Genomic DNA, 288,358 nt, shown 5'->3' with positions numbered 1-288,358 from the left:
AATAGACCACATACTGGGACACTAATTAGCCCTCAGCAAGTACAAAAAGATCAAGATCATACCATACATATTTTCAGACCACAATGCTATGAAACTCGAAATCAACCACAAGAAAAAATTTGGAAAGGTAGCAAATACTTGGAGACTGAAGAACATCGTACTAAAGAATGAATGGGATAACCAAGCAGTTAAAGAGGAAATCAAAAAGTATATGGAAGCCAATGAAAATGATAACACCACAACCCAAAACCTCTGGGACACAGCAAAGGTGGTCATAAAAGGAAACTATATAGCAATCCAGGCCTTCCAAAGAAGGAAGAAAGATCTCATATACACAACCTAACCTTATACCTTAAAGAGCTGCAAAAAGAACAGAAAATAAAACCCAAAACCAGCAGAACACAGGAATTAATAAAGATTAGAGCAGAAATTGATGCTATCGAAACCAAAAAAAGCAGTAGAACAGATCAATGAAACCAGAAGCTGGTTCTTTGAAAGAATTAACAAAATTGATAAACCCCTTGTCAATTTGATCAAAAAGAAAAAGGAAAGGGCCCAAATAAATAAAATCAAGAATGAAAGAGGAGAGATCACAACCAACACAGCAGAAATAAAAACAATAATAAGAGAATATTATGAGCAATTTTATATGCCAATAAAATGGGCCATCTGGAAGAAATGGACAGATTCCTAGAAACATATACACTACCAAATCTGAAACAGGAAGAAATAGAAAATCTGAACAGACCCATAATCAGTAAGGAAATCGAATTAGTAATCAAAAATCCCCCCCAAAAAAAGAGTCCGGGGCCAGATGGCTTTCCAGGGGAATTCTACCAAACATTTAAGGAAGAGTTAACCCCTATTCTCTTGAAGCTGTTCCAAAAACTAGAAATGGAAGGAAAACTTCCAAACTCTTTCTATGAAGCCAGCATTACCTTGATTCCAAAACCAGACAGAGACCCCACTAAAAAGGAGAACCATAGACCCATTTCCCTGATAAACATGGATGCAAAAATCCTCAACAACGTATTAGCCAACTGGATCCAACAATACATTTAAAAAATTATTCACCATGACCAAGTGGGATTTATACCTGGGATGCAGGACTGGTTCAATATCCGCAAAAAAATTAATGTGATTCATCACATCAATAAAAGAAAGGACAAGAACCATATGATCCTCTCAATAGATGCAGAGAAAGTATTTGACAAAATACAGCATCCTTTCTTCATAAAAACACTCAAGAAAGTAGGGATAGAAGGATCATACCTCAAGATCATAAAAGCCATATATGAACAACCCAACGCTAATATCATCTTCAATGGGGAAAAACTGAGAGCTTTCCCCCTAAGGTCAGGAACAAGACAGGGATGTCCACTCTCGCCACTGTTATTCAACATAGTATTGGAAGTCTTAACCTCTGCAATCAGACAACACAAAGAAATAAAAGGCATCCAAATTAACCAGGAGGAGGTCAAACTTTCACTCTTTGCAGATGACATGATACTCTTTATGGAAAACTCAAAAGATTCCACCAAAAAACTACTAGAACTGATTCATGAATTCAGCAAAGATGCAGGATATAAAATCAATGCACAGAAATCGGTTGCATTCCTATACACCAACAATGAAGTAATAGAGAAATCAAGGAATTGATCCCATTTACAACTGCACCAAAAACCATAAAATACCTAGGAATAAATCTAACCAAAGAGGTGAAAAAATCTATACACTGAAAACTATAGAAAGCTTATGAAAGAAATTGAAGAAGACACAAAAAAATGGAAAAAGATTCCATGCTCCTGGATAGGAAGAACAAACATTGTTAAAATGTCGATAATACCCAAAGCAACCTACTATCATTGACTATATCATTGACTACATTGACTATAGTCAATGCAATCCCTATCAAAATAACACCAACATTCTTCACAGAGCTAGAACAAATAATCCTAAAATTTTTATGGAACCAGAAAAGATCCCAAATAGCCAAAGAAATCTTGAAAAAGAAAACCAAAGCAGGAGGCATCACAATCCCAGACTTCAAGCTATACTACAAAGCTGTAATCATTAAGACAGTATGGTACTGGCATAAGAACAGACACTCAGATCAATGGAACAGAATAGACAACCCAGAAATGGATCCACAAATGTATGGCCAACTAATCTTTGACAAAGCAGGAAAGAATATCCAGTGGAATACAGTCTTTTCAGCAAATGGTACTGGGAAAACAGGACTGCGACATGCAGAAGAATGAACTTGGACCACTTTCTTACACCATACACAAAAATAAACTCAAAATGGATGAAAGACCTATATGTAAGACAGGAAGCCATCAAAATCCTCGAGGAGAAAGCAGGCAAAACCTCTTTCATCTTGGCCGCAGCAACTTCTTACTCAACATGTCTCCGGAGGCAAAGGAAACAAAGGCAAAAATGAACTATTGGGACCTCATCAAAATAAAAAGCTTCTGCACAGCGAAGGAAACAATCAGCAAAACTAAAAGGCAACCAAGGAAATGGGAGAAGATATTTGCAAATGACATATCAGATAAAGGGTTAGTATCCAAAATCTATAAAGAACTTAGCAAACTCAACACCCAAAAACAAATAATCCAGTGAAGAAGTGGGCAAAAGACATGAATAGACACTTCTCCAAAGAAGACATCCAGATGGCCAACTGACACATGAAAACATGCTCAACATCACTCATCATCAGGAGAATACAAATCAAAACCACAACGAGATACCACCTTACACCTGTCAGAATGGCTAATATTAACAACTCAGGCAACAACAGATGTTGGCGAGGATGCAGAGAAAGAGGATCTCTTTTGCGTTGTTGGTGGGAATACAAGCTGGTGCAGCCACTCTGGAAAACAGTATGGAGGTCCCTCAAATAACTAAAAATAGAACTACCCTATAACCCAACAATTGCACTACTAGGTTATTTATCCAAGGGATACAGGTGTGCTGTTTCGAAGGGACACATGCACCCCCATGTTTATAGCAGCACTATCGACAATAGCCAAAGTATGGAAAGAGCCCAAATGTCCATCGATGGATGAATGGATAAAGATGTGGTGTATATATATACAATGGAGTATTACTCGGCAATCAAAAAGAATGAAATCTTGCCATTTGCAACTACATGGATGGAACTAGAGGGTATTATGCAAAGCAAAATTAGTCAGAGAAAGACAAAAATCATATGACTTCACTCATATGAGGACTTTAAGAGACAAAACAGGGGCGCCTGGGTGGCTCAGTTGGTTAAGCGTCTGACTTCGGCTCAGGTCATGATCTCACAGTTCGTGAGTTCGAGCCCCGCATCGGGCTCTGTGCTGACAGCTCAGAGCCTGGAGCCTGCTTCGGATTCTGTGTCTCCGTCTCTCTCTGCCCCTCCCCTGCTCATGCCCTGTCTCTCTCTATCTCAAAAATAAATAAACATTAAAAAAAAATTTTTTTAAAAGAGACAAAACACATGAACATAAGGGAAGGGAAACAAAAAGAATATAAGAACAGGGAGGGGGACAAAACAGAAGAGACTCATAAATATGGAGAACAAACAGAGGGTTACTGGAGGAGATCTGGGAGGGGGGATGGGGTAAATGGGTAAGGGGCATTAAGGAATCTACTCCTGAAATCATTGTTTCACTATATGCTAACTAATTTGGATGTAAATTTTAAAATATTAAATTATAAATAAATAAATAAATAAATAAATAAATAAATAAATAAATACATGGGAGAAGATTTTAGGATTTGGGCTAGGCAAAGACTTCTTAAGTAAGATGCAAAAAGCAGGCACTATTTTTAAAAATTAATAAATCTGACTGTACCAAAATTTAAATCGTATGCTGTGCAAAAAAAAACACACAGTTAAGACAATAACAAGGCAAGCCACAGACTGGAAGAAAATATTTACAGAACTCACATCTACCCAAAATATATAAAGAACTGTTACAACTCAGTAAGAAGATAAATGGGCAAAAGATTTCAATAGACACTTCATCAAAGAAGATATATAGGTGGTAAATAATCATCAGGGATCTCAGGGAAATACAAATTAAAGTCACAGTGAGTTACTGCTACACACCCATTAGAATGGCTGAAATTAAAAAGACTGACAATAACAGGTGTTGACAAAGATGTGGAGCAACTTGAACTCTCATACACTGATGATGGGAGTGTAAAAGGATACACTTTGGGAAAACAGGCAGTTTCTTATATAGTTAATGTACAGCTGTTCCACTTCTGGATATATATGAAAAAGAAATGAAAACATATATCCACACAAAACTTGATGCAGATGTTCAAAGCATATTCATAAGAGCCAAAAACTGAAAAAAGTCCAAATATCCATAATAGGTGAATAGATCAGGGCACCTGGGTGGCTCAGCTGGTAAGCATCCAACTGGCTCAGATCATGATCTTGTGGTTCATGAGTTCAAGCCCCACATCAGGCTCTGTGCTGACAGCTCAGAGCCTGGACCAGCTTCAAAATCTGTGTGTCCCTCTGTCTCTCTCTCTGCTACTCCCCCACTTGTACTCACTCTCTCTCTCTCTCTCTCTCTCTCTCTCTCTCTTTCTCTCTCAAAAATAAACATTAAAAAAAATTAAATAGGTAAATAGATCAACAAAGTTTGGTATATCCATACAAAGGACTACCAGTCAACAATAAAATTGAACAAACTACTAATACACACAACAGCATAGTTGACTCTCAAAAATATTATGCAGAGTGAAAGAAGCCAGGAACAAAATACATATATCTTGTGTGATTCTGTATACTTGAAATTCTGGAAAATCCACCTATAGTGCTAGAAACAGATCTGTGGTTGCCTGGGGCCAGAGGTAGAGAGGCCAAAGGAACTTAGGCATGATGGGAACATTCCATCTTGATTGTGGTCGTCATGATTTGTATACATTCATCAAATTCACCATCACTTAAAAATGGTGCAGTTTATAAGATGTAAATTTACCTCAGGAAAGTTGTTTTTTTGTTTGTTTTTGTTTTTAGGAAGAAAGAGGAGCACGAGCAGGGGAGAGGGGTAGAGGGAGAGAGAGAGAATGTTAAGCAGGATCCATGCTCAGCACAGAGCCCGACACAGAGCTTGATCCCAGAACCCTGGGTTCATGACTGAGCCAAAACCAAGAGTCGGACACTCAACCAACTGAGCCACCCAGGCGCCCCGCAAGTTGATTTTTAAATAAAAAGGTGAGGGGTGGGAATTTCCAAGAAAGAGACATTAAACTACATTCTGGCCACAAAATGAAACTTTTTTCCTGAGCTCAACAGAGAACTGAAAAGAAATAAAAGAGAGGGCATTTTCATTATTTGAATCAATGTCTAAAATCAACTGTGAGAAACACTGTCCTCTATAATTTCAACTATCCTGGGAAAGACCTTCCCTTAAACCCATATTTTGGTTCAGATTTCAATTATCAGCTAACAATTTAGCAAGAAGTGTCAGCAATCACCTAAGAGGGCAGGCTTTGTAGAAGCGGAACAGAAGGGAAGAAAAGGCTGTGATTTCGCCAAAAGCTTCAGGAGAATATCCCCATGAGCTATGGCGTGGAGGGAATTAAAGAATCTAGGGGGGGGAAAGAGAAAGAGAGAAGGCAGAACAGGCCATCCTCATGTGCTAAGCCTCTTGGTCCTGCTCAGGAAGTTGACCACTTTGGTTTCCCATGGAACAATCTGGACACATCAAGGTGGAAGAAGGAACATAGCAAATGAATAGTCAAGAATAAGCAGCCCCAGGGGCACCTGGGAGGCTCAGTCTATTAGGCATCTGACTTCAGCTCAGGTCACCATCTCCTGGTTCATGGGTTCAGCTCTGTGCTGACAGCTTGGAGCCTGGAGCCTGCTTCGGATTCGGTGTCTCCCTCTCTCTCTGCCCCTCCCCTGCTCACGCTCTGTCTCTCGCTATCACAAAAACAAATAAACATAAAAAAAAAAAAAAAAGAATTTAAGAAACAAAAAATTGTCAGTTAAAAGAAAACTTAAAACTTGCAATTTAACAACTTTAACAATTAAAATGATTTTTATGCTTTCAAATAGGCTATTTTCCTTCTAATACATTCCAGTGTGTGTGTGGAGGAAAGAGTATGTATGGGCAAAACAAAATGTTGAATGCATGAATATAAAATTTTTAAAACAAAAGCTCTTAAAACTGAAGTTTTAATTTTTTGAAAAAGGTAACCATACCTTATGGCGTATATTTTATAGAAGTAAAACGATTCACAGTTCTAGCCTTCAATTATCATCTCGTTGCCCATGTGCAGAATGGACACCACACGTCATGCACACTGTATTTAGACCTACGAATATGCAACTTGAAGGATAATATGCATTGTTTTAATATTGCAAAATATTGTTCAGCTGCTGCTGAAACTCCTGCAAACACTGTGCTAATTTATGAGTTCCTCTGGAACGAAGAATTGGAACACTAAGAGAAGCTGGAGAAGGAACGCTTGGCACAGCTGGGAAGCAATAACTCTTTCTACAAGAATCTGTTGGAAGTTAATTAAAGATAAATTAATTAAATTGTCTTTGCTTTACCTCGGTGCTCTGCTGCTCACATCATTCTTACACCCCAAAGGCACCCCAACACAGACAACCACACGACAGTGACCCCTCGTGACATCCGAGGCAGTTGCCTGTGTGTCAAGGACATGGGACCAGAGGCACGAAGCAGTTCCCTGAGGCCTGAATCCGACTACTTACAAAAGCAGGTGTTTAGGTTTTAAATTAGCATTTAAATTAGTGGTAAATCAAACTATGCCCATGTTGAGTTCCTCAGTGACAGAGTTCCCCGTTTGTCTGACGTGTGTGTGCGTGTGTGCGTGTGTGCGTGTGTCTGTGTGTGTGTGTGTGTGTGTGTGTGTGTGTGTGATATAACGGACTCTGCAAAGCATAGGGTTCAGGGCAGGATCCCCTCTGTCCAGATCCAAGGGCAGCACCGCTTGAGATTTCTCTCTTAAATTTTTAAATTTTCTTTTAACGTTTTATTTATTCTTGACAGAGAGACAGACAGCATGAACGGGGGAGGAGCAGAGCAAGAGAGGGAGACACAGAATCCGAAGCAGCTCCAGGCTACGAGCTGTCAGCACAGAGCCTCACGCGGGGCTCGAACTCACAAACCGCGAGATTGTGACCTGAGCCGAAGTCGGACACCTAACCGACTGAGCCACCCAGGCACCCCTCTCTTAAATTTTTTTTTAAATGTTTATTTTGAGAGAGAGCCTGAGCAGGGGAGGGGCAGAGAGAGAGAGGGAGAGAGAGAGAATCTTAAGCAGGATCATGATCTAAGCCAAAACCAAGACTCAGACACTCAACTGACTGAGCCACCCAGGTGCCCCTCTCTTAAATTTTTAGTCTGAAGATATCCACCAGGTTTTTTAGGATCTGTTAAGTTAATTTTTTTTAATTTTTTTTCTAAGTTTTTTATTTTAATCCCAGTTAGCTAACATACAGTGCTGTATTAGTTTCGGGTGTACCAATTAATTTTTAATTATATAAGTAATATGTGAATTATTTCTTTATTGCAAAAGTATTTAAACGTTAAAGGTAAGGCTAAAATCCAATCCTTTCATCCTCCCATCCCACTGTTATGAGTTTGGCTACAAGTTCAATACAAATTGTTCCAAATGTGTTACCTCATGGTAATAACTAACACTTGTGACATATTTACACTGTGCTAGACATTGTTCTAAGCATTTTACACGCATCATCTTTTTTTAATCCTCATAACAACCTGATGAGACAGCTACCTACATATATTCATATATTTATGTAGCTCTGTGTGTACCTGTAACATAAAATGAATCATACTTAGGGCTTGGTGTTGAAACTTATTCATTCTTTTAATATATCTAGGAGACCTATTCATGTAGGGACACTTAGGTTATACTTTCCTTCCCAACAGCAAGAGGCACATGGAAGCAAAATTTGCTTTGGGAGGGAAACAAGTTTTCCGAAGGCCTCCAGAATGTTCCGTTTACTGAGACTTCTAATTTCTTGATTTCTAATTCGTTTCAGCTTCTGAGATCCGCAGGCAATTAGCCATCAGGTGAAAGGTTAGCTGCACAGCTGGCCAAGGCAAAACTCCAATCTGGGCAAAAATTCCTATCTGCTGTGCCTCGTTTTCTCCCACTGGACAGCTCTGTGAACGAAAGAGGACAAAAGTCCCACCAGGCTAATTCAGGATGGCTTCCTAATAAATAATGTGAAGGAGCAGAAAGTGTAATGTCCATACAATTATTCTTTAAGCAAAGGGGCTCCTCCTACTCTAGGCTAAGTTACTAGAGAGCCCAAGCTAATCTCAGCTTCCCCTTCGCCTCTCCCAGCATCAGGGCCCCAGCACCACATGCAATTCTCTCTGACATCCTGGACTGTCAAAATTTCCCCCCAACCGCATCCCTACTTTCTTCTCCACCTCATAAACAGATAAATCTCTTTCGAAATGGAGCTTTGAGCTTGGTATGGGAAGGGAAAAAATCTAAGTGTTTCACACTAATAAGTGAGTGGCTGGATACCTCTCCTTCAGAACTGTCCAAAAGATGTCTTGTTTTAATCGAGTCTCTACTTGGGGAATTGAGGCTTTTTGGGGCATTTAGGCACAGAGAGAACAGTCAGATGCTTACTCCTCTTTATTGTTGTCAGTAGGAAAGACAGATTAGCTGATTAGTATTTACGATGCATCAAACGAGCCAGGATCACAGAGTAATGCAGAGCAGGGCTGAACATGAATAAACAAATAAAGTGAGCATCATGAACCACCCAAGGCTGTTGGGACCATAAACCTGCAAGCCAGAGATGAGGGAACAAAAGAGCAGAGATTTCATGAAAGTGGATATTTTTAGCCTTTCTGCTTTGCAATAGCAAAGTAGAGTTCACCTCCTTTATAAATCAAGGGCTTGGGTTTTAGCATGCTAGAACCTCTCTGTTTCTTCATGAAAAAAAGTACCAGGATCATTTTTCTAACACTTATTTGTCCCCAGATTCTCAGTGGGAGAGTTTTCCACCATCACCCAGAGTCAAGAAAAAAAGATTCTTGCACACCTGGGCCATCGAGGTCCTGTCTCTAGGTAATTCTCCATGATTTTAAGGCTCTGTAAGAGCTTTGTGCACAAATCAGCTCTGTAACATTCACCCCATCACCTCTAAAACATAGGGCCAGTACACGTCACGCCACTGTGCTAATCAGCAGAAACATGGTGTGCACAGACTTCGTGGGGACAATTCTGCCAGGGGCACCCACGCTCCTCCCACAATTGCTCTGGCCACCCCTCTTGCCAGAGATCACATGCCCCAGTTCTCTGCCTGGTCCTCACTGCTCGAATGAATCCACTGGTTTTGGTCCCCCATGGCCCAGGAAAGAAGAACATGATCCGTGTTGGCCTGCTCACAGACTCCAGACTTGGAAGTGGAAGGGACTACACCCTCACTCCAGATGGCTGGATTTCAGTGAAAACTTTAGCACTCCATGAACATTTGCTGCTCATTATCCAATCAGCAGACAGTCTGGGCAAGTAGACCCACAAAACATCAAGGAGTGAGTGTACAGGAGGTCCTGTGTCCCACGCCCGGGGCAGGAAGCAAATCTGGGCCATGGCCACGGAGTCTGTGCTGCAGGTAGAAAATGTCACAGAGGGTGGGGGAGGCGTATTCCTGCAGTCCTGGGATCCGATGACAACTGGTATAATGACAACAGGAAGAACAGCCTATGGAGAGGTCATGACTCACAGCACTGGCCAGAAGGAGTGGCCAGTTTATGCAAATCAAACCCATTTTAAAGATGAAGACCACTTCTATCCCAGGTGCCTCCGTCTGTCTTAGAGGCGCTTACTGAGGTTGAGCCTAGCTCCAGGTAAGTTGGCTCAAAGGATCCCCTGCTTGGAATGCAAAAGGGAAACCTTCTGCCCAATTCCCCCATTCCTACTGGAAATTTTCTATTTTGTACTTAAAATGTTAAAGAACTCCTCCTGAAATCTGTGCTTGGGATGCAGGAATCTAAATTATTTGAAAGACGGTGCTATATAAACGCTCTTTGTAAAAGTTCCTAGAGGAGTGGTCCTCAGACTTCAGCAAACATCGAAACTGCCTGGGGATCCCAAATGCTGATTCTGAGACACCTCCAGAGTCTAAGGTTGGATCCGTATTTTTAACAAGGACTCTAGAAGATTCTGAGAATTTTTAAAAATTTTTTTAATGTTTATTTGTACTGGGGAGAGGGAGAGAAAGAGAGTAATTGTGCAAGCAGGGGAGGGGCAGAGTGAGAGAGACAGAGACAGAATCTGAAGCAGGCTCCAGGCTCTGAGCTGTCAGCACAGAGCCCAACACGGGGCTCAGATTAATGAGCCATGAGATCATGACCTGAGCTGAAATTGGATGCTTAACCTACTGAGCCACCCAGGCTCCCCGATTCTGAGCATTTTTAACAAGGACTCTAGAAGATTCTAAGGTGACTAGTCCATGGGTCATAATTGTGAAAGTACGTTGCCATGATTCCTTAGAAACATCTGGAAAAAGCACTTTAGAGATAAAATGTGTGTGGCTTTAGTGAAAAAGAATCTTTCAAAGTGTAAATCATAGAACTGTTTACCTAATTATCATGAGAATTTCAATGGTTTCTGGGTGGGGAGAAGGTGATCTCTCCTGAGTCACCAAACTCCCAGTGAAGACCGCCGTGTGCCAGAAGTTGGGCTGAAGGCAAGGGACACAGAGATGAGTAAGATGTACTTCTAGTCCTCGAGAAGCTTATTGTCCAGGGAAGGAATTCAGTTGGTGATCGCTGCTGTGCAATTCACACTTGCTGCCTAGCTAAGGCTGACCACAACTAGTTGGACAATCGTGGACAAGTTGATGAGCTTCTCCAGGGCTCCGTGGGGAAGAGAAAACAGGAGGCAGAGGCTAACTCAACAATACTTCCGGTTTCTTCCCGCTCTAAAAAAGTCTATGATTCTACCTACACCCCTACTTAAGTAGCCATGCCCAAAATCTCTTCCAAGTAAGTACATAGAACAGACCTAACTGTGAAAGATTTCATATCTTATGATCCTTTTTAAGAATGAAATTGCGGAGCGCCTGGGTGGCGCAGTCAGTCGGTTAAGCGTCCGACTTCAGCCAGGTCACGATCTCGTGGTCCGTGAGTTCGAGCCCCGCGTCGGGCCATGGGCTGATGGCTCGGAGCCTGGAGCCTGTTTCCGATTCTGTGTCTCCCTCTCTCTCTGACCCTCCCCCGTTCATGCTCTGTCACTCTCTGTCCCAAAAATAAATAAAAAACGTTGAAAAAAATTTAAAAAAAAAATAAATAAAAATTGAAAAAGAATGAAATTGCATCCTATTCAGGAAGCACTAACCAGAATGGAAAACAAAACCTCATGTCCAGGGGTCTTAATCTAGAATCTCTCCGAAAGGTGCCCAGGAGAAATGTAGATCTTTTCCTGAATATACAGACCGTCATCCTCAAGTATTCTACATAAGGCCTGGAATGTTTGCCTTCAAGAATACTGAGCTCATTTACATTTCCTTTCAAAATAACTTTCTTTGTGCCAACTCATAGTGAGGACCAGTGAAAAGAAACCCCTTTCAAACCTTATGGGAATTAGATATTTCTAAGAAAACCTCACCTTAAAACCATTCTCTCCCACAATACAGGCTTTAAAGCAGCACATCCCACAGTAGCTATTTGCTTCACGGTGGGACTCACCAAGTATTTCTCTTGCATAAACTTTTGTCGCATCATAAACGAAATGTTACATATAAGCCATTATCTTTACATATTTTTTCAGAAACACAAAATAATAGCTAATATGTACTCAATGCTTTGTGAGGTGATGGCCAAAATCCTGGATGTGTTTTGGTTTATTAATGCTAGAAGAAAACTCCCAAGCTAGGTATTATTTTTCCCCACTTTACGGGTGGGAAAAAATAGGTTCCAAGCGATAGAATAACTCGTCTGAGTTCACACGACAATACAGCCAGAGAGTCTGGAGGCCAGAATGTACGCTGTTACTTACAACACGATACCTTGCAAGAACAGAACCTGAGACACAGCAGGTGTTAGAACGGGAAACTAAGGTCAACAGCCAGCTTGACCTTCTCTTCAGGCTCCCCAAGGTGATGACTCCTTGGCATGATCTGTTTTGACCTTTGAGGTCCATCTAATCCTAACCCGATTGAAATTTGAAAGTTAAAACATAGTATCGCCCTCGAGATACAGTCAGGCTCCATTAATTCACAGCTTCCGAACCTTCCATCATTTCTGTACCCTCCGTATGATTTTCCCCATGTTCATGTATCACCTAAACTACTTCATGCTTAATTTACTTAATATTTCCTTCGAAATCATCTCCTTTATTTCAAAAGGATCATTTAATATCTTTGAATTCACTGGGTGCTGTGCTAGTTATATTTTTTCTAACTAACTTTAAAATAAATATATAGCCACTGAAATTCAAAACCCATTCTGAGATCGTTTCTTAAGATACTCGTGGCAGGGACACACTGCCACTGAAGTCTGTGGCTTCCAGAATGATGTCAGTTAAAAGGTATCAACAACAAGGTCTTTACTGGAAGCCGGTAGGAACCTTGTATTTGTGGAATGTCTTTACTGATAAACACAAATGCAAGGACAGGTTCCCCCAACCATCTGTGCCTTTTAAACCCCAACCGTCTTGAAGAAAAACGAAGAAATACATATGTTCCCAGGGAACAGTGTTTGCAACCCTGTCATGTACAATTTGTCTTCACGTTAAATGTAATACGGTATCTCATTTGGCATTAGATCTTATTAAGCTCTATTTTCCCCCCAAACTGCGCTTTTTCTAACTTCCGTATATTTGGGTTGACTTTGGAAGGAAAACGTCCACTGTTGGATGGAGGGCAGGGTTTTAAGGTCTCCACTGGTCTGGGAACTAAGTTACTGACACTTGGATCTCTCCCGATTCCTGTGAAAAGAAATTCCCATCAAAGAAATGGTTTTTATCATAGCCTGTCATCCCAGCAACAAGAATATAAAGGACCGAAGGCAGAAACTATGGCCAAATTCCGTTCACTCACTTTCTTATCATCCTTATAGAATCAGACTTATTCATAGTTCTTGGTGTCCTGAGAGCTGGTTAATCCCTCGAAAGAAAAAAGGGGACGAGCCAGAAAATAGATGAATCGCTAGTTAGTGTGGACAACTGTGAGGTCACACTTCCTGCTGATGTTGTAGGCATTTCTTTTAATGTTTATTTGTTTAGAGAGAGAGAGCATGAGTGAGCAGGGGAGGGGCAGAGAGAGAGAGAGGGAGAGAGAGAATCCCAAGCAGGCTCTGTGCTGTCAGTACAGAGCCCAATGTGGGGCTTGATCCCACAAATTGTGAGATCATGACCTGAGCTGAAATCGAGAGTCAGATGCTTAACTGACTGAGCCACCCAGGTGCCCCTGACCTTGTAGGAAATTTTAGAATGTACCGAAGAAGCAGGAGAAAGGTATGAACCCGGGGCGGGGGGGGGGGGGGGGGGGGGGGGGGGGGATAAGGAGAGCATCTGATATATTTCTCTATAATTGTCATCTTTATTTCACATAAAAAGGAGTCTTAGACTCTAACAATGGAAAAGAGAACTGCACCACCTTTTAGTTTTATAATTCATGCTACCATTTTACTCTGTTTCGAAGAGACAAATGATATTCTTAAATCACTTTAGGCTTAAATTTATGTTAGGAAGGTAAACCGTGATCACTGATGGTTTCATAATAAGTTTAATTTCCACTCAGCCTCTCTTTACAAGACCACAGAACTCATTCCTTAAATTGAAATCCCATAAGCATCCGTTAAAATTACATCCAAAAGAACAGTCACCTTTTGCTTTAAGTGTTTAAAGTCAGCCTGTCAGTACTGTTGGAGGGGACACTCTAGGGAGTTGAATAGAACTCCTCAGCAGATTGGCCATAAATCACATGATGCAGGCAAACAATGACTTCAGGATTTCAGAGATAAATTGTAAAAACCTATGAAAACACAATGTGACCTGATGGATAGACAGAATTTTGCCCTCAACTACAGTGCCATAGATGCCAAAGTAACCCACAGAGTGGGGTTTTCCCACCTGCATGGAGTTTTGGAAAATTGAGTTACTTGCTTGCATTTAAAAATTGGGAGAGGGGAGCCCGGGTGGCTCAGCCGGTTAAGTAAGCATCCAACTTCGGCTCAGGTCATGATCTCACGGTTCATGAGTTCAAGCCCCACATCAGGCTCTGTGGAGCCTGGAGCTTGCTTCAGATTCTATGTCCCCCACTCTCTCTGCCCCTCTCCAGCTCACGCTCTGTCTCTATCTTTCTCAAAAATAAATAAATGTTAAAAAATTATTTTAATAAAATAAAGATAAAAATTGGGAGAGTTCACAGAAAATGTGGATTTCCATCTACACTTTAAAAACTCATTTCTGGCTGAGAATGCAAGCTGGTGCAGCCACTCTGGAAAACAGCACGGAGGTTCTTCAAAAAACTAAAAATAGAACTACCCTACAACCCAGCAATGGCACTACTAGGCATTTATCCACAGGATACAGGTGTGCTGTTTCGAAGGGACATATGCACCCCCATGTTTATAGCAGCACTATCAACAATAGCCAAAGGATGGAAAGAGCCCAAATGTCCACTGATGGATGAATGGATAAAGAAGTGTGGTATATATATACAATGGAGTATTACTCGGCGATCAAAAAGAATGAAATCTTGCCATTTGCAACTACGTGGATGGAACTAGAGGGTACTATGCAAAGCAAAATTAGTCAGAGAAAGACAAAAATCATATGACTTCACTCATATGAGGACTTGAAGAGACAAAACACATGAACAGAAGGGAAGGGAAACAAAAATAATATAAAAACAGGGAGGGGGACAAAACAGAAGAGACTCATAAATATGGAGAACAAACTGAGGGTTGCTGGAGGGGTTGTGGGAGGGGGGATGGGCTAAATGGATAAGGGGCATTAAGGAATCTACCGAAATCATTGTTGCACTATATGCTAACTAATTTGGATGTAAAATTTTAAAACTAAAAAATTAAATTAAAAAAAACTGCTAGGAGAAATCTAAGAGAAAACTAAAATCATGTAGGGGCACCTGGGTGGCTCAGTCGGTTAAGTGTCCCACTTTGGCTCAGGTCATGATCTCATGGTTCATGAGTTCAAGCCCTGCATCAGGTTCTCTGTTGTCAGCACAGAACCCGCTTCAGCTCCTCTGTCCCCCTCTCTCTGCTCTTCCCCTGCTGGCATGCTCTATTTACAGATTGAAAATCGGTATTTACAAATACAGAAGTGTAGATCTATTAGAGTAGTGAATTTACATATAATGCCTGAATTTGATTTTAATAGAATAAACTGAGGTATAAAGGAAAACTAAAAGAAAGAAAGAAAGAAAGAAAGAAAGAAAGAAAGAAAGAAAGAAAGAAAGAAAGAAAGAAAGAAAAAACAAAAACTCATTTCTGGCAACACTGCATCCACCTTCCAGCAAGGTCAGAGAGAGAGGGAGACAGGGAGACAGGATAAGTCCAACTGGTGACAGAATAAAGAGAGTCCCTGGGAAGTCACCCATTCTGTCCGTGGCCAAGCAGGTGCTAATACTGGCCTCTATCCTTCTTAGGAGGTGGGTAATTTTGCCAACAGTGTGTTTCTGGGAGCGATTAGATTGTCCAACTCTGCCATGAGTTACAGACACCATCAAAACTTTTCAGACAAGTTAGAAGCCAACTCAGAAGCTATCTTTCCAGAGTTCCCGAGAGGCCATTCAAGTGCAAGTTGGGAACACATACAAATGTGCAACTACAAACAATGATGTGCAAGACACCACATTTTTTGCTTCTTTAATGTTTGTTTCTTTTTGAGAGAGAGAGAGAGAGAGAGAGAGAGAGACAGAGTGCACACGAGGGAGCGGCAGAGAGAGAGGGAGACACAGAATCCAAAGCAGGCTCCAGGCTCTGAGCTGTCAGCACAGGGCCCGATGCAGGGCAGAACACACAAACCGTGAGATCATGACCTGAGCCGAAATCAGATGCTTAACCAACTGAGCCACCCAGATGTCCCTCATTTCTTTAAATCAACTCAAATGCAGGTAGCACCTGCTAAGTAAGCACCATCACCACACAGAATATGGCTGTGACAGGGTCGGGATTATCGAGCATGATGGCAGTGCACAGGGGACAACCCTTGCTCCCAGGGGACCCCTACAGACTCACCATGAGAAGCCCTCTCTCCCAGGAGAGAAGGTAGACTTTTGCTCTCATCTAGTGTCCGGGAAGCCATCTCACCCGTGTTCAGTGGCCGTCCCGGGGGAGTGCCATCATGGGCCGTGATTCAAAAGGGCACTAGGTGGGTATTGGACCAGTGCCTCTGGCCTGTTTCTCAGAGTGAACTCATCAATTGAGCTGATCAGACGCCAGCACAGGGAACAGGAAGGAGATATTGGAAATCTATGGCCAAGTGGCTGTGGGAAAGGGTAGCTAAGTGAAAAAAGCAATTTGCAGAGAGTACATGTGTGAAGAAAATAGCTGGAAGGACGCACATCAAATGTCAACACTGACCCTCAGGGAATGCATGGGAGTAAAGACAGCGACTATGGCTAACTACATTGTAGCTCACACAGTCTGCTCGCCTCGGGTTTCCTACAGCCAGCATGCATTGCTTTCATAATTATAAAAGCTTTTTGAATCAAACATTTATAAAATATCAAGTATAAGATATTCTTATATAAGGGGTGCCTGGGTGTGTCGGTCGGTTAAGCGTCAGACTCTTGATTTCAGCTCAGGTCCTGGTCTCATGGTTCGTGAGTCTGAGCCCCGTGTTGGGCTCTGCACTGACAGGGGGAGCCTGCTTGGGATTTTCTCTCTCTCCCTCACTCTCTGCCCCTTCCCTACTCTCTCTCTCTCTCTTCCTCTCTCTCTCTCAAAATAGATTTAAAAATTTTTTTAAGATATTCTTACATAATACATGCTATATGTAGGAATATATGCACTAAAAAAGCTTGTCTCTGGGTGGTGGAATGGTGAGTAATTGTTTCCTCCTTTATAATCATCTGTATCCTCCAAATGTTCTACTTTGAAGTAATTAAGTAAATTTAACAGTACATTTTAAGATAAATTTTGTATCTTAAATCATCTCTCACCTTCACCTTCTCACCCCTAAAAATTTTAATTAAAACAGAAACCTCTCCTTGCCTCCCTGCCCCACCCTGCTGACTTCCCACATATTGTGTCCCTACATTTCGTCACTCACAGCTGTCCATCCCATGACAACCTCTCTTGACGTGGTCAGTCAGTGACAACATTTCAAACAGAATCTCAGTATTAAAACTGGCTCAGAAGGAAACCTGGAGAGGCAGCAAGCTCTTAAAAGTCATGTTCATTGTGTTCCCTCGATGTCCCAAACGTGCACATCCACTGTGTTGAGAAGATCTTCCACTCAAAATTCATGTTCTTTGATTCAAAGCATATTGACCATAAGCATATGGAGGTGAATACAGAGCATCAGGTAAAGAGAACCCTCCCCTCAAAAAAGTTCTATTTTTTTATATTCCCAGACAGGGGCTGTTGGAGCTTCAAATGGGTTTATCTAGAGTAAATTCTTGGTAAAGAATGGGCAAATCTTCACTAGATAATGAGGCTGAAGGATGTGTCACCCCCGCTCATGAAAGCTATTCCTGGAGCTCGTCCTAAATCCTATAAACCTCTGCTAAATGTTCTTGATATGAATGATGGCCTACAGGTGCTTGGGGAAACTTCTCAAAAACTCTTAAGTACAGAAAAATTCACATGTGCTAAGTCCGAATGGTTATCAAGTAACAGAAACAAACAGTCACGATGCAGTTTCTGTGCGAAGTTGTACAAGTTGGTGGAATCTGTCTCATCACTTTAAGGATACACGAAGCAAAGGGAGGATGGCGACATACACACACACACACACACACAAACACATATGAAACAGGTCCCAAGCAAGGACATACAGCAGGATGATGACTTTGTGAGTTAGAAATCTCTACTCACAGTCCCTTTGGATCATGAAAAGTGGGTCATGCTCATGTCCCAAGGTCTGTGACCAGGTCAAGCCCAGAGGACAGAATCAACAAATTATTCGTTTCTAAGTTCAAAAGGCACCGTTCAAATAAAAGACAGAAAACATCTGAAAAGAGGTGCCATCTGGCAGAAGTGGATCCCCATCCTGTGCCCTCCCCACCCCTCACCTACCTCTTCCCTTACCCCGGAGCTATGCAGGAAGGAGGCAGAGAGCGGAAAGGGAAGGGAGGGGGCCGAGGCAGTCTGTCTTTGGGCCCTGCTCCCAGAAGAGAAGGTGTGAAGGCTGGTGGCAGAGACCCAGAAGGATTAGAAATCCCAGAGTGGAAAGCATCAAGCCTCATCTGCCCCATGTGGAACTCTGGACACTCCATGTCTTGTCTCCCATGTCATGAAGGCCAGGAAGTAACAGCACAGGGAGAGCAGCAAGGATGGTTTGGAACTGAGAGGGTCCTCACAGTCAGTCACAATCTTCCCAGAGTCCCAGAAAGGCAGGAGAAAGAGAACCATGCTTTTGAGGAGCTCCTGAAATGTATGGTCAACTCAGAGCCCTCTTCCCTACAAATTCAATGTCCCCGATGACACCACAAGACTGGGTGTGCCCTGCCCCAGAAGACACTGAAGTAAGAACTCTCCAACGCTCGCCAGGGAGGGAAAGGGGGTGTTTGTCCCCTAAGGTGTTGAGAAATGACCAGGACCTGGAAGATCCAGGGGGAAGAGCCTCTGAGGGCTCACTGCAGGGTCTGGGGCCTTTTGCTCGGGGAACTTCCATGATGGTCAGATCCTGTTGGAGGGGCAGAGGGCTTGCTTACACTGACAGGCGGGAAGGATCTCCAGGGAGGACATGCCAAGCTCACCATCCACCACCTGCTTGGCTCCTTGGACTTGCTGCTGGCCCTTAAGCCAGAATGGGATTCCCAGGAGGTACGGACAGTAAGCTCTGGATCTTCCATGGACTGGCTACGCAACAGCGGTCCGTCAGATAAATTACCCTCCCTGAATCTCACTTTCCTGACAGTGAGAAAGGACACAGCCACCTCCCAAGGCTTTGGTAAAGCACACAGAATGCCTCAGGAAGTGGTAGGTAGTCCTACCTCCCTCTCCCTGACCCCAGCTGGAATTCTCCTTGTCCACAGCATCCTTACAGAGACAGCTTAAGGCCCAACACTTACTATTTGACTTATGCCCATGGCTTCTTCCCTCCTCAGGTCTGCATTTAACAAAACTGCACGTAACTCTTTATTTGCCTTCAAAGTACACAGCGGGGGAGGGTGGGTGATGGGTATCGAGAAGGGCACCTTTTGGGATGAGCACTGGGTGTTGTATGGAAACCAATTTGACAATAAACTTCATATATTGGGGGAAAAAAGTACACAGGAGAGGCATAAGGAAATACTTTTTAGAGACTTACATCAAAAAGCACCTAATTATTTATTGACCCTATTATTCGCCAAGCATTTTGCAAGGGGTTTTATAAATATAACCTTATGACCCAAAGGGGTCCTCATTTTATAAATTTTACACACAAGTAAACCGAGGCCATTAGGTTACATTAGGTTACATTAGGTTATGCAACAACAATAATGCATCATGTTCATTAAATATTTATTATATACCAGCTACTATTCTCTTTATAGATATTAAATAGAAAAATAAATATGTTTGTGTACCGGGCACATACTTCGCATTAAGTGTGTGTTGATCATGTATTATCAGAAGTTCACACTTCATTTCTCCCACAACCCTAACAAGGGGGTAATGTCCCCATGAGAAATCAGATCACAGAGAGGTTAAACAAATTGCCCGGGTCACAGGGTTCCTACATGGTAAAATGAAGCACTGAACCCAAAGAGCCGGATCTCAGCGACTACAGTCTTCTGCTCAGTCCCACAGCTGGAAGTGACAGAGGCAGAATCCATACTCCAGGTTCGTCTGACTCGAAAGCTCTTGACCACCTGGTAATTTGCAAGGGGCCAAACTCCACTGACATAGAGAAAGCTCAGGCAGCCTCTTTGTCGTGGTGGAGGATGAGCGCACGTGACGCCACCCCCCACCCAGGCCCTCTGCAATGGCTGTCTGTTCCAAGTCTGCAGGTGGCCACTCTGTGTCAGACAGACAGACGATGTAAGCCAGGCAGTCGGGATATAATAATACCCATGGCCATCAGGCTGCAGGGGAATGCTGCTCTCAAAATGCGGACGTCCTCGTTTCTAAAGCAAAGCTAATTTGCTCTCCTAATGGATGTGATTGCTCCCTCCTCCAAACCCTCAGAGCCATTTACTGCACTGTCTCCTGGAACTTCTCATATCCTGACGTGCATGATGGTTATTTCTAGAGTCTAGTGCCTTAAGAGCTGTATGGTTAAAGATGGATTGGCTGCTATGGAAGAGACATCTCCAAATAAGAGTGGCTTAAAGGAGATGGCAGTTAGTCTCTTGCTCAGATAGTGGAACAGGTGCAGAGTGCAAGGCTGGAGGACAGCTCTGCTCCACTAGGCGCTACGCGGGGATCCAGGCACCTTCCGTCTGCGTCTGCGACTCTGCCATCCACAGAGGGTTGCCTTTAACTGGCTACAATGTGTCAACACCGTGTCCAAATCCCAACCAGTAAGAAGGGGAGAGGGGGCCAGAGAGCAAAGAGAGGGCAAGTCCCTGCCTTCGAAAGGCAGAACCAAGTTAAAAGTTCTTATACTAGCAAAAAAAATGGAGAGCATATAGTGAAAGAAAGTTGGCCATCTCAAATGACCATTTCTTAGGAAACGCATTCAAAACGGTATTATATGAATGCAAACATTTCTCCATCCAACAAACATGTATAACAACATGTCGCCCATATGTCACACACTGCTAATTATTGGGAATCCAGTGCAAGGTGTTTGCAAACAATGGATGATTAAATGAATGAGCCCTTTTATGGAATAGCATCTGGAGGTGAGGCCATGAAAATTTCATGAAGGTAAATAATTTAAAATACGGACAGAAGTGATTTCTTCCCATAGAAGGTCATAGATAAAAACAGACACATTTAAAGCTGAATTTTTTGTGGCTTGCTGAAAAATATGGAAAATCAATTATAAAGAAAATAAACAAACAGACCTGATTTATTGGGCTATACTGCCACTAGCAAAATATATTATAGAGTCCCAGTGCCGAATTTTTACTTTAATGACTTTTTTTTTTGTATTTTACTTTAAGACACATTTTTACTTTTTCCCTATACAAAACAAAACAAAAAAAATTGTCATTTACAAGGTAGATAAATATACAGGTCTAAAATTGAATTCTTTCTGTGTCTCCTATAAGATAAACATTCAAGGGATTTAATCTGGGAGAGGAGCCAAAAATCCAACTCCAATTTATTATTATTTCTAAATTATATATAAAGCACCACATAAAACCTTTAATAATAATGTCAGTGGCTGCCACTGGAATGCATTATTGTTTTCAGACATCCACATCCTCAGCTAGGCTTTTCTCATTTCCCAAATTCCATTAAGATGGGATTCCCCCCCTCCCCACCTCTCACCACCATAAAAAAACTCCAGCGACTGATTTGCCCTACACATTTTAACTAAAGTGCCAGCAGCACTGTGAATAGTAATGTTAACGAGTGAGTTTTTAAAATTCAAATTGAGAGATGCACGGAATTTTTGTGCTGAATTAAAATGAACTTGGGTTTAATTAGACTAGTTATCTGAACTTAGATTTTAGGTTTCAAAGCAGAAGTATTTGTATTCCCCCCCCCCCTTGTGTTGTTAACTTGTGATGTTTTTCTCTGCACGCATGGCCCCTGAGAACCTGACAATTTCCCCTTTCTCTCCAAGGAACCCAAACATCGTACATCCCCAGCATGCCGTTTCTAGGAGAGCTGCCCCTGGACACATTCTGATAGCTTCCCGCCCTCAAACTGCTTTGGGCTCGACCTAAAGGAATCATTCCTAGGCTCTCAATAAGTTTCTCCTTGACAGGAGGCAGAGCATTGTCTCTTAGAACTTTGTAAGTCTCATTTTATGTAACTTAATTGTGCGCGCATTTACTCGGCTAGTGTAGGTAAAGTATTTGGCAGTGTGTTTGGCAAATAGTTACCATTTGTTTAGGGCTTAACTCAAATAAGGTACCATTCCAAGCCCTCTGAGGAACACTAAGATTTATTCATTCATTAAAAATACTTATGGATCATTAACTACGTATGTGTGCCCATACGTATGAATGAATATATTCATTCAACGTCTATCTATGGAGCGATGTGCCAGACTTCAGTCTAGGTTTGCAAAAACATAGTCCCCACCTTCATGGAGTTTACAGGCTAGTGGGGAAGGCAGACAGCCAAAAATTTGCACAAGTAAATGTGCAACTAATTATCCAGTGGGATAAATGTTGTTACCCTCATATTATAAAGCGTGGGTTCCTGTGGTTCAATTTCCTGGTGGTGTCACAGTCAGAGAAACACAACCCAACAAGCAGAAGTCATTTCAACCTAGCTGAGATCTCTGTCGAGGTAATGAAACCAAGGAAAGATGACTACAGACGTATAATAATTAAAGGCAAGGTGGTGCCCTGCGTGGGATCCTGGAACAGAAAGAAGACATTGGTGGAAACACTGGCAAATCCAAATACAGTCTGGATGTTGATTAATGGCAATGTGTCAAGGTCAGTTTCTTAGTTTTGACAAATGGAATATGGTGATGTAAGGGGTTAACACCAGTAGAAACTGGGTGAGGTATAGGGAAACTCTTTTCTGCTGTCTTTGTGATGTTTCTGTAAATCTAAAATTACCCCAAAATAAAAGGCTTGTTTAAAAAAAAATAACGCACATCTTTATTTGAATTCTCAAAAATTCATGATGGCGTCTAAATACGCCCTAACACACAAAAATCTCCATTTGTGATTTACCTCTTATTTTGCTATCTGTTGCTGCATAACAGATCAACCCAAAACTTAGCAACTTAAAACAGCAAATAGTTATTATCTCACACAGGTTCTGAGGATCAGGGATCCTGAGAGTGGCTGAGCCGACTGAATCTGTCTCGGGGTCTCTGATGGGGCTGCGGTCCAGCTGCCGGCTGAGGCTCCCGACATCTCAGGGCTGGGCTGGGACTGGAAAATCAAATTTCAGGCTCACTCATGTGGTTGCTCATATGCTTCAGTTTCTTGCCTGGTTGTTGGCTGGAGCTCTCAGTTCTTCACCACATCAGCCCGTAAATCTAACTGCTCCAAAATGAGGCGTGCCTGGGCGGCTCAGTTGGTTAAACGTCCAACTTCAGCTCAGGTCATGATCTCACGGTTTGTGGGTTCAAGCCCCGCATCAGGCTCTGTGCTGACAGCTCGGAGCCTGAAGCCTGCTTTGGATTCTGTGTCTCCCTGTCTCTCTGCCCCTCCCCTACTTGTGCTCTTTCTCTCTCTCTCTCAAAATAATAAGTAAACATTAAAAAAAAATGTTTTAATAACTCTTCCAAAATGAAAGCATATTTAAAAGGTCCGACTTCAGCTCAGGTCATGATCTCACGGTTTGTGGGTTCAAGCCCTGCATCAGGCTCTGTGCTGACAGCTCGGAGCCTGAAGCCTGCTTTGGATTCTGTGTCTCCCTGTCTCTCTGCCCCTCCCCTACTTGTGCTCTTTCTCTCTCTCTCTCAAAATAATAAGTAAACATTAAAAAAAAATGTTTTAATAACTCTTCCAAAATGAAAGCATATTTAAAAGGTAGAAGGTAGTTAGATCCCCTAGATGTTCTCCCCAACTTCATGGTCAACCATGCAGGCCATTTTTAGGTATGTGATTTATCCCCTAAATAGGGAAACTCTGAAGGGTCTCCCACAGGGGAGTGATGCTATCTAATGGATGCTGGGTCTTATTATTATTATTTAAATTTGTGTTTTTCTGATGGAGGTTGAGTACTTCTTCATATACTTATTATTCATTCAGTTTTCCTCTCTGTAATTTGCCTAGACATATAATTTCCCTTTTAATTTTTTTCTTAATTTACTTTCTATATTTTTCCATGCTGATTGTTAGATATTTTTCTCTGCATCCCAGAAACTATTTTTAGTCATAGATGTTGCACATAGCTTACCAGCTGTCACCTATTCATTCATTTTGATGATGGCCTTTTAACAGCAGCCCCCCAAAATTTAATTTTTTTTAAGTTTTAATTTTTTTGAGAGAGAGAATGCAGGCACACGTGCACACTTGCATGAGTGGGGGAGGAGCAGAGAGAGAGAAAGAGAGAGAGAGAATCTTAAGCAGGCTCCATGCCCAGCATATATAGCCCTATGCAGGGCTTGATCTCACGACCATGAGATGATGACCTGAGCCAAAATCAAGAGTCAGACGTTTAACTGACTGAGTCACCCAGGCGCTCCCCGCAAAAGTCCATTTTTAATGCATTCAAATCTATCTCTTCCTTTATTGTATAAGTTTGAGGAGCCTGTTAAGAAATCCTCTCCACGCAAGATCACGAAGAATAATTTACATTTTCTCTATATGGGACAATTCTATCTTTAAATTTATGTCTTAAAGCCACCAGGATATGGTTTGAGATGAGGATCCAACTTTTTTCCTCCAGATAACAACCCAATTTTCCCATATACAATATCAATTTTTCCATATACAATTTGATAAAATACCAAATTCCCATATACACAGGGTCTATTTCTGGATGCTCCTCTGTTCCATTGGACCTGTTTTTCTGCCTGGTTCTATAATACATGTTAATATCTGCTATTGTAAGTCTCCTTTTTTTGCTCCTTTTTCCCCCCCAAAATGTCTTAGCCATTCATGAAGCATTATTCATTTATCAAATTTGTAGAATCAGTTTATTAAGCCCCCTAAAAATGCTCTTGGAATTTTAATTGGAGTTGCATTGCATTTACAGAATAAATATGTGAAAATCAACTGTTTTATAATGTTGTCATCTCACTCGTAGCTCTTCCTTTATTTACATCTTATTTTATATCCCTTAATAGAGTTTCAAATTTTTCTTTGTCAAGGTCTTGAGACTTTTTATTATGGTAATTCCTAGAAACTGGATAGGTTTGTGGGGCTTGGAGGTTTTTTTTTTTTCTATTTTAATTGGTATCATTTTTAATATTTTATAATAAGCTATTTATAGAGTATGTGTTAAAAAATCTCCAACTATAATTCCTGATTTGTGTCTTTTATCAACATGCAACACTTTGAGATTATATATAATTTTTTTCCATACACTTGTTTTGTCTGATACATAAAATTGCTTATTGAGCTTTTATTTGCCTGGGCACACATCTCTCTTTTTTTTTTTTTTTTTTTTTTTTTTTTCAGTTTGCCAGTGTCCTTTGGGTCCAAGTGCAACCTGGTAGATGGTGAATGAGTCACTGGATCTCACGATTCTCTCACTAGCCCATCCTGGAGTCCTTGACTTTGAGCAGTCATCTTTCTTCCCAGAGCTTCTGCTCCTCAGCTGTCTCCTAATTGCTCTGAGTTCACCTTACTCCCTGAAGAATGACTGTTTCTTGGCTGGTGATAGCTGTCCAGTAGAAAGAGAAGACCCTACCTGCATTTCTCTGGGTGAGTTGGGGGTACAGAGACAACTAGGGGGTACCTAGGATTTCCAGGCTCAAGCGATTCCTGCCTGGGCATCCCCTAGGGGTGGGAGTGATAGACACTCTGGTCTCATGGAAGTGGGCACTCAGATCAATCAGTGTATCTATTTGTCTACTTGTATATGGACTGCCACAGATTGTGAGCTTTGGAGCAACATGAGTTCTGGTCCAGCCATGCAACGTAAGCCTCGCTATTGCACTGGGGAGTGCCTCCCAGCCACCCACCTGGTCCACCCAGGGCAATGTGAGGGAGGAAGAAATCCCCAAGTAAATCCCGGTCTTAGTTCATCCTGGCTTGGGTTTCTGACCCTGCCCAACTGCAGCCCCCATGCCCTGCACCCAACCTTCCACTTCCTCCAAAGAGTTTAGGGTCAATTGCAGAGTAAGTACCCCCATCTCCTCTCGGGTGCCTCCAGGGCTGGGATCAGAAGCCACTGGCTTCCTTGACCAGAAGATGAATTCTGAATAGCCTGTAACAGAGATTTTTCTCTTGCAAGAAATTTTGTGACTGTTTGTTGCCTATAAATCAACTTAATTTACATTTTGAGCCTATGGTCAGGCTAGTAGGAAATCACAAGCCCTTTCTCTCTTTATTTTCAATAGGTGATATATTTATATGGCTCAGAAATAAAATATATGTAAAGTGATGCTGTGAAAATCTCCTTCTCACCCTCATACATAACCATGGATATTGGTTTCTTATGAATCTTTCTAGGCTTTCATTATATTTATATACAAGTGAGCATAAGAATGTAATTGAATGCAAGTGTGTGTGTGTGCACACACACACACACACATTCTGATTTGCTCCCTTTTCCCACAAAATATGGCATACTACACAATCTACCCAGCATTTTACCTTCGTTCTCTCCCTTGAAATGTCTGGTAGATCTTTCTCTACAGAGAGGTTGGTCATTCTTTTCTGCAGCTGCCTGGTATCCCATGGCAAGGAGGACTGTGGTTTGACCAACCATCTCCCACTAACAGACATCGAGATTGTTCACGAACTTCCACCATGACAACAACGCTACACTGAATAATATAGAGAGTTTAAACAATGGGGGGAAATGGAGAAACTAGCATTTTATTATGTTTTTCCCAGTGATTTCTTTCTCCTGCTGCTGTTTCTTCCTGCTGCATTTTTATCTTGCTGGAAGCCAAATGCTGATGCTTTATTACAGTTTGCGCATGGTTCAGGGCCATTTTCACAGTTGGAATTACACAATAAAACAGAAAAATGCATATTTGTGGAAGTCCTAAAAGTAGTGACAACAGCAGCAAATCTCACATTTTTCCAGGATCTTCTGCAGCCCTCAGTGCTGACAGGGCAGGCTGGTGGGGACTGGGCAGGTTCGGTGACACGATCAGATGCAGACCCCTCCTTAGTGTCCCAGGACACTAAGAAGCCTAGGTTGTGCCAGGGCTGCGGACCACCCAGAAGTCACCCAGGAATTTTTTCCTCCACTCACTGGTAGAGAGGATGGAAAGCCAGGACTCCAAGTGATATCTGCCTGCCAGTGTTCGAGGCAGCATTATTCACAATAACGAAGGGGTAGTAGCAAGCCCGGTGTTCCCTGAGCAATGAATAAATAAGAAAACCCAGTATATGCATATAATGGCATGTCATTCAGCCTTTTTAGGAAGGAAATTCTGGCAAATGCTACAGTATGGATGAGCCTTGAGGACATTACAGTAAATGAAATAAGCCAGTACAAAAGGACACATATTATGTGATTCCACTGCTGTGAGGTCCCGAGAGGGGTCACACTCCTAGAGACAGAAGGTACAATGGCGGTTGCCAGCGGCTGGTGGAAGGGAGTGGGGAGTTACTGTTTGATGGGTACGGAGTTTCCGTTTTGCATGTAAAGAGTTCTGAATATGCATGGTGGTGACGGTCGTACAGTAATATGAATGTGCTTAATGAGACTGAATTGTACACTTAAAAATGGCTAGGATGATGAGTTTTATGTATATTTTACCGCCATTTAAATTTGGTTTTAAGAGGAAAGAAAGAAAGAAAGAAAGAAAGAAAGAAAGAAAGAAAGAAAGAAAGAAAGAAAGAAGAAAGAAAGAAAGAAAACATAGGCAACCCCTTGAGGTCTCTGTGGAAGCAGCTGTAAGGGAGGCTTTTCCAGTCAAATCCTTGTTCTCCACGACCCCTTCGCCTGCAATCAGTGGAGGGAGTCACAGAGAAAGTCTCCACCATGAGGCTGGTAGCAGTGGGAAGGCTGGCTAACACTTATCAGCCAGCCTCTAAGCTAGGCTTCTTACTTTATCTCATGTGACCCTGTTAAAGCTCCACAGAGTCAACACTATCTGCATTTTGCAGATGAGAAAACTGGTGACCAGCGAATCAAAGAAAAATAACTAAAAACCATTAATGCTAAAAAATACAACAAAACAAAAGCAAACAAACAAAACAACCAAACCAAAAAACCCTGCAAGGAGTAAGGTGGACAGGACACAAAGTAGATGACAATCAGTGCCTTCCCCAGTACTAAGGCACCCAGCTGAAACCGTAAAAGTCATTTCACGCACAGCAACAATCCAACTACTAAGGACTGGGGAAGCACTATGATAATCTGCTGAAGAAACTAAATACAAGAGGGATTGGGGCGAGGGGATAGTGTCAGAAAATTCACTCCTACCTGGTGTAATGGACTGAACATGTATGTTCTCCCGAACCCAAATGCTAAATCCTAAAGCCCAGAGTGACAGTATCTGGAGGCGGGGCCTTTGGGAGATGAGTCAGTCCTGAGGGTAGGGCCCTTGAAAAATGGGATTAGTGCCCTTATGAAAGAGACCCCCAGAGGCTCCCTGGCTCCTTCCACCACGTGAGGCCACAGTGATAAGATGGTCATTTACGAACCACAGAGCAGGCTCTCACCAGACACTGGATCTTCCAGTGCCTTGATCTGGACTTTTGGCCTCTAGGAAATGATTTTCTGTTATAAAATACCCAGTCTATGGTAGTTTTGTTATAACAGCTCAGATAGACTAAGACACCTAGTATTAGCTCTGTACAATTTGAATTTTTATGACAAGTATTTTTATAACGACGAAAAGCTGCTAAAATACAAGTAAGGTTAAGAAAATTGTCCAGGTCAGAATTTGAAAGCAAATCAATCCAAATCCAAAAGGATTCCTTTATCCTCCGCCACCCCAGAGTCCACCCATGATGACCCCTGTTGGTTTGCATTAGGATCATCAACAGAATGAAAACACGAATATCTAAAACTCCTGTGGAGGGCTCAGCGGGCCCTGACTCTTCGCAGTGCTCTGACTCCAGCGTAAACACTGTTGCTATAAAAAGGTTCCCTGATTTAAGAACTTTCCAAGCCAGGCCACAGTACGGACAGGGGGTGTGACGCGTGGGGCAGAGTCGGTGGGAGGGCACGTTACATTGTATCCAATGAGAATGGTGCCCCCTGGACCATAATTCAAAGCAGAGCCTTTGCTCTGGGCCCCGAATTTCCTATCCCATTTCCCCAGCGACTTGTTGTACGTCACTGCCCCCAAGCCTCACCCCTTGGCTTGGACCTAGTTTCCCCCTACCCAGGCCCTTTGGATGGGACCCTTCACTTATACTGTCTGCTTCCCCTTGGCACTGAGCCTTGAAGCTTCGGACCTACCCTGTGACAGACCAGACTCCACTTCACGAGAGCAGATTCCGGGCAGTTTCCTGAAGGTGCTGCAGGAAAAACCTTTATCCCTTGGCTCCCTGGATGGCCACATTCCCTGCAAGAATCCATCTCATTGTACTCTTAGTACCTTCCCAAATCCTCAGCTCTTTATAAGACCCACAGCAATGCACAGCCCAGAAGTCCCAGAAAAGGACACCCAATCACTCTTTTGAGCTTTCCTTTCTATTACCCATGCCCAGATTTCCAGTCTACTAGGCACACGTATCTCTTATATATTCACTTTATGTACAGCAAATTCCTCCCATACAGTTGAGTTACTCTAGAAATGTAATAACATTTGCAAAGCACTCTTGCATACCTGTTTCACTTGGTAGTTACAGAAACCCTGTTAGGTAGCCATGTGACCCGCTAGGACGGGCCATCTGCACAATAACAATCATAATAATATCTGACATTACGGAGAGCTGGCTGTGTTCCAGGCAATGTGCTAATAAGCACCTCATATGCATTATCTCATTAAAGCTTAAAACCACCCTCTGAGGTTGCTATTATTATCCCCACTTTACAAATAAGGACACTGATGCTCAGAGATGTTAAGTAACTTTCCCAAGGTCACACAGCTAGTAAGTGGTGGCGTTGGGATTCAAACCCGAGTCTCCAAAGTTCTTTCTGTTGTACTATGATCCAGAAAGATATGGTGATAGTAATTAGAAATGCCAAAGTGCATGAAGGGTGAAAGAGAAAAACCATAAAAATCAAAAAAGAATTCAAAAAGCACATATATCTAGACCAATGACCCTACACTCCTCCTGGAACCCAGGAAGTTCTGTATCAGGATTGATGTCATTTACACAGCACTACTCTGTGCTAGGCCAAGGGGCTTCCGCGCGACTTTTTCTTACTAGTTGTGTGACTTAGGCATGGTCAAGTCTCCCAACATCCTGAACATCGTTTTCTCTCTTGTAAAACGAGCAGAAGATGCCTAGTCACACAGCTGTTATTACAGGTCAATGGATGGCACTCAACATTACCGTCACAATGGTTGTGATCAGAGTAGGGGGACACTCAAGGCCCCCTTAGGTATGAGGGGCCCCCTTCCCAGAGCACCCTACCCCGACCCTAGCCTGCTGTCTCCCCCCACAGCATTGGCCAAGACTGAGTACATGACCATCCCTAAATCAGTCCCTGGCAATGGGATAAATGCCATCTAGGTTAGACTAGTCACTGGCGGGGGGGTCGGAGTAGGGGGTGGGGGGGGGAGGGGGGACACAGTCTAACCAGGCAAAAATAATTTACAAGAAATTCCTTTTTACTTTGTTTAACTTGAGCCTTTCTAAACATCTTCACAATTCTCAGGGGCCACTCAGGGGGCCCCTTCTCCCAAGGCTCCCCCTCTACTTCGGATCCCCCTCCTTCGTATGATGCATCCGCCCATCGCTTCTGATGCCAGCTTCCCCTTCTCTCCGGTCTGGTCCTTCTCCACCTCGCGTTGGAGTCATCCTTACTCTTCTTTGTCTCCCACCCAAACCCAATCTAACAGAAAATCCTTGGCCTCTACCTTCAAACCAGGTAGAGGCACTGGTGGCTTCTCAGCCCTTCCCTGCCCCAGCTGTGGTCCAGGCCACCACACTCTCTCCCCTGCATTCGTGTAAGATCACCCACGATCTCCCTGCTCCCACCCTTGTCCCGCGGTGGACGCCATGAAGTGCCACCCGGATCCGCCCTTGGGACCACAGCACTCATTTCCCTAGCGGTCAGGAGTGTCACCTGCTGATGGCTCTCAGCCGAGTCCCTCCCCAGGAAGGCCCTCTGAGGAAGTAAGAGCAGCCCACGTCCTATGACTGGTCAGTGTAGGGATATAAAGCCCCGGCCACTTCCCTCAATCCAGGACATCTCCCATGGAGCCAACGTCGCCGTTGCAAAACACTGACGTGCAAAACACTACGCGCCCTGCCTCCCTCACTCCCTGATGACGGACGGACGCTGCTCTCGAGGGCACACCCTGCACACCTTCCTCCCTCTCGGAGTCCGTTTCTGGGGAAATCCAACTATGACACCCTCTGCTGTCTCCTTTCCCACCGAAGCAGCCAGAAGGATACTGATAGTATCATAACACAAATCCCATCATGTCACACACTCTGCTCACATCTCCCTCGTGGCTCCTTATCTCTCTCAGGCTAAAAGCCAAGATCCCAGTAATGGCTCCAAGGCCCCCAAGAGTCTGCGCATGAACTCTCTCTCCTTTGCTCCCTCCCCACAGCCTCCCCAGCCTCCCTGCCGTGCTGGGCGTGCCCCACCTTGGTGCCTTCATTCACACTCATGTGCACCCTGCCCACCGCTGTCGTCCAGCTCCCTGCGAGGCTCAGGTCTCACCTCCCTCTAGCCTCTGCCCAGATGTCACCTGTGTGTGAAGCCAAGCCTGACCACCCTTCCAGGCTCTAACACCCCTCCCAGACTGTTCATCTCTCCTAGCCCACTTCATGTTTTCCATTACACTTACTGTATTCTAGAATACCAGCATTTACTATGTTTAATGCTTATTACCTACCACTCCTCCCACTAGAATGTAAGTTCTCGAAACAAATGATCCCTGTTTTATTCAGTGCTGCATCTCGAGGGCCTAGAATGAAGCCTGGCTCATAGAAGGCTCTCAGCGAATCCTTGTGGAATGAACAAGTGAATGAATAAGAGAATGAATCCAAACGTGCTTTACAAGAGCCTAAATTCTCCCCAAGATGCAACGACAGTTCATTTATGTCATCGTGGGAAAGAGGAATAAATCTCTGTCAATAATTTTTATCCCAGCACATAAATGCACCCTGGGCCCTCTACCTTACAGCAGAAGCCTTCCTTATAAGTGAAGATTATACCTTGTAAGTGAAGAAGTCCCACCAATTTCAGTACCCAAGTTCATATCTGTATTAAAATCAGATTTCTGGGGCGCCTGGGTGGCTCAGTCAGGTAAGCGTCTGTCATGATCTCAAGTCATTCAGGTCAAGTCACGATCTCACAGTTCAAGAGTTTGAGCCCCCCATCGGGCTCTGTGCTGACAGCTCAGAGCCTGGAGCCTGCTTCGGATTCTGTGTCTCCCTCTCTCTCTGCCCCTCCCCTGTTCACACGTTGTCTCTCTCTTTCAAAAACAAACATTAAAAAAATTATTTAATCATATTTCTGCCTAGTGAAAAAAAGGAGAATAAACGATATGGTTGGCCCGTAAAGGCTTCCCCGGGTTGTTACAAGGACAACATGAGATCTTGCATGGCGACGGCTTCTTCTGATGCCTGACAGATATTTAGCACTGTCTGGAAGGCAGATTCGGTTATTTCTTTCATTTCCTCAGTGCTAACCCAGGGAGAGCCAAAATATCAGACAGGTTGCTGCTAATGGTGGCGGGCTTTAGTCTTTGACATTAAGAAAAATTTATTTTCCAATTTTCTACAATGTAGCTAAAATTACAATATAAATTGCACAAGTATGTATTTACCTAAGGAGCAGGAGGAATAGATTGTGAGTAAAACACATTGGAGTAATACCTAGATAAGTAATACCTAGATGTGTGCCTAGATAAATAATATGAATACATTTTTTTTTTAATTTTTAATGTTTATTCTTGAGAGAGAGACATACACACAGTGCGAGTGGGGGAGGGGCAGCGAGCGGGGAGACACAGAATCTGAAGCAGGTTCCAGGCCCTGAGCTGTCAGCACAGAGCCCGACATGGGGCTCGAACTCACAAACGGTGAGATCAGACCTGAGCCAAAGTTGGACGCTTAATCAACTGAGTCACCCAGGCACCCCTGAATACATTTTTTTAAATGCCTTAACCAAGAAGTTAACGGTAGTCAGGTTAACAGACAGTTGAATCAGGAATATAAGATTCAGTTGATGGAAATTGTTATTAAAGAATTTTCCAGTAGAGAAAGTGGTGCATCCAATGCATCAACCTTTCTTAAAGGCAGAACTAGGAAGCAGATGAAAATGGGTCAGGGTAGTAAGAGCAGTACCCTTTACTATACACAGAGACAAATCCTTCAACCAGCCCAGGTGGTTTATTTGATCCTATCAGGGTCTGATTTTTCTGGCTTTTTTGGAAACTTTTCAAACTTTAACGTTCACTTCCTCCTTTGAAGGGTGAAGTTCACCAACTCTTGTACATACTTAAAGAGATTAATTTTTAAGCTCTCTCCTCTGATATAAAATGTACACCTCCTCCTCTCCTTTCATGTTCGGTTCCCACTGGGGCAAAGCAGGCACAAAAGGTCTGAAGAAGCCTCAGCTACTATTAAGGAAGAAATGCATGGCTGTGATCAGGTTGAAGAAATCGATCAGGAAGATTTAAAAACGAGCCCATCCACTAATTGTCTTCTATACCTCAGACACTTTACAAACATGAGCTCATTTAAATCTCATAACAGCCCTTAAAAGTGTAACGGCTATCATCCTTATGGGGCACATGGGGACACGAAAGCTCCAAAAGGTAAGATTATACAATGACTAAGTGGTGGAAGAAGGAGGTGAGCAGGCATAGTGATCTGTTTCCAGAGCCCGTGCTCTCAGCCATGACCCTATGTACCTTCCGACCTCTCAGTAAAAGGCCTGCCCAGGCGGATGAGGCACTAGGCATTTCTCCCCTGGGACCACAGACAAGGGTGCAGTGAGAGAAGCACAACAGCCCTGGGGGCACAGGGACCTCAACTCAGGGCAAACGCTGGTCCTTGGAAAATGCTCCCCCAAAGAGAGATGTGCCTGCGAAGAATTCTGAAGGCAAAGCTATGGAAGCAGTTGTGGGATACAGAGCAGTAGTGTTTGCCCAAGTCGGTGAAGACATTCTGGTCAAGTAGTGACTTAAGGAGTGATTTAACTCAGCATTTTACCATGATGCACTTTTAAGGTGTGGTTTTCTTTGTATTTACTCAGCTTACGGTTTATGGAGCTTCTTGAAACCATTGTCAGTTTTGGAAGTTTTTCATCAATTTGCTCTTCAAATACTGCTCCTGCTCTGTCCTGCTTGCCTTCCAGGACTCCAAATACATGTTAGATCGTTCATACTCCATATGTCTCTTACACTCTTTCCTGTGTTTTCTATCCTTTTCCTCTGTGTGGTTCAGGCTATTTCTTCCTGACCTGCCTTCTAATTTACTATTCCTCTCTTCAACGACTACATCGTATCTGTGTTGAAACCCACTGCTGAGTTCTTATCTTCTATTACTATATTTTTCAGTTCTAGAATTTCCATTTGGTTCTTTTCACATCTCCAGTTCTCTACTCCAAATTGTCCGCTCATTTCTTGATGATATTAATCCCCATCATTTTTAAGTCTGTATCGAATAACTCCAATGTCTGGATCTATTGTAGCTGTGTTTTTTCTTCAGGTTTTCAGTCATGTAGATTTGACATCGTGTATGAAAAATTACACAGAAAATTTGAAGCTCTGGGTGATAGTGTCTTCCTTCCAAAACAATTTGTTTTTGCTTCTTTCAGGCAGTTCATGTGGGAGCAAATCACCGTAATGCATTCAGGGATTCAGCTGATTTAAATCTGAGCTCCAGTCTTGGTGAGGGCTTCTCTACTTCTGGTTCGTCCCCATCTGAAAGAACGGACTTTCAGACGTCCCGGCTGAAATCCTGTGATTTGTATCAGAACCTCTCCTCGTTGGTGTGCTGTAAACTATCATTTCTGTCCCCTCAGTCCCATAAAAATGCCAGAAGCTCTGCTGTCACCTCCATGGTATCTCAGTCACCACCTTCTGCTTTGGCAATTGCCTCAAGGGGATAAGTGGCACCCACTGTCATACTTACGTTGCTGAATCTCCTCTCTGGAACCTTGGTCCCTTGGGTCCTCGCTTCTTTGGTAGGTCTCTGCTACTCCCAGACATTGTTTTCTAGATATCATAGCTCCTAGTTGTTTATAGCAAGGTGGTTGGTGTGCTATAAGCTAGTCCATCATTACTGAAAGTGGAAATCCCTCTCGTGGCTTTGTAATTGAATAAAGTGATGAGTTGGGTAGTGAAAATTGGTGTCGCGGCAGTGGGGGCTGCTGGGCAGGAAGCCAAACAGGGAACAAGTGTATTCTGGAAGACAAGATTGCTCAGCAAGAGGAAACACTGGATGGGCAACTTTGCTCTCCCTCTTCCCCTCTCATGCACGTAATTTGGATTTAAGAGTCTCTGGAAGGTGGATTTGAGAATCTGAATAGGTTTGTAAGGAAACAATACCTACAACCAATAACTGTATTTTCTGAAATTAGAGCTTTATGGTCAAGGGCAAATTTCATTTTTAAATAACAGTAAATAAATGAAACATGCAGGGGCGCCTGGGTGGCTCAGTCGATTGAGGGTCTGACTCTTGGTTTCGGCTCAGGTCATGATCCCAGGCTGTGAGATCGAGCCCTGCATCAGGCTCCACACTCAGCATGGAGCCTGCTTAGGATTCTTTCTCTCTCTCTCTCTCTCTCTCTCTCTCTCTCTCTCTCTCCCCTGCCCACACGTGCATATACACTCTCTCTAAGATAAAAATAAATAAGTAAATAAAGTGCCACAGATACCATAAAAGGAATTTAAAATATTGCTAACACTGGCTACAATGAATTAGACCAAGGACTAAATTTCCATTTGCTTGAATGAAAGCAAATTAATTGAATGCAATATGAATCATATGCACCCCATACAGTGGATAACTAAAACCTTTCTGGAATATAAAGCCTTTCCGGAAGATTTGGAAAGGTTCAGAAACCATATCATTAGGCTTCCATGACCATATGTGCAAGCCACATTTAAATGACATCTGCTGGTCAAAACAGCTTGTGGATTTAACCTTTTGGGGTGTCTGGGTGGCTCCGTTGGTTAAGCGTCTGACTTCAGCTCAGGTCATGACTTCACCATTCGTGAGTTTAAGCACCATTCGTGCTGACAGCTCAGAGCCTGGAACCTATTTTGGCTTCTATGCCGCCCTCTCTCTATCTGCCCCTCCCCCACTCACACTCTGGTTCTCTCTCTCTCTCTCTATCTCTGCCAAAAATAAACATTAAAAAAAAGTTTTTAAGTGCCACCTTTTGATAAACACACCCCTTCTAAGTGAATCAGACTTGAAAGCCACTGTGGGTGTGTGAAATGGTCACTGTGTTCTGACAGAGGCGTGCCTTATAGAATTCTCCTTTCTGACAACTGTCCACTTTTGTTTTAATTTCGTTCTTCAGTAGAATTAACTTTTGGTTTGAAAATAGAAAACCGCTTTACTACCCAGCTAAGTAACTGAGGTTGAAATCTACATGTAAGATGGGGTTTTGGTGGATACCAGCACTGCCATTCAGGGAACAGAATCTTGAGGGTGATTTTGAGCCTTTTGAGAGTGTACAAAGACTGAAATAAAGCCACCTCGGAAAGTCTTATTTCCTTAGCAACTTCCTGTGTCATTGGACCTCAGAGAAATCATACCTGTTCAGTGACTGAATTTAAAACTCATTTTGGGTTTATTTTTGTGTATGGTGTAAGAAAGCAGTCTAGTTTCATTCTTCTACATGTTGCTGTCCAGTTCTCTCTCCCAGCACCATTTGCTAAAGAGACTAAGACAGTCAAAGAAAGACAGATATCATATGTTTTCATTCACATGTGGATCTTGAAAAACTTAACAGAAAACCATGGGGGAAAGGAAGGGGAAAAAAAAGTAGTTACAGAGAGGGAGGGAAGCAAACCATGAGAGACTCTTAAATACAGAGAACAAACGGAGGGTTGATAGGGAGTGGGGGAGAGGAGAAAGTGGGTGATGGGCATTGAGGAGGGCACTTGTTGGAATGAACACTGGCTGTTGTATGTAAGCCAATTTGACAATAAACTATATTAAAAGAGAGAGAGAGAGAAATGTAAAATACATACATACATCTTTTTATTTTTTTAATTTCTTTAATGTTTATTTATTTTTGAGAGAGAGAGACAGAGCACGAGCAGGGGAGGGGCAGAGAGAGAGAGAGAGAAACACAGAATCCGAAGCAGGCTCCAGGCTCCGTGCTGTCAGCACAGAGCCCGACACGGGGCTCGAACTCATGGACTGCGAGATCATGACCTGAGCAGAAGTTGGACGCCCAACCGACTGAGCCACCCAGGCGCCCCAATAAATACATCTTAACTCAAATGTTCACAAAGCTTTCTCTGAAAGGACGTTCATCAAAAGGTCGATCTAATGTGTCTATCTTCCTATACACACACATACATGTGCATATATATTTGGAAAATTGGAAACAATTCAAAAACCAAATGATGGTGATTGGATAAGTAAAAAGTGATTTAATTTTATAGAAGATTTTTCAATGACAGAAAATTCAAGCAATAACACACATAAAAAGTAAGTTCCAAACATTATAGTGTGATTCCATTTTTTAAATGTTTGTTTATTTTTAAGAGAAAGAGACACACACACAGAATGCAAGCAGGGGAGGGACAGAGAGAGAGGAAGACACAGAATGCGAAGCAGGCTCCAGGCTGTGAACTGTCAGCACAGAGACTGACGTGGGACTTGAACTCACGAACGGTGAGATCATGACCTGAGCCAAAGTTGGACCCTCAACCGACAGAGCCACTCAGGTGCCCCAAATGTGATTCCATTTTTATGAGGAAAGAAATGGTGTAATTTTATTTTCTCACCTATGCCTCTCCCCATTTTCCAAAATTTCTAATACAACACGACGTCAAGAGCTATTTCATATTTACACACTTTGGGGTCTGGCAGAGTTCCCAATTATATACTGATACGAAATGTGTTCCCAAGGAGCAGCAAGCAGTCTAGGATGCAGTCTAGGGCAGGTCTAGGACGGAAAGACGTGAGCTCCGGTCCCAGCTTCCTCATCCACTCCCGAGTCTCTGTGGACACGTCACGTCGCCCCTGGGAACCCCGGTCCCCTCATCTATAAAGATGGAGATGATCATCCCTGTCCTGCCTTCTTCCCTTAATGAGCACAAAGATCAAACGCAGTGAAGTTCATGAAACGTTCTGCCAAGGGGCAAGTGCAAACCAGTAAGAGAAATAATTGCCACTGCTAAAGATGCTCTTAACGTTCGTATGGGTCTGACTCAAGCTTATAAAGTTAAGGCTCTGTATTTTACATCAATTAACATATTCGTCCCTACCGTGCGCCTGTTCCATCCAATACAAACATGGGACCCTATGCAGAGCACTGAAGCGGGGGTACCGGACAGGTGGGTAGCACCAGCCAATCCAGAAAGAGAGAAAAAAAAAAAAAACCAAGATATTGACAAAACCCACTAAAGTAAGGAACAGCTGTCCAGGCCCCAGGGGCACATTATCGACAGTTATACGACGCCAGAAAAGGTAAGGATGCTGTGGGAGATACGTCCACATATGAGGGACAGGATAATTTTTTAGATGATTAACATACTCCTCTCCCTTCCAAATCCATGAAAAAAAAAGAATTTTTGATCAACACACTGAGATATTTTGTCCAAACATGGGAGGAACATAAGAAAAGCAGTAAGGAAAATCTTGACCTTTCCTCTCAGTTTTCCATTCTTGCTTTCTCTACTCTGACAATTCCACCACCGAATCATTGTGTCGTCTTAGACAAGTCACTCCATTTTCCTTTTATTTTTAAATATTTTTAAATGTTTATTTATTTTTGAGAGAGAGAGAGATACAGAGTGTGAGCAGGGGAGGGGCAGAGAGAGAGGGAGATACAGAATCCCAAGCAAGCTCCAGGCTCTGAGCTGTCAGCACAGGGCCTGATGCAGGGCTTGAACTCACAGACCACGATTTCATGATCAGAGCCGAAGCCAGACGCTTCACCGATTGAGCCACCCAGGTGCCCCATCCGCTTTTCTGATCTCAGTTTCTTTACCTGTAAAACGGGCCTGTGCCATTCCAAAGCCACAAACATTGAAGTGATACATGAAGCTGTCACTAAGTTTTGGGCTCCAGGTGGACACAAATGGGCTTTGGACTCAGGAGACGGGACCCCACGCTGGCTTTGTTGTTGTCTGCAACCCAAGCCCACCGCCCCCCACAGTGCTCAGATTGCTCAGGACTGGTTAGGAGGGTCTTGAGCCCCCAAGTCCAGCCACCCTTAAAGCTACACACATCCATCGTCCGCCCAGACTGGCTTCCCTCCACTTCAGGTGGCACTCTGCGCGAGGACACTGCCTCTGACATGCTGACCCTGTACAGACAGGAGATGCACGTGGGTTGTTTTTATACTTGCAAAAATAAACAGATTTGCACTAAACAGTCCACATGCTTTCACTGCCCAGTAAGATTCCTGGTGGCCAAGACTAGAAATGTGTGAAATCTCATGTCTCCCTTCCTCTTCCCTGACTTCTTCCCAAACTGACCATCTTATTTTGCTTCCAGATCTTCACTCTAAAAAGCTCCCCTGATGAATAATCCAGTGTATATAAATCTGTGTCCATTTTTAAGACTATTTCTGAAAGTGAAACTATGGGGTTATAAGACCATTTTTTTTTTTCAAATTTTTTTTTTTTTTACATTTATTTTTGAGACAGAGAGGGACAGCATGAATGGGGGAGGGTCAGAGAGAGAGGGAGACACAGAATCTGGAACAGGCTCCAGGCTCTGAGCTGTCAGCACAGAGCCCGACGCGGGGCTTGAACTCACGGACTGCGAGATCATGACCGGAGCCGAAGTCGGCCGCCCAACCGACTGAGCCACCCAGGCGCCCCTATGAGACCATTTTAAGGCTCTTAACACACAGTATACCACATTGTTTTCTGGCAAGAAGTATCAATTGATATTCCTACCAGCAATGTGAGTTCTGTGCACGTCTTTTTTTTTTTTTAATTTGCCATTATGAGCAGTTTTTTAAAAATGTCCTTCTTCTTCCCTCTTAGTTTGTATTTCTGAGATAAGTAACAAGCATGAACGTTTCATTTCAAGTGTACTAGTCTTTTTTAGTGAATTATCTGTTCATGTCCTCTTCCTATTTAAGTGGCTAAAAGTTCACCCTAAAAAATTTTGTGAAGCCATTTCTTCCTTAGGGGGGAAGACTCAATTGTAGCCAGAAAAATAAAAAGTGGCCACTTTCTTTTCAGTTGGTTGGGATTCGCACCATGCAAAATGAAACAACATCTATAAAATAAAAACAACTTCAAATATTCATTTCCCTTTGAGGCTTGGCGACTGGGAACGTACTTCCAGTTTACTGCACACACTCACTCTTGCTATTCAAGAAAGCTCTCCAGAACTTAAAGATATGACAAGGAGAAGACTTTATGTTCTTCTCTCAGTACCGAAGAAAGCAGACGTGGCTCTAAATTGCAGCCAGCGGGTGGATTTCATTCTCTGCACAGAAGCAGCACATGTTTTGACTAGTGATGCCCAAGGATCAGAAACCTTAATCTTCATGTCTCTTCTGGAGGAGACTTATTGAGACTCCAAATCGCCAATTCAGAACTCATTATATTTGACAACAGTTGAGGTGAACTATCACTTTCAGGTAACAAAACATTGTCATTTCGTAGACAACAAAACTCCACAGGGCCCCATCGACAGAAAGTGATGACAGAGGAAGGTGATAATACACTGTCGTCCAGAGACCAGAGCCGTGCGAGATTCAGGTGTTGACAAAGCTAATTTGGGAAAAGGAAAAACCATGTAGGGCCATCTAAGGCATTGGGAAATGAATTTTGAAGGGAGTTAGGTGAAAGGCGTTTGAGCTAAAAAAAAAAAAAAATGAGGCCAAGTCTCAAGGGGTAAAAAGCAACTGTACCTCACAACCGTGTTGCTTTTTTTAATTTAATTAATTTTTTTTTTAATTTACATCCAAGTTAGTTAGCATATAGTGCAACAGTGATTTCAGGAGTAGATTCCTTAATGCCCCTGACCCGTTTAGCCCATTCCCCCTCCCACAACCCCTCCAGCAACCCTCAGTTTGTTCCCCATATTTAAGAGTCTCTTATGTTTTGTCCCCCTCCCTGTTTTTTTTTAATATATGAAATTTATTGTCAAATTGGTTTCCATACAACACCCAGTGCTCATCCCAAAAGATGCCCTCTTCAATACCCATCACCCACTGTCCCCTCCCCCTCCCTGTTTTTATATTCTTTTTGCTTCCCTTCCCTTATGTTCATCTGTTTTGTCTCTTAAAGTCCTCATATGAGTGAAGTCATATGATATTTGTCTTTCTCTGAGTGACTAATTTCGCTTAGCATAACACCTTCTAGTTCCATCCACATAGTTGCAAATGGCAAGACTTCATTCTTTTTGATTGCCAAACAACCCGTGTTTCAAACACAAGACTCAAGAGCTTCCTGCCCAAATGCTGAACAAAATAACAAAATCTGTCCTGTTGCCACACGTGACCAAGACATGACCTAAAGCAAGTTGTAATGAATGACCGAAAAGCGACACTCCAAAAGAGGCAAATTAAGGAATTTCTAGATGGCATCTGGAAAGATTTACCTAGTAAGAGCAATCATGGATCCCATTTAGAGAAACTTTTTGACACAAGATGATACTTCGGCAGGTGGGGAGTTTTGTATCTTTTCACGGGGGAAGCTTTGTAATTAAAGCTTTTTGTTCAGACCAACAAAATGCATTCAGTCCGGATCCTTGAAGTGAAGGTGAGCTCCCCAGCCTAACAGACACGTCCCGGGACCTCTGTGTGTTTTAGAAGCGGCACCTGCGGCCTGGTCGGTGGCTCAAGGAACTCCCCTCACCAGGTGACCCGCCACACAGGGGTGCTGGAGAGCAGAGGGTGAAGACGTTTACCCTCCCTTCTCCTGGCTTTCGGATATTCAGGTGGGAACCTGTCACTCTGACGTGGCTATTCTGCCTAGGGTGCGGCACCAGGTTGAGGACAGCGTGGAGAGGCTGTGGGGGCCAGGGAAGAGGGGCAAAAAGGGTCTGCATGTCTGTTCGCCTCCCTTCAACGTCCTTTGAAGGCAAAGGCTGGAATCCCGGTAGTCATTTCCCCCTGTTCAACTGTGCTTTTTGAATAAACCCCTGAGACCAAACTGAGGCACAGGGGCTGGGGGAGGCAGCGGCCACATGGGGCCGAGACAGGTGCAGGGAGCAGGTGGGACGGGGCTCTGGTCCCACAGAGAGGCCGGACTCGCAGCTCGGGGCAGCACAGCCAAGAAAAGAAAAGCCACTGGGGAGAGCGTAGAGTTGGCTTGATTCATGGAGGGAGCAGAAGGCAAAGCCAGAGAGAGGCTGGGGAAGAGGGCAAGGGGGACAGGAGATTGGGAACAAAGGAAAACCTCTCAGTGGGATGGGGAAGCCAGGGGCAGCGTCTGAGGACAAGCTGGGAGGGCTGAGGTTCAGGCTGGACTGCCGAGCCAGGACGGTGTTGTGGCTACCTGGGACTGAGGCAAACGGGTCACGGAAGGGAGAATGGAGAACCGGCCTGAGGACGGCCAGCCTGGCAGTGGTCTCTGCGAAGCCCAGGGTGGGCACACAGACCAGGACGCTTTCGACACCCTGAGGTCAAACAGACCATCTTGCATTTATTCCTCCCTTTTCAGTTCAGAGGGTTGTTGTGCAAACGTCTAGGTCCCATTTAGGCCAATATTTGGGAATCTTCATTAACTAGAAGTTTTTAGCCCTCTGTCAAAACAAGAGCACTTCAGGCCAAAACGACAAAGCCCATTAGAATCCGCAGCTCCTAAAACTTATCCTTTTCTTTCAAAGGTATCTTTTGAAGATGATTTGGCTTATGCAATAATAATGCAGTAAGCTCCGTCACTGCCTAGGCGCTTCCATACAGAGGCGGGCAGGCAGTCTGCGAGTATTTCAAAGGACTTCCCATATTTTCATTTTGGGGGTTTAGGTGCACTTTATTCAGCCCTGATACTAACTGTATGGCCCCAGCAACACGGCCGGCTTCTATAAGCCTCAGTCTTCTCATCTGTCAAATGGGGTAACACCCACCTCCAACAGGCTCCCGTAAAAACTATACTAAAGAGCTGGAGCATGCACACTGCCGGAAACACAGTCGGCACCCAAACCCCCCAGGTTCCCACCCCAGCTCTCGTCCGGGAAGGAACGTTCCAACGATAGCAGCCTTGTTTACCTGAAGCTTCTCTGGGAGTCAGAAGTGCCCTTCAAAACAGCTTTGCAACTCCTCACCGGTAAAGACAAACAGCTGGACGCAGATCCGAGAGGCACAGGTTAAGAGCACTTGCCAATATTCCAAACTGCGCTCCTGTCCACAAGAGCGAATGCTACTCAGTGGCTACCGAAAGAAAAGGCGCCTCTAGGCATGTTGTCTTTAAAACAATATTAATGGGGCACCTGGGTGGCTCAGTCGGTTGAGCATTCTGCTCAGGTCACGATCTCATAGTTCATAAGTTCAAGACCCGCATCAGGTTCTGTGCCCACAGTGCAGAATCTGCTTGGAATGCTCCCTCTTTGTCCCTCTCTCTCTGCCCCTCCCCCACTCTCTCTCAAGATAAATAAACTTTAAAAAAATACAGTGTTAATGACGATTAGACTCAACACACTCATAGGGTTCTTTTCTTCACATTTCACGCCTAAACAACCTAATTTCTTCCAGCAGCCTGAGCGGGAGACGCCCTTTCCCACGGGACAGCCTCCCACACATCCTGAATGCGCTTCCCCACTTCCCACCTGGCCACTACTTACCTGTCCTTTTAGGTCACCTCAAGAGGCTGTCCCTGCCAGTACCTCCGAAGGGAGGGGAAGGGTACCAGGGGATTCATTATACCATCCTCCATACTTCTGAGTACGTGAAAATTTCCATAGTAGAGTCTCTTAGAAGTCACTCTTTAACATAAGGAATGAAAGAAAAACATGGTGGGTCATCCCAAGGATGCCATTTGCACCTGTTCATGAACCTGAACCTGCAGCTCACCCTCTAACGAATCTACTAGCTCCAGAATGGGTCCTTGATAATCCCCGGTCTGTTTGAGGTGTCATCGTGCGGTTTCACATGCTGAACTGTATTTTGTGGTAGTTTCCGGGGATATTACGTGTGTATACCACCCACGTAAAATCGGTCCCCTGGACCGGAGACTGAGGTATGAAGAGGCTGCGCTGTCTCACGAGCTCCCCCTGGTGGTCACGACGTGAAGTCATCTTCCAAGTGTTCTGCGGGGCCAGTGAGTTTGGAGGAAATCTAGAAGGGTTGATGTTTTAAAGCAGGAAAACGAAATATCAGGGAGAAAAGAGAATTTAAGAAGGAAAAACATGTTTTCTTGATCTTTATCCCAAAAAGAGCTTAGGGAATCAGGGCATGCAGAAGTAACACACAGGTGCTTTCTTTTTTTTTAAGTATATTTTTATTTATTTTGAGAGTGTGTGCGAAGGGCAGAGAGAGAGACAGACAGAGACAGAGAGAGGGAGAGAATCCTAAGCAGGCTCCACACCATCAGTGCAGAGCCCGACATGGGGCTCAAACCCACGAACCATGAGATCGTGACCTGAGTCAAAATCAAGAGTCGGACGCTTAACTGACTGAGCCGCTCTGGTGGCCCACAGGTGCTTTCTAACGGTCCTGCTGACCTGCGAGAAGCAGCAAAGAAGCGTCAGCATCCCCACCCCCGCCATCCCACCCCACTGGCTCCGCTGTCCCTCATCCTCCTTTCTAATGACCACCGCCTCCTCCAGGTCGCCATGCTTCACACACCTGCACAGCCGCTAGCTGCTCTCGGCTACAAGAAACCTGGCAAAAGTACAACCCAGGGAGGAGAGAAGTGGCCGTGAGCCAGCCACGAAGGCCTGGGTCTTCCCCAACGCGAGTGCTCCTGGCGACAGAACCGGGCGTTCTGAGTGCTGCTACGTGCCTGGTGCTGTCACACGCACTTTCCCCACATTTCCATTGAGTGTCACACAACTGCGGGGTCGAGGAATCGCACGGCAGAGGAAACGGACCAAAACCAAAACACGCTGTGCCTGCCGACAAGTTGGGGGACAAAGTCTTGCCCCAGGAGCCACAGCCGAGGGCTTGGACACCAGGGCGCATGGGTGCCAGAGCTCTTTATGAGGCTGTCAAGGTCTGGGAAGCTCATTCGGAGGTGAAATGGCAGGACAAGACTGATAACCTGCCGGAAGTATGACAGACATCTCGAGGAGAAGGCCCAACAGCAGGAACGCAGGGTCAGCGTCACTGCTCACAGTCAGACCGCCTGTCGTGACTATCTCACACATACGGTCTTCCCACCGGGATGGCGGTTATCTACTATGATATAATCTGTGTAGTTATGATTACACTCGCGTTTTGAGAAAACACCCTTACTTGAGAGACCCAGGAAACACACAGGTGTATCACAGCTACAGAGCTCTCTCCCCTTGTTACACATCAACTTAACCAGCCAGGTTACCATCATCGGTTTTATGAGGACTCGGGACTTCCAACTTTTCCAACTTCAGACACTCCTGCTTTTTTTGGTCCCACACTCTGGGTCTGAAACCCTTTCAGAAGGACGAGAGATGACCTTCCTCACCTGGGGAAAGTGAGGACATTAACCTGGATCAGGGGCTGGGGTGGGAGGTTCCAGGCGGGGGTGGGGGGGGTGGGGGGGGGGTAGTAGTGGTTCCTGGGGGAAGTGGGGAGATCCAGCTGGACTTGGAAGCTATGCTCACGTCTAGGTTATGTTCTGGAATTTGGTGAAAGTTCTCAGTTTTGCAGACCACTGATCTGGATGGTCTTCCAAGGCCTCTTCCATGCATTAAACCATGTTTTTGATTCTTAAAATTCTTTTATTCAAGAAATATTTGGAATATTTAGTATGAGACAAGACTGTGCCAGGCCTGATATGCTATCAATAGTGAACAACACGCTAATAGATGCCGATTCCGCCCTCATGGGAACTACGAACTACGCGCTTTTTTTTTTTTTTAACGGAAATTGAAGAGTAATACAAATACACGTCCACAGGCAGAGTCACCAAAAGATTCGAATACGTGTTTCAAGTGTTAAAATCTCAAAATTCCTGAAACTCAGCTGGTACACAATTTATTCTCTGCACACTGGTTCAGGTGCTTCTTCTTTGCACAAGACTCAAAAGACATAGGCAGACGAAACCACTTGTCAATTGAAAATTCAAACTGGATTTTGTTTAGTATCCATAAACAACCCTCATTTTTCTTTATGTCGTCAGTTTGGGGAAGGTAAGTGGCTATTAAGTGAAAAACAATAGTACTAGGTGTAGAGAAATGAAGGCCAAAACGGATTCAGGGAAACTGTGTTCCAGCCCCCGTCTGCAGTCCGAGAAAGGCACTCAGCGTTGCGTCCTCAGCCGGAGAATGAGGTTGGTTGGAATGAACACATGTTGCCCGAGATCACTTCAGCTCTAAAGTGGTTCTGTCCTAATTCTATTATTAGGAGTAAATGCTAGGAACAAACCACATACAGCACATACTCACAATGAAAAGTAAATGAATGCAGGAATAGTCACAGGAACATTTTTAAGAAAGACGAGAAATACAGACGTATGCTGCTTTTTAAAAATGCCATTACTGTTTTATTCACACTAGTTAGAATATATACACAAAAAAATGTGTATCATATGTTGCTTTCAAAAAAGTCTATGTTCCATGAGAACTATGTAAACAGTGTAAAATGTTTCTATCGCATAACAAAAGAAGAAAAATCGGCATTCCCATGTAGTATTAGGAAAATATTTAAGATAATTTGATTTTAAAGTCATAGTAAAACAAAGTGAAATATTACAGAACAGTCTTTCCAGGAAGTAGATCTACAGTCTAGAAGCAATACATTTCATACTCTGAAATACTTTGGTATATGTGAAATTAATACAAAGCAAAAAAACGAACCAAAAAAACCCACCCCAAAACCTAAAAAGTCTACTTTGGTTCTCACATTAACTGAAAGTTTAGCAATGAGGCGACTGCACAGCTCCTCAGATGACAAAACGGAAAACCTCCAATTTGCTCCCCACACCCCTGCGAGCGGACGCGCATGTGCCCGGACGACACTTCACGGGACCTCTGGAGCATCTCACTTCTTTCCACAAGTACGCTCTCAGCGAGAGCCTGAAAGGCTTCATAAAACCTCAGATTCAACTCGGAATATAAGTGCTCTTGGTTACTTCCTCTTCGACACCAACGACCCCTCATTAAAGCAGCTCGAAACTGCAAGTCACATTGAAAGTAGAATATAAATTTTTGGAAAGTCGTATTACTATAGTTTCTTAAGAAGTCCATACTTGAATAAAAGAACATACTACATTAATTTAAAAAAATGCAAGTTTAATGGCCCATTGACAATAGGTTTTTAAGAAACAGAAATAACCATCTGCATGCTACAAATACTTCTTCACTGATATCACGCATTACTCTGACAGCTGTACAACTAAACTGATCTGAGGAATTTTTAATTGCATCATTTTCCAAATTACGTTTTCTTAGCTATACTGTCCACATGTGGTACTGATTTTCTCCATTGTCTTTTTGTTCTGTACGTTTTCTTTGAAACGGCTTCCTACATGTGAGAAATTCTGAGCAAACGCTGATGAACCACTTTTCTGTCATCCATCACGGGAGCAAACTGGGAATGTCTTCTGAGGGTTTTCTCAGCAATGCAATTTCTGGCCCGACTTTCTGGAAAGACCAGAAAGCCTTTAGAAGAAAAAGAAAATACCTGGCGAACTTCACAAAGTTACAGTAATAACCCACGAATGCACTGTTATTCCTTCCTGAAGTAAAAGAAATACTGTCAAGTGCCTCCGAAGGACACAGCCCGTGAGCACAAGGCCTCGGGCCTTCCGCGGGGGTGGACGTGAGGCGAGGGGCGTTCACTGAGAGCGGCCAGCTTGGTAGCTCTCCAGAACAAAACACGTATGGAAAATAAGAGAGAAAGTTTCTGTCAGATTCATGAGAGGCTTTTTAAAGAACAATTCTTTTTCTATTTTTAGTTTTTTAATTTGAGAGAGAGTGCATGAGCAGGGAAGGAGCAGAGAGAGAGAGAGAGAGAGAGAGAGAGAGACGGAGGGAGAGAGAATCCCAAGCAGGCTCCACACTGTCAGCGAGAGCCCAATGCGGGGCTCAAACTCACGAACCGGGAGAGCATGACCTGAGCCAAAATCAAGAGCCGGACACTCAGCCAACTGAGCCATCCAGGAGCCCCTTAAAGCATACTTCTAAAAAGGACTAAGGAGAAAAACATAAAATTATTCAATAAAACTGACCTAAGCTTACACGAACCAAGTAGAGAAGAACTGTTCATATTCTCAATTATCGTACACTATTACAACAGTCTCAGGAACCAAAGTTCTGGCCCAAATTTTACAACCAAGTATAAGGAGAAGTAAAACAATGAGCAGTGAAAAATTCTGTATGAAATGAAAGGTTCTTAGTTTTTCATGCTAGCTTTTGCTTTCTTTTGGGGAAAGACACTGTCAGGGGAACTTGGGTCATTTCAAAAGTCATTTGCGACAACAGCCAAGACCTTCGTATACTCAGAACTTGCACCGCCAGACAGCAAAATCTTTGTTACGGTCACTAAAACACTGTATTTCACGAAGTATAAGACACCATCGATTGTGAGACGTACCATCATTTCAGGCACCCATCTTAGGCAAAGAAAAAAAGATGCTCAGGATACAGACTCTAAAAGGAGACAGAGACCATCACAAAACGTGGGGACACGGAATGGCCACAGCCTCAATGAGGGGTAAAAAGAATAACCCTTCCTCTACAAAGGACAGCCAAGAAGTCTGCACGCCTCTTCCTTGACGATGGGAAGAAGGGAAAGGATATTCCTTGGTATGTGAACTGGTCCCCCAGCCCTGCCAGCCCACAAATTTTGTGTCTGAATTCATACTAGCAGCATAGTCCAAATACCTGAAGCAGAGAAATTAGCTTAAGCAGGCTCAGGTTGGTAGTGCCCCACCCAGTAACTGGGAGAAAATAACGCAAACCCTTTTGGCAAGAAGTCAACACCATCCAGGCAACAGCTGATTAGAAGATGCAGTCCAGGGGTACTTGGGTGGCTCAGCCAGGTGAGCGCTGACTCCAGCTCAAGTCATAATCTCACGGTTGGTGAGTTCGAGCCCCGCATCGGGCTCTGTGCTGACCGCTCAGAGGCTGGAGCCTGCTTCGGATCCTGTGTCTTCCTCTCCCCCTACCCCTCCCCTGCTCCTGCTCTCTCTCTCTCTCCATCCCTCTCAAAAATAAAATAAACATAAAAAAAAAAGAAGATGCAGTCCAAACGTAAAGATAAAATGTGGAAAATATACGACTTGCAATCAGTAAAATATGGTAGACAGATGAATAAGTCAATAAAAGAAATGTCAAAAAACCTAGAAAACAAAGACTGGGTACAATTATCCTGATGAGCACTAAGCTATGTATGGAAGTGGTGAGTCACTATATTGTACACCTGAAACTAATATAAACTGTATGTTAACGACACTGAATTAAAAAAAAATTTAAATCAATTTTCTTGGGGTGCCTGGGTAGCTCAATCGGTTAAGTGTCCGACTCTTGGTTTCAGCTCAGGTCATGATCTCACAGTTTCATGGGTTCGAGCCCCATGTCGTGCTCTGTGCTGGCAACCCAGAGCCTGCTTGGGATTCTCTCTCTCCCTGTCTCTCTGCCCCTTCCTCATTTGCGCTCTCTCTCAAAGTAAATGAATAAACTTAAATAAATAAATTTTTTAAAAGCAATTTTCTCATCAAAAAAAGAAAACAATACTGGGCATATAATAAAAATGTCAAACAAGAACTTATCATAGAAACATCAAATCAATGACAAAAGGATGCATTTCAATATATGGCATGGGCAAAACAACTAAGAAAAAAGTTAAATCCCTCTATTCTTCTAAAATATATCTTTCTAACCTATAAAGTTAAATTAAAACACTATATAAAAACAAAAAATTAAATGTAATTATTGAAATGGTAAGTAATCTCCAAAGACTGGCTTATGTATTTTTAAAACATATTCTCTACCCATCCAAAACCCCAAAATCCAAAGCATAAGCAAAAATAAAAGGCCAATGTCAAACTGGAAAAAAACTCTACAGTGACAAAACGTTATTAACCTTAAATATTATAATATAAATCATTAAGAAACAAAAATATCCAGAGAAATACACATAGGTTAAGACTAGACAAGTGACAAAAAATACAAATGGGCACTTAAATATACCAAAAATGTTCCATTTCACTAATAATGGAAATATAAACTAAAACAATTATAATAACTTATGCTATCAAATAGGCAAAATTTTTTAAAATAGTAATACCCAGTGTTGGCAACGGTACAGGAAAACCAGCACTTTTATACTGATGGTAAACATGAAAACCAAGAAATCTTTCTGAAATGCAATTTAGCAATAGGTAGTATAGATCAAAATCCTTTTATTTTGGTTGTTTTTATTTAAGAGAGAGGGAGGGAGAGGGAGAGAATCCAAAGCAGGCCCCACACTCAGCACAGAGCCCAACAAAGGGCTTGATCCCACAATCCTGGGATCGTGACCCGAGCTGAAATTAAGAGTCGGATGCTCCAATGAGTCACCCAAGCACACCAAATTCCTTTAAAATGTGCGATACTCTTAAATCCAACGATGCTACACGTAGGAATTTATCCCAGATATGTGCAAAAAGCATATGCAACTACATGTCAGAATTATTTATAATAAAGTTGGAAAACATCTAAACACTCGACAATAGTAGATAAATTAAGTATTTTAATAAATAACAGAACTATAAAATGGAATACAATCCAACTCTTAAATACTATAAACAGTAAAGCCTTCTTTATACTAGTAAAAGATCAGAATGACCTAAATGCCTATTCACAAGGAGCTGGTTTAAAAAACTATAGTGTAGGGGTGCCTGGGTGGCTCAGTTGGTCAAGCATCTGACTTCGGCTCAGGTGGTGATCTCACAGTTCGTGAGTTCAAGCCCTGTGTCAGGCTCTACGCTGACAGCTCAGAACCTGGAGCCTGCTTCAGATTGTGTCTCCCTCTCTCTTTGCCCCCCCCCCCACTCACACACACTCTGTCTGTCTCTCTCTCTCTCTCTCTCTCAAAAATAAACATCAAAAAAAAAATTTAATTAAAAAAAAAAAAAAAAAACACAGGGGCGCCTGGGTGGCTCGGTCGGTTAAGCGTCCGACTTCGGCTCAGGTCATGATCTCACGGTCTGTGGGTTCGAGCCCCGCGTTGGGCTGTGTGCTGACAGCTCAGAGCCTGGAGCCTGTTTCAGATTCTGTGTCTCCCTCTCTCTCTGCCCCTCCCCTGTTCATGCTCTGTCTGTCTGTCTCTCTCTCTCTCTCTCTCTCTCAAAAATAAACATTAAAAAATTTTTTTGATTAAAAAAAAAAACACATAGTGTAGCAGTCAATGGAATAGCACACAATCATTACAAAGAATGAGGCAGCTCTTTATGTTGTGATATATATACTTCTCTCTGCCTGAAATGAGCTTTTCCCAGATACCCGCCTTGCTCACTTGCTCCAATGACACTGTATCAGTGAGACTGTCCCTCACCATCTGATACAGAATAGCAACGAGTCCCATCCCAAACGCACTCCCTCTCCCCCTGACCCTGCTGCTCTACTTTTTACCGTCTGGCACACTTCAATTGTTTATTTACTGTCCGTCCTCCCCCGGACGAAAGAAGATCCCTGAAGGCACCACCAATGTCACCACCTATCTGCATCAGTGCCCACACTCCTCTTCTTCATCTGGCACCGGGAAAGATGCATCCCTGTTCTTTTCCTAAGGCTAAACGCTTCACTTGACCTAGGCCCCTTCCTGCACTGCCTTTGCAAGTATTTCCTCCACAATTATCCCCTTTTGCTCCTGTCTTATCATTTTCTCCCCCCAGCACTGGGTCGTTCTCAGTAGCAAACATACCTTAATATCATAAAACGTCCCCCCATCTTATTTCTATTCCTTCACAGCAGAACTCTTTCCTATCTGATCCCTTACTTCTCCTCAACCCACTTTACCTCTGCCATGGTGTTAACAAGGTTACCAGTGAAGTTCTACGCCCTCCTCGAGCCTCAAGCACACGGCCAAGTCTTGGCCCTCCTCCTTCTTGACCTCTGTGTCAGCAACCCTGGACACCACTGACCACTCTCTCTTGAAGCAAGCTTCTCTCAGCTTCTCTGAGATCGTAAGCCCCCAAATTTTCTTTCACTTCCATGGCTCCTCCTTCTCCACCAGACCTCTTCTCCACCTACTCACTCCAAGGTGATCCCATCCAGTTTCTGGCTTCAAACGGCCAAGTGTATGCTGATGAATGATTTTAAGGTTATTACCTTAAGCTCAAACTTTCTTCTGGGCTTCAGGCCATCAGCTTCACAACATCATCAACTACTGACTTAACACAACAGAACTACGGATTCCTCGTCCCCACCCCCACCCAAGAGCCTGCTCTGTCCATAAGCCTTCCCAGGAAAGGTACACCATCCACCCAGCTGCTCACCTCAAAACCCTAAGAGTCATCCTCAACTTCATTCCTTCCCTGCTTACGATGAATTCCTCTGGAAGTCCTGGACTTCCCTCCCTCCACAACAGATCTGCCCTCAGCCATTATCACTAGAGCCCTCGTCGGTCACCACTAGCCTCTTCACAACTCCCCCTTCCACCATTCTTGCCCGGCAGTCTGCCCTCCACCCAGCACCGAGAGCATTCCTTCTACAGCCTAAGCCAAGTCATGTCACTCCGCCCATTAAAGCCTTCCATGTTTCCATTATACTCAGAGTAAAATGCAAAGGCCTTACCAGCGACCTCATAACCAGGCCCGCCCACCTCTCTGACTCCTCTCCTCTTTTATTACCACCAGCCACAATGATCTCCTTGCTGTCCCTCAAACGTGACACGTCTGTTCCCATCTCATGACCTTAGAAGGAAGCTGCCCTTCCTTCTGTTTCTTCTCCCCAAATCCTCAGATGTCCACCTCCTTCTCATCTTTCAAATTTCAAACCCAATGTCATCATCGCCCAGCAAGGCCTTTCCCAGTAGCTACCCATCACTTGCAACGTCTTCCTATTTTCTCTCTCTCGTCTACCAATATCTGGAATGTACTTGTGGGGAAAGCACAGGTTTACTACTGCTCTCCTCCCAGGAGAAGGGAAGTTCTTTAAAGGTGAGAAGGCTATCTTATTATCCATTTATCCACAGCATGAAAACTGGTGCCTGGCACACAATGAGTACTGAATAAATATTTGTCAACCAAAGGACAGACCATTTTATAACTGAAAATCTGAACTGGGGTAGCTTTTGACATCACCTCCAGTTTATTTTAGTACTATAGTATCAGAAATGGTGAGAACTGGTAAAACTATATCAACAGCCTGATTGCAAAATGGCTTTTTTAAACCTCTCACCTACTGTGTTGACTAAGACTCCCTAATATATATTAGGGAATGATCTAAATGTGCATTAATGGGAAACTGGCTAAATAAGACGGAGTACAGCCACACAAGAGGTTACTATGCGGCCACTAAAGAGAATGAAAAAGATACCAGCCAACATAAAATACAAGCTGCACAAGTGAGAAGGTTGATGGAAGCCATCAAGTAGCACAATACGTTCAATGAGATCCCTTTGTTTCCAGGTGCACACATACCAGCCTGGATATGCCCAGGGCGATCCCTCGAGGGCAATCCTGAAAGTGGTTACCTCTCCAGAATAAGGTGGAGGCTGAACTTCACATTTATTATTAGAAAGATAAAAAGTGCCAGGAACTACTTTTGACTTCACAGTTTAGAGCTCACCACTTGTATTTCATGCTTTGAAGGGCTTCAAAATTTCGAGCTATTTAAAAAACACACCTCTTTTTTGTAAATGATGCATCATCTAGTGAGGAAGAGGAGGGGTGGGGTCTCAGGAGAACCGTCAGGAACGCAGGCTGGCTCGTTCTTCGTTTAACCCCCTTCTCTACCCCTTCCCTCTATAAGGACTGGGGCGCATAAAGCATTGCTTTTATAACCCTCCACGCAGTTTGGGGTTGGAGGAGACACGGGACATGTGGTACAGGCTTAGTCAATAGCAAATTCATTAGTGAATTTGCTTTCCTAATTAAAAGGAATAGATATAACGGACAATCCTTTCCCCCGTATTCATGTCTCAAATGTACACGTGATGCCTGGAACCACGGGACCCGTCTTGTAATTGTGGAGTAAGAGCCGAGGTGCAGATGAAAAGATGCCAACAGTGTGGATGTCCAGTGACTTTACCCAACAAATGACACAAGAAACATAAACCTCTCTTCATTTAAGGTACAGTGAGCTGGGTTCTGCTACCTACAACCAAAACAACTCCTAACTGATATTCTTGGGAATGTCTCATTGAAAGAAATTGAAAACAAAAGAACTCAAATTTGATGTGGAATTAGAAAACTGTTAACACATCAGAAATGTAGACTGCAAACCAATTCCCCTCTTTAAGGTCTCTATTCTGAATTTTTTAAAAAAAGGAAAAAAAAAAAAAAACTACTAGGAAGAAACAGAAAAAAGAGAAAATTATAGTCAACATCAACTCCATAAAAAAGACTTCAGAGAGGTGCCCGGCTGGCTCAGTCCAAGTGGAACATGGGACTCTTGATCGCGGGGTCATGGGTTCTAGTCCCACACTAGGCACAGAGATTACATTAAACAAACAAACAAAAAACAAAAACTAAAAAAGACTTCAGAATGAAACATTCACAATGTATACGCATAATAAAGATAAACTCACAGAGTGAGACTGAAGTCCAATCAATGCTGGGGCTGTTCTGGACTAATGTTCATTGTTCGATAAATTTCTTTAAGTAACAGCAGGGCGGTATCTTCAGATTCCCTATCACAAAGAAAAGAACATTTTTACTTAACAGACCATGAGTAGAAATTAACCTCTATGCATAAAGGTGAAAAATGCAACTTTTGTTCTAGTCAACCTACCTAGGAAAGGCAAATGAAAATAAAGTAGTGTACCCTTAAAGCTGCCCTTAAAAACTGGATGGATACCGATCAGCTACAAAACAACTGTGCCGCAATATGAAAGGGTGGCTTTTCAAAGTCCCCACCGCTCTCATTCTGTGAAAGGTATCCCTACAGAAACAGTGTGCAAGTACCAAAGGCCTGTGGTCAAAGTCAGATGACACACTGCCATCTTGTGGACAACAAACTAAAGGGGGAAAATACTGATTCTGCATACACGGCCACTGAAATTAATATTCCATCCCAAGTGATAAATCCGCAAAAGAGTCTCCCTAAAACTACTGTATGTGCTGGCACCTAAAGGCCACGGGAATGTTATCAAAGAAGAAGACACTTACCAATAGCATAAATGACTCTGAAGAGCGAAAAGATATTCATTAAAACTCTCTATTGGCTTTTCTTGAAGAACGTAGTCAATTCGGCGGCCTCCGTTTAGCATTCCCACCTTTCCTAAGTAGTCCTCATCCTTGGAAAAATCTGGACTTTCAACAATCTTTTCTGCTAGAATTTAAACCATTTCAATATCAAAGTCAATCACTTAATCATTATCCTTTGACTTTAGCTGACTTTCTGGGCTCAAGAGAATATCGCTTGCCACACGTAGCGACCTGGGGAGCTACCAGGCTCCCTGCCCATTCCTCCAAACAGCCGGGGGAAGGAAGAGGGGCTGGTTACCCGAGAGAGAGGAGAAAGAGCCAACGAGCTGACAGCAGTTTTGAAGAAAAGGGGTGAGAGAGTTGCAGAAAGAAAGGAAACAGAATTAGAATCTGAAAGAGTCAAAAAACATCACGGCACAAAGACCTATGCAGGTAAAGTCTACAACATAATGACACAGTTCAACAACAGCAAGATAACTTCTCACAGCGAGCGGGCCTTTAACATGCCTGAATACGAGCTTAGCTCTCAACTCTGACATGCCATTCTGGCCTTAGGAGTTTCGACAAAAATTTAAGATTGCAGAGTAAAAAAGTCCAGCAACTATCAGGCGAAACTCCAGGAAAAGGCCGACGTGCATTCTGAAGCAGTTTATCAGAACAGATTTTCCTTTGTAGGAAGAACATTTTAACAAAAGAGACTAGAATGGAAAGGCCTCATTGAACAATTCGTAAGTATTATGTTTACAAACGACATTTGTACTAGAAAATGCCTCAAAGGTTAAATTTACCTTCAACGACTTGTTTTTCTTCTTCTTCTTTGATCTGATTGGCCACCTTTTCCAGTTCTTCCTGAAGCTGAGCTGAAGAGGTGTGAGCGCGGGCAAACTCGTTCAACGTCTGCCAAGCGCTTTTCAGGGAGCTGATGAAGCCCTGCTTCAAATCAGATCCCATACGAGAGAGACTGTCTTTCAACTCTAAAGAGATTAAGACGACATATCAAGTGAATTAGGCACTGGGTAAAATTCTGTACCTCGAAAATTAAAACAAAAGTTAACACCGTCCTCAGACAGGTTAAGACCCCCTCAAGGCCTTAAACGCCAACCACACGGGAGTTTCTCAGCCAAGAACTTTCAACATATAAAAATGTCTTGAGGAGTCTTACTCTGTCATTTTTTTAACAACTAAAGCTAATCCAGCCAAAACGTATACAATTCCTCTCTCCAAAAAAGAAAAGAAAAGAAAAGAGTTCAAATACCATAAAAATTCACGTGTTTTTTTTTTTTTACCGTAAGTTAGAAGAAAAAAAAATAGACCCATAAGATTTAAAAGATGACTGCTTTTCTAATCTGTAATGGTAAAATGGTTTTGAGAATTTGAGATTCTGACATAACCACAATTTAACTTCTTTAAAAATGAAAAAACTCCTGCCCCTTCAACCTTTTCTACTTCAGTCTAATAAATCCTATTTGAACTCAAGGTATTTGAGTATCAAATTTCTCATTTTAAGTCCAAAAGAGCTAAATACATTTTTATTTATTTTTTACTGTTTATTTATTTTGAGAGAGAGAGAGAGAGAGAGAGAGAGAGAGAGAGCAAGTGAGTGCAAGTGGAGGAGGGGCAGAGAGAGAGAAAGAGAGAGAATCCCAAGCAGGCTCCACGCTGTCAGCACAGAGGTAGATGCGGGGCTCGAACTCACAAGCCTCAAGATCATGACCTGAGCCAAAATCAAGTGTCAGACAGACACTTACCCAACAGAGCCACCCAAGTGCCACAAAAAAGAGGTAGATGTTTTTTAAAAGCATGATGTAAGAAAAAAAAAAAAAAAAAAAAGGAAAGGAAACCCCCACTTTCAAATAAAAAGGCATGATCACTTTCCTCGCTCTTCTGTGCTACACTCCCATCCTTTCCACCCAGACCTTTAAACCTATGAGTAATATACACCCTTAACTGGCATAAGAGAAACCTAAACCCCACTTGGAATTATTATCGATCCATTATGTTTAATGAACATTTTTAAAGGGAAAAGTTTATCCTGTTAGCAAGGACATGACAGCTCACTTAACTTAGCATAGGGTTTATTTCCTGATTGTTGGTCCTTCGTTCGTGTTACTCGGCTTCCCAACTCCAAAAATTATGACCAAATTCTATCAAAATCTATGCGTCTCATCATTTTATTACCAACTTCCCCATTCCTAAGTATCTCAACCATTAGAACACCATTTCAAGGAAAAAGTCAACAAAGAGAAGCAACACATTCAAAACCTTTCTTCACAGTTCCTCTGAATGTTCTAATAAATGGGTTCTAAACACAGCAGGCATTTCAGTAACACTAATTCCATCAAGAAAGAACTTCGTGTTAAAATTTTCATAATTCAATTACAAATGACAGGAAACACCTAATTCATTAGGACTGACAGATTCCAAAATGACAAGAAGGAAACAAGTTTTTACAGTATTTGCTTTTTACCTAAATGAAGTCTTTTTCTGCCTTTGTGATGGGGAATGAGAACTGCTTTCAGGTCCAAATCTGGAACAATCATAGGCTCTAATCTATACGCCACTGGATCAAGCTGCAAAGGGAAGAATTGGAAATTCAGGAAAAGCTGTTTTATCTTGAGTTACGTAGCTAAGTTGGGCGACCAAACGGATAACCAGCAAACCAGAGATTTTGATTTCTTCCCCCAGGCTATTCTGGTATATTACCAGTATAATTACACTGGTAATTATAAGGAGACTTCCACGTTTGTGGGTAAAATTACTTTGCAAGCAAAACAACAGAAATATTTCCTTGAACAAAGGCTCTCAGGTAGAGAAGTGTATTGGAAAGCATCAGACTGTTCTCTATTAGGACAGAGAGCTGAGCTGTATGTACCTCAAAATCAGAGTTAGTTCCTAAGAAATAAGGATCTGAGAAGCTATTAGGATGATCCAGACAGGTGTTTCTATGTGGGTGTTTCATCTTCTCCAAAATAAAAAGGAATTCAATTCACTCACTGGATGATAAATATTGAAGAATCCTTTACAGGTGGGAAGCCTGTAGTTCTCATCTATCCTATCCACTCCTCGAATAGTGAGAAACATACCAATTGGAGATCCCAAGGCAAAGAAAATCTCTGGTTCAAAGTCTAATGAGTTGTAAACAACAGAAACCTAGGAAGAATCAAAAATAATGAAAGATCATCATTCCAATGGCATATAATAGAAAATTCACAAGTTCAAGCTGGAACTGCACTTAATTAAAATCACCTCAACATAGATGATGTCATTCTAGGTGTGGCTTGTGAGGCTTATAATCACTGTCACAGCTATTTTAAAAGGGACTAAAAACTCTCTCTTTAAAATCTTCACAGGCTTCTCCATCTTCTGTCTATATTTCTCCTTGTTGTACAGCATAGTATGTACAGTACACAGGAAGCATTATATTTACTTTGGTTATAAATTACCCTTAAAACTGCAGACTCTAGCTTCAAACTGCCTGGGTTTGAATCCTGGCTCCACGCCTCACTATGTGACCTTGGGCAAGTTTCTTAACCTCTCTTGCCTTAGCCTGTGTCCTCACCTATAAAATGGGGATCATAACAATGCCAAACTCATAATGGGGTTAAAAAATCAAGAACCTAAACCACATGAAGTGCTAAGCACAGGGCCTGGCGTTCGCCAACTGCTACCTCTATTCCGGCTACCACCTTCGTTTGTTCAAGCAAGTTGCTTTCCATTAGGAAAACGATGTGCCCCCAAAGAGCTGTTTTGGGACAGCTTGCATGTAGTGTCGCAGCCCGCTGAGAACTGTCGAGATTAAGAAAAAGCACCTACATCGGTGCCACTCTACAGTTTACAGAGCTCTTCTGTTTGCTGCTCAGTGGCAGGATACAGGCCTTTGTCACCCGAGTACCCTGAGAACGAAGAACAATCCCCACGTGCACGACAGAGGCCCACTGAAAGGGATGTAGGCAAGATGATCATGTCACCCCTTGGATGAAGGTGTCACTTCTCGGATGAAGACGGTTAAGCTCAGACAGGTGGCACCACTCACCCGAGAGCACTCAGCCGGGGTGGCAGAACGAGGACTTCTCATTCCCACTCCGATGCACCCTCGACTACACTAGGCTGCCCCTTCCAACAAAGTGTGGCCTGCACACGCCTTGGCTTGTCCTTATATGTGCAAATTCAATGGTTTCTGCTACTGATGAGGGCCACACAGAATGTGCTCCCAAGGTTACCCACTTCCCCCAGCTCCAGACAAGAAAAAAAGGAGAAAATCCAAAGTTAAAAGGAAAAATACCAACCAGAGAAGGTTTTTACCACACAGATGACAAAGACCAAATACCCTTAATATACAGAAACTCTTCGATATCTGTGAAGGGAAAAAGAACTCAGCAGGAAAGTAGGTAAAATCAGCACTTCCACAAAGAAATCATGCCAAACAGACGTACGAGCCAACAGCTAACTTGTCTAGTGCTCAGAAACACAGCGAGGCGCCATTGTCCCCACAAGGTTATCAGATCAATGAGATACTAGAAAGAAAGTAAAAGTCCTCTGTTTTCACGAAACAGTTATTTCTTCAGAAGAAAGAGACCAAAGTGACAGCACTGACTATCCGTAAAGGAGGCATGTGTAAAGGGTAGCACCAGTATCAGTGAGGAGAGCGGACGGGGGTCAATGCTATAAACTGCTAGCCAGAGTACAAACCGGCAGAGCCTTTTCAGGGGCAAGCAGACAGAACTACCAGAATTTTGTGTGTACGTTCTTGGGCCCAGCTATCCCACTTGTACTTATTTAGCTAAAGGAAATAACGAAGAACGTGCACAGAAAATTGGTTTAAAAGTGTTTATCACTGGGTGGCTCAGTCAATTAAGTATCTGACTTCAACTCAGGTTATAATCTCAAGGTTGGTGAGTTCGAGCCCTGCATGGGGCTCGCTGCCATCAGCATGGAGCCTGCTTCGGATCCTCTGTCTCCCTCTCTCTCTGTCTCTCCCAGGCTCACTCTCCCTCTCTCAAAAATAAATATTAAAAAAAAAAAAAAAAAAGTGTTCATCACCGGATTACTTAAAAAGGTGGAAAACCAGAAACTGCCTACATGTCCGATGTTATGGGTGAACTGTGTCCCCCACAAGATACATAGCACTTCCTCAGACCTTATTTGGAAATAGGGTCTTTACAGCGGTAATCAAGTTATAATACGGTACTCGGGTGGGCCCTAATCCAACATGATTGGTGTTACTATAAAAAGGGGAAATCTGGACAAAGAGACAGACACATAGAGAATGCAGACACAGGAGGAGCCATGTGAAAACAGACGCCTGGAGAGCTACATCTATAAGCTCAGGAGCCCCTGGAGGGCCGCCAGAAGCTGGATGAGGCAGGAAGCGTTCTTCTCCGTAGGTTTCAAAGAGAGCGTGTCCTACTGACACCTCGCTAGACTTCCAGCCTCTAGAACTGAGACAATAAGTTTCCGTTGTTTAAAGCCACCCAGCGTGCGATAGATACTTTGTTACGGCGGCCCGAGCAAGCTAATACATCCGGTAACAAGTAAGTGACAAAATAAATCATTATCTTTCCAAACAGTAATACAAGGCAGTCATTAAAAATGACAGAAATATTTAGACATGGGAATATATTCATAATATAGTGTTTGAAAATAGCAGTAGAATGTTTTGGTAAAACACTATGTAGTATTTTCCCATTTTTATTAAAGTATATATATATATAAATATATGCTTAAATAAAAGTCGAGAAGGGCTTGTTCAAACACTTCACAGTGGTTAGTTCTGGCTAAGGAGAATATGATGTTATTTCTTTTCTCTTGCTTAAGCAGAGTTTCTTGGCTTTCCGGCAACAAGCCTGCACACAGGCTATTGTCCACACTGCCCCATAGGCCTTTGGGTAACAGACCCTACTTGCCCACATTGGCCCACCCCCCACAGAGATGGCATGTGACTTGGGCTGGGTGATATCAACTTGTGCCCCATTCCCCAGGCAATATGAATTGGCCAAAATGGACTTATAACCCAAACTAGGTCAAGTAAATTTTCCTAACTGGACCAACCAGGGGAGATTCCTTTTCCTCTGTGGTCATAAAGCTATAAGGAAAGGAACATACAGTCAATGACACCCATGAGCCCAGGTTCATGGAGAAGGCCAACTACCAGAGAAGGGCATGCAGTGAGAGTGTCCTGGTCACAGGGAGTCCCTGGTTCCACAAATCTTCTATGCTCTGATCCTTCACAGTTAAATGAGGAAATACCTGCCCTTCATTTGCTAAAGTATGCTCAAGTTTGCTCATGTTTAAAAAGAAAGACATTTTAGAGGCGCGTGGGTGGCTCAGTAGGTTAAGCATCCGACTCTCGATTTCCTCAGGTCATGATATCACGGCTCATGGGTTCGAGCCCCCACATCAGGCTCCATGCTGACAGTGCAAAGCCTGCTTAGGATTCTCTCTCTCATTCTCTCCGACCCTCCCGCATTCTCGCTCTCAAAATAAATAAATAAACTTAAAAAATAATAATAAAGCGTTCCTGGGTGGTTCAGTCAGTTAAGTGTGCAACTTTGGCTCAGGTCATGATCTCACAGTTTCTTGAGTTCAAGCCCCACGTTGGGCTCCACGCTAATAGTGTGGAGCCTGCTTGAGGTTCTCTGTCTCCTTCTCTCTCTCTGCCCCTTCCCCATGTGAACTGTCTCTCTCAAAGTAAATGAATAAACATAGGGCACCTGGGTGGCTCGGTCGGTTAAGCATCCAACTTCGGCTCAGGTCATGCTCTCACAGCTTATGGGTTCGAGCCCCATGTCAGGCTCTGTGCTGACAGCTCAGAGCCTGGAGCCTGCTTGGGATTCTGTGTCTTTCTCTCTGCCCCTCCCTCGCTCATGTTCTGTCTCTCTCTGACTCTCAAAAATAAATAATAATAAATAAATAAACTTAGTGATAAATAAAAAGAAACACATTTTAAAAAATGCAATCTTTATCAGTGAATTGGGTTAAAAGCTTGAATAGACTGTAATAAACACCTTGTTCCATTTTCTGCCTTCTTTAAATCAGTCATGAATTCCTTTATGATAAGGAACCTTAGAGACCCAACTATAAATACACTCAAAAATACAATGTCTATAAAGATTTTAATACTCCCAAGCCACTGAGATACAAGTATAGTAAAGTATACTATTAAATGAAGCACCACTGACTCCTTGGTTTTTATAGAAATTTTCTGGGAAAAAAAAAAAAAGAAATTTTTTCTCCGAGGGAAGAATTGTGAATACTAAAAACTGTAAGTCAGGTGAATGCAGCAAGTTTCTCTCACAGGAATCTAAGGATATATTAGTCTCCCCTCATCCAAGGGGATACACTCCAAGACCCCCAGTGGATGCCTGAAACCTCAGATAATCTGGTACACTATACACCACGTCTTTGCCTACACATACATACCTACGACAGTTTAATTTATAAATTAGGTACAGTAAGACATTAACCACAATGACAATAAGACGGAACAACTGCAACAATATACTATAATAAAAGTCATGTGAACGTAGTGTGTCTCTTTTGAAATATCTTCTTGCACTGCACTCAGCCTCTTCTTGTGATGATGTGAGATGATAAAAGGTCTACGTGATGAGATGAGGTGGGGGGAATGACGTAGGCATGTGACGTAATGTTAGGCTACTGCTGACCCTCTGACCATGTATGTCAGAAGGAGGATCGTCTGCTTCCAGGTCACGGTCGACCTGGAGTCACTGAAAACTGCAGGTACCTGGCGTCTACTGTGTTCAGAACATAATTTTCTTTCTAAGTACTGCCACTCTGTTGCTGATGCCTATGAGAGACTAATACTATAAAACATAAAGTACTGCTACAAAATAATGGAAAAACAAATGAAAACAATTTCGAAAGTAGTAACGTTCAGCACACAATCCCTTATTTGGAACATTTCCATGAAAGAAGCATACAATCCTACTGAATGCAAATCAGTTTTCTCCATCGCCCCCCATAAACGTTGAATTTTTAAAGAATTTAAAGCCAACTCGGGGCGCCTGGGTGGCTCAGTCGGTTAAGCGTCCAACTTCGGCTCAGGTCATGATCTCGCGGTCCGTGAGTTCGAGCCCCACGTCGGGCTCTGTGCTGACAGCTCAGAGCCTGGAGTCTGTTTCAGATTCTGTGTCTCCCTCTCTCTGACCCTCCCCTGTTGCTCTGTCTCTCCCCGTCTCAAAAATAAATAAAACGTTAAAAAAAAAAAATTAAAAAAGAATTTAAAGCCAACTCAAATAAAAAAGATACACGATTCCAATATAAAATTTGCAGCCCTAATCAACATATAAACTTACCTGTCCAGTGCCAACTTCAAAAGACTCATAATCAACATGCACACAAGACACATAAGCACCAACTGGAAGTTTCCTCTTGGACTCATTAGATTCTGAGGGGAGAGAAGCCATCTCTTTAGCTTTCTGAGCACTTTCCTCTTGCCCTTTTGTCGAAGCAGCCATCACTGCCTTCTTTTCTGATGCTGCTTTTTTCTGTTCCTGTGAAACACCAACAATTCATAACATAACCTTGAGGAAAAGTTCAGTTAATCAGCTATCACTATGGAACACGTTATGTTGATGGTAAGGAATCCTCAGTCATTTCTTAGGCAGTGTGGTGATTAGAGAAATGTCCTTTTTAGAGACACACACTAAATATTTAGGGAAGAAACACCAGGATTTCTACAATTTACTTTAAAATTCTTAAGAAAAAAGGGGCGCCTGGGTGGCTCAGTTGGTTGAGCATCCGACTTTGGCTCAGGTCATGATCTCACAGTTCATGAGTTCGAGCCCTGCATTGGCTCTGTGCTGACAGCTCAGAGCCTGAAGCCTACTTCAGATTCTGTGTCTCCCTCTCTCTGCCCCTTCCCTACTTTCTCTCTCTCTCTCTCTCTCTGTCTCCCAAAAATAAATAAACATAAATAAATAAAATGCTTAAGAAAAAAATGACTAAGAGACTAAGAAAAACAGCAAAACAGCAACAGTTAAATCTAAATACTGGCTATCATTATACTATTCACTCTACTTTTCTTTTTTTTTTTAATATATGAAATTTATTGTCAAATTGATTTCCATACAACACCCAGTGCTTATCCCAAAAGATGCCCTCCTCAATGCCCATCACCCACCCTCCCCTTCCTCCCACCCTCTATCAACCTTCAGTTTGTTCTCAGTTTTTAAGAGTCTCTTATGCTTTGGCTCTCTCCCACGCTAACCTCTTTTTTTTTTTTCCTTCCCCTCCACCATGGGTTTCTGTTAAGCTTCTCAGGATCCACACAATCACTCTACTTTTCCATAGAACTTAGATTTTTAATAAAAAATGCCAACTTCTTCCTTTATGGTCTCAACTTTAGACAGATTAAAGTGCCATATAATTGTAAAATACATACTTCCCATAAAGATATGAATTTGGGGAGAAATTTCTTCATTCAACATGTTTACACCCATCATGTCTACATGGAGCCACTGACCAATTTTCCTCAAAACCATTTTGGGAAGAATGGACGAGCACCCTACAGCTAGAGTCACACAATGGAAAAACTACTCAGAGATAAAAAGGAATGAACTGCAAATGTTGCAACAACTGGATGAATCTGAAAAACATGATTGTGAGTAAAAGAAGCCAGATACAAGAATATATGATACTGATTCCATTTATGTGAACTTGAAGAGCCAGCAAAACTCCACAATGATGGGAAACCGAAGTAGTAATCATACGGCAGGAGGACTGGACTACAAAGAAGCATGAGAGAATTATCTGATGGCAGAAATGTTCTAACTCCCATCTTAGGTGGTGATTACACAGGTGCAAAAACGCTCAAAACTTCTGCGCTGAACAGAAGACCCACGTATTTCCATGAGTAAGGAAGTAACCAAAGCGTTAGGAGCCTCTGTGGAACAGGTGCGCCTCTGCAGTAATGAGATCAAGTCCACTCACACTAGTTTGTGAGCGCAGCCTGACACAGCAGCCCGACAGAGTCAGAGGAACGTGAGCAGCTGCCAGGGGTGGACCGGCCTGTTCACCACAAGCCCACATCTCAGCGGCCCTCGCTCGCCAGGCCGCGCATGACTGCCTAAGTCTCTGCTTAAAAGGGCGCCTCAACAAAACAGCTGGCCAACCGATCTTGTCTATTAAGGACTTCCAAACACCAGGAAATCAGGAATCAAGTCTAATTGGTTAATTCTTTTTTTTTTTTTTTTAACATTTATTTATTTTTGAGACAGAGAGAGACACAGCATGAACAGGGGAGGGGCAGAGAGAGAGGGGAACACAGAATCGGAAGCAGGCTCCAGGCTCTGAGCCATCAGCCCAGAGCCCGACGCGGGGCTCGAACTCGCGGACTGCGAGATCGTGACCTGAGCCGAAGTCGGACGCTTAACCGACTGAGCCACCCAGGCGCCCCACTAATTGGTTAATTCTTTAGCAAAAAGAGAATACAGAACTCTCTGCCAGCCTTCTTTTCCACTTCCCAACACACCCCCATCATCTCTCACTGAGTCACTGAATAATCACAATGACTGCTCTGAGATGTGTAACAGCCCCTCACTGCCCCACTGCCCGACAGCAGGGGTTCGCGAACCGCGTCCTCTCAGAAACTGGAGCAAGAGGTTTACAGGGGCTATATGAAACTATGGCCCAATTCACACACACAAAAATTTTTTTAATGAAGTCAATCCAATTTAAAAATGGGCAGCAGATTTAAATAGACATTTTCCCCTAGAAGACACACATACACATGGCAAACAGGTACACGAAAACATGTTCCACATCACTCATCATCAGGGGAATGCAAATCCAACGCACAATGAGGCATCACCTAACAACTGTTAGAATGGCTATCGTCAACAACGGCAAGAGATAACTAGTGTTGGAAATAACGTGGAGAAAAGGGAAAGCTTGTGCACTGTTCATGGCAATGTTACCTGGCGTAGCCACTACAGAAAACAGTATGGAAGTTCCCACCAAAATTAAAAGTAGATATACTATATGATCTCTAGAGGGATAACCAAATCAAACAAAATCACGGTCTCGAAAAGACATCTTCTACCCCCATGTTCATTATAGCATTTTTTACACAACAGCCAATATATGAAAGCAACCTAAGTGTCCACTGATGGATGAATGAATAATGTTTTGGTGGGTGTGTGTATAAATCTGTGTGTGTGTGTGTGTGTATCTGTGTGTGTGTATATACACGTAGGAATAGTATCTATCAACAAAAAAGAAAGGAATCTTACCACTTGCAACATGGATGGACCTTGAGGGCATTATGACAGGTGAAATAAGAAAGAGAAACACAAATGCTATATGATCTCACTTAAGTGTGGAATCTAAAAATCAACAAACTTATAAAACTTGAGAACCATTTGGTGTAGCCAGAGATAACGGCTGGAGGGTACGAGAAATGGGTAAAGGGGGTTAAAAAGTACAATCTTCCAGGTACAGCATCTAAAAAAACCTTTTTAACCAAGCTGATAATAGAATTGTTTCAATTTTAAGCTGACCTCCAATTTTTTTTCCTTTAGCCCTCCCTATCAGCCAGTAGGCCCTAGCCAATAGCAAAAGAAAGCAAATGTTAATGGCAAAACCAGGAAGGAATCAAAATGTTAAAAACTCATTTATCACAGACACATTGCTCATGGCTGAAATTTTATAATGTGGTTTATGGTACATATTTTTAAATTTTAACATGTCTAAAATAAAAATTAAACTTCAGACTAAACAGATAATTTGATACTAAGTCGTAATTTGTGACAGAACTAATAAGCAGGAGAGTATTTCATGGTATTTCTTTAAAAGCACCATGACTTTTATGGCACCTAGGTGGCTCAGTTGGTTACACATCCAACTCTTGATTTTGGCTCAGGTCATGATCTCCTGGTTTTTGAGATCAAGCCCCGTGTCGGGCTCTGCATTGACAGCTTGGAGCCTGCTTAGGAGTCTCTCTCCCTCCCTCTCTGCCCCTCCCCCTGCTCACATACATATGCACTCTCCCTCTCTCTCAAAATCAATAAATAAACTTAAAAAAAAAAAAGTACCATGACTTTCATGGCCATAAAAACATGCTTGAGAACCACTCCCTTATAAAAGAAAATCCAAACTCCAACACCTGCCATTCCCGCCTCCAGGAACCTTTGTCCTACAGTATTCCCAATTCACCTGTTTCAGCCCCAGGAAAACACAAGCCCACTCCTGGAAAGCCATCTCCCCTTATCCTCTCTCTCCTTCAAGCTCAAGCATCGGCATTTAGAGGAGTCTTCTCTCCCCATTCCCAGCCCCTTCTCCCCAGGCCAGAAATACCACCCCTCCCCTGGCTGACAGCACAGACGACGCTCTGTTCCAGGACCGATGCATCATTTGTGGTCAGATCTCTGCCCCTAACTAGACCACATAACCTTGTTCGTCTCCAAATCCCAAATACCGAGCATGGTGCCTGACCCAAAAGATATTCATAAGATGCCGAATAACTCAACTACACAAGCTAATCGTAACAAGTCAGTTCTATGACTTTACAGTCCTATTGCGTATAAAGTGACGTATGTGAAGTTCCAAACACGGGACACAAATAGAAGAACCACAGAAATTCAAAAGATGGAAGGATCAACAGAGACCATGATAACAACAATAAAAATAAAGTAGCCACCCTAAGTGCTAATTTTTCTAAGTATTGAGAAAATCTGTCAAATTAATTTGATTAATAAATGAAAATTAAACAAGTGAGTTTTTCCCCAGTTGTTCTATTTCTTTCTGCATGCTTTTTAGTTGTGGCTTTGTTTTGTATTGTTAAGAATTTTTGCTTTTTGGTTGTTACTAATTTAATGAGATTTTACTAGTCTGTTCTTGTTTCTTTCCATGGTGAGGACTGAGAAGGGAGAACACGAGCTAACGTTTACTGGGGGCAGAGCCGACACGTATGACTTCATCCTCACTGCCGCTCTGTAAGGAAGGTTTTACAAATGAGGGAAACAAAGGATCCGAAAAGTGAAGCAAATTGCTCATGAGTAAGTAGCCAGTAAGTAGTTGAACTGGGAACTAGGGTGACCAATCCATCTTCCTGTCCAGGGCCTACCCAGTGTTTGCACCAGGAAATCCCCAAATACCAATTTTAAAACTGCAAGTCCTTTGGCCTGGGAATTCTCTCGGTTCCAGGAAAATCAGGATGGTCAGTTACCCTAACTAGGACTGAAATTCAGCTCTGGCTGCCTCCGAAGTCTCGGCCTCCGTCAACATGACTGTGCCCTCGGGCAGGGAGCACACCCGCTGGCCTAACCATACCAGTATCAACGCAAACTTCCAAAATACAAAGGAGCTAGTCAAAGATGGGTTTGGGTTTCTATTTTTAGGGCAGAAATCAACTTTACCAGTTTAACCGCTTTCTGTTTTACAAAGTTAGCTATCTTCTTTCTGGGTCCAAGGGGTATGCCCATCTCCTTCAGGTCATCAACTGTGCACATAAGCTTTAAAAGGAAACAGATAAGCACATTAGTTAATTGGTCTAATGACAGATGAGCTTCAACCGAAATAAGGAAATGATAACAAGAACCCATATCACTGAAAGCAATCTAAGATCCAGTCGATTTTTTAAAAGTCCATTTGTTTTTAAATCATGGATTAATTTAGGCTGTAAAATCTGGGGCCTCCACATCTAAACCATTCTATTTATTTTTGGCTGAAAATACATGCGTGTTGTACAAAATTCAAAAGCTACAGTCGGGCAGACAATGAAGTCTCTCCCCTCCCCTCCTGTCCTCAACACCCCTCTCAGGAGCCACTGCTGACAATCTGCTCTCCTTCCAGAGACACCTTCTGTATATACAACACCTATGTGGTTTTCCTTGTATGTGTAGCCTGCTATACAAACAGGACTAAACTGTGTGCTTTTCTCGTAACATACCTTAGGAATCACTTCACACCAGTATTTCTGACACCTTATTTATTCAAGCTGCAGGTATTCCATTGTGTGCACGCACCATTAATTATTTCACTGGTGCCCTACTGGTGGACATGGAAGGTGTTTCTGAGGTTTTGCTATTATAAACAGTGCTGCAGTGAATACCCTTGTAGAAATTCTCGTGTAGGGGCGCCTGGGTGGCTCAGTCGGTTACGTGTCCAACTGCAGCTCAGATCATGATCTCACCATTCGTCAGTTCGAGCCCCAAGCCCCACATCGGGCTCTGTGCTGACAGCCCAGAGCCTGGAGCTTGCTTCCGATTCTGTGTCTCCCACTCTCTCTCTGTCCCTCCCCTGCTTATGATCTTTCAAAAATAAACATTAAAATATATATATATATATATATATAATAGTTTTTTTTAAAAATTCTTCTGTAAACACTTTTTTTTTTTCCTTCACCTATCTTCCTACTGTGTTGATGGGCTTTGTGGAACTATTTTGTAGGAGCTTTAAATAATAAGGAAATAAACTCTTTGCCCAGAAAGGATGTTCCAAATATTCTTCTTAATCTATTGCTGGCCGTTAGATGTTGTTTAGGGCATCTCCTGCTATGCAATTTTTCTCTTATGGCTTCTGGGTTTTGTGTCCTACTTAGAAGCATTCCCAGATTATACTAAAAAACAAACAAAACTCCTGCCTTCCATTTTTTAAACATGTAAGTTTCTGCCTTATCTGAAATGTATTATGATGTAAGAATGTTCAAACCATTCTTAATGTTTGATCTTACATACAGGAAAAACAATTTTAAACAGAAACGAACGAAACTATCATCGGTACCAGAGATTCCATGTCAATCTTTTCCTTTTCAAAAGTGCTAACATATTCAGAGAGGCTAAGTGCTTCCAGAGTTTCTTGCAAACTTAGGACTTCTTCATTTTCAACATCAAGGTCACAAGACTCATCCAAAGTCAGCTTTGACTCTTCAGGCATCTCAAAAAAAAAAAAAAAAAAAAAAGTCAAGGGAACATTACAAAGCTCAGAAAAACTTCTACAAAATGTCTCTTGACCTACAGAAAATCTTAAACAATTTTGCTCCACAAAGAAATCCATTTTAGGTAATTTATCATCCAAAGTTTGAATATTCTGAAAAAGAATATAAATTTAATAAATCATTCTCACTCCCGTTTTCTACAGTAATTTGCTTAACATTTTTTAAAATCCTAAACTTTCTCTCACATTTAAATTTATGACCCAGAAGAAAGAAAAGTGAGAAACTCCAACAAGCTACATGATCCTATCATACCTATAAACCTCAGGATAATTTGATTTATAAAAACATTTCAGGAGCACCTGGCTGGCTCAGTCAGAAGACTATGACTCTTGATTTCAGGATTGCGAGTTCAAGCCCCACAGTGGGTGTAGAGATTGCTTAAATAAATAAACTTTAAAAAAATTTTTTTCTGGGAAAGTTCAGACTTTAATAAACTGTTCAGCTTCACTTCTAAATCTGAATGTTAATCAGGCCATACCTGCTTTTCCTGAAAATGTGGCTGCTTCACAACTCCATTAGCAACAGCAAAAGGCCCAGGAGACTTTGACAAATTCAAATCTTTTTGATTAGATAGGATGTCAAATAATATTAAAGAACCTAGAAAAAAAATTGCATTTTGCTTTATAATGTACTAATAATTTTGTAACACTAATTATCATTTTTTTTACAAAGTCCCTAGGCAGAAGTCATACAAAAGTTAAATGTCATTCAAGATCTGATCATCAATATCATTATTTTACCAAATAGCAAAATAAACTAAAATACAAAGCATTCCTAGGTAATTGAAAAGCAAAAGCAGAATCTAACTAGACTCACCGCATTCATGTCTGCCCTTTATAAAACTTAAAACCTGGGGCACCTGGGTGGCTCAATCGATTGAGCATCTGACTTTGGCTCAGATCACAACCTAATGGTTCGTGGGTTTGAGCCTCGCGTTGGGTTCTGTGCGGACAGCTCAGGGCCTGTAGCCTGCTTCGGATTCTGTGTTTCCCACGGTCTCTGTTCCTGCCCCACTCACACTCCGTCTCTCTCTCAAAAATAGACATTAAAAAAAAATTAAAACCTGTAATTCTAAATCTCACACTAACATTGTCACCCTCTCTAAAAGCAGTGAGGACTCAACAAAAATCATGTTTAAAATGTGGATATTTGACAGTTTTACCTAAACTGTGACCAGCAACAGAGACTCCTCCTTTAAAGTCTGGATTCCGACTCATAAAAAGTGCATGTAGACGGTTGATCTCCATGCTCACTTTTTCCACAATCGTCTGACAGTAGGTGGGGCTATTGTAAAATAAAATATCTAGCAAGGTTTCATTGGTAAAGTGACGAAACCGACCAATACTTGGTAAGGTGATTTTCTTAATATTCCTGTTTAAAGAGAAGAAAAAGTATATTCAGTCAGTAGCCACCTTAAACCTATAGATTTTTTAAAGTTTAGATCCTGATTTCTAAATACACAATGAGTAAAGGAATCCCATAGGCTAATTATGAGCTGATTCTGTAGACAGTTATTATAAATGAATCAAGATAAAGCAAAAATTACGTGTGCCTATAGCTATACTATGACTTTGGGTCTTCATGAAGAGTTATTACATAAAAGAACGCCTACGTAAAAACTTAAATTTTATTTTTAAAGATGAAAGGCTACTCTTCCATTTTTCTTCCAATTAAGTGGAAATGAGGACACCTGACAAAAACTGCAGCGGAAAGGACAACAGGGAATATAACGAAGAATCAGAAAGCAGCTTCATGCACTGAAGAATCTTTCCTGATTTGAGAATGGAGGTAGCCAAGTTCATGAACATCCACATGGAGAGAAAACACCCTCATAATAGGGCCTGCCTGGAATAACATATGGAATAACACAGAATGCCGTTTGTAGAATTAGTTTTATTAAACTACGTGCCTTGAAACATTATGATGTTCACTAAAACCCAGACATGTTATTAGCCCTGTGCCCCAGCAGAAATGTTTACCTCAATCTGTGTTTCTCAACTGGGAGCACTCAAAACTGAGTGGGACACTAACTTGTCGTAGTGCCTACAGAGTGTTGCTGGTCTTTAACAACGACTGGAGATGTCTTTGGCTGTTATGGGTTCGAGGCCAGAGGAGGGGGTGCGTGCTGTTGTTGTCTAGTGGGTAGAGGCCAGGATGTTCCTAAATGTCCTACAACATACAGGACAGCACCCTGTCTCAACTACTACAGGTGAGAATAGTATTCTAAAACTGGCTTAAATTCCTTAGATTCTCAGGGCACCTGGGTGGCTCAGTCAGTCGGGTGTCTGACTTCGGCTCAGGTCATGATCTCACATCTCATGGGTTCGAGCCCCACGTCAGGCTCTGTGCTGACAGGCTCTGTGCTGACTCGGAGCCTGGAGCCTGCTTTGGATTCTACGTCCCCTCACTCTCTGCCCCTCCCCCGCCTCATGCTCGGTCTCTCTCTCTCTCTCTCTCTCTCTCTCTCTCTCTCATAAACATTAAAAAAAAAAATTCCTTAGAGTCTCTTATTTATAATAGGAACACATACATATGCCTACACACATGTGCAAAAACACACATGTAAACACACACAGATAAGTAGCATATAAACATTAACATCCAGTATTTAAATCGTATGTCAGGGCAACTAGAACATTTAAATAAAGGACTGTATTTGTTGAATATATCTGTTGAAGCTACAACAAACTATTTTATATTATGGTTTAAATCTTGAATCTAAGTGTGACTAATCCGAACGACAAGTTATCAAAGTCCACAAACCTGTCAACACCTGTGGCGTCCCCACCCAAGGAACTGTGCCAATGAACAGGAAGAAACTCCACTCTGCTTACTTTCCGATCGTCTAAAGATTTCTTGAAATGTGTCTGCAGCAATTTCAGAGAAACCACCCGAAAATCATCCACTTAAAAAAAAAAAAAAAAATTCAGGAAGACAAATTAAATAGGTTAAATTTTCCCAGCTTGACAGGTAGTTAGCAATTCCCATTAACTATGCCAGTATGCTTTATAACAAACTTCTTAAGAAAAAAAAATAAGAATGACAAAATCAGTCCAATAAAGAAAAAACCCAACTTTTAGGAAGCTCTTTTCAACTTGTCAATAGTTTAGAGGAATATGTAAATGAATTAACTTAACTACCACTTCTGGAAGGCAGCATGGCACTGTGGGTACAGACTCTGGAATCAAACTACCTGCCACTGGACCCCTGCCCAAGAACCCACAGACCACGAAAGCAGAAAAGCTAACTTGCGCTTACAGGCCTCAGTGCCGCACCTACCGGTGCAGAGGACAGACACCCCCAGGGTTTATTGGGAGAGGTAAGTAAAATTGACAAACGCAAAATGCCTGGCACAAACCAAGTATTGAATAAATACGAACTATTATACAAATATAAAAACAAAACTTCAAAAATGTAAGTAAACAGGCAGATTCACTGTTCCATTAAACAACTTCTTTCAACTAATTCACTTTAAATTTAAAGCTCAAAGCATAGGTATTCCCAGTTGCTAGAGGTGCTTAGGCAGAGGGTGTCTGTCAGGAAAGGCTAAATCATTTCAAAGATCTACCTAATTCTAATTATTCTAATTCTTCACATTCTAGGATTTTATGAGTTACACGTATCATAAGAGCAAATCAAGTACAAATTATTTCCCAGTGACCATTTAAAAATCTCCCCTTACAGTTCCTCAGCCAGTAGTACACAGCTGGAAACTATCTTAAAAATGAACATTTAGGGGCACCTGGTGGCTCAGTCGGTTGGGCGACCGACTTTGGCTCAGGTCATGATCTCACGGCTCGGCTCGTGAGTTCGAGCCCCACGTTGGGCTCTGTGCTGACAGCTCAGAGCCTGGAGCCTGCTTCCGATTCTGTCTCCCTCTCTCTCTGCCCCTCCCCCACTCATGCTCTGTCTCTCTCTGTCTCAGAAATAAACATTTAAAAAAAAATGTATTTTTAATGAACATTTAGTTTTGAGTGAACAGCTCTATCTTAGAAAATATTTTGCCAGGTATTTTCTATTTGTTTTAACATAAGGGTGTCACCTTTTGAATGTCTCTGAATAATACCAGAAAATGATACTTGTTCCAGGAAAAAAAAAAAAAAAATGAACATTTCAATGTTCTTCTGTTAGTTCTCAAGTCATCGCATGAAATAAAATGACTAACTTACCACATTCAATAATGCTTCTAAAGCGCAAGTCACACACAGGTCCAATGCCATGCACCATGAACACCAAATGGTCAACCCGAGGCATTTCTCCTACAAAAGAAATGCATACATGGCTATATACGTGCAATATTATAGATATCCCTTTTGTCACCACAAACTGGGCAAAGAACTGTAGGACCCTTCCATGGTAATAAGCTTTATTACTCTCTATGAGATGAGAAGAACAAAGCTCAAGGTCCACCTCGGTAAGTAACAGTGAACTAGACCAAGAAGTGGAGGAAGGTCACCCCTGATCCCAGAAGTTATGAGCATGTGATAATCATTAGTTTCGTGCCTACTGCATCTCCATAACCTTTGTGATTTCTTCAGGATTCCCCAGGAGACTACTAAGTCCCACATGGAAAAGCAATATGCCGATATAAAACTTTAAAATATTTCCCCCAGTGGGGCGCCTGGCTGGCTCAGCTGGAGGGGCATGCAACTCTTGATCTTAGGGTTGTGCTTTCAAGCCCCACACTGGGTATAGAGATTACTTAAATAAATAAATGTAATTAATTAAAATAAAGCATTTTCCCCAAATCCTTCCATTTCCCTATACAATATATATCCTGTATCGAGAGCATCTTCAAGATATATATAGGAAAATCAAGTTAAATCTATTATCTTACTCTGGCATATAGGAACACCTACAAGTTAAATTTACTATTTTACTCTGGTTATTTTGTTCAGATTCACAATGAGTACATTTATTTTATAATTTCATAAGACAATGAAACAAAAACGAAGTATGTAATTGTCAAAATAAAATGTGTATATTTTTTAATGTTTATTTTTGAGAGAGAAAACGCGCGTGCGCGTGCCAGTACAGGCAGGGGAGGGGCAGGGAGAGGGGGACAGGATCTGAAGCGGGCTCTGTACTGACAGCAGAGAGACCGATGCGGGGCTCAAACTCACCAACCACAAGATCATGACCTGAGCAGAAGTCAGACATTTAACCAGCCGACCACCCAGGTGCCCCTGAAATGTGTCATTTTGAATGGTGCAACAGGAGAAACCAAAGCATATACACTGGAGCAGGGGTTGACCAAACAGGCCAAATCTTGCTCACTGCCTGTTCTTTACAAAGCTTTACTGGAACACAGCTATGCTCATTTGTTTATATACTATCTATGGATGCTTTCGCACTGCAATGGCAGAGTTGAGTAGATGCGACCAAGTCCATATGGCCTGAAATATTTACTATTTGCTCCTTAACAGAAAAAGTTTGCAAACTTGCACTGGAGTAATACAAGGTAGATAAGGCATAACCAAAAAAAAGCCCAAATGTATTGCCAAAAGCCTGGTTTCAACCAGCAAAATGTTTCTTCACAACAATACGTATTTTAGAATTTACATTACATGGTTTGTATATCTTCAACAGGATTCTCAACTTAAAAATTAAGAGAGAGAAAATAGGATAAAAAGAAAGATATGTGCCAACCTGGCTGATTTCTGCATGTTACAGCAGGTATTCCTAATAATTGCTTCCTTTTTCATCATTCTAAAAATGATGCTACAATAGAGGAGTCGAAAAAAGACCTTGGCCCTAAGCAAACTATACACACCATCAGGAATTTCATCAAGGTTATCATCAATTCCACGCTTTACAACCCTGGGCCTTGTCTGTCCATCTTGTGTGGTTCCCCATTCATCGGGCACTGATGAAGGCTGGAACTGAACAATAACCTTCAAGACATGACAGAAGGATTATGACAGAGCTCACGACCAAGTGCATTTCCACTACAGGCTAAATAATTTATTTCAATACATACTAAACTACTTCATAGTATGAAAAATTTATAAATCAAGTACTCGTATTGTTCTCCCAACACCAATTTTATAACAGTCCTGCTAGAGTTCATTAACCATTAAAACTAGGCAAATCAATACCATTACCTCCAATGCATATACTGGAAAATACTACAACTAAATCAGAAGTAGTATACCTTGATTTTAAAAATGTAACATAATAATCCAGGGTTATGCATAAGAAATTAAGGAAAAATTACCTAGAAGAGAAGAATCTTTACCTAACAAAAATACTTAAGGCATAATCCTTTAAATAGCAAGATTCTCAATTAATTTACAAAGTTCAATTTCAATGCCAAAAACTGATATACCCACCACTTTTTAGGAAAACACATATCCTGTTAAACCAACTGTATTGAACTTATTAGTCCTATGTCACACAGAAAATTTTCTTCAAAAAAAATAAAGGATGCATGTAAGATGGTATGCAAAATGTTTGTGTTTGCATCAAAAACAAATGAAAAACAAAAGGTTAAGAGTAGTTACTAACAGGAGAAGAAAAAGGAAATGCAGAGTAAGAGGCTTTTATTCTTGATTTGATACCTTTTTATATTGTTTCAATTTTGTTGGCAAATGAATGTTTTTATTTTTATTTATTTCAGTATCAATAAGAACTACGGAAGTGAAGAGATTAAAATTACTTTTGTTTTCTTTTATGCTTTTCTAAAATAAATAAATAAATACCCTATGTTCTGAGAAACTATGGTTTGCCAAGTACTATGCTAGAAATTACTTCGTTTTATTTAAAATATGATCCTGACCCTGGGAACATTGAAGTAAATCTTATCACAGGTGAGGAACCTGGAACTCAGAGAGACTAAGCGTGGTAAATGAAAGACCACTAATCAAGATCTTAAAAAAAAATAAATTCATGGAGACAATATGAACAAAAATAGGAAGAACATATTTTTAAAAGGTGAAATGAGACATCATCAAGTGGAGGGTGGGTAAACTGTGATGCACACTAAGCTTCAGCGGACACACAGACATCAACAGCCTCATGAGAAAAATTCAAATTTCATTTTTGTTTCTACGATCAATGTGGATAAGTAAGCTTTTAAAAGCCACGTGCTTGTTACAACTAGATCCCTACAGAAGTTAACAAAAATGAGCATTTATCTACAAATCAAAGCCACACTGAGATACCACCTCACACCGGTCAGAGTGGCTAAAATGAACCAATCAGGAAATTATAGATGCTGGAGAGGATGTGGAGAAATGGGAACCCTCTTGTCCTGTTGGTGGCTGGTGCAGCCACTCTGGAAAACAGTGTGGAGGTTCCTCAAAAAATGAAAAATAGACCTACCCTATGACCCAGCAATAGCACTACTAGGAATTTACCCAAGGGATACAGGAGTGCTTGATGCATAGGGCACTTGTACCCCAATGTTTATAGCAGCACTTTCAACAATAGCCAAATTATGGAAAGAGCCTAAACGTCCATCAACTGATGAATGGATAAAGAAGATGCGGTTTATATATACAATGGAATACTCCCTGGCAATAAGAATGAAATCTGGCCATCTGCAGCAATGTGGATGGAACTGGAGGGTATTCGCTAAATGAAATAAGTCAGGCAGAGAAAGACAGATACCATATGTTTTCACTCGTATGTGCATCCTGAGAAACTTAACAGAAGACCATGGGGGAAGGGAAGGGGGAAAAAAAAGTTACAGAGAGGGAGGGAGGCAAACCATAAGAGATTCTTAAATACTGAGAACAAACTGAGGGTTGATGGGAGGTGGAGGAGAGGGGAAAGTGGGTGATGGGCATTGAGGAGGTCACCTGTTGGGATGAGCACTGGGTGTTGTATGGAAGCCAATATGACAATAAATTATATTTAATATAAAAAAAGGAGCATTTATCAACCACATTCAATAAAATATTTATTGAAAGGAACCTTACACTTTAATATCTTTTTTTTTTCCTTAACACTTTAATATCTTAAACATTAACATTACCTTTGGATTGTGCATAACGATGGTCTCTCCGCTTGGGAACTCTAATCTACGGTGCCACTGATTGGTGGTTACTGCTTTTTTATATTCAGCCTAAAATAACAGAAACATATAAGCCAATAAGACAAATCTATGCCATGGTGAGAAAAAGTGGAAGAAAAGTAGAACTATGATGATGATAAAAATAACGTAACAGCAGTTCTCATGTACTATTTATCATCCTTGTCTGTCATTTTACATAGATTATCTTATTTAATTAATTACTCTCAATCACTCCTAAATAAGATTATCCTCAGTACATACAGGAGAGAACAAAGGTTTACCCAGTCTATTAGTTTCCTAGAGCTGCTATAACAAAGCACCACAAAATGAATGGCTTAAAACAATGGAAATGTACGGTCTTGGAGTGCCTGGGTGGCTCAGTCAGTTAATCCTCCGAGTTCAGCTCAGGTCATGATCTCACGGTTTGTGGATTCGAGCCCCGCATCAGGCTCTGTGCTGATAGCTCAAAGCCTGGAGCCTGCTTCGGATTCTGTGTCTCCCTTGCACGCTGCCCCTCCTCCACTTGCACTCTGTCTCTTTCCCTCTCAAAAATAAATAAACATTTTAAAAATTTAAAAAAACAAAAACATTAAAAAAAAAAATGTACTGTTTCACAGTTCCAGAGGCTAGAAGTCTGAAGTCAAGTGTCAGCCAGGGCCGTATCCCTCTGAAACCTATAGAAGACTCCTTACTCCTTCCTTGCCTCTTCCTAGCTTCTGGTGCTTTGCCAGCAATCTTTAGTGCTTTTGCTTTAAAGATGCAACACTCCAATTCTCTATTTTTACTTGGTATGATGTCAAGTCATATTGGATTAGGGGCCCAACCTTTTCCAGAATGATCTCATCTTCACTAACTATACCTGCAAGCACCCTATTTCCAGGCAAGATCACATTCTGAGGTGCTACAGGTTAGGGCTTCAACATATCTTTTGTGGGATGCAAAGGAGGACACAATTCAACCCCTCAGTAGACATTTTAAGTTCACAGTTGCATGAGATCGCAGGCATAAAGTAGCACGGGCAGAACCGCAGTTCACTCTCACCCTCAAATTTCTGACTCCAAAGACTGGACTGTTGAACAATTTTCTTTCTAGGGAAGATTAACATTTTAGGGGCCCCTTTCAACGTTAACATAGTGTTGTTTTAATGTTTTCTGTTAGTGCCAGTTATCTCAGTTTTAATAACTACTACATTAAAAAATAGTAAGTAGGAGCGCCTGGGTGGCTCAGGCAGTTAAGCGTCCAATTCTCGATTTCAGTTCAGGTCATGATCTCACGGGTGGTTGGATCGAGCCATGCGTCGGGTTCTACGCTGACAGCCCTGAGCATGCTTGGGATTCTCTCTCTCTCTCTCTCTCTCTCTCTCTCTGCTCATACCTTGCTCACACGTGCTCACACATACCCGCTCTCTCTCAAAATAAATAAAAGTTAAAAAAAAATAGCAACTAAAGTGTTCTGTATCTCATTTCCAGTGTACGTAAATTGAATTCATTTATTAATTCAACCATTAAGTAGAATTATCGTAAGAAATGAATGCAATTATGTGAAACAACATTAACCACCAGTTTTAGAATGGCTAAGTCTTAAAACATTTGTTTCTATTCCGTTTTCTATCTATTTTCAAAAATCAGAAGTTAAGCTCAAGTCTTACTGAACAGTGATCAGAAAAGAATCCATGTGCTTGGCACGTGCTTTGAACAACAGATCCCAGCAGACTAAGTTGGTTTGAATGTTTGACACAAGTATCTAGTTTCTAGATCTGTGATACGCCCCTATAAAACAGTCTACCTTCAGCTACTGAGGCCATGATTAGCACCTCATCTGAACAAAGGCACCACTGAAAAAGCAGTCTTCTCTGTGAACAGCATCAAAACAGGCTCTTCAAAAGCCTGCTTTGTTGTGAGTGGTGTCACGTGAGGCTCCAATGTATACAGGGCCTACGGTTTTGAAGGAAAGCATAAAAGAATGAAGCCCACGTACCTCTAGTTTTTCACTGAACTCCTCCGTATAGGGAATAAATCTGCTGTCTGTGTCCCCTTTGTAAAACCAAGTACAGCGTCTGACTTCCGCCGGCTCCTCTTCCCAGTACACAGCCTTCCTCAGTCGATCATAGAGATAAACGTCATAGCGCCCTCCATCTGTGCCTAGAACCACACTCTCAGGGTCCGGCTGGACTGGAGCACAAAGTTCACATTTTAACCCAACAGTTACAAGGCAGGTTGAAAAATGATAAGTAATGAAAAAAAATAAATGAACTTTAAAAAGTAAAAGTAATAAATAATGAATATGGTGGCTAGTTGACCCTTAATGACACAGAACTAAGTTCATTCGTGTTTAAAAATTAAAGTTTGGGGTGCGTGGGTGGCTCAGTCAGTCAAGCGTCCAACTTCGGCTCAGGTCATGATCTCACACCTCGTGAGTTCGAGCCCCGCGTCGGGCTCTGTGCTGACAGCTCAGAGCCTGGAGCCTGTTTCAGATTCTGTGTCTCCCTCTCTCTCTCTGACCCTCCCCCGTTCATCCTCTGTCTCTCTCTGTCTCAAAAGTAAATAAATGTTAAAAAAAAAAAAGAAAATTAAAAAAAAATAAATGAATAAAAATTGAAGTTTAACATTAATTTGTGCTACTCAAAATTATGACTCTTCCTAAGTGAATTAAAAATAGCCAGAGCAGAGGTGTGAAGTAGGACCATAAAACAATTCAAATTAAAAATAAATAAATAGATAAAATAAGATGATAATTCAAATAACTGGATTTTCTTTTTTTAATCCAAGCAGCAAGTCTCCATGAGGTATGCTTCCAGAAGGTATTGAGTGATTTTTAAGTCTCATGATGAAATATCATCAGGATGAACAAAAACACAAAATTCTATACTCCAGGACTTCTCAGAGCCTTAACACACTGCAGTGCACTATCTCAAGAGGTGAATGAAGTTAAGTCACTTTCAAAACTGCCTGACTACAGAACACTTTTCAAAGCATCTTCAGGAACGAGAGTTCTAAAGAAGATGTTTTGTAAGTGTCCGTAACTACAAAAGAATGACAGATAGGAAAATTGACACCTACGTTATATGAACTACTCTATGTCTCTAACTTAAAACATCTTTAAACAAAGAAGAAAATTACTAAAACATTTTAAAAACCTTGCTTAAGTAACTCAGGCCTTCTATTACTATCACTATCTTAAGATACAGAGTCTGGTGGAGTCTACAAGGATTAAGGAATTCGACATTCACAAAATACAAGCCATGGATAAATACTATTTCTTCTCTTCCTAAAATGAGATAAAAATGATGCATGATCTGTCCTTACCTGAATTATAGATTTCTTCAAGATTCAAAGAGTCAAACACACTGAAAGGCATCCACAATTGTTTGTATTCTACCTCCTTGCAGTAAAACCAGTGGGGTTGAACAGGTTCATATTGGTTTTGAAGTAGAAAAGGAGGGTGCGTTTGCACAGAAGGACCTGTGGGTCTAGCAAGAGCCTGCTGTTGTGTTGGAGGGGTCAACCCCGATGGCACTGAAGGAGGAATCTGGAACACACCAGAAAGACAGGACTATGATGTCTGTCCAAAAAACAACAATTCCATATATGCCTCAGACCCAAAGTAACATTCATAATGATTATCCTACATATATCTCTGGACAACCATTTAGTTTAATAATTGGGCCCTAAAACAATGTTTCTTAACAACAACAAAAATCAACAAAATCCAACATCAGTCTCAAAGTAGACTGGGCTTTCTCAAACTGATGGTGAAGTAAACTGGCACCTTTACAGAAATCAATCTAGCAGTATGTCTCCTGTGATTTATTTAATCTCTATAACTTGCATATTCCTTGACCTGACCATTCTATTTCTAAGAACTCATCTTAAAAGACGTAATACAGAAACAAAAATTTACCTACAAAGACATATACTAAACGGTCACTTATAACAGAAAATCACTGGACACAATCTAAATGTCTAACAGAGACCTGATTAAGTACATTATCTGTGACTTAAAGGGTGGAATTCTCTAGAGCCATTAAAAATGTTTTAGAAAAGGGGCACCTGGGTGGCTCAGTCGGTTAAGCGTCCTACTTCAACTCAGGTCATCATCTCGCAGTTTGTGAGTTCAAGCCCCACATCGGGTTCTGTGCTGACAGCTCAGAGCCTGGAGCCTGCTTTGGATTCTGTGTCTCCTCCTCTCTCTGCCCCTCCCCTGCTCATGCTCTGTCTCTCTCTCTCTCTCTCTCTCAATAATAAATAAATGTTAAAAAAAATTTTTTTAACGTTTTAGAAAACAATCTTCACATCTAAAAAATGTTCACAGAAATCATATACAATGTTTGTCTACAAAAAAAGATAAAACATTAAAAAAATGAGAAGAAGGGTTATCCAGATGCAATTTTTAATCATTTGACTATTCTGCATTTTTCCAATTTTCTGCACTGGAAATACTTTTAAAATCAGAATCAGGGATGCCTGGGTGGCTCAGTCAGTTAAGCATCTGACTCCGGATTTCGGCTCAGATCATGATCTCACGATTTGTGGGTTTGAGCCCTGCATCAGGCTCCACACTGGGATTCTCCCTCTCCCCCTCTCTCTCTGGCCATCCCCTGCTTATGCAAGTTCTCTCTCCCTCTTTGTCAAAAAAATAAACTTAAAAAAAATTTAAACATGATGTGGCGCCTGGGTGGCTCAGTCGGTTAAATGTCTGACTTCAGCTCAGGTCATGATCTCACAGTTCATGAGTTTGAACCCCACATGGGGCTCTGACAGCTCAGAGCCTAGAGCCTGCTTTGGATTCTGCGTCTCCCTCTCTCTCTGCCCCTCCCCCACTTCTCTCTCTCAAAAATAAACAGTACAAAAATTAAAATAAAAAAAACACTTTTTTAAATTAGAAAACAATTATTTTTAAATGTTTTAATTAAAAATCATTTTGGAATGTTGTATCAATGTTAAAAATCACGGAGGTGATAACTGTACTGTGGTTATGTAAAAGGACATCCTTATTCTTAGAAATTTGCACTAAAATAGTTAGGAGTAAAGAGTCATAATGCATTCAACCGACCATTTCCCGAACAACTTGCACACACACATAGTGACAAGGGGAGAGAGAGGATGTCCAAATGTGTGAGTGTGTGCCTGTGCACAAGCAAAAGAACAAATGGGGTAAAATGTTAATGACAGGTAAACATGCATTAAGGGCACTGGGGTACTGTTTGTGCTATCTTTATTTTTGTAACTTTCAAGTCTGAAATTATCATTTTTAAATTTCTTAATTAGAAACCTTTTCAAATTTTTAATCAGCAAACTAATATATTAACTATCCCACATGCTGTGATGCGCTTACCTTCCAACATGCTGAAATCCAACATTATCAAGTTTGTGTATTGATAGGATTTAAATTAAACAATAAAACTGAGCCCATTCTCTATTCCCAAGAGAGAAGTTAGGTTATTTTCTGATTATAATACCGCTATCCCTGCCACACTTGGGTTAATTCTTCCTTTGAATCATTTCCCTTTTTTTGATTCAGTTGATTTCCCTGTGGAAGTCAGTTCAACAATCAGCTGGGGAAAAAGCATAAGGGAATTTCATAGAATTTACCCAATGCAAATGTTGCCCCATCACCCTCCTGAGATAGAGTTTGACTGTCTAGACCCAAACCTCATAAAGTAAATAAAAGAAATTATAGAAGTAATAAATTTTAGTCCCTGTAATTGAATGTTTTGATTGAGTAGGATAATTAAAAACTGAGAAAATGGCAGTCTGTTAATAAATGCTTCAACTCTGACATATCCCCAGATAACATTTATTATTGGTATCTTACTCTAAAATCTGGAAATATTGACATGTAGTTAACTCATTAAAATCAGGTACTACTTTCATAAATCAATAATATATGAACCATTTAATGAGCTTCCTTTAAATTTTTTTTTAATGTTTATGTATTTTTTTGAGAGAGAGTGGCAGTGGGGACCCATGGCAGAAAGAGAAGGGGGACAAAAGATCCAAAGTGGACTCTGCACTGACAGCAGGGAGCCCAATGTGGGGCTTGAACTCACGAACCGTGAAATCAAGACCTGAGCCAAAGTCTGACTCTCAACCAAATGAGCCACCCAGGTGCCCCTTTATGATTCCTCTAAAAGAATGTTTACTTCAAAACACATAGATTACAAAGAATCGCCTCTGAGAACAGTTTATCATCACATTGACTATTAAACGCCCAGTGTTGGGACACCTGGGTGGCTCAGGGGGCTGAGCGTCCAATTCTCGATTTTGGCTCAAGTCATGATCTCGTGGTTGGTGGGATCGAGCCCCAGGTCGGGCTCTGCGCTAACAGTGTGGAGCCTGCTTGGGATTCTCTCTCACCCTCTCTCTCTCTGCTCCTCCCCGACTTGTATATGCAGGTGAGCACGCGCCCGCTCTCACATTCTGAAAATAAATAACTTAAAAAAAAAAAAGGAATGAAAAAATAAAAATAGAAGCTCACTGTTTTTAAAAACACAGGCTAAGATGAGAGAGAGATAAAAAATCAGAGTGAGGGAGGGGCGCCTGGGTGGCTCAGTTGGGTGAGCATCCAACTTTGGCTTAGGTCATGATCTCACGGTTCCTGGGTTCGAGCTCCGCATCAGGCTCTGGGCTGATAGCTCAGAACCTGGAGCTTCCTTTGTATCCTGTATCTCCCTCTCTCTCTGCCCCTCCCCTGCTCACATTCTGTCTCTGTTCTCTCAAAAAGGAATAAACGTTAAAAAAAATTGCTTTTAATAAAAAATAAAATAAAAAACAAAATAAAATAAACCAGAGTGAATAGCTAAGATATAAAAACACATCTCCGTACCGGTGGCAAAGATCCTACAGGCATCTGGTACATCTGAAGCGGGGGTCCGGCGGGTGGAGGATGGGGGGGATGGCCTGGTGTTTGGCACTGTTGCAGCTGTGGGGGTGCAATATAAGGATTAGCCCTGCTGCTTACAGGGGTGTGACGGTATGGATTGTGTCCTTGTTGGGACGTTCCTTGCGGTGGGCTCCCAAAATTGGAAGGAGGGAGACTACTTGGCTGAGAAGGCAGGTAAGTATTCATTCCCATCTGTGCAGAAGGTGGAGCACCATACTGAGCCTTCGAAATGGCTGGTGAGCACGCATTCGACGCATCTTGGGATCCAGTTGTAAAAGGGAGAGCAGCTGGGGACTTGGAGTATGCTGAGTGTCCAGCCGATGCTGCCACAGTTGTTAACGGCGACTGTCCAATATTCCCAAAAGGATCACTACTGCTTGTTACCTGAGAGAAGTAACTAAAGGTCTGTGGGGTAGACGTGTGAGCAGAAGTCTGACCGAGGAAGCTGTCCTCCTCCCCAACGTCGGTGGAATCTTCTGAAAAGGAACAGGAGAGCAAAAGATTTAAAGGATATTCTATTTTTCTGTAGCTACGATCCTATAAGGCAGATCGAGCAATTGCACGTGTTCTTTTTTCTATCTCTGCATTACAAAAAAGAAAGAAAGAAAGAAAGAAAGAAAGAAAGAAAGAAAGAAAGAAAGAAAGAAAGAAAGAAAACCTTGTTCTTTTTTTCTTTGAGATGAAAAACTAGAAAATAAGAATACGAAACAACAAAAGGAGGGAAAAATCAGAATTCATTCATAAGCCCACCTCCCAAAGACAATCACTGTTAACACGTTAATGTTTTGGTACATAACCTTTTATATTTTTTTAATGAATAGTCAAGTATTTATTGTAAATATATATAAATTACACATATCTGTATATAGGAGTTTTTGAAAACAGAAACAAAATCTATACCTACTATTTTCACATCTTATTTTGAATTTCCTCCTGGTAAAAAATAATTCAAATATTTTCTGCTACCAAATACACGCAGTTTTATTTCTACAGTAATAAGAAACTTAAGTACAGACATGAACTCTGTTGACAAGAAGGGGTGTGTCGGGACTCTTACCTACAAAGCATTCATTGTACAAATGAACACGTGGTATTTGTATTCCCAAGGCAAAGTAGGTCAACCATTAATTGCCATCCCTAAAATCACACTATTGCGACCAGAGAACTAGCCATTAGAGAATGCCAAATCACTAAAAAAGCCATTTTCTAACCAAAGTTCAGTTCTCTTCACTTCCCTTTGCCCAAACTGATCTTCACCACAGGGATTATCAACCCCAAACTACCTTCTCTTCTGCAACCAAGTTGTAAAATAAAAGTATTCTCCCTCTACATGGCCTCAAAAGTCCAGCCCACTCTTCTTACTAAACTTTTATAAGCCCTTAGCTTGTAGAAACTTTCTTCCCAGGGGCGCCTGGGTGGCTCAGTCAGTTGAGCGTCCGACTTCGGCTCAGGTCATGATGTCACGGTTCGTGGGTTCGAGCCCTGCATCGGGCTCTGTGCTGACAGCTCAGGGCCTGGAGCCTGCTTTGGATTCTGTGTCTCCCTCTCTCTCTGCTCCTCCCCTGCTCACACTCTGTCTCTCTCTCAAAAATAAATAAAGATTGGGGCGCCTGGGTGGCGCAGTCGGTTAAGCGTCCGACTTCAGCCAGGTCACGATCTCGCGGTCCGTGAGTTCGAGCCCCGCGTCGGCCTCTGGGCTGATGGCTCGGAGCCTGGAGCCTGTTTCCGATTCTGTGTCTCCCTCTCTCTCTGCCCCTCCCCCGTTCATGCTCTGTCTCTCTCTGTCCCAAAAATAAATAAATAAATAAAATATTTAAAAAATAAATAAATAAATAAATAAAGATTAAAAAAAAATTTTTTTTTAAAGAAACTTTCTTCCTAATCTTTTCCTTCCCCCGGCTTATTCTCTCTTATCTCCTACTGCTGGAGGCATGGAGCCCAACAGAAGACCCACACTCAGCACACAGGCACACTGTGATCCTTGCCCCGAGAGGCCTTCTTTCACTGGCTCACAGAGATTCTGGCTTGAGCTTCTAGGCTGCTCCCACTGTTATTTCTCACGCATCAATTTAACTGAGATACTCCACTACTCAAAATACTCCTCTCCATTGTTTCTTTGTAACCAAAAACAAATTCTCACCTCCTTCACAAAGCCCTTTGTCTGCTGGCTTTATTCTCCTTTGGAGATACATCTCCAGGAGTTCCCTCTCTTTTCAGCTGCCTGGACCTCACTTGTCTTACATTTCTCAGTTCACCTCTCAACAACTAAAAACATGGAATGGAAACAAGCAAACAAACAAACAAACCCCTGTGGTATCTTTCATCCTTTAAGACAACCTGGGATCAACCTGATCCAAGAGACTTTTTTCTGATTAGCATCAACTGCAAATGAAATACTGATCTCCGCATGCTGCCAGCTCACCTCGGGGGCACTTTCTAATTACATGTGGACACATTCGGCATCGAAACCTACAACCTTAATGACCACTTGTACACTTTTGACACTCCCAAATCTGTCTCAAACCAGGAGCATTCTCCTGTGCTCCAGAACCTATCAACCAACTGCTTCCTCAACACTTTTGGCAGACTCAGCCACATACACCTCCAACTTACTAAGCCTGAAAAAGAACTTACCACCTTAACTGTCCTCCTTCATGTGCTTTTATCACACCGCACTATCTCAACAGGTGTTCACCAACATCCATCCAGACACTCAAACCAAAACATCATCTCTCAGACTCCTCCCCCGCTCCGTTTCTCAGTCCCTTCATTTAACCATTCAGACACTCATTCAAGAAACATGTACACAGTATCCATTACATGCCAGTTAGGGAGCCAGGTCTTCTGGCTAAAACTGAAGGAAGAGAAGGAGCCTCTGGGCTGATAAAGCTGACAGTATGGCCTCCAGGGAGTCACTGAGGCCCAACAATTTATAGTCTAAAAAATCTCTCACCTCTCTTCCCTGCTCTTCATACGCAATGTGGCTGGGTAGGTAGGGCTAGAGTGCCATCCACTCATGCCTGACTCCCAGCGGCCCCCAGACTGACCGCTCTTGCTACAGTCAGCTTTACTCTGGTGCAATCTCAGAAAACTCCAGTCTTTCTGAAACACACCTCCAGTTTCACTGCCTTGTTACCTTAAGATCCTTCGAAGGCTCCCCCACACCCTACAGGATGAACTACGAACTCCTCAGTACGGCATATGAGGCACTTCGTGATCTAGTCCCCACTGATTACTCACGCCACTCCTCTGCACACACTCTAGCAACAGCTGCAAACTTCAAGAAGCCCACAGTCCAACTAGAGAGGCAGATATGTTTATTTCACAAACATTTAGATAACACTATGTGCCAGGCACTGCACTCAGCACCTTACAAAAATCAATCCACTTCTCATTACAGTTTTATGAGGCTGTACGGACATGGAAAGTGAAGCACAGAGAGGTAAAGTAACATGCCTAAGGTCATACAGCAAGTTCCTGGCACAGCCAGGGCTGGAACGCAGTCTGTGCCCCTAGATACTGTGGTCTGGGTAATGCCACACAATCATTAAAAAGCAACACCCCTAGACAATAATAAGGAAATGAAAGAGCTAGGGTGCACGTAGGAGTGGGGGCCAAGGAGAACAGGAAACGGCTTCTTAGACAATGTGATGATGCACTGTCTTGAAAGATGAGTACTGCATTGTGTACCTCTACTTTGCAAGTCTTATAGGTCTATCCTAGGAGATCTCCTACTGTATCCTAGTTGAGAAGCACTATTCTCTTTGCATTCCCTGCCAGCACCTGGCACACTAGCATGTGTTCGACAAAAATCTGTGTAATGCCAGTGCCAGCGTGGAGCGTCCAGCCCTCGGATCAGAGGGTTCCTCGGACGAAAAGCAAGCCTCATGATCTGGCCCCCTACTTCCAATATTTCAAAGTCCCCGGGCCACTCAAACCTGGCCACGGATGGCCCTGGCAAGCCACCCACAGAGTCGCATCGAGGCGCAAGGAATACCTCCTTTCCGACCCTCGTCACCCCCCGCCCTCCGCCCGCCTCCCTGCACACACTCTTCCCACCGGACACCCCCCCGCCCCCACTACCTCCAGGCAGGAGCAAGGAGGCCGAGGCAGCGGCGGCTTGGGTGACTGGGATGAAGGGCACGTTGAAGCTGAATTCCGTGGCCGAGGAGGAGAAGAGTAAGTTAGTGCCCGATGAGGAGGTAGAGGCGGCGCCGCCGCTACCGTTAAGTTTCCTCTCGGCCATGGCTGCGGCCCACCGTCCGTTACACGTCTCCTGGCAGCCGGTGCGGCACCACCGGCCGGAAACCGGTCACACTCGGGGCCAGCACACTTCCGCACTTGCGCACAAGACCCGGAACTCGGATCGGCTCGTCAGCGGCCTTGCCCTTCCCCTGGAAAGCGCCGCCAGAAACCAACATGGCGGCGCTGGCTTCACGCCCGTGTCCTGGCACGTGACACTCCCCGGCGCGGCCTCGGCGGAGGCTGGGACTGGAGCGTGGGAGTGGCAGTACTGCTGGTTCTGAATAGAGTTGACGGTGAGGGTCACGGATTGCGGGGGGGGGGGGGGGGGGGGGGGGGCGCTGGGCTGCCTAAAAGTATCGACAGAAGAGTTTAACTGGCAAGATTTTGGAGGAACAGCGGGAACCTGCGGGAGCAGTCAGCAGAGCGCTGTCCCCATTGGGAGGGAAGAAGAGGTGTTGAGCCATTTGTAGCCAAAGCTGAGCCCAACTCACCCACGCTAGCACTCACATCCAACCCGCCCACATGTCTTTCTGGACTGAACTGAACTCTTTTTGTTGGCCCAGAAATAGAAACGGTAAAACTTTTGAAGTTTTTAAGCCATGTTTAAAAAAGGAGCCAGGAATTGAAATTTGGAGATGCTACATTTTAAAATAGCTTTCTATATCTGTCTACAATAATCTGATTAGTTAAATCCCAAAATGCGCCGTGGGTGACTTGGATGTAATTGTCACCTTTCATGTAGGTAGAGATTATGAAATAAAAAATAACAGATAAGTAGCTTTTTTGGAGGGAGGGAGAGGAAGATAGACCCCAAAAGAAGCTTTGAAATAATGAAACTCCTCCCCTGCAGCCATTCACTCCTGTGCAGAACCTGTTTACTTAATTCAGTAACTATTTAGTGTGCTTACTGTCAGAGATAAACAAAGTGAGACACTAGTTAAAGCAGTAAGGATAGATTTTACTGGGTAATAACTACTACAACAGGAAAGAGGGTACATCGTGAACTGAACCTCCCCAAAAGACTGCAGACTTTCCAAAGATCAGAGTGCTAAGGGGAAAGCATTGAAAGGTGCCAAGGGATGTTGGTCCACGTGACTAGGCCACGTAGGTTTGTTAACTGCCAATTATCTGGAGGAGAAACAAACTCATATCTTTATGACAGGCAGTTGTACAAGTTAGAGCAATATACCACCAGGCTGGGAGGAGATGGGCCTTGAGAAGACAGTTCTGTATGGCAGATTTACATCTCAAAATTATAAGGGATATAGAATTGCAAGTTTTCTAAAGTAACTGCTCTGAAATGGAGCTCAGGGGCCCAAATGCCTAGCACCAGGTTTTGGCTGGAACATACAGTAAGTTCTCCTGGCAGCGTTGAGCTTTCTCAGGGCAGGCATTTTAAGGAGGACTGGGGTCATTCCAGGGACATGGCCTTACACTGTTAGAAACTTTGCTAGAATTGGGTCAAGGAGAGAGTCTTTGTCGTTCCTATGGGTGACCAAGGCACTACACCAAACACTGTGGGTTCGGTGGTGTTTAAGAAAGACGCAGAAACTTTCCATCTTAGAGCTTATAGTTTCGCCAGGAAGACAGGAAAGTAAACAGTGGTGAAAGCTGTAATGTAGAATTTCCCAAGTGTGTTATGTCTAATATGGACACCATCAGGGGAGGGAGGTATAATCCTTCTGTGAGAAAAGATAGCAAATATTTAGACTAATCAGACCATCAACAAAGGACCTACATAGTGTTGAGTGACATGAAAGGCTTCCTCAAAGAAGAAAATTTAAAGTCAAGCCCTGAAAGGCAATGAGTAGAAGTTAAGTGGAAAATTTGGTGGGGGGGGGGGGGGGGGGTTGGAGGAAGCAATAAGAGATCATTTCAAAAGAAAGTCACAGTATGTAGGAATACCCTGAAATGCCACACTGAGCAACTGGAAGAATGTTGGGAGATGAGAATGAAAAGCAGAGCAAGGCCAGATGATGCAGGGGCTTACAAGTCAAGAGCAACAGGGAGCCAAAGAAGGGGTTAAAAGAGGGTAAGGAGGGGAGCCTGAGTGGCCCACCCGGTTGAGCATCCGACTTCAGCTCAGGTCATGATCTCACGGTTTGTGGGTTCGAGCCTGGCGTCAGGCTCTGTGCTGACAGCTCACGAGCCTGCTGCACATCCCTCTCTCTCTCTCTGGCCCTCCCCCCGCTTGCTCTCTGTCTCTCTCTTAAAAAAATTAATTAACATTAAAAATTTTTTAATAAAAGAGGGTGGAGAAATAACACTTGCCCTGTAGAAAGTCCACTCTGACTTCAGTGTAATAAAACGGATACGGAAAGAGCAACCCGGGCTGCTACAGTGGACCAGGGGAGCCGTGAGAGTGGCTCAAATTAGACCAATTGCAGTAGGAATGAGCAGAGAAACAGGAGTAATTCCTGGGGAGAGACATCACATTGAACCAAAGTGTCTTCATTTCCTTCCTCCTGAAACTCTGTTGAAAACACAAATAGGTGTGTTTGATTTTTAAACCCAGAAGGATAAGGGGGATAGGAGAGGATTCCACAGCAACAAGATTCTGCATACACACACACAAAAATGGACCTGTAGTAGGTGATTTAGCAAACCAGTAATGGGGAAAGCCCAAGAGCAACTTATTTGCACCACAGAATCATCATAAGATTGAGGGTCTGATGACCCTAGGCACCTCAGGAGGTAGCAGTGAAGCTAAAGAGTTTGGAAGAGGGGCGCCTGGGTGGCTCAGTCGGTTAAGCGTCCGACTTCAGCTCAGGTCGCGATCTTGCAGTCCGTGAGTTCGAGCCCCGTGTCGGGCTCTGGGCTCATGGCTCAGAGCCTGGAGCCTGCTTCCGATTCTGTGTCTCCCTCTCTCTCTGCCCCTCCCCTGTTCATGCTCTGTCTCTCTCTGTCTCAAAAATAAATAAAAACATTAAAAAAAATTTTTTAAATAAAGAGTTTGGAAGATTGGGTACAACTGTTGGGGAAGCTGTTAGGTCTGTACCCCTACTCTGAGTAACTGGACCACTAACCATCCCCCTTCTAGAAAAAAAGACGAAATTTTCCCTTCTGGAGTGGGTAACAGAAGAAACACTTAGCAAACATGTACATACTGAATAAAAAAATAATCTCTCCCACAACCCCAGCCAAGTTTCTCCACTCAGCTCTGAGAACACTGGCTGCCAGATCTTCAACCTTCAGGCAGAAGATTAGAAAATTCTTCTTTGGGGCATGGGAAAGAGAGATGTAGAGGTGCTGAAATCTGGAGTCCCTAGGAAGACAGCCCAGTCAGATCACCCCATATTAAGTTCACAACCAACAATCCCTATTTATATGCTCTGAGCTCCCAATCACCTTGTTAGTCCCCACACTTTTTTTTTTCAGTCCCTTCTATGGCCAATGTGGGGCTCAAACTCACAACCCTGAGACCAAGAGTTGCATGATCTACGGATTAAGCCAGTCAGGTGCCCCTAGTCCCCACACTTTAAATACGATCACCGGGGCGCCTGGGTGGCGCAGTCGGTTAAGCGTCCGACTTCAGCCAGGTCACGATCTCGCGGTCCGTGAGTTCGAGCCCCGCGTCAGGCTCTGGGCTGATGGCTCGGAGCCTGGAGCCTGTTTCCGATTCTGTGTCTCCCTCTCTCTCTGCCCCTCCCCCGTTCATGCTCTGTCTCTCTCTGTCCCAAAAATAAATAAAAAATGTTGAAAAAAAAAATTTTTTTTAAAATAATAAATAAATAAATAAATAAATACGATCACCACATAGTTGAGAAGATCCTTTAATGTGAAAGAGATCAAAACAAGACACACACCAAAGGAAGAAGAAATAGCAACTTAGAAGAAACAACCCACACGGGAAGAAAAAGACTTAGAAAATCTGTCAATAATATCCTCAGAGGGATAAGAGGGTCAGTAACCAAGAAACAAGATCGGTGTGTTGTTTTTTTAAAAAAATGTTTTTTAACATTTATTTATTTTTGAGAGACAGAGACAGAGCATGAGCAGGGGAGGGGCAGAGAGAGAAGAGACACAGAATCCAAAGCAGGCTCCAGGCTCTGAGCAAGCTGTCAGCACAGAGCTCGAACCCACAAACCGTGAGATCATGACCTGAGTCAAAGTCGGACGCTCAACCAACTGAGCCACCCAGGAGCCCCCAGGATGTTATTTTAAAAAGAAAATAAATGTTCAGGGAACACACAAGAAAATCAGTAGAAGGAAGATAAATAGTGAGGAAATTTCCCAAAAAGTAAAGCAAAAAGACAAACAGATGGGAGCTAGGGGAGAGACATAAGAAAATTAGAGTGCTGGGCAAGGAAAGCCAATATCTGTACATTAAGAGTTCTGCTAAGAATAGAGACAGAGAAAATGCAGGGGAGGGAATAATCAAAGAAAAAACATTTTTATTCCCAGAAATGAAGGATACCAGTTTCCAGATTGCAAGGGTTGAGTACCCAGCACAATAGTTGAAAATAGACACACACACGAGAAAACGCTGGAGACAAATAGAAGATTCTTAAGGCTCCAGAAGGATAAAAACAGGTCAAATGCAAAGGAATTCAGCTCTCAAAATACTTACCCCTCCAGCACACCTTCTAAGAAAGCAAATGGAGGAGGTCCTCCACCAAAATAAAGGAATAAGCTAAGGAAGTCTTCCTATGTGGGATACAGGAAAAGTGATGTGCAACCACAGGTGTACCGGAGAATGTAAGCTGTTTTAACAAAAAAAAGACCCCAAAATGCAGTGGCTCAAAGTAAATGTTCATTTCCCACATGAGAGTACATGCAGGTAACCAGTTTTTCATCTTCAACAGAAGGCTTCCAAGGCCGCTCCAGTTTTTTGCCAGCCAAGGCAGTGGCCAGAGGTCAGAGCAGTTCAAGCACAGACATCTCATCTTAAGAAGTAAGGCAGACCTTGTATAAATCACTTCTGTTCACATTCCGATGGTGAGAACTTGGACAAAAGGCACTCCTGGTACAAGAGCTGGAAATACAGTCCTCACCTGAGTATCCACATCCTACCTACAATTCTGTAACTGTTCTGTATGGAGAAAGAAGATTTTAGTGGGCAAATGACGATCGCCACCGCAGTCTGCCCCTCTGGCCACCAAACGCCAACCCTTCTTCCCAAGTGTAGAATATACTCACTCCTCGAAGGAAGCAAAATGCTGCATCCTGTTTAACAGTCTAGGATCTGTGGGTGCAGCTCAGCCCTTTCCACTGGGCCTGGATGTGGCTTCTCACCTATGGCGATAGGGCACATTAGACAGTCATGGACCGAGAACAGGGTAACTGTATGGAGACTCCCACTGTTGCACGGAAATGATTAAATCCTGTGAGGCATAAATTGAAAATACTCCCTGAGAGTGGAGAATGTTTTTGATTGGTCCTGACTGCCCCTGGTTTGGGCCTCTAGAAATACTTCCTCAGTCTACAGTCCTCCCTGGCCTCAGCTTTGCCCTCAGGGAGGTTTCTTCTTGTCCCTGACCATCCATGGCTATATCCCAAGTGGCACGAGGAGGCATGTCCTCTTTGGGGGCTGTACAGTTTTGGTAGCCCACTGTCTCTCCTATGAGTCTGGCGCCTGAGACTTGCCTTAAAACTTGACAAGTTGCAGACTTTTTCAGGCCAAGCTCCTGGCATTTTATTTCCTGAAAGTTCCATGTTCTTTACTTCCTTGTCTGACTTGAGCCCTTTTTCTGTCAGCCTAATAGGTATAGGTGGGAAAGCTACATCCTTGATCTGACCTTTGCCATAAGGCAGGATTCTTTAGTTTACTAGAGAAATCTTAAAAGACCCTTGGAAATGCCTTTGAGCAAGATTCTTACCTCCTCTGATCTGAATACTGAGGCCCTGGTCTCTCCTGTGCTACCTCACTTGATGGTCCTGGCTACCTGTGGCTATCGAGGTCTGGAAATGTGGCTGTCTGAATTGAGAAGTGCTGTAACTGTAAAGTGCACACCAGATTTCAAAGAGCTCATTCTAAAAAAAGAAGATAAAATATTCATTAATAACATTTATATTGATTATTCCAATTACAATATTTGGAATATGTCGAGTTAAATATAATACCAAAATTTTTTAAGTTTGTTTATTTTTGAGAAAGACAAACCCAGTGGGGGGGGGGAGGGGCAGAGAGAGAGGGAGAGAGAGAACCCCAAGCAGGATCCACACTGTCAGCACAGAGCCCAATGTGGGGCTCAAACTCATGAAACCATGAGATCATGACCTGAGTTGAAACCAAGAGTCAGATGCTTAACTGACTGAGCCACCCAGGCACCCTACTATTAAAATTAATGTTATCTGTTTCTTTTTACTTTTTTTTTTTTTAACATTTATTTAGTTTTGAGAGATGGAGACAGACAGAGACAGCATGAGTGGGGGAGGGGCAGAGAAAGCGGGAGACACAGAATCTGAAGCAAGTTCCAGGCTCTGAGCTGTCAGCGCAGAGCCCAATGCAAGGCTTGAACTCATGGACCATGAGATATGACCTGAGCTGAAGTTATAGGCTTAACCGACTGAGCCACCCAGGTGCCCCTCTTTTTACTCTTTAAATCAACTTTATTGAGGTATAATTTACATGATAAATGCATGAACTGTAAGTATACAATTTTATGAGTTTTGACAAAAATATCAGTATAGAATAAATCCATCACCCTACGGATGCCTGAGTGGCTCAGTTTGTCGAATGTCCAACTCTTGATTTCAGCTCAGCCGATGATCTCATAGTTTGTGGGATTGAGCCCCACATCTAGCTCTGCACTGACAGCACAGAGCCTGCTTGGGATTCTCTCTCTCCCTCCCTCTGTGCCCCTTCCCCACTCATGCATGCACACTATTTCTCTTCCTCCCTCTCTCAAAAATAAAACATTTAAAAATTTTTAGAATGTTTTATTTATTTTTGAGATAGAGAGTACAAGCGGGAGCGGGGGAGAGAGACAGAGAGAGGGAACAGAAGATCCGAAACAGGCTCTGCGCTGACAGGAGCAAGCCCCACGCACGGTTCAAACTCACAAACTACAAGACCACGATCTAAGCCAAAGTTGGACGCTCAACCAACTGAGCCACCTAGGCGCCCCATCAAAATAAATATATTTTTTAAAAAAATAAATCTATCATCTTAGACTATTCCTTTATGTTCCTCTTTCCAGCCAATTAATAACTTCATAATTTCTATTCCCAGCCCTATTCCACCACTGATCTACTTTCTATTTTTTACATTTTTACATCTGTCTTTAGTAAGTTTTGTATAAATGGAACCATATAGTACATATTCTTTTGTGTCTGACTTCTTTTGATTAATATAATGTTTTTGAGGTCCATCCATGTCATGTGAATCATAGGTCATTCTTTTTTCCTTGTTAAGTAGTGTTTTATTATATGACTATACCACAATTTGCTTATCCATTCATTGGTTGGTAGACATTTAGGTTGTTTCAAATTTGGGGCTATTATTATTAAAGTTGCAATGAAAATTTATGTAAAAATCTTCATGGGAAATGTTTTCATTTCACCTAGGAGTAGAATTACTGAGTCTTATAGTCATGTATATTCAACTTTGTAAGAAATTGCCACATGATTTTCCGTCTTTTTTTTTAATGTTTATTTTTGAGAGAGAAAGAGACAGAGTGTGAGTGGGGGAGGGGCAGAGAGCAAGGCAGAGACACAGAATGTGAAGCAGCTCCAAGCTGTCAGCACAGAGCCCGATAACTGTGAGATCATGACCTAAGCCAAAGTCAGATGGTTGACTGACTGAGCCACCCAGGTGCCCCTTTTCCATCATCTTATTTCCCCACTGTATCATCTTATTTTCCCACCAGTAATATCTATACTTGGCGTTACCAGTATTTTAAATGTTGGCCATTCTAATCGGTGTGTAATATTATCTCACTATGGTTTCTTGTTTGTTTTCTATTTATTTAGAGAGAGAGAGAAAGAGAGCGTGTGTGCACATTCAGGCACATTCAGGGTGGGAGGGGCAAAGGGTGGGAGGGAGGGAGAGAGAGAGAGAGAGAGAGAGAGAGAGAGAGAGAGAGAGAATCTCAAGCAGTTTCCACACCCAGTGCAGAGCCTGATGCAGGGCTCCATTTCACAACATTGAGATCATGACCTTAACTGAAATCATGAGTCAGGGGCTTAACCAACTGAGCCACCCGGGTGCCTCAGTTTGTTTTCAATTTTTTTTTAATTTTTTAATGTTTTTTAATTTATTTTTGAGACAGAGAGACAGAGCATGAGCAGGGGAGGGGCAGAGAGAGGGGGAGACACAGAATCGGAAGCAGGCTCCAGGCTCTGAGCTATCAGCACAGAGCCCGACGTGGGGCTCAAACTCATGGAGTGTGAGATCATGACCTGAGCTGAAGTCAGATGCCTAACTGACTGAGGCGCCCCAGTTTGTTTTCAATTTTTAATTGAAGTATAGCTGATATATATTTCAGGTGTAAAATATATTGATTTGACAGTTATATACATTATGAAATGCTCACCACCACAAGTGTAGTTTCTACCTGTCATCAAAGTTATAACAATATTATTGATTATATTCCCTATGCTGTGTTTTTCATTCCCGTGACTTATTGATTTTTATAATTAGAAGGTTGCACCTTTTGGGGCACCTGGGTGGCTCAGTCGGTTAAGTGTCCGACTTCAGCTCAGGTCATGATCTCACAATTTGTGAGTTTGAGCCCCACGTCAGACTCTGTGCTGACAGCTCAGCTGCTTCAGATTCTATGTGTGTGTGTGTGTCTCTCTCTCTGCCCCTGCCCTGCTTGTGCTTTGTATATCTCTAAAAAATAAATAAACATTAAAAAGTAAATAAATAAAAAAGAAGTTTGTACCTTTTATCAACTCTTAATGTGACTACTAATAACTTTTAATTTACATATATGGCTTGCACGATATTTCTGGGAGGCTGAATATACAAACAATGGCCAGACCATATTTAACAAAAGAACTCTGACAACCTCTGCAGCGATTGGCCTAGAAAAGTCAGAACTTGGTCAATGAGTCCAACTTCCCTAGTAGTTGCCCCCACTCACTCCTCAGAAAACAGGGATAGTTAAGAAATCCCTTCTTGTTTCTGTGTTCCAAGAAAGGAGTATAAATGCAAAAGACCAACTCATTCTTGAAAATTCCAACATAAGGCTCACCTCCATCCTTCCTCAATGACTTCCTTGCTTTATGAAACTCAAAATTTACCACTCTCCTTTGAGATGTTTCTGAACGAACATTCTCCCTACTGCAACAGCATAAATGAAATCAATCTCCTTCATTGTCTCAGGCATTTCATCTTTCACTGATTGCTACCTTCCTTCCAACCACTAAACTAGAGCCACCTTACTTTGTGTTTGTTGTGATAACACCCCACTTACACCACTTGCTGAATTACTTAGAGTAATGCTAGCAGTTGTGACAAAGAGGCCTCAGAATGCAATGTTCATATAAAAATCCAGGCTGTCACACAGAGTCATTCTAGTCATCACCATCCTGTCCATCACAAAGGAGGAAAGAACATATCCAGGCCAAAAGTTTTCTCCAAAGAAATTGAGGGGGAAGTTCCAGACATAACATTTGCTCCCAGTTCATTGGTAAGAACCTAGCTGCAAAGAAGGCTGGGAAATGTAGTCCCTCGTTGGGCAACCAGCCTCAGCTATATGTCTGTAGGTAGAAAATGCAGGTCTTCCCTAGGAAATCTATCTATAGCTATGGAAGATGGAGGAAACAGATTTTTCTGAAGGGTCAGTGAAACCATGAAAGGAAAGAGAATCTTAAGGATAATGGATAATGGTGGTAGGAGATCCTAGGAAGACAGTTTTGTACCAGAGGTAAAGGGCAACAAGTCTAGATCAGAACAGGTCAAAAGGCTCTAGGAAAGATACCCAAGAAAAGGTGTCTAAACACCGAGAGAGGAAATTTAGGCAACGGATGGAAAATGTGTATTATCCATTCAGAAACCATTTATTGAGCACCTATGCTATGCCAGGCACTGTTCTAGGTGCTAGGGAATGAAATAACATGTAACTACCAAAATCATTGCTTCAAGGATCTTACAGTCTAGTGCAAATTCTAGTGCAGTTGAGGCTTAATTAATAACAAATGTGTAGAAAACTAGCAAATGTTTAAAAAAATTTACTCCACCCTGAAGGCGACTGCATTCAACTCTTTCTGCTGATTCTTTCAGGATTTCTGTTTCCAAATTAACATGATTACGTTGCCACTTCTGATGTTTTTCCTGTTTGCATTATATTGTTGACTTTCCAGGTGAACAATGAGGATTTTGCCCCTTTTGATCTTTGTCCTCATCACATATATGAACCCTTTCCCCCTAGCCTCTCGCTGAAGTTAAATTATAACATTGGTTAGATTAACACTCAAGTTTTACCTTTATCATCATTACATAAAGATGATTCATAGCCAAATCATATAATAAGTTGTCATTATTTTAATTTTTGTTTGCAAGCTTTGTTTTCCTAGGCTTGGAACACTCTTCCCTCACTTTTTGCCTAGTTACCTCTTATTTATCTTTCAAGTCCTAGGGTAAATGTCACATTTCAGGAAAGTCCTCAAACATCCTTTGCCTTTACCCCACAGAGGTAGACAGGGTTATTTAATGCCCTCCTTAAAAATATAGGCTTGGTGTGGGGGCAGCGGTGCCATTCGTGGTGGTGGGAAGTCAAATCTTGCCACAGAGATGTGCTTTTATGGATCCTCCCTGGCCTCTTACATTTTCATAACTACTTAGTAATAGTATCAACACATCTTGCCACAGAAAAATTAGGTGTTATCATTCACATTTTAAAATAATGAGGGGCGCCTGGGTGGCGCAGTCGGTTAAGCGTCCGACTTCAGCCAGGTCACGATCTCGCGGTCCGTGAGTTTGAGCCCCGCGTCAGGCTCTGGGCTGATGGCTCGGAGCCTGGAGCCTGTTTCCGATTCTGTGTCTCCCTCTCTCTCTGCCCCTCCCCCGTTCATGCTCTGTCTCTCTCTGTCCCAAAAATAAATAAAAAATGTTGAAAAAAAAAATAAAATAAAATAAAATAATGACATTTCGGGGTGCCTGGGTGGCTCAGTTGAGCATCAGACCTCGGCTCAGGTCATGATCTCACCATTTGTGAGTTCGAGCCCCAGGTCCGGCTCTGTGCTGACAGCTCAGAGCCTGGAGCCTGCTTCAGATTCTGTGACTCCCTCTCTGCCCCTCCTCTGCTCATTCTCTCTCTCTCTCAGGAATAAATAAATGTTAAATATACATATATATGTGTATATATATATATATATACACATATATATACATATATATACACATATATATATACATATATACACATATATATACACATATATACATATATATACATATATATACACATATATATACATATATATATACATATATATATAAAAACAAAATGAAATAATGACATTTCAAAAGCACCGTGGGGTCTCTTTAAGTAAATCTGAGCAATAGTTTGTTTCTAAGTCACTAAATACAGAGGAAGAAACCTAAAGCTTCAGTGTTCCTCGCCACTGTTGACTTGGTATCCATCGGCAATTTCATATGAAGCAAATCAATCTGCAATTATTATAACTTAAAAGCAGACATTTTCACGTCCGCATACATTTAATTTGCCCGTTACTGGTCAAGACACTAACATATGGGATTTCTCCATTTAATACAAGGGACTTGGCAACCCTCTCTGCTAAACACATGAATAAATGAACAACGTGGTGGTAGTGCCCTGGATTTGAAACTCCGTTTTCTCAGCTCACCCAAACTCACAAGAGCCAGATGTATAATCCAGTAGACCAATTAGTTAGTTCACAATGAGAAATACAAACCACCCGCCTTTGCCCTAAGTAGGGCTTGAGCTTCGAGTTCAGTTCTTATTCTCAGGCTTCCCACTTTCCAGTCTCCATTCAGATCATCCTCCTTCTGTTTAACACGCTCTTTCTTCAGCTCTGGATAATACAGTTTTCTCAGGTGTGTTCCAGTCCTAGGAGAAACATGCTGTTTCATCCCCGAACTTGGATGTTTTTCTGAATTCCCTCACTAAAAGTTTACCCCTAGATTTGATCTTTTTGTGTGTGTTAATGCCACCATCTTCAATCTTAGGGTATCCAGAGAGAGGCACACATTGTTTTACTCTGCTTAGCTTTACTGCCTTTCCCAAATACTGCGCTTTTTCACAAATTGAAAGTTGGTGACACCACCATTTGGCGCAAGTCCATTGAGGCTATTTTTCCAAGACCATTTGCTCACTGGGTATCTCTACGTCAGGTTGTGTTAGATCTTGGCAGTATTTCAAACATTTTCGTTATTACTACATTTGTTATGGTGGTGATCTGTGATCAGTGATCGTGACTTGCTGAAAGTTAAGATGACAGCATCTTTGGGGGGCCTGGGTGGCGCAGTCGGTTAAGCGTCCGACTTCAGCCAGGTCACGATCTCGCGGTCCGTGAGTTCGAGCCCCGCGTCAGGCTCTGGGCTGATGGCTCGGAGCCTGGAGCCTGTTTCCGATTCTGTGTCTCCCTCTCTCTCTGCCCCTCCCCCGTTCATGCTCTGTCTCTCTCTGTCCCAAAAATTAAAAAAAAAAAAAAAAAAAAAAAAGATGACAGCATCTTTTAAGTTAAAAAATATTTTTAAATTGACATATATACTTTTTAAGACTTAAATCTATTGCACGCTTGATAGACTACTGCATAGTGTACACATAATCTTCATGTGCCCTGGGAAACCAAAAACTTCATTTGATTTGCTTTATTATGATTTTCGCTTTATTGAGATGGTGTGGCACAAGGGGCAGCATTTCGAAGGTATGTCTGTACACACCTTCTGCAGGAACCTGCCAAAGCTCCCTGGTTGTTTCCAGCTTCTAGGCAGAGGCAGACAGGTACGTTTCCACAGTTATGAGCTTGCCTCTCAAATTATGAACTCGTCACTCTACCACAGTGCCAGAGGTCCAGCAAAGGGCGCCTGTGAGTTTTCAAAGTACCCCTTATCCAAATGTATACCTCCCCCAGTGGGATAAGACTTTATGCAGCTGAGGGAGTCACTGTATGGGTGTTTCAGGCAGGGCGCCACAGAAAGGAGCAAAACAAAACAAAACAAAACTAGCACCAAGAGGGGATGGACCGACACCCAGGACCGACACCCAGGGCTGTTTTGCCCACTGATTTTGCCCAGAGAGGACCCGAAGGTCTCCTTGGGCTTGTGCTTTTGGGCTGCTGCGCCCTCCAGCCTGTGCAAGGGCTCGTATTACGAATTAATAAACCGGACCTCGGGAACTTCCCCCTTCACACTAGCACAGCGTGACAAAACGCGATACGCAGAGCTCAGCCTCGACGCCTTTCCACCCACCAGCCCTGCGTGCCCTTCCTTTTGCCCATCTCCAAGATGGCGGCCGCCCCGCCGCCGCGTCGCCGCCGCGTCCTGGCTCCGCCCCGCCCCACCCCCGCGCTCCCGCCGCCCCTCCTCCCGCCCTCGGGGCCGCGCCGCGCGCTCCCGCCGCCCCTCCTCGCGCGAGCTCCACCCAGGTCGCAGGCAGCGCGGTCGGCGGCGCCTATTTCCCGCCATTGTGCGAAGTGGAGGCTGGGGGCCCGCACGCGCCGCTTGCCCGTGGCCAGCTGCTCCTTGGCTGCCGCCGCCACAGCCGCCGTTCCCTGAGGCGCGGGCAGGCCGGGCGGCCCGCGCCCGGAGGCTCGCCGTGCGTGGGAGGGCGCGGGCGACGAGCGGCCGAGCCCCCGAGGAGGAGCCGCGGCGCGGGACGCCGGGCCGCGCCGGCCCCGGCCCGTCGGCGAGATGCCCTGTGGGGAGGATTGGCTCAGCCACCCGCTCGGGATCGTGCAAGGTTTCTTCGGTGAGTGGCGGCGCCGGGGGCGGGCTGGGCGGGCCGCTGAGTTTGCCGAGCCCGGGGCCCAGCCCCGCCGCGCGGCCCCACGCGGGGCTCCCCCGGAGGCTGGCGTGGCCGGCCAGGCCTGCGCGGAGACACCCCCGTGCCAGGGCCCGTGCCCGTGCCCGGGCCGCGGCTTCCCCGGCCGGCCGCAGGTGCCTCCCACCTGCCCGATTCGTGATTCGCGAGCGGCCAAGGTTACGCGGCGAGGAGCCGGCGACCGGCCGTGATTGCCGGCCTCGCTCCCCTCCGTGGCGCACCGGGGACCCGCGCCCCGCGTTTGACGCTTCGCGGAGGGGTCCTTGAACCTTCGGGGGGCCCGCCGAGACGGGGCGAGGAAAAGCACTTTGCCTATGGGAAGCCTGCAGGATATTTCAAAACTTCCGGTGTGTCGGGGGAGTGCTCGCTCGCAGCAGAAGTTGGCTCTAACTACTGTATTACACACATCCTCCCTTTTCGCGATAAGATTAGGGGTGACAGCTTAATTTTTTCTGTTATGACTTTAAAGCCTATTTAGTACACGTCTGCTTTCGTGCCGGAGCTAGCAAGAAATGTTGAACTCAGCTGAGTTCCTACGTAGAAAAGGGCTTTGAATGCTGCAGACCAGCTTAGTAAATTTTAGTTGTAGTTCTTGTTAAAGCTACTTTTCTGCTAAGCATCCATGGAGGAAAATTGAGGCTTGTTTGCGGTTAACTGGGCATTTTAACCCCCCTCCCCGTTCTTTTTGCACTTACGAGTGGTGGAGGCAAACCAGAAATCACTGTTAGATTGTGGCACCTGGAGGTAGCTTAGCAGTGAGTGGCCTTAGCTCATTTAAAACACCAGGCGGGTGTTAGTGAGAACGCCTTGATCTAGAAGCTAGTCTCCAGCAGCCAAAACCAGTGGCGTAAAATGCACGTATTTCTTGTAGGAGGGATTCAGCAACTCTTTATTCATTTTCCCTATAATTTGAACTAGTTTAGTTTTCTGGTTTCCCAGGCTGAAACTAGAAGCAGTAAATTAGAAGGCCTGTGTAGGCATCAGGACTGAGTCCGTGAACACTGACAACCTGATAAAGAAGTCTAAAACTATGTGTATATATATTTTTAAAGGCAATTTTTTTTTGTTTTTTTTTACTATATCCATAAGGGTGCTTTGAGGAAAGGACATATAGTCCTCCACTAAATCCTAGTAATTGATGTTCACATTACTGGAACCCATAATTGATGTCCAAAATAATGGCTCCAAAATGTGGAGTGAAGATTAAATTGCACAGTTGGTTTAGGTCGCTGTAAATGCATAGGTACTTCTTAGGGAAAATCCGTCAAAAGTGAAACGTTTTGGGGCACCTGGGTCGCTCATTCGGTTAAGTGTCCAACTCTTGGTTTCAGCTCAGGTCATGATGTAACGGTTCATGAGTTTAAGCCCCGCATCGGGCTCTGCACTGAGTGCAGAGACTGGGATTCTCTCTCTCTCTCTCTCTCTCTCTCTCTCTCTCTCTCTCTCCCTCTCCCTCTCCCTCTCTCTCTCCCTCCCTCCCTCCCTCCCTCCCACTCTCTCTCTCCCTCCCTCCCTCCCACTCTCTCTCTCCCTCCCTCCCTCCCACTCTCTCTCTCCCTCCCTCCCACTCTCTCTCTCCCTCTCTCTCCCCCCTCCCCCCTCTCTCCCCCCCCTCTCCCCCCCTCCCCCTCCCCCCTCTCTCCCCCTCTCTCCCCCTCTCTCCTCCTCTCTCCCCCTCCCCCCTCTCTCCCCCTCCCCCCTCTCTCCCCCTCCCCCCTCTCTCCCCCTCCCCCCTCTCTCCCCCTCCCCCTCCCCCGATTGTGTCCTCTCTCTCTCTCTCTCTCTCTCCCTCTCCCTCCCTCAAAAATAAATAAACTTAGAAAAAAAAGTTTTGGTGCTTAAGGGCAAAGTTCCAGTTATGGATATTTAGTAAATTTCCCACACCCTGGTCTTGCTGGATAAATAAGATGACTTTATATTTGATGTAGTTTTGAAAATATTTGTCATGTTTTGTTTCCTATGTGTATGATCCTAAGGGACACATCTCATTATAGTACAGAAAGGGTATAATTTGGATAAAAATACTGGCTTTACAGTATTTTGTAAATTTTGTAAGTTGCTATGGGCACCTGAATCTTGTTGAAATGTTTCCCTACAGAATGTCTTATTTCCCCATATAGATTGTTTTATAGAGAAGAAAATAATACTGCTTTATAGCCATAGTTTTTTTGTAGAAGCTGTTCTGAAGTATGTGTTTTTACTGTATTTTCCTACTGCCATGAATATGTTGAGTACCTTTGTAATAACAGCATTACAGGTATGTTTCTGTGAGAAGTAGGTCAGGTGTTAAACTTGTAGACTCTTTTTGGTTTTGTAGTAAATTGTTTCAAATTGATTTTTCACCCGGTGAGAGAAATGACTGTTGTGGTTTATGAGGCCTTTCTTGGCTCCACCCCTACCTAGTTCTCAGACCTCACCTTATCACTACATTCCCTCTCCTACTGAACCCTCTTTCAGTTCTTTAATTTTGGACCTTGCCTCTAGACCTTCTGCATCTCAGCTCTTTCCTTTGCCTGGCCCCCTCCTCATTCCACTTGTACTTTCCTGGCTAAATCTTCTTTTGGAAACCTAAGTTAAGTACCCCTTGCTTCGGTTACTGCAGGATCCTTTGTGTCCTGGAAATTAGTATACGTTAACCCTAAAAATAAAACTGCCAGTTACTTTACCAGTAAAAATGGGTTTACTGGGAAATAACAGAATTACAGTGTGGGACATGCATGCAAGCTAAGGCAAACCATAGACAAGTCCCACAAACAAAGGAGAGGAACTTTATAAAGGAGGAGGAAGTTGGGACGGGTTATTTTGAAGGGAAGCCCATTGGAGAAAAAGGTTCAAGGTGATGCTGGTTTCTCACTGGCTGAGTTGCAGGGATAGTAGATATCTCATAGGAGATGCAATGTACATCTCTCTCTGTTGGGGCCTGTAATTGATACTTACCTGTTAAAGATTTTTTTGTTAGGGATCTTTAATTGATAATTCTTCTTGTAATTAACATTGAGTGGTAGAGCTCCCCCTTTCAGCCTCCCAAGTCCACTTTAGTGAGGTTTCCCTTTATTAATTTTCACATATGTAAAGCAAGTTGTTGAAAGTACTTGTTTCTTGGGTTCCTTTGCTATATTTTTTCTCAGCACATTCAGGGCCTGTCTCTGACTTATTCACCAGTATGTCTTCATTGCCTGGAATGCACCTTGCACAGTGAAAATGCTCAGTGAACATGTGTCAGAGGCAGTGGAAAGACTGATGAATCAATCAGAAATGGTGTGAATTGGGGTGGTTACTGTGAGCGCAGGTCTCAGACATAGGACAGTCCTGGCAGACCTCCTGTTGATTCAGAGAATTCATGATCATACCAGGTATGAGCTACGTTCACATGCAAGTCCTGATTCTTCTTCATTTGGATAGGAAACTTTGAAATTCTGTGAGTGGCCAATCATAACTACCTGGGTCATAATTCATCTTTGCAAATCAATCTGTACTTTAATTTGTATCTGCCATGTTATAATTGCACATTTTTTAAAAAATGCACATTTTTTTCTGTAAGCCCTCATAAAGTGTCATTAATGTTTCACTTGGAGTTTCTTGAAGATTTTATGTACAGGACATTGAGATCCAAAGCTTTAAATTATGATTTAGGAATACTTCAGCATTATCTTTGTTGGCCTCTGTTATGTGTATAGTGCTAATGGCTGAGTCCCTACAATGATTATTTAGTGATCCATATCAGATTGCTTCCTTTAAACAAAGGCAGGAATAATAATTAAAAACAATTTTGGGGGGGCGCCTGGGTGGCTCAGTCGGTTAAGCGGCCGACTTCGGCTCAGGTCATGATCTCGCGGTCCGTGAGTTCGAGCCCCGCGTCGGGCTCTGTGCTGACAGCTCAGAGCCTGGAGCCTGTTTCGGATTCTGTTCGACCCTCCCCTGTTCATGCTCTGTCTCTCCCTGTCTCAAAAATAAAAAAAATTAAAAAAAACAAAACAAAACAATTTTGGTATACTTTTTTTTTTTTCTCCTAATCAGTTTTTATTTAAAAGAAATTTTTTTCTTCCTTCACTCAGGTCCTCTCCACTGTACCACATTAACCCTGAAAGACTAGCTATACTCATTCCTGTCCTCTGCTGCCTCAGTTTCTGTTGAATGGTGTTCTCCTCTGGTATGACTATACCCACACAGGTGGCTCCAACAAGCACCAGGAAGAATGAACATTGGTGGAGCCATCCACGGGAAGCATGATGCACTCAGCTCTCAGACAACCATGAAATAAATGAGAGGGCTTCTGTTGTAGCCTATCTCCATTTTCAACCACTCATTCTCATCCTTGAGTGGTAGCTGTTGAAGTGGAATTTGCTTTATTTAAACGAAGACTCGTAAGACAAGATTTCTATATCTAACTGTTGGTTAGAAAAAACAGATAAAATAAATTTTCTTAGGGCAGCTGACTGGTTCAGTCAAAGGAGCGTTCTAGATCTTGGGGTCATAAGTTTGAGCCACATGTTGGGTATAGCTATTTAAATTAAAATACTTTAGGGGTGCGTGGGTGGCTCAGATAAGCGTCAGACCCTTGGTTTTGGATCATGTCATGATCTCACAATCGTGGGATCGAGCCCCACATTGGGGCTGAGCACGGAGCCTGCTTGGGATTCTCTCTTTCCTTCCTCCTCTGCGCCTCTCCCACTTGCACATACTCTTGCTCTCAAAAAAGAATAAGTAAAAAATTTAAAACACCATTACAAATCTTTTTCCTTACCTGAATTAATAACTTGTCAATTTTGGAAAATGTAGGAATGCTTATTGACTGGTTTCTTTAACTGTTTTTATTTTTTTTATTAAAGTTTTTTTAGTGTTTGTTTATTTTAGAGACAGAGCACAAGTGGGGGAGGGGCAGATAGAGCCAGAGACAGAATCTGAAGCAGGCTGCAGGCTCTGAGCTGTTAGCACAGAGCTGGACAACCCACGAACCATGAGAAGATGACCTGAGCTGAAGTCGGACGCTCAACCGACTGAGCCACCCAGGCGCCCCTCTTTCACTGTTTTTAGATCGTTGGTTGGGTCAAGATCATTATTATTGGTTATATTCAAAGTACTGTGGTTATATCCAACAACCAGAACTAGACTAAAAGAGCAGTGTTATGTGGAGGAGGGCAGGGAGAAGTATTTGGTCACTAGCATTTTAAAGAATTTAAAGCAATAATAAAATTGACTAAAAGTTTGCTTTTTTATTGTCACCACGATTCTGGACAGACAATTCATCCCCTTTTGTTTGTACCCATCTTGGATCTCTCCTATCATCCTGACCTTGGTAGGCCACTGAAAAAAGGCATTTGTTACAAGGCTATGGAACCCAAAGATAGGGAGGATGTCTTGGCGTCCCAAGAGTGGAATCTGGAACTGGAAAGCTGGCAGGAATCTAAGCAGCTCTTCTCAGATTTTCTTCTTAGGCTATATTCATCTCTGCACACGAACTTTATCTGTCTCTACTCCACAGCTCCCAAATTCACTTGGTCTCAGTTCCACACTAGTTAGCATCTTTATCTTAATCTCAGATTCCAGGGTTAGAGAATCTGATTGGTCCAGCATGGCGTCAGGAGTCCACTCGTGCACTAACAAGCTGTGTCCAGGGCACAGAGTTATATAGGACAGTCCTGACTTTTGAGTCCCACACCTCAACACTGGGGCAAGTTCTCAGAGAAGAAGAATGGATTGGGCACCTGTGGCAAAAGGTGTAGATATGTATGTATGCATTTTTAAATAATAGCTCACACATGATTTTAAGAAACATGGTAATAAGTAGAAGGATGCCCTTTTCCCACTGAAGTAACCACTTGTGATCCTACTTTTAGTGCCTTTATTTTTGTTTTGTTTTTTTATTGAGATGTAACACACAGACATGAAATTAATCATTTAGGTATGTATACTTCAATGGTTTTTAGTATATTCACAGTGGTATGCAGCCATCACCACTATCATTTCCATCATTCCCAAAAGAAACTCTGTACCTATTAGCAATCACTCCCAATTGCCCCCTCCTCCCTTCTCTGTCAATCAGTCTACTTCTGTTTATGATTTACCTATTCTGGACATTTGTATAAACGGAATAATACATGTGGGCTACTGTGTATGGCTTTTCACATAGCTTAATATTTTCAAGGTTCAACCATGCAGTGGCATATATCAGCACTGTATTTCCTTCTTATGACTGAAGATAATATTCCACTGCATGGATATACCACATGTTTATTCGTTCATTCGTGGATGGACCCTTGGGTTGTTTCCACTTCTTGGCTATTGTGAAGCGTGCTGCTGTAAATATCAGTGTACAGATTTTTGTGTTTTCACTTCTTTTGGGGTATACCTAGGAATAGGCTTGCCTACTCATAATGGTAATTTATCTTGATGTATATATACATATATATGGTGTGTGTGTGTTTTAGGTTTATTTTGAGAGAGAGAGAGAAAGTGCACACTCATGAGAACAGTGGAGGGGCAGAGAGAGGGAGAGAGAGAATCCCAAGCAGGCTTCGCATAATCAGTCGGGAGCCCGATATGTGGCTTGAACTCACAAACCGTGAGATCATGACCTGAGCCAAAATCAAGAGTTGGATGCTTAACTGACTGAGCCACCCAGGTGTCACTTTTATGTTTAATTGTTTGAGGAATTGCCAAACTATTGTCCAAAGTGGCTGTACCATTTTACATTTTCACCAGCAATGTGTCAGGTTTCCAGTTTCTTACATCTAACATTTGTTATTTTCTGTTTTATTAGTTATAGCCATCCTAGTGGATGTGAAGTGATAACTTCTTATGGTTTTGATTTGCATTTCTCTAATGACTAATGATAATAGCATTTTTTTTTTAACGTTTATTTTTGAGACAGAGAGCATGAATGGGGAGGGTCAGAGAGAGGGAGACACAGAATCTGTTGTTTTTTTTTTTTAATTTTTTTAACGTTTTTATTTATTTTTGAGACAGAGACAGAGCATGAATGGGGGAGGGGCAGAGAGAGAGGGAGACACAGAATCGGAAGCAGGCTCCAGGCTCTGAGCCATCAGCCCAGAGCCCGACGCGGGGCTCGAACTCACGGACCGTGAGATCGTGACCTGAGCTGAAGTCGGACGCTCAACCGACTGAGCCACCCAGGCGCCCCAGAGACACAGAATCTGAAACAGGCTCCGGGCTCTAAGCTGTCAGCACAGGGGCCCCATGCGGGGCTCGAACTCACGGACCGCGAGATCGTGACCTGAGCCGAAGCCGGCGCTCAACCGACTGAGCCACCCAGGCGCCCCGATAATAGCATATTTTAATACGCATATTGGCCATTTGTATATTTTCTCTGAAGAAATGTGTATTCAAATCCTTTGCAAATTTTTTAGCTGGGTTTTGTCTTTTTATTGTTGAGACTTGAGTTCTTTGTATATTCTGCATACTAGACTTACCAGATATATGTGATTTGCAAATATTTCTACCATTTTGTGGATTGTCTTCACTTTCTTGGTGTAATGCATTTCAATGTAAGCTTTTAATTTTTTGTGCATAATACACCATAGTTTATGTAGAGGAACAGAAAGCACAGAAAAACTTTCATAACATTCTATTTGTATATGTTCAAGTTTTTAATTTGATGAAGTCCAATTTATGTCTTCCCTTTGATTGCCATATCTCAGAACCCATTGTCTAATGCCAGATGTAAAAATTTATACCTATGTTCTAAGAGTTTCAAAGTTTTAGCTCTTAGATTTAGGTGTTTGATTCATTTTGAATTAAATTTTGTATAAGGTATGAGGTAGGGATCCAAATTCATTCTTTTGCACATGGATATCCAGTTGTCCTGGTATCATTTGTTTTTGGCTTATTTTTTACATTTGCCAGTTTATTATAAAAGATATTATAAAGTATTCAGATGGACAGCCAGATGAAAAGGTGCATAGGGTGAGATCTGGAATAGTACCTCGTGCTTTTGTCTCCAGGGAACTGGAGTGTGATAGCTACCTCCCAGCAGTGGATGCATTTGCCATCCTGGAAACTCCCGCACTGTTTTTTGAATAGTCTGTTCTGCCAACTGAATGGTTGCCATTGAATGACACCTTTGTCAAAAAAAATCACTGGACCATAGATGTGTAGCTTTATCTCTGAACTCCCAGTTCCGTTGGTCTATATGTTTATCCTCATGCCAGTACCACATTGCCGTGATTAACTTTGCAGTGTTTTTAAATCAGGAAGTGTGAATCCTTCAACTTTGTTCTTTTTTAATATAGTTTTGGCTCGTTAGAGTCCCTTGCATTTCCATATAAATTTAGAATCAGATCGCCCATTTTTGCAAAGATAGGCAGTGGGCATTTTGGTAGGGATTGCATTGACTCTTTTAGTTCTTTTGATAATAGAGTATAGTTAAGATTACAGACTCTAGAGCCACACTGCTTCTTAACTTCTGAACCATACTGGGTATTTGGCTCCCTGAGTCATTTTTTAAAATATTTCCTTTTTTTTTTTTTTTAACTACTGAATGATTTTCAGTAATAATCATGAAATGAAGCATAAAGTATTATATATTTCAAAATAGTATAGTTCTACTTATTGCTTCTATCACCTTCTTCTGTACACACCCCCCCCCCCCACTGATTTTAGAATTTTTTTGTTGAGTTCCACTGTAATGATGTTGTTTCATGTTGGTATGGGTACCGCACATGAGATTGGAAGAATTTTGTTTTAATTGTGTAATTAATTCTTTGAATAACTTCCCAAGTTCCTACAGGACAAAAAAGAAACAATTGATAATTAATAAGTGAATTCAACTACTTGGCAATGGCAAAGAATGAAATCTGGTCATTTGTAGCAACGTGGATGGAAACTGGAGAGTGTTATACTAACTGAAATAAGTCAGGCAGAGAAAGACAGATACCATATGTTTTCACTCATATGTGGATTCTGAGAAACTCAACAGAAGACCAGGGGGGAGGGAAGAGGGGGAGTAACAGAGGGAAGGAAGCAAACCATAAGAGACTCTTAAATACTGAGAACAAACTGAGGGTTGATGAGGGGTGGGGAAAGTGGGTGATGGGCATTGAGGAGGGCACCTGTTGGGATGAGCACTGGGTGTTGTGTGGAAACCAATTTGACAATAAATTTCATTAAATAAGTGAATTCTGATAAAACAAGCAACTACAAAAGACACAAGTTAGGCAGTTCCCAAAATCGTGCCCCTGATGGTAATGTATTTTTTGTCATTGTTAACGTTTTTTCTTTTCCTTTCCCTTCCTCTTTCCTTTCCCTTTCCCTTTCCCTTTCCCTTTCCCCTTCCCCTTCCCTTTCCCTTTCCCCTTTCCCCTTTCCCCTTTCCCCTTTCCCCTTTCCCCTTTCCCTTTCCCCTTTCCCCTTTCCCCTTTCCTAGAGAGAGCACACACACCAGCAGGAGAGAAGGGCAGAGGGAGAGAGAGAATCCTAAGTAGGCTCCATTGTCAGCGCTGAGGCCCACGCAGAGTTAGATGCAAGGGCTCGATCTGCCATCATGAGATCATGACCTGAGCCTAAATTAAGAGTCAGTCATTTATCCAACTGAGTCCCCCAGGCGCCCCTGTTAATATATTTTCTTGATTCATTCTTTAGTTACAAAGCAAATAACAGTTTGATAAGAATATATTTTAGTATTAAATACTAAATTCAGTGCAATAGATACGTGTGAGCTAAAATTTGCGCTTCCTATGCCTCTCGTTTCGCACTGTTTTAAATATTAAACACACTCCCAAGTTGTCTCATAGAAGATAGAGTTGAAATAATTCAAGTTATGTCTCTTCATCTTTACAATCACTGTGGTGTTTATTTAAAATCTGTTGTATGCATGTAGGGCTCTAGAGTGCCACACAGGGATTGGGGGATACTCACTGCCCCTAAGAAACTTTGGACTGTTCTGGACCACTGAGAGATTTACTGTCCAAACAAATGCACTTAGCTGAGTCTTGATTGGAAAGAATCTTGACAGTATTTAGTCTTCCTAGCCATGAATGTGGAATATTTCCCCATTTATGTAGTTCTTGTGTTTCTTTCATCAGGCTTTTATAGCTTGCCTCATACAGATCTTATACATATTTTGTTAGATTTATATACAAGAATTTCGTTTTGGGGATGCTAATGTGAATGGTTCTGTGTTTTTAATTTCAAACTCCACTTGTTCATTGATAATATGTAGGAATATGATTGACTTCTGTATACTAACTTTGCATTTTGCAATCTTGCTATAATTGCTTATTAGTTCCAGGCGGGTTTTTCTTTTTGTTGATTCCTTTGGATTTTCTATGTAGAAACATGTCTTCTGTGAACACTTTTATTTTTTCCTTCTTGGTCAGTATACCTTTTCTTTTTTTTTTTTTTTTTTTTTGTCTTAATGTATTAGTTATGGCTTCTAGTACAGTGTTGAAAATGGTGAGAGGGCCATCATTGTCTTGTTTCTATCTTAGTGTGAAGCTTCTGGTGTTTCACTTATTTTTAATTCTTTAGTTGCTTTCCTTTTGAATGTAGAGGCATATTCTAAAGTTGTTTTTTCTCTCCAACTTTAGATACCATTTCAGAGTTTCCATTTCATAAGATGAGGAAATAGTGTCTACACAACCCTCCATTGCTTGTACCCAATTTTTGTCAGTCATTGTGCCACAAATGTGGCACCAAAGTTTACAGTGCTCTAGTGCTTTGTCTGATCGTATTATAAAGGTCAAAAACCAGTGAATAACATTTATGTTATTATGATTGTATAATAGCTTTCCCTACAGAATCTACTAGGGTGTTTGGACCAGTAGGGGAGGAAGTAAAATCCTGTCATTAAATTATTTTGCTTTAAGGACAGTGTTTCTAAATTTTTTTTTTTTTTTTAACATTTATTTATTTTTGAGACAGAGACAGAGCATGAACAGGGGAGGGGCAGAGAGAGAGGGAGACACAGAATGTGAAACAGGCTCCAGGCTCTGAGCTGTCAGCACAGAGCCCGACACGGGGCTCGAACTCACAGACCGTGAGATCATGACCTGAGCCGAAGTCGGACACTTAACCGACCGAGCCACCCAGGCGCCCCTTAAGGACAGTGTTTCAAGAATCAAGGTCAAAAGGTTTCTCTTACACTCCAAAGTCTACTATCAAGCCATAATTTATCATTTTTCATCATGAAATAGGTTTTGCACTTTATCAAGTGCCTAGTTTTCTATCCCCTGAGATGGTTATATTTTTTCTTTAATCTTTTAATGCCATAAATTATACTCTTAGGTTTTCTGGTCATAAACTACTTTTGTATTATTGGGATAAGTACTGCGTGATCATGATTTCTTTTTGAATACTCCATTGGATTCAGTTAATAGTTTATATGGGAGTTTTGCATCTTTATCTTTTGTGAACAGCTTGGCTTGAAAGTGCATAATTTTCTGGACTTGGGACTTCATGGGATTGAGAGGAAAGATCAGCAGTTTTTCTCTCATGCAATATTAGACATACAATGTTCTTTGACCAGATAGTGATAACCAGAAGAGCTCTGTCTGCCAATCTTGTGGCAGTTTTGGCAGTTCATATTCTTTCAGAAATTTATCTTTCACCTGGATTTTCAAATCTGTTTATAGTTCATAATATTTTGCGTAGTTTTTAGTACTTCTGTTATCTATAGCATTTTCCCTTTTTTCATTTTGTTTTACGTATAGTTATTCTTTCCTTTTAGTATTGTGTTCTGTGTCTTGTTTTTATTTGTATGATTTTGTTCTTTGGGTTTTCTTTGTTCTGAACTGGCTTGCCAAAAAATCTGGCTATCTTAACATTAATTATTTGTATTAGTATTTTTATTCTCCATTTTATTTATTATTTTTCTTATTCTTTGGATTTTCTCTTCTAAAAGCTTCTTAAGTTGAAAAGTAATAAGCTCATCTATTTCCATTCTTTCTTTGTACTTGATAAGCATATTCGAATCTATAACTTCATAAAAACCACCTTAGTAGCCCACAGACATTAAGCTGCACAGCTTTCTTTGTTATCCGTCAGGGAGAATTTCATAATTACTCCCTATGAAGTCCTCTCTAAATTATGGACTATTTATTATCATGGGCTTCTTTGTTTTTAAAAATCATTATAGACGTAAGGGTGCTCATGTATTAACCTTCCCTTTTGTACTGAGTTCTTATCTTGTCACATTTTGGACAGAGAACATACACCTGGCATCTGTTGAGGCTTCCTCTGTGACTAGTACATAGAACTTTTTGTGAATGTCACATGCTAAAAATGTACTCTGGATATTTTTATTTATTAGAGAGCTTACTATCTTCATACCTGCTGTGTATTTAATTTTGTGTTTCATGCTTGACTTATGTTTCTGAGAGGGCTGTGTCAAGTCTTTGTGATTTCTGTTTAGTCTTTCTCCTTAGTTCTGAAAGTTGTTGCTTTATGTATTTTGAGGCTATGCTGTCAAGTACATACACACTTCCTTAAGCAGTACTATGTTAAAACTTAATTTACTTGTATTTGTTTTCTTGCATTTCCTTATTGAACAGAAATTTGACATCATATTCAATAAGTTCTTCCAGCATCTCATTCATATTATTTACTAAGAAAGAACTATGATCTGTTTGTGGATGTTCTTCAACTTCTTCGTTTTTAAAATTTTACTTATTTTGAGAGAGAGGGAAAGAGAGAATCCCAAGCAGCCAGAGCCAGATGCGGGGCTTGAACTCACAAACTACGAGATCATCACCTGAGCTAAAATCAAGAGTTGGACGCTTATTCAACTGAGCCACCCAGGTGCCTCAACTTCCCTTTTGAATTATTCCTCTCATTTGTGCTAGTTGCTTTTTAGGTTTGTTGCTTAATTATGATGCTTGGACTTCCCCCCCCCCCCCCATTGCATTCATGAGTTAATTCTGTTGTTTCTTAGACCTTAGGTCTTCCTCTTTAGCGGATTCTTCATTTTAAATTTAAAAATATTTTTAAGAAATACTGTGTGAGAAGAGAACAAGAGATTCATCACATAATGATAAAACAGTTCACTAAGAGGCCCTACATGTAAATGCACCTAACAGCAGAGCTTCAGAATACAGGAAGTAAAAACTCTGGAACTGGAAGGAGAAATAGAGAAATTTGTAATTATATAATTATAAGTGGAGATTTTACCACTTCTCTTTTAGTACTCTACAGAACAAGCAAATAGAAGATAAGCAAGGATTGGGGCACCTGGGTAGCTCAGTTAAGCATCCAACTTTAGCTCAGGTTATGATCTCATGGTTTGTGAGTTTGAGCCCTACATTGGACTCGCTGCTGTCAGCATAGAGCCCATTTTGGATCCTCTGTCCCCCTCTCTGCCCCTCCCCTGCTTGTGTGTGCACATGCGCGTGCTCTCTCTTTCTCAAAAATAAATTAAAAAAAAAAAAAGCAAGGATTTGGAAACACTGCAAAACACCATCAACCAAATAAATCTAATTGACATTTGTAGAATGCTCCACCAACATCAGAACATACATTTTTTCTGAGTGCGCATAGAACATTCACCAAGATAAGCCACATTCTGGATTATAAACAAATATTAACAAATCTTAAAGAGTTGAAATCATCAACTATGTTCTCCAACCATAATGAAGTCAGATTAAAAATCAGTAACAGATGACAAGATTCAAAGTTGTGGAAATAATATTTCTAAATAATCCATGGATCAAAAAGTCTCTAGGGGAATTTTAAAATATTTTGAACTAAATGAAAATGAAAACACAGCATATCAAAATTTGTGGGATACAGCCAAAGATGTGCTAAGAGGCATTAAGTGCATTTATCAGAAGAGAAGATCTCAAATCAATAATTTAAGCTTCTGTCTTAAAACTAGAAGAGCAAAATAAACCCAAGTCAAATAGAAAGGAACTAATAAAGATAAGGCAGAAATGAATGAAATTGAAAATAAGAAAAAAGAGAAAATCAATGAAACCCAAAGCTGTTTGTTTTATTTTTTAAAAAAGATCAGTAAAATACAGAAGCCCATAGCCAGACTAGCAAAGGGAAAAAAAAAAAAAAAAAGATATAAATTACTAGTACCAGGAATGAAAGAAGAGCTACCACTACAGACTGTATGGACATGGAAAGGATACAAGATAACTCTAAGGACATCAATTCAACAACTTAATGGAGCAGTTCTTCAAAGAACTGTATTTCCTATTTTTACTGTGACAAATCACCACAAACTAAGGGCTTAAAACAGTATAAACTTATTATCTTACAGTTCTGGAGGCCAGAATGATGGGAGTCTTAGTGGGTAAAATCAAGTTGTCAACAGGACAGCATTCCTTTCTGGAGGCTCTAGGGGAAAATCTATTTCCTTATTGTTTTCCAGCTTCTGGAGTCTGCCAACATTTCTTGGCTCATGGCTCCTTTCGAGTTCTTTTCTCCTCGCTCTGAAGACTTCTGTCTCCCTCTTCCATGTTAAGGACCCTTGTGATTATATTGGACGCACATGGATAATCTCTCTGCTTTAAGGTCAGCTGATGATCAACCTCAATTCTATCTTCTACCTAAATTCCTCTTTGTCGTGTAATATATTCAGTTTCTGGGGATTAGGATGTGGCCATCTTGGGGCGGGGGGAGGCATTATTCTGCCTACCACTCCACATATTCGTACTCACCCCAAGGTAAAATAACCATCAGCTCTCTCCCTCTTTCATGTGTCTCCCCTACAAAAGCCTCTGTTCTAATTTTTGTTTCTGTGATTTTGCCTATTCTTGGTACTTCATGTGAGTGGAATCCTACAATATTTGTCCTTTTGTGTCTAGGTTATTTCACCTAGCATGATGTTTGTAAGGTTCATTCTTGTTGCTCTCATTGTTTGACAGAGTACAAAGATAATTCATGGAAAAGGATATTTTCAACATAAATGTGGGAACAGTGAGACATTGTTTGCAAGAATATGAATTTTAAAACCTTTAAATCTCATACTTTATACAAAAATTAAAATGTGTCACAGTTTTAAGTATAAAATTTAAGACTGTAAAAATATAAAACTTCTAGACGTAAGTAGAAGATCTTTGTGACCCAGGGTTTGGCAGTAAGATCTTAGACATACACCAAAGACACAATGCATGAAACAAAAATTTGATAACCATCAAAACTAAAAACTTCTGCAAAAAAATACTATTAGAATGGAAAGATAAGCTATTAACTAGAATATATGTGAAAACCATAGATGAGATTTGTATCCAGAATGTATAAAGAAAGCACAATGGTAATTAACCCAGTTTTAAAAAGGGCCAAAGATTAAATAGATGCCTCACCAATTCAGCATCATTAGCCACTAGGGAAATGCAAATCTGAACCATGATGAGATGTTACACACCTATTAGAACAGCTAAAATTGGAAAACATAGTGACAGTACCAAATGCTGGCAAGGATACAAAGAACTTGATCTTTTATACATTGCTGGTAAGAATGCAAAATGGTACAGCCACTCTGGAAAAGAGGTGGAATCTTAACTGTACATTTACCATATACCCAACTGTCCCATTCCCAGGTTTTTACTTAGAGAAATGAAAGCCTACGTGTACACAAAAACCTCTACACAAATGTTTAGTTGTTTTGTTCATAGTTGTTAAACTTGGAGACAATCTAAATGTCCTTCAGTGGGTAAATGGAGAAACAAATTGTCATTCAGCTATACTGTGGAATACTATTCAGCAATCAATAGAAATGAACTATTGATATACTCCTGTGTTAGGGTTCCCAAGACCACGTCTATCTTGAGAGACTCACTAGAAGGACTTAATGTGACTCCGTGTATAGTTTTATTCAAGGCCAAGATTTATTACAGCAGGATAGTAAAGATACACAGCTGGATCATAAGGGAAAAAGACACAGATGAAGTCTGGAGGAATCCACGTGTAGGCTCCCTTATTCTGTCTCCCCTGGGAGAATTCATGGATTGGAAGACTCTGTTAAGATGTCAGTTCTCCTCAAATTATCTGTAAGTTCAACACAACCCTAATCAAAATTTCAGCAGACCTGACACAGAAGTCCATAAGCTGGTCCTCACAATTACATAGACATGTTAAGGATGACAATAATCAAGACAAATTTGAAGAACTTAACTATTTGATTTTTAAGACTTAAGACCGAGCCATAATGGTTAAGACAGTAATGAATATAGTATTAAGACAGCATAAAGATAAATAGATCAGTGTAACATAGCAGAGTGTGGAAATAAACTAACATAAGTACAGTGAGTTGATTTTTGATACAAGTGCCAAAGCAATTCAGTGCTAAAAAGAAAGCCTTTTAATTAATGTTGGAACAAGTGGATATCTTTTTGGGGAGAAAATGAGCCTCAACCCCTATGTCACAATATAAACAAAAACATTAATTTGATGTGGGTTTACAGACCTAAGTATGGAAAATAAAAAATGTAGAATATCTTCATGACCTTGGGGGTCAGTTACTATGAAAGAAAAAAAACTTGGCAAATTGGACTTCTCCTCAAAAGACACCACTAAGAATGTCAGAGAGATAAGGGGAAAATAATGTGCCGTGCATATGTATCTGGCTTCATCATCTGTTAGGTGGCATGGTCTTGTTTGTATAACTTTCTTTTTTATTTATTTTTTTTAAAAGTAAACTCCACACCCAGTGTGGGGTTTGAACTCAACCGCTGTAAGGTCATGAGTTGCATGCTCCACTGACGAGCTGCCCTCCTCCCCTCACCCCCAGCATGTCATGTTTCTTACTCAGATGCAGTCAGAATAGCAACGTTGCTGTGGCTGTCATGGCTGTGTATCAGCCTTTTCTTTAAACATCCATTTTCACTGAAAGCAAAAATGCCCATTCTTACTTATTTATTGTCCATTTTGGTAATCCTTTATCGGCACTCCTAGTACAACAGCAGCTCTCTTTAGTATGCATCACGTTCACTTAGAGGGCATTTTATTTGTGTATTATTTTTTTTTATCGCGATTTACCAACAGCACTTTATTTTTGTCTTCTCGACATCTCGATCCACGGCCTCCTTGGCCCTTTCTGCCGGGGCATCAGAGTCCAGCGTTGGCACCGGCCGTGTAAACACTGGCTGCAGTTCTCCTCCTCCTCTGTTGTGACTCTGACTTCCTCCTTGCAGACATTCCGTATGGGCATGACCGGTCCTGTCAGCTGGGTTTGACCGATTTGAGGTCTTCCGGAGAGCCCTCCCGGAGAGGGGCAGAGAGAGAGGGAGACACAGAACCGGAAGCTGGCTCCAGGCCCCGAGCTGTCAGCACGGAGCCAGATACAGGGCTCCAACTCACAAACTGGGAGATCATAACCTGAGCTGAAGTTCGGGACCGAGGGCGTCTGGGAAGGAGGATGGGCTGGGAGCGGTGCTGCCACCACGGCACGTCGGCCTGCAGGACTCTGCAGACTGGTTCTGCCCTCTTGGATTCCACCGAGACCACTGGTTCAGGCCGCCTCCTTGTGGACGCCGGCCTCTCGAGACTCTTCTGAGCTGAAGGCCCTGCCGGCTCGCACTTGGGTGTGACGCCGCAGCAGTGCGCAGGCGCAGGGTGCGGGTGAGGCACCAGGCCTTTGGTCTGTGGATCTTCCAAGCTGGCTGGTTGAACCACAAGGCACGCGCCGCTGTGGTCCTCGTGGAAGTGGGACTTCGGGGTCCTGCCGTTCCGGCCGCGGGCCGTGGCTGCTCCCAGAGGGGACGGCCAGCGGGAAGGGACGGGCGCCGCAAAGCCATTTAGGCATTTTAAAACGCAGATTGCTAGGCCTCAGCTCCAGAATTTCTGATTCAGTAGGTCTGGAATGGGCTGGAAATTTTGGATCTTTAACAACTACTCAGGTGATTCTAATGATGGTGGTCAGGGCACGCGCTGAGGACCAGTTTCCCGGTGGATTTAACCCTCGTTGCACATCTGAATCACCTCAGGAAAACTCCCTCCTTTTTTCAGAATTAGACTTGGCTCAATTAAATGAAAGTGTTTGGAAGCCCTGCTAAGCATGGTGTTAGTGGAATTTTATGAATATTTCTAACAGAATCAGCTCGTCACAAATAGTTCCTTCCTTTACTTCACGGCACCATAGCACCTGTGTGATGAATATAAATGGTGGAAGTATTGGCTAGCTATGTGGTTTGCTGGTTCTCCCCAAGCAGATAATTCCTAATTCTGTCAATAATTCACTTTGGTCTTGGCCAAATGCTGTAATTTTTTTCAAAGCCTTGGTTTTCTTTTTTTTTTTTTAAGATTTTATTTTATTTTTATTTTTAATGTTTATTTATTTTGGAGAGAGTGAGAGAGTGCAAGCGGGGGAGGGGTTAGAGAGAGAGGTTAGACACAGAATGTGAAGCAGGCTCCAGGGCTTGAGCTGTCAGTGGGGCTTGAACTCAGTGAACCGCGAGACCATGACCTGAGCCAAAGTCAGACGCTTAACTGACTGAGCCTCCCAGACACCCCTAAGATTTTATTTTTAGGTAATCTCTACGTGCAACGTGGGGTTCAAATTTACAACCCCGAGATCAGGAGTTGCTCCACTAACTGAGCCAGCCAGGTACCCCGCTTTTCTTCTCTTTAAAAAACATTTTTTTTTAATGTTTATTTATTTTTGTGAGAGAGAGACAGAGAGTGAGCAGTGGAGGGGCAGAGAGAGAGAGAGGGGGAGACGCAGAATCAGAAGCTGGCTCCAGGCCCCGAGCTGTCAGCACGGAGCCTGACGCGGGGCTCGGACTCACAAACTGTGAGATCATAACCTGAGCTGAAGTCAGCCGCTCAACCAACTGAACCACCCAGGCACCCCTCTTCTCTTTAACATGACATTAGAAACACCTTTCTGTTCATTTTACAGTCATCATTGTAAGAGTTGTCAATGGATGCTAAATCTGGGGGTGGGGCAAGATTTGTAATAATTATTTGCATGCTCTTGAAGTGCCTCCTGCAGATTACTTAACAGTTGCAGAGGGGAAAAAAGTAACTGTACTGTGGAGAGATTGGCTACCCTTTTGACTGGGTGGTTAAGGTGAACATCATCAGTGAGGGGAAGGTGGACATTTGTCTCTAGATGATACCATTACAAGGACACAGCATTGCTTAGGGAATAGTCTGATAGTGCACACCTGCAATCTAATCATAAGAGAACATTAGACAAACCCAAAGTGAGAAGCATTCTATATTTTTAGGGTTTGTATTCTTCTTAAATATGAATGTCATAAAAAATACAGATTGAGGAACTGTTCCAGATTGAAGATTAAAGAGACATGATAGCTAAAAGCGGTCAGTATGTGATCCTAGACTGGCTCATGTACCGAAGAGGAAAAAATGCAATAAAGGATAGTATTGGAATATGGATGGTGGGTTAGGTATAAAAAGCATTAGTTTTGAATTTCCTGAGATTGGTAACAGTACTGCTAGTTATGTAAAATAATCTCTCTATTCTTAGGAAATGCATATTGAAATAATCTAAAGGCAAAAGCGTATGGATGTGTGTAATTTAATCTAAATTGGGTCAGAAAACTATGAGAGCAGATAAATGGAGCAAAGACAGAGGTATTCTTTGTACTGTTCATGTGATTTTTTGGAAAGTTTGAGATTACTCCCAAATTAATTTTTTTTTTTTTAAAGAACATCCTCTTTCTATTTCAGGATAGCTGTAAGGGAAAAAAATCTGTATAAAAATGTTTTCAAAGAACATTGTGCTTTACAAATGATGGTTCATATGCTGCTTTTTGCGTAGCTTTAGGCCTGGTTCTGTGGTGTTCTCGGCTAGGGTGTTGGCTCCTGAGAGCCTGCACGAGGTCACCATGCCCTTCCTTGTGACACCCAACCCCCTGGAGGGCAGCCCCCCCCCCCCCACCGGGTGCCCAGTGCAGGGCTGCACCTGAACGCGAAGTGCCACACCTGACCAGAGTCTGTTGTTACGTATTGTAATATTGTACATGTAGCTGTGAAAAGTGCCTTTTTTTTTTTTTCCAGCCCAAAATGGAGTTAATCCTGACTGGGAGAAGAAAGTAATTGAATATTTTAAGGAAAAGCTGAAGGAAAATAACGCTCCGAAATGGGTAGGTTTATTGTTGCTGGGTTGGGCTGACTTCCAGGTTCTCTCTGTAGAGTGGTAATCCACGTAAAATTTTAAACTATATATACACATTATATATATACTATATGTATACATTAATGTGCCCTGTCTTCCGCATTAAGTGTATATGTATTAAAAGATTTTGCCCTCTTTCAACTGAAACGTCGAGCAATTCGGTGCTTCTATGTTGGTGCCTCTAGGTGGCAGTAACTGACCATATTACTCTCTAAGACCAAAAAAAAAAAAAGGTGTGAGTCTCTATTATCTTTGTTTTATTGCTTTCATTTAAAAAGAATTGGCATGTTCTAGGTTGTTTTTAATGTTTATTTATTTTCGAGAGAGATGAGAGACAGAGTACAAGCAGGGGAGGGGCAGAGAGAGAGGGAGACACAGAATCCGAAGCAGGCTCCAGGCTCTGAGCTGTCAGCACAGAACCTGATGTGGGCTCTAACTCACGAACTGCAAGATCATGACCTGAGTCGAAGTCAGGTGCTTAACCAACTGAGCTACTCAGGTGTCCCTGGGATGTACTCGTTTTAAGAGAAGAGCTCAGTAAGGCAAATGCCTTTCTGCTACTTGTGAAGTTTACATTAGAGTCCAATGTCATTATACAAACTAGGAAGAACTCAGTACTTTTATGCCCAGCACTTATGTTAACTGTTGAGATCATTGGCTTCCTCATGGGGTTTGGGGTGTGTGTGTGTGTGTGTGTGTGTGTGTGTGTGTGTGTGTGTGTGTGTGTGTTGCAGTTTGGGTCTGGATATATAGTTTCTGTATATGTGCTTAATGTTTTACAGATAGGAGTATTGACTTATTTTCCTTTAAGGTGCCATCATTGAATGAAGTTCCCCTTCATTACTTGAAACCTAACAGTTTTGTGAAGTTTCGCTGCATGATTCAGGATATGTTTGACCCGGAGTTTTACATGGGAGTTTACGAAACGGTTAACCGAAACACAAAAGCACGTGTATGTATTGCTTTTTTTTCATGAAACTTTCTGTTTGTAATTAGTGGTATTAATCTTATCCTTGTTGTTTCTGGTGGTTTTGATTCAGATATACTGATATGATACTGTTATTCTTTGTTTTGGATCATAGGTCCTTCATTTTGGAAAATACAGAGATGTAGCAGAGTGTGGGGTATGTATCCTTAAGATGTATAAAACATTTTTCGTAAGAATTTTTTTTCTTAAATGTTTATTGTTGAGAGAGAGAGAGAACACAAGGGGGTGTGGGGCAGAGAGGGGGGGGTGGACAGAGGATCCAAAGCAGGCTCTGTGCAGACAGTGGAGAGCCCGATGTGGGACTCACAAACCATGAGATCGTAACCTGAGCCAAAATTAAGAGTCAAACGCTCAAACCGACTGAGCCACCCAGGTGGCCCAATATGAATTTTTTCTTAAGCAGCAAATTTATTTCCTTTGGTTGATCTTAAATGTATTTATCTTGTGTGTAAGTAAGTTCTAAGAAGTCACATGAATGTTTTATTTACCTTTTATTTGAGTTTCTCTGATGTGGATGTATTTTTGATCTTCTAAAAATCTCTTAGAAGGTCGAGTACTATAAATAACAAAACTAATTCCTTTTCCTAATATCTGTATACTTGGTTAAAAAATTACAGGTTATGATAAGTTATTTTAAAATAAAAGTGGAAGCTTAATTTAGGACTTAACACTTGCTTAATTAAATTTCATTAAATCCTGTCACCTTTTTGTAGGAGGAAAAATGTTTTTAATAAACTTAAGCTTTCTTTGATAAAAAGAAGTAATGGAAGCTCTCTTACATATCATGGGAAAGGCAAGAAGGCAGAGAACACCAGGCAGGATTATGTTTGGGAAAGAGATTGTCTTGAGGTAGAAACTTACTAGGAAAGCAGTTATAGAGAGGACCTACAGTATATCTGCAGTTGTTTTTTTTTTGTTTTGTTTTTTTTTAATTTTTTTTTTTTTAACGTTTATTTTTGAGACAGAGAGAGGCAGAGCATGAACGGGGGAGGGGCTGAGAGAGAGGGAGACACAGAATCGGAAGCAGGCTCCAGGCTCTGAGCCATCAGCCCAGAGCCCGACGCGGGGCTTGAACTCACGGACCGTGAGATCATGACCTGAGCCGAAGTCAAGTCGGACACTTAACCGACTGAGCCACCCAGGCGCCCCTATCTGCAGTTTTTTAAAAATTGCTTTTCTGATAAAAGCAAAAATATCTCCCACGTTTTACTTTTTATGTGTTTTTCATGTGGTTCTATTGAAACTGATGGTAATTTTATTGTTGGGGAAAAAAACAGGTATCATAGGTGGGGATTGATCAGGCAGGTGCTTACGTAGAAAGCTGTTACCTCTATTCTAGGGTCTAGTTCTCTGGTTTGCTGATCCAGAATCTTAATTTAATCAGATTATGTAGGGCTTTTTATATTTTGGGAGTCTGACTCCTGCTTACCCGAACCTTAAGAGATTGATTTATAACCCTCATACCAGCCGTTAATTCACAGTAGAAGCTGTGCCTGGCTGAATAAAGTGTTCTAGTTCAGGGGCCAGTCTGAACAGAACAGCCCTAATTTGGAAGGTTGCCGTGAAGATTACATTCAACAAAAATGTATCTTCCTACAGTTATTTAGGGGGACCCATGAAAGATGGATTTGTTCATCTTAACACATGATGAACCAGGTCTCCCGACGTCTTTTTTTCTTTTACAGTGTTTCTACAAAGTAAAATGTGGGAGTAAAACGTGGTGCCAAATCGAATGAGTTAACTTTATAAATGCTTGCTGCCTCCCTTTTTTGAGGAATCCTGAGGCATATTAGCCTAATGTATTAATAAATACACAGTTTTGTCCAGTACACAAAATGCAATATCACCATAGATTACCAAATCTCAGCATCTGGAAATAGGAAAATAAAACAGATGATGTGTCTGTCCACGTGTGACACTTCCGAAGGCAAATAGTTTCTATTGTTTTGCTAAAGGTCATAAGTAAAAGCACCAAACTAGGAAAACTTGGGGCCTGGAAAGAAAGCAACATGCTGAAAGCCCAGGTTGTACATATTGGCTAAGGTTCACACTTGATGTCTCTTGGGTTTGTGGGTCCTTGGGCCCTTGTTTTTTACCTTAAAAAATGGAATATATATATATTTTTTTACTTCTAAGAATTTTTTTGTACTATAAAAGTAGTATGTACTTATTAAAGTAACATTTTAATATTACATCCTGGGTTCTTTCTTACCTCTTAGGATTTTCTAAGTGTATTTGAAATAGAGAACATGCCTCTTTTAGGGAATAATATCTGACTCCAATCTCATATCAGTTACCTCCTAATGAATATTTCATTAAGTTCCTGTTTTGTAGGCTGATTCTGATCATTTTCTATGAAAGAGACAATGGAAGTACCGTGTATCCTGTTTATTAAAAAGGATTTAATTTTGTAACAGGGTGCTGTGTATTACGGATTTGAGGGAAGCTAGTATATTCATCATTGCATGTGAAATGATTTTATGTCCATTTTCCTTTTTAAAAAATGACAGTTTGGATTTGGTATTTGTTTTTTAGTTCTTAATGTGTAATATTTACAATGATTTTATAAATAACATGAAAAAAGTGATTTGCTAATTAAAATTTTTGTTTTTGTTTTTCTTAGTAAAATTTTAAATATATTTTTTGTGTACATCACAGCCTCAACAAGAAGTTGATTTAAACTCTCCACGAACTACCACATTGGAAAGACAAACTTTCTATTGTGTTCCAGTGCCTGGGGAATCTACATGGGTAAAAGAAATATCCTTTATCTGAAGTTTCTTCCATATTGAATGGTTCCTGATTATTAATTGAAAAGACCACGATTAGGGGTACCTGGGCAGCTCAGTTGGTTAAGTGTCCACCTCTTGATTTCCACTCAGGTCATGATCCCATAGTGTGTGAGTTCAAGCCACAAATCCACCTCTGCACTGACAGTGTGGAGCCTGCTTGGGATATACTCACTCTCCCTCTCCCTCTCCCTCCTCCCTCCTCCCTCTCCCTCCTCCCTCTCCCTCCTCCCTCTCCCTCCTCCCTCTCCCTCCTCCCTCTCCCTCCTCCCTCTCCCTCCTCCCTCTCCCTCTCTCTTCTTCCCCTCCCCACCCCTCCCCTCCCCTCCCCTCCCCTCCCTCTCTCTCCCTTTCTCCCTCCCTCCCTCCCCCCCACCTTGTTCACACACACCCACTCTTTCTCTCAAAATAAATACATTTAAAAATAAAATAAAAAACAATTAAATTTTGAGTTTTTAGAAACTTCATCTTTTTATGCCAATCAAGTTAGCCGGGAAAAATTTGTTCTTCATTTACAGAGGTTGGCTTTATTTTAATGAGGTGTTTTTCATTTGTCCTAAATAAGAAAGCTTATAAAACAACCCAACTATTCATTGTGGAGAAATCATAAAAGTATGGTATATTCCTATAGTGAAATACTGTTGGGGCACCTGAGTGGCTTAGTCAGTTAAGTGTCTGACTCTTGATTTCATTCATTTCAGGGCTTGATCTCACAGTTCATGAGTTTGAACCCCAAGTCCAGGCTCTGGTGCTCGCAATGCAGAGCCTGCTTAGTATATTCTCGCTCTCTCTCTCTGCCCCGCCACTGCTCACACACACACTCAAAATAAATAGAAAAAACTTAAAAGAAATACTGTTAAAAAGATTGAGGTGGCTAAATTAAAGGTACTTGAAAAGTACCATAATTAAGTAAAAACATAGTTTCAAATTAGAGCTAATGCTGAATTTCTTAAGGGAAGGCAACATGTTGGCTATTTTGAGAGATGTGGAAACATCTTGGTGTCTTTTTTATTTTTTAAATTGTATAATTTTTTTTTTTTTTTCTTTTTCAACATTTTTTTAAATTTATTTTTGGGACAGAGAGAGACAGAGCATGAACGGGGGGAGGGGCAGAGAAAGAGGGAGACACAGAATCGGAAACAGGCTCCAGGCTCCGAGCCATCAGCCCAGAGCCTGACGCGGGGCTCGAACTCACGGACCGCGAGATCGTGACCTGGCTGAAGTCGGACGCTTAACCGACTGCGCCACCCAGGCGCCCCAATTGTATAATTTTTTTAGTTAGTAATTTTTTTAGGCATAGTTCACATACCCTGAGATGTGTAGATTTTAAAGGTACACTGCAGTGATTTGGACAAATGCACACCCGTTCAATTTACACCCGTCAAAGTAAAGAACTTGTGCCAGCAAGTTCCCTTGTGTCTTTTCCAGGCACCTGTCTCCTCTTGGAACCACTGTCCTGATTTCTTTCACTATAGCTTCATTTTACCTATTCTTGAGTGTCCTGAAATGGAAGCAAGAGAGAGTCTGTGTGTCTGATTTTTGTTCTGCATAACATATTTGAGATTCATCTCTGTATGTTAGTAGCTCCTTCTTTTTTTATCACTGATGGTATTTGTTTATATTTTTTCTGCTTGATGAGGTTTTAGGTTGTTTCCAGTTTGGAGCCTGGTGTTTTCTTTGTGAGAAGATTTTCAATTAAGTTTAACAGTTTTTTTCTGTGTCAGTTGTAATAAGTTGTATCTTTGAAAGAATTGTTTCAATATCTTTTAATCTAGTTGTACTTATGTCAGTATCAAAGCTTTTCATAATATTTCCTAGTTTTCCTTTTAATGTCTGGGGCATATCTAGCAATGATCTCTTTTCATTTCTAGTAATACTAATTAATTTTTCTTTTATTCTTGGTCAGTGTCAGTGGTTTGTTTAATTTTCTGTTTTCTATCTCATTGACTTCTGTTCTTGTTTCCTTTTATGATAGTTTGGTTTTAATTTTTCTCTCACTTCTCAAAGTGGATGCTCAGATCATTAATTTCAAATCTTTTATTTCTAATATTAACATTTAAGGCTATACATTTCTCTATAATCACTGCTTTAATTGCATTCCACAGATTTTGATTTGTTGTTTTCACTATCATTCAACTCAGATATTTTCTAATTTCCCTTGTGGTTTCTTCTTTGTTCCTTGATCTTTACAATAGTGTACTTGCATTCATCCACTTCATACTTAGTGCTGCTGCCATAACACTTGATTTGTACTTAAATTGTAGAGCCCCCAATATATTACCGTGTTTGATTTAAACATTTGGCTTCTTTGTAAATTAAGAAATGAGGATGGGGCGCCTGGGTGGCTCTGTCGGTTGAGCATCTGACTTCAGCTCAGGTCATGATCTCACAGTTCATGAATTCGAACTCGTGTCGAGCTCTACAGCTCAGAGCCTGGAGCCTGCTTTGGATCCTGTGTCTCCCCCTCTGTCTGCCCCTTCCCTGCTCACGCACTCTCTGTCAAAATTGAATAAATGTTAAAAATTTTTTTTTTAATGAGAAAAATGTCTTTTATGTATTTTTGTGTGTATGTATCATTTCTAGCTCCCTTTGTTCTTTTTTAAGTTTTTTTTTGTTTTGTTTTTTGTTTTTTGTTTTTTTACATTTTATTTTTTACTTTTGAGACAGGGAGAGGCAGAGCATGAACAGGGGAGGGTCAGAGAGAGGGAGACACAGAATCTGAAACAGGCTCCAGGCTCTGAGCTGTCAGCACGGAGTCCGACGCGGGGCTCGAACTCACGGACCGCGAGATCATGACCTGAGCCGAAGTCCAACTGAGCCACCCAGGCACCCCTAAGTTTATTTATTTTAAGAGAGCTTGAGCAAGGGAGGGACAGAGAGAATCCCAAACAGGCTTAACTGACTAAGCCACCCAGATACCCCTGTTCTTTTTGCTTTTATATAGAGTCATTTTCCTAAGCTTTTTTTTTTTTTAAAGTACACATCTGTTGGTGATGAATGCATTTTCTCAGCTTTGGTTCAACTGAAAATGTCTTTATTTCACCTATATTTTTGAAAGATGTTTTCGCTGGATATAGAATTCTTGATTGATAGCTGTTTTCCCTCCCCAGTGCTCTGGTGGTATTGTCCACTGTCTTCTGGCCTCCATTGCTTTTTTGATGCAAGGATAGCCATCATCTTACTGTATTCCTGTGTGTAATGTCTCTGATTTTCCTCTGGCTGCTTCTAATGTTCTCTCTTTGTCTGTGGTTTTCAGCAGTTTGACTGTGATGTGTGTATTTTTGTATTTATCTTGCTTGGGTATTTTTGAGATTTTGGATCTGTGGACTGGTACTTTGCAGGTTTCGGCCTTTATTTCTCCCAATGTTTGTCCAGTCTCTCATCATTGTGTCATTTTCTGAGGATCCACGCACATGGTCATTAGATTCTTTGTTACTGTCCTCCTGGTGACTGGGCTTCTGGGAGACTTTTGTTTTTGTTTTTATTTTTATTTCAGGTATCTTATTTTTCACTTCTTCATTTTTCTTTTTTTTTTTGTTTCCATTTCTCTGCTAACATTCCTCATCTTTGACTCATCTCATCTTTGCTTTTAAAATTGTGAATTTTATAATTGCCCTTTAGTGTCCTTGTCTGTGAATTCTAATATCTGAGTCATCTCTGTGTTTATTATTAGTGATTTAAAAAAAAATTTTTTTTTAACATTTATTTATTATTGAGAGAGACACACAGAGCATGAGCAGGGGAGGGGCCGAGAGATGGAGAGATACAGAATCCGAAGCAGGCTCCAGGCTCTGAGCTGTCAGCACAGCCCAACGCGGGGCTCGAACTCACAAACCGCGAGATCATGACTTGAGCCGAAGTCAGATGCTTAACCTTAACCTTAAGACTGAGCCATCCAGGCACCCTGTTTTTAGTGATTTTTAAATTTTTTTTTAATGTTTATTTTTGAGAGAGACAGAGCGTGAGGGGTGGAGGGGCAGAGAGAGAAGCAGACAGAATCCAAAGCAGGCTCTACTTAGCAAGGGCAGGGCCTTTACTTCTCTTTGTTGCAATTTGGGCAGTGTTCCAAGAGAAAGCTGGGAAGAATGTGGAGTTTATCCGCTATGTTTTCTTATTCAAGGATTATAACCTTATGCTCCCTTACAGTGACTAGAAATCATTGCCTTGTGTCTTTTGCCTAGTTTTACACTTCTTTATAGCAGGGGTTGGGGGCATGAGGTTAAGTTGCTACCTTCATAATCAAAACTGGAAGTCTAGTCTTCTTTTAAAAGAATGTTTTAATTTTAACCAAATTGCCAAACTAGTAATCTTTTATTGGTCCTGTAATTAGCATACCTTAGGATATTCCTCATTTCATGGTGGACTTTTCTTAACTTATTTAACGCCTATGTTAATGCAAACCAAGCTCGAGTCAGTCCTTCAACGTCCTACACCCCCAGTCGTCACAAGAGGAGTTATGAAGATGATGAAGATATGGACCTACAGCCCAGCAAACAGAAAGACCAGCATGCGGGTGCCAGGCAAGCAGGTATTGTGTGCCAGCGGGCTTTCTGTAGACTTCTCTCTCAGATTCGGTTTCAGAGTGAATTGTCGTGTGATGCAGCTCTAGATTTAGGAGCTGGCAGTGATGGGACAACCTCACTTTCAAGTTTATCGCAATTATAGATGGTTTTGAGAGATTCTGCAGTACTTTTGGTCAGACTGTTTCATAACTAGTTAGGCATCACTTAGTGAAAAGTGTCTGCTCGCCTATTAGTTTGTAAGGGTCTTCAGGTGGTTAGTCAAGAAAGGCCTTTGCTCATTCTTCATACTGGTTTTTATCTCTGCTCATAAGTAATACGGAAGCATAGTACTTTATCCTGAAAATGTTTTTTTCATATCTGAAAACATCCTTTCTTATTTTCCTTTTGAGATAGTGGTATTTTAAGTTAGTGAGATTGAGAACACCAGCAGAAAACCTGAAATTGTGGCACATGAGATGACTTAGTCCTCAGCTTGAGAGCAGAAAGCCCTCGGGATAGGCAGAATTATATTTATACATGTTTGTAGTGGTTTATCTCGAAATGTGCTGAAAACCCAGTGAATTCTCGTTAACACAGGGAGAACAAAAGGGGCAGTGCCCTAAGAGATGAGACCATTTCAGGATTGGCATAGTTCATTCTCGATCTCACCGATGACGGTTTTTAGGAGTATTCTTTATTGTGGCAGGTAGAGAAGTTTGTCTTTCCTCCTTTTCTGTCCAGTCATTGAGCTTGAGCACCTTCATCAGAGGGCAAGTTGAAGGGAGAGGAGGTCAAACAAGTCTGTCTCGTCAGTGGGCTTCTGTAAGATTGGGCTGAGAATGGTAAACAAAGAATTAGTAATGAATTTCACTTACCCATGTTTTCCTACTTAGTAAGTTCATATTACTGTATTTCCTTAAAGCCAAGGCAGATTTTAATGTTCTTAAAATTAGAATGTTTAATAGTAAATCTATACAAATGTGGTTATTCTTTTTCTCCACACCACCCCCCCAAACAGTATAAATTAATGGTGTAGCATAACAATAAGTAACCTTAGAATCCAGGACATAGTAATTCTCTTATTGTCTAAGCAGTTGATGCTCTCTTCTGTTTTTTGCCTTTTGTTTGAATGTCATACTGTAGGGGTTTTTTTTAATGCATTTGAGTGTATTATTTATGTAAAACTTGTTTGTTGGTTTCTGGGTAATCTGTCAAGCTACATATATTTTTAAACTTTCTTTGAGATAAGCGTAGACCACATAGCAGTTGTAAGAAATAATAGAGAGAGAGCCTGTATATCCTTGACCCAGTTTCCCCTGATAACATCTATAAAATATCATAAACAGGAAATGGTCATTAATACCACCCATTGACCTTATATTCACATTTCTTATATGCATTATTTGTGTGTGTGTGTGTGTATTTAGTTCTGGGCAGTTTGGTCACATGTAGATAGATTCATGGGCCCAGTACCACGGTCAAGATCCAGAGCAGTTCCTTGCCCGCCATCTCTCAAGTTGCCTTGTAGAGCATACTCACCCCTTTCCTGCCTCTCCCCTCCCCACAGATTCCTAACCCCTGGCAAACACTAACTCATTCTTTATGCTTCTGTTACTGCATGACCATATGTAGTCAGGTACACTTCAATTTAAAAAAAAAAAAGATTCCAGCCTAGCATTAACCCTAAAAAAAAAAAAAAAAAAAAAAAAGGTTACATAAATGCAATCAAACATTACGTAAACTTTGTGGATTGGCTTTTTTCATTCACAATTTCCTTGAGATCCATCCAAGTTGTTGCAGGTATCAGTAATTTATTCCTTTTTATTTTTTTATTGCTGACCAATACTTTATGGTGTGGCTGACTATCTGTTGATTCTAATTAGTTATAAACCCTAGGCTGGGACTGCTTCAGAGATAAGAGGGTACTTTTTAATCATCTTTGTATCCCCAACAACTGGTCTGATTCCTAGTACATAATGGATGCTAATAAATATGTGGTAAATGAATATATTGCTATTATGTGGTTTTATTCTGCTTAATAAGTAGAAAAAAGTTCTACCAAGGTGGGTTTGTTGTCTGTAAACCATGTATTTCTTAAAGATTTCAAAGTAACTATTAAATGTTAACTTTTAAAATACTTGAGATTTGATGGGAATTTTTTGCCATCTTATTGTAGGGAAGAAATTAAAATTTGCAGATCTTCATAATAATCTTTGTTCTTTTAGGTCAGATAGTAGGTTTTGTTAGCATATGTTATTTAAGAACCGTAACAACTTGAAGTTTGTGAGTTCAGCAGCACCATTTATATCAAACTTGAGAGGCTTTTTGGAATGTTCTTTATCTCTGGGAAGCCTTAAAAATGACTTAAGTGCAGTGTTGTTCTTTGAATTTAGGCAGTGTTGGTGGTCTTCAGTGGTGTGGAGAGCCAAAACGTTTAGAAACTGAAGCTTCTACTGGGCAACAGCTGAACTTCTTGAACTTCTCTTCTCCTTTTGACCTGAATTTTCCACTGCCAGGGGAGAAGGGCCCTGCATGCCTTGTGAAGGTACTAAACCCTTTATAGACCCCATGTGGATACAGATGTGCTATGTGTCTCAGAAGTCGACATGGAGTGCTCTTAGCATTGTGTTTGTTTCCTGTGGCTGCTGCAGCAAATACAACTTCAGTAGCTTTTAATAACAACAAAAATGTATCATTTTATAGGCTTTAGGTCAGAAGTCCAACATGGATCTCACTGAGAATAATATGCAGTCCTTAGGGCTGCATTCCTTTATAGATGCTCCGGGAAGACTGTTTTTCTAGCTTCTAGAAGTGCTCACATTCCTTGGCTTGGGACCCCTTCTACCATCTTCTAAGCCAGCAGCCATGCCTCTCTCTAACCATTTTTGCATAGTCACATCTCCCTCAGACTGTTGGTAGGAGAGATTCTCCAGTTTTAAGGGCCTTCATGATTACATTTGGGTCCAGTCAGATAATCCAGGATAATCTCCTCATTGCAGGGTCTTTAATTTACACACATTCCTTTTGCTTGCAAGGTAACACATTCACAGATTTCAGGGATTAGGATGTGGACCTCTTTGGGAGGCCATGTTCTGCCCACCACAGCATTCTGAAAGAATTGAAGAATATTCGAACACAGAAGTGGAGCAGTTTTTTAATTCATGTCTGCTGCCTTCCTCAGTCATTTCCATCTTCCTAATAATGACTTCATTTTCAACATTCTCGCCCCAAAATCCATTTCTCATTTGAATTTAAAATAAAATAGAAGGCAGCAAATCTATTGGTAGTTTGTTTTCCAGTCTTGCTTACCCTGGTTTTTTTGAAGTTTCAGAAATGATCTTGAGAATTTCCATTCTCATATTTTGTGGTTTTAACTTCAGTGGCACTTCAGTTATGTAACACAGGGACCAGAGTTAGGACAGCTTTCCTGCCATGCTTCAGTTAGGTCTCCCCAGTAGGAGGCTTTGCCAGTTACTAAAGTCCATTAAAGACAGACAACTTTGAAAGTTTGTTTTATTGTGAAAAACCTCATGGCCTGAGTTAGTGTTAATCCTCCTAATGGTACCTGGTGTGTGAATAAGTCCAAAGTTAATCATTCTGGTTTTTTTCCCCCTTCCCTTGGTATACCTAATGGATTTTGAGTTATATAATGCATGTTTCTCGTTTAGTTGGCCATCATTCTTCGGGAAAGCCCTTTTTTTCACAGCAGTGTGGTATATTGAAAACAGATCATGGTCTGGGAGTCAGGAGTCCTGTGTTTTAATTGTTAATTGCTAACTAGGAGAATGACTTCAGGCGAGTACTTTACCTCTCTTGGTTTCAATTGATGAAATAAAGGAGTTGCCTTAAGGTCCCTTTCCTGTATTTTATGATTTTTTGGTGTTGGTTAGTGCTAACAACATGATTTTGTGTGGTTTCCTCCTGTTAGGTCTACGAAGACTGGGATTGTTTCAAAGTAAACGATGTTCTTGAGTTATATGGCATTCTGTCTGTGGATCCTGTGCTAAGTACACTGAATAATGACGAAAGGTGAGTCTGTTTGCTCTTTTTGGGGGAACTTTATTTTGATATAATTTCAAACTTGCAGAAAAGTTGGAAGATAGTTATAAAGAACTTTCTCCCTATGCCCAGATTTACCAGTTGACACTTGTGCCTCATTTGCTCTGTCATTCATTTGTGCTCTTACATGTACACATTTTTGTGTGCATACATACATTTTTCTGAAACACTTGAGAGTAAGTTGCCTACATTATACCCTAAATACTTGAGTTCATATTTCCTAACAACAAAGACTTTCTCATACACATTCAGAATATAACTATCAGAATTAAGAACTTTGCCATGGATGCACAATACACTGACCCACAGTCCACACTTAATTTCCCCAGCTATCTCAGTCATGTTCTTTCTGGCGTTTGTTTTTTGTTGTTGTTGTTTTGTTTTTCTTCTTTTCCCTGGTACGGTATCCATAGGGTCACATGTTCCACTAACCTGGAATAGTTCTCAACTTTTGTCTTTTCTGGTCTCGATGCCTTTTTTTTTTAACAACAGAAATTCATTGCTCACAGTTCTGGAGGCTGGGAAGTCCAAGACTAAGGTGCTGCCAGATCCAGTGTCTAGTGAGGGCTCATATCCTGGTTTGCAAATGGCTGTCTTCCGTGTCCTCACATGCACAGAGCCTTGACACTTTTGAAGAGTAAAAGCTAGTCATTTTGTAGAATATCTCAGTTTGGGTTTGTGTGATGTTTTCTCATGATTAGATTCAGGCCATCATCTCGGGAGACATGTGATGTCTGGTTGCCCTATTACTGGTGATACTAATTTTGATTACTTGGTTAAGGTGGCATTTGCCAGCCTTTTTGTCCTACAAAGTTACTGTTTTTCAATTTGTAATAAACAAGTAATTTGGAAGGTGATACGTTGAGACTATAAATACCTGGTTTCTCATATAACATCCACTTATTTTAATATCCATTGATGATTCTTGAACCAGTTATTACTGTGATGGTGATTTTATTATTTCAGTCATTCTTCCTACATTTATTTATTGGCATTCTGTTGGAAGAGCAATTTCCCTTCTCTCTCATTTGTTTATTCCAGTAATTCGTTTATATCAGCATGGACGTTAGCCTGGTATAATTTTGAGATTCAGATTTTCTCATTTTGCTAGTGGGAGTCATTGTAAGCAGGCTTTGGGTCCTTGCTGACATGACCTTTTCGATTTTGAACATCTCTTTTCTGGCACATTAACAGTGTTTCAGCTTCATCTTGTCCTCCCCATGCTCCAGCTGCACTATCAGCCATATTTCCAAGGAGCACCAGTTTCTTTTAGGGAGGAATTGTATTTAAAAGTCTACATCTGAGTGCTTGTGTGCTCCTTGGTACTAGGATTGGTATTGCTTCTATGCCCTTTGAGTGGACAGTGCTGGGAAATATATATACACATATTCCCACTGTATACGTACAAATAAATGCACGTTTACATACACATAGATCTGTGTATCTTCAAGTCTGTATATCAGAACCATGAGTTCACACTGTTTCTGGTTCCAGTTCAGCACGGAGATCGTCCTTCCCCCTTCCCATGTTTGTAACTCCTTTTGTAACAGAAAGAAGCTTGACTCTCATTATTCTCCATACATCCTACAATACAGGGAAGGTCATTGCAGAATTGGTAGTCCATAGCACTGCAAACAACAAACCTCATAACTTGAGTTCAAGATTTGTTTCCATTTCTTCTTGTTTTAGAATGGGGTTTGTAGTCAGAGTGTAATGTCCAGAGTTACTGGGGTGGGTACTTTCCTTCCCCTTGGTTCTTTTGCTCATCATTCATTTTATGTGGTCGCGTTCCTTTGCTTCCATTGTGCTTCATTTCAGAGTTTTTCTTCCATCCTTAACTGTTTTGATTTTTAAATTTTTTTTTTTTTCAACGTTTTTTATTTATTTTTGGGACAGAGAGAGACAGACCATGAACGGGGGAGGGGCAGAGAGAGAGGGAGGCACAGAAGCGGAAACAGGCTCCAGGCTCCGAGCCATCAGCCCAGAGCCTGACGCGGGGCTCGAACTCACGGACCGCGAGATCGTGACCTGGCTGAAGTCGGACGCTTAACCGACTGCGCCACCCAGGCGCCCCTTGATTTTTAAAGTCTAGAAAACATTGACATTATTGCCAAAGTTGCAGCTGTACACAAAGAATGCAGGGCTGTCATCGCCCTGCCCTGTTCCCCTCACCCTCCATAGGGAACCAGCCTCCCTTTCCACTTTTATCTTCCGTGTAGTTTTGGCCAAAATAAGTAGAAACGTGTGTATTTTATTCCCCCTTTATTCTTATGGAAAAGGTGGCATAGTATATGTATTCCTTTATACTCTTTCTGTTCATTTAACAATATATCCTGAAAATCCAGATCTTCCTCATTATCTTTTGAGTTTGCCAGAAGAGTGGAATCGCATCTCGCCCTTCCCCTCCCCCACCCCGCACACACACGATAGTTTTGTTGAGTATTGGACATTGATCTTGGTTTCTCCACAGAAAGAACTTTTCACTGTTAAAAAAAAAAAAAAAAAAAAGAAGGCACAAAAAATTTTAAAGAACTTTAAATGAACTTAAATAACATTTCCGTAATAACAGTATAGCAAATTACTTTTCTCAGCTGTTTCTGGTTATGATGATTTTTCCTGCATCGGTTACTTCATTTGCTGAGGCCACGCAGTGTACAGAGAGACCCGGATCGCTTGGGCTGGGCTGGCAGCCTGGTTTGGCCATTTGCTGGCTGTGCAGCCTTGGGCTTAATTGCTGCAGTGGCTTGGTTTCCTCTCTGTAGCTGAGGGTGTTGGTGCACAGCGAAGAACACTGCCCAGCACACAGTACGCGTCACCTAAGGGTTGTCATTGTCCTTGTGTGTGAGGGAGATAGCAGTATGAAGTGGGGACTCTAGAGCAACCTGTAAAGTCTGAAGTTCTAAAAACATTTTAGTGTTTTGTTTCAATCATATCAGAGCAAATCTATCGTCTGCTCATTTATTTGGCAAATTTGAAAAACTCACACTTTATTTTCACTGCTTGACTACTCTTCAAGGGAGGTGTCGTGTAGGAAATACATTTAGGAAGAGCAATTAGGATAGAGGTGAGTGGATCTTCCACACACTGAGTAAGAGATACCTGATGGCTTTTGAGAAAAAGACCCCAGTTTGGGAGTAGCTGAGATGCTGCTGCGAAGTATTTCTGTCTCAGCTGATAGCTTAAAAGTATCTGTGTTTTGAAACAGCCTTATCAGTGACATACTCTGTTCTGTTATTTGCAGCTACAGCACACTGAGTAAAAATGTTCTTGTTCTCAAAGAATAAATCCATAGCCTCCTACGTCCTTAACTAGCCTGAAATCGTGTGACCTGACAATTTAGAGTGAGGGGCTGTTTTTTGTTCTTTAAGGAGATACACAGGTGGAACCGTTCTCGGCCTGAATTCTCATTTCATTTTCAGAGATGTGTCTGGGAATTGAAGCTTTATCCTGTCTCCGTAGGGATGCCTCTTCGCTCCTGGATCCAATGGAATGCACAGACACGGCTGAAGAGCAGCGAGTGCACAGTCCTCCTGCCTCGTTAGTGCCAAGAATCCATGTGGTTTTAGCCCAGAAGTTGCAGCACATCAATCCTTTACTGCCTGCTTGCCTTAACAAGGAGGAGAGCAAAACCTGTAAGTGTAAGTGCTGACGCCGTGGGGCCCAGACCGTCAGCCCCTGTGTGTGTCGGGAGCTGCCTGTGACATGTGCTCATGGTGGCGCTGAGTTGGTCAGGTCCTCGCTCCTCAGGTTGAGCTTCTCTAGTAATCGCCCTTTCTCTGCCCCGTTTTCCTCTGTGTTAATCCTCTTTATTAAAATGAAGCAAACGAAAGTTTACAGGCTGTCTTATTTTGAAGATTGGCACCACTTAGTGACCAATATTTTAAGTCTACATTAGTTGTCTATGGACCATAGTGCTCTGTTCCACTAGGGTTTGTTTAGTTTTTTTAGCCTGAGATGCTTGAGAGGAGCTGCGTGTGTGTTCTAAATGTGGTCTCCCCTCTCCAGTCATTTCCGGTTTCATGTCCGAACTGTCTCCGGTCCGGGCAGAGCTGCTTGGTTTCCTCACGCACGCCCTTCTGGGAGACAGCCTGGCCGCCGAGTACCTTATCTTACATCTCATCTCCACAGTGTAAGTGCGGTCGTCCCGGGGTGCTGAGGGCAGCTGGGGGTGGTGTGGAAAGTGGAAGAGAGCGGGAAGGTTTCTCCGCTAACTGGTGTGTCACAGTTTATTAGCTTCATCATCAGATGGTTTTTATTCGTTCAGTGTAACAAGTGTTACACCAGATGGCAGACAAATTCCTTTTCTCAGTTTCACATTGAACCTTTTGTTTATGTCTCCCGTAAATAGAAGAGCCACAGTCAGACAGAGCCTGGCTGATGAGTAAAATGAGCTGTTGTACTCTTTTTGGGTCCTGCATTCTCTGTTCATACAATCCAGGGCTCCACACAGTTCAGTGTGTGCACCTCTGACTGGTCTGTGGACGTGAGCGCCTCTCCCTTGCACAGCACTGTACGTGTGTCTTCCCTGATTTCAGAAGTAACGTGTGTCTTCAAAGTTTCAGGAGCGTAAAGAAACGGGAAGTCATCTGTAATCTCTCCAGTCAGAAATGATCTCTGTTAACACATCTTGGCTCATGTCCATTTCATCTTTTTTTTTTTTTTTTTTTTTTAATGTTTGTTTATTTTTGAGAGAGCAGGGGAGGGGCAGAGAGAAAGGGAGACAGAGGATCTGAAGCAGGCTCTGCAGTGATAGCACAGAGCAGACACAGGATTCGAACCCACCAACCATGAGATTGTGACCTGAGCCAAAAGCAGCCACTTAACTGACCACCCAGGCGTCCCCATTTTGTCCTTTTTGTTTGCATATGGATTGGATATATCCCTACACAGATACTCCATTGCATTCTTAACACAGATCTACATCTTGGTTTTATCACTGAATATATCTTAAATATTTTCCCTTTGTGATTCTTCATAAAACTTCTCAATGGCTGCACAGTATGTATTTCCTTATAGACAGTTGTACTGTTTCCATACGTGTTAGATTTCCTAGTTTTTCATTGCAGTAAACATCTTTGTACTCCAATAAATCTTTCCTTGGATATGACTTCAGACAGCCATACGTGATGGTTGAGTGCATAGATTCTGGAGCCAGACTGTAGGTTTGAATCCATCTCTCCCACTTCCTGACTGTGTGAGCTCTGGGCATGTTACTTCAGATTTCTGTCTCAGATTTCTCACCTGTGCAGCGAAGATGACCTACTTAGAGTGTGTGGGGACTAAATGAGGCATTTAAGCTCTCTGGACAGTCCCTAGCACCTGATCAGCACTTAGGTTCTGCCTGCTACTTTTATTGCTGTCATTCTGATAAATGAACCAATCAGAGTAGTCTGCTTTATTTATTTATTTTTTCTAAGTTTATTTATCTTGCGAGAGAAGGGGAGAGAGGGGAGATCCCAAGCAGGTTCCGTGCAGTCAGGTCAATGCTGAAGTGGACACGAGGCTCAAACCCACAACTCTGACATCATGACCTGAGCCAAAATCAAGAGTTGGACACTTAACCAACTAAGCCACCCAGGCACCCCTAATCTGCTTTATTTTTAATGACAATACCGTGCTGATCTTTGTTTGCTCTTTGGTGGAAATCAGGAAATGACCTGAATATCTTATTGGTTGGTGTCTTTTTTTTCTAGATATACAAGAAGAGATGTTCTTCCACTGGGAAAATTCACAGTTAACTTGAGTGGTTGCCCGCGGAATGGTAGCTTCACAGAACACTTATACCGAATTATTCAACATCTTGTTCCAGCAGTAAGATCAATATAAATATTTATTATAAACCTAAGCAGACTTGAAAAATTTATCTAATTGTCTTTCATTCAACCCAAGTATTTAACTTTGAGATTATAATAGATCTTACTCAGGGGAAACAAAGCCTGCTAAGTTCCAGAATTTAAAACCTATTCACCCCTCAACATTTCACTTTTCTGTTATTGCCTTAGCATATATTTCTGCAAATCTAACAGCACGATTGCAGGGAGCTTCCTTAAAATTGTACTCTCAGTCGATGCCTGTTTGTACAGTTTGGTATCCTTTGTGTACGTTAAAAATCTTAAATCTTTAAGTGAACCTAAATTACAGGAGCATAATTCATTTAGCTGAGGTAATAAAGATCTTTATCTCCATTGCCCCAGTTTTAATTCTTGCTTGCAAAGTCGAGCTGCCTTCGTTTGCCAGGGCATCTAGAACGAGCGTCACCGTGGGGAACGAGGGAGTTGCTTCTGAGTAGTGGTGTGACCAGCAGTGCTGACCGCTTGTTTAACTGTGCTCGCTGAGGGCGAGTGTCAGCGCTCTTCTGGGCCCTCAGGAAGCAGCAGTAGACCAAATAGACCAGCATTTCTCACACTCCTTGACTCACTTTGCACTCTTAAATTATTGAGGACTCAAAGAGGTGTAATTTATTTGGGTTGCTTTTGTCATCAGTTTACCATAGTAGAAATCAAAAGCTAAAATACTAATTCACAAAAATAAATCAGTTACATAGGAACATAAAATATTTTTGTAACTATAGCTATTTTCTCACACCAAAAACCGTTAGCGATAAGAGTGACATAGTTTTTTGCCAGTCTCTTTAATATCTGGATTAGTAGATCGCTGGGTTGTCAAATCTGCTTCTGCATTCAGTCTATTGTAATAGGACACTTTGATTGAAGTATATGAAAGAAAGCTGGCTCCTTACAGAAAAGTAGTTGGCCAAGGAAGGACTGTTTTCATAGCCTTTTCGGATACCTGTGGATATTCTTTGATACTAGACCAAAACTGCCTACGGGATATTCTCTTGAAGGATGGTTGCAGGTGTGGGATCTGTAATCTCATCCGTGAACTTGCATTCTCCACTACAGTAAATTCATTGGTCTCTCTTGCACGTTGAATGGATCTTTCATCTATGTGTGATTTTGACCTCGTGGACTCATAAAAGGGTGTCAGCAACTCCCAGGCAGTTCCCTAGACCACACTTTGGGAATTACTGAACCGGTCAGATTTTAGATTGTAGTAGAACACCAGTAGATACTAAGTAAGCATGTAGTATGTCATTGAAGTGCCCTGGAGAACAGTAATGGCCCAGGAGAAAGGGTCTTGGGGGCGCTGGGCCAGGGTGGAGTTGCTAATGTAATCCGAGTGGTCAGGGAAGGTCCCGCCTTCAGGGAATTCAGGGAGACACTTGGTCGAGTGTGGGAGCAAGTCAGATGCTCTGTCGGGGGTGGAGGGTGTCCATCCTGGGCAGAGAGAGGCAGCAGTGTGCCTGGCACGTTGGAGGCCCAGTACAGGCCGGTGTGGCTGGTGCAGAATGAGTTCTGGGGAGAAGGGGAGGAGGTGAAGTCTGAGCACATACTAAGCACGAATTGTATTTTGTAAGGTGTCTGTGCTGGGTACTCAAGGTGTGAGAGTGGTAAGGGATTTCCTCTTGGTTCCTTCTTATTTTGCATCACTTTGTAGTGGGTTTGCGGGTTTTACTCTTTTATCGCTACCATATCCCACTCCGTACTGTTCCTCTTATGTTTATGTCCAGCACCAAACTCTTCCTGAACACTTGCTTTGTTCATCTCTTGTTTGGTTTCCACAGCAGGTTAAGTATAGCGACCTCATGCCTGCGTGGAGCTAGACTTGCTCTGTGCCACCTTGTGAATGACAGACTCTGCTTCTTCAGGGCTTGTTTGCTTCCATCTTTGGTGCTCCAGCCCCCTGCGCGTTTTCTTTGAGTCACCGAGCCAGCATACCGTAATCCTCTGAACTCGGAAAGTTTCTCTCTTCCTCAGCACCCTTCTCCCCAACCCCAGTCTCCACCCCATCCACGCCTACCTTTTCTGAGGCTGGAGCAGGAGGAGGGGTTGGAGTGGAAGCAGGGTGCAGAGGGTGTTGGTGGGCTCGGGGAGATGGAGGAGAGGCTGCATGTGGTCTAACGGATACTGAAGCGTGTTGAGACGGGACGAGGAGGCTGCGTGCAGCAGGTACACGACCCGCGGGGCCCAGTCCCCGCTCCGTGCGCTTTGCTCCACAGTGTTTATTTATCGGGGCTGTTTGTTCACTGGTCTGCGGTAGCCTGATGAACGAATGTGATTTTAACTTGAGGCACACAGAGGAAAATTAAACTTTTCTCTCCCCATCTTGAATAAGTATTTTCTGTTTTGTTAGCATGTGGTCGTGGTAGGTAAAAGAAGTCAAGCTCCTGAATATTTGATAAATGTATCTGAATTATCTGTCGTTTTTTTGTTCACTGGTAAAATAGAAATTAGTCATTAAGAATACCAAACAAAACGGTTGAGAATAAAGCAGCTCATACAATCAGTGAAATTCTTATTTAAGATGTAGATATTATTTTTGCTTCTGAGAGCTCAAGAAACCATGAAACTGCACCCTGAGGTTGCAGAGGTAAGCTCTTTCTTACACACATGTGGCAAGTGTTTAACCCCGCGTGTGTATTTTCTTAAAACAGGGAAACTTCGTTCCTTGCTTAGTGAAACTTGTCTCTTTGTAGTCTTTTCGCCTGCAGATGACTATAGAGAACATGAACCATTTGAGATTCATCCCCCACAAGGACTATGCAGCCAACCGCCTCGTCAGCGGGCTCCTCCAGCTCCCCAGCAACACTTCCCTTGTGATCGATGAGACTCTCCTGGAGCAGGGGCAGCTGGATACACCAGGTATGGACGGGGGATGCTCCCCTTCATTTCTGACCTCCCGGGAAAGCCGGATCTGGTAAGGACTTTTGAAAGAATCACTGAACAAAAGGCAGACTCCCGTTTCACAAGTATTTAATTAAGGTCAAGGCTTGCCCTATGATCTGCATGCTGTGGGTACTGTAAAGGTACAGATTGGGTACATCAGCTATGTTTTGTGTCGTGAAATGGAAATAGTACAAGGACAGAACAAGGACGTAGCGAGGAGTTCTTTGAAAGCTGAGAAGGCAGGAGATTTTGCCTTCAGTAATCTGTTAGCTAAAAAGGAGAGGGTAGAAAAGATCTAATAAAACGTTTTTTACTGCCCGATGTGAAATTTAAAATTATTTTTCCCAGAATCCCTGAAAAAAAAAGTACTGTGTTGAATGGTTTGAACTAGCCTCAGTCACAGAACATGTTATAAAATCACAAGAAAGCAGATTGTGCTCAGCTGAGGTTGGAGGAGGCACTTTGCTGGTGGGGGTTCAGGAGGCAAAGGTAGAACAAGCAGTGTGGATGGGGCTGCTTAAGGCAAAGGTGAATCTAAGAGTCACTGAAATTCAGCCACCTCCTTTCTCTGCATAAAATAGTTTTAGTTCTGTTGTTTCAGACCTGTGACACCACACACAGTGATCGTGCTTACTGGGAACCTGTCTTAGGCCCGGTTGCACGCCAGGTGCTGGAGTAGATGTGGGGGATCTTGGCCCCAGAATACGTTTGCCCGGCATTGCCTGTGGTGTCTGTTAACGTAGTGAACATTTAGTTGAACGGTGCCCCAGACGCTTTTTTTTATAGAGGTAGAAACCTCACGTCTTAAAATCAGCGTCCATAAAACCAGTTTTAGGTGATTAAAATCAAATGACCAAAAAATTATTTTTTTTAATTTTCTAGGTGTTCATAATGTGACTGCCCTGAGCAACCTAATAACTTGGCAGAAAGTGGATTATGACTTCAGTTACCACCACATGGAGTTCCCCTGCAATATTAATGTTTTTATCACTTCGGAGGGGAGATCACTCCTCCCGGTAAGAGGAGTCATTCTGAGATGGAGGGAGGTTACATTGGAATGGGATTTGTATTTTTGTTTTCTTTCTCGGTACTGCTTATTATTATTGGTAAGTTAAATTTGTTTCACAATTGTGGCTGCTGATTGTCAGTGAGAGAACTGGTTATTTTGTTCCTGCCTGGGGGATGAAAACCTCTCCGAAGAACTGGGCATCGGCAGATCACAACACAAGCAAGGGAAAGCTTTTGGTAGCCGAAACTCCCACATCCAGGCCTGGAGAGGAGAAGCTGTCTGTAAATTGCCTGATTAACATCTAGACCTTTGTTCTTGCTGCCTCGATCCCATTGTTTTCTGTCTTCTGTCTTCTGTCGTCTACTGTGAGAAGTATTTTAGAGTTGCTTTTAAAATGTTCCTAATGACGTGGTAATTAGTTTTGTGCCTTATGGTGGAATGCTGTGGTAAATCATCAGCGTGATTTCTGAAGAGAGCTTTTAATTTTGAATCTTTTAATGCTGAAAAGTATGCCCAGTTGCTTAAAAGGTATGTCGTTTCTCTGGAAACTAATGTTCACTTGTGACTTACGAGAAATTGCCTCTGGGTAAGAATGAAATAGCCCAGGGGCGCCTGGGTGGCGCAGTCGGTTAAGCGTCCGACTTCAGCCAGGTCACGATCTCGCGGTCCGTGAGTTCGAGCCCCGTGTCAGGCTCTGGGCCGATGGCTCGGAGCCTGGAGCCTGTTTCCCATTCTGTGTCTCCCTCTCTCTCTGCCCCTCCCCCGTTCATGCTCTGTCTCTCTCTGTCCCAAAAATAAATAAACGTTGAAAAAAAAATTAAAAAAAAAAAAAAAAAAAAAAGAATGAAATAGCCCAGGAGTAAGTTTTCTTTGGGAAAGTGTTACGTTATGTGGTTTTTAGAAATGCAGATCAGTAAGAAACAGTACCTATTCCAGGATGAGGAAACCTCTAAAACATTTTAATTGGCTGCTTTTTAGAGGTGGGCTCCCTTTTTATACTGATACCCTTTTTACTGATACTTATACTGTTAAGGAAATAAAAGTAACCAAACAAAGGCTAACTCCAGTGAGTATTGCTGAGGTAATCATCGTGCTTGTAAATCAGTGTTAGGAAGTGACACCCCCACCCCTCCCAGGGCGCCTTGGTGGCTCTGTCAGTTTAGCGTCCGCCTCTCGATTTTGGCTCAGGTCACGATCCCAGGGTTATAGGATCAAGCCCCTTGTCGAGCTCTGGGAGTGGAGCCTGCTTACGGGTCTCTCTCCCTCCCTTCCTGCCCCCCTCCGTCCGCTCTTCCCTCTGCCCCTCACCTCTGCTCGCATGTGTGCGTGCTCGCTCGCTCTCAGAACCCCCCAAGCCCCCCAAAAACACAACATGCCCTTCCCCCATTAGTAAAGAGTATTTTCTGATACGTGCAGGGGCCGATAAGGTGACGCATCCCCCCCGAACCGTCAGACCCTGTGGCAGCCTGGAAAGCACTGTGCCCTTTGTCCTTGCAGGCCGACTGCCACATCCGCCTGCAGCCGCAGCTCGCCCCGCCCAACATGGAGGAATACACCAACAGCCTCCTGGCCGCGGTGCTGCCGTCCGTGCTCAACAAATTCCGCATTTATCTGACCCTCTTGCGGTTCCTGGATTACAGCATTTCTGATGAAATCACCAAGGTGGGTTTGGGTCAGAACACGGGATTTCCCCGTGTGGAATCGGACCGTCGCATCGACTCCCGTGTCCTGTGACCGCCCTGTGGTGCCTGCGGGTCCCCCGTGCCCTTGGTTCCCTCGTTCTCTGGCGTCGTGTCGTGTCGTGTCGTGTCGTATCGTGTCGTGAGGAATCGTCCCTTGTATACAGTTGCGGTTTCCGTGTCGTCTTTGTTTTTACGGTTTGTCTTCCTAGTAGCCGTCCTGGGTTCTGCGGCTCCCAGTGTGTGTGGGGTCCGTCGCAGCGTGTACCAAACGGCGACTGTAACCCCATTCCCGGTACCCCCCCCCGTGCTTTATTGTCGCGCACGTCACACCCTCGGGCCTGGCTCTCCGCCGGCGCTTTTACAGTTTGTGCTGTGTGCGCTCGTCTTTAAGTCGGAGGAGAAAAGTCCCGAGGCAAGAGACCTGCATCCCGCTTTTGGTATTTAGCTGCGTGCTCACCTTCGCCGGTGACGTTTGCGTGGATGCGAGTCACCGTGCGGGGTCCCTTCCGCTCCGGCCCGAAGAGCCCGCTCGGGCTCCCGTGGGGCAGGTCTGCTTCCCTGGGCCTGTCTTCGTTTCTGCTTCGCTCCCGGAGACCGCTTCCGCCGGACGTGGAGTTCTCCGTTGAGAGACTTCTTTCAGCTCTACCGGTTCCTCCGGTTGCCTTCCGGGCCCGCGGTCTCTGACAAGCCCGCTAGGGTCTGAGGAGAAGCTTCTCGGCGCACGGGGAGTCCTTTTGCCCCCGCGCCTTCGGCACTCTCTCTGGCCCTGGACAGCTCGGCTGGGGCGCGTCTAGGCGAGGAGCCCCGAGGAGCCCCGGGAGCTGGCCTTCGAGGGGCGTCTTGGGTGTGCGGACGGGGCACGTGTTGGGAAAGTCTTGAAGAGGCTTGGTGGGTTTTGGGGGCACCCGGCGTGGCTCGGTCGCTCGAGCGTACGACTTCTCGGGTCGCCATCTTGCTTCGGGAGCCCAGCCCCGCGTCGGGCACTGTGCTGTCAGCGCGGAGCCGCTTCGGAGCCCCTGTCCCCCTCTCGCGCCCTCTCCGAAACAAATACTAAAGAAAGATTTGGTGAGGTTTTGACCGTTACTCCTTTACGTTTCTTTCTGCCCCCCTCTGTCTCCTCTCCCCGCGACACGCCCGTACGTATGTGAGTGTTCGCACGCGGAATCGGGTCCCCCGGGTCGCTGAGGATTCGTTCGTTTCCCCCCCCTCCCTTTTACCGTCTCCTCCGCAGACCGGACATTCGCATCCGACCTTCCCGCGCGTTCGCAGAGACTTTCTTCTGCCTGCGGCGCAGAGCTGCTCTGGAGCCTCGCTTCTAGTGAATTTTCAATTTTGGTTGTTTTTGTGCAAGAATTTGTCTCTGTTGAGGTTCTTTATTTGGGGAGACGTTCTCGTCCCTTCTTTGAGTTCTTTGTCTGTGGTTTCCGCTGGTTGTTGGAATGTATTTAAGATAGCGGATTTAAAGTCTGCCTGGTGAGGCCGACGTTTCGGCTTCCTCAGAGACAGTTTGTTGCCTTCTTTGTTCCCAGTGAAGGGCGCCCCACGTTCTTGTTTCCTTCCCCGTCTCCTCAGTTTTGTTTGGAAAACCAGATGTTTTACGTAGTCGGCTGGCCCTGCTCTGGGGGCTGCTCCCCCCTCCGGGGGGGGGTGGCGTGTCGTTCGGCGACTTCTGAGTGAATTCTGTGAAGTGTGCTCTTGGTATGTGGCTTAGCGGTCAGTCAGTGATCGGACAGAAACTTAATTTCCTCAGATGCGATGTCTCAGTCTGAGCGAGGGCTGTGGGTCTTGTGTGGACAGGCCTCCTGCTCTCAGCCATGCAGGTCACGACTGTGACCTACGCTTCTCCTTCTGCTCACCCAGAAGAGGCTACTCAGAGGGGATGGCCTGGAGCCCGCTCCCTGTACACACACGGGGCCTTCTGCGTTCCCGGGGAGATGGGGCTAGATCTGTCCGCTGGGGGCTCTGGGAGAAAAAACCTCTCATTTCCTAGGTTTTTCTTTTAAGGGTTTCGGTTAACCGCGTATTTGCCCCGACTAGTACCCGACGCGTGAGGCGGCCGGGACGATCGGTAATGGCTTCTGGTGGTTTCTGGTCAGCCCCCTGGGAGAAGAGGCTGTTCACACTGGGCCGGCCGAGTCAGGCTGAATGAAGACCACCTCGCAGGTGGGTTCTCCCGGGGAACCGCCAGTCAAACCACGACCGTTCTCCCGTGTGGTGCTTTGAGAGGACCCTCTCCAGCAGTGGCCGAGAGTTCCCTCGTCAGGGCTGCTGGGGCCAGGGGATAGATAGGGCAAGCTGAAATGACTCACAGCCTCGTGTTGTGTCTTTCTGGAACAAATGCTCCCTGTATTCTGGTTAATTTTCAGCTCTCGAAGAAGATTTTCGTATCGTTTCCTCCCGTTCTTGTGCCCTTTAATGGGGGAGAGAGTTTTCAGAGGTCCTCGCTCCGCCACTGTGGTGACGTCACTCTTCCCCGTAGGCCACGCACACTGCCGACCGGGACGTCTGCCTTGCCGGGCCCCGGTTCCGTCAGCAGCGACAGCCCCGCGTGTGACGTGTGCGCCTCTGTCCGCTACCTTCTGGTCTCCGCGGCCTCAGAATCGGGGCCGGTGGCCCGTGTTACTCTCGCTTTCCCTGCGGAATGCATGTCGCTTTTCCAGAAGCAGTCGTCTTAAAGTCCGCTTCCTCTCTCGATACAGGCGGTCGAAGATGACTTTGTGGAAATGCGCAAGAATGACCCTCAGAGCATCACCGCGGACGACCTCCACCAGTTGCTCATTGTTGCTCGGTGAGGAATGATGTGTCCGTGAATTGCTTCTTTGTTTAGTAAGCCGTGTACGAACCTCCCGACTGGGGGGAGTAACAGAGGCGGATTTCTACAAATGGAAGATGTTCTTCTTTAGAACACCTTGCGAAAGTGCTTAGCGAGGGGGATGGTTTGGCAAGTGACCGCTGCGGTGGGACGGGCTTGCTCTTTGGCTCGAAGCTTCAAAGATCCCTCTGTGGAAGTCTAACTGGGCTCTTGACTGCCGTGTAGCTAACAGATGGTGTTGACCTCTAACCCAGGATTCCTAGGTTCTTTAAAAAGAGAGAGAGAGAAGGAAAGAGAACTAGAGACTGCCCTAAGTCTAGACTTCCATCTATTTCTGTGTTTCATTCCAGGTTTCTGTCTCTCAGCGCCGGTCAGACAACGCTGTCTAGGGAACGATGGCTGAGAGCAAAGCAGCTAGAGTCTTTAAGAAGAACCAGGCTTCAACAGCAGAAATGTGTGAACGGAAATGAACTTTAAAGATCTGACACTTATGAGAGTAGAGGGCAAGTTGTAGCCACATTATTGTAAAATTCAAATGCCATTTATACCACATTGTTTTGTAGATAATTTGTATCAAAAACCAATGACTTTTCCTGAAATGAAGCCTGGTAACATCTGAAGTTTATATAATATTCAGTAAGGGCTTTTACCTTACTGATTTTATGGAGCTTTTGATTGTTTTATAATTATATAAATTAGTAACAATGTACAAAAATGTATTTGATATTAAAAGTTTAATATTGATAATGTTGCCGATTATACCATTTCCTTAGTTTCAGCTAAGTCATAGGCCAGACTCTGTTGAAATGCTCATGTCAACTTCATTTGAAGAAAATTGTTGGAATTCCAAAGTCAGAAGGGTTGTTCGCTTCAGATTTTTACATGTTTCCAATTAACGGTGGGTCTGAACGTGGTTAGTGGTCCAGGTTTGGGGAATGGGGTGTACTTGCCATTAATTCACACGACCGTGTGAGATTCTGCAGTATCATTTCCCAAACATTTGGCCACAGATTCCCCCCCCCCCCCCCCCGCATTTAACAGTTGTTAATAACCTACAAAATTAGTCTTTTTACGTGGCAGTGGTTCCCAGACTTTTGGATTTCATGGACCAGTAATGTTTCCAAAAATTTGGGGGACAGGGTTGCCAATATGTTTTGCCAAGTAATCTGAAAGAAACCCCTGTATTGCCATTTGTTTCTTCCTAAAAGGACAGTCTCCGAAGGACAGTCCTTGAAATGGAATAAACACAGCTTTTTCAAAAACAACAAAACACTACATTGTCCTTATTTTTCTCACTTCACCCCGGTGCATTTGGGAACCACTGTTTCATGGGGTTTGTTTAGGGGAACGCTGCTGGCCTGGGATAGGCTATCTTGCCCAGATCTGAAGAGAGCAAACAGTTAACTTTTAAAAAGATGCCTTCTGTAGAAAATAAAGTTTTAAATTGTTTTTCCTAATGGTCATTTAGTGGCTTTGATGATTGTATTGGATTTTGAACTTTTATCTCAGTTTCTCCATTAGTTCCAGATGAGTTAGTTCAACTAACATTATCTGCTAGTCCAGGAATACCTGATAAAGCTATGGTAAGTTTGTCCCAGACCCATTACAGTTGTAACATGAAAGTTTTTAAACTAACAGAAAGCAGTTTAGTACAGTGTAGTAGGGAAATTGTGGTATCAGAAAGGTTTGGCAAGTTTAGACCATCACTTTTGCTAGAAGCCATCAGTGGTAACGTATAAAGATGGTTTTCTTAGGCAGCAACTTACACAGTGGGAAGTGCGAGAGACCAGTTCAATAATTCCCGAAGTCTGCCCCCCACTCCAAATTGACACAGCTAAACGAGGAAACAGGGTCTGCCTTGAAAACCAAGGAATTCGTTATGCTTAACTGAAGTGAAAATTACTAGTTGTTTAACTTTTCCTAAACTCAAATCTATTTTTATAAACTAATGTAAATAATGTTTATATTTAGAATTCTAACTGGTTTTCATTTTTATAACTGGTAGACTAGACTTCCTTAAAGTTTTAGAAATGAAACGAACACTCAACTGGATCTGTGAGAATAAAATTCAAGAGAGTAGATTAGTTACCCTGTGATTACTGTGCCAACGTGAACTGTAATTTACCAAAGAGAAGTACATGATTTGCTTGATTTTGCAGAAGAGTTCCCCTGAAAGGAAAACCCTCTTTCAAATAAATAAAACTTCCCAAATGACCAGTACTTGGGGTTGTTTTTCATGAATTGTAAGACTCTTCCCCTGGGACGTGTGGGGAAAAGATCCCACTTCCTCCTGGTAGAAAACTGTTACTGTCAACTGTGTCTTCCTGGCGTCCCACTTGGGTAAGACAGCCTGGAACTCTGGGCTTCGGAACTCCCTTGTCCTTTGCCTACACACTGGACCTCACGGGATTGTTACCTCTACGTGAATCACCAGGAAACCGGACATAGTACCCTCACTGGAATTAAATGCTGCTTTATTTTTCAAAAATCTCTTTGGAACGAATTCTGTGGAGCTTAAAAGATACGTTTTATCACCTGACTTTGCTTGCATTTCTCTCTCCCGTTGTGGGACACTTTAGCATCTCAAGACCCAGAAGAGAAGCTGCCTGAGAACAGGATTAAAGCATTCAGTGTTCGGGTGTTTAAAATTTGCGATGTGCTTCATCGTCACGAAGGGGCACTTGGGTGGCTAAATCGGCTAAGCGTCCAACTTTTGGTTTCAGGTCAGGTCATAATCCCAAGATTGTGAGATCGAGCCCCGGGTCAGGCCCTTCACTGATCGTGGAACCTGCTTAAGATTCTATCTCCCCACTCTCCCAAATTAAAAAAAAAAAAGTGGGGGGGGTTAGAATTCTAGAAGGGCTGTGACTTTTTTTTTTTTTTTTTTTTTTTTTTAAATGTTCGAGACCGAGAGGGAGACTGAATCCCAAGCAGGCTTCACGTTGAGAATGGAGAGCCTGACGCAGGACTCAAACTCACAAACGCTGAGATCGTGACGACCTGAAGTCGGCTGCTTAACTGAGCCACCCAGGCGCCCCAAACCCTTATCTTTAAAATGTTATTCAAGGACTCCTCATACACACTGTCACATTAAATTACAATGGTCTTTTATTTTAAATAGTCACAAGATTCGACACTTCAAAAAAAAAAAAAAAAGATACCACTAATAAATAACAAACGTGGAAATACTTATCAAAGTTACAACAGACATAATGTTTAGCTGAGAAACCCTTCAACAGAGTAAGGCTCTAAAGATACCAGACAAACCAGAACTTGTTTGTAAGAACGTTCTTGTTGTGTAGGGGCCCTTCTGGGGCCGTGGTTCCACGTGGTCAGGATTAGAAGTCCTGTAATCAGTTTCAGCACCGCTGTGCTTCAGCTGAACCTTTAATACTTTTCAGCGAACACAAGATATTAAGGAATGCCTCCCTGCAACAAATGACGACTTGAACACTCAAGAATTACCAGTATCTAATAAACGCAGTCTCACACTCCTGAAAACAGCAAAAATTTAAGGTGCTGATCTTCACATCTGGTGTCTCAGGTTTCATGACTGACAAGTCTTAATCCTAGACTTCGGGGTGCAGAAGGAAGCAAAATATTTTAAATTTAGGCTACGGGGAATGCATCAGATGGGCATACCCTTCTTGGGCCAATAACCCTCAATTTAATCTTTCTAGGGGATGGTTAAGCCATCAAAACTAAGTTAGTAGGTTTTATATTCAAACGCTCCTTTGTACTAGTAACTCTAAAGTCACTAAGAACTAAATGTATTTACACAAAAGAACGGACAGAACAAAAACATGGTGGAAGAGGCTATTCCCCTACATGTGTCCACGTGTGTACTTTCCGTGTTTACTTGCACACGCCACCCGCCCACCTCACTCCCAAGAAGGGTCGTTCAGGTTATTCTGTCCCCAAGTAATTATCCCGAAATTCCTTCCAGAGAGACACCGCTCCGTAGTGTATGAGCTACTCACGTGTGCACCCTTCGGGGATGACGCACTTCTATTGTCGTGGCTCTCAAATCTGGACATCTGCTCAAGTTCACACTCCTTTTAAAACCTTTCCCGATAAACACAATTAGGATTTGCGATCCCTAGCTTCAAAGACCACGAAGGTTAAAATTGCCTCACGCGTGAAACCTCTTTTTGGGTCAAACGAACGCCAAAGGATTCTTTGCAGCTAAAAACTAAATCTGAATTATTCGTGTCTGGCATTGTGTAAACATATTTTTAAGTTCGTTTTGCCGGACTTCCTGGACCACTTCAGACTCTGCAGGGCTCTTCTGGACCTTGGCCACCGCAAAGTTTATCCCCTGGGTTAACCCGGCTTGGGTAATACTCGCCACCTGGACCATGGAACTTCGGATCTTCGCAAAGGGGGAGACTGCCCTGCTGCCAGCGCCCTCTGAAGGAGAAGGAGTCACCGGAAGCCCGGTCTCCAACTCCCGCGTGCTGGAGCCAGAGCCCGGGGTCTTCTGAGATCCAACCGGATGCACGGGTTCAACCGACAAATACTGGGGGCCGCTTGCGGAAAAAGCCACGTCTAACTGAGACGGTCGAGAAGGTAGCGGTTCTGTTGATTCAGACTGTGTTTCTTCATTAGAAACTTGACTGGTCACTTGGTTTCCCTCCTCACTGGCCTGCTGAGAAACAGACCCCGCTTCTGATGGCCGGGTCATTTTGTTTTGTGCATCTCGTACAAATCTGTGGCAGTAAATATCCACAGGCTTGGCAAAGCCAGTCAGTACGTGTATGTTGTCGGCAGAAGGGCTCTTCTTCAAAGGGGACTCCTGGCCTTTTCCAAAACCACTTCCGTGAGCGGCACCCTCTGGAGGGACGTGAATGCTAATATCCGTGCTGCTGAGAGACTGGGACCGACTGCCTAATCGAGGTGCTGAAGCAATAATCCCACAACTCGGAAGAACGTAGTCTATTGGCCCTACGTTCTCTAGGGAGTTAGCTAGCTGTCTGTCTTCATCAGACTTGGAATTTGTGAGGAATTCATCAGAGTGGTAGGAGTCGTTATCTGAAGACATTTCCCCATCCGACTCTGCCTGGACTTTATTATCCATCACACCGGTGTTCTCCATGGTTTCCAGACTACTATCTGATTTCCAGAGATTTACTTTTAAGTTTGGTTTTAGAAAGTTAACTTTCATTTCAGGTTTGGTAAAGTTTCCTAGCTTTCGTAGATTGCCAATATTTACATTAGATTTGGTCTGTTTCACTTTTTGATTTAGAGATGAAAATTTGCTCATTAAAAAATTTTTTCCCTGTGCCAAAGAGCCTTGGTTTTGAGATCTGATGCCAATGATGTCTTCGTGAGGTTTACTGCTCTTCCTACAAATGAGAAGAGAAAAAAAGTCCCCTGTGAAATCCAATATGCCAGTTCCAATTACTAATGTAAATGAAAACGGTTCCTTTAATTGGACCCAATTTCTTAAACTCCTATAATCCCTTGGAACTGAGGCTACAATAGTACTGTCCAATAGAAATGTGAGCTGTATGGTAATTGTGAGCTACACAGTAATATAATTTTCTAGCCACTACTAAAAACACGAGATTTTGATAATCTTCTGTGTATATTAAGATACTGTATCGTTTCAACATATAATCACTATTAAAAGACAATTAATGAGATATTCTTTTCGGTATGAAGTCTTTGAAGCAACCAGTGTGAAGCAGTTGACCACTGGGCAGCAGAAGCCTCTGGAAACAGCGTCGACAAGTTGTCCCCAAGTTCTGAGTGGGAACAGTGGCCTGGCCGTGTGACTTTAACCCCAAGTCCAGCAAGCAGCGTCCTGCCCTTACCATCCTCAAGCAGGCCATGCACCGAACAGCCAGTCCCTGGAAACACACCACCTGTAAGATCTTAGTCTGACTCCGTGAAGCTCTTCACGATCGTTAGATTCATCATATTGGGTTCTTTGGGATCAAACCTTTTGTCTTTAAAGTTGACTGTAATTATCTCATGTTTCCTTCAACTGAGTTCTCTCTGGCATTCAGAGGAGGGGGAGGCAGCAGAGGAAGGCAAGGGAGAGAAGCATCCTAATGGTTGCCTCAACCTGCATTTTGGGGTATTCTGAGAATTAAGCACAAAAAGTTCCCCCCAAAACCACACCTAAAATTCAGGCAACAGCAGTTATCCCCTCATCTGTGGGGGGTACATTCTAAGCCGCCCGCAGTGGCCATCTGACGCCATGACTGGACTAAACCCTGTATATATACTGGGTTCTTCCTTACACATACGCACCTATGATAAAGTTTAATTTATACACCAGACACAGTAAGAGATCAACAGCAGTAAGACAATAATACTGTAATAAAAGTTATATGAACATAGTCTCTAAATACCTTCTTGTACAGTACTCCCCCCCGCCCCCCTTCTGATGATGGGAGATGATAAATGCCTACACGATGAGATGCAGTGAACGACGTAGGCATCGTGACTTAGGCTACTACTGACCTGACAATGGGTCAGGAGAAAGACCACCTGCTTCCAGACCGTGGCCGACAACAGGTAACAGAAACGAGGGTGGCAGGGGGAGGGGAGAAACTACTACAGTCACCTTGGGGGCAGGTCCACCACATCCACAATCTAAAGGACCAGCAAAGACAACAGGCCCATAAATGGGAATCTATAGCATCTTGACTAAAGCTGCCTGCACGCATTCCAGTTGGCTGAATTCGGATGGGAGGGAGGGAAAATTTTCCTTGTTTTCTGTGATTTACCTACATTTATTTAAAAAGATACGGGCTATTTAACGTAGCGTTTTCTCATTTGGCATCCCTCGTGACAGCTACGAATGTCAGAAAAAAGTATCGCTGTTTGCCACATGTCTCAGTATGTACGTTTGACTCTTGCTGGTCGTGTGAGATTGCTGGTCACGAGCATGTTCAGAACAACTAGGATGTTATTAAAGCGCTACTGGAACAATTCTCTCTACTAACAGAAGACCTAACAATTATTCTCTAGATGACCAAGTGGCTCTCTTTAGTGGAATGTGAACCATGAAATGTGATTAGACAGAAAATCCAAATTTTAATGTAAATCTCTTCACAGGCATTCATTCCTTCCCCAAATTCAGAAACCACTGGTGTTTAAAACATACTGGCTTGGGGTCCCTGGGTGGCTCAGTCGGTTGAGCATCCGACTTCGGCTCAGGTCATGATCTCACAGTTTGCGAGTTCGAGCCCCACGTCGGGCTCTGTGCTGACAGCTCAGAGCCCGGAGTCTGCTTCAGATTCTGTGTCTCCCTCTCTCCGCCCCTCCCCTGCTTGTGCTCTCTCTCAAAAATGAATAAACGTAAAAAAAAAATTTTTTTTAATTTTTTTATTATTTTTTTTAACATTTATTTATTTTTGAGACAGAGAGAGACAGAGCATGAACAGGGGAGGGTCAGAGAGAGAGGGAGACAAAGAATCTGAAACAGGCTCCAGGCTCCGAGCTGTCAGCACAGAGCCCGACGCGGGGCTCGAACTCAGAGTGCGAGATCGTGACCTGAGCCGAAGTCGGACGCTTAACCGACTGAGCCCCCCAGGCGCCCCCCCCCCCAAAAAAATTTTTTTAATATATTTAAAAGAAAATAAATAAAACATACTGGCTTGTCATTTTCTCTACACAGTTGTTTAAATTATGGCCACAAGTAATGTATTGCTTAGATCTACTCTCAAGAGAGAGCATTCAGATTCAAACAAAAAGCATTACTTATTGATCCACAAAAACGGGACACTTCCCAGCCTAAATACCAATACATTATCACAGATTTCTCCCCACCTTGCAGATACTTCTAAAGGAGTAAGACTCTGAATAACACTGTCTCATTGTTCAGAAAATCAAAGTACTGTACTTACCTCTCAAGTTTTTTCTCAATTATAGGTACATCTAATCCCATGGCTTGCTTGGTTATCTGCAGCATCTCCGCAATGCACTGAAGGGTATCTGAAACCCAAATACAACTGCTTGACAATCTCTCCAAAAACAGATGAAAAAAACAGCACTTGTAATTCAGAACCCTGAATGAAACGTGCGGTCTTAACGCTTAAATACAAATGTACTTGCTGCGATTTACAGAAAACTGCTTCTTGTTCATTAGTCTCCCCCGCTAATTTAAAATGTCCTAAAACAAATTTTTTTGTTGTTCTAAAATTAATAAAGGGCAAAAGACCCAAATCAACTGGAATTAAAAGTTTCTTCTCATTTGTCCTGTGTTAGACACCAAGGCAACAGCCACGAACAAGACAGGAACGGTCCCTGACGAGTGTCCACGAGAGGCACCTGTGTTGGGGGAAAGGCCTGGCACCCATATGGCCAAACACACAGATCTCCCATCAGATACCCTTGCCAGAGCTACATCAGCTCAAGTAACTTCCCTGCTTTGCTGGGGACAAAGTTGCTATGTGAAGGTTGCGAGGCTCCAAGCGGTTTTCCTGGATCATTCCGTTTGTAATGGTGTGTACTTTCCCCAGTTCCACCTGGATTTTTAAGAGCAGATCAAAAGCTATCCCTGAATACAGGCATCTCTTCATTACCTTTCCCGTCCTCTTCTGGATTGCGCATTACAGCTCTCAGTGTGTGGAAATAGCCACTTGCTTCTTTGTATCTGTAGTGCAGTCGCATGCAGGAGAACTTTGGCTTACCAAAAAGAGTGGGTTCAGGACCTAAAAACCCAAATGAAGATGTTTAAACGATTCATATAACATTCACTTGTTTAGCTCCAAAATACCAACACTTACTCATCATTAGCTATTTAGCACTTTTCTCATTTCTTCTAAATGAGGACACACAAAATACAAGCTTACTGTGATCATTCGGTTTGATGAGACTACATAAAAACTCTTCTTCAGTTTCAAATATGTAAACTTTCTTGATCCCTGGGTTAATCTTCACAAGGTAAGTATTAAACAGTTATTAGACTCTATCCATCACTAGTCTCTAAGGAACAGAAGAGAGTCCTAAAAATTAGACTACCTGCAGTATAGTATCAATATCCCTTTCTGGGTCCAGGATGCTACAGTGCTTGCTCAAAGTGACCCATTCTTGGATGCAAGAAACCGTATTTGCTTTCGAGGAGTTGATTAGCATGTTAACATTTACCTATTTCTATTTTTTCCAGGTCTTCTAGACTTAGTCGTTGATACTGGTTTACCTTATCAACTTCATCATCATAACTGGATAAAAGAAAAGGGAGTAAAAACAGGATTAAAATCAAAAGCATATTTGGTTTGTCAGCTGAAACAGTAGCAACTTCTATACAGTTAAAATATTCCAGGGCATAATACACTATGGGATAAAAGGCTAAACATTTTAAAAACTAGATGAGGGGCGCCTGGGTGGCTCAGTCGGTTAAGCGGCCGACTTCGGCTCAGGTCACGATCTCGCGGTGTGTGAGTTCGAGCCCCGCGTCGGGCTCTGTGCTGACAGCTCAGAGCCTGGAGCCTGTTTCAGATTCTGTGTCTCCCTCTCTGTCTGACCCTCCCCCGTTCATGCTCTGTCTCTCTCTGTCTCAAAAATAAATAAACGTTAAAAAAAAAAAATTATAAAAACTAGATGAAATGGCATTAACATATATATACAGTTCAAAAGCTAAGTAACAATCAGCTTACATCTTACATTAAAATGAATTACAAAATGTAATTTGTTTTATAAAAATTTTTAAACCCAACCAACCTAAAACTTAACCTAAAAGGCAGGTAAACACGTACGTACTACACTAAAGGCATGTATCTGTGAATAATAACAGATACATCTGATATCCGAAATCAAGAATAAAAAATCCATACATTAACCTCAATGGGCACCTGGGCCAATGACTAAAAAAAAAAAAAAAAAAAAAAATGACCATTCAGAGTCACACAAGTCCAAAAAGAGAGTATTTACTTAACAGGAAAAACAAAACAAAACAAAACCTGATTCTGGTAAGGCTAATGAGGAAGTGCTTGTAATTTTGCTAGTGGCATTGTTAATTGGTAGCCTTATTGGAGATCTGATAAACCACAGAAGTACTGTAATTCATCATACCCTTTTAACCAAAGAGAAGCAGGTGTGTGCATGTGTGTGCACACACATATACAATTACCTGCACAATGACAACTGTATCATTCCTAACGGGGAAAAAAAAAAAAAAAAAAGGAAGTATTTCAGTGCTAAAAGATGGGGAACTGTTTACTGTAGAGTAATAAAAAATAATGTAGAGTCATTTACATTAAAAGTATGGAGTACATCAAAACATGGAAAATATATAATACTTAAATACTGAAAAAACATAAATACTGATTACAACTCTAAAATCCCATTTTCAAGTTGATAAGAACAGTTATATGAGGTAAAGAAGTTCAGTGAAGTTCCTTAAACTATGTAACAAAACCAGACTCTTAATTTTTTTGTCATGAATTCTAATAAGGAAGTTGACTTAAATTAAAATAACAATTAAAAAGCTTTAAATCAAAAAGCAACTTACTAGGCCACGTAGTAGGCAGAGTTAGAAAGCAGTAACAGCACATCCACATCTCTGTGAGTAGCATCAATGAGGCTAAACAGACACGACACAAATAATTAAATATTTTCATTTTCGCCTGCATTTGTGCCAAGATTATTTGTATAGCAGAGCCACTTGTGATAAAGATTGGTTGGGGGGGGGGCAGAAAATCAACTAATCAAGGAGTCCCACTTTTGAAGTTAAATGTATGCAATCTATCCATCTGGAGGGGGGAAAAAAGGAACTCAGTTTGAGAATGGGGGGTAGGTGTCAGGGAGGACTAGCTGAGGAGAGCGGTCCCTTCTCAGAGAGAGGTGGCCAAAGAGGTGGGAGGATTCAGCAAAATAAGATAATATGTGGGGAGAGGGGTTTGGGAAGAAAGGAAAACCAGGGTCTCAGAAAAGAAGAAAAGGTCTACATGATCTCCACAAGACGTAACCATCAAAACGACAGTACACATTAAGGATATTTTTACGTATGTGCAGAATGCATCTTTTGAAAACAATTTACATAAATAAAACATTTAGATGCAAAAATGGGACCAAGCCCAAGCAACTTTGTGTATTTCTTACTCCAGATTAATTTATTTGGCTTTTAAGGAACAAGTAAACATTTCCTTATTCCAAGTCCATTTTTTGGACTTGTTTTACCATATTTTTACCTCCCCTCTCAAATCAAGTATCAAAATAAGGGTCAGAAACATGAGTGTTGGTGAGACCATTAAGCCCCACAGCAAAATCTACATTTTTGTAAGATTATGAATTAAAAAATAGTCCAAGTATAAAAATCTACAAATAATCAGCAGATAAAGCAGGCAAAACCTGAACTCAAATAAAAGTCTTAATATTCATCTAATATTAACAATATTAATTTCCAATCAAAAGGTGGAAGTTAATCTACATTCTTACATTGGTCTCAATATTCCACTGTACGAGTGGATATTGCTCCTTTAGAATTTCATACCTATTCGCCCAGATTTGCCAAAATGCTACTACTGAAAAACAAATGGAAAACAGTAGGGGAAAAAAATCATTTGTAGATGGAAGTCACGTCCTTAAACTGCGTCAGAATGAGGTCATTGTTTAACGCGTACTGCAGAGACAAACTAACCAAAATCTTAAAACTGCAGTAATTTACATCCGCGGCCCCTCGCCGCAGCGTAACTCAAACGGTCTTAATCTGAAATAACTAATTCGCCTCAATTTTCACCTACAATAAGACACCGAAAAATACAACGAGTAAGATGCTAGGAACCGACGTTACGCAGACTGGTCCAAGAATCACGCGCACTAACTAATCAATCCACCGGGAACACAAGACCACGCACTCAGGCTACCGGCAGCTCCACCGCGAACCCCGGATCACACTACCGCGCAGTGGGGGTTTGCGCAGCGATACTTACATGCACTCTGAAAACTGATGCTTGAGCCAAGCCATAAAAATTATGTCACGACACTTATCTTAAGAAGAAATTCTACTTCTACAAGTCAGTGTTACTTCCTCCGAGCTTTTTCCACTGAGGCATTAATATATTTACATCAGTCCAACAGGATCCTCAGTCAAAAACATTATGTCTTTAACGAAAAGCACTGGGCACGTAACAGGCGGTCAAGAAAAAGGTCAGCCCTCCCCCCCCACCCGCAATTTTACTGGAGTCTTAGCTGCAGTAAATACTTAATTTCCCTCCCCGCCCACCCTGCCCCTGAAGCGCACAAAAAAAGACACGTTTTTCAACACGGACAGTAAACGAAGGAAGCCCCCCCACCCCGCTTAGGTACCTCCCCACCCCCCGCGTTTGCAGCTTCCGAAGCTGCTCTACTCGTTTTTGTTTTCCTGCCAGTCAGGCATGCCCTCCTTCCACACGATGAAGACAAAAACTGCGAGCACCACATGCAACCCCACCACTGCGACAATGGTCGCATAAAAGCCACTGTCGTCAGGAGACATTAACAGGAGACTTTGGAAAAGGAGCAACTTGCAGGAAAAATACAGCCCCACAGGAACTTTAACCATAAGTCCTGCAAAAAGGAGAAAAATCTTGAAAGTCGTGGCCAGGCTGCCGCCTTCGGGCTTGGGCTCGGCAGCGTTGCCGGTGGCATTGCCGGTGGCGTTGGCGGGCCGCTGGGCGGTTGGTGGAGGCCTGTGGGAGCGCGGCATCGCGTCCGTCCGTCCGTCAGTCCGTCCGTCGAGAAGTCGAAGCTCAATCGGGGCCGCCTGCACCCAAGCTCGCGCCTGCAGCGACTGCGGAGACTGCGGCAACTGCGGCAACTGCAGCGCCAAGCCACGCCCAGGAGACACGTCTCGCTTCCGGCCGCCCCCGCTGCCGCGGCACGCGCCCAGTGCGCATGCGCATCCGCCCCCGCTATCACGCCCCCGCGCAGCGCGCGGCCCCAGCCCGCGGGGGCGGAGCGCCGAGGTGCCCGCGGTCCGCCCGGCGTTCGCACTCGCTGCGGTTCAAAGGGACGCATGCGGCCGCGGCAGTGGGAGCATCTGCCCGCTGCACTCACACGCCCAGCAGCGTGGCCGCCCCACGCCTCCCCACGCCTCCCCGCTGCCCTGAAACGAGTGGAGAAGTGGGCATCTACTCGGGGCAGAAAAAGCGGGCTCGACAGAGTTGGGCAAAATAAAGAGTGGGCTGGTGGAGGTGCCGAAGGGCACCTGGGCTGTACGCCCGCCGTCCTTCCACTCTGCCGACTCCCCCAGCGGCCGGCAGCGCGCCCCCAGGCACCTGTCGTTCAGGGCCCAGCGTTTTCGCGGCAACGGGGCGCAGTGCAGGGAGCAGGGACCCAGACCACCCGGCATCCGCGCCGCTGGCTGGCCGTGGGGGTGCAAGCCGAGCTCGACGCTGGAAGGCAAGAGGCCGCGACGGGAGTACCCGGGAGGCCCGCAGGCAGTGCGGGAACAGTGCAGCGACAGTGCGCGGCCGCCGCGGGAGGGGTGGAACAGCGCGGGGAGCGGGTCGTTCCTGCGGTGGCAGGGCTGCGCATTTGTCAACTGCGGCCCAAACTGTTTTCCTGCCAGAGTTAAGTGACCGGGACCGCATTGCGGCGAGCCTCTGGCGCAAAATTTAACCGACATCAAAAACACCCAGCCATTAATTTTTTAGTGCAGTATTTAAAAAAAAAAAAATCCTAACGCCAAAATATCATGAACAAAACACCAACCAACATTTGAAATAACGACAGGATCTGACCCTGCACTTGTACAACCTTGTCTCACTTGCCTCACTCCATCCCCGGCCCTGTAAAAGTTTATTTACCAAAACACAGTAGCTCAACAACAAAAAGACACAGAGCTGTTTTTAAATGGGCAAAAGATTTCAACAGACATTTTTCCAAGGAAGATACACAAATGGCCAACAAGTACAAGGAAAAATCCTTAAAATCCTTTGTCAGTAGGGAAATGCAAATCAAAACCACAGTCAGATACTACTTCACACCTCTTAGGAGGACTGTAATTAAAAAAAAGGGGGGGGGGGGACAAATGTTGGTGAGGTGGAAAAATTGGAACCCTCATACACTGTTGAGAATGTCAAATGATACAGTCACTCTGGAAAATAGCTTGATGGTTTCTCAACAGTGAAACACAGATTTACACATGACCCAGCACTTTCACTCCTAGATATGCACCCAAAATAAAAACTGATGTTCAAACCCAAACTTGTACAGGACTGTTCTCAGTGTTACTATTTACAACCGCCAGAAAGTGGAAACCACCTAAATGTCCATCCATGGAAGAAAGTAAGCAAAACATGCTATATCCATATAACGGAATGCTACTCAGCTACAAAAAGGAATGAAGTTCTGATATGGTCCACAGCATGCACGAACCATGAAAACATGATGCTAAGTGAATGAAACCAGTCACAAAAGTGGTCATAAAAGTCACTTATTATATGATTCCATTTATATGCAATGTCCAGAACAGAGACATCTATAGAGACAAAAAGTAGACCAGTGGTTGTCTGGGCAGAGGGACAGGAGAATGGGGAGTAATTGCTAGTGGGTGCAGGGCTTTCTTCTGTTGTAATGAAAATGGTCTAAAATTCACCATGGGGATAATCGCACAATTCTATGGATATACTAAAAGCCATTTAATTGTATGCTTTAAATGGATGGATTACATGGTATATGAACTCTATCTCAAAGAAGGTGTTTTTAAAAATATATACACATGGAGCGAATGGCGGAGGCAGGCAGGCATCAACTGCTGAAGACCCCAAGCCCCATGGCTGGCTGGCTGGCTGGCTGGCTGGGGATCTGAGCCCACACAGCCATTGCTGGAGATATCTCTCCCTGTCCTCCATCAGGGTCCACCTGCTCTGGGTTTACCTCTCTGGCTTAGTCGATAGACTGTACAAAGGTTCCGTAGCAAGTCAGCCAAAGAGCAAGTTTCCAAACATCCCCCTTCAAGGGAAAATGGTCCGCCATCTAAAAAAATCTTTAATCTTTGCAAATGAGGAAAAATACCAGTAGTGAAGTTAAAGAAGTTTTAGCAGTATTAGAAAGAATGACAACCACCAGAAAAAGTAGAGAGGAGCTGACAAGCAGGAGAATCCTAAAGAACTGTGTGTAATCGAGATGCAGACACACAGTTAACTTTGGAAATTCAAGTGGGCACATGAGACCCATCAGAGAATAATCCACCTGAGAGGAGAATGTAGTGAACCCGAAGATGGTCGTAATTCTGTATCTGAAAAAGCATCACCGCTGGAATAAAAGAGAAGACTGATCTGAAACAACGATGGCTTCTGCTCCAGCTCCTCCAAAACCCAAATGTAAGGCTCCAAACCATGCCCCCCATAGGGGCCGACACTGGGGCCAGCCGCAGGGTGGCAAAGTGTCTCCCATCACCTCAAAGATACCAAGACTCCTGATGGGCGGGTCCCGGCCTTCTACCCAAGCCACCAAGCCAAAATATGACCTTCGAAGTCACTGCACCAGCTTCACTACCTATTCTATCCATGTCCTCTTGTCCCACAGCTTCAAGGGTGGCGGTTTCTAGTAAAACAATAATAGTGGGAAACACAAAGGGCAAGAAAAAAACCTAGCAAGCAGCTAACACCTCAACCGTTATCAGATGCAACCGCTTTCAGTTTGGTCAGCCTCAGGGAAAGGAGATCCTTCCCAGACCAGAGTAGAGTCTCAAACCTGAGCAGTCTGTCCCTGTCACCGGGTAGACCACGTGCAGATTCCCACAAGTCTGTGTCCCCTCTGCTCCCCCAACCCTGTCCTCCTCTTGAGAGTCCATACATCCCTTCCTCAGACACTCCTGGTGCCCGGCGGAGCAGTGGGGCTCCCTGTCCGTCTCTTCTCGGACCAAGTCCAGTGTCTGTGCTGAAGAGGCAACACACAGAGCCGTTCTCCCGTCAGGAACTGGCTACGTGTGAGAACCAACAAGACACAGAAGACGACACCTCGGCCAATGAGATGTAAGCTGACAGGACAATCTTCGGAATCTTCCTGTGTCCTACGGCACAGAGGTCACGAGGTTTCACTGCGTCCGTGACTCTGCCTCTGATGGGCCTCTTTTGCCCACCAACGACCACGAGGAAGAAGCCGAGGATGAGGACGGGGGGGGGGGGGGGGGGGGGGGCTGAATGTGCTTCGGCACGTGACGTAGGCAAAGGGATCCTCTCATCACACTGAAACTTAGCCACAGACCGTCTAAGGAAGAATTAGAAGCCAAAACACCTCGCAGGGGTGGCGTGTGAAGAAGAGAGGCAGGGAATCCAGGAACAGGTTGGAAACTAGGAGACTTAGCCAGAGGCCCACAGCCGAGGAATCTGAGGGAAGAGAGATCCTTAACACAAAGGAATGGGTAGGGAAGGATTCAGGGACACTCGCTGCCTAGTATGGGTCATCCGAGTAAATCATTCTTCCTCAGGAGCTTCAACCAAAGATGAGCAGAACACAATCACCGTCTCCCAGTTACCAGAAAGCCAAACGGTATAGTGCAGGATTAAAGAAAAACGAGGGGTTCAATCATCGGGCACCAGAAAGGGGTGGAGGGGGTCAAAAAAAAAATCAGAGGGGCGCCTGGGTGGCTCAGTCGGTTGAGCGCCGACTTTGGCTCAGGTCACGATCTCGCGGTCCGTGAGTTCGAGCCCCGCCTCGGGCCCCTGTGCCGACGGCTCGGAGCCCGGAGCCTGTTTCGGATTCTGTGTCTCCCTCTCTCTGACACCCCCCCCCCCATTCATGCTCTGTCTCTCTCTGTCTCAAAAATAAATAAACGTTAAAAAAAAAAAATTAAAAAAAAAATCAGAAAAAAAGAACTATTTCATCATGTGAATGAAGAAAGGACAAAACTGGGATAGGCATTGGCATCTGGAAAGTTATTACGGGTTTGGGAATCTAACCACCCAGCAATTTTCTTAAAGACCTGATCTGATCCCAGGAGAGGAGAGCAGTCTTGTTTCGGCTCTGTTCTGGTACATACGGTACCAGTAATTTATGCTGTGCCAGTGAGCCCAGTTGCCAGAAAAAAGCCTTGAGTGTTTTCATACACATTTTTCTTAAATGCAGGAGGCTCCTTCTGACTCTTAACAAGCGTGCTTACCCAAACTGTGCAGCAAGCTTTAAATACAGCACAAACACACTTTACATATTTTTAAACTCCTCATCCAGGATACCAACTTTATGTGAGAATTACAGGATTGGAAATCAAATCAGGTGTAATGTGACCTTGCAAAATGGTAGTCAGCTTTAGAAAAGAACATTTTGGGGCACCTGGGTGACTCTGTCGGTTAAGCATCCGACTTTAGCTCAGGTCATGATCTCATGATCTCACGGTTCGTGGTTTCGAGCCCCACACTGGACTCTGGGTGGACAGCTCGGAGCCTGGAGCCTGTGTCTCCCCCTCTCTCTCTCTACCCCTCCCCTGCTCACACTCTGTCCCTCAAAAATAAATAAACATTAAAAAAAAAAAGAACATTTTGGTCTTTCCCTATTTCAATAATCTCCAAAGCAGAAATAAAAATACTTGATCTAAGGAATACGATATTGACAATCACAACACCTTTACAAATCTGAAGTACAAAGTTAAAATTCAAGCAAACTGCAGGTGTGCTGCCCATAATTATTCCTGAATCTCCCTCTTTTGGGATGCTGTCTTAAGTTGAACTAATGTTATTTAAAAAACACACACAAAAACCTAAGGTACATGAATCAAAAATTTTTACCAAATGGCTCATGGGAACCCAGAAGTTTTCCGTTAATTTGTATGTAAGAAAAACCTCATCTCTTATTTTATGAGTCTGAAAACTGCATCCACACATACAGTATTGATTATCAAAGTGAAATGATCCAGGAAATTAAAGTCATGGAAGGATTCCCTATGAACCTACAGTCAATATTGTTTTTAATTTTAGTATACATATAAATATTACCTTGCATTCAATTGTTCTTTCAAGCTTGTTTTACGCCTTTTATTAAAAGCACATGAAAGGTAAAGTGCAATAAAATCTAAACAGAGCCATTTGTCCTCAGAGCTTGGTCTAGAATTTTCTGCAATGTTTCTAATTCATAATATTGAAGATTATAATGTTAGATTTTAGCGTAAAAGCAAACACTCAATCTGTGAATGAATTTAGATCCTGCTGTTCCTTTTGAAGAACAACTTGAAACTGGATGGTTTTCGTTTAAAAAATGTTGAGCATTCGTTGGCCGATTGATTTTGTGAAAGGCCAGGATACTTTCCAAACAATCCAGATAAGTGCCATCATTGCTCCTCTTGCTGCACTCAGTTGTGGGCAACAGAGCAATAAGCCTAGATTCTGGGGTGTGTGTGTGGGGGGGGGGGGGGGGCAGGCAGCTGTGAACTGTAATTCTACAATTTGGGTTTTTAAAAACTCAAATATGGATTTTTAAAAAAAAATTGCATTAAAATATGTCTCTTCATTGCTGAGTTTTTTAAATGCCCCTTCAATTTTGCACCCAAAGTGAGTGCCTCTGTCAGCTTGCCTCAGTTTCCAGCCCTGGTATATGAAAACTGCCATGCACCAAGCATCCATGCCCACAGCTTGATGGACAGCCACTAGTGCTAATTATGACAACAACATCAGAAATTGAAACACGTTAGTTACCAGAACGTGACTCCAACTCACCTGGGGTCACAGTCAATGAGGGCCCAGCCCCCATGGAACTTTTCATCATCAGGCAGCAGTAACTTCATATAACTTTGTAACAGCTGGCTAATTAGTTCCTGGTGGCTTCTCTGATTCTCCTTATGCAAAGCTTCATGCTCTTTCTCCTTGGTAAATATGGAATAAAGATCTTCTGTCACTGGAATGCCTTGCATCAAATCTAGAGTAAAAAGTGTTAATATCTATCATCATCTTAATTTGCTAATATAATTTTAAAAAAACAAGACAGTGTAAGACCTAAAACAAAACACATAAGAAAACAAAGGCATGAATCTTTGTGATCTTGGATTAGGTGCTTTTTTTCTGGTTTTTGTTTTTTTAAAGTAGGAGTCACACCCAGCACGGAGCCCAACAGGGGGCTTGAACTTAGAACTCTGAGATCAAGACCTGAGGTGAGATCAAGAGTGGGATGCTTAACCGACCGAGCCACACAGGCGCCCCCCCGCATTAGGCCTTTTTGTTTCATTCAGATAGGGCACAAAAATCACAAGCTACAACAGCAAACTAGACAAAGTGGACATCATCATGATTAAAAACTTGTGTGTCTCAAAAGGCAATGCCATGAAACCGAAAAGAATCTACAGAATGGGAGAGAGTGTTTACAAATCACCTGATAGGGACTTACATCCAGAACGTACAAAGAATTCCTACGAATCAGTAACAAAAAAACAAACCAATTTTAAAATGGGCAAAGGAACTGAACAGACCAGCTAACTTCTTTGTGGTGTGCCATATAGCTCAAGCCTTCACACAGCACTGTAATCCATTCTTTACAGGTGTTCAGGACAGTGAGCCTAGCAGCTTCTGGGAGAGAGCTGCTGCCCACTGGCCTTACAAGGGGAAGCAGTAAGCCCAGACTGCTGTGGCCTCACGCCTTCTCTCACCTTTAAAGAAATCCAGTTTCAAGATTAGGGTGAAGCGGACGCAATGGATGGTCAAACTGAGAGAGGGACAGAGTCTGGGTCCTCAATGACTTAACTGAGCTGCTAGATCAACCAATGGAGGAAAAGTGTCTTATTTTTTCTTGAATAAACTGCTCAAATCCAATTTTCCGGTCAACGCACACCCTACCTATGGCCAAAACCAAACTTTTTTATACCAGACTTCTCAAATACCTAACTGACCAGTGTATAGGCCTTACCATTGCATGTATGGCAAATAATCAGATTAAACAATAGAATTTCAAAAATATTCTCAGAGGGATGCCTGGGTGGCTCAACTGGTTGGGTGTCAGACTCTTGATTTCGGCTCAGGTCATGATCTAACGGTTTGTGGGATCGAGCCCCACGTCTGGATCTGCGTTGACAATGCAGAGCCTGCTTGAGATTCTCTCTCTCTCTCTGCCCCTCCCCTGTTCTAAAGCATGCACTCTTTCTCTCAAAATAAACTAAAAAGCAAAAAAATTTCTCAGAGACCATAGGACAAGTTGTTACTTTGGTTCTAACCCAGAACCTTCTACATTTACTTTAATCCTATGAGGTAATACTTTCATGAAAATTAAATTAAAAACGTGCCACTGTATGAATTCCACTGGGCAATCTACCTCCATTTCCTCTTCTAAATCGTGGTGAGAACTGGTTAGGATAATCTCTAAATAAGATACCCTAACATCATGTTCATTCATGCTTACAGGAAAGGATGGTGTGTTGTCCACAGCAAGAACATATGACAAATGTCATACAGGGCAAGAAAGACATCTCATCACATCTCTCAGCCTTGAGTAATGGAAAAACAAATAGAACATGGAGTTTTCAGTTGATGAAATTTTAGGGTACCTTATTCCATACTCCAGGAACCTCAACTCTGCCTTCTGTTACATGAATAGCAAACTGACAAATACACATGGAAATGAGTGGTTGCTTTTGTGCTTCAGCCTAAAAAAATCTGTCAAAGTCTAGTCTTGAAAAAATTTGAATTTGATTTCTTGGGTAAGATGCTCAATATAGAAACACAAGTAAGTATATTATAAAACATACACTGTGTTAATGAAGTTGGTTTCTGCAAAACACTAGTCAGGGAGGAATAACAAATTTTAAAGAAAGAAAGCCATTTATGTTCCTTACCTATAACAGCTTGCCTATAAGCATCCTTAAATCGATTCAGGTAATACCGATTTGCCGAGTTCACACCATCTTTCATAACTCCAGCTAACTTCCTTTCTCCGGTCCTTGTAAAGTCACCCTGTTGAGGAAAAAGTCATTCTGACAATTGATTCAAATGTAAGAATTTTCCCAAAGTCAATGTGGGCTTTCAATACAAGACCAAAATTCTATAGGCTTTTATAATTTCTAAATAGTGCTGTTAAATTAAAATACCTACTAATATTAGGCTGTGACACAAGCACATCAAATAATTGAAATGCTATGCGTGGCATTAAGTCTTCAGTTAGAAGGTGCTTTAAACTAAATCCATTCTTAGCAACCTGTAGAATTTCTAAAATTTACAGGTCAAAACTTACTACATAACAAACAAAAAGATCTCAAGCCTCAACCTGGTAGGATACTCAAAAACTACAAATTTCTGATGTGGGAAAATGTGGACCATTCGCTAGAGTTTATTCCAATGGTGTTTAACTGGTGGATGTGGATGTTTGTGTCCAGAGAGAAAGAGATTTCTGTATTTTTCTGTATCTTGCTGCCCATTCCAATTTCTGTAGAATGATTTAATGAAGAGCTAAATTGTTTTCTCTTGTTTTCAAGAGAGGTGTCAGAGCAAGGCCCTGGAGGGCAGTGATTTAAACTTAAACAAAAGGAAAGCACTGTCGTCTTTTTTGTTTTTCCCCATCATAATCCTACTCTTTCCATCCAAGGAGATTTCAAAAGCAGTCCTAACACTGATGGCTTAGGAAGAACATATTGCTAATTAGTGAAGTTATTCATAGGAAATATTTAGCAACTGCTAATTAGTGAAATTATTATAGGAAATATTTAGCAATAAGAATCTATTACGAAGAGAAAGACGTAAATGCTGAGTCCAAAGAAGTGTAATATCAAGGAAAAAAGTATTTCTCCTTTTCCTCCCTGCTTCACTGAGATATAATTGACAAGATATAAATGGTAGTAGCACTGTGTGACTTTTTTTTTTTTTTAATTTTTTTTTAACGTTTATTTATTTTTGAGACAGAGAGAGACAGAGCATGAACGGGGGAGGGGCAGAGAGAGAGGGAGACACAGAATCGGAAGCAGGCTCCAGGCTCTGAGCCATCAGCCCAGAGCCCGACGCGGGGCTCGAACTCACGGACCACGAGATCGTGACCTGAGCCGAAGTCGGACGCTTAACCGACTGAGCCACCCAGGCGCCCCAGCACTGTGTGACTTTAAGGTGTATAATGTGATGATGTGACCTACATATATATTATGAAATGATTGTATTAAGGTCAGTTAACATATCACCTCACACAGTCCGTGCGTGCGCGCGCGCGCGCGTGTGTGTGTGTGTGGTGAGAACATTTAAGATCTTCTCTCTTAGCAAATTTCAAGGATGCAACACATGTTTTTAACTATGGTCACCATGCTGCACAGGAGATCCCAGAACTTGTTCATCTTGTAACTGGAAGTTTATATGCTTTGACCAACATCGCTCCATTTTCCCCTTCCCCTGGTAACCACCAATCAACTCTTGCTTTCAAGTTTGACTTTTTTAGATTCTACACACAAGTGAGATCATAGTGAGATCATTGTCTTTCTCTGTCTGGCTTACTTCGTAACACAATGCCCTCAAGGTTCACCCATGTTGTTGCAAAGGCAGCATTTCCTTCTTTTTTATGGCTGAATAATAGCCCACCACACACACACACACACACACACACACACACACACACACACACATCCAGTCACTCACTCCACATTCATCCACCACCGGACACTGAAGTTGTTTCCACGTCTTGGCTGTTTATCTTCAGTGAACGTGGAAGGGCAGCTATCTCTGAGACACTGATTTCATTTCCATATATACCTATAAATGGGATTGCTAGATCATATGGCCATTCCATTTTCATTTTTCAGGGACCTTCCTTACTGTTTTCCATAATGCCTGTGCCAATTTACATCCCACCGATGACATCTATTTTTCCACATCCTTGTCAATACTTGTTATCTCTGGTCTTTGATGACAGCCATCCTAACAGGTATGAGGTGGTTAGCTTATTGTGTCTGGATTGGCATTTCTCTGCTAATTACTGATTATCAGACGTTGAGCACCTTTTCATATACCTCTGGGCCATTTGTAGGTCTTATTTGGAAAAATGTTCAGGTGTTTTGCCCATTTTTTCACTCAGATTGTTTTTTTGCTACTGAGCTATAAGAGTTCCTTATATATTTTGGATATTAGCCCCTTATCAAGTATATGGTTTGTAAATATTTTCTCCCATTCTGTAGGTTGTCTTTTTGTTCTGTTGTTTCTTTTGCTGTGCTGCAGCTCTGTCATTTGATGGTAGTCCCACTTGTTTATTTTTACTCTTCTCACTATGCTTTTGGTGTCACACCCAAATAATCACTGTTGAGGCCATGTCTCAGAGGTTTCCTCTATGTTTTCTTGTAGGAGCAAACTGTAAAAGCTCAGGTCTTGCATTTAAGTCTTTAATACATTTCAGTTTAATTTTTGTGAGTGGTGTAACACAGGGGTCCAACTTAATTCTTTTACATGGTGAATATCTGATCTTCCCATCACTATTTATTGAAGAGGCTATCCTTTCCCTATTGGAAATTCTTTTTGCTCCAGCTTTGTTCCAGCTTTGTTTTGCTCCAGCTTTGTTCTTTTTCAGAACTGCTTTGGCTGTTAAGGGGTCTTGTAGTTCCATATGAATTTTAGGATTTTTTCTAGTTCTGTGAAAAATGTCATTAGAATTTTCTTCTCTAAGTTTATTTATTTATTTTGAGAGAAAGAGGGAGGGGCAGGGAGAGACAGAGAGAGAAAGAGAATGAAAGAGAATCCCAAGCAGGCTCCACACTGTCAGCACAGAGCCTGACACGGGGCTCAAACTCATGAACCACAAGATCATGACCTGAGTTGAAACCAAGAGTCAGATGCTTAGCCAACTAAGCCACCCAGGCGCCCCGCCCTTATAATTTTCATAGGGATTGCATTGAACCTATAGACAGCTTTGGGTAGTATGAAAATTTTAACAATATTAATTTTTCTGATGTATGAACACAGGATATTTTTCATTTTGGGTCTCTTTCCTTGATGTCTTAACAATTTTCACTGTATAGGTCTCTTACCTTCTTGGTTATATTTATTCCTAAGTATTTTACTGTTTTTGATGCTACTGCCAATAGAATTGTTTTATTTCTTTTTCAGATATTGTTAGTATATAGAAATGCAACAGATTTTCATGTGTTGACTTTGTATCATGTAACTTTATTGAATTCATTTATTAGTTCTAACAGTTTTCTGGTGGAGTCTTTACGATTTTTTTATGGATAACATCATGTCATCTGCAGACAATTTTACTTCTTCCTTTCTGATCTGAAGGCTATTTCTTTCTCTTGCCTGATTGCTCTGGGTAGAACTTCCAGTACTATCATGAATAGCAATGGTGAGTGGGCACTCTTGTCTTGCTCCTGATCTTAGAGGAAAGTGTTTAACCTTTCACCACTGAATATGCTGTTAGCTGTGGATATGTCATATGTAGCCTCTATTATGTTGTTACATTCCTTCTATACCCAATTTGTTCAGTTTTTATCATAAAAGGATGTTGAATTTTATCACATGCTTTTTCTGCATCTACTGAAACGATTATACGATTTTTATCTTTCAATCTATTAATGTGACATATCACATTTATTGATTTGCATATGTTGAACCATCCTTGTAGCCTAGGGATAAATCCCACTTGATCATGATGTACAATCTTTTCAATGTGCTGTTGAATTCAGTATTTTGTTGAGAATTTTTGCAGCCATATTCATCAGGGATATTTGCCTGTAATTTGCTTTTCTTGGACTGTCTTGGCTTTGGTATCATGACCTCATAAAATGAATTTCAGAGTGTTCCCTCCCTTCTATTTTTTGGAGGAACTTGAGGAGGAATAGCATTAATTCTTCTTTAAAATGTTTGGTAGAATTCATCAGTAAAATCATTTGGTCTGGGGCTTTTCTTTTTTAGTAAGCTTTGGCTTACTGATTCAATTTCTTACTCATTGGTCTGCTCAGATTTTTTATTTCTTCATAATTCAGTCTTGGTAGGTTGTATGTTTGTAGAAATTTATCCATTTCTTCTAAATTGTCCAATTTGTTGGCATATAACTTCAGAGTAGTCACCTGTGATTGTATGTATTTCTGTGGTATCAGTTGAAACGTCTCTTCATTTAAAATTGAGTCTTTTTTCTTGATTAGTCTAGCCAAAGGTCAATTTTGTTTATCTCCAGAAAACCAGCTCTTAGTTTTGCTGATCTTTTCTATTGTTTTTCTCTTCTCTATTTCAAATATTTCTGTTCTAATCTTTATTATTTCCTTCCTTCTGCTAACTTTGGGCTTACTTTCTTCTTCTTTTTCTAGTTCTTTGAGGTATAAAGTGAGATTGTTTAAGATCTTTCTTTTTTCTTAACGTAGGCATTTATAGCTATAAACTTTCCTTTTAGAACTGCTTTTGCTGCACCCCATAAGTTTGATATGTTGTGTTTCCAATTTCACTTGATTTAAGATATTTCCCTTTTGATTTCTTCTTTGACTCACTCATTATTCAGGAGTGTGTTTCATTTCTACATATTTATGAATCTTCCAATTTTCCCATTATTGCTTCCTAGTTTTATATCACTGTGGTCAGAAAAGACACTGATATAATTTCTACCTTTCTGAACTTGTTGAGACTTGTTTTGCAGCCTCACATATGATCTGTCCTAGAAAATGTTCCACGTGTGCTTCTGAAGAATGTGTATCCTGCTGTTGTTGGATGAAATGTTCTATATATGTCTGTTGGGTCCATTTCACTGTTTCCTTATTGATTTTCTGCCCAGATGACCCATTGTTGAGAACGGGGTATTTAAAGTCGCCAACTATTACCGTACTATGACTTAGGCAAGTTATTTCTCCTTTTCATTCTATTAGTCGTTGCTCTATATATTTAGGTGTTCTGATGTGGGGTGCATCAAAGTATTTCTCTTTATTTTATTTTTTTATTTTTAAAAAATTTTTTTTCAACGTTTATTTATTTTTGAGACAGAGAGAGACAGAGCATGAACAGGGGAGGGGCAGAGACAGAGGGAGACACAGAATCTGAAACAGGCTGCAGGCTCTGAGCGGTCAGCACAGAGCCCGACGCGGGGCTCGAACTCATGGGCCTGGGCCGTGAGATCATGACCTGAGCCGAAGTCCCAAAGTTGGACGCTTAACCGACCAAGCCACCCAGGCGCCCCAAAGTATTTCTCTTTAAACAAGAACTTGTACAAGGACTTCTAAAGTTCAATTTCTTTAATTAATAAAAAGCTTTTTGAGATTTATCACTCAACCAAAGATGGACTGATGCCTGTTGAGACCTTGACAGTTTTTTTATAAGAAATATCCTGAGATGAACTATTACCTTAAAGGAAAATTAACATAAAACTAATTCAACCACTTCCTATTGCCCACAGAGGGAGCATTTAGTGACCAGTAACTATAATTTACATGTAAATTAAATTCTGTGAAGAATGGCTCTGTAGGATCCTCCAAAGACTTATTCATAACAACCACGAAAAGATAATAAAATATTTCTTCAGCATTTACTATGTGCCAGGAATGGCCCCCACAGGCACTAATGCATATAATCCCATGACAATCTTTTTTTTTTAATTTATGTTTTTTTAATTTTTTTTTTTTTTTTAACGTTTATTTTTGAAGGAGAGAGAGACAGAGCATGAGCGGGGGAGGGGCAGAGAGAGAGAAGGAGACACAGAATCCAAAGCAGGCTGCAGGCTCTGGGCCATCAGCACAGAGCCCGATGCGGGACTCAAACCCACCAACTGTGAGATCATGACCTGGGCCCAAGTCGGACGCTTAACCGACTGAGCCACCCAGGTGCCCCTTTTTATGCTTATTTTAAGAGAGAGAGAGAGAGAGAGAGAGAGAGAGAGAGAGAGAGAGAGAGAGAGAGAGCACACAAGAAGGGGAGGAGCAGAGAGAGAAGAAGACATAGGATGTGAAGCAGGCTCTGGGCTCTGAGCTGTCAGCACAGAGCCCGACACAGGGCTGAAACCCATAGGCTGCGAGATCATGACCGGAACAAGATCATGACCTAAGCTGAAGTCGGGGCTCAACCGACTCAGCCACCCAGGCGACCCTCTCATGACAATCTTTTGAAGTGTGCCTAGTATTATCCTGTTTTACAATGAAGAGACAGACACAGAGAGGTTAAGTGACTTGTCCAAGGTTGCAGAGCTAGTAAGACGCAGGATTGGGGATTCAAATTCAGTGGAGGCCAATCATCATACTAGGGACTGAGTCCTGTCAACGGACACATTTTATCTGTATAAAGTTTTAAAAAAACAACTATTTTACATGAAATTCCTCATTTCCAAACTCCCGTGAAAAACTGGAAAATCTAGCAACCCCGGGCCTCTGTCCCAAAAGGAAGCAGAACAGTCCCCTCCTGAGACAAGATATGCTTTTCCTTAGGGTCATACCCATCTCCCCCTTTAATCTAATGGGCGGTCACATTACCTGGCCTCAGCAGGATGTGAATGTGTGATTCCCACCTTAGCCAAACATTCCTGAAAGGAGTCAGCTACGTACACTACCATCTGTAGCCCACATATCTTCCTCTCAAAAGCAGAGTCAGTTTTCAACCACGTCCTATCTCCCCCAGAATGATCCACAAAAGCATGCTGCACTTACTTACCTTCAGAGCAGCTGTCCCAGCATATTGTCTGCTAATGGAGTCTCCGTTGTTGGCCCACATTATCTGATAGATCCGATTGCATTTCACTGGCAGTGGCTGTTCCGGGGGCATCACACCTAATTTTTTTAGCTGAAATTAACACATTGGTGGATTAGCTACATATATGCCAGGAAACCATAGCATAAAATACATACTGCAGAAAAAGGAAGCATGTTCATAAACAGTTTAGGATCCTCAAATAAAAGTAATGGTGTTTTCAGACTTTCCCCCAAAAAAAGCACAGTTGGGAGAGAGTTTTACGAACTGTTACACATGAATGAATAGAAGGAAATATTTATACTGCTTTGGTGTAATTTTTAATGTGTAGGCTCTTATATTTTGTCCGTGTTTTTAATTTGCCTATGAAGTCAAACTATCAAAAAAGCCTACTGAGACAACAATAACACTAACGGTAACACAGCAGTATGTGCCCAATAAAGGTGAGCTCTGCGCTGGGGTTCTAAGAGATTTTTTAAATTTTTTTTTTTCAACGTTTTTTTATTTATTTTTGGGACAGAGAGAGACAGAGCATGAACGGGGGAGGGGCAGAGAGAGAGGGAGACACAGAATCGGAAACAGGCTCCAGGCTCCGAGCCATCAGCCCAGAGCCTGACGCGGGGCTCGAACTCACGGACCGCGAGATCGTGACCTGGCTGAAGTCGGACACTTAACCGACTGCGCCACCCAGGCGCCCCTAAGAGATTTTTTATATAAATTATTTCCTTTACTCCTCATAACAACCCTATGCAATCAATACTCTTATTACATCCATTTTAAGGATGAAGAGACAGAAGTTTCGAGAAGCTGAGTTCTTCACATGGGGTCAAACCTCATGTGTGGTAGACAGAGCCAGTGCTTGGACTCAAAATCTGGCAGCTTTAGTGTAACATTAGAAGGAACAGACTCACAATCTCAAACAGTCACTATGCTCTATCAAAAAAGCCCTGAAACCATGCTAAGAATTTCCACCTTGAGAACTCACTACTCAGGTGCTGCGGCGTTCAAAGATCTAAAGAAGGACACCGAGTGACAGGCGTAAGGACTGCACAGTGCAGCTGCAACCAACTGGGGCGTGGAGGGTAGAGGCTGGTCCTGTGGTGCCAAAGGAGCCAATGGCTGGAGAGGGCGCTGCCAACAGGACCATAACACAGGTGAAGAAGCCTGTTCCTTCTCCTTCCTCCAGTCTCCTGGTCTTCCTCTGGCACCTCCTACTGGCAGAGACCAACACAGAGCTCGGGCTGTGCAGAAAGTGTGGCAAACTCCCAGCCCCATGTGCACAAGGCAGGGTTTGGAGCTGAGAGAAAAAAGGCGTATGACCACAAATTGCCACCCAATCGACGCTGAAATGCGGGGGTCTCGCATTTTTGAATTGAGTACTTAAGAAAATGCCCCTAATTCCACTTATTTCTAGTAAAGGTTGTACTCGTCAGGTTTGAATGTAACAAGGTTGTTCATATGCTGTAAATTGTCTACAGAACAAAGATTTTAGTTACTTGTTTACATGTGGGGAAGAAAAGTTAGAAATGAATACTTATAAATCCGAGGGACCACCAATTACCTGCTGTTCCATGACCACTCGCGCAATGGCGGCTTGGACCACGTTCGTGCGATCCAGGCAGTCCATGCAATTGACACGAAAAATCCCTTCTTGTTTACATATTACTCCAGCTTGATCCACCCTTTTCAAAAATAGTATGGGATTATGTTACAATATGAAATACTTCAGCAAGTTTTTCAAAAACCACAATTCCTTAGAGTAGAATAACAACAATAGCACTGGTTATCCATTGTTTGACATATCATTATGTGATGGGCATGACTGAGTACTTTGAAGACGCTGTTAATTTACATAGTAACTTGGTAAAACAGATGTGGTTATTCCCATTTGGGGAAAAAACAAAAACAAAACTGAGGTACAGTGACTTGCTCAAGTTTCACAACTACGAGGCAGAGGTGACACAACCCCAAATTATGATATTTAAATATATATATATATTTAAATATATATATATATATATTTAAATATATATATATATATTTAAAAAAATATATATATATATATTATATTCAGAGCAGCTGTATATATATATTTAAATATATATAAAAGCCAGAAGCCACTTTAAAACACCATCCTGTCCCTCCTTTTTGACTCCAAGTAGAAATGCATCTGAACGCATGGAGCTTGAACAAAGTCACTTTACCACTCAGTGAGAAGGCATGCAGCATGCCTTGTGCGTCTAATTTCTCTGTCCACCTCTGGCCTTTCGAATCCAATTGAAGGTTCTTCCCTAGCATTTAAGCCAATTTCTTCTTCCTACACCTCCCTCCTGCAGTCTGAGAATCATCTTCCTTCTAATTTTGAACTACCTGCAAGCTGAGACCGAGTACCTCTAAGGCTTCCTTCCCTTAGATGAAGGGATGGTGAGAAGAAGAGGAAGAGGAAATATAGACCATGGAGCATTAGATGGAATTAAACAACGGTCCTAGAGCATTTCGCTTCATCTTGCCTGACCATCTGACACCTCTTCCCTTTTCAAAGCTAATGCTGCCTAGTGACTGACACTCTCAAAAAGGAGACTGGGAATCAGGAAGCAAAATAAGAAAAACGAACACGCTTTTTCAGCTTGCTGCTACTATTTTAGTGCTTAGCACTACCAGACAAATACATCTGATTTCACAGACCAACAGTTTGTCAAATTGACTTCTTAGGAGATACCTACCAACACCACTTCATGTCAAGAATAATGTCATAAATGGCATCCGTTAGTGTTTGAACATTCTCAAACTTCATTCCTCGGCTAAAACACATGCCAAAAGAAAAAAAAAAGTTTAATAATAGGTTAAACCTAATAACAGATTTTTTAGCTTAAGTCACAGTATTTAAAGTAGCTTGGAAAAATTAAAGAAAACTATTGCTGTAAGTACGTGAGGTTAACTCTACTATAAATTATATAGGCAATTAAAAAAATTTTTTTTTTCAACGTTTTTTATTTATTTTTGGGACAGAGAGAGACAGAGCATGAACGGGGGAGGGGCAGAGAGAGAGGGAGACACAGAATCGGAAACAGGCTCCAGGCTCCGAGCCATCGGTCCAGAGCCTGACGCGGGGCTCGAACTCACGGACCGTGAGATCGTGACCTGGCTGAAGTTGGACGCTTAACCGACTGCGCCACCCAGGCGCCCCTATAGGCAATTTATATACATGTTTGTAATTAATCTCCATTGTGAAAGAAAATATATTTAAGAACACATTGAAACATATCAAAGCTATCAGAAGCTTCTTTCCCCCACCAAATTTTCAAAACTTAGGTAAACGAACCCACATCAGAGCCAGGATTAGGACAAAAGAAGCTAGCTTTCAGAACACACACAAGTTAAAATTACCATCAAAATGATCCAGTGACTGTTGTTTTTCCAGAGCAAACTCTAGTGAAGCTTATCCATAGAGAAAGAAGTATTATTAACAGAGCATGAAGATGAGCCAGCAGAATGATTTTTAAGTAAGGGGACTCGATTACTTCTGCTAGGCTTGGACTCAAGCTGAAAGGAAAAGCTCCAGAAGTTCTTCGAGTGATAAAAGGAAAAATGGAACTCTCCATCGCCATGTTGTTTTGGGAAAGACAAAATATTTCAGGAACAATTAAATTTTTAGCCAAAGTTAGCTCATATGAAAATTAAAACTAAGTTAACAATGAGAAGAAGAAAAGTGTTCTTCCCCGTAAGGAAGAGGAGAGCTCAGCTTGCTGTGGGAGCGTGTACCACAAACACCGGAACTGATCAAAACTCCCATCAGGAAGCCCTCTTACCAGTGCTCATGGAAGTCAAATGAGACATAAGTGAGGTGTGAGCTGTTGAAGAGTAACACTTGTTTCAGGTAAGCATCGCCAATAATTTTCTCCCTGCCTGCCTGGTCCACCAAGTTAATAATAACCTGTGAAAGTTAAGGAAACACAAATTCAGTTTAATCAGATGCTAAGCTCAATGTGGTTTTGAATCAGTTTATTTGAAATTGTTTTAGAAATATTTGATAGCCATACTTAGAAATTTATCCACTCAGGCATCAATTTTTTTCCCCTATAAAGTTAGATTTTCACTTGTTATATTTAGGTAGCATTAATAGTTGTTTAATGTACTATGTATCTGCAATGACCAATTAGAATAAATTGGTAAAAACCAATTAAAAAACCAATTAGAATTGGTTATAATAAAATAATAAACAAGGTCCTTTGTAACGCAAATATTAAAAATATTTAGAGGTTTTAAAAAATATACAAGACCTACTTATGGACACTATAAAACTTTGCTTAAACACGTAAAAGAAAATCTGAGTAAATGGAAAGACACACTATGGTGCTAGACAGTGAGATTCAATATTATAAAGATGGCAAGTCTCCCCAGATTAAACACTCAACAATCCCAATCAACATTTGATCAGGATCTTTCTGTGGACTTTGACAAGTTAATTCTGAAGTTCCTCTAGAAGGTAAGTATATGGAAAAAGTTTTGAAGACTAATAATAAAGGAGGACTTGTCCCATTGGAAAGCAAAACATACCCTAAATCTGCAGCAATTAAGACAGAAGTACTCATGGAGAAACAGATGAATGACCCATAGAACGGGACAGCCAGCTTAGAGACAGACCTATGCACACTGAGGAATCTAAAATATTAACAATATCATTCTGGGAGAAATAAAAAAATACTCTATAAATGGTACTGGGATAATTATCTATCTATATAGTGGGGGAAAACTTACTTTAGCTCTCTAAATCTCATTATATACAAATCATAAGATGCATTAATGACCTAAATATTTTTTGAAGTTATAAAAAAAGCTAGAAGAATATTCGGGGTGATGTTCCCATAACTGTAGGATGGGACGTGACTTTCTAAGCGTAAGAACCAGAGGGCATAAAGAAAAAGATGGACAAACGTGACAACATAAAAATTTAAAACCTCTTTACCCAATGACAATACAAGTAAGCAAAGGTAAAACAAAACAAAAAGACACAAAGGACTACGTGGGGGAACAGACCTGTAACATTAAACCAATACTATATAAGAGTGCTATAAATTCAGTAAGAGGAAGAGTAAATTCACAATACAGAGGAAATTCACAAGAGAAAATATATAAATAGTCAATAAACATGAGGCTACAACTTTGTTAATAATCAAAGAGAAAGAGGCAAACCAAGAGACAGACTCTCAGCTGTAGAAAACAAACTGGTGGTTACCGGAGGGGAGATGGGTGGAGGGATGGGTTAAATAGGTGATGGGGACTAAGGAGGACACTTGTGATGAGTACCTGGAATTGAATGGAAGTGTTGAGTTGCCATATTGTATCCCTGAAACTAATATTACGCTGTATGTTAACTAAATGGAATTTAAATAAAAGCTCTTAGAAAAAAAAAAGAAATACTAATTTTAAAACAGAAAACTAGCTTTCATCTTTACAGAGGCAAAAATTGAATCCTAAATGTCATCAGCATTGGTGAATACATGGGGAGATGGGCATGGCTCCCACTGTTGCTGAGGGTATAAACTGTTGGGATCTTTTGGGGAAAAACAAAGTGGTAGTTATCAAGTTTAAATGCATCCTGTTTGATCCAGTCATTCTGCCTCTAGAAATCTGTTCTGTAAAGCAACTGAGTGTCCCAAAGTACACAAAAGTTGTTTTCTGGAATTTTTGTTTTTACAATAGCAAAAACTAGATGCTAAGGGTCCACCAAGAGATAAACGGTTAAATAACAGCCATGGAACATTAAGTGAAAACAGCTGCAGAATTGCATACATGGTATAGCCCTCCATTGACTTAATTTTAAATGTGTATATATACATGTGTCCAGATGGGCTTTTGCTGCAAATGACAAATCACTGACTCAGGTCTCAGAGCAAGAAGTCTGGAAGCGGCATGGTTCCGGAATTGCTTAATTCAGTGGCACCAGTACCAGTTCTCTCCATCTTTTTGCTCTGCCTTCCTCAGCACACTGGTCAGCCCTGAGGCCAGTTCATTCATGGTTTTGCCATAGCTGCAGCGGCACGTCACATCCACACACAACAATCACGGAGGGACTGTTGGGCCCTGTATCTCCGCTCATTTATTAGAGCAGGAAATCTTTCCCGGAAGCTTCCCAGCAGACTTCCCTCACATCATCCCTCACTGGCCAAACTGCCAATGAGCACAAACAGGCCAATGCCTAAGCCAATCACTGGCAACAGGAACAGTGGTGCCACCCTGACTGAGTCAGGCTGACCGTGGGCCCACCTCCCAGAAAGCAATTACCCAGGGGATGCAGGTGGACAAGGGAACATTACTGGGGTACTATCAGAAAGGAGGTGTCTGCTCAATACACACGCTGGTAAAACTGACGTGTACAAATAGGCTTTAAAAGTCCATACAGAACAGGGATGAGGGTGGTTAAGGAGGTTATTGTTACTGCTTCCTTTACACGCTTCAGTATCATTAAAATTCATTTTTAAGCAAGTCTATTTTTTTTTAATGTTTATTTATTTTTGAGAAAGAGAGACAGAGTGAGACTGGGGGAGGGGCAGAGAGAGAGGGAAGACACAGAATCCAAAGCAGGTTCCAGGCTGTGAGCTGTCAGCACAGAGCCCGACACGGGGCTCAAACTCACAATCCTGAGATCAAGAGTCGCATGCTCGCCAGCTGAGCCAGCCAAGTCGCCCCTAGTTGTTACATTTAAATTGTGGTTTGGAGCACCTGGGTAGCCCAGTCGGTTAAGCATCTGACTTTAGCTCAGGTCACAATCTCACATTATCTCAAAAATAAATAAACATTAAAAAAATAATAAAGTGTGGTTTATTTTCTGTAGTGCTAGTTATAATTGCACATATTGCTGATATATGAACTTATTCACACTGTAAAAAATTTCAACCATATGGGAATGCAAGCCGGTGCAGCCACTCTAGAAAACAGTATGGAGGTTCCTCAAAAAACTAAAAATAGAACCACCCTGTGACCCAGCAATGGCAGTACTAGGCATTGATCAAGGGATACAGGCGTGCTGTTTCGAAGGGACACATGCACCCCCATGTTTATAGCAGCACTATCGACAACAGCCAAAGGATGGAAAGAGCCCAAATGTCCATCGATGGATAAATGGATAAAGAAGATGTGGTATATATATACAATGGAGTATTACTCGGCGATCAAAAAGAATGAAATCTTGCCATTTGCAACTACGTGGATGGAACTAGAGGGTACTATGCAAAGCAAAATTAGTCAGAGAAAGACAAAAATCATATGACTTCACTCATATGAGGACTTGAAGAGACAAAACACATGAACAGAAGGGAAGGGAAACAAAAATAATATAAAAACAGGGAGGGGGACAAAACAGAAGAGACTCATAAATATGGAGAACAAACTGAGGGTTGCTGGAGGGGTTGTGGAAGGGGGGATGGGCTAAATGGGTAAGGGGCACTAAGGAATCTACTCCTGAAATCACTGTTGCACTAGATGCTAACTAATTTGGATGTAAATTTAAAAAAATAAAACAAGTTAAAAAAAAAAATTTCAAACATAAAGGTCAAATCCCTCCTCACCACAACCCAGACCCACACCCTTCCCTGGAGGTAACAACGGTTACCGTTCAGTGTGTGCCCTTTCAGCCCATATAAAGGTATGCCTACATAAATGTGCATGCCACATATGTGTGAGAACATATATGTGGAAAAGAACTACGTGTATATAAACGACACGGTTTTGTTTTGTGGGTTTGAGATGGCAACACACCATATGCTCTTACAGTCTTTTCTCGCTCTGTGTGATCTTAAGATGTTTCCATGCTAGTGCACACACATCTACCTCATCGTTTTTAAGCGTCTGTAGTCAACACTTTTTTTTTTTTAATTTTTTTTTTTTTTTAACGTTTATTTATTTTTGAGACAGAGAGAGACAGAGCATGAACGGGGGAGGGGCAGAGAGAGGAGACACAGAATCTGAAACAGGCTCCAGGCTCTGAGCTGTCAGCACAGAGCCCGACACGGGGCTCGAACTCACGAACTGCGAGCTCATGACCTGAGCTGAAGTCGGACGCTTAACCAACCAAGCCACCCAGGCGCCCCTTAAATGTGTCACACTGTTTATCCACTGACGTTCTGATGAACAGTCGGGTTACTTTCATGCTGCAAAAAATGCTCTTGTACATGCCTCCTGGATTGAACGTGAGCTTCAGGTACATTTAAACATTTTTTTGTATTAGAGTCCCAGTTATTTCACATCCTTAATGGAACTTGGTATGTATGATTGTTTTATTTTAGTCATTCTGGTGTATAAGCGGTTTTAGTTTGTATTTCCCTGATGATGGGTGAAGTTCAACACCCTTTCAGATGTTTATTGGCCTATTAAATACACTTTTTCATGAACATCTGCTTAAGTCTCTTGTTGCCTTTTCTTTTAGGTTGTACATCTATTTTTAGCGTTTTTAAGAGGTTTTTTTGTTTTTTGTTTTTAGTAACTCTAGATAGGAATCTTTTGTCCTATATATGTATTAAAAAATCTTAAATATCTTCTACTTTGTGAATTGCTTTTCCATTCTTAGTGGTGCCTCTTAATAAACAGAAGTTCTTTATTTTAATAAAGTCTAAATTATTTTTTTCATTATGGTTTGGGATTTAAGTCCTATTTAATTTTAATACAGTTTAAATAAATGATAAAACTTTGATAACAATTAAAAATTTAGTAAAGTCAAATGTATCAATATTTTTCATTATTGGTTAATGCTTTTTAAGTCCTAAGACCAAAGATCAAAAAGATGCTCTGGGGGTGCCAAGGTGAGTCTGGGCCAAGGCCTTGGGTCTTTTTAAAACAAAACAAAACAAAACAAAACAAAACAAAAAAACCCTATATTTTCCTTTAAAAGGTTTACAGTTTAACTTTTTGCATTCAGATCCAGATCCACCTAGAAATGACTTCTATATATAATATATAGGAAAGATATCAAAAAGCAAAACTACCAGATTAACAGTATAAGCATATTTTATTTTGATTGATAATACCATTCAAAATAGCTATACCAACTTATGTTTCCTCTAGCAATCTGTGAGCGTTCTCATTTCCCCAATTACTTGCCTTTATTTCTTACTGTCAAACTATAATTTTTTCAATCTGAGGGGTTTTAAAATTTTTTTATTTTTGAGAGAGAGAGAGAGCACGAGGAGGGAAGGGACAAAGAGACAGGACAGAGGATCCGAAGCGGGCTATGTACTGATAGCAGTGAGCTTGACTCGGGGCTCGAACTCATGCACCGTGAGATCACAACCTGAGCTTAAGTCTGACACTCTACTGAGCCACCCAGGTGGCCATGAGGGTTTGCTTTTTATTTCCCTGCTCAGACTTTGGGACTGCACGAAATTTCTACATTAATTTTGGAAGAACTGAAATCTATTCAGTATTAATCCTTCTTTCGAGGAACATGGTATTTTTTCCTCCATTTATCCAGGTTTTCCTTTGCATTCTTTAGTAATTCTTCGTCCCATCTCCCATCCCCATACACAAGCTATCTTTTTTTGTATGTTTATTAGGTTTTAGGTTATTTCTTCCTTTTTTATTTTTGTTGCTGTTAGAAAAATGCATCCTATAGCATTACACATTCGGACTGGTCATTGCAAATGGATCAGACTTACAGGTTATTATCGTAGACTCTGAGTCTAAAGTTCTCTCTTGGCCAGCAAAAGAACAGATGCAGGATTAAAAGTGAGAGATGGCTCATGTCTGGGAAAAGACAAGAGCCCCAAATAAGGGTCCTTGCTCCGTATTTATGAAGATTAAAAGGCTTACAAACTTGATGGGAGTACATAAAGAGACAATGAATCTGTGAACATTAACTCATGGGCATGAGGGAAAGGGGGTTTTGAAGATATACGGTGTTTGGGGTTTGGCTCAATATAAAACAAAATCCTGGCACCTGGCAGATGGTTGTTAAAGGCAGACAGGAGGCACTGCGTCTGTTTATCTTAGCTAGCCTAGGGGATAAGACAGGGAAAATAACCTCAGGGTTAACAAGGCACCTTTGTTTTGTTAATCAGTTCAGCTCTGGGCAGCATCACCGCAGGGCAGCAGTCTAGAGCGCTATTTACCTGTTTACCTAATTTGGTCCTTCCTTCCTGTGAAAGCTTTCTGCTATAACACTAATTTGGGGGGCTTGGGGGGTAATCTTGCTTACCCTACATATCTTTGTATTGGGGGCCTTTGCCCCCACCTACTCTATTCTGGGGGCCTTAGCCGCCCCCCCCCCTTCTCTATCCTTATAACGCCTAATCTTGTTTACCCAAACTTGGGTGTGAGCATCCTATGGCTTTGTAATTCTTTTTTTTTTTTTTTTTATTAAAAAAAAATGTTTACCTTTATTTTTGAGACAGAGACAGAGCATGAGGTGGGGGGGGGGGGGGGGGGAGAGGCAGGAGGCAGAGAGAGAGGGAGACACAGAATCAGAAGCAGGCTCCAGGCTCTGAGCTGTCAGCACAGAGCCTGACGCAGGGCTCGAACTTGACAACTGAGAGATCATGACCCGAGCCGAAGCCGGACGCTCAACAGACTGAGCCACCCAGGCGTCCCTGGCTTTATAATTCTTTATGCCTTGTTAACCCATCAGTGCTTATTCCCCAAGCTTATCCCCCACAGGTTATTCTATACAAATCTTGTATCTGAAATCTGGTCATCTTATTGAACTTGTAATTTCACTTAACAGTTTTCACTTGATTTTAGTCTATATGATCACAGTCCTACATATAAATACATAAGAGAGGTGGGCAGAGAGAAAAGATCTTGAAGATAGATGCATATCAAATTGTTATCTTCAGGAGGCAGAACTACAGGTGGTACTGAGAGATGCCTTTCTTTCCTTACTCTGGATACTTCTTCAACTATAATAATTAACGACAGTAGACTAATTCTTATCTAAAAACAGTCTAAAGTAGCTGATTCAATTCTTCCTAGAGAATATTAGAAATACTCTTAGCTTATGTATTCTTCAACTTCATGGCAAGATACCATTTTGTTTAATTACAAATAGTATATTGTTATTTTCATGAAATTTAAAGAAATAGATACATAACCATGGCTGAAAATGAAGGAACATTAATACAGATCAAAGCCCACCTGTTTTTTGTAAATTTTCAGTTGTTCTTCGAAATGGGCACAGAAATAGGCAATGGTGTCCTTTTCACCTACAAAGAAGTGATACAAAATCTATTTTTCCTTCCGATGTTTGAGACAGAAATTAGTCTATTCCACCCTTACTCTTACTTTTCAACAATTTCTTGGCCACCAAATGTAACTAAGATGGTCTAAAACCAGTATTTTAAAATACAATGAGCCAAAGCCAAAGCCCTCAGATTCCTTTTCCCCCCAGTTAGACTGCACCAGGTCACACTGGAAAAGCACACTATGTAATCAGGACCTTTATTGTTCACGTGTCCAGCCTGTTGTCAGAAAGGGTTCCATGTAGTTTACAGTAAGAGAATAAAACTCCTCTAAAAATATGAATATTATAAACTGAAGGTTTACTGGATTCTTACAAATATCAATTGAGTTTTGAGAGAAAAATATTCTGTAAACAATTTTTAAAATCAACCTCATTGAGTTACCTGGTTAGACTGATATGATTTAGCCATTCCAGCGCTAAAGTTAAAATACTAGAAGAAATTAAATCCTCAATAGTTAAAACAACAAACCTTACACAGCGAGACACTTGAGTAAAGGCATCTGATCTATTTTTTGTAGATGCCATCTGAACATATCTCCTGCTTCTATTAACATTGGCTACATTACCCTTTTCCAAAAGTAAACATTTCATAAAGTATTCTCCAAAGAAACAACAACTAAAATCTGTGAAATAAGCTTTATTCTATTGTTAGGGCATTTTTTATTGTTAAACCACTTACTTAAACTGTCAACAACCATTATAACTCTTGCAATTACGATATCTCTATTAAATCTCACCAACTGGAATATTGTTTTAAATGAAGTATCTGGCCAAGCAAATCCAAACCTATAAAATACCTAATATTTTAAAAAATACTCTCTCAAATCATCACTGCAAACTAAGTAATGAACATGCTTACTTTTGTCCAGTCGTGGTCGCGGATTATATCGATACCCAACCTGGCTCCAAAAGACAGGCACAGAGCCTCGTGTTTGAATAAATGACAAAGTATGATTATGAACATGAATCAACTGCTCAGTTTCCACATAATTGGCAACATTTCCATTTTTATCCACTCCTCTTCGTTTATAACGCATTCCTAAAAGAAAATTAAAACAGAAAACAACATAAAAAAACATTATTTAGTCTGATTAGATATGCTACTGCTTTTTTTAATTTTTTTTTTTTTTTTAACGTTTATCCATCTTTGAGACAGAGAGAGACAGAGCATGAACGGGGGAGGGGCAGAGAGAGAGGGAGACACAGAATCGGAAGCAGGCTCCAGGCTCCGAGCCATCAGCCCAGAGCCCGACGTGGGGCTCGAACTCACGGACCGTGAGATCGTGACCTGAGCAGAAGTCGGACGCTCAACCGACTGAGCCACGCAGGCGCCCCCCCCCTTTTTTTTTTTTTTTTATGTTTATTTTGAGAGAGAGGGACATAGAGCACATGCAGGGGAGGGGCAGAGAGAGAGGGAGACAGAATCCAAAGCAGGCTCCAGGCTGTCAGCACAGAGCCCGATGCAGGGCTCAAACCCACGAACTGTGAGATCATGATCTGAGCCGAAGTCGGATGCTTAACCGACTGAGACACCCAGGCGCCCCTGATTAGATATGCTTCTTAACCAAATCCATCTTCCAGGATAGCTTTAAGGATCTAATGTGCAACTTCCAGGCAGAACAGAATCAACTTCCCCCAAACTCATAACTCTATGCATCATTGTTTTGTACAAGTTGAAGCAAAGCTACTTTCTGTGAACTGAAAGGGAAAGGTTTTCCCGAGGGCGCTGGTGCTCAGGAAGGATTTATTACCGTGATACAGGCTGTCAGTGGGAACAATGGTATTTAGAAACATATCCCAAGTGACTTTCTTCTCTTCTCCATATATATACCTCTTTTTCTTTCTGCTTTTGTTAACTCTCCCCCATTCACCTCCCTCCAAAAATTGGTCCCCAATTACATCACACGATTTAGAGTCACTGAGCACTTTGAAGCCAATTATGCTTCCAACTCCATTATTGTCATTAGCATTTCAACCCATCTGCAGCTTTTCCATTCTCGTCTGAATTTAACTTGCACATGATTTCAGCCCTTTTACTCACCTGCTCTGTGTCTACTTCGGCGTGAAATGAGAGCCACGAGAAATCGTGGGTGAATGTCATCTACACAGGTGGACTCCTGAGGGGGGGTCTCTGGGCTGCTTTTCTCATCATCAGATGATTCATTATAATTAACCACAAGTTCTTCAATCTGCACGAAACCTTGGATAATGGGGAGAATCCAAAAGTCCACATCTGGTGTCTGAAAACAATATGAATATCATGTTGTTTCTATTCTGTATGGTCCTGCTGCTTTCTTAAATAGAGGCTAGCACATATTTGTCAGTTTCCTAGAAGCAGAAACCTTCTGTTTCTTAACCATGTTTTCTGCTTATTGGAGAATGGCAGAAAAAAGGGAGGAAGGAAGACAAAGGGGAGAGCCTTTTTCTCTATGGTGAGCATTCAAAAATAGCTGCCTGAGAGGTCCCTGGCTGGCTCAGTCGGTAGAGCAGATACAGCGTGAGACTCTTGATCTCGGGGTCACAAGTTTGAGCCCCACATTGGGTATAGAGATTACTTACAAAAATAAATAAATAAAAAGAGCTGCCTAAGAGGACCCACCGGATAGAAGCCACACTGCCTGGGTAACAAATTCAACCTCCACCACTTACGAACTCACTCTGATGAATCACTTAACCTCACCGTGCCCCAACGTCCTGCTTTGAGAAATAGGAAAAACTGTTACCTCATTTGGTTGAGTGAATGAGTAAGATGTAAAAAGTGTTTGGCATAGTGCCTGCCTTATAGTAAGGATTTAACAGACATAGCTACTATGATTATTCCCATTGGTACAGAAAAAACAAAAAACAAAAAAACCACTTATAGGCTGATTTTTAACTCACCGTTGTATCAAGGCTTTAACAACATACAACCAACTCTGATCCCCTTACTACAAAGCGCAGAGGTCCAACTCTATGTTCTAGTTTACAAAAAACTTGCCTTGCCAAGCTAAAATCCACATAGTAAATGAACCGAAAAAAAAAAAAAAAGGAAAAGAAAAAAAAACGCTTTCCATAAATATCTTATTTTACAATGTCACCCAACGTAATTAGGAGAGTATTAATTACAGTTAGACATTTCCCCTTCTGTGCCTTTGAGGCTAAGAATACTCCAGTTTCCCGGCTGACTGTCTGCAGGGAGAGTAAAGGGTAAGAAGTACTCTAGGGTGTTGTTCTCTTTCTCTCCCGTCTCCACAACTGTATCCAGCCTTAACCTCAGCATGACCTTCAAACCCACCTCATCATCCATAACCACATAAGCCGGGCAGGACCTGTCTCACAGTTTTGTCTTATGGAGCAGCAGACAGGATCCTAGGAAGGTGGTTAGAATTGCAAATTATGAAGGGTCTATATGCACATTCATTATCCTTACCACCATCCTCATCGTTTGTATTTTTGTTCTAGCAACAATGCAGAACTCTTGACGGGAACAGAGAAACATACGTGGCCAAACGCCACCTCTACTGCAAGCCATCAATTTTAAATGGTAATTCGAAGTTCCTGACAGAAACCCCGCAAAACGCATTAGAGCCCAATGTGTCAGCAAGCAGGAAAAATATGCATTATCGTCACCCTTATTTTTCTCCCCTGTCACTGAGTTTCAGTGGTCACAGTTTGATCAGCCTCCTAAAAAGAGGTGAGAACATTTTCAAGCCTCATTCTCAATAGAGGCATGACAGAGATCTCGTGGGAGACACTGCTAAAGTCAAAATCATTTACACTAACCACTGCCAAGGGGGAGAGATAGGAGAAAAAAGGTTTGAAATTTTTGAAAAGTTAATGAAAAGATAGTATGTCACCCAGTCAGCTATTTGCCCACTTTGTGTCCAAAACAGCAACTGGCACATAGGAGGCCTTCCATACATATTTGTTGACGGAGTGAACTGTCCTTGGATGGGTATAATTCTTCCACACAGGAGACAGAGCGAAGGAACAGAGTAACCATTAAACTGGAAGGATCCTCATACAATAATCTCAACATATTCCCTCTCGTCCTTGATTCAAATACTGGCAGTACTGGAATGTCCTCAAAGATCTTTCTACTCCAATCCCCAGATGAGGAAACAGGAAAGGGAAGTGACTGGCATCATTAAAGAAAAAGCACACTTCACCATTTCCAATGGGTGCAAACAAAATCTCTGTCTCCTAGGAACTCTGTGGACATTAGTTCCGCAGCCTTAAATTACTTCTATCCCACGGGAACCTGCTAAAAAGGCAGGCCTGTGGCTAGGCTGTTGAGTTGGGAACTGTCTTAAAACAAGGTCTTGGTGTTCATAGCTAAATGATTCCCATTCTAGAGAGGAAAACATTATAGTGAGATTTTTTTTTAAGTAGACTCCATGCCCAACATGGGGATCAAACTCACATCCCTGAGATCCAGAGTCACATGGTCTACCGACTCAGCCAGCCAGGTGCTCCCATTTTAGTGAGATTTTGAATTCGTTTCAATACAGTGTTTAAAACTTTGCTTAACAACCGTAACTACCTTTAGGATATTTTAGAAACAACTACTCACACCAATCTCAGTAAGATCTTGTATCATATATTTATTCCAAAAAAATCGGTCATCAACCTGGAAAAGGTAGAGAATGAACAGTTCAGAAACATGTTGAGCTTTCTTATAGAAGTCAAATGGGCCCATAAATCATTCTGGAGGGCAAAGCCTGCCCTGAGCCATGAGAGAAGTACCTTCTGCCAGAGGGGACGGGGGTCTCTCTCCCCAGTGCTTTGCCTCTGCACCGAATTGGTTAGGTCATAAGTCAAGCTATAGTAAAAGGATTCTGAGTCCATGAACATCTTCAGCAACTCCTCGAGTAATCTCCTCTCCAACTTCTCCTTTTCTTTACTTTCCTTAACCTGTAAGAAGTTAATCTACTATTACTACAGGAATTCAATGTACAGCATTGTGTGGATAATGCCCAACTTCCTAGAAGGGAAGTGAAAATAATCCCAAGAACCATACATGGGACAAGCAGTTTGAAAACAAGTTTCCTAGGAAGGAAACGACCCTTCAATTTGAAAGTAATCAAAGATGGATTCCAAGCCCGTATCAATGAAACTCTTACTTTCTTTTTATTAGGAGCAGACACATTGGATTTAATGTGTGTAAAGGTCTTCAGTAGAAACTTTGAGTCATCAGGAGATGGTACAATCTTCTCTGGTTTGTTAATTCCAAAATGATGCTTCTTACAGAGCTAAATAATTAGGAAGAGAAAGAAAATTCATTATTATTACCGTCTGCTTGTTAAATGTCCGGGTACAAGTGCACAAGTGACTGCTACTGCTCATGCATGGTAGTTAAAAGAAAACCTCAAGATTTATTAGTAAAATGACCAAGTAGACAACTGATATTAGAGAGCACAGCTATGGTTTCAAGGATTAGAAAGCTACCATAGAGGGGCTCCTGGGTGGCTCAGTCGGTCAAACATCTGACTCCTGATTTTGGCTTAGGTCATGATCTCAATGGTTTGTGAGATCGAGCCCCGTGTAGGGCTCTGAGCTGATGGCATGCAGCCTGCTTGGGATTCTCTCTGTCCCTCTCTGTCTACCCTTCTCTGCCCCCACCCCTTCTCAAAATAAATAAAAATAAACGTTTAAAAACAAAAGCGATCGTAGAGGATAAGAAAGTAATACAGGACAAGACATCCTTAGGATTTAGGGGTGGGAAATTCAGGTTCGGATCACAACGACAGTAAGTCCTTACCCAGTATAACTGAAGAATAAAATACTCTGGTTGAGGTTTATCCATGCTTCGAAAATCGGCATCGGAGATTTAAAATATTGCAAAATACACATCTGCTATGCTCTAGGGGCATTACTTTACAGCTGTCTGCTAAAGATTCATTCATGCTAGTTAATGGAGCATTTGGGTTAGGAAGATGTCAAGAGTCTGCTCTGTAGGGAATCCTAAAAGCTGGACATTTCAATCACTCTCCTCCTATCCTCATACCTACGAACAGAATCGGCATAAAAACATACTCTTTGGGACCAGAGATTAAATTTGAAGAAGCCGTAAGCAGAGGCTGCAGGAAATGTGCAGTCTAACTGACAAGTACGAGGAAGAGGATGGGAACCTGTTAACAGAAGGGCACAGAGGTTCCAAAGAAGGCTACCTGCTTAAAGCCAAGGGTTTTACATATAATTTTCACGTGGCTCAACACACAAGGCAAATACTCTGAGAGGTACACAGAGATTCTTTTAACTGTATGCAGACGAATTCCATGTTTTCGACGCAATGGGTGTATCACTACACTAAGTGGTAGCCACTCACGAAGAGCAAACAATTACTACGTGCCTATTATAATTAGTGTCTTACTTGCAAAATAACTATTACTAGATGATAAGCAGGATAAAAAATGAGAACAGAATCTAGCTCAAACTGTGATTTTAAATTCAATAAAAAGGGGAGAGGTATTCCCGATCGATCACCCTTGGAAGTGGCCAATTTTGTCAATTCTATATACCTCAATAAAGCTGGAGAAAAACCAGAAGTGCAGACTGAGAATGGGACTGTATTCAGACAGAACAGGATCTTACAGACTTCAGGCCTTTTCAAAATTATGGCTATCAAAACCTCTGTTCACCGGGGTCTCACAACCTGACTGCAACTTTATGCTGCTCCTATGAACACAGGGGACCCGAAGATGAAGTCGCTCACGGCTGTCCTGCCGACACTGAGCTGACCATTTCCCAGAGAGTAAGCAAAACTACCAGGCTCTGAAGCTGACAGGGAAGGAGAGGAGAGCTAAGCAAGTACACACCGCTCCGGGGGCTCTCTCCTCCTCCCCTCCTTGCGTGCGGCACTCCCATCAGCATAGAAACATACCGATAGATCTTTCCTCGAACACCTTCACTTGACGCCTCTTCTGCTAGCCAGTGCCCTGGTTCTTGTACTCCTCACTGCCTCCAGCCCATGGCATCCCCTCCTCTCCCGGGCCCACTCCAGTCAGGCTTCAGCCCCCCGCTACTCTACGTAAACTGCTCTCTTCAGTGCGACCAATGACCTCCACTTTGCTAATAAGCCCAGAGGCGGACTCATCTTAACCTCTCGGTGGCATCTGACACAGTTGGTCACGCTCTGTCATCACATCATGCCATCTGTCATGCACTGTCTGCACTTGGCTTTCACCGGTTGTTCCTTCTTTATTTCTTCCACTGGTTCCTTTCTGACCTCTTGACTCAATGTCTTAGGCACCACGAGGCTCAGCTCTTGACCCCCTTCTCAATCTAAATTCAGTCCCTTCGTGATTTCATCCAGCGTCGTGGCTTCAGATACCACCCATATGCCAACTCCTCCTTCCCAAATGGGTATTTCCAGTCCAGCTCTCTCCCCAGATTCTAGACTCTCAAATCCCAACATTCCCTTCTGAATTGCCACCGGGCATCTGAAATTCAACGTGTCCAAAACTAGACTCTTACCTTCCCTCCACTGCCTTCACCTCCCACTTTCCTCCCCTTGTTTACTCCACTCCATCCACACTGGCCTTCTTGCTCCTCAACACGTCAGGAATGCTTCCGCCTCGGGATTCCATTCTAGCTGTCCTCTCTGCCCAACACCCTTCTCCCCAGACCTCTCACCACAATCTCCACTCCTGAGCACCCCGCCCACCACCCTTCCTGTGCCCAACTTTTATTTCTCGTAGCATTTATTACTTCTCAACATACTGCATAATAATCGTTATGCTGACGTTTACTATCTGTAACGGAAGCTCATAATGGCAGAGGTGTTTGGTTTTTTGCCTCCTGTATCTCTAGTGCCGCATAGTCCCCGGCACAGGAGGTCACAATATTTGTTATGTGACTGAATGAGCGCTGATGCTAAAATATAAATGGCAAACTCCAGGTTCATACACGGGGCAGGCATCGAAGTAGTCCCAGGAAAACTGTCACTGCCCTTATTCCAAGAATATACCTCACCCCCCACGCCCCCACCTGCATTGGTGCAGAATCACTGGGGTAGCAGAGAACCAGTCTTAAAAAGAGGCTCTCCTGTTAGACCCCTGCTGCCTCCTCTGCTTGCAACACTGAGCAACTGCTGGTTAGCAATTTTTATACAGAATGTTAGTAATTATCTAGTCATATTAATAACACTCTCAAAAAAATTGAAAACATGCCCAAACCTAGTTAGGGACTATCACGATTTTTATTTCCAAAACAGGGTATTAGGCATTTGTCAGACATAGTTATTCCTTAGCAGTACTCAAGCCAGCAAAATTTCTCCCAGGAGAGTAGAAAGCAGATGCGTAAGACCCAACTACTCTAAAGTCAGACCGTGTTTGCACCCACACATTCCTCACTCTCAGAAGGAGCGGAGACCCTCTTCTCTGCAAGGCTAGTTTCCTGCTGTGTCCCTTCTAGGACCAGGACCTTTCCTTCATTTCCTCCTCTCTTATCTGTTCCAGCCTCTAAGAGCCCCTTTGCTACCATCTTTTAACACTGTTAGAATTTACCAGAACATGTATCTTTTAATCCATTCCTTAACCCTAGAATCTCCTTTGAGGTAGCAGGGTAAAAATGGTGTCATGGTCACTTGAATTGTGAGGACTGTGGTCTGATAGGCATGGGTCAGAGAGTAAAAGCCCAATGGGACTGCTCAGGCAGAGTAAAATAAGGGCCTCCTCAAGTATGGAGAGGACAAACTTTATCTCTAAGAACATGACGCTAACACTCACCCCTGTGATCTCTTCCTCTGGTTCCCACGACTCTGGGCTCTTCCCCCACCTCTAACTTCTCCTGCTTAGTCTTCTTTGTTGGCATCTCTTTCTGACCCTAAAGATGGTGGTATGTCCCAACATTCTGCCCTTAGCTCTCTTCCCCTTCTTCACGAATTCTAGAAAATGTCATCCTCTCTCATTTGAACTACTGCTATGTTTAACTACACATTTCTAATGCCACTCTTGTGCTGAGTTCATGACCCAAAAATATAACATCTCCCAGCTACTGACACCCTAGTCCCTCAAATTCAGCATTTCCAAAACTGATCAAAGTTTGTTTCTCAAATCTTGTTCTTCCTCTGGTTGCCGTAGGTCATTGACTACACTATCTACTGGACCCCTTACACAAGAGATGGACCCCTGGGTGGCCATCTTCCATTATTCTTCCCTAGCGTCTCTCCTATCGATCCCAGCTACTTCATGCTGATTGCCATTATGTTAATTCAGATCCATACCTTTTGCCCAGATCAGTATTTCTCAAGGCAGGGGCTACTGGCTAAACAGGAGAATTCTTTATACATAATTATCCCACATAGAGCAGACAACCTAACAGGCCTCCTCTCACAAGGTAGCAAGTTGGGCTCCAGCACTGAGCACGGTTCCAGGCCCCCATCTCTCCTGTAGTCCTTTTAGTTCCCTTTACTGTGCAGATGCCAAATCTCCACCTCCCACTGCCTGATTCTGGACCCAGAACCAAGGAGGCCTATAGCCTCAGTTTGACCTAATGTCCATTTATGGTCCATGAAGATGCTTCTCCTCTCTAGGCCTGGCCATGTCTTTGTTTTCCTTTTTCTTTCTTTTTTTTAAAAAAAAACCAAAAAAAACCTATCCCCTTCCTGGGCTTGGAATAGAGCCTAATCCCAATATCCCTTAACTTCATTATCCACAACTCCAAAATAAAAAAAAATTAAAAAAAAAAAAAAAAATCAATGAAACCTGCAAGTTAATTTTTTTAAGTTTGTTACAAACTCATTTAATTGCCAAATATGCCCTGAACTGATAGAAGGCTATTGAAAGTCATCCTGGTATGAATATTCGTATGATTCTTTAGGAAATATTAATGTATTATATTATGGGGTAATGCCCCAGACTCACTGGATATGTATGGAATGCATGGAATAGCCTTTTGAAAACTCTCAAAATCCTGAATTCTAAGACAAATATGGCCCCAAAGTTTTCAGATAAGGATTGTGATCTGTATAGCAAAGCACAAACGCAGGATACCATCTTACCTGGAGGTCGATTTCTGTCTCTTAAAACCAATTTTTCTAAATAGAGATTTAGGGGCACCTGGGTGTCTTAGTCAGTTAGGCATCCAACTCCAGATTTCAGCTCAGATCATGGTCTCACGGTTCGGGGGATGGAGCCCTGCGTCAGGCTCCACACTGACAGCACGGAGCCTGCTTGGGATTCTCTCCCTCTCTCTCTCTCTGCCCCTCCCTGGCTCGTGCTCGCTTGCTCTCTCAAAATAAAAAAATAAAAATAGAGATTTAAATTTACTTTAACAATTCCATAAATATTTTAGAATCTTCCACATAGTTACCGTTAGAAAAGTATAGACCACTATTGTTTTTAAAAGGGCTACATTTTTTTTTAAAGGGTTACATTTATTTTTTTTAAATGCAGGCTACCATTTATAAGTTTTTATTATCACCACCTGGTGCTCATCACAACTGTGCATTCCTTGATCCTAAAAGGGTTAAATTTAGTCCTTCTGAAAAACAAGGATAGAGAAAATAACCTCTCGGGATCCTGTCCAGTCCTAAGAGGCTTTGTTTAGACAGAGCTCTTGGGATTACAACATTTCAGCATTGACAGTGGGATCACCTTCCCTTTTCCAGAGGCCCGGCCAGTTGTGCGCAGTATGTGCTTAGGCCCTCATCACAGCTTTGATCCGCACGATCTCAAAAAGAAAACCACCACCAGAGGCCCCAGGGTGCTCCACCACTTCTTGTCTTACTCTAGCAACTTACGTCTCACAACCAAGATTAAGGGCTGATGTTGATGCTGCTATTTAAGAGAAGGAAAATGAATGAGTTTACTTTCAAAGTTGGTATCTGTGTCCATCTGGAGCTAAAATTTTAAAGATGTCTAAAGGGAAACCAAATATGGAAAATGTTGCAGTTATCTATTAAGGCAATGAGATACAGCAAATAAGATATGCAGCCATGGGACAGAAGGCTATAAAACTTTAAAGGATGTTTTTTCAAAAGCAAGAACATCGATGTTATCTACTGAACCCCACAGATTCTTCACGCTCTTGGATAGATGTTTTAAAATGGCATACTGCTCTGAACAACAGTCTGGTGCTTCCTCAAAAGGTTGAACACAGAGTTACCGTATGACCCAGCAATTCCAGTCCTAGGCCATGCCCAAGAGAAACGAAAACAAGTGTCCACCAAAAACTTGTGCACAAATGTTCACAGAACTATTCCTAACAGCCAAACGGTGAAAGCAACCCAAATATCCATCAACTGGTGAATGGATAAATGTGATATATCCACACAGTGGAATGAAAAGGAATTAAGTACTGAGATATACGAACAATGGTTATGCACCTTAAAAACACTGCACTAAGTAAAAAGAAGCCAGTCACAAAAGGCCACATATAGGGGCTCCTGGGTGGCTCAGTTGGTTAAGCGTCGGACTCTTGATTTCAGCTCAGGTCATGATCTCACAGTTCGTGAGATCGAGCCCTACATCAGGCTCTGCACTGACAGCAAAGAGCCTGCCTGGAATTCTCTCTCTCGCTCTTTATGTCCCTCCCCACTCCCTCAAAATAAATAAATAAACATTAAGAAGTATTTTAAAAATAATATTAAAAAACAAAAACAAAAGGCCAAATATCATATGATTCTATTTAAAAGAAATGTTCAGAATAGGCAAATTTAGACAGTAGATCAGTGGTTGCCTAGGACTGAGGGAGCTGGGGTTTGGAGAAAAATGAGGAGTGACTGCTAATGAGCACAGGGTTTCTTCATGGAGAACATACATAATGAATATGTTCTAACGTCGATTGTGGTAACGGTCACAAAATTCTGAATATATTGAAAGCCACTGAATTATATGCTGTAAATGGGTGAACTGTATAGTACGTGAATTTTTTTTTTTTTTAATTGGCAAACAAGCCTAATACTTGAGGTGAAAAGGCAACCAAGGCAGAAAACTAGAAAATCTATTAAATTCCAGAGTCTGGAATAAGACTGCTTCTGCTCTAATTACAGAACACAGACGAGGCCCCAGCAAGTCTGAGAAGTGACCGCACGAAAGAGTCCGAGGGCCCCGCTGGGAAGGACGAGGGCACTGAAAGCAATATACAGACATCCAAATTAGAGAGAGGTAGAAAGAAACATAAGAATTGGTTTTAAAAATATGTATGTTTATGAAAAATAACGAAGTAGGAAAAAAATATGTAAAAATGCAAAAAACCGCAAACTAGTCTAAAAATTTCAAAGTAATGTTGTTCCTTCAAAAGCTTGGGGAAATGGAAATAACCATTAAGACTCACTAAAATATGGACAATGATTATTTCTAAGTAGTGGGCTTTTTCCCTTCTCCTCATTACATACAATTTACTATGAAATCAAAACAAATAACAATGATTGCTAAGCTTCTAAAAGCTCCCTTTAAATGGATTTATATGGCAATTGGAATAAAGATCCCAAAGATTTAAATTAACGTGTTCGAAAATAAGCAAGCAATTCATGATTTCCAAAATAGCTGTTCTTTGCCCTTTCCTCCTGTTTTTCACTGTTGAAAAGCTCTCCTAAAAAAGGGGGAAAGGCTTAAGTGCAAATTTCTAAAATGATAATCTCCTCAGAGAAAGGTGTGCCAAACTACTCATGAAAATAAGATCTGGAAATATTTTCCCTATGTCATGTTTACCCCCAATTAACAGGGATCATTACATATTTTCAGCTCTTAACATGGACCACACCCTTAATGCCCATAAGTGCTATAGTTAATATGGTCCAATAGTGCTGTAAAAACATTCAACTCTCTTATGTTGGGGGTAAATCTCATTTTCATTTTATTTAAAGATAATCTGTTTTACTTGAGAATATCAAGAGAGAAAAAAGGGAAAATGTGAAGAATGAAAATCTCAAAGTTTTCATAATATTCACATTTCTGTGTTTAAAAATTCCACATAAATGTCATTTGCTTGCCCCCCCCCCCACCATTTTTACAATAGCCAGCTACGAATATCAAGAATATTACAGATTAGGGAGCAAAAGGGTGTCAGAAAACTTCCCTGAAAAATCCAACAAGGGTCCCAGGCTTCTCTGGATGAGGAGTGACCGTACATTTCCCAGAGTGGGGAGTGCAAATGTGCAGACCAATGACTGACAGGTGGATAAAGTGCCAGACAAGCTGTCCCCTACTCTAAATCTAACTACCAGGGTCCCTAGCTTAGTGCTTAAACCAGAACGCAAGTGCTCCCCCTCAAGGCAAAGGTTGGTGACAGAAAAGTCATGCTGATCTTCCAATTTGTCAGCAAAGCCATCCAAAGACACTGATGACACATTTATTGGTTTAGTAAACTAACTGAGTTTTTGCTAGTCTGGCTGCCCTTTCCTACGATAAAATTCAAACAAAAACTGCCAAGACCTGTTTTTAATAGACTTAACTGCTACCTAAGTTATTTGTCTCTAGATCAGCAATAATGATTAATGTTCTAGCACTGGAACAATAAAGGGGAGTAAGGAATACTCTCATCTTTTTTGATTCCCATAATAAATAAAATATCAGGGTCCTCTTAAATTCAATTTAATGCTGGTTTCTAAAAATTAGATTGTCAAACTTCCAGTACAATCTGAAACATAAAAATAACCGTATTTTTACTTATTTTTCTAAACAATTTAACCCTGTCCCCAAATTTCCTCCCCAGGAGACCAGCCCAGAAAAACATGTATTGAACTGTGGGATAGCGGGTGCTCTGGTACCTGTTACCTGCTGTTTAGGTACTACAGAGGCAGCTCAGCAGAGTGATACAGGACCAGATGGCCTGAGTCCAGGCCCAGTCCCCATGATGTGCCAGCTGTGACTTAACTCTTGCCAAGTCTCCTTCCTTCATCTGTAGAGCATGGATCCAACAGTGCTCACCTTATAGGGTGCTCTGAGGCATCAGATAGGATAAGCCACTCAGCCTTCAGGGCCTCACGTATCACATAGTGATGAGGACACCCCAGGACCAGGGCAGAGTGAGGACATCCCTAGAGGCCACATCCCTGCACCAACTGCAAACATGATACAAACGCTTCCGTGGGCTACCTCTACCTACTGGTGGTACAGTTGGTGAAAAAAAAAAAAAAAAATACTGGCCCTGGGAAATCTCATTATTTTGGCCTTAAGTCCCTCTATTGTAGGCTTGGTTTCCTTTTGAAAAATTAGAAGATTGCACTAGATCAGTGGTTTCTTTAAGAAAAAAAAATTTTTTTTTAATTACAAAAACAAATATATGTTTAAAAAAATTTCAAGAAATACAGATAAAAAAGGATATAGAACAAGTTAAATCTCATCACCTTCTTGACTAACTCCACTCTCTCCCAAATCAGGAGTTTTTAAACCGTACTGTGCAGAGTTCTGGGTTCCCTGGAAGCAGAAAATGGCTTTCCAGTAGAGGCCAGGTGGGCAGGGTCCCAAGGATCCCCTCCCCTGTATCACCACCTCTGCCTTTATGCATTTTATACATTGGATTTCACAGATTTTGAAAGTTTCCACTACTGGAGTGAAGTTTGAAAACCACAGGATTAAGTTACTTTTAAAAATATTATCCAGTCCTAAAATTACGATTTTGAACTATTAAACCAAATCCTATTTGTTATTATATTTACATCAAGCTTCCATAAAATTTCCTGAGACTCCCACCTTACCTCTAACTCAAGATCCTGAGGCTCCATTTCAGAAAGCGACAGCACGGCAATTTTGGTAACTTTACAGACCTCATGGTCTCCTGGAAGTTTGCCCACCAACGCTTTCTGCCGAATTAAAATAAGCCACCATGGAAGATCTGAAAGAGAAAAAGTCACACTAACGTCTGGTATCTGTAAAATGCTACTATCCTAGCAAGCTGAAGACGAATAATCTAACAACACAACATACATTAAATATAACCCTTCAAAGTAAAGCACACGACAAAGATATAAAAATGGCCCTGAATATGGGAAAAGATGTTCCGCCTCACTCATAATTAGAGAGATGTAAATTAAAATGTAGTGATGCCACGTTTACCTATCGGATTGGGGAAAATAAAAGGTATGACAGCACATTCACTGGCAAGGCTGGGGGACACAGGCACCATCATACAGTGCTGGTGGGAATACAAACAGGCAAAACTTTTCTGGAGGGAAATTTAGTGATACCTAACAATAAAACATATGCACCTACCTTAAACCTAGCAATCCCACTCTTGTGAGTTCACCCAAAGATATGCAGCCAGCCCAAAAGTAGGTAAACTCAAGTCTATTCATTGCAGCGGTTTGTAATTGCAAAATACTAGAAACAATTTAGCTGTCCAGACATAGGACAGTGGTTGAATAAACTGGGACACATCCTCTCAGTGGAATACTATGAAGCTGTAGAAAAGACATTAGGCATGTTCTAGGACCTGACAAGAAACGATTCCTGGATATATTACATGGATAAACTGGAGATACTTATAGAACAAGGATATAATGAAGTCACAGATGATTTATTATCAAATCAACGTACAAAAGAGTATCTAGAGTGTGCCACCTTTTATGGAAGATATGAGAAAAAACACACACACTGCTGAGTTACAAAAATAAAAGAGAAATTAGAAATTAATGAGACTGGTTACCTACAGAGAGTAGTAGGCAGAAATATGATGCCAAAGGGGGGAAATGGGGGAAATGGGGGAGATGAAAGGGATCAGGGGAAATGACAGTTCTCTGAGTATACCCTTTTGTATAGTTCTGACTCTTAGGACTACGGTGATATTTCACATCTCCTCAAAAATAAGGAAATAGTTGCTTTCAACCAGAATGGGGAGTGGGGGCAAGACTAAAAACTAAATGCAAACAGCAACTTAACTCTAATACAAATGGAAAATGTAACCACATGGTTAGAAAAAACTCACCTAAATGACTCTGGAAAACATTATTTTCTAAGGATAAAGACAAAAAGAACTACATAGAATACTGTACTCTGGTTAGTGAATTTGTTGGAAGGGCGTGAGTTAGCGATTCCAAAACCACTTTATGCGCACACTAGGACCAAGCAAATAATATACTGAGATGAACAGGTGGGGTGAGAGGGGAGGGAGATGGTAAAACAAACTAAAGAAATCTTTAAGTACAAGAAAGAAGGAAAGAAAACACCCAAGGGCCCAACAATGATCTTTCCAATCCAAATTTTTTATTTCTCACAAGATTTTTATTTATTTTTTTTAAAGATTTTTAATTAAATGAGAAATGGTCTAGAAAAGACGGCATGCAAATGCTATTTTTCAGTTTATGAGGTTACAGACACCCTTAAAAAAAGTACTCCCTAATTAGCACCAAAAATAAAAATAATCAAAATAGTGTTTCAGTAATTTCTTGTGGAAAAGCAACACGATAGATATATATTCACCATATAAAAAATGTTCTTAAAAGAGATATATAGTATTTTGGGGCGCCTGGGTGGCTCAGTCGGTTAAGCGTCCGACTTCAGCTCAGGTCACGATCTCGCGGTCCGTGAGTTCGAGCCCCGCGTCGGGCTCTGGGCTGTTGGCTCAGAGCCTGGAGCCTGCTTCCGATTCTGTGTCTCCCTCTCTCTCTCTGACCCTCCCCCGTTCATGCTCTGTCTCTCTCAGTCTCAAAAATAAATAAAACGTTAAAAAAAATTAAAAAAAAAAAAAAGAGAGAGAGATATAGTATTTCAATTTCCCCCAAATATCAATCAACTCACATTCTTGGGACTGTGCTTTGAAAATGTGCTTAAGGCATCTCATAGATGCAAGAGTTTGGAAGAGTTTCATAATTCTTTATAAAGTAGGATGGAAATTTACTCCAAAGTTTCAAGGCTTTTACAGGCCATTTCATTATTCATTATCATTAAACATTAAGCAGGGACCTACCACGGGCTACGGGGTATTTTAGGCATGGATCAAAGTTATCAACCACCTATCATATAATAAACCTAACACATAATAAATAAAGCACATAACACTTGTTCTTCAGAAAGGTAGGAGTTAGCAACAAACAATATACTGTTGAATGTCAATACAGTATTTTGTTGAATAAAACAAAATCCTTACTATAGGATTCCTAACCTCACAGGAATAATTTCTGTTAGCGTACTGGCAGTTGACCAGGCAGCCAACACTAGGAAGTCCTTTCCCTAGCTTATGCCTTCTAGCTGGAGTTGACTTTGGATACATTTCATATTAACACTGCAAATTATGGTTTTAATAAATAACAGCAATGAAAAACACAATATGCATAATCAAATGTAATAAATATCTTTCCAATAAACCACCTTATGGCATAGTGCCAACATATAAAAATATTAACCTTCGAACAGAGGTTTTGCTCCATGCATAAACTCACTTGGGAAACCAAAACGCATCATTTTTTTCTTTCATAAAAATACTGATCCTGCCAATACTGAAATACAACTTCCAAACCCAAACACATTTTAAAATAAAATATGCATACTTTTAGAGTTTAGTTAGCTAGTTCTACAGAAAAAAAAATATGAAAAAAGGTGTTCTTTAAAAATATATATATTATGGACTGAAGTTCAATATGTTTGGGGAGTTATAATGAAGATTAAATCTGAAAAAGTATAATGTAAGCGATCAAACAACAGAGAAAATCTGTAGTGGGCTGGACTTTGAGGTCAGAACTCAGACTTGAATTTTAGCTCACCACTTATTTATCGGGTACCTAGCAGCACAATACTTAGCTGACTTCCTGGTTTTCTTATTTGTACAGTGGGATAAAACTGCCTGCTACAGAGAATAGCTACAAGGATTAAATAATCTTTATAATTCATGTTACTGTTACTAAGAGCTAACGTTTACCAGATAGCAAAACATACTATAAAGCAGGTAAATAAAACGATGGGGTAGTGGTATAGGAATGGCCAAATGAACACTGGAAGAGAACAGAGCAGACAGACACAGACCCGTAGGATATGAACACCTGGTACATGATGATAAAGCGGGGGAGAGCGTGTAGGTCATTAAACGGTGCTGAAACACATACTGAAGCATTGGTGGGTAAACAGGGCATCTGGAATCGGCTTTGAAATAATTTAGCAGCTGGAAGTGTGCGAACCATGGATTTAAAAAAGGCTTTTTTATAGCTAACTTCCAACCAATCTACAAACTGCATCAAAAAAAAACATGAGGGGTGCCTGAGTGGCTCAGTAGATTAGGTGTCAGACTCTTGATTTCCAGTCAGGTCATGATCTCACGGTTCTTGAGATCAAGCCCTGCATCGGGTTCCACGCTGAGCCCACTTGGGATTCTCTCTCTCCCTCTCTTTACCCCTCCCCTGCTCATGCTGTCTCTCTCTCAAAAGAAATAAATAAGCCTAAAAAAACTAATTAAAAGAAAACATGGAAAGTAAAATTAATAGGGGAATAGATTTCTACTAGTTATAATCTAAGGAAATTGGGATGATGAAAATATTTTGGAATTAGTGGTGATGATTGTACAACTCTGAGAATGTATTAAAAACCACTGAATTGTACATTTTCAAAGGGGTGAATTTTACGGCATGTGGATTACATCTCAATTTTTTTTTTTTTTACTTTCTTATTTAAAAAAACTTTTTTAATATTTTGAGAGGGAGAGGGAGAGAGAGTGAGCAGGGGAGGGACAGAGACAGAGAGGGAGAGAGAAAATCCCAAGGAGGTTCCATGCTGTCAGCACAGAGCCCAGTGCAGGGCTCAAAATCATGAGACATGAGATGATCACCTGAGACAAAATCAAGAGTAGGATGCTTAACTGACTGAGCCACCCAGGCAGCTCCTCAATTTCTTTTTAAAGTTCCTTCTAAAAAAGAGAAAAGAACTTGTTAGGAGTCTTACCTAGCAAAGCAGAGAATAAAAAACCAAAAAGTGTATTTTCTGCCCAAGACAAAGGTAAAACTAGGACAGCCCATTAATTCTTGAATTACATCAACATCACTCCAAACAGCTACCAGTTTTCACTAGTGTTGAAAAAAAAAAAAAAACAATTAAAATTATCACAATGGAAAGAAAATGAAAATTTTGAATTGGACACAGAGCTATCTCCAGACAAAATCACCGACTCTAGAAAACAAAACAAACAAAAACCTCATGGAAAATAATAAACTCCATTTCTATAATTATTTTGCTTTAGGTGACACCGCACATAACAACCCTGTGAGCCTGAAAGTCTGGCAAGAATGAACATGTTAGGAACAGGGTTAAATGATCCAAAAATATGTTTTACAGTTTAAGAAAAATGTAGAAGCATCCAGTCACTAGTGTTTGGCAGTCCCAGTATGCATCAGGCAAAATTCTATAATTAAATTTTTAAAAGCACCAATGATATTAATTTATATCATCATCCACCAGGAAAAAAAAGCGTGGCTCAATGAAAGCTGCCACATTGAGATGTGGATGTGCAGTGCAACCAAGTCAAAGGTAACTTCGGCGTAAAGATACTCTTTCACCTTTTTTTAACATATTACAATGGGAGAAATAGTCAGTTTTGTAACCCTGGCTCCTCCAGGAAGAGACAGACAAGGAACTCTGACTTCCCCAGCAAGATAAGAAAATGGATTAGGAAATAATTATCTTGAAAAGGATGACCAGTAGGGCAAGCTAAAACAATAGTACTGGAAAAGATTCAGTTGTTTGCTCTATACAATAATTGACTCACTTAAAAGGGTAAAAACAATTGTGGAATAAAGATTTTCATCAAAAAATTTTTTTTATCCAATTTCAGAAAATGTTTTTACAGACACTCATGACCTCACCTCTGGGAAGTATTCCATCTACATGTTTCTCGACATGGTATCCATCCTACCAACATAATGATAAGCATGTGATCCAACGATGAGTGGCCAGCAATCCTTTTTTGTTAATGTTAATTTTATGAAGAATATATAAACACATTCATTTGCTTAAAAATGTAAATGTTGGGGCGCCTGGGTGGCTCGGTCAGTTAAGTGTCCGACTTAGGCTCAGGTCATGATCTCACAGTTCCTGAGTTCAAGCACAAAGCCCGGAGCCTGCTTTGGATTCTGTGTCTCCTTCTCTCTCTGCCCCTCCCCTGCTCTCTCTCTCTCTCTCTCTCTCCTTCAAAACATTAAAAAAAATGTAAATGTTAACAGATAAAACTAAACTTCCTTTTGATCATTATTCCCCCTTCCACAGATATTCTTTATATCAAATCCAAACCCCACTTCAGGAGAACAATTAGTTACTATGCTTGGCACTAGTCCTTTAACTGATTTTTTATTTAAAAAAAAAAAAAAATTTTTTTTTGAATGTTTATTTTTGAGACAGACAGAGCATGAGCGGGGGGAGGGGCAGAGAGAGAGAGGGAGACACAGAATCCGAAGCAGGCTCCAGGCTCTGAGCTGTCAGCACAGAGCTCGACGCAGGGCTTGAACTCATGATCATGACCTGAGCCAAAGTCAGATGCTCAACCGACTGAGCCACCCAGGCACCCCTGGCATTAGTCCTTTTAATCTTACTTGAAAGCTTAAAGATGACATATAAAAAGAGACTATTTTTTTAATGTTTATTTTGAGAGAGCGCATGTGTGAGCACACACCTGCATGCAAGGGGGAAGGGGGAGAGAGAGAATCCCAAGCAAGCTCCACGCTGCCAGTGCAGAGCCTAGTGAGGGGCTCGATCCCACAAACCACGAGATCATGACCTAGCCAAAATTAAGAGTCAGACACTCAACCAACTGAGCCACCCAGGAGCCCCTTAATTTTAGTTTTCATATGAAACATTCAAATGTATATTGATTTACCTAGAATTTTTCTTTGAGAATGAGCTACTGATGGGTATTCAGTGTTGCTATTTATTCTTTTTCTTTCTTTTTTTTTTTTAATTTTTAATGTTTATTTTTGAGAGAGCGAGAGAGACAGAGTGCAAGAAGGAGAGGGGCAGAGAGAGAGGGGGGGGGACACAGAATCCAGAGCAGGCTCCAGGCTCCGAGCTGTCAGCAGAGAGCCCAACGTGGGGCTCGAACTCATGAACATGAGATCATGACCTGAGCTGAACTCGGACGCTTAACCAACTGAGCCACCCAGACGCCCCTTATTCTTTTTCTTTATAGCGCAGCACAGCTTTATCTAAGTATTTCCAGAGTATTCAGTTCAGCTTTCCTAGAAACCATTAGTCTTCCTTTTGCACTTAGAGTTGATGGGCTTAATATTTAATCACATAATTACAATAACGAGTTTAACAGATATAAACAGGTTTGGGAACAAGCACTATCCATGATCCACCAGGAGAGAGCAAGCTTCCTGCACAGTCCCCTACCAGCCAGCAGCTTTCAGCCTTCAGAGCATCCAGCATACCCACCAACAGGCTTTACAGAGAGGCAGTGGCGGGAGTTGGTTCATCTGGTAAATGGCTTAAGTGAGATTCAATTAAAAGAACTCCTGAAAGAAATGCACATGCAGTATATTCATATGTGCCAGACAATTGAAGTGAATGAAATATTTGTGTGAAAAAGATTTTGCTTTTCCTATTTTCTTTTCTTCTGGCTCACCTTTTCCAAAGACTGGTTCTAATTTGAACTGGTTCAGTAGGGTAGGAATTTTTAAGACTTTATTTGCTTATTTATTTATTTACTTACTTACTTAGCATACAACCATAGTTGTTTTTTCGTAGCATACAACCATAGTTTGTTTTGGAGGTTCTGTTTTCACTGCTCTTTTGGACACTTTCTACTTTCTCTGTATCTCTCTCCAACCATTCGTTATGACCAAAGGCAAAAATAAAAAGAGAAGTCTGCTGTTGACTCTCACACATTTACCTCCTTTAGCTTGCTCGCAAAGAGTAGACTATATTCCTGAGGACAAAGCAACCCTGCACCTCTCCTGGGTCCACTTCTCAGAGGAGAAGGTGGGAAATGCAAAGCAATGAGCACAAGCTGTCTTAACACAGTCTTGTGTAAATGGAGGGTCCAGCACAGCAGAGTCCGTGACTACACCCACATGCAAATAAAAACTAACCCAAAGACAGATGGGTATGATATACTCCTAAGTTATTTGTCATAGAATATTCGAATACAAATATTTAAGTTCTTGAAGGGCTTCTACAGATGGTATCTCAGGGAGGGGTCTGCGTTCCCACAACATATATTGAAAGATGGAGACACACTGGTAAAGAAGGAAAACGAGAATTAGGAAAGGAGATTAGAGTTGGCTCACCTTTTCTTTCTTCTGTATCAAACTGATATCAAGAATACTTACATGATTCTCTGTCATTTCAAATTGACAGTCTGAACCAACTTAAGTTAAATGACTCACTGCTCTTTATAGCTTTTGAAGTTATGTTTAGGTGCATACCAATTTAAAATTGTTATACCTTTCTGGTGACTTAAATCTTTTGTTATTATCGAAATGTATATCATTCTATGCTTCTTGCCTTAAAGTTTGCTTTGATATTAGGGGCACCTGGGTGGTTCAGTCGGTTAAGCGTCCGACTTTGGCTCAGGTCATGATCTCACAGTTTGTGGGTTCGAGCCCCGCGTCGGGCTCTGTGCTGACAGCTCAGAGCCTGGAGCCTGCTTCGAATTCTGTGTCTCCCTCTCTCTCTGCCCCTCCCCTGCTCACACTCTGTCTCTCTCTCAAAAATAAACATTAAAAAAAGTTTTTAAAGTGTGCTTTGATATTAGTATACTGCACATCAGTTTTCAGGAGGTTGGCATTTGCATGATTTTTTCTACCCTTTTACTTTCAACCATTCTGTATACACATACCTAAGGTACTTGCCTTGAGAGCAGCTTGTAGATGGATTTGACTGTTCTTCCAGTATGAAAGCTTTGGGCTTTAATGGAGTTTAAATCCATTCATATGTAATTATTGATATATTTAGAAATCAGTCTACCATCTTATTTTTTGTCCTCTCTGTTCTATGGACTTTTCTTGCCTTTGGGGGGATTTTTAAAATTATTGCTGTTCTATTTCCCCCTTTATTCACATTTTACAATCTTTTATTATTTTGTTAGTGATTATATTGTAGGAGATGAAAACATGAACCTGACCTACAAAAGCCTTTTTTCTTTTCTTTTCTTTTCTTTTTTTTTTACACTAGTTTTACTAGTTCCTGGACAGGGGAAAGGACCAATTCCTTTCAATTCCTTATCATTTCTACTGTTGTGTATTTTAATTCTATCTTATTTTAAACTCCATATAAAGTCAAATTCCTTTAAATTTGCCAACATATTTACATCTCCCGTAGACAGAGATAGAAGGGATAGAGATCCCTTCCCACATCTCCATGCTCCATCTAGAGTCATTTACCTTTTGCCTGAAGAACTCTAGTATTTCTTGTTAGCAGATCCTGCTGGTGACAAATTCTCTCAGTTTCCGTTTGTCTCAAATGTCTTTATTTTCCTTAACTTCTGAAGGTACAAAATTCTAGACAGGCACTTGGAAGACATCCTTCTGTCGTCTTTTGGCTTCCATTGTTTCTATGAAGGCTCACTGCATGCCTTTAAATTTAATGTGTATTTTTCCTTTGTCTGCTTTCAGGGTGTTTTGTCTTCAGTTTTCATCAGTTTCATTTTGAGGTGCCAAAGTGTGGTTTTCTTTATACTTTTCCCCTTGTGGTTCAAAGTACTTCTTAAAGCTGTGACTTGTATTCATAATTGGTTTTGGAAAATTTTTGGCTATTATCTCTTCAAATACTGCTAGTCTGTTGCTGTCAGAAACAGAATCTGACTAGTTTCTCTTGATCTCATTTTTTTGAATGCATGAAGTCTCTTCAAATGAGCCATCATATATTAACACACTATACATTATAAGAGAATCTAATAATTGGGATATCTTAATGGCTTATCTCAGGATAAATTATGCTCCAATTTGAAGGATCCTGTTTTTGGTTTTTGGTTTTGTTTTTTTTAAATACAAATCTTTGGTAGGAATTCAAATTCAGTCGGATGTATGCATAAAACCTACTTCATCGATACCCACTGCATAAGCTATTAATTGGCCAGTTAGTACTTTTATATGAATGTGAGCAAGACTCTATAAAGTAGGTTTTATGCAAATTTATAAATGAATTTAAAATTTTAAAGATATGAATCCATAGTATATTTAATATGTTTTATATTTAAAGCCATTTCTATTTTTTTTAAACTACATTAACAGAAATGCTCCCCCTCCCCCTTAATAGAAACAGATCACTATACATCCCTGAATACATTTTAGGGAGCACTGTACATCGAGTAAGTGGAATTGCAAGTAACACTACCACTATACCAGCACTGTTACTTTCAGTCAGGTACCTAGCAGCTAAGAGTACATGACATTGGCCTTCTAATTCTCTTACCAACTCAAAAGCCAATTATTAATTTGTTTATCTTCCATACATAGTAGTTCCTCAATGTTTCCTGACTGGCTGCTCTGTTGACTAGTAAAGGTCCCTCAAGTCTGGGTTTATAGAAAATTGACAATGACTCACAAAGAGAGCATCTAGGGCAAGAGGCACTTTTAATAGGCACCATTTCAAAAATACCAAATGGTGGAATCAGAAACATATTCAGGTCAGCTTATGATGCTTAGGATGAATTTAGGTCCCTGATAATGACCTGCCATAAAATGAAATAATCTCTGACACTGTATAAAAATATAAAATCTTTTGTGTCTGTAATAGTTTTAGAAAACTAGAAAAGTCAAACTTATAAAGTGTCATTGGGCAAAATGAATTTATATATAAAAGTACATTTTCAACATAACTATAGCTTACCTTCCTTAAAATGCAAAGACGTATTCTATGTTTATTAAAAACTTTAATGTATTACATATTTTCCTAACTATTAGGTATAACAAGTACATGAAGTGTAACTGGGATTTCTACTCATGATGCAGGTTTACCAACAGGAAGATAAATTACCGGTTGAGAGGGGGCACAAGCATGCCTCAAGGCTGGAGGCAACTGGCCCCTCCAAGAGGGGACCCCAAGCCCACAGGCTATAACAAACTTATGACCAACTCAATTCAATCAGTAACTTTCATTTTCTGCTCTGGATGGCTGATACTGGCCCACATCTACGTAAATGACAACTTACTGTATTTATCAAGAATCTCTTTTCTTAAACAATTAGGCCTGACAATAATTTGATTATCATCGCTTCAGAATGTTCAATAAGATAAAAAGTTCAAAAAGAATTAAAGGGTGAAATAAATATAGAAAGAACCTTTATAGGTGGTCCATACACACAGTCACTCTTAACGTAACAATCCTTTCCTTCTGCCATAGCTAAAAATTTTAATATCACTGCCATATGAATCACTGAGAGAGACTGGAGTTTAAGAACAAATGGCTGGGCACCTGACTGGCTCAGTCGGTTAAATGTCAGACTTCAGCTCAGGTCACGATCTAGTGGTTGGTGAGTTCAAGCCCCATGTCGGGCTCTGTACTGACAGCTCAGGGCCTGGAGCCAGCTTCAGATTCTGTGACTCTCTCTCTGCCCCTTCCCTATTCATGCCCTCTTAAAAAATAAACAAATGTTAAAAAAAAAAAAAAGAACAAATGGCTTATAACTAGAAAATGGAATGGAAGGGGAACCTGGGTGGCTCAGTCATTAAACATCTGACCCTTGATTTCAGCTCAGGTCACGACTCATGGGATTAAGCCCCCTATCAGGCTCTGTGTGGACAGTGTGGAGCCACTTGGGATTGTCTCTCTCCCTCTCTGCCCCTACTTCACTCTCTCTCTTGCTCTGTCAAAAGAAATAAATAAACTTAAAAAAAGAAAGAAAATGGAATGGTAGTGGAATAGCGTAAGAGGCAAGCTGGCCCATCTCCAAAGATTCTCCCTGCCCGAAGATATGAAAATCTGATTAGAAATGAGCTCGGAAACAAGAAGCTTGCTTATCTGACAACCACTGGGAAAGCTCAAAACTGTGGGTCACATTTGTGTGTCCAATTTGTCCTGCCAGGGTGGTGGAACCATCTGCACCAAGGAGACTGGAGCTCAGATCAGGGACAAGGGAAGGGATGGAAAATTCTGAAGTGTAAAGTGATGGAAGAGACTGAAGGGAGCAAAGAGAGGAAGTAAGGGCCATTCAGCACCCACGTACCTGGGGAGAGAGTAAAAGGCAGAGGAGAAAAGCAGAAAAGAGTGAGAAGATGCCAGAGAAAGGAACCTCCTGCCACGTAGCTGCCTGCTTCCCAGACCCAAAACCATTCACAGAATAGGTCCCTTAAACTACAATTAAAGAATCTTTTAAGGGTTAACCAGGAACCTAGTCACCACTGAAAATTTTACCCCCAAGATAATAATTCTGAGACCCTCATGAATAACAACGTGAATATAAGATGACTACGTTTGAATTACATTTTAAGTCATTCCTACTTTGGTAGAAATATTAGGTCACAAATAATACTTCCTTAGAATGCTTCCTTCAAAGCAACTTGAAAAAGTACATGAAAAAAAAAAATCATCAAAACTTACCTCAAAAGAGGTATTTATTTTTTTAATTAAGATAAAATCAGGGGGCACCTGGGTGGCTCAGTCGGTTAAGAATCTGACTTCGGCTCAGGTCGCGATCTTGAGGTTTGTGAGTTCAGGGCCCACATCAGGCTCTGTGCTGACAGCTCAGAGCCTGGAGCCTGCTGCGGATTTTGCGTCTCCTCCTCTCTGCCCCTCCTCCACTCATGCTCAGTCCCCTTCCCTCCCTCCCTCCCTCTCAAAAATAAACATTAAAAATTTTTAAAAAGATAAAATAAGGGGCACCTGGGTGGCTCGGTCGGTTAAGCATCCGACTTTGGCTCAGGTCATGATCTCACGGTCCGTGAGTTCGAGCCCCGCGTCGGGCTCTGTGCTGACAGCTCAGAGCCTGGAGCCTGTTTCAGATTCTGTGTCTCCCTCTCTCTCTGCCCCTCCCCTGTTCATGCTCTCTCTCTGTCTCAAAAATAAATAAACGTTAAGAAAAAAAAATTAAAAAAAAAAAGATAAAATAAGAATAACAGTGTACATCACAAGTTACCTTCCAAAATGGCTTCACTGAGATAGAATTTACATACCATAAAATTCCCCCATTGTAAGTATACAACTCAATGATTTTAATAAATGTATGGAGTTGTAAAACCATTATCCCAATCTTCACACGTTTTTAAAAATGTGAGTTGTCAGTAGACAATAAAACAATCTACTTTTCTCACAATGCAAATGGATGCCGACAATCACATGGGTATTTAAACATAAGAAGCAATATCTAAAAGGTGTGCCCCAAGAACCAGGCCTCCAGTGGAGGCGGAGAGCACCACAAGGCTCTGCCAGACTTCTCTTTCTTCCTTCCAGGGCCCTTGACAGCTGGGGTTTTCCAATGGCTTTTCAGGAAAATACTGAGGCAAGGCTAGTGACACTCCACTCATTCATCTTTAAAGTAGGTTGAAGATTTCATGTCATCAGTGTCCTAGCCAAGTCTCTGCGGCAGACTAAAATCACACTTTTTAAACCACACGCATAATACATTTTACCATTTTAATGATGGAGACATCTTCCCCACGTCAACAGTGGAGAAGGAGCAGATGGCCAGCACAATCTGAATGAACGAGAGCTACCGCGGTGAACCGTGTCTCTGGCTGTTCAATACTACGAGTAGTAATTCGCTTAATTACTAAACCAAGAGCCTCTATTGCCACTTCAATCAAAATTCCTTACAGTTTTCACGCTATTCCTGAAAATCTCATGGAATATATATTTTTCTTTCTATATTCAGACACTTCTTACCCTAACTGAGCTTATCTTATCTTCAAAATAGACTTTTTTTTTTCCAAAATAGATTTTGATTTAAAGAGCTTTTGTGATCCATTTAAAGCCTCCAGCCTCATGCAACCTCTTCATGGAGATCTCCACGAAGGTACGACTCTCTCCCCGGCATCGCACAGAAAACAGGAAACATCAATCATGTGGAAAGATCAATCATGCATCTTTTTTGCACAGCTGCTGACTCTGCCAAGAGCCATCTATCTCTCTTCTCGGTCTCTGCCCTTACCCTAGCCTTTTCCAGATTACCTCGCTCATTTCTCAGGCCTTGCTTCGGACATCGAGTCCCCAGGGCTGCCTTCCATCCGGGACCCGCACCCACCAGTCAGGCCCCTCTGCCACGCGCTTCACCACATCCCACACTCTTCTCCAGAAGCTGAAGTCTAATGAGCACACAGTGTGACTGGGTAATTAATGTCTAGCTCCTGGATCCAATCCTAGACTCCTAGAGGCTTCGAGTTCTGTTCACCCTGTGATCTGCAGCACTGAGTGCAGACCATGACACGCAGTGGGCGCCCCATAATTATTCGTTACAGTAGTATTTGCTGTATATTTATGAGTAGCCCGGCTATAGGCCAGCACGGGAGGACACAGCAATGAGCACAAGAGAAACAGCTCCTGTCTTCCTGGAGCTTATCCTAGGAGATGGGGTGAGAGAGGGCCATGAGAAAAAAGGAACACAGAAAATTAATGTGTAATTATAAGTGTGATAAGAGTATCATTCTTACGTCCCCCTAGACCCTACAATGGATAAAAAAAAAAGTGTTGATATTTCATGGTGCTTTTCTCACCTATTTACCATGTTACATGTCCCTATTTCCTGCTCCTCAAATTGGTAAACCCCACTGATCAAACCAAAGTCAGACACATTCAAGTTGTCAGAGATAGCCTACATTACACCCTCGCTTGAACGTGGACCTGCTCGCAAACGTGTGGGAAAGAGGCCTTCCTCATATTGTGACCCTATTTCAGAGACAGGGTCTTAAAGAGGTAATTACGTTAAAATGAGGTCATTAAGGTGGGTCCCAATCCAGTGTGATTGGTGCCCTTGTAAGAGGAAATTTGGACACAGATACACACAGAGAAAGGCCAGTGTGAAGACAATGTGAAGACACAGGGAGAAGACAGCCATCTACAAGCCAAGGACAAAGACCTCAGAAGAAACCACTCGCCAACACCTCGACCTCGGGACTTCTGGCCTCCAGAATCGGGAGAAAATACATTTCTGTTCTTTAAGCCCCCCAGTCTATGGGACTTTGCTATGGCAGCCCTCACAAACTAATACTGTTCCTAAGTCACACCTGCTGACATTCCACAGAGCTCAGAGTTCAGTGACAGTCAGGAACAGTGGCATGGCTCACCCACGCCGCTGTTAAGACTGTCAATGACATCTGTTCAAATAAACTTATGTTCCCATCACACTAGACAAGAACAAAAATTCGTGCATTGAAATGCAGAGAATAAGTAGGAGGGAAACAGGAGTGAAAAAGAGTTTAAGTACAGACATGTTATCCCCCCCGGCCCCATCCTCTACCCCCAGAAGGGAAGATGCTCCCAGGGGAACATGCATCTCAAATCATTACATTAGATCCGGTACATCCAGCGAACGAACCTCCAACCGGCCAAGCTGATGGTGTGGCCAGAGCAAGAGCTTTAGCGGGCCTCAAGGAGGCCTGGGGATGAGGCATCACAGGGCAGAGAATGCAGGGAGGGAAGAAGGCAGGGAGGGAAGAAGGCAGGGAGGGAAGAAGGCAGGGAGGGAAGAAGGGTGGGGAACTGGGGGGGGGTGAGGGGGGAGTGACACACCGGGGTGCGGCTGCAGTTAGCTCTTGTGGGTGGTGGGTGAGGGAAGGAAGAGCAGCAGGGGGCCCAGAAAAGATGTTCCTTTGCTTCCTCCCCACTCCCCCTCTTAAGAGCCAAACCTCAAAAGGGATGTGACGAGAGGGAGGGAAAAAAAGTAGAGATTACTTTCCCTGCCTTTCTTACATTTTCTTTCTCCACCTCCCCCTTTTCCAAAATCCTGGAGAACAGGTATCCCCAGTGCTTACCAACCACTTGTTCTGAGTCCAAAGGCAAGCGGTGCAAGGAGGGAAAGAGCATATAAACAGAGGCTGACCACAGGAGATGCCCATGTTCACCACCTCCAAAATGCCCACACTTTCACTGCATCACGAACTCATCGACCAACAACGTCTATCTGTTCATTGCTTGTATGAGACAACTTTGCATCGTCTGCCCAGTCCAAGGCCTCCTACTCTGATCAAAGAAGTAAACCTCTGGAGTGTAGTTGAACTTTGAGAACCAGGGGAGGCCCATGGCCCAGACAGCACCAATAGGAATCTCTTTCTAGGGGTCTGAACTAGACTCCCTACTCAATCCCTGATGGCTATAGGCAATCTCCGGGGGTTGTAGGGAACAGGAGCTGTTGTTGGGCTTGAGGGCTGAGGGTATCATTTATGAGCAGAAATTTTGTCCTACATACACAGAAACAGAAAGCCAAAAGAGAAAAATAAAGGAGATACATAGGAAAGCGGTGCTCAGAGACCACCTGCCCCAAAATGTAATCTCAGATCCTGTAAAACATCCACTTCTTGGTTTTGGTCCCTGGAGTTTCTAATAAAACTTCGTTTTCTGTATGCTGATAGGTTTATTTTTGCAACCAAAAGAGGCTTAATAAAATAGTGATAATTTATTAAGTACCTCCAGGTATATTAGCTCATTTAGACTCACAATACTGGGGGGGGGGGAGTAGAAAGGAGGGCAGTTATTTTTAATCTTGTTTTACAGCTTACAAAGCAGAGGTTCATGGGCATGGTGGCCACAGTGAATCAGCCTCCTGGGATACAAGCTTTGTAAAGTCTCCTCCAATGTTGGCTCTGGACTTGGCTATGGGACTTACTTTGGCCAATGGGATATTAGCAAGCTCGATAAACCTTCTCATACTGACACTTGTCTTCTTGGCACTCAGCCACCACCTTGGAAAAATGTCCAGGTATCCGAGAGAGAGAGGACCTAAGGGAGGCCTTGTGTGTAAGAGAGGATTTACACGGGCAGAGACGCCCCTGGAATGAAAACAGATACCGCAGGCAAAATCCTGGGTGGACATGGTCACATGAATGACACCAGATGACAGAAGAGAAAGGGCAGAAGAGCTGCTTGGTCAATCCATAGTATCATGTGATATTTTATGTTGTTGTTTTAAGGCATTAAATCCCAGGGTCTTAGCAATAGGTAAACAAAACAGATGTTAAGTAACCCCCTCTATTTCTCAAAGCTAAGAAATAAAGCTTGGATCCAGATCTCCTGATTTCAGCGATTTATTCACTGCTGTAGGATGTGACTGAAACTGAAGAAAAATAACTCAAAAGTTTCATAAGCTTCATTTAAACAATAGAAAATGAGTTTTAGCTCAGAACACTCAGCTATGAAATTATCCTGTCAGCATATAAATGAATTAAAAATATATTTATGTAAATGTGGACAGGTAGGAGAATGTTACTAAAATACTTAGCATGGTTATACAATGTCTAAATGCTTTTCTCCTTGTACCACAGAATTATAAAACTACCAAAGACAGAATATCCAACAATGCTTTTTTTTTTAATGTTTATTTATTTTTGAGAGAGAGAGAGAGAGAGAGAGGGAATGGGGGAGGGGCAGAAAGAGAGGGAGATACAGAATCCAAAACAGGCTCCAGGCTCTGACCTGTCAGCACAGAGCTTGATGCGGGGCTCAAACTCACGAACCATGAGATCATGACCTGGGCCGAAGTTGGACACTTAACTGACTGAGCCACCCAGGTGCCCCGTGGTACTATTTCTAACAGCAAAAATAACCCCCTAAACAATTACCCAATGACAGGAAAAAAGACAAACTTATGATATATTCATACAATAGTGAAAATAAAAAACTAAAGCTTCATATATCAACATGGATAAATCTCAAAAACATCAAATTAAGTCGGGGAAAAAAAGAAGTAGAAAAAACCACAAACAGCTTAATAGTAAAGTCCCCAAATACAAACCTTAGCAACTTACTACTTAGGGATACATATGTAATAAAAGCAGTAATGAAAATCAAGGGAATAATAAACACAAAATTAAAAATAGTAGGTGCTCTATGAGCACCTGGGTGGCTCAGTAGGTTAAGCGTCCAACTCTTAACCTCAGCTCAGGGCTTGATCTCAGCTCCACGCTGGGTGTAGAGCCCACTTAAAGATAAAATAATAGGTGCTCTTGAAGGGAAGGAAGCAGGATACACTTGGAGAAAGGCACAGTGAGAGATCCAAAGACCTTGGTCATGTTTCATTTCTTAATTTGGGTGGCAGATATATGTATGTTTTACAACCTATACTGTACGTCTATAATAAATAGCTTTTTGTATCTGTGATACATTTCATAATAAAAAAATTCATTTAAGACTTTATTTTATTGTTTTAAGTGACCTCTACACCCAACGTGGGGCTCAAACTCATGACTCCAAGTCACATCCTCTACCAACTGAGCCAGCCAGGTGTCCCGATAAAAACAAATTTTAAAAAACAACCAAAGAATCTAACAAAGGAAAATTAGATGGTCTCCAGTAATAGGCACTTTACAACACAGAGAAAGCAACCTAGCTCCCAAATACATAACAATTTTATTTTATTTTTTAAAGATTCTATTTTTAAGTAATCTCTACATCCAATGTAGGGCTTGAACCCACAACCCTGAGATCAAGAGTCACACACTCTACCCACTGAGCCAACCAGGTGCCCCACAACAATTTTATTTTAGAAGAGTAAAAAAGGGCATACTACAGAGGTAGCTAGGCTCCCAATTACATAGTAATTATGGTAAAGCTGCCTATAGTTTTTAACTCATTAAAACTGATGCCAAAGGAAAAACAGATATTTAAATATAGTACTTAAAATATTTCAGTTAGTCCTTTTCAGGACTTTTTGGAACCTGCCTATAAAACATCTCTTTTCTCATCAACAAAATTCCCTCTGAACCCCAGATACAAGTGTCTGTCTTTGAAGCAAGGGCCTGGTGAATAACCTAGACCTTTCATCAGTTTGCCCTGGAAAGGGCCACACTGCATGCTAAGAGAACCATGCCCTTCCTTAGCCAGAGTTGACTGCATCCGGGATGGACAGCTGACCAAAGTAGGCCAGTCATGGCCTGCCACGTGCCTATCCGTGCAGTCTTAGTCCTACCACCCTCTCCCTTGAAATCAGTGCAGTTTGTGTAGTTTTGTCAGAGCACCTACCACAATTACCAGACAATTTCATATTTAGTTCAGTGATTACTGACCGATAGCTGTCTTCCCAAACTGTAAGCTCCACAACAAGGGTGAAAACAGGTCAGTTTTTTCTCACTATTGCGTTCTACCAACTAGCATAATTCCTGACACATGGTAGGTATTCAATTTTTTTTTTCTTTAAGAGGAAGAAAGGGTTGTAAAATTATCCCTCCTCCTCCCTCAAGCTTTATTTTTATTTCATGAAACTTACATGGAACTTTATCTACTTTGGGCAGACCTAAAATTAAGGCAAAGGAATCAAAGCCATAACAGAATCCACATTCATCCTCAAAGAAGAAAATATCATAGGATGCCACGTTAAATTTGACAAATTTAAGGACTTGATAGAAACATACCTGAATGAAGCTGAATTTTCCCAATAACACCTTCTACCAATCCCAAACAAATGGGATTCCAGGCAAGAAGTAGATCAGTAGCTAAAATAAAATAAGAAGCAATCATGAGAAAATATTCATCAGAAAACATAGTAAAACAATAGCAGCCTATTCTAAATGATCAACATCCCCAAAGGGCAGTTATGAACATCCAGAACTGTAAAGCAATTTGTGAAAAAGCATTAAATCCGAAGTCTGAGTAAGGTTTCTGACATCAGGACGTGATGGGGAGAGAAATGACAAGCTGAAATTCTACTCTGATGGGAGGCAGTACTTTGGCGCCCTGCAGTGGAGGAAAGAGGCTGGTACACTGCAAGAGGGCAAGTTAGAGGAGTTCTCTAACCATCCTGTGGCCCATAGCTAGTCCCAGATTCAAAGACAAGGCCTGAGAAACAGCCACAGAGATGTCGACTTGCTGGATCACACTCTGGAAAATAGGTTTTCCCAACGAAGCTTACACCAAGCAAAGAAATCCAGAAAGCCAGTGCTCTTTTATGTGACTTCTCTGGCAAAGGCAGTAAGAGCCACTGCCATTTCCTGAGCGTCTACCATGTGCCAGGCATCCCAATCAGGGGTCCTTAGAACAGAACAGAATGCTTTGGTGACTTTTCTCAATTCTCCCAAGAATGGCACATAACTGATATTATTCTCCACGACCAGACAAGAAGCTAATTCATTACACACAGTGGATGCGTGAGAACGTCAGGGCTTAATTCTCTTGTGAGAGAAACCCAGGTTGCAAAAGTCTGTTAAATACACGGAGATAAATGTAGCTCTAATGGTAACTCAATAGCTGGAAAAAATTACCAAGAATGAAAACAATATTTGCCTTAGCAGGAAATTTAAATTACATTTTAATTATTACCATTTAAATTTTATTTTAGTGAAATTTATAATCAATCTATAACTCACAGGGTAATTACAGACTCAACAGTTCATAGTCTCCAAATTCATTTGAGTTTTGACTACTGTATCTTAAATGTCTTTGTTGTTAATGATCTACTCAGTGGGAGGCATATGAAGTTGACTCCTCTTTGGGCAGAAATACAATTCAAACCAGACCTGCATGACTCATGGTCTGTGCTCTTAACCATCCTGCTACAGAACCTATACATGGAACTAACCAATAAGAAGATATTTACATTTTAAGTAATATGCATTCTTACTATAAAAGTAATACTGTACAAAATTGGGAAAAAGTATTTTATCACTCCCATTCCACCAGCCAGATAACTTATTTTGCTATGTTTAGGGTCACAGTTTGTGTGCATACCAAATCACAAGACTGAAAATATAGCAGTATATGCAAATTGTTTTTCTTATAACATGAGTATTGTCTCAAGTCTTTAAAACACTCTTCAGGGCACCTGGGTGGCTCAGTGGGTTAAGTGTCTGACTCTTGATTTCAGCTCAGGTCATGATCTCACAGTTTGTGAGATCGAGCCCCATGTTGGGCACTATGCTGACAGTGCAGAGCCTGCTTGGGATTCTGTCTCTCCCTCTCTCTCTCTGCCCCTCCCCCACTTGGTGCTTTCTCTCTCTCTCACTCTCAAAATAGATAAGAAAAAAAAAAAAACTCTTTAAAACTATAACGTCACAGCTACGTAATTTTCCACCACAGGAAGCACTTCCTCACTCTTGGGCATTTAAGTGATTTCTAGTTTGTCCCTATTATTAAAATATACTGTAATAAATGATGAACATTATGCAAATATTGTATTGCCTCCCTAATTAACAGCTTTAGAGCAGATTCCTAGGAATGAAATTCGTAGGTGAAAACAAAAAAAATTTAAATATTCAATTCAAATATTCAAATATTACCAAATTGCTTTCTACAAAGGTTATATACCAACTTAAGATTTCTGCCAGAAACATATAAAAATGCTTGTTTTAAAACACGCTTGTGGCCATTCAGAATTTCTTTTTTAAATTGTTCTCATTTGCTGGCATCCATTGCCTAAGTGATGTTTATTTTCTTTTCACTGCTGATAAAATTAAACTTCTAATTATAAAACTGGCTTATGTTTCTTCTATGATTTTGCTATTCATATTTTCTAACACTTTTTTTTATATTCCTTATTGATTTGAGTCCCTTTTATATTAAAGACATCAACTCTGACATATTTACAAATGTTTTCAGTTCTTTTTTTTTTTAATTTTTTTTTTTAACGTTTTATTTATTTTTGAGACAGAGAGAGACAGAGCATGAACGGGGGAGGGGCAGAGAGAGAGGGAGACACAGAATCGGAAGCAGGCTCCAGGCTCTGAGCCGTCAGCCCAGAGCCCGACGCGGGGCTCGAACTCACGGACCACGAGATCGTGACCTGAGCTGAAGTCGGACGCTTAACCGACTGAGCCGCCCAGGCGCCCCTCAGTTCTTAATTTTTATACACAACCTTTTTTCATTATCTTTACACCTAAAAAGCTGTTCTTTACCCAGTATTAAATATTTATTAATTTTATCTTTGTTAATTTTTAAAAGCTTAACTCTACTGGAATTCACGCTGGTGTGTAGACTAAAAATACCCTGATTTCTTTTCAAAGAGTGTGCCAGAATCTCTATCAGGCAGTCCAAGTCTCAACATCTGCCAACACAGATGCCCCTCTAAGCAAAGAGCTCCAATCACCCATAACCCTTCACCTTGACCTCAAATGAACAGACCACAATTTTGTGACTCTATCCTTTGGGACCAAATGAGCTATAGCAATAAGAAAGAGGAAACAAAGTTAGAGGTAAAGCAGTCAGGAACAGTTACATAGAAGAAGCGGAACTTGAAGCATAAGTAAAGCAGCAAAAATAAATAAATAAATAAATAACGCAGAGGAAAGTGCAAAGTTTGTTCTGGAATGTGTCCCTTCACTGGAGAAATGCTTATCAAGTACCTGCCAGGGACCAGGCACTGTACCAGGCTACGTAGGTAGATATAAAAATAAAGGAACAAGCTGTCTAGAACAGAAGACCAATGGCGTGGTGAAGATGTGGATTGATAAGACTGGAAAAAGTAAAGTGAGGCCAATTGTGGCGAGATGTGAATAAAAAACTAATGAGTGTGTGCTTCCTGGAGACCAGGGCAGGCAGATAATGGCATAAATAAAACAAGACTGCAGCCAGGGATTAGCTGACAGTATTGACAGGAGGCGGAGACTGAGAGTAGGGAAAGGAACAACTAGATGATTGTTGCAAGGGTCTTAGCCGGACAGGACCTGGAGCTACATAGCTTGAGGGTGGGGTGGACAGTAAGTGAGGACGGCACAGGAGGTTAACAGAAAACACCTCGAAGAAAGCCAGGGAAGGATGGGAAAATAATAAGTAAAAAAAGACATTGAAACAGCTCTTATGAGTGGGAGAAGAAGGAGAGGGGGCAGGGCAGAAAGGACAGGGTATACAACAGCTGAAAGAAAAGGTCGGTGAGAACCTCCTAATTCGATACTCTTTTCCATCTTTGGCATTTTGAACCACAAGAACACATTAGCCATTCAAGAAAATTTTAACTTGAAAAAAAAAAAAAACTAGAAAAACTATAAGGATGACCAAATTTTGTGCTCTAATGACTGAAAATAGTCACAGATAATCTTTGAGATCCAGAGAGAGCCAGTTAAACCCGTTAAGACTGAGTTCCTTGGGAATGCAAGCTGGTGCAGCCACTCTGGAAAACAGTATGGAGGTTCCTCAAAAAACTAAAAATAGAACTACCCTATGACCCAGCAGTTGCACTACTAGGCATTTATCCACGGGATACAGGCGTGCTGTTTCAAAGGGACATGTGCACCCCAAGTTTATAGCAGCACTATCAACAATAGCCAAAGTATGGAAAGAACCCAAATGTCCATCGATGGATGAATGGATAAAGAAGATGTGATATATATATATACAATGGGGTATTACTCGGCAATCAAAAAGAATGAAATCTTGCCATCTGCAACTATGTAGATGGAACTGGAGGGTATTCTGCTAAGTGAAGTTAGTCAGAGAAAGACAAAAATCATATGACTTCACTCCTATGAGGACTTTAAGAGACAAAACAGATGAACATAAGGGAAGGGAAACAAAAATAATACAGAAACAGGGAGGGGGACAAAACAGAAGAGACTCAAATATGGAGAACAAACTGAGGGTTACTGGAAGGGTGGTGGGAGGGGGGATGGGCTAAATGGGGAAGGGGCACTAAGGAATCTACTCCTGAAACCACTGTTGCACGATACGCTAATTAACTTGTATGTAAATTTTTAAAAATAAAAAAATAAAATTAAGAAAAAAAACACCACCACTGAGTTCCTAATGTAATAATCAAGGAGAAATAAGAACCAGAGGAGATAGTCAAGGAGGAAAAGAAAACAGAAGATGATGAAATCAAAAGTACAGGTGAAAAAGTTGCCCTTGGAAAGGAAGGTCACTACCTTTCTCTAAGTCTGGGAGAAGGTGAAAAGCTAAATATAGCAATGGAGAAGCAGTAAACGAATTGATCAGATGGCCTTGACTCAGTAAAAGCAGGAGTCAAAGTCATCTTCGCTTTAGCAGGGGGGAGGGAAGTTCGGAGGGAGATGGAGAGGGGCACCAGAGGCTTGGCTTGGCGAAGGGAATCCAGAAAGTCAATTTTTAAATGTTTTATGTGTGCACGAAACTCAGTGTTTTCAAGAAAAAAAAGGTGTCAATCCATTAGTGGGTCATGAAATCAATTTCGTATAATGAGATCAACATTAACATCAATGAAACTGAACAGAACAGAAAATAGGGAAATTGCACCAGGTAAAGAGAAACATTTCATGAAACTTTTGTTTCTGGTACATACATATAAGTATGTGCTCACTAGGTCATAATTTAAAAAGTGTTCCTTATTATGGATCTCAAACATTTGAGCATACTATTTAACCTTAGGGTGAAGATTCATTATATCAACTTTGTTGATTATGTTGCCCAACTCCTGTATGTACTAATATTTTTGATTGTTTCACCAAAAAGTTTTTGAGAGAGGGCTTATTTTTATAACCTTATACTTTGTGTATATTTTTCCATTTTTCCCTTAGTTTTTTTTTTTTCACATTTTGAGACTGTGTTGTCAGGCAGATACCCATTCAGGATTATTACACCTTCCCTGGTGAACTGTTTATCAGGATGTAATAACGGCCTTTATTTTAAATGTTTATTATTTTTGAGAGAGTGAGTGCGTGCACACACAAGCAGGGGAAGGCAGAGTAGGGGGAGACAGAGGATCTGAAGTGAGCTCTGCACTGACAGCAGAGAGCCTGATGGAGGGCTCAAACTCACGAACCATGAAATCATGACCTGAGCTGAAGTCGGACACTCAATTGACTGAGCCACCCAGGCACCCACCTGCCTTTATTTTAAATGTTGCCCTTTGCCCTAAAATCTGGTTTGTCTAACATTAATATTATGAAAGAAATTACAGCAGGCATTAGAAAAGCATAAATATGAACATCAATAATCCGAACGTATCACTTCCACTCCTCCAGCCTTAGGGACAAAGTCCAAATTCCTGAGAAAAGGCTGCAGGGGCTGGTCTGGCTGGTGTCCACCCTCCTCTTGCCCCCTCCCTACCCCCCAGCACCCTGGCCTTCCCGCAACCACCCAGAAGTGTGTGCAGGCTGGGTCTGGAATGCTGCTCCACACCCACTTCTGCCTGCTTTTCATTCCAGACTTAGAACAAGAGTCACTGGTGTTCCCTGACACAATGCCCACTCCACCCACCCAGGAGAACTGATTAGGCACTCTTTTGTGGCCTCCTGAACCCTGTGCTTATTTCTATCATGGCACCTTATTTTGGTCTAATGCATCTGATTACTGACTTCCCTATCTCCCTGACTGAACACAAAGCTCATGGAGACCTAGTCTCATCTAGCTTTATGTCCCCAATACATGGTTCACAGCAGGTTCCAAAATGCTGAATGGACAAATGAAGGAAGATACAGCGTGGAATGGAGAGGCAAGTTGAGGTCAGGTAACTTACACTGAATCGCACAGTGATTCACTACTTAAAGTGGCAAAGTTAAAATCACTTGGTCTATTTCAGATAAAGATATCAGGGCTGACTGTACCAAATACAACACAGACTTGTCAAAATCAGAATACCACTTCCCACTTAGTGTAGGGCTCTTTTTTAATGTACCTCTAACACCGTAAGGTTCCCTACAAGACGTTCTTGACTGTAATACCCTCATTTTACATTGGAACAGGCCTTTCAGCTCACCAACATCATTCCAGCTGCACAAGTCAGAACCTGGGAGTCATCCAAAATGTTCTTCTTCCACCCCAAGTCCTATCGATTTACTCCTCAATATCTGATGAATGTTTCACTTCTCTCCAACCCCACTGCCATGATCCTTGTCCAGGCCAAGACCTCCCCCATCTAGATCATTAAAAACGCTCTCATCAGCGGTACATCTGACAGGCTGCTTCACACATAACAAGCATGCAAATATTTACTGAATGTGGTGAGGACTCTAGATAGTTTGGTACTGTGGGGCAGAGAGCTGTAAGTTGGGGGTGGACAACAGAGAGTAAATGCAGGGGTCATTCCATCCAGATGGGGCAGATTTGCATTGGAGATTGAATGTTAGGACCAGCGTGGAGAGGATGGACATGAGAGGACGGGCCTACAGCCAGAGATCCAGGTGACAGGACAGGGCCAGGTGCACAAGAGCAGCCTGGGCAGACACCGGAACCAGGAGATGAGACAGAGTCCAGAGATGCGGGCACAATGAGGGTAACGCCTGTGCTCCGTGCCCCAGAGGAAGAGTCTCAGCTCTACAGCTGTCTCTGAACCCCTCTCAGCAATAACTCCTCTGCTGTCAATGGAAATCCCATCCAACTTGTAGGGTATTTAATAAGGATCAAATGAGAGAGAATCATGAGAAAGCATCCAACACAACGTCTGGCACATGAACATTCAATAACTTTTAGCTCGAGTTGGGAAATGTGTTTAAAATTCCAGGTTCCTGCCACTCAAATAGTTCCATAGATTATTTCAAGGTCTACATATGGTTTGTTGTTTGTTTTTTTTTAAAGAGGAAAGGCAAAAAGGAAAAAAAAAAAAAAAAAAAAAAACTTCAAAGTTTTTACTTATTAAATCTTATGGTAGGACCAGAATTCCCAAAAGCCTTCTCAGAGTAATGAACGTTTTATGAGAATATAGCAATGCCTAGATATGCCCCCAGAATCCTGTTTCCTCAGAACATGAAACACGCAGCTCACAACTGGGTGTCCAGCCTCAGTCCCAGCAACCCAGTTTGGGTCCAAATGGCAAATTGAGCACGAGGGCCAACTTCCTCCCTTCCCTAAATCCTCTACACAGGACAGAGGGAGAATCTACAAGAGGTAAAAACCTAAAAAAGGGGGTAAAAACATGCTTGGGAAAAAGACATGAATATTGGTACACTTTCCTTACGTATGTGAAAATAAGTACTGGGTCCTAAGTCATAAAAAACCACAGAAAAATATAAATAGAATTTATTGTATAACTTTTCATCAGCAACAGAAAGACACCTGACAAAAATTCAAGCTATCCAATGGAAGATAGGAAAAAGTGGGAGGAAAAAGAAAAAACAAAACAAACCACATGTACATAATGGGAAACATAAAAAGGTAGAAATAACTCCTAATAATAATTATAATAATCTATATAATAATTGTATATTATATATTATATAATTAAATAACTTATTATAATAAATATATAGGTTATTTTTTAAATTTTATTTATTTTTGAGAAAGAGTACGAGTGGGGGAGGGGCAGAGAGCAAGAGAGGCACAGACTCCAAAGTAGGCTCCAGGCTCCAAGCTGTCAGCACAGTGCTCAACGTGGGACTCGAACCTACAAACTGTGAGATCATGACCTGAGCAGAAGTCAGACGCTTAACCGACTGAGCCACTCAGGTGAAAATGTATCATTTCAACTAACCAATTAAAGGGCCAATTGTTAAGTTTCAACTTACCAGTTTATTAATTCTATGCCTATTTGCCACTGGTAGCAGGCACTCATTTAATAGTTATTGAACCAAATGAATAAATAAATAAAAGCAAGCATGAAAGATTGAAGTGGAAGATGGATTTCTCCTACCAACTTTATCTTCAATGTTATTTCACTATTATCTTCAGTGACATTTAAAAAGACTAACATTTGTTTTTACCATATTTAGTTAGTTAGTTAGTTTTGAGAGGAGGCGGGGAGGGGCAGAGAGAGAAGGAGAGAGACAGAATCCCAAGCAGGCTCCATGCTCAGCTCAGGAGCTCAATTTCACGACCTGAGCCAAAATCAAGAGTTGAATGCTTAACCGACTAAGCTGCCCAGGCACCCCTGTTTATACTGTTTTTAAAGGAAGTCCCCAAAAGACCAGCATTTTGCAATAGGCACTCTAAACACTAAAAGCATTTATTTTTCAATAAATATAATAATGCAGGTGTGATTTCTCACAATGGAGATTCGCCTGAAAATTTGAGGAAACTTTAAGCTAACTTAAAATGGCTTCCCTTGCCAACGTACAGATGAGACAAAACAACAGAGGAAGGCCTAAAGAGGCAATGTACCTGGCACAAGAGGGGAGCTCAGTATGTCTTTAAAACTGCTGGGACTCAGGGCGCCTGGGTGGCTCAGTCGGTTGAGCGGCCGACTTCGGCTCAGGTCACGATCTTGCAGTCCGTGAGTTCGAGCCCCGCATCGGGCTCTGTGCTGACAGCTCAGAGCCTGGAGCCTGTTTCGGATTCTGTGTCTCCCTCTCTCTGACCCTCCCCTGTTCATGCTCTGTCTCTCTCTGTCTCAAAAATAAATAAACGTTAAAAAAAAAAAAAAAAACTGCTGGGACTCTGCTGCCTGGTAGGGTACCTTGCACACAGTTCACTTCAAAATGTGTGCGTGTTTAACCTGTCACTCTTCACTAAGGAAATAAAAGTTGGCATTAGCAGAAGTCTGCTTGTACAGAGGACACATGTAGATGACATCAATCTAAGCATATGTAGCAACTACACTCGGTAATGGACATCCTATCACCAATATGAACGGCTACTCTGGAGCCAGAAGGCAATGGTATGGCAGAGAACATGACCAATGGGCCTCTACCATCCTTCCACAAAGAACAGCCATGTAACTGATGTGCTGCAACAGGCTGCTTTCTAATCGCTCCTTCGAAAGGGATGGTCCAATGTGTCATACAAATTTGAAAGAGAAACATTTGAAATTTGCAAATAGGTTCTAAAATTTAGGAATTTCAAAGTTAGCTAGTAGAGTTGCTTACAAATTGCAAAAGTATAGCACTTTTGAAATAACACCAAATTTAATGTAGTGGAATAACTAAAGTAACATACACCCAAAGATATTTGGGTATTTTGTCATAGCTCAATTGTTTGACCCATTAGGTCAACATTTCCACTCTTATTTCAGGCCCCTTTGGCAGCACATGGCTTCTATTTTCACATGCCTTCCTCTTCCTGGTATACAGAAAACAAGTGATTAACTACTGTATGCCTGCAGAGAGCATGAGTCATTCATTCCAAGAGCCCAGAGAGCCTGGCGCTCCCTCAGCCCTGGCTAGAGAAGCCTGGGTGTCACGCATCTACTAACGTTTATAGGCAGTTTCACTTGTGTCTTTAAGAAAAAGAATAAATAAGGTATGAGGGTATGCATAAATAATCAGACCCAAGTTTCATTTCCTGCTAAAGACAAAGGATATTACTGCTCTCAAAGACAATCACCAATACCAAAGTCAGATGAGGAAAAGGGTTCTACAATGAGGAACTGAAAGTTCCCATCAGTAGCTCATCCATGCCTCAGTTCTCAGAATGATGCAAGGAAACAGGTTAGGGAATAATTTGACTCAGGTGCCATCTTAGAAATGCAAAGTTGGATACACGTTTCTTTGAACTAATGGTAATTATTTTCCAGCATTAAGCAAGCTAAAGAGCTAACCCAATTTAGAAGTTCTAGCAGCTGGTGATTTCCCCATGTGAACTCCAACTCAATGGTTACTGACCCTGGCTTCTCATTGAGAAAATGTGGATGCCTGGGCCCCACCCCTTCAGAGGGTCTGACTCAGTTGGTCAGGGTGGGGCCCTGGCATAGGTATTTTGTTAATCTCCCCTAGGTGATTCTAATGTACTGGCCGATTGAGAATTACTCGTCTAAGGGATTATAGGTTACTGGGTGGAACCTGCATTAGTAATTTTATTCTATCAATCACTTTGATTCATAGAGGATGCCTGTGCCATGTAGGACTTTAAACACTTCCATGAGGGGCGCCTGGGTGGCGCAGTCGGTTAAGCGTCCGACTTCAGCCAGGTCACGATCTCGCGGTCCGTGAGTTCGAGCCCCGCGTCAGGCTCTGGGCTGATGGCTCGGAGCCTGGAGCCTGTTTCCGATTCTGTGTCTCCCTCTCTCTCTGCCCCTCCCCCGTTCATGCTCTGTCTCTCTCTGTCCCAAAAATAAATAAAAAACGTTGAAAAAAAAAAAAATTTAAAAAAAAATAAACACTTCCATGAAATAAAGTACGGCTTAGGATTCTCTCTCTCTCTCCCTCTCTCTCTCTGCCCCTTCCTGCTCGTGTGCATGTGCGAGCCCGCTGTGCTCTCACTCTCTCTCAAAATAAACAGACTTAAAAAAAAAAAAAAAAAAAAAGATATGTTTCAAAAAATTACCCATATTCTTAAAAGATGAGAGACACTACTTAGGAAAGGGATCTTAAGAATTTTCAGACTTTTCTATTAAAACGGGAATCTAATTATGGTGCAGCAACAGAGCCACAAAGTTTTGACCATGATCATGAAGGGTATCAGAAATTGTTTTTTAAACTCTACCAATAACCAATCGAAAAACTGTTATGATTCTCTGACACATAAAGTCCCAGTTGTCCCATCTCAAGAGAAGGCCAATGCACCTCAAAAAGAACAGAGGACAATAAAAGGGGAAAAAAAACCAAACAACTTTTTTGTGTGTGAAAGGTCAGACAATGTAATCAGGTCATGGGAGGACCTGCTGGAAATGTATAGAATTATGAAAGGTGTGGACTCCACAGTGCATTCAGAATACCAGCACAGGAGATACATGTCTAAAAGACCTGGTCTGATACATGTCTAAGATACCTGGTTTGAGAATAAATGAAGGCAAGTACAGCTTAAATTGCAATTTTCCAAACTCATTACCTTAAGAAGCTGACGATATGATCAGGTCAAATAAGGATTAGATAAATCCTTGAACAGTAAACTCATAATGCATTACCCAAGGAACAGCATTGTGTTGGGTGGGATAGACCCCTCACCTTCTGTGCTCCCCAAAACAGTTCTTTGATAGATCTTTCAGAAATGGGATCCTGAAAGTTAAATCAGAGCTAATAATTGGTATTTTCTTTCCTCATCTTATTTCTTTAAAAAAATTTTAATGTTTATTTCTGAGAGAGAGAGAGAGAAAGAGAGAGAGAGAGAGAGAAAGAGCATGAGCAGGGGAGGGGCAGAGAGAAAGGGAGACAGAATCCGAAGCAGGCTCCATCCAGGCTGAGCTGTCAGCACAGAGCCCGACACAGGGCTCGAACTCGTGAACTGCCAGATCATAACCTGAGCCCAACAACTGAGCCACCCAGGCACCCATTCTTTCCTCATTTTAGAGCTCTTAACCAAGATGCATAAAATTAGCACTTCAATTATTAAATAGACACAGCCTTTCTCCCAGCTGGTATTTAAATAATTTCCTGGCTTTTCCTGGAAAGTTTGTTCAAAGCTGACCCCTTCCATCTAGGATGGTCTGTGTCATTCTCCCCCCCACACAGGCCCTCACCGACAAAAAGCTCCGCCTTCAAACCCACCATCAGATCTAGGATTTGCCACCTTAGCTGGCCTCAAATGAACTGCTTCTAGATCAAAAAACAAAGACCACAGCAGAGTGTCTGTGGGTGGGAGGTAGGGGGGGAGCCCGGACTACTTCAGTCTGGCCATTATCAACTTTTTTTTAGATATCCAATTAGAACGCAGTGTGCATACAAAGCGTGAAGTCTGGCCAGGAAATGAAGTCCATAGCAGTCTACTAAGGTATACAGCCAGTTTCTTCCAGGGCTTCCCACTTTTATAGGAGACATACAATCAGACTATTTACAGCTGGTAGAAACTTCACAGAACCAAATAAAAGGGCACCGTTCTTCCCATTCCTTTTACTAGGAAGAAAAACAGATTTTCACCATCTTCGGGGGGGGGGGGGGAGAGACAACACTAAAACCTCGAACTTCAATACCCAACTCAAGCCTCCCACAGAGCTGGGCCGTACATCTCTGTCACAGAGCCTGTCACTCTAGAATCCTGTGTGTCTCTCCCTCATTGGACCATACCCTTGGGCTAAGGTATAGCATTTTATCCATCTTTTTCTTTGGCACAGTGTCCAGTAGACAGGTCTTCAATAAATGTTGAGAGAATAAATAACTTCACAGAATTTCAGACTTAATATAATTTAGAAGGAGACAAACAGAATGCTAAATTAGACGGGGGAAAAATGAGGCTGCTTCTTTGCGAGAAGGGAATACAGATGGTCCCCCACTCACGACGGTCCAATTTACGACTTTGACTTTACAATGGTGCAAAAGCAATATACATGCAGTAGAAACTGTATTTTAAATTTTGATTCCACCCCCCCACCCACGGGCTAGTGTTACGCAATACCACACCCTCACGCTGCTGGGCAGTCACGGGTACCGGTAGCTCCCAGTCAGCCACGTGACCCCGCAGGTAAACAACCCACACCCGAAACAACCATCCTGTACCCATACAGCCATTCTGTCTTCACTTTCAGTATTCAACAAATTACAGGAGATATTCAACACCTGATCATAAGGTGATCATAAGGCGTCAGAGGATTTGTGCCCAACTGTAGGCTAACTAAAGTGTTCTGAGCATGTTCAAGGTAGGCTAGGCTATGTTTGGCAGGCTAGGTATATTAAATGCGCTTTCGACTTATGGTATTTTCAGCTTATGAGGGGTGATCAGGACGTAACCCCATTGTAAATCAAGGGAGATGTGCCTGTAAAGAGGTAAAGGGGGATAAATGTAACAGCTACTAGAAAGAATCGAATCCTGGAGGTCAGGAAGTACCCAGAAGGGACAGTAACAAACTATTACTCTACTCAACAATTTGTTCTGTCTCCTGACGGTCTGAAATAGGGAGAAGAACATTTATACTTGGCATAAAAACGAAGTATAATGATACTCAGAAGCATCATTAATATCATGCATGCAGACTACTAAAATTAAAAGCATTATGGCAATGTTTAAAATTTCCTAATATTTCAGATCCTGTGACTGTTTCAAATTGTAGACACTGACCATGGCAGAAACTGTGAAATTTGAAGTTTGGTGTAATTGAAAAGCTGTTTCAAAGAATAAGATTCATAGGGGCGCCTGGGTGGCTCAGTCGGTTAAGCATCAGACTTCAGCTCAGGTCATGATCTCACAGTCCGTTGAGTTCAAGCCCCGTGTCGCGCTCTGTGCTGACAGCTCAGAACCTGGAGCCTGCTTTGAATTGTGTGTCTCCCTCTCTCTCTGCCCCTCCCCTGCTCATGCTGTCTCTCTCTGTCTCAAAAATAAATAAAAACATTAAAAAAAATTTTTTTTAAATAAGATTCATAAAGAAAATGTATTTTTAAATGTCCCACTATCAAGTTAAAGAAATGCCTGGTTAAAGTTGAATCGACCTGAAATAAAATGAATTACCTTAAAAGAAATAACAACGAGAAACACTGACCTAAAATCAACCTGTATTTCATTCAACCAGGCTTACCAAAGAAAGCAGCCAGGAGTGGATGCTTTTTGTGAATGAGAGCAGTTTCTTTAAGGGTCTCACAGCAACCGGAAAATGAGTCATCCTAACAGAGCACGAGATTTAATTAAGATCTTACCAGTATGTGTTGTGATAGTACTATAATGCTAAACGTTCAGGGTTTATCATCAGTTGAAAAATACTATTAATGCATTATTACTTAACATATTATCAACAGCTACTGATGATTTAAAAATGTATTATTTCTCTATTTTGTTAAACATACTCCAAATGTTCTTCTCAGTTCAATTATGGTCGGTTAATACATAATGATTATAACTTAGACTTGCTAACAGGTAATTGTTAGAGGTTCTAGGACATTGCTGTCACTTCTCAGGACTTGTGTTTGCAAAACTAGATTTTTAAAGGTTATATTTTAAAACATTTGAACACGGCATCTTGGATGGCACAGCCGGTCAAGCATCCAACTTCAGCTCAGGTCATGATCTCACGGTTCCTGGGTTCAAGCCCCGCGTGGGGCTCTGTGGTGACGGCTCAGAGCCTGGAGCCTGCTTCAGATTTTGTGTCTCCCTCTCTCTGTGTCCCTCCCCTGCTCACACTCGCTCTTTCAAAAATAAACATTAAAAAATTTTTTTGAACAGAAATAGAACAGTTTACAGTTTACTCATAGAGAGATACTGCTTACAAAGACCCAACACATTTAAATCCCCATGAAACCACACCAAAGTTAGCCTATGGCTCTGAGAATCCACTCAACAGCACAAACTAGTTTAATTTGCTAATAGTCTAGTATCTATCTGCAAATACATCACCTAATTTTGTCACGTCTGTGCTGCCGAAGCAAGGACAACCCAATTTTGTCATAAATCACAAGGACCAAAATTAGCAACAAGCGATTTGTGGTTTTTGCATAATGGCCAGTTCAAGAAAAATTAAAATGTCTTCGCATCCCATTTATTTTCATTCAAAGACAGAAGAGATTTATTGAATTCCAGACTTAAAAGTCCGATTCCTCCCTTCATGAATAAAATGACAATGAGAAATTACCACGTTTTTTGTTGTTTTTGCTGTTGTCAAGTCAGGCAGTGTTCTAGTCTTCTGTTCCTATCTTCTCCATTTAATCTTCCCAACAGACCCTTTGCTGCTCGGGGTACCCAGGGTTGACCAGGGACCAGAATCCTTTCAATTCATTCAATATAGTTTTTACAGAAGACCTGCTATGGGCCAGGCGCTAGAGAAATAACTATAAATCTACACCTCCTTTTTTTTTTTTTTAATATTTATATTTTGGGAAAGCACAAGTAGGGGAGGGGCAGAAGAGAGGTGGGGACAGAGGATCTGAAGTGAGCTCTGTGCTGACAGGCTGACAGCAGCGAGCCTGATGTGGGGCTTGAACTCACAAACTGCGAGATCATGACCTGAGCAGAAGTCGGATGTTTGACCGACTGAGCCACCCAGGTGCCTCCAATATGTCCTTCTTTGGGCTGAGTTATTAGCCTGGGAAGTTAGGACAAAGGGGAGTCAAGCTGCTGGGCATCGGGGAGCAGCACCAATGCAACCAAATTTCTCAAAAACCAAGCTGTCTGGGCTCCCTGGTTTCTGGCACCGGAATGCTCTAGCCTAAAAGGCCTTGAGACTGCCTCTCCTGAAACCAGCCTTTGGCAAGTCCTGGCCTCTGCTGGCTAAGGCCTGCTCACAGCCCAAGCATCTGGGAACCAGGGACTCTACAGAGGTTCTTCCCCTCTTTGAAGGTGGCTGCCCCGAAGACGTTTTCTCCTCCACTCTCCTCTCCCTCCCGTGCTCTGAAAGGATGCCTGTGAAATTGGATCTCCGACTCCTGACGGGAGACTGGGAAAGGCTTCAGGTTGCTCATCACTGGCTGAAATAGTTCCCATCCAGTACATATCGATGTTTCTGCTCAAAGATCTACCCTGTATCTATTCCCTGCCCAAACTGCAGATGTTCTAAGAACCGAAGAGAAACCTGATAAACTGACCCTAACTGGAAAAACAATTAGTCAATTATATAACAATGTTCTCTGTACTACATGAACTAATTCTGCTACAAGGAGTCAGGGCAGGGGTAGGATCAAAGACTGACCAGTAGTCCCAGTTATCAGCCTTTCATTCTACATAGATCCTTTCTCAATGTGCATGCTCTGACATGTGAGGCTCTTTTACTCTCTACATATGCTACCCTATAATGATTATGATAGCGAAAGATACATTTCAGATATTACCATTAAAATATAAATCCTATAACTGTAGTCAAGAAGGTAGAAAGGTTTATAAAACATTTTTGTCAATACTGGGGAAAATTTGGCTTTAGAGTCATATACTGGGTTAGAAGCCTAACTCTTACTCTTTGAACTTGGACAAATTCATTCTCTGTGCTTCAGTTTCCTCACCTATGAAATGAGGATAATAATAAACCCTCCTCCTGATGTTTATTGTGGGGATGAAATAAAACAGTACGTGTTAAGAGCTCAGAACACTATCTGATTCAGAAAAATGCTCAATAAATAAAACCTGTTACTATTACTATGATTAATCTCGGTGGACAATGTAGACAACAAAATATGCACAAAAACTTCCCACAATCTGTAAAACTTGATTGCAAAGGTCATCAGTCACCTTAGAAAAACTAGGTTTTTTTAAGCTAAAGAAGTGGGGGAGTAGAAACAGCGGTCTTTTCTATCTTGCACGCATCAATGTTCATAAAAATAAATGTACAATCTAACTGCTAGCTTGTTAGAAATATAAAATACGGGAGAAAAGGGGTTTGGGGTATAAAACTGATAAACTGCTTAAAGGAAACTGAAGACTAAAGACACCAGGAAAAAACCTAGTTATTCAACAAAATGGTTAAAATATTTTTACAACAGATTTAATAATCCAATTTTAAATCAAAATGCCCAATTACATTCTGTCGTGGTAATTTGTGAATTTTTAGTAAACATGGTGTTTAAAAAAGATAAAGTTCAAAAATCTTTTTTTCCCCAAGTAAACAGCAAATGACACTAAAAAACTCTAAATAAACTGAATATAGTTTCATAAAATACGATTCCTGAAAAGAGATAAAAGTTCTATGTTATTTCAATTCCAGAGCTACAATTTCTCATTCAAAAAAAGTTAACTTCATATGGCATACTAAAAATAACTTTCATCAAAAAATAACTCGACAAAGAACAGGAACACTTTTAAACGTTTCTGTGAATTCTGAGAGCCACTATCCCCTCCAAAAAAAAATGTTCTCTGGTATTCATTAGAGTATCATAACTATAAATATAGTTTACAGGCTTATGAATGTTATGTATATGACAGATGCTCGCTCTCATCTTTTCATGGTCACTCAGTCTCAGAATAGAATGAACCAATACTCAGCAGGAAATTACATAACACCGTCATATCAGACAAAGCCACAAGGCTAGTAGCAGCAATGTTTAAGACTAAAGAGATAAGACCTTATCACCCTTCCCCAATAGTAGACTGTTTTATATTCCTTTTTTTAAGTCTTTAAATTATAATCCTTATTCTCAGATAGTAAAACACCACTCCAGGAAGATTAGTGAATATTCACACGGAGCTTTATCATTTTCCCTGGCAGAACATAAGACAATCTCTGGTAGTCATTACCTTGCAAGACAGAAGCATCCACCGAAAAGCAGTTGTTATGTATGAATACAGACTCCTCACTACCCTTAAAAAAGTGGAAACACCAGAAAAACAAAAAAATAAAAAAATAACAGCACTCAAGTGTTTAGCTAGAAGAAAAAACTGAAAAATTTAAGCAATGTTAATAGGGAATACTACCACAGGGATTTAAAAAAAAAAAAAAGGTGATACTAAATCAGATAGAAAAATAACACAAGTGGAAATACACCTTTTCTCATGGTTACTTCCTCACCCTGCTGGACAGAGATTTTTCTGCCCCAATTAGAAGATATTCAAAACAGGGCTTAGAATGAATATTAAGCATAACACAACATCCTATTTTTATGGCAATGCCATCACTGAGAGAAAACCCGGACTTTAGCTCAACTCAACCAAAAATCAAAAATGCCTTCTTCATCCTAACTACTCTAAAGCCCACATACCAAGATGAGGAAAGTCCTTGCCTTGGGGAATACGCTGTCCAGCAGGAAAGAAGTAAGCAAAGTACTACCATGTGATGCAGTATGGGCTATCATCAAAGTGTGTACTAAGTGTATAAAGCACCTAGAAACACAATAAAGGTGACCGGTAATTCTGCCCCAGGGATGTGGGCCTGGGTGAGCACGGCGGGGAGGCGGTATCTGAGCAGGGACTTAACAGAATAAATTAGGCAGGAAAGGGGGCTGACAAACATTCCAGGCCAAGGAAATGGTCGTTTAACTTTAAATATCAATACAGATTCTTTTGATGTCTCTAGGAAAAAGACAAGTCCTGTTTCAGGCGGTTCAATAGCCGAAAACAAAAACCACAATGCCCACAGGCTTTTTTTGGTTTTAGAATACTGCCCTTTGGGAGAGAAAAAAGGAGTTGGTCAGTAACCCATTCAGTTAAATAGCCAATAGGAAGCAATGAAAGATTTTAAATGCTGTCATTACAAACAATAGCAAAGCTGTCCGTAAAAGCAGAGGGAAAAGAGCCAATAAAATGAAGACAATATTAAATGATTCTATAGAAAAAGATCTGAAAAACACTTATCCAATTAAAATACCATTATTAATAGCCATTCTTTAGAAAGGACCTTGAGTACTGGATAGGAAAAACTATTTGGAAAAGTTAAGTGCACGGGATTCTTTATTCACTGGCTACACTTGAACACACCTGAAGACCAAAACAAGCTGTTACTTCAAAAACATAATGGCCTCTTCCTTCCTCTAGATTTTTAGTCTACTTCTGTCTGTGGTCTGCTATATCCTCAGAAGTGATATGAACTTAATTGCACAGACTACAATCATTTTATTCAGGAAAAAAAAACTTTTAATTTGCCTTCTGATATGGACTTTGGATATATAAACAGTAATTCAAACCACATGGCTTAATACAAAATCTAGGCCCACATTACCCTGTGAATATTCATTAAAGGCTTATGTCTGTGACTCACTGAGCTTCTTGAGCTCAGAAGTAGGTGTTTCGGTAGCCTTCCACTGAAAGCATACAAGAAGAGTTGACTTACTTCACTTTGAGTAATTTATGCCCAAGCAACCATTAGGATCGGAGAGCCTCTTGTGTACAAGAAACAAACACAAACCAAAGAAAAGACAAATAATTCACTTAAAACCCCTCCTATTCTCAAGGCTTCCATGACCTTACTTCCTTGCATGCAATCCCACCAGCTTGGTTCACCTCTGTCAATCTTAGAGGCCAACAGAAAGGAGAGACTAGCCCTAGAAATGGAAACAACCAAGTCCACCCTATTTATATAGGTCTCAATCCACTGCCCAAATTCACAGGTGACCACCTAGAGAGCTGTTTTTTATGAAACACATTAATTCTTGTCCTCCAAGATGTACACTGAACACCGAACAAATTAGTGCTGTTTTAAACACATTTTATGTACAAGGACTCCAAAGCCCAACCCTCATTTTATAGTCCAGGAAATGCGCCACAGAAAAGTGTTCTGCCGGATGAATTGGAGATGATCTCAAATTCATCCAGCTGTAACAGCCAAGCCCTAAGAAAGGGTCGGCTGTTAGACAGCCTGGAGAATTTTGCAATCTACCTTTCTTCAAGGGGCATTTGAAGCCTTACTCCAACTGGAGGGGCAGAGGGGTGGGAGGTGTTAGGCAAATGGTCAAATCAGAAAAAACAGAGAAGAGAATGACCGGAGACTGGTCAAATTTATCCTGTCTACAGCAACTTCTGTCCCAAGATCATCAGGAACCTTATCTGAGCGTGGTAGTTTGTCTTTACTCTGAGTAGAGGAAATAAAATGTAATTGCAGGAAAATACAGCCAGAGCCTAGGAAAAAATAATAAGTTCTCCTTCACTGCTCTCACAAATCAACTAGCAGGCCCCCATAAGAAAGCAGTGGAACCTGCCAGAAAGCGTTCTGGCAGGCTCTCTCTGTGAGCCCAGGCAAGTTACTCAAGTTTCACACGTTGTCGTCTTCTCCTCACCTGAAAAAGAGAATACCACCACCTGCTTTGTAAGGTTGTTGTGGGGAATGGGAACAACCTATTAAGGGAAAAGGTCCGAGGAAACCATGTTGTTATAAACACTAACAGCTGTCATGTGAAAAAGCTCATTTGGACCTTCTATACTTCTCAATTCATACCATGGAATTCTTGTCTACAATACACACAGAATTACAAATAAATTTTAAATGTTCTGGCTATTTCTTTAAAGAGGCCTGTCCTCTCACTTCTCCTAAAATGAAAGCTCTCGGAGGTTCTCAGGAAGGGGCGCCTGGGTGGCGCAGTCGGTTAAGCGTCCGACTTCAGCCAGGTCACGATCTCGCGGTCCGTGAGTTCGAGCCCCGCGTCAGGCTCTGGGCTGATGGCTCGGAGCCTGGAGCCTGTTTCCGATTCTGTGTCTCCCTCTCTCTCTGCCCCTCCCCCGTTCATGCTCTGTCTCTCTCTGTCCCAAAAATAAATAAAAAACGTTGAAAAAAAAAATTAAAAAAAAAAATAAAATAAAAAAAAAGAAAAAATAACTGGGAACCTCAAAGGAGAGGTGCACTGAGATCCTCCCCCCCCCCCTCCCCGACCCCCAATAAAGGAAACCGCGTCCTGGACTGTCAGCTCTTTGAGGGCAGGAACTGCTCTATTTAACCCACCACTGTCAACTAACTTTCCTAACACAAACTCATCGTTGCAGACTTAGGCACCTCCTAACACCTTATATGACACCCAAATGTGGCCCCACGACACATCCTGTATCACACAATACTGAGTCATACAAAAGTATTAAAAGTTTAACATTACGATGCAGTTCAACTGTAACACTAAAATCAAAGAAAGGGTGCTTTAAATCGGGTGCTTACGAGGTAGGCAGAAGGAAGTCACACCTTTAACAAGAAAGGACCAGAAACACACAGATGTCAACAGGGAGTGAAGCTGCGGCAGGACGTTCCACTGAGCTGGTGCGTCGGTTCTGGTCTGAGATCCGGACGGGATTCGAACCCAGAACTTGTCTCAGAGGACGTGCCAGAACCGCTCCAGAGTGGAAGAGGCCTCTAAGGCCAGGCGCACCTCGCCCCAACTTTCCGACCCCGCGACTCAGCTCGGATCCGCTCCCCACCGGCAGCAGAGCGGATCTCGACGCGGAGGCGCGCTCGGAGGGACGAGGGTCGCCGGCCCTTTGTCCCCCGCGGAGGGGAAGGGGCGAGGCAAGCGCTCCCTCCCGCCAGGAAATAATGACAGCTCGTGCGCCTCCCCTCGCGCCCGCCCCGCCCCGCGCGCCTGAGCCGCAGTCGGCGCCCGTCCGGCTGCCAGCGGCTAGGGGCCCGGCCGCGCCCCCTCCTCGCCCCCCACCCCGCCCCGCCGCACCGGGCCCGAGGCCACCCCGCGCCGCCAGTCTCACCGGGTCGGAGCTGGAGGCCGCCGTCGCGGCGGCTGCACCACAGCGCGCGCTCGCCCTGCTGCAGGATGTAGTGGTCCTTGGCTTGGAAGAGCTCCATGCCGGCCCCAGGCGCCGAGGGAGGCAGCGGCGGCGGCCGGGCGCGCCCAGGTCTCCGCGGCCCCCGGCCCCGGCGGCGGCGACCCGCGGGGGGCGCGCGGGGCGTACTAGTCGACTGGGGCCGCCAGAACCCACGCTTCGAGGAACGGCGGCTGAGGGAACGCCCCGGCGGCCAGGCCCGCGGGAGAAGAACGCGCACCGGCGGCGGCCGCGGCGGTGGCCTTGGAGGCCTCTCCCTCGGCTCCGCCTCTTTCCCGGCCCCGCCCCTGGCACCTCCCCCGGCTCCAGGCTCCACCCTCTTTTCTGGCTCCTCCCCCGGCTTTTCCCAGGCTCCTCCTCCTCCCTGGCTCCTCCGCGCGCCTTTTCCCTCTCGGCTCCTCTTCCTGTCCCTTCCGCCGCCCTCTCCTCCAGCTTCTCCGGGGTTTCTTCCCCTGGCTCCTCCCCTCAGGCTCTTCCTTCTCCCTCCTCTCCCCCTTCTCCACCCCTCCGCCCGCTCTTCCCAGGCCCCTCCCCTGGCGGGCCCGCCTTCCCATCTGGGGCGAAAGCGGGCAGAACCCGGGTTTGACCGAGTTAGGGGATGGCTGACCTGCCCTGTGGCCCGTGGAGCAGAAGCTCACTCGTGGGGTTTTTCTTCCCATGCTGGCTCCTCGTGGGGTCTTCCCTCCCATGCTAGCTCCTTTCACATCCGTACATCCACCCCCTCCCCCCCTGGGCCTGAGCAGCCGCAGAGACCCGGACCAGCAGAGCCGGGAAAAGCGACCCAAGACGATGGTTACTGGGGTCTAGCCCCAGCCAGACCCTCCGCTGAGCAGGGCCGTTCTCTGTTTTGTATTTACTCTCAGTACCTTGTGACGTTTGACAACAGCAGGTATCCAATAAATGCACATCAAGCAGGAGCATGTAAAAATAGAAAATACACAAGTATTAGCATAGGGCTCTAAATAGCGAGGAAGAAGGCAGCAAAGTTCAGAAGCGATCATGTCCCGAATTAAGCAGGATGGGTCTGAGAAGGCATCAAAAAATATGTCGATCAGTGGAGTGAAAGGGATCTAGTTTGACAAGGATAAGATGTCTGGTGGAGGGTGGAAGCCCTCCAGAATATCTTTGAGCTATTTTGAAAGGTCGGGTGGTATCTTGAACCCAATGCGGCTTGGGAGTCAGGTACCCAGGTCAGCTCCAGCTCCAGGCATGATCTAGTGTGTAATCTTGGCAAGGTCTCTTGGTCTCAGATGGTGGTTGGACTAAATGACTTTTTTTAAAGTTTAGCCGTTTATTTTGAGAGAAAGCAAGAGCAGGGGAGGGGCAGAAAGAGAGTGAATCCCAAGCAGGCTCTGCAGGGTCAGCGTACAGTCCTACATGGGACTCAAACCCATGAAACCTGAGATCATGACCTGAGTCGAAATCAAGAGTCAATTGCTTAACTAACTGAGCCACCCAGGCGCCTCTGAACTCAATGACTTTTAATTACATTCTGTTTTATAAATCTGTGACTTTTGCTTGTCCTATCTCTTGTATTCTATAATGCTTTAGAAGGAAAGAAGAAAAAATGAGGTAGGAGATAAGAAAAGGAAGGCAATACTTTTAACCTTCTGCTTAGATAAAAGTGAGAGGGCCCCAAAGCAGCAAGGAATTCCACATTACTAATTATTCCAGCCCACACTGATTTCCCTGCTGAATTTCCATAGCACAGAAAGACCTCTGGTGGCAAAATGTCTGGAATCTCTGATAAGCCCCAAGCATCCTGGACTGCCCAGATGTCTTCAACATAAAGATCAAGAGGAGTGATTACTAGAGCAAATCTTTGTGATGTGACTTAGACACAAGATGATGGAGATAAGTTTCCATGAAATCATCACTTTCAGATTTACTGTTGAATTCAGCCATATGCTGACTTTATTTAGCAAAGAAATGAGTAGGTGATGAGAAAGCCCTATGATGACAGTTTGTTCTACAAATTATATCATTATTTTTAATGAATCACATTGCCAGATGTGAAGAAAACAATGCTATTGTAATTGAAAACAATTGGCTAGTTGATTGAAACTTCTCCTGATGTTTTAAATCAGTGGTTCCAACCCTAGCTACTTATTAGAATCACCTGGGGAGTTTTTCAAACACACCAACGCTAGAACCTCAGACTAATGAAATCAGAATCTAATTGGGGTTGGCTCTGACATCGGCATTTTTTTCCTCAGCTACCCAGACGATTCTAATGTGCAGTCAGGATTAAACAACACTTTTAAAGTGAAATTTATTGGAAAAATCTGCCCAATAGCAGCTTAGCAGAAACAGCAGTCAATCATTAACTAATACCATGGAAGGGGGTGGTTACCTATAAATTCAGAGTTAACAAGCAGAATCTTTAGGAGACAGAAAACCTGAAGAAAAGTTGCTCTTGGACTCTGACTTTCTCCCTCTCTCTCTAAATGGATGCCTGGCTGAGCAGAATGAGTGAAGCGAGTAAATGCTCTGTCCTCGGCAGGTATCACATCTCCAGTCTCTTGCCACAGCTGCCTTGCCTTGCTCTTGCTATGGACTTCCTGAACCCCAGGCCTGCTTCTCCATTCCCTTGCTGGCCTCCCCATCTTGGTCTGTGGCTACTGGCTAGCCTTTATCACTCTTCCAACTTCCTAATTCAAGGCCCTCTTGCCCTTGAATAGTGTTATCCGGGTTGTACTGGAAAGTCTATGTGATGCTGTTTTGCTTTTTAAACAGGAATAACCATCATGCATGTTACCTACCTTCTGTGTATGGTATTCTTATGCCCATTTAAGTATATCCCCTAGGGAGTTAGTTGTACTAGACAGCTCCGAGTGACCTCAGTCAAGTTACTTAATCTTTTTTAGTCTGTTTCTTTATATATTAAAAGAGATGATCACTAAGGATTCTTCCAGCCCTGAAATCAATGAACATGAAGAAATGTGTCCACATAGTTAAACCTACGCAAATAATGATGGTAAATGACTCAACTCTGATTATTGATTTGGCCTTCAGTGTCAAGTTTACTATTTGTCTCTGAGATTTTTGGGTTCTGATTGGAGTCTAGTGTCCGCTGGTGAAATGTGACTTTTAACATCATTTCCTGTCTACTTGCCCACAGTCTTGTATGTTGTGTGTCTATGGGAACTTTCTTCAGTCTGGTTTGTGTATGAGAAATCTCCCAAAGGAGGGAATTTTAAAAATACATGTTCTGCCTGCCGGGAGGCTGCTAATTCATAGGTCAGCAGTGCAAGTAGTTAAAGGCACAAGACACTTGGAAGCCAAATGTTTGCATTTGACCAGTCCTCAGCCAATTTCTCATGGATTTGTCTGCCAGTAAACTTGTGCTACCTCCTCCCCTAACTTCATCAGGGACAATTGGAAATTGTAACAACCATCTCAGAGCACTTTGACATATATAAAACTGCTTGAAAAGCACCATGGAAGAAAAAAGGGAAAAGCCTCTCAGGAGACTGTCACATTGGTCCAATAGAAAGATACCACTCTGTTCACTGGAGAAGACCATCTCCTTCATTTCTATACTTTGGAGGGCTAAAAAGTTCTCACTGTTGGGGTGCCTGGGTGGCTCAGTCAGTTGAGCATCTGACTCCTGATTTCAGCTCAGGTCATGACCTCACGGTTCATGAGTTTGAACCTTGCATCAGGCTCTGCGCTGACGGTGCACAGCCTGCTTGGGATTCTGTCTCTCACTCTCTCTCTGTGCCTCTCTCAAAACAAATAAACATTTTTTTTTTAAAGTACTCATTATTTAGTTGTATGGCCTGATAAAAGTGTCCACCTAAATTATTGTTTAACCAGCTGTAATAATTTGTGTGTGTGTGTTTGAGAGAGAAAAAGGAATCGATTCTTTCTACATCTAATCTCCTTCCAGAGGGAAGGTAATTAGCCTTTATAGTGATGATTTCATATTTGTCTAAAGCCAGCTGTCTCTCACTTCCTTTCTGTTATGCATTTACTTTCCAATTAAAAAAATAGTTAAATTAGATAGTTCTAAAAAAAGCTGTTTTGAAAAAAATGCCCAAGATATACTGTTACACACTGAGTCCAAATTGCAGAATAGTATTTTAAAGTATCCCATTTGGGTTTTTAAAAAGGGAGAACAGGAGAGAGGTGTTTTTATAGGCCCAGAACATTTCTGAAACAAAACCAAAAAAAGTACGGTTACTTCAGAGGAATGATGATGAGGGAGCGTGGGGCAAGCTGAGGACAAAGGACAGGCTAACAGCATTCCCCCCCACCCCCCAACAAAGGTGGGATATGCGTGATATTCCTCGACACTCCTGGCTGCCCCAGAACAGGGGAAAGGAAAGAAAGCAGATGGTTGACTGATAGAGATCACAGTCATGCAGGACAGGAGTCTCCTTCCATTTATGGATAACTTAGTAAACTGCAAGAAAAAGGCAATCTTATCCATAGCCTAATCTCCAGAAACCTATAGACTCTATTTCCTGGAGCCCAAATATCACCCTCATCAAGATGTAAGGAGGTTTAAGTGCTTGCCGCAGTGATGTGGGAAACAAAGGCAAATGAAAAATTAAATCCCCTTATTGCCAGCAGCCCAATGACAAGTCCTCAAAACAAGTGGAGTGACCTCCCTTTAGGAGCTCAGCTGCCATGATGATGACACTTTGCTGAGGGCAAAATGGAATCCTGGCTTAATATTATCCCAACCCCCTAGGATCCTGTAAGTCTCCTTAAATGCATAAAAATTCTTTCGCAAACCTCCTTTATCTTTAACCCCAAGTATATGTTAGCAATTATACTCCGGACTTATGGCCCCCTGATGTAGATCTGAAGGGTCTCATGACTGAGGTTTTACTAAACAGTAATAAATGATGTTTTCCTCACAACAGCCAGCCCCTCAAGGTCCTGAAAACCTTGCTTCCAAAATTCCTTAGAGACTTATGCTGTCCCTAACTATAATCAGTCACTCTTCACAATCCCAGTGCAGCTCTTCCTGCCCACGGGTCCTGTCCCCGTGCTTCAATGAACTTACCTTTTTGCATCAAAGGCGTCTTCAAGAATTCTTTCTTGGCCATCAGCTCTGTACCCTACCATCACCCCCAAATCCCATCAATGGGAAGGAGAGATGGGTCTGGCAGGGGAAGGGAGATCAGAAATGTAAGGACGGCAAACACTTCTCCTTTTCACTTTATACTCCTGTATGATGTTTCTGTTTTTTTAACCATGTGTTTTTAATGCTTTAAATTTTAAGACAAACAAACAAGAAACACTAGTTAAATGTGTGTGTGTAAAACTCATTCTTCCACCACACACAAAAACATTTTTAGGTAATTTATTGTCTAAGGATCTAGAACCTTTTGTCTTCACAAGTCAGCAGTCCAAGGCATGGGTCTTTTCATTTTTCATATTCTGCTTAGTATTTTTGAGCTTTCCTAACTTCTTAAATGCTGTCAAAACAAGGTATAGTTAAGTATATAAGCCATCTTTCTGCACAGTATACTTTAAAAAAATTTTTTAACATTGATTCATTTTTTGAGAGACAGAGAAAGACAGAGTGCAAGGTAGGGAGGGGCAGAGAGAGAGGGAGACACAGAATCCGAAGCAGGCTCCAGGCTCTGAGCGGTCAGCACAGGGCCATATGCGGGGCTCGAACCTATGAACTGTGAGATCATGACCTGAGCCACAGTCAGCCACTTAACCAACTGAGCCATCCAGGAGCCCCTGTATACTTTTTTAAATGGAGCAAAAGGAACAGAGTTGTTTTCTTAGGCACGTTTTCTAAACCACAGCAATAACTGTGGCTTGTTCTTCCTCTCTGCCAATTATAACTCTCCAGTGGATGGCCTACTGGGGTCGGTACCATAATAAATCAATAACAATTGTCAAAAATGCTATCTGTTAGATAATCATGTCAGAGATTTTTAAAATGTTTTTTAATGCTTATTTATTCTTTTTTTAAATTTTTTAAATGTCTTTTTGAGAGAGAGAGCGTGAGCAGGGGAAAGGCAGAGAGAGAGGGAAACACAGAATCCAAAGCAGGCTCTAGGCTCTGAGCTGTCAGCACAGAGCCAGATGCAGGGCTCATACAAACTGTGAGATCATGACCTGAGCCAAAGTCAGACACTCAACTGAGCCACCCAGGTGTCTGTAGAGATTTAAAAAAAAAAAAAAAAAAAAAAAAAAATGCTTTGTACTGCACCAGAAAACAGCAGGGGAACTTGCTCCTGCAGAAACTTACATCCTTGAAATGCTGCCCAGTAGATTTTAAATCCATTGTTTCTTCTCTTAAAGAAAAAGAACATCTCACTGTTTTTCACCATTCTGTAAGGGTAGCACTTAGTGACAAGGAAATACAGGGTTTCGGTTTTCCTACTAGTGGCCCATCCTTTTCCCTCTATTTTCCAGCAATTCTTCAATGAGCCTGAGGAAGCACAGAGAAGGTGTATATTGGGGGAGGGGTTTCTGGACTGCCCCGGACTGGATGGGCAAGGTACCCAGCTGGGGGAAGTGAAGAGTGGAATAGTATTTGCAAAGTCCCCAAGGTGACCTTTTAACAAGGCTCATGATGAGTAACCAGATACCAGCTGCAGATGTGGCAAACATATTTCAAAATCTGGCCATTTCATTAGTATCAGAGTAATGTTGCTGCTTTTTGAATATGGCGAAATCCTGACATTTAAGTTGTCTGTAAGCAGTGCCTTGCTTCTCATGGTTTTTCCCACTGCGGTTCTATCATTTCATCAAGATTCCAGGTTGTAGGTGTGATGCTTGTAAAACTGTAGCCCAAGGGACTCAGTCCCGGGCAGCACTGAACTTAAAAAAAGACCCATTCCACACAATTAAAAATAGTTTAAGGAAATGCAAGTCCTTTGTGTGTGTTTCTCAACTGTAAGTTGTTTTTTTAATCTTACTTTTCTTCTCACCACTGTCTTCATACAGCACAGATACTCCTAACCGTCTCCAGGCTCCTTCCTCTTTTTCAGTTCTTTGCTGTGAAATCTGACCCCAGGAGAGTCAGGGGCCCTTCTTGGAGGATGGGAAAGGGAGAGAGATAGCAGGAAGCTAAGCCAGAAAGCTCTCCAGCTGTGGGGCAAAGGGAGCTGGCCGGAAACACCCAGACATTAACAATGCTGTCTCGTTACTTCAGTGGGAGCCTGTTACTCCCTTGGGATTCAGTATAACTATTTTCATTTTGAAAAAAATGTGCCCTGTAAATATTTGGGGGGTTGAGGGGGGCCTTCCATTCTGAACTTTTCTCCCCTTGTGAATTCACGATGAAAACTGGAGAATTTGGCCCCGAGGAGGATAACAAGTTTGAGGGACTGATGTTCACCTGCAGAAACAGACCAGCCCCGGATCTGAAAGCACTCCCCAGCACACCACCAGCTCCTTGTTTCCTGCTGACCCTGACTATGATATCATAGGATATAATTTGATGTAACAGCATTACTTGCTATTCTGCCTGTCGAGCTTGGAGCTGAGAAATCCAAGGGGGATGGGGAGAGACAGGTAGGAAAGAGTAGTATAAGGCAAGCAGTTCAGATGGGATCTCTTTTCTTGTTCTCCTCTGCCCACCCCCCTGCTGGCCCTGGGCCCTGCCCCAGCCCCAGTAGACAGAAGTGTTTACCAGTTGCATGTGACCCCATCAGCGCTGGCCAATGGGGAGCCCCCGTCTGGCCACCACCTCCATTCACCAAAGCCCTGTGGGCCAACAAATCTCCCAATTCTCTCTAAGGCCGGCTTCCTTCATGTAAAATGCAGAGAAAATAGAAAATGTTTTTTATAAGTTTCTCAGCAGGATTCAATGAGGTAAAGTCTTTGAAAGGGTGTTCTGACCTATAAAGTGTTACAGAAATGTCATTTTATAATTTTGTAAAAATCTGCTTTATGTATTAAGGGTCTCCACTAGATTTCAGATGATTTCATAGATTCCTAACATGTTTTATACATGTACATATACATTATGTTAATATATATTAAAGAAGAAATATGTTAATATATCCATGATTCAGATGCTTTTAGCTCAAATCACATCACTGGGAAATAGGAGCAATTGATATTAATCATGTAACTAGAAGGTGGATGTTGGCCTGGATTCAAATTAGAGACAGAGGATTTGCCCTGAGGCTAATGACACATAAGCTTCAGGACGTTTGGATGTCATCCAAAGCTCTGTACCAAATTCTGTACCCTTTCTGTATTTTCCTTTCTAAGAGGACCCTCCATATTTTAAAAAGCATTAGGTACCACAAGCCTTGCTCCCAACACTAGCATAAAAGAACATTCTGTGCTTCTACATTCTAGAAGAATTTTGTGCCTGCTCTTTGTGTTCTCTTGATTTGTCCTTCCCTCTTCAGATCATTCTCTGGCATCATTTTAGCCCCTCCCCCCTTTCTAACCTCAGATATACTTTCTGCTACCTCCAATTCTTTAATCCACTAACAATCACGTAGCTGGGGAACACATGTACACACACACCCACACACTCACTTCTCTCAAGTGATAAATTTGGAGATCGGAAATAGTGTGTTCAAGAATAGCACCATTCATCCCAAATGACTCAGAGAGCTATTCCCAGTTTATGCGGAGACTTTCTGGTGAAAATGGAACTAGGAAGAATTCTTTGATTCGATAATGCTAGGCTTATAGATTTTCCAGGAGAAGATTCAAAAGTACAGTTATTAGGAAGCAAGTGTTTTCATCATGTGGTATTAGGCTAGATTGTCTCTGGAAGAAATGGAACACTCCTTGGGGCAAGGTATACTTGCCCTTGAGTGATTCAGAAGGAACCTGGCCACACCCTTTCCTGGGTCAAGGAACTCTCTGGAATTAAGTAAGGCACACAGCCCTCTTTCAACTCGTAGGAACCCAGGCTCACCCCTCAACCCCAAAACGCACACGCACACACACACACTCCAGAGCCAACAGAAGGACATCCTTAGTAACATCAGGCTGAAGCCCAAAGTGGTAAATACTTGGGGAGACAGAGGGCAGGTCCCAACCTGTTGGAAGGTTTGGAATTTTCTAAATGGATTGGGAGACATCAGACTGGAAGGGGATTAAGTGAAGGCAGGAGGCAGACACTGAAAAATTGGAGAAAGAGAATTAAGGACACGGGTAGTATCCATTCAGAACATTCTCTGAAGGCCTAGCCTTCACCCCACCCCCACCCTGAGTGGCATGAGGAAAAGACGAAGTCAGATGAAGGCAGAGCTTCCAGCCCTTCTACTGGACTGCTTTAGGTGGCTTACCTGACATTTCACTAAAAGCCAGTTGAAGGGCACCTGGGCGGCTCAGTGGTTAAGCGGCTGACTTCGGCTCAGGTCATGATCTTATGGTTTGTGAGTTCAAGCCCTGCATCGGGCTCTCTGCTGTCAGCACAGAGCCGGCTTCAGATCCTCTGTCTCCCTCTCTGTCTGCTCCTCCCCTGGTCTCTTTCTCTCTTAAAGATAAATAAAAAAACATTAAATAAGTAAGTAAAAAATAATAAAAGCCAATTGAAACCCCCAGAGGCAGCTGAATAATAGCCCTCGAAGATGTCAGATCCTAATCCTGGAACCTGTAAATTATGCCTTACAGGGAAAAAGTGTCTCTGTCAATATGATTATGGATCTTGAGATGTGATTAAGGGTCTTATCCTGGATTAATTGGGTGCGCTCTAAAAACTCTCCTTATACCCTTATAAGAAGGAGGCTGAGGAAGACCTTAAAAGTTCTCATCCCAAGAAAAAGAACGGTAACTATGTGAGGTGATGAATGTTAACTACATGGTTGTGGTAATCATATATATATATATATATATATATATATATATATATATATATAGTTGATATAGATCAACTATCTATCATTTATATAAATCAGTTCTTTATGCCATACACCTAAAACTAACAGCGATGTTGTGTATCTATTATAGCTCAATTTAAGAAGAAAAACAGGAAGCTGAGGGAGATTTTACACACAGAAAGAAGGTGATATGAAGACAGAACGACACTTGAAGATGCCAGCCTTGAAGACAGAAGTCGTGTGTCCACAAGCCAAAGAATGCTGGCCGCCACCAGAAGGTCCATGAGGCAAGGAACCGATTCTGCTGAGACCCTCGGACGGAAGCAGGGCCCCGCTGGCCCCTTGATTTTGACCCTTTGACCCTGTGAGGCTGATGTTGGACTTCTGAGCTCCAGAACCACAAAAGAATAAAGTATGTTATTTTAGGTCACCATTGGAAATTAATACAACCCCTGTTAGAATGACACAGGTGTTTGGTCTGGCAAGGATGGGCAACACCAATTTCTAATCATCAGATGTGACAATGCTGACTCATGTGTCACTAGCAGAGAGGCCTATTGTGCCCAGGCCCTTCTGACCTGAGGGAACTGTATGGGTTTCCTGGGGCCACCTTACAGACCACCACAAACTCAGTGGCTTAAATCAACAGAGAGTTATTTTGTCACAGTTCTGGAGGCCAGAAGCACCAAATCAAAGTGTTGACAGGACTGCTTTCTTCTGAAGGCTCTGAGAATCTGTTTTATGCCTCTTTCCTGCTTTCTGGTGGCTTCTGTGATCCTTGGTGCTCCTTGGCTTGGAGCTGCATACCTCCGGTCTCTTTCCTCTGTCTTCACACAAATCTTCGTATGGTGTGCGCCCTTGCAACTCTTTTCTCTTCCCCTTTTCTGTCTTTTACAAGGGCTGAGGTCATTGGATCTAGGGCCCTCCCTAATCCAGGATGATCACATCGAGACATCTTTAAATTAATTACATCTGCAAAGACCCTACTTTCAAATAAGTTCACAGTCACAGGTCCCGAGTGTTAGGATTTGGACATATCTTTTGCAAAGACACTCTTCGACCTACTACAGAGGCCAATGCCCCTCCTTTCTCACTGGGTGGGGGAATTACAGAGAACTCTAGTAATCATCCAGCTTAATAAAGACTCAGCAAAATGCAGCAACTTGTCTAGGAGCAGGCAAACATTTCTAACCTCAGACCTCATAGAAACCAACCTTAGAATTTCTAATTTTGTGTGATTCCCAACACACTACCCAGCCTCTTGGTAATTCCCTACCTAGGAACAATTTCATTTACAATTAGCTTCAAACATATACTTCACTCATCTTCACATGACTCCTTTTGGCAGAAAAGACAAGCATACCATACACTAAACATTAAAACCAGAGCTTCGTATTTCAAGTTTACATCTAAGAGATTTAAGAAAACATTGCAGGGGCGCCTGGGTGGCTTAATCAGTTGAGCCTCCAACTCTTGGTTTCGGCTCAGGTCATGATCTCACGGTTCAGTTTGTGAGTTCAGAGTTCTGAGCCTTGCATCAGAATCCGCTTGGGATTCTCTCTCTGGCTCTTACCCTCTCTCTCTCTCTCTCTGCCCCTCCCATGTGTGCTCTCTCTCTCTCTCTCTCTCAAAATAAATAAATAAACTTTAAAAGAAAGAAAGACAGAAAGAAAAGAAAGAAAGAAAAGAAAGAAAGAAAGAAAGAAAGAAAGAAAGAAAGAAAGAAAGAAAGAAAGAAAGAAAGAAAGAAAGAAAGAAAGAAAACATTTCAGTGTCTGGGGCACCTGGCTGGCTCAGTCAGTAGAGCATGTGATCTCAGGGTTGTGAGTTCTAGAGTAGAGCTTGTTGGGCATAGAGCCTACTTAAACACACACACACACACAACAACAACAACAACAACAACAACAACAACACAACAATATTGCACTTCTAACACTTCCCTTTCTGTACCTGTTGCTAAATGATAATGTTCTCATAAAGGGAAAATCTCTTTAAAAATTAGCTGATTTTACATCCCAAAGCAGCTATTCTGACATTTCAGAATATAGATGATTCTTCACACTGGACGTACAAGAATCGCCTTGTGGTTCACAAGGCATTTTCTAGTTCTAAAGCTCTTTATATGTGTTATCTTATGTGAGATAATGGATACCGTCAAGACCTCCCGTGGAATGTCAGCCGGCAATGTCCATTTACCGCAAAGTGTGTTGGAAAGGAAAGGGAGAGTCATTTCTGAGGTCTGTCCTAGACATTGCCACTTATAATACCCACCACGGGTTTGAAATCTCTCATTTGGGCCGGTAGCTACTTACTATATGACACTTACAAGCCCCCAAGCACTTGTCAAGAGCTGTGCTTGCCCCTGCCCTGCTCACTTCCTGTGTCAGTTTCACGGGGCTGTTGTAAACAGGTTCTACAAACTGCATGGCTGAAAACAACAGAAATCCATCCTCTCACGGTTCTGGAGGGTAAAAGTCCAAACTCGGGGTGTTGGCGGGACCATGTCTCCCTGAAGGCTGTAGGGAAGGATCCTTCCTTGCCTCTTCCTGGCTTCTGGTGACTTCAGCCATCTTGGCACTTCTTGGCTGGCAGCTGTGTTATTGCAGTTTCTGCCTCCACTGTCACATGGTCGTTTCCCCTCTAATCCAGCCTGACATCATCTTAACAGCTAATTCTATCTGCCAAAAGCCCTATTTCCAAATAAGGTCACATTCATAGGTTCCTCAAGGACATGGATGGGAGGGGGGCACTATACATCCAAGTACACTTGCCCAAGGAACTTTTGTAGGTCTCTTTGGATGGCTTGATTTTCTTTCACTGCCCCCTTTTAATACACCAATTTCTTATGTCACTTAGAAAGAAAAAGCCATAGGGGCACCTGGGTGGCTCAGTCAGTTGAGCAGCCAACTTTGGCTCAGGTCATGATCTTGTGGGTTTAAGGCCCGTGTCGGGCTCTGTGCTGACAGCTCGGAGCCTGGAGTCTGCTTCAGATTCTGTGTCTCCCTCTCTCTGCCCCATCTCTGCTCACGCTCTGTCTCTCTCTGTCTCTCAAAAAATGAATAAACATTAAAAAAAATTTTTTTTAAAAAGAAAGAAAAAGCCATAAAGACTTTAACAGAAGCCTATACAAATTAATTGTATCGTTTCCTTCTATTTCTAGAGAGTAAAGATTTATCTTCTCTTAAGGAAAGGTAAAACATCAGCCATTAGGGAATTTAGTATGACAGCCACCAAATTACTAAAGTGTGAATATCAGCAGCCGTTTCCCTCTGTTCCAGGAGTGGATGTTGGATGTGTGCCCTCAGGAAGAGTCCCGCCTCCGCGAGCCAGCCCATCTGTGATGACATACCTAGTGCTTTCAGAGCTGTACCAAGCAGGTCTCCAAATTTGTGGTCTGCCACCCATCCTTCTCCATGCCCTCCCTCTGCCCTTCAGGCTGAGCTCCTAAGTAGGGAAGGACTATGGCCAGTACTCAGCTATATCAGCAACTCAGCCTGCCATAAGACAGTGCCACTGACCAGGTGGCTCAAACAATAGAAGTTTCTGGGGCGCCTGGGTGGCTCAGCCAGTTACGCGTCTGACTTTAGTTCAGGTCATGATCTCGTGGTTGACGAGTTCAAGCCTCGCGTCGGGCTCTGTGCTGACAGCCTCAGAGCCTAGAGCTTGCTTTGGATTCTGTGTTTCCCCCTCTCTCTCTGCCCCTCTCCCATTCACATTCTGTCTCTCTCCTTCTCTCTCTCTCTCAAAAATGAATAAACATTAAAGATCGACATGTCATCAAGGTTGATTTCTTCTGAGCTTCCCTCTCTTTGTCTGGCAATTGACCACCTTCTCACTGCGTCCTTACATGATTATTTCTCTGTCATGTGTTAGATGTGTCCTCATCTCCTCTTCCTTTTTAAAAAAAAATTTTTTTAACGTGTATTTATTTTTGAGAGAGAGAGAGGGAAAGACAGAGTGTGAGCAGGGGAGGGACAGAGAGAGAGGGAGACACAGAAGCAGGCTCCAGGCTCCGAGCTGTCAGCACAGAGCCCACATGGAGCTCAAACCCACAACTGTGAGAGCAGGTGCTGAGCTGAAGTCGGACGCTTAACGGACTGAGCCACCCAGGCGCCCCTTGATTGCCTCTTTAAAGACCCTATCTCTAAATACAGTCACAGTCTGAGAACTTCAACATAAGAATTGGGGGGGGGGGGGACACAATTCAGCCTGTAATAACATTCAAAGATCTCTTCAGCTTACCTACTCTTCTCCCCATCACGCCCCACCACCCTTGGGGCTCCATCCAATCACCCTACAAGATGAGGAAGGAATCTTTTCTCTCAGCCCAATGTGAACTATATTAAATAATATAGACATATATAAGACAGATACATGCAGCAATCTACCCATGACTGATCGATTCTGTGGGGTCCTTGGATCATTGAGAGTACCTATTAAAAATGATCATTTCAGAGACATATTGCAAATATGAACTAAGAAAATGGGGAAAAACAGAGACAGGGAATTTAGTTCCATTATTCATTTAATTGAAAACAACAGGTTTGCTGTGTGCTAAAAATAGCGCCAAGTGTCTGAGCCAGATGACTGAGAATAGAAAACTCATAAAGATCTCAATCATAACCAAGACCTAATCTGAGGAAGAACCTCCTTAAAGCACACAAAAAAGGCGAGCAATGGGTAATAAAAAGTCTAAATTTCAGAGCATGAAAGTCAAACGGTTGTACACATAGAAGAATAAGACGAAACAGCTATTCGTATTTTTCTTTAGGGCTTGAGGAGAAAAACCATTGGCAATGTTCTAGAAAAGAGTTAACACTGCAGCTGCAAAGTAAGCATGCAAAAACTATCCCTAGCACCAGGACAAAGGATTCCTCTTTCAGCAGGTGGAAGAAAACCTTTTTGAGAGTTAGGAAGTATGAGACCAGCAAGCTTATCACTAATGATGATGTAAAGAAGCAATGGATGCTTTTTCAGGTCATGAGCTTGGTGTCTGTTCCAGGCTCTATGTGATTCTCTGTAACAGTAAAAGTTGAAAGAAAGAAAGAAAGAAAGAAAGAAAGAGAGAGAGAGAGAGAGAGAGAAAGAAAGAAAGAGAGAGAGAGAGAAAGAAAGAAAGAAGGAAAGAAAGAAAGAAAGAAAAGAAAGAAAAGCATGAGGTCAACAGGATTTATATATTTTTTAAAATGTTTATTCATTTTTGAGAGACAGAGAAAGACTGAGTGCAAGTGGGGGGTGGGGCAGAGAGAGAGGGAGACCCAGAATCCGAAGCAGGCTCCAGGCTCTGAGCTGTCAGCACAGAGTCCTATGCGGGGCTCGAACTCACAAACTGTAAGATCATGACCTGAGCAGAAGTCAGACACTTAACTGACTGAGCCACCCAGGTGCTCCCAACAGGATTTATATTGATTTCACATATTAAACAACAAAACCCATAATCTATAGAATTGTTGATTGTACACCTGAAACTAATATAACACTGTTATGTTGACTATACTGGAATTAAAATTAAAAAGTTAATTAAAAAAAAAAAAAACCCTGCAATGCTAGACAGGCATGCCATTTACACTCATCTTGACAACCTGACAAGTAAGGGAATATAGTCGATCAAAATATCCTTCTCGGCTAGAAGTCTGTGCATAGATGGAAATAAATAGCTGAGTCCCAGATAGAATGGGGAAATAACACCCTTGCCTAGGTGAGGAATCACCAATGACAACAGAACAAGAATTCTGGTCAGGTTCCAAAGTGAAGATGTCTTAAGGGAAAAGATGTGAACAAGTTCTGAGGAAAGTCAGTTTAAAGAAAAATTAAAGGGGGGGAGGGGAGCAAAGGAAGATAATAATGCTACCTCTAATTTTCCACAGCAGCTTCAAGAGCTCAAAATATTTAAAAGATAGGGGTACCTGGGTGGCTCAGTGGGTTAAGCATGCGACTCTTGATTTCAGCTCAGGTCATGATCTCACAGTTTGTGACTTTGAGCCTCATGTCCGAATCTGTGCTGACAGCTTAGAGCCTGGAGCCTGCTTCAGATTCTGGGTCTCCCCCTCTCTCTGCCCCTCCCCTACTCATACTCTCTCTCTCTCTTAAATAATAAATATTAAAGAAATTTTAATACTTAAGAGCATATTTTTCTTCTGAGGTCATAGAAGCTATGTAAACCAGCATTTACACATGGTTTCTGTGGTGCCTGGGTTCTCCCGGTAGGATCTTCAGTCCTGGATGGAGCAGCACAGAAGAGAGTCTGTGGAGAGAATGTCTCTCTTTCCCTGGGAGCTTCCCCCAATTCGAATATATATGTTATTTTAATATAAAAATACTGTATAAAATACTATACAATTATTATTAATAATTCTATCAAAACTTCCATCAGAAGTCTCAAAGCTATTGAGAACAAGGATTAGTCCTATTCTGTAGGTTAAAATAAGAAAGGGGACAGTAAGATGTGATCATTGGGTCATTGGATTAGTTTCCTAGGGCTGCCAAAGTACCACGTGCTAGGTAGCTTAAAACAACAGAAATTCATTCTCTCACAACTTCTGAAACCTAGAGGTTCAAAATCAAGGTGCTGACAAGGCCATACTCCCTCTGAAGGCTCTAACCTTCCTTGCCTCTTTTGGCTTCCGGTGGTTACTGGCAATCCTCGATGCTCCTTGGTTTGTACAATGGGTCACCCCACTCTCTGCCTCCATCGTCACAAAGTATTTTCTGTGTGTCCATGTCCAAATTTTCCTCTTTTTTTTTTTTTAATTTTTTTAACCTTTATTTATTTTTGAGACAGAGGGAGACAGAGCATGAATGGGGGAGGGTCAGAGAGAGGGAGACACAGAATCTGAAACAGGCTCCAGGCTCTGAGCTGTCAGCACAGAGTCCGACGCGGGGCTCGAACTCACGGACTGCGAGATCACGACCTGAGCCGAAGTCGGACGCTTAACCGACTGAGCCACCCAGGCGCCCCCAAAATTTCCTCTTCTTATGAAGATACCAGCCATCAGATTAGGGCTCCAGTATGACCTCATCTTAACTCGATTACGCCTGTGAAGACCCTGTTTCCAAGTAAGGTCCTATTCACACGTACCAGAGACCAGGACTTGAATATATCTTCTGAGGGGATACAATTCAACCCACAGCAGTCATTTGAAGAACAGGATATTGCTGTCCAGAGGTAAGAATACTGAAAAGCACCAAAAGCCATGTCTCTCCAGGCAAAAAGGGAGACAAGACCATGTTTGATGGTGAAATGACCCAGCATCTCTCTCCGAATAAGCTCTTTCGGAGTTATTCCCATCTCTAAGATTCATGATTTTGTGACTTGAAATGTATTATCCCACAGAATCTATCTATAATATCTTCTTTAATGTTTATTTATTTATTTTGAGGGAGAGAGAACATGTGTGAGTGGGAGAGGGGCAGGGGGAGAGAGGGAGGGATGGAGGGAGAGAGAGAGAGAGAGAGAGAGAGAGAGAGAGAGAGGGAGAGAGAGAGAGAATCCCAAACAGGCTCCACACTGAGCACAGAGCCCTACATGGGGCTCGATCCCACAACCCTGGGACCATGACCTGAGCTAAGATCCAGAGTTGGACGCTTAACCAACTGAATCACCCAGCAACCCCCCCACCCCATCTATAATGTCTTATGTGGCTTTTTTACTTTAAAAACTTCACATTCCTATTCCCTAAAGCTGGTAACAATGTCTTTCAGAGGAAACTTTTTCCAAAATGGGATCATCTGCTCTAAAGGATGATCTGTTCATCTGTTCTTTAGACTGAAAGGAGAAGAATGTCCATGGAGGGGAAACATTATAAAAATGACATTTTGAGCTTCCATTTTAGATAAGACTCTGTGACGGGCACCATTAGTCACTTAATGTCATGTACAATTGTCCCCATTTAGAGATGTGGAGGATGAGTGGCAGAACACAAAATAACCTGTCAAGGTCTCATAGGCCCTAAGAGGGTAAAGAGTGAGTTAAAGACAGGTGCAATCTTCTTCTGACCCCAAGACCAAGACAACTGGAGCTCGAGACAGGAGGAGAGAGGATCGGGTAGGAAGGGCCTGGAATGGAAGCTTCGTTCCTTCCCTCTGAACCAGGCAATGGTTGTTTAGGAGCTGCTGTTTCTGTTTGTGCAGGGATGCCACTGCCTGACCAAGAGAATCAGAGTAAGCCACTCACACAACATCCTACAACAGGGGCCCATTGTCATGTGGGTCACGAGACTGTGAGCAAAGCCTTTTTCTCTTCAACTGTACCATGCTTTGTTGCGAGGCTGGAGGAAATCGTGAAATGTAATCATTCTTTCTGAGTTCTGGAGGACAACCAACAAAACTGAACGATTCATTCATGGGTGACCCCACATTGTTTCATTTTACCCCACAACATTCTTTGTCCACCTTCTCCTTAAAAGCATTTATTCACTCCAAAACATGCTAGTTTTAACAAGCTGATAGCTTAAAGCAGCTACTAGATATAACCTCTTTTTTTTCTTTAGAATTGCTAAACCTTAGAGATGCAAGTCATAATGACTTCTGAAGAGGTCATCTTACTGCAAGAGAAATATAGATAACCAGATTTCTTCTTTCTCTTCAAGCTTAAATATGAAATTTCATTGGATTTATCTTTGCAATTACAAAAAAAATGTTTACCTTCCATTTCTTCCTTTTTAACTTGTTTTACTTTACTTCTTTACTTTCTGCTTTTCTGAATTATTTTATATTGCCTTCTTTGTCCTTGGAATTCTCCCATTTCCTCATTTTCTTTTTTCTTTCTTCAAACAGTTTCCTCGTTGTGCGAGATGTCTGACTCTCTCTTCCTGGTGGTTCTCTGTAGAATCATAAAAGCATAGAACTTAAGGAAAAAAGAAAATTTCAGGGAGTTTGATGGCATCATTTTAGATGAAAGGCTAAGGTCTAGGGAATTTAAGGAATTTGCCCAACATGACACAGTTAATTTGTGGAAGGACCTAGCACTACAATCCGGGTGTCTTGATTACCACACTGCAACACTGATTCTTTCTTCATACCTAATTCCACATTCATATAAATCTTCATTTCCCTGCCATGTTTACTGCTGTGCAATAATGTCAAACCATAAGCTCTGTGTTATTAAGTACAGAATCTTTAAAGTTAGTCTGTGCTTAAAATTTTTGAGTCATTCCTAGACAGATTGCAGAAGATTTCATAAAAATTTGTAAAACGTGGGATCCTTATTGTTTAACTTTACAAAAAAGAGAAATACAAAGAAGAAGAAAAAATGGGGAAATCTGGATACAGCACCACCAAGAGCAAAAGTGTTGAGAAAGTAAGAGGAAGTGAAATTATACAACTCAAAAATATACTCATGGTAGACTCATAAATTTCCCTTATGAGCACAATCTAATAGTAAACATTTAGGTCATAGGTCAAGCAAGTAATGAGAACCAACAATGTTTTCCATTAACTAGAATGGAACCAAATTTTATTCAACGTTGCGTCCCCGGTGATCTTCACGGTTCTTGATGCATCTGAAGTGCTCAGTGCACTTGTCTAATAAATGCTGATCGAGATTAGATATGTGGGCTACAGGGTTCTTTTAACACCAAGATCCCATACCTCTAATTTTGAAAAACACAGCACAAAAATATTACCAGTTAGTAATGAAGAATCCTCAGTTTTGAGCTTTCTCCATTTATCACATGTGGAGATACACACACATAAGGGATATGATTTGAATTCCTTGGATGCAAGCAACAGCAACCAACTCAAGCTAGCTTAAGCAAAAAAGAGACTGTCACGTGACACAAGGGTGTCTCATGGAACCTAGCACTCACCAACTCTTCCATGAGTTCCTCCACATTTCACAGCCTCCCTTGCAGTTCATTTGGGACCATGTGTCTAGACCTGGCCAATGGACTGTGACATGTGTCGTTTTGGGACTGAGGCAGTTATGAGCGACTCTACTTCCTTGAAGACATTATGTTAAAAGAAATAAGCCAGTCGCAAGGGGACAAATATTATATGATTCCACTTCTAAGAAGTACCTAGAGTAGTCGACATTTGGTTGCTAGGGGGTGGGAGGAAGGGAAAATGGGGAGATATTTTTTTAGTGGGTGTGGGGTTTCAGTTTGGGAAAATGAGGAAAGTTCTAGAGGTGGTGGTGGTGGTTGTATAACAATGTGAATGTATCGATGCCACTGGACTATATACCTAACAATGGTTAGGATGGTGAGTTTTATGTATATCTCACCACAATAAAAATAATAATAAATAAATAAATAGTAAAAAAAGCAAGGCAGAGATAATGCGTATGGTATTGAATAAGGAAGGAGGGGAAACTATGTGCATAATTGCTTATACTTTTAAAAGGAAAATAAACATAATTTTTTCATTGTGAACTTTAGTGGAAAGGGGGGAATAGGGTAGAGGGAACTGGGCAACAAACTAGATTTATCTAAATACACCTGCTTCATAGATTGGAGTTTGAACCTCTGCAGATTTACTATATAAATATAAAATCAACAATCTAAAAAAATAAAAACAGAGTGGCTGTACCTCCCCCATCAATCTCTCCCTCTGCTCCAGCAGACTTGCAGACCACCTCTTCCAGATGACTTAGGTATAAAAGAAGGAGCTCCCTACCACTAAGGACTTCAGTGGGAGGCAAGAAACAAACTTGTGTGGGGTCAAGCCACCAAAACACTGCAGAAACTAGGATGACCAATATATCAGGTGATGCAGGATGCTCTGGACGATGTTAAGCTCTCAGTACCTGGTGCTGGTGGTATCTTTAACCGTAGGGCACAAATGCCGCCATGTCTTCTAGCAGCCCCAGAACCAAGAATGAGTGGGAAGAATTCAGACTTCTTGTCAGACTCATATATCTTCCTCTCTTTGAACATCTGTTTTGTTTTGTTTTGTTTTGTTTTGTTTTGTTTTTTTCCATGTAGAAACCAGTGTTCTCTGTTTCTGTCTACACATAAATAGAAGAAAACTACCCCACAACTCATACATTTATATTTCCTCCAATCAAGAGACAAGTTCAGACACGGGTTATCTCTCAGTCCTATTCTAAATCCCCGGAAGAGGGAATGTTATTCGCTTGGCTTGGGTCAGGTGTCCATTCATAGTCCAATAATATGGTCACTGGGGGAGGGTCCTGTCACACTCCAGCCCCTCTCCTGATTGGGGCAGGCTGTCACCCAAGAACAGTCTCCAGCAGATTGCACAAGACAGGCACTGCAGAATGACTCTGGTGGTTGGGGTATGGGTTTGGAGATCCAAAATATTAATGGCATAAATAAGAGAAAACAGAGGCACCTGGGTGGCTTAGTCGGTTGAGCGACCGACTTCGGCTCAGGTCATAATCTCACGGTTTGTGAGTTTGAGCCCCACGTCGGGCTCTGTGCTGACAGCTCTGAGCCTGGAACCTGCTTCTGATTCTGTGTCTCCCTCTCTCTCTGCCCTTCACCCACTCATGCTCTGTCTCTCTCTGTCTCAGAAATAAATAAACATTTAAAAAAATTATTTTTTAAAAACAAGAGAAAACAGTCTTTTTCTATCCCTTGAAAGGCTTTTACAGGCATTTAAGAATTTATATAGTGGGTATAACGAGTTGAATAGTGTCTCCCAAAAATTCATGTCCACATGGGACCTCAGAATGTGATCTTATTTGGAAATAGAGTCTTTGCGGATATAATTAGTCTTTGTAGATGAAATCATCCTTAATTTAAGGTAAGCTCTACATCCAATGATTGGTATCTTCTAAGAAGAGGAGAGGATAGAGGGAGACACACAGAAAAGGAGCCACGTGACAACGGGGCAGAGATTGGAGCAAGGCCACCTCAACCCAAGGAACAGCTGGGACTATAGACGCTGGAAGAGGCAAGGAAAGATCGATCCTTCCCTAGAGTCTTCAGAGGGACCATGGCTCTGCTAACACCTTGATTTTGGACTTCTAGACCCCAGAACTATGAAAGAATACATTTCTATTGTTTTGAGCCATACAATTGGTAATGAATTGTTAGTGGTGATTTGTTTTGAGCCACACAATTGGTAATGAATTGTTAGGAAGCTAACACAGTGTTACTCGTGGCATCTGGGACCCAGGCTACTTCCAGCTTCCTTTCTACCATCCCTAGGAGGTGGCCCTCATCAGCATGGTCCAAGTGGATCTCCAGTCGTCATATCCACTGAGCATTGGGATGGGAAGGAGGGAAAAAGAAACTCACTCTCTCCTTTCAAGGACATATCTTGTAGCAGCACCCACCGCTTCCATTCCACACCACAAGCCAAGCCTAGCTGCAAAGGAGGTAGGGAAATAGTCTTTACTCTGAGTCAACAAAGGCTCAGCTAAAATCTAGGTTTCTACTACTAAGGAAGAAGATGAGAAAAGATATTAGTAGACAAAGAACACTTTCTACCTCTGTGTTGAAACATTTCTAAAGGTTTTTGGTTTTTGTTTGTTTGCTTCCTAGCATCTTATTTTATATTTTATTTTATTATTTAAGGTTTATTTATTCATTTTTGAGAGAGTGTGTGTGAGCAGGAGAGGGGCAGAGAGAGATGGAGAGAGAGAGAGAGAGAGAGAGAGAGAATCCCAAGCGGGCTCCATATGCCCAGCACAGAGCCTGATGTGGGACTTGAACTCATGAACCACGAGATCATGACTTGAGCTGAAATCAAAAGTTGGACGTTCAATTGAGCGACCCAAGGACCCCTCATTTTATATTTTGGCAAAAATATCAGGGACAGGCTTCTGGAAATTTCACTGGATCTGGATGTTGAATTATGGTCAGGGGCCAGAGAAAATCAGTGGGAAAAGCATGCCAGCCCAAGAGGCAGCCTGAGCTAGCACACAGAGACCTTAGCTTAAATTCATCACCTCTTCAGGAAAGCCCTCCCTAGCTCCCCAAATTAGGTTACATCCCTCTGTCTCACACCCATCGGCCTAAAGTTCTCCTTTGTAGCACTCACTGTGCTTGTTCAAGTCTGTTGGCCTGCTAAAGGAGAACTCGTTAAGGTCAAAGACTCTTCCATCCACCTTGATCACTCGCCATGTCCCCAGCACTTGGTTCAGTACCCAGCACACAGTAGGTGCTTAATAAATATCTGTGATCAAATTAATGCAGGAACTAAGGCAGGAGAGTGCACATTTCAGTAGGGTCAGTAAGGCATATGACCAATACAGAGGCACATCAAGAAGCGGGCCAGAATGAAGAGTAATTAGAGACTAGGGCCAGATTTTGAGAAGAATGGGGTCTGCTACTTGTTTTAAAGTGGAGATTTGCTTTAAGGTAATTCATGTGGTAGGGGCACCTGGGTGGCTCTGTTGGTTAAGTGTCTGATTCTCGGTTTTGGCTCAGGTCATGATCTCACGGTTTGTGAGGTCAAGCCCTGCATAGGACTCTGTGCTGGCAGCATGGAGCCTGCTTGGGATTCTCTCTTTACCTCTCTCTCTGCCCCCTCCCCTGTCTGTCAAAATAAATAAATAAACTTTTTTTTTAAGTTAGTATGGTGTAGTATACAGGATTTCCTCTTTTATAATGAATATAATGATACATACTTGGTAGAATGTTGGGTAGATGCAATGAGATCAGAAAAGGTATCCAGTCTGGCAGCTACTACAAGAGGAGGGAAGGGCTGGGGCATATAAATCAGTTCACTTGTTTACCTGGCAAATATTTGATGAGAGCACTAAGTGAGTCTGTAAGAGAGTCGCTCACCCTGCCTCTCCTCTAGGCTGCACAGCAATAGAATCTATGTCCAAGAATCTCTAGCCAAATGGGAAACTAAAAACCAAACTTCATGCAAAGCTCCAGTAAAAGCTAGATTTGAACATGGCCTGAACCTAGGTCTAAGGGGAGATATAGTCCCTCCTCTCTCTCCACTGAACTGAATAGGCAGGGCCCACAGGGCAAGGGTCACTGGACCTACCCACCCAGGTACAGAGGAGGTGATTGAAAAGAGAGAACGACAGATTCCCACTTCCCACTTCCCCAAGAGGGTGGCCATGTCAAGGAGTGTTAACCACACAAGAGCGTCCTGTGTGAATTCAGGAAGTAAAAGAAGAGTGGAGCCTGGGGCCCTGCCTTTAAGACCAACTACCACTGCCCCTGCTGTGAGTCAGGCTGGCCACCTCTCCAATTAAGGGAGAGGAGGAGAGTGGTGGGATTCTTTTCTCTGATATTCTCCCCAATGGGGAGAGAAGCAAGAATCTTCTTCCCTGCATCCTGGGTCTCAAGAGGAACTACGCCTGTATCTAGTTCTAAGCTTCCAGGCATTGGAAGGTTGGGGAGGGTGTTCCTAGCTGAAGAAGAGGATGTACAAAGCTATGGAGCCATGAAAGAGCATGGCAAGTCTAGAAAAATAGTCTGTAGTTAAGTTTGTTTAAAGCATAGTAAGTGTGCAGAGAAAGCAACATGAGTATCTGGTCAGGGAGTAGGAACAAGATAGTTTGTCAAGACTTACTAATTTGAAGAAACATATCTGCTATGGGATCGATACTTGTATCCTCCCAAAATTCATATGTTGAAATCCTGACCCCCAATGTGATGGTATTAGTAGGTGGGGTTTTGACAGGTGATTAGGTCACAAGGTGGAGTCCTCATGAAGGAGATTAGTGTCCTGGAAGGAGAGGCTCCGGAGAGATCCCCAACCCTTTCCACCATATGAAGGCACAGCAAAGTCTGTAACCCAGAGGAGGGCCTTCATTCAACCCTGCTGGTGCCCTGATTTAGGACTCCCGGTCTCCACAAATGGGAGAAATAAAATTCTGTGAATTATAAGCTACCCAGCCTGTGGTACTTTATTATAGCAGCCTGGGTGGACTGAGACAGAAATCAAAAATGAAAAGCAAACGTCGTATTTATCCATGAAATACCAGAAGCATTCTCATTAACTTAAGGAACAGGACAAGGAAGTCTGTTATTCTTGATATTCAGCATTTTTCTGGAGATTCTAGACAATGCAGTGACCTAATAAAAAAAAAGAATAGGAGGTGTAACAATTGGAAAAGATAAGACAAACTTATTTACAGATATGATTGCCTTTCTCTTGCTCTATTACAGAAACAGCTGAATTGGAGACTGCACCAGTCAGCTTGTGCTGCCGTAACAAAGTACCAGAGGCTGGTGGCTTCAACAACAGAAATTTATTTTCTCAAGTTCTGGAGTCTGGAAGTCCATGTTCAAGGTGTCAGCAGGGATTTTCCTGAGGCCTCTCTCCTTGGGTGCCTTCTCTCTGTGTCCTCACACAGTCTTTTCTCTGTGTGAGCTCATCCCTGGTGTCCCTTACTCTTAGGAAGACAGGGCGCCACCCTTATGACTTCATGGACCTTAATTATTTCTTCATGTGCCCAAATACAGTCACACCGAGGATTAGGGCTTCGATGTATGAATTTTGGGGAGACGCAATTCAATTAATAACAGAGACTAAGCTCTAGCCGTTTGAATTGCTAAGGAAAATCAATAAACCGTAAGACCCAGCGGTCATAACTGAGCTTCTGGATATCTTCTCTTCTGAACTGATCTAAGAGAGGGAAGAGAAAGGGAGAGAAACAGAGACAACAATTCAAGCAAGCATGCTAAGCACTCCCTCCCCATTTTCTCTACTTACCCTCGGGAGGAGTGAGTGGGGAAGAAAGAGAGCAGATGTGTCAATCTAACAGTGGTTCTCAAGGCCGGCCGCTCATTAGAATAACCTGGGGAGCTTTACAAAATTGTCAACTCCTGGACCCCACCCGCAGAATTTTTTAGTTAATTGATGTAGGGGAGTCTGGCCTTGGGTACCTTTTAAAATTGAGATACACTTCACATACCATAAAATGTACCTTCTTAAAGTTGCACAGTTATTACTGATATCGAATTCCAGAACATTGTCATCATCCCAAAAAAGAAGTCTCAGACCCATCAGCAGTCACTCCTCACTTCTCCTTCCCCCTATCTCTGGCAACTGTCAATTTACTTTCTTTCTCTATAGATTTGCCTGTGTGGGACATTCTTATAAATGGAATCATATAAGATGTGGCCTTCTGTGTCTGGCTTTTTGCATGGACCTGTGTATTTTTTTAAATCTCTCTTTTTGTGCAGCCAGGATTAAACACCATTATACTAACAGAAGTCCTCTCGTGGAAACCAGAGAACTTCCAGAGGAATTCCTCTGAACCTTCCTTAGGGTCAGTTCAAAACAAAAGAGATGCCCCCAGCTCCAGCAGAAAAAGCTGGTAAAGGGCTCTGATTGGCCCAACTTGGGTCACATGTTCACCCCTTGGTCAGTCACAGTGGCCAGGGGATAGTCACATGATCACTCCTTTGAACTTTAGCCTAAAAACAATGGGGAGTTGCCATAGGATTTTACATAGGAGAGGACATAATGATATTTAGAAACATTTACTTGCCCTAGCCGTTTGAATTGCTAAGGAAAATCAATAAACTGTAAGACCCAGTATATTAAGAGTCTGATGCAATGAGGCCACTAATAAAAAAAGGTATTCTGTTATGATGTGAATGTTTGTGTCCCCCCAGAACTCATATGTTGAAGCCCTAACCCCCTACCATATGATGGTATTTGGGGGTGGGGCCTTGGGGAGGTAATAAGGTTTAGATGAGGTCATAAAGGTGGGGCCCCCATGATGGGATTAATGTCCTTATAAGAAGAGGAAGAGAGCTCAGAGCTACTCTCCACCATGTAAGAACATAGCAAGAAGGGAATTGTCTGCAAGCCAGGAAGAAAGTCTTCATGTAACCCAGCTATGCTGGCACCCTGTGCTTGGACTTTCCAGCCTCCAGAACTATAAGAAGGAAGTTTTCATTGGTTAATCCACAGTATTTTGTTATGGCAGCTTAACCTGGCTAAGATATTCTCTAAACCCAATTACCAATATATAGAAAATGCAGAAGCCAGGATCTAGTTCAATGACACCAGGGGATGCAATCAATAAAAACCCAGGCAAGCAAACTCTACAGAACAGACAACATGTTTCTGTTTTTCTTTCTGTAAATAAACTGCAAGGAAAAGAAAGAGATGGGAGAACCAACAGAGTAAAAGACGTTTAAAGACACAGCAATCAATTACAATGTATGCACCTGATTTAGGTCCCAAGTTTTAAAAAAATGTATGACATTTATGAGACAATTGGAAATCTGAACAGTAGATATTTAATGATGTAAAGAATTATGAATTCTTTTTAGGTGTGCTAATGGTATTTTTAAAAATCTCTATCTTTTATAAATTCATACTGAAATATTTATGAATGAAATGATAGGACATATGGGCTTTGCTTCAAAATATTATGTGAGAGGGGAGTGGGCTGGGATAGGGATAGGGCAGGCCTAGCCTCGGTTGCTGGTTGTTGGGGCTAGAGGGGTGGGAACTTAAGAACATTATAATCTGTCTCCTTTAGGGGTGCCTGGGTGGCTCAATCGGTTAAGCATCCTACTCTTGATTTAGGCTCAGGTCATGATCTCACAGTTTGTGAGTTTGGGCCCCGCGTTGTGCTCTGAGCTGATGGCACAGAGCCTGCTTGGGATTCTCTCTCTCCCCCTCTCTTGGCCCTTTCCTTGCTTGCACTCTCTGTCTCTTTCTCAAAATAAATAGAGAAACTAAAAATAATAATAATCTGTCTCCTTTAGTGTATGTTAAAAATTATTCACAGCAAGAAGTTAAAAAGGCAACAAATATAGTTATATTAAACCTGTCTTGGGGCCCCTGGGTGGCTCAGTGTGTTAAGCATCCAATTCTTGACTTTGGCTCAGGTCATGATCTTGCAGATTGTGGGTTCGAGCCCCACATCGGGCTCTGCACTGGCATCGGGGAGCCTGCTTGGGATTCTCTGTCCCCTTTCTCTCTGCCTGTCTCCCACTTGTTCTCTCTTTCTCTCTCTCTCTCTCTCAAAAATAAACAAACTTAAAATATTTTTTAATGTTTATTTATTTTTGAGACAGAGAGATAGCACATGAACAGTGGAGGGGCAGAGAGAGAGGGGGACACAGAATCCAAAGCAGGCTCCAGGCTCTGAGCTGTCAGCAAAGAGCCTGATGCGGCTTGAACCTACGAACTGTGAGATCATGACCTGAGCCGAAGTCGGACACTGAACTGACTGAGCCACCCAGGTGCCCCCAAAATAAGCAAGCTTTAAAAAAAAAGATAAAGCTGTCATGCCTTCATTGTTTGGTAGTGATTTGGGTCTTTGTGTATACATAAAAATACTAAAACTATATTTCCTTTAAAAAGGAGGAAGGAGGGGCACCTGGCTAGCTCAGTTGGTAGACCATGTGACTCGATTCTGGGGTCGTGAGTTCGAGCCCCACTTTGGGCGTTGAGCTTACTTAAAAATAAATAAACAAACAATAAAAAGGAGGAAAGAAAAGAATACTCAGGCCATCGTGGGGTAACTGGATTAGGGTTTGAAAAAATGAAGGTACAGAGGCCAGTTAGGAGGCTGTTTGAAGGACCCAGGAATGACAGTGATGGCAGGAAGGAGAAAGAAAAGATGGATACTTAGGAAGTGGACCACTGGGTGTTGGGTCTATTAAAAACTTATTGTCAATTCTTTCGTGTTGGGTGTTTGTTTGGATGTGGAGAGTGATGGAGAGATGGGCATTGGATATGGTGTCCAGTTTCTGGCTCAGGCAAGTGGGTGGTGCCATCGGCAGAGGTAGAAAACAACAGAGGAGGAGGAAGTTTGAGGAAGAAGGTGGTGAGTTCAAATGTACACAAAATGACTTTGACGTTTCTGTTGGGGCATCCAGGTGGAGCTGTCCAGTTGGTGAAGGGGTCTGGGCGGAGGTCAGGCAGACATATAAAGTTAGAACCTATTAGGACAGAGCAGGTGACCGTGAACATGCGGGAGAACGAGATGGCCTGGAGAGCGACCAGAAAGGAAGAGAGGACTCTGGAGAGGAAAGGAAAATATGCGCCCAGAGGAAGGCCAGCTTTGAGAGGAGAGGTAGAGAAACAGGAGCCCACAAGACAGGCAGGAAGGAAGCAGACAGAAAAGCAGGAAGAGAACTAAGACGAGTGTATATTTCATGCAAGTCATAGACAAAGGAGCAGGAGAAGGGTCAATCATTTCAAAAGCTGCTAAACATTCATATACAGAAATAAATGAAACTATCTATTGGATTCAACAACAAAGATGTTGTTTATGACTCAGTGAGAGCAGCTTCCAGGCTGCCAAGCACATAAACCAATTGCCTTGGGTTAAAGAGTGAATGGGATGAAAACAAAGATGCTTCTCACTGACTGCTCTTCTCTCCACAGTCCCTTCTAAGGGAGGTTGCTCTGTCCATGATCCTGTGGCCCTGAAATAGTTGTATCCTATAATATGAGGCCAGTGACCTATGATTTGTCTCCTCAAGTGAGGAAATTACCAGGCTAATTAAGTTCCATCTCTCTCGGGCCTCTGTTGACAGTGGGAGCTGAAGATCCTGAGGTTGACTGGCGTTGGAGTGGGCATTATGGGATGAGATGAGAAGTAGAGAGAGGGGGAGAATGGAAGGATGTCCAGAGAGAAACAGAGAAGGAGAGGAAAAGGAGGGGAGGGAAGGGGAGATGAGGAATACCTGATCCTGATGGGCTGACAGTCCCCATTCCAAGTTTCTATGAGGCCATCTCTAGACTTGCACATGCTTTCCAACATGTCCCTGCAATAGGCAGTTCCCTTGAGCCAGCCAGATGTGTCTCTACTCCCAAGAAACTTGAGCAAAACAGGAAGTAAGAAAGCAGAGGTGGTGAGTGTAGACAACTCCTTTAAGAAATTTGGTTTTGCAAGGGAGGATAACTAAATGGAGTGCTGAGAGTAAGTTTAATGCTCCTGGGAAAATCAAGAGACACAGAAGTTAAACACGTAAGAGAGCTGAGATAATGGTAAAGCAGGGTCTCAGAAGAGGCAGGTGGTGAGATCATCCTCAAACAGAGCCCCTCAGCTCGGTGTCCTCAGCACCAATGATGGAGCTCTGTGTACCAGCCCCCACCCCCACCCCTGCCCAGGACAGGGTGGGTCTCCTCTCATCTGCCTTTCTGCCCATGCCTGCCTGGTAAGAGGGGAGCCACAATGACCCTGTTGCTCTGCCTTAGTCCGAGGTACCATTCTATCAGGACTTTAGCAGCTTGGGTTCGATGTATAAAATATCATGTCAAATGCCTCACAGACTTGCTAAGTCACTGCCTGCAGGCACCGAACTGCTGTATATGATTGCTTACCATTGGACTTAAGGAGCACCTGGCTCTAATACAGAGCTTCAAAGACAGAGTGCCATATTCTGGCTGTTTCTAGCTGTATCAGTCAATCTCTGTGCTCTATGATACAGCTGACTCAAACTTTATAAACACTGCTTTTGACAGATGAGCCAGGGAGCAAATAGCAATGGTCATCTGCATATGTATTAAACATGGAGTGAGGAATTGATGCTAAGGAAATTGCCCCTCTCTTTATTTATTCAGATGATAAAGGAAACCCGTAGTTTTTCCAAAAAGTTGAAAGAGTACTGAAATGTCGGACTTACAAAGTAAGTTTTCTGTATTTTGTTTCCAGAGAAAATGTCTATTTTTTTAGCTTCTTTTTTTTAATTTAATTTTTTATTTTATAAAATTAACATCCCAATTAGTTAGCATCTAGTGCAACAACGATTTCAGGAGTAGATTCCTTAGTGCCCCTTCCCCATTTAGCCCATCCCCCCTCCCACACTCCCTCCAGTAACCCTCAGTTTGTTCTCCATATTTATGAGTCTCTTCTGTTTTGTCCCCCTCCCTGTTTTTATATTCTTTTTGTTTCCCTTCCCTTATGTTCATCTGTTTTGTCTCTTAAAGTCCTAATAGGAGTGAAGTCATATGATTTTTGTCTTTCTCTGACTGACTAATTTCACTTAGCAGAATACCCTCCAGTTCCCATCCACGTAGTTGCAAATGGAAAATGTCTATTTATACTATGACCTATGTTTCCCAGACCTGAGAGGACTAACATAAGATATATACATAAATGCAACCTAAATGCTATCATTCAGCTTCTCTTCTACAGCTTGCCTTTTCTTTCTTTCTTTCTTTCTTTCTTTCTTTCTTTTTTAAATGTTTTTAATGCTTATTTCTTTTTGAGAGAGAGACAGAGTGCGAGTGGCAGAGGAACAGAGAGAGAGGAAGACACAGAACCTGAAGCAGGCTTCAGGTTCTGAGCTGTCAGCACAGAGCCCACGCAGGGCTCGAACTCACGAGTTGTGAGATCATGACCTGAGCCGAAGTCGGATGCTTAACAGACTGAGCCACCCAGGTGCCCCTACAGCTTGCCTTTTCATTGAACAATACTCAAAGCTGAATATAAGGCCAAATAATTTTGTAGAGTACATACGCATAGAAAAAAATAATAAAAGGAAATATAATGCTAATAGCAATTATCCCAGGGTGTTAACCATATGGAAAAGATTTTTCTTTATATATATTTTTTTGTATTCTAAATTTTTTTCAATGGAAATACATTACTTCTAAAATCAGAATATATATATATATATATATATATATATATATATATATATATATACATACATACAGTAAAACTTTGGTTTGTGAGCATAATTCATTCCAGACACATGGTTGTAACCCAAGCACTTACATATCAAAGCGAATTTCCCCATAAGAAATAATGGAAACACAGATGATTCATTCCATAACCCAAAAATATTCCTATAAAAATGATTATGACAGGGTAAAATAATACAAATTAATAAAGAAAACACAAAATTTAAAAAAATAAACAAATTCACCTGCACTTACCTTTGAAAGCCTTCGTGGCTGCTGTGAGGGAGACAAGAGAGAGGAGGGTTAGTGTATAGGATGACTTTCACTATCACCAATGGAATCACTGCTATCTGTTGGCTCAATGGAATGTTTTTCTTTTTGTGCAACTTTAACAAGGAACCTATCCGATGACACTTGCTTTCGCCCCCTTTTGAGGAGTTCGTGGAAATGTGACATTGCGTTGGCGACCACCCACAATCCTGCAGGGAGAGAGAGAGAACCGTTGGCTGAATTGTGATCATGTGACATTTGGCGGCCACCACTGCATGTGGCACTACGCGTCTCGCAAGACAGAGCTTATTTATCAAGTTAAAATTTATCAGAAATGTTTGCTTGTCAGGGCACCTGGGTGGCTCAGTCTGTTAGGCATCCGACTTCAGCCCAGGTCATGATCTCACGGTTTGTGAGTTCGAGACCCACATCGGGCTCCGTGCTGGCAGCTCAGGGCCTGGAGCCCGTTTCAGATTCTGTGTCTTCCTCTCTCTCTGCCCCTCCCCCGCCTGCACTCTGTCTCTCTTACTCTCTCAAAAATAAATAAACATTAAAAAAAAAAGTAAAAAAAAAATGTTGGCTTGTCTTGCGGAACACTCACAGAACAAGTTACTCACAATCGAAGGTTTTACTGTGCTCTGTGTCCTAGCTTTTCCAGACAGCTCGCCAGGGAACTTCTTCCCATCAGGCCCTTAAATTACTTCTTTCTTTTTCAATCTGCCCTACTAGATCAGCCCAAAGGAACATGGGGGGATGGACTGAGTCTTGTTTGCTGATGGACATCTGGCTCTTAGCCCGGTGCCTGGTATAGAGTAGGCTCTCAGTCACTGTCGAATAAAATTTTCCCTGAATACTCTTCATACTTTTCCCCCTGCAGGCTTTTTTGTTCATGTTAACCCTGTTCCCCCAGAAGATGCTCAACGTCTTAACTAGATTCCTCTAATCTACTGTCCTCTCTCTCCATGAACCACTCATAAGAGTCCCGATTACATCTGTATCTTATCAGCAAATTATGTTCTGCCAGGCATTGCCCCAGCACACTATTCAAACTATTGCTTTACTTTTTTTATTGCCAATCACCCCCTCCCCTCTTCTAGGCTGAAAGGAGCTCCCTGAAGGCAAAGGATACGTCTTATCCAGCTCTTACCCCAATCTTACCCTCTCTGTGTCTTAGCCACAATTAGAATAATGTCTGGGGTGCCTGGGTGGCTCAGTTGGTTGAGCGTCTGACTTCGGCTCAGGTCACGATCTCGCTGGGTTTGTGAGTTTGAGCCCTGCGTCAGGCTCTGTGCTAACAGCTCAGAGCCTGGAGCCTCCTTCAGATTCTGTCTCCTCCTCTCTCTGCCCCTTCCATGCTCATGCTCTGTCTCTCTCTGTCTCTCAATAATAAATAAACGTTAAAAAATTAAAAAAAAAAAAAAAAGAACGTCTGCCATGTAGCAGGTATCAATAATGTAGGCCCCTTTTCTTTGTGCCAGAGTACTTCTTGCCAAAATATCGAGGGGAGAGTGGAGACAGAAATCAGATATTCAGTCCTACTTTCTCCCAATTCAGTGACTGCCCTCAGATATTAGACTCTTTGAGTCTGGTGATACCTGGTGGTACCTTAATGGTAGGAGCGGGAGAGGACTTCGGCTGTTGGAGACACCTCCCAGTTGATTAGAAAGTGCTTACCACTTACCTTTTGCCTGCCTTACTGGTCTTTTCTGACCCAAACATGACTGAGCTATGATGGAGGCAGCTGGTATAATCTTTAGAGGAAGGAACAAAAAAGAAACATCTGTACGAATGCCACAAACTTGTGCCACCCAGAGAAAAGAGGTCTTATAACATTAGGCCTCCGGAAAGAGGGGGCCCACGGAGACATTCCTTTTCTCCCCATCTCTGTGCATCTCCCCACAACGCCCCTATTATTGCTACACCCACTTCTGATGTGTGGCTTTTTTCCATACTATCAAGCAATTCTCCCACAGCAGCTGGCTGTCCTACAATTCAAGTCAATTCTGAAACTACTGACCTGGAGAGGGCGTCAGATTCCACAGGTCAAGGGATTCAGTCCTACAAGACTGCCTTCACCACCTGCCCCCACCCTTCTAATACCAATCACAAGTCCAGATAATCAACTGTGCTTCTGGCCAAGAGGCTATAGATTGGAGGTTCCCATGACCCCTCCTTGGGTTCAATTCATTTGCTAGAGTGGCTCACAGAGCTCAGAGACTTAACATTTTACTTGCTAGATTACTGGCTTATTATAAAAGGATATAACTCAGAAATAGCCAGATGGAAGAGATACATAGTAGAAGGTATGGGGAAAGGGCACAGAGCTTCTGTGCACTCTCCAAGTACAACACTCTCCCCAAATCTCCACATGTTCACCAACTGGGAAGCTCCCCAGACGGCTTCCTTTTGGGTTTTCAGGGAGGCTTCCTTAGGTAGGCATGACCAATTAAATCACTAGCCATTGGTGACTCAATGCAGTCTCCAGCCCCTTTCCCCTCCCTAGAGGGGTGGGAGCAGGTTGGGAAGTTCCACCTCCTTTATCACATGGTTGGTTCCTCTGTTGGCCAGTCCCCATCCTTCGGTGGCTTTCCAAAAGTCACCTCATTCACATGACAAAAGACACTTTATCTTCTTAACACTTAGAAAGTTACAAGTGTTGGGGCGCCTGGGTGGCGCAGTCGGTTAAGCGTCCGACTTCAGCCAGGTCACGATCTCACGGTCCATGAGTTCGAGCCCCGCGTCAGGCTCTGGGCTGATGGCTCAGAGCCTGGAGCCTGTTTCCGATTCTGTGTCTCCCTCTCTCTCTGTCCCTCCCCCGTTCATGCTCTGTCTCTCTCTGTCCCAAAAATAAATAAAAACGTGGAAAGTTACAAGTGTTTAAGAACTAACTGTGCCAGGAACAGAGTCCAAGACCAAATATGTATTTATGATAAATCACAATTTATCATTGCCTTTTCTCGCGGAATCCCCTCTTTCATCTAGACCTGATACCCTTGCCAGAGACTCCCCCTCTTCACAGTTGAAGGCTGTTGTCCAGATCTGGTTGATTTGTTTTCTTGTTGTTTTTTTTTTTTTTTTTTTTTTTTCTGGCTTAGTCCATCACTTCCTGAGAAATGTGTCCTAAAATCTCCCACTATGATTGTGGGTTTGTCTTTTTATGTCTGTCAACTTTATCATCACTTAAGAAGTTATTTATTTATTTATTAAGTGCTGGATATCATGAATGAAAAACTATGGATATAATCTGAGGTGATAAAAGATTTATTTTGCTTCTGCCCAGGCAGTCTGGGCAGGTACCCTTAAACTTGAGTTTGTTTGTTTGCTTGCTTGTTTGTTTGTTTTGTTTTGTTTTTAGAGAGAAAGTGTGAGCAGGGGAGAAGGGCAGAGGGGGAGAGAGAGAGAGAGAGAGAGAGAGAGAGAGAGAGCGCCTCAAGCAGGCTCCACGCTCAGCTCAGAGCCCAATGTGGGGCTTGATCCCATGACTCTGGGATCATGACCAGAACCAAAATCAAGAGTCAGACACTCAACCGATTGAGCCACCCTGGCAAACTGGTTTTAAAACAGGGGCAATTTGGGGCACCTGGGTGGCTCAGTTGGTTAAGTGATGACTCTTGATTTCAGCTCAGCTCACGATCTCATGGTTGATGGGTTCAAGCCCCACGTCGGGCTCTGCGCAGACAGTACAGATCCTGCTTGGGATTCTCTCTCTCTTCCCCCTCTTTCTGTCCCTCCCCCACTTGTGCGTGTGCTCTCAAAATAGATAAATAAACCTAAAAAATTCTAAACAAACAAACAGAGGCAGTTTTGCCCCCCAGGAAACATTTGGCGATATCTGGAGACAATTTGGGTTGTCTGAACTTGGTACGTATGTGGGGGTGCCACTGGGTAGAGGCCAGGGATGCTGCTAAACATTCTACAGTGTATGGGGTGGGACATTCCCCACAACAGAGAATTAGCTGGCACAAAATGACAATAGCACTGAAGTTGAATAATCAGTAAAAATAATAACAATAATGATCAAAAATTGAGCTGATTGGAAATGGGGCTTCAATCTTTGTGAGGGTTTTTCTATCATCACCTCTTCCTCTTGGGATGTCCCAGCTGAAAGCCTGAAGGGTTTACCTAGCCTCCTCCCACTTGGTGTTCCTGAACTCTAATTTTTGTCTCTTTAGCATAAAACGTTGGAAGCGTCTCTGCCTCTTGAGAATGGGCAAATGCCTCAAAGCTAATCTCTCTGCTAACCCTTCTCTCCAGGATCTTGGCCCTCAAACCCTCACCACTATGGTAGCTCATTTTCAAAGACACATCTTATATGATTCATCCAGTTTTTCTAGCTGTTCTTGATAGGAGGGTTGGACTGCCAATCTACCTCACTGGAAGCACCTCTCTCTACAGAAAGAAGTTGTTCGCACTCTGTCTTGCATGTTTCAAATGCAGGCTTTAGGCTTTACCACAATGTTGTTTCTTCTCTGCCCACACTTTGTTCATTCTCCCTAGAGGGAGGCAGCTCCAGTCCTAAGATGGGGCAAGATGGTGGGTGGGTGCTGATTTCCTGTAATTGCTGCCACCAGCATGAGCTATGGGAGACAGCGAGTAGTGGTGGTGTTATCGGGGGTGAGGGGGGCTCTTTCTTACTAATTAGCTAAGAAACAAACATGTCTCGTTGTTAATTTTTCCATTCTCATACAAGGGTAAAATAGTCCAGTCTCATAGAAGGAAATCCTATTTTTTCCTGTCAACATTATCTTGACCTCACTCCTTATGAAAGAATAAACTTGGCATTAAAGTGCTTGAGAACATTTGCCTTTCCCCCTAAAGTCTGGCTTCCATTGCTAGGAAACCAACCCAATGGTGACTGGGCCAGATCTCAGGTGGGTGCAGTCAGTTTCCATTTTTTGAATGGAATGTTAATCAGATTGTGAATTTGATTATCTCTGATTCACAAATCTCCCCAATTTTAGAAAAGGGGGGGTCATTCATTCATGGAACGAAAGAGTGAATGAATGCACATATGTGCTCTAATCTTTAGATCAGCACCTCATCCCTGTACTTTCTTCCTTAAATTTGGTTTTCAAATAAGGCCTTAGTCTTTGTTAGGGTATCATTTGTATTATAAGAAATAAAAAATAATTAAAGTGGTAATTCATTCTGAAATGGAGACCGCAATCATAGGAATGACTTCCAGAGAAAGTGGGCAAGGTTCCTCTGGGGGAGGAGGGGGGAGGGAGGGGGCGGTGGGGGGGCCGTGGAGAGGGTAAAAATGGAAGGCATAGTCACCCGTCGCCCCCTACTGGTCAAGAGGGGCTACCTCACCTCAGATTTTAATAATTTGTGTGGTTGAATTCTATTTAAGAATTACAGAACTGAAGCAGAATTTTGTGAGTCCAAGGGGAAGTGGCTTTCTAAAACACACAGTGAGTTACCGGAGGTGGGGTGTGTGTGTGTGCTGGGGGTGAAGAGCCAGGATCTGAGGACTCCAGGGGCCAATTTAACAGCCACAGTCCACCGAGACCAGAGGCTGCATAGTCTTAACCTGTACCGTAAATTAATTCCCCCCACCCCCACCCCTCTCCCGCCCCCGGTGATTTCAAAACTTTAAATAGCTTTGGTAAAGCCTTAGCTATAAAGAAAGGTTTTTGAGTTTCATATTACAATGTATCACCAAAAAATCACATTAATCCAAAATCAACCATTTCAGCCCCATATTTTGTACTAATTAATAAATTATTCTTGGGACCCACTTCCTCCCTTTCTACCTATCCTCTCCTCTCTCTCTCTCTCTCTCTCCTGTCATTCTAAGAAAATTTATCCTTAAAACCGTTCATGAAATAATTATGAAATATCTTTTTTTTAAGTTTACTTATTTATTTTGAGAGCCAGAGTGTGAGCATGTATGCACTCCTAAGTGAGTGAGGGAGGGGCAGGGAGAGAGAGAGAGAGAGAGAATCCCAAGCAGGTTCTGAGTTGTCAGCACAGACCCTGACGTGAGGCTTGATCTCACGAACTATGAGATCATGACCTGAGTGGAAACCAAGCATCAGTAACTTAACTGAGCCACCCAGGCGCCCCATGAAGTGTCATTTTATTTTTAAAGTATATATTTTCTGATATGTTGATCATTAGGGTGCAATGTAATGAACAAAAACTCAAAATGGAAGAGTTACCATAGTTTTAATATTTTTAAATCCTGAGGGTTTAAACATGTTTTTAGATAATGATCTTTTTTGTCTGAAAGAACTTTATGATCCAATAATTTGTCAAAATTATCTCCCAAAAATGTTAATATAACTAGATACCTGTTGGGAGAAATTTCTAAGTGACGCCAGCTGCTTCTATGTCAGAGGGTAGGCCCAAAGCCAACTCAGAACTTTCATTATTCAGGTAAGAATCTTTGGGTGGATTCTTTTGATTATGAAAATGTAGGGCAAGTAGGCCTTCGTTGCCCTGAGTGGAAAGTGGTAGAAAGCTTTTTAAAGAGTTGAGGAAGCCTGCCCCTACCCTTCATACCTCTTGCCACATAAATCTGGTTGCCAGGGAGAAAGAGTGGAAAAGTGTCCAACAGTCATGGAACCTTCTGGAGGCAAAATCTCCAGATCCCAGCCCTTTCTCTCTGAGATTCAAAGATCAGAAAAGCTGTTTGGGATAGATGTAAGGTCACTGACAGAAAGGAATACTGAAACACACCCCGCCCAGCCCAAGGAAACTCTATGGGAGAAATCCAAAATGGGGACCAGGGGGTTGGGGTGTGAGGATGGGAGGCTGGAAGGGAGCTAAGTGAGGGTTCGTGGGAGGTCATACTTGGAGGCCACAGGTAAAAATTGGTTGACAGTATTTGGTTGTGTTCTGTTAAAGTTGACTTAGACTCTTGTTCAGGTGAAGGTTTCAGAAGAGTCTTGTTATGGTGACAGGTACCTCCTCAGCATCACACATAGAGGGGATGTAAAAAGTCAACATGCCGCCCAGTGAAGGGCTTCTCAGGGCCCCTCCTGGTTTTGCCACTTGACTGATAACATGGATTTATAGACTCCACTCTTACCCCTACATCTTTTACACATCTTATTCCCCCTCTGAGCAGCCATATTGTTTGCGCTAAGTAAACTGTTTACGTGCTTATACTAACAGGTATGTGAGTTTGCAATTCAATGAACTGGAAAGGTCCATATCCATTCCTCCTGGGCCTCGAGCCTGGGAGGAGTCTTCATGAAGATCACGTGCCGGTTCTTGCACAGGGTAAGTCGAGGAGGAAGCTCTGGATCCAACTGCTGGGTGTATCGTTGTGATCCAAGAAATCTTTGAACTGGGAGCCTGGAGCAGCCTTAAGTGGAGGCCTCAGGGATCCAGGCCAGGTCTCTGCAAAAGGAGCAAGTGTCTGTCCAACAAGGAAGGGCCCCCTTTCAACAGCAAACCTGAGGGTACCTCTGAGGCACTAGCTGGTGAACAAATCAATCACACCTCCTGTTCTCTCTGTCTCCCTGCACCTGTAGCAGAATTGACTCCCACTGACCGGAGTCAGTACACCCCTGAGGTCCTTGGACAACTCAGGGAGGAAGGAAGAAAACCCTGGCCTTTGGTCCTCAGACCTCCAGGTACCGGGGCTCAGATCCCCTCCTATGCCTCTTGACCCCTGAGGCCGCCAGTAGCAGTCCCTGGGACTCCCCAGTTAAAAAACAAACAAAGAAGACCCTAGACTTCCTGCTTCTAAGAGGATGCAGGCACTCAAGCAACTACTTGGGAAGATTAGACCCGACTCTTGTAGCCCCGAAGTGTTGGTTGAAGCAGATCCAACTAGTTACAGGGTCTCCTCTAAGTTGCCTCATTTCAAGACCCAAGAAAAGCAATACCTATTTCTTTCTCAGTCCACGGCCCTCTTCACGCACACGGCCCTGGGACTTGGGTGAAGCTGGTACCACCCTCAAGTACTGCGTCTTCAGGAAATCATGTTGTTCAGACCTCTCCTCTTTCCCAGAGACTCTGCGGCAGGGATGGGCGTTCAGCAGCCGTGTGCTGAACCGTGTCTCTCTGCCTCACCTCTCTGGCCCTAGCCGACCCGCCCAGCGCACAGTCCCCGGCACGAGGCAGACAACCCATGACCTAGTCATGAACTGTATCACCTGGTGCTAAGAGATGAGCGTCAGTCGAATCTATGCTGCCAAACATTTTAACTGAGATAGGTCAAGGATGAGATGGGGAGTAACTGGAACCTTCCCACACTGCTGGCAGGAATGGAAGACGGTGCGGCCACTTCGGAAAATGGTCTGGCAGTTCCTCAGAAAGTTAAACATAGAGTTACCACGTGACCCGGCAATTCCACTCCTAGGTATGTTCTCCAGTGAAAGAAAAACATACGTCCACGCAAAAATTTGTACATGAATATTCATAGCAGCGTAATTTGTATATAATCAGTCCATCAGCTGATGAATGGATAAATAAAATGTGGTCCGTCCACACAATAGATATTTTTCAGCCATAAAAAGGAGTGAAGTACTAGGCACATGAAAAGATGCTCAATGTCGCTCCTCATCAGGGAAACACAAATCAAAACCACACTCAGACATCACCTCACGCCGGTCAGAGTGGTCAAAATGAACAAATCAGGAGACCATAGATGCAGGAGAGGATGTGGAGAAACGGGAACCCTCTTGCACTGTTGGTGGGAATGCAAACTGGTGCAGCCGCTCTGGAAAACGGTGTGGAGGTTCCTCAGAAAATTAAAAATAGATCTACCTTACGCCCCAGCAGTAGCACTGCTAGGAATTTCCCCAAGGGATACAGGAGTGCTGATGCATCGGGGCACTTGGACCCCAATGTTTACAGCAGCACTTTCAACAATAGCCAAATTATGGAAAGAGCCTAAACGTCCATCAACGGATGAATGGATAAAGAAATTGTGGTTTATATACACAATGGAATACTACGTGGCAATGAGAAAGAACGAAATATGGCCTTTTGTAGCAATGTGGATGGAACTGGAGAGTGTTATGCTCAGTGAAATAAGTCATACAGAGAAAGACGGGTACCACATGTTTTCACTCTTATGTGGATCCTGAGAAGCTTAACAGAAGACCAAGGGGGAGGGAAAGGGGAAAAAAGTTAGGGAGAGAGCCAAACCATAAGAGACTCTTAAAAACTGAGAACAAAATGAGGGTTGATGGGGGGTGGGAGGGAGGGGAGGGTGGGTGATGAGTATTGAGGAGGGCACTTGTTGGGATAAGCACTGGGTGTTGTATGGAAACCAATTTGACAATAAATTTCATATTAAAAAAAAAAGGAGCGAAGGACTAACACATGCTGTAACAGGGATGAACCTTGGATACATTATGCTAAGTGAAAGAAGCCAGTCACACAAGACCACATATTATATAATTTACACAAAATGACTGGAATAGAGTCCAGCCTATAAAGACCAAAAGTACCTTACTGGTTGCCAGGGTCTGGGAGTAGGGGGAGGGTTAGGGGGACTGGGGAATAAATGCTCATGAGTATGGGGTTTCCTCTTGGGATGATGAAAATTCTTTAAAGCTGACGTGGTTTTGGGTGCACAGCTCTATGAATATACTAAAAAACGTTAAATCGTATACTTTAAATGGGCTAATTGTTTGGTATGTGAATTCTATCTCAAGGAGGCTGAAATTAAAAACAAAAAACAGAGAATGAAACAGTGAGCAGTGGGAGAGAAAACGAAAAGGTTCAGATATAAAGAGAGGCCACGTGGTGGTGGAGAGGCCATGTAAGCCAGAGTTCCATGTATACAGAAGCTGTGTCCCGGGGAGGGATTGAAGGACGACGTTGGGGATCAGAAGCCCTTCTAAAGCTAGATGATTTCACTGCTACCAATGCAGTTGCCACCACCTCTGAAGACTCGTCTACAACTTTCCAGAACCCTCTGCCTCACACAGCTATACCCTGACAGAAGCACACAGAAGCACAGCCGTGTCTTCCAGGATGCAATACGTCAGCTCCAACACAGCCTTGAGAGTCAACTCCACTGTTCATATCGTTCCCACACTGCAGTGGTCATTTGAAACTAAGAAGTTTCAAGAATCTGCAGCTCATAAACTTAGGGCCACATTCCTGGAGCTTGTCCACTGTGAATTTCCACATGACTGATTCTCAACCCGGTCCTTTTTGCTGGAAGTTTGTCTACTATGCCCCACCCTTCCTGTATCAGTGGAGGGCTGGTAGGAGGGCAGCCATGTGGATTATGCGCAGCTGAGCACGGACGCCTTCAAGGCTCCAGGTCAGGGGCCGGCCCTCACATCTGCTCTGTCTAGCTCAACATCCCACCCCCTAGGGGTGAATTTGCTTCCATTTTATTTATAGATGTAGAAAGGGGCGTTCTTTTTATGTCTCAGTTTTGGAGTTGGACTGTCCTCCTCAAACATGACACCCTGCTGAGGGGCCCTGAAGGGTGACTGTCATGTTGGGCACCAACTGCCAGGAGCATTAACTGCCAGTCGGCTCTTACAGCCCTATTTCTATATTCTTTTGTGTTTCCCCACAGTGGTTCCAGCTCCTGGGAACCACGCTGCCTCCTGATGTCCCTTTGCTGAGGCCATTCTCCCTGAAGGCCCACCTCGGGAATGGCCAGTGGTTACCAACTTGAGCGCTCCCCTGATGGCATCACGTGCCCTGACTCTGATGTCCTAATCATTGGTAGGGAGAGAAGAGCAGGGCACTTCAGGAAGAGCTGGTGGTTTAGTTCAATGGCAGACCCTGGGCCCCCGGATCTCTGCCCTCCTTCAGCGCCTGCTCCTCTCGAGGCCTGGCCTGGGTATTTCCTAGGTTCCGGGGCTCAGAGATCTTGGCTGTAAACCCTGTTGCTTGAGGTCCTTTGGCGCGGGGGCAGGGGGTTGTCTCTGTTCCCTATTTCTTGCAACCATAAATTCCCTGCCCGGAATGCACTGTAGAGATGTTATCCACACTTGAACTGGGAGGTTACACAGGTGGAGAGGGAGGGAAGAAACTGGCATGGGGTGTAATGGCCCCTCCCCTGGACTCTGTTCAAATACCATCTTGAGATTGGAGACCAGAAGGACCAACATCGTGGACCCGTCCCTGCCCCTTTCCCCTTGGCATTGGGTGGTATGGAGGGAAGAATGCTGGGGACAGTGCGCCCGGTCACTGACCATCTCGAGTGAGTTGTCCTCAGGACGGAACGTGTTACTCAAGTGGAGTCTGGCACTCTCACTGTCACCACTAAGGGAAAAACTGAGGCTCAAAAAGGCGAGGAGCCTGCTGAATTCGCAGAGGTACTGAGTGAGGAAGCTGGGATTGGAACTCCCAGCCTATCTGACACCACTGCCCTCAACATGCCTGTGACCAGTGCAGGCCAGTAAGACAGCGGGAGTGACTGGGATGAGTTTGAGTTTTGTTTACACAGGGGGCCTGGAGGCATCCACTGACTTCTCTGGAATGGGTACCTTGAAGGCAGGCCAACTCTGAACTAGACTCAACAAGGTGCCTTTGGCGGTCTTTGAATGACAGGATGAAAGCCTTGGATGGGGGGGGGGGCGGTGGATGAAAACGATGTCAGCAAGATGGAGGAAAGGGAGCAGGGAACCAAGTCCCCTCCCTTGGCCACCACTTCTGTTGACTTACTTCATCCCAAGTGGGCTACAGTGGGGTCAAAGGGCCCTGGGCCTCAGTCCTCACTCTCTCACTTCAAAGAAGAGGGAGGCACAGAAGGGACTGGGGACAGAATTAAGTATTTAACAGGGACACCTGGCTGGCTCAGTCAGTAGAGCATGTGACTCGTGATCTCAGGGTTGTGAGTTCAAGCCCCATGTTGGGTGTGGAGCCTACTTAAAATAAAAAAAAAAAATTTTAAATAAATAAAAAATTAAGTATTTACAGCACAGTGGGACTTGGAACTTGCTAATTGGCAGCCCAAAGGCCAGATCTGGCCTGCAGATGGGTTTGTTGGGCCTGCTGGGTTTTAAAAAAACATTTAAAAATATTTTAAAATTGAGAGATTTCACATGAACAGATTTCTGGCCTTTCTTGAACATTGGAAAACTCTCACACCACCAGACCCATGTTCCTACACAACTACTGGCTGGGGCTGAGCAGCAGCCTCTGTCTACCCCCCCCCCCCCCAACTGTGACAGCTGGCTCTGTCATTCCTCCACCTGGTGACCTCTGCGAGTATTTGAGATCACACCCCAAGGAAGGCGTGTGCTGGAACAGATCTGATTTGGTGCTAAGGGAACCCTGGAACTTGACTTCTATTCATCTCGCCTGTGTATCCTGTAGGCGACTATGCATGTAAGCTTGGTGTACAGGACAAAGAGGGTATCAGAAACTTACACCCAGAAGTGACTGGGGTCTGGAAAGTGGAAGCCAGTGACCCAGTGAGAGCGTAAACTGTATTTCAGTCAGGGTTGTCCAGAGCAAATACAGTGTGTGTGTGCGTGTGTGTTTTAAAGAGATTTATTTTAAGGACTTGGCTCACACGACTGTGGGGCAGGCAGGCAGCCTGGAAACCCAGGCAGGAGCTGATGCTGCAGTTTGGAGGCAGAATTCTTCGTTTCCACAAAAACTGTTTTTGCTCTTAAGGCCTTCAACTGATTGTATGAGGCCCACCCCATTACCATGGGTAATCTCCTTTAAGTCAACTGACTGTAGATATTAACCACATCTACAAAACTCCTCCACAGTGACTCTTTGACTAGCATTTGATTAAGTATCTTGGTGCTAACAGCTAGCCTCGTTGACGCCAAGGTAGCCATCACACAGTGATAAGAGCAGGTGGAGGAAGGGGGTGCGGGAGACCTCCCTGTTTAGGAGTGGGGGGTGGGGAGGGGAGGAAGGGGAGTCTGGCAGTGGAGCATGGGGAGGTGTGGCTCCAATGACTGCGTGCAGCTCTGGGTCTGCAGGGTGGCTGGGGGCGGGGGCAGGCGAATGCAGGGGGGAATGCAGTGTATGGGAGACCAGGTGGTGACTTTGGTTCGTTCAAGATGTTTCATAATAAAGAGGGTAAAACTGAGGAGCAAGGAGGAAAGGTTTCCTTCTGGTTTGTGCTTTTTGTAGGCCAAGGCGGAGGAAGGAGCCTGTTGTGAGAAAGAGAGATGAAGCGGAAGAAAACCAGGGAGAGACGGATGGTTGGACTCCTGATTGGACAACAGAAGAGCTCCTTCCTCAGTAACAGGGCTGTAGACAAAGCCCAGCCTTCACACGGGCAACCGAGGACATCAGGGCAAGCTCTGGCTACAGCAGGCAGGGGCAGGAAGAGGAGAGTTCTACCTGGAAAG

At 42.4% G+C, this 288,358-nt stretch overlaps 3 protein-coding genes across 8 annotated transcripts; 1 reads left to right on the top strand and 2 right to left on the bottom strand.

Annotated features, from left to right (window-relative positions):
* Positions 1-46,705: 46,705 nt before the first annotated feature.
* SEC23IP (SEC23 interacting protein) lies at positions 46,706-89,727 on the bottom strand. Of its 4 annotated transcripts, none has more exons than XM_058697953.1 (19): positions 89,481-89,727; positions 85,341-85,873; positions 81,821-82,043; positions 80,493-80,686; positions 78,477-78,566; positions 76,272-76,392; positions 74,668-74,757; positions 73,262-73,403; positions 71,661-71,869; positions 70,977-71,095; positions 70,285-70,437; positions 68,919-69,014; positions 63,858-64,055; positions 58,537-58,692; positions 58,010-58,112; positions 56,331-56,516; positions 55,504-55,663; positions 54,924-55,025; positions 46,706-47,830 (listed from the first exon to the last, which is right to left on the bottom strand). In XM_058697953.1, the coding sequence occupies exons 1-18, from the start codon at positions 89,641-89,643 to the stop codon at positions 54,944-54,946; spliced, it is 3,018 nt and encodes a 1,005-aa protein (XP_058553936.1). In that variant the 5' UTR covers positions 89,644-89,727; the 3' UTR covers positions 46,706-47,830; positions 54,924-54,943. The 4 variants fall into 4 exon arrangements, with proteins under 4 accessions (XP_058553936.1, XP_058553937.1, XP_058553934.1 ...); XM_058697954.1 differs by having other exon boundaries at positions 55,504-55,666; positions 85,341-85,870; XM_058697951.1 differs by having other exon boundaries at positions 55,504-55,666; positions 89,481-89,726.
* Positions 89,728-103,139: 13,412 nt separating this feature from the next.
* MCMBP (minichromosome maintenance complex binding protein) lies at positions 103,140-152,383 on the top strand. Of its 2 annotated transcripts, none has more exons than XM_058697950.1 (16): positions 103,140-103,486; positions 123,479-123,564; positions 124,408-124,548; positions 124,679-124,720; positions 127,243-127,344; positions 131,757-131,901; positions 134,269-134,420; positions 135,804-135,904; positions 139,394-139,566; positions 139,940-140,063; positions 141,628-141,745; positions 144,471-144,636; positions 145,543-145,676; positions 147,167-147,331; positions 150,051-150,139; positions 150,514-152,383. In XM_058697950.1, the coding sequence occupies exons 1-16, from the start codon at positions 103,429-103,431 to the stop codon at positions 150,638-150,640; spliced, it is 1,923 nt and encodes a 640-aa protein (XP_058553933.1). In that variant the 5' UTR covers positions 103,140-103,428; the 3' UTR covers positions 150,641-152,383. The 2 variants fall into 2 exon arrangements, with proteins under 2 accessions (XP_058553933.1, XP_058553932.1); XM_058697949.1 differs by having other exon boundaries at positions 139,394-139,572.
* An 870-nt stretch (positions 152,384-153,253) lies between these two features.
* Positions 153,254-243,806, bottom strand: INPP5F (inositol polyphosphate-5-phosphatase F). 2 transcript variants are annotated; one of them, XM_058697947.1, is made up of 20 exons: positions 243,514-243,806; positions 222,204-222,284; positions 203,493-203,629; positions 193,972-194,100; positions 193,595-193,762; positions 193,422-193,478; positions 190,911-191,109; positions 189,729-189,908; positions 188,764-188,831; positions 181,449-181,573; positions 180,363-180,440; positions 179,201-179,321; positions 177,604-177,732; positions 170,853-170,970; positions 168,751-168,949; positions 160,629-160,700; positions 159,266-159,339; positions 158,701-158,829; positions 158,023-158,110; positions 153,254-155,508 (listed from the first exon to the last, which is right to left on the bottom strand). In XM_058697947.1, the coding sequence occupies exons 1-20, from the start codon at positions 243,608-243,610 to the stop codon at positions 154,356-154,358; spliced, it is 3,402 nt and encodes a 1,133-aa protein (XP_058553930.1). In that variant the 5' UTR covers positions 243,611-243,806; the 3' UTR covers positions 153,254-154,355. The 2 variants fall into 2 exon arrangements, with proteins under 2 accessions (XP_058553930.1, XP_058553931.1); XM_058697948.1 differs by lacking the exons at positions 153,254-155,508; positions 158,023-158,110; positions 158,701-158,829; ... (8 more) ...; positions 188,764-188,831; positions 189,729-189,908 and having other exon boundaries at positions 190,917-191,109; positions 193,424-193,478.
* Positions 243,807-288,358: the final 44,552 nt, after the last annotated feature.

Source organism: Neofelis nebulosa, chromosome 13 (genome assembly GCF_028018385.1).
Source record: "Neofelis nebulosa isolate mNeoNeb1 chromosome 13, mNeoNeb1.pri, whole genome shotgun sequence".
NCBI classification, from domain to species: domain Eukaryota; kingdom Metazoa; phylum Chordata; class Mammalia; order Carnivora; family Felidae; genus Neofelis; species Neofelis nebulosa.
This window is presented reverse-complemented; position numbering and strand designations above follow the sequence as displayed.

Coding starts and splice junctions, on each gene's coding strand:
- SEC23IP (XM_058697951.1), bottom strand. CDS start 89,643: ATGGCCGAGAGGAAACTTAACGGTAGCGGCGGCGCCGCCTCTACCTCC. Junction 71,870..73,261: donor GACGCCACAGGTGTTGACAG/GTTTGTGGACTT, acceptor CTCTTTAAACAG/GAATATTAAGAAAATCACCT. Junction 71,096..71,660: donor TGTTGCTGGTCACAGTTTAG/GTAAAACTGTCA, acceptor TTTTTTTTCTAG/GTTCTTTAATATTATTTGAC.
- MCMBP (XM_058697949.1), top strand. CDS start 103,429: ATGCCCTGTGGGGAGGATTGGCTCAGCCACCCGCTCGGGATCGTGCAA. Junction 123,565..124,407: donor AAAATAACGCTCCGAAATGG/GTAGGTTTATTG, acceptor TTTTCCTTTAAG/GTGCCATCATTGAATGAAGT. Junction 124,549..124,678: donor ACCGAAACACAAAAGCACGT/GTATGTATTGCT, acceptor TTTGGATCATAG/GTCCTTCATTTTGGAAAATA.
- INPP5F (XM_058697947.1), bottom strand. CDS start 243,610: ATGGAGCTCTTCCAAGCCAAGGACCACTACATCCTGCAGCAGGGCGAG. Junction 203,630..222,203: donor GAAAATTCAGCTTCATTCAG/GTATGTTTCTAT, acceptor TTTCTCTTTCAG/ATCTTCCATGGTGGCTTATT. Junction 170,971..177,603: donor CTGGGACAGCTGCTCTGAAG/GTAAGTAAGTGC, acceptor TTTCCTCAACAG/GGTGACTTTACAAGGACCGG.